General features: G+C 42.5%; 18 protein-coding genes and 1 long non-coding RNA gene across 27 annotated transcripts in view; 11 read left to right on the top strand and 8 right to left on the bottom strand.

Moving 5' to 3' along the window:
* LOC146992081 (protein sidekick-1-like) overlaps positions 1-42,735 on the top strand; it is a 296,559-nt gene extending 253,824 nt beyond the window's left edge. For all 6 annotated transcript variants that reach the window (XM_085783510.1, XM_085783486.1, XM_085783479.1 and 3 more), the window contains 18 exons: positions 776-874; positions 3,657-3,851; positions 11,251-11,452; positions 19,012-19,115; positions 19,458-19,528; positions 20,393-20,540; positions 22,552-22,608; positions 22,749-22,850; positions 26,157-26,272; positions 31,313-31,499; positions 31,611-31,748; positions 32,126-32,287; positions 32,774-32,899; positions 34,184-34,348; positions 35,483-35,620; positions 37,251-37,371; positions 38,377-38,506; positions 40,714-42,735. In XM_085783510.1, the coding sequence (XP_085639636.1) occupies positions 776-874; positions 3,657-3,851; positions 11,251-11,452; positions 19,012-19,115; positions 19,458-19,528; positions 20,393-20,540; positions 22,552-22,608; positions 22,749-22,850; positions 26,157-26,272; positions 31,313-31,499; positions 31,611-31,748; positions 32,126-32,287; positions 32,774-32,899; positions 34,184-34,348; positions 35,483-35,620; positions 37,251-37,371; positions 38,377-38,506; positions 40,714-41,019 (2,567 nt within the window). In that variant the 3' untranslated portion in view covers positions 41,020-42,735. The remainder of the gene's footprint in view (positions 1-775; positions 875-3,656; positions 3,852-11,250; positions 11,453-19,011; positions 19,116-19,457; positions 19,529-20,392; positions 20,541-22,551; positions 22,609-22,748; positions 22,851-26,156; positions 26,273-31,312; positions 31,500-31,610; positions 31,749-32,125; positions 32,288-32,773; positions 32,900-34,183; positions 34,349-35,482; positions 35,621-37,250; positions 37,372-38,376; positions 38,507-40,713) is intronic.
* Positions 42,736-44,722: 1,987 nt separating this feature from the next.
* On the top strand, positions 44,723-51,007 carry LOC146992083 (uncharacterized). The gene is made up of 2 exons (XM_085783531.1): positions 44,723-44,965; positions 47,384-51,007. The coding sequence occupies exon 2, from the start codon at positions 47,538-47,540 to the stop codon at positions 50,655-50,657; it is 3,120 nt and encodes a 1,039-aa protein (XP_085639657.1). The 5' UTR covers positions 44,723-44,965; positions 47,384-47,537; the 3' UTR covers positions 50,658-51,007.
* Positions 51,008-53,182: 2,175 nt separating this feature from the next.
* On the top strand, positions 53,183-56,727 carry gpank1 (G patch domain and ankyrin repeats 1). The gene is made up of 4 exons (XM_085783585.1): positions 53,183-53,840; positions 53,924-54,065; positions 54,165-54,240; positions 55,889-56,727. Exons 1-4 carry the CDS (start codon positions 53,403-53,405, stop codon positions 56,328-56,330), a joined length of 1,098 nt encoding a protein of 365 aa, XP_085639711.1. The 5' UTR covers positions 53,183-53,402; the 3' UTR covers positions 56,331-56,727.
* Positions 56,728-58,390: 1,663 nt separating this feature from the next.
* Positions 58,391-65,559, bottom strand: LOC146992085 (cytochrome P450 3A30-like). The gene is made up of 14 exons (XM_085783598.1): positions 65,456-65,559; positions 65,130-65,223; positions 64,950-65,002; positions 64,727-64,826; positions 64,041-64,154; positions 63,853-63,947; positions 61,834-61,976; positions 61,626-61,753; positions 60,842-60,917; positions 60,586-60,746; positions 60,423-60,490; positions 59,815-59,973; positions 58,777-58,939; positions 58,391-58,687 (listed from the first exon to the last, which is right to left on the bottom strand). Exons 1-14 carry the CDS (start codon positions 65,524-65,526, stop codon positions 58,586-58,588), a joined length of 1,527 nt encoding a protein of 508 aa, XP_085639724.1. The 5' UTR covers positions 65,527-65,559; the 3' UTR covers positions 58,391-58,585.
* Positions 65,560-66,955: 1,396 nt separating this feature from the next.
* On the top strand, positions 66,956-73,094 carry LOC146992086 (cytochrome P450 3A40). The gene is made up of 13 exons (XM_085783558.1): positions 66,956-67,072; positions 67,163-67,256; positions 67,442-67,494; positions 67,679-67,778; positions 67,872-67,985; positions 69,859-69,947; positions 70,035-70,183; positions 70,335-70,462; positions 70,552-70,618; positions 71,663-71,823; positions 71,929-72,155; positions 72,681-72,843; positions 72,940-73,094. The coding sequence occupies exons 1-13, from the start codon at positions 67,002-67,004 to the stop codon at positions 73,027-73,029; spliced, it is 1,506 nt and encodes a 501-aa protein (XP_085639684.1). The 5' UTR covers positions 66,956-67,001; the 3' UTR covers positions 73,030-73,094.
* A 2,866-nt stretch (positions 73,095-75,960) lies between these two features.
* LOC146992087 (cytochrome P450 3A40-like) lies at positions 75,961-85,473 on the top strand. The gene is made up of 14 exons (XM_085783610.1): positions 75,961-76,118; positions 76,206-76,299; positions 76,502-76,554; positions 76,745-76,844; positions 76,938-77,051; positions 81,175-81,263; positions 81,351-81,366; positions 82,443-82,575; positions 82,720-82,847; positions 82,941-83,007; positions 84,032-84,192; positions 84,298-84,524; positions 85,051-85,213; positions 85,310-85,473. The coding sequence occupies exons 1-14, from the start codon at positions 76,048-76,050 to the stop codon at positions 85,397-85,399; spliced, it is 1,506 nt and encodes a 501-aa protein (XP_085639736.1). The 5' UTR covers positions 75,961-76,047; the 3' UTR covers positions 85,400-85,473.
* A 372-nt stretch (positions 85,474-85,845) lies between these two features.
* On the top strand, positions 85,846-104,221 carry LOC146992088 (uncharacterized). Its single transcript, XR_015036267.1, has 2 exons — positions 85,846-85,971; positions 104,112-104,221. It is a non-coding gene; the product is annotated as an uncharacterized LOC146992088 (long non-coding RNA).
* On the bottom strand, positions 88,364-94,895 carry LOC146992089 (cytochrome P450 3A30-like). Its single transcript, XM_085783545.1, has 14 exons — positions 94,774-94,895; positions 94,587-94,680; positions 94,404-94,456; positions 94,183-94,282; positions 93,491-93,604; positions 93,302-93,396; positions 91,421-91,563; positions 91,213-91,340; positions 90,436-90,511; positions 90,179-90,339; positions 90,016-90,083; positions 89,414-89,572; positions 88,712-88,874; positions 88,364-88,620 (listed from the first exon to the last, which is right to left on the bottom strand). The coding sequence occupies exons 1-14, from the start codon at positions 94,842-94,844 to the stop codon at positions 88,519-88,521; spliced, it is 1,527 nt and encodes a 508-aa protein (XP_085639671.1). The 5' UTR covers positions 94,845-94,895; the 3' UTR covers positions 88,364-88,518.
* A 1,881-nt stretch (positions 104,222-106,102) lies between the features above and the next one.
* Positions 106,103-111,511, top strand: LOC146992090 (cytochrome P450 3A30-like). Its single transcript, XM_085783572.1, has 13 exons — positions 106,103-106,570; positions 106,656-106,749; positions 108,527-108,579; positions 108,755-108,854; positions 108,949-109,062; positions 109,206-109,294; positions 109,382-109,530; positions 109,669-109,796; positions 109,891-109,957; positions 110,047-110,207; positions 110,298-110,524; positions 110,631-110,793; positions 111,131-111,511. Exons 1-13 carry the CDS (start codon positions 106,500-106,502, stop codon positions 111,218-111,220), a joined length of 1,506 nt encoding a protein of 501 aa, XP_085639698.1. The 5' UTR covers positions 106,103-106,499; the 3' UTR covers positions 111,221-111,511.
* A 3,137-nt stretch (positions 111,512-114,648) lies between these two features.
* On the top strand, positions 114,649-131,103 carry foxk1 (forkhead box K1). Its single transcript, XM_085783640.1, has 9 exons — positions 114,649-115,260; positions 118,709-118,924; positions 122,257-122,455; positions 122,568-122,714; positions 123,499-123,692; positions 123,924-124,096; positions 125,283-125,534; positions 125,933-126,106; positions 128,810-131,103. Exons 1-9 carry the CDS (start codon positions 114,800-114,802, stop codon positions 129,040-129,042), a joined length of 2,049 nt encoding a protein of 682 aa, XP_085639766.1. The 5' UTR covers positions 114,649-114,799; the 3' UTR covers positions 129,043-131,103.
* A 441-nt stretch (positions 131,104-131,544) lies between these two features.
* radil (Ras association and DIL domains) lies at positions 131,545-163,852 on the bottom strand. Its single transcript, XM_085783629.1, has 21 exons — positions 163,400-163,852; positions 160,759-160,876; positions 160,419-160,533; positions 157,311-157,863; positions 152,923-153,030; positions 151,631-151,746; positions 151,332-151,508; positions 149,468-150,230; positions 148,440-148,570; positions 146,001-146,038; positions 145,667-145,818; positions 145,371-145,483; positions 145,002-145,118; positions 143,266-143,389; positions 140,321-140,493; positions 139,396-139,546; positions 137,539-137,768; positions 136,619-136,967; positions 134,734-134,873; positions 133,560-133,699; positions 131,545-133,347 (listed from the first exon to the last, which is right to left on the bottom strand). Exons 3-21 carry the CDS (start codon positions 160,500-160,502, stop codon positions 133,248-133,250), a joined length of 3,759 nt encoding a protein of 1,252 aa, XP_085639755.1. The 5' UTR covers positions 160,503-160,533; positions 160,759-160,876; positions 163,400-163,852; the 3' UTR covers positions 131,545-133,247.
* A 5,035-nt stretch (positions 163,853-168,887) lies between these two features.
* LOC146992093 (monocyte to macrophage differentiation factor 2) lies at positions 168,888-176,152 on the bottom strand. Of its 3 annotated transcripts, XM_085783654.1 has the most exons (7): positions 175,756-176,152; positions 172,062-172,143; positions 171,637-171,797; positions 171,295-171,369; positions 171,098-171,199; positions 170,199-170,268; positions 168,888-170,120 (listed from the first exon to the last, which is right to left on the bottom strand). In XM_085783654.1, the coding sequence occupies exons 1-7, from the start codon at positions 175,767-175,769 to the stop codon at positions 169,917-169,919; spliced, it is 708 nt and encodes a 235-aa protein (XP_085639780.1). In that variant the 5' UTR covers positions 175,770-176,152; the 3' UTR covers positions 168,888-169,916. The 3 variants fall into 3 exon arrangements, with proteins under 3 accessions (XP_085639780.1, XP_085639796.1, XP_085639788.1); XM_085783670.1 differs by lacking the exon at positions 171,295-171,369 and having other exon boundaries at positions 169,682-170,120; positions 175,756-175,895; XM_085783662.1 differs by lacking the exon at positions 175,756-176,152 and having other exon boundaries at positions 169,682-170,120; positions 172,062-172,157.
* Positions 176,153-177,586: 1,434 nt separating this feature from the next.
* Positions 177,587-184,865, bottom strand: LOC146992094 (actin-related protein 2/3 complex subunit 1B-B-like). The gene is made up of 10 exons (XM_085783683.1): positions 184,698-184,865; positions 184,008-184,132; positions 183,060-183,164; positions 181,832-182,054; positions 181,623-181,730; positions 180,121-180,360; positions 179,938-180,013; positions 178,751-178,950; positions 177,844-177,934; positions 177,587-177,732 (listed from the first exon to the last, which is right to left on the bottom strand). Exons 2-10 carry the CDS (start codon positions 184,069-184,071, stop codon positions 177,694-177,696), a joined length of 1,146 nt encoding a protein of 381 aa, XP_085639809.1. The 5' UTR covers positions 184,072-184,132; positions 184,698-184,865; the 3' UTR covers positions 177,587-177,693.
* A 2,160-nt stretch (positions 184,866-187,025) lies between these two features.
* On the bottom strand, positions 187,026-196,229 carry LOC146992095 (actin-related protein 2/3 complex subunit 1A). 2 transcript variants are annotated; one of them, XM_085783695.1, is made up of 11 exons: positions 195,867-196,229; positions 194,724-194,817; positions 194,319-194,423; positions 193,629-193,851; positions 192,622-192,729; positions 192,355-192,458; positions 192,122-192,230; positions 191,143-191,218; positions 190,375-190,568; positions 188,949-189,039; positions 187,026-188,000 (listed from the first exon to the last, which is right to left on the bottom strand). In XM_085783695.1, the coding sequence occupies exons 2-11, from the start codon at positions 194,785-194,787 to the stop codon at positions 187,962-187,964; spliced, it is 1,113 nt and encodes a 370-aa protein (XP_085639821.1). In that variant the 5' UTR covers positions 194,788-194,817; positions 195,867-196,229; the 3' UTR covers positions 187,026-187,961. The 2 variants fall into 2 exon arrangements, with proteins under 2 accessions (XP_085639821.1, XP_085639830.1); XM_085783704.1 differs by having other exon boundaries at positions 195,863-196,104.
* A 3,234-nt stretch (positions 196,230-199,463) lies between these two features.
* Positions 199,464-201,200, top strand: LOC146992096 (cell death-inducing p53-target protein 1-like). The gene is made up of 4 exons (XM_085792349.1): positions 199,464-199,598; positions 199,721-199,850; positions 200,556-200,735; positions 200,848-201,200. Exons 1-4 carry the CDS (start codon positions 199,538-199,540, stop codon positions 200,963-200,965), a joined length of 489 nt encoding a protein of 162 aa, XP_085648475.1. The 5' UTR covers positions 199,464-199,537; the 3' UTR covers positions 200,966-201,200.
* A 572-nt stretch (positions 201,201-201,772) lies between these two features.
* LOC146992097 (uncharacterized) lies at positions 201,773-202,868 on the top strand. Its single transcript, XM_085792350.1, has one exon. It carries the CDS (start codon positions 201,859-201,861, stop codon positions 202,849-202,851), a length of 993 nt encoding a protein of 330 aa, XP_085648476.1. The 5' UTR covers positions 201,773-201,858; the 3' UTR covers positions 202,852-202,868.
* A 458-nt stretch (positions 202,869-203,326) lies between these two features.
* Positions 203,327-216,074, bottom strand: abcg2b (ATP-binding cassette, sub-family G (WHITE), member 2b). Its single transcript, XM_085783716.1, has 15 exons — positions 215,787-216,074; positions 213,240-213,299; positions 213,026-213,143; positions 212,753-212,908; positions 212,009-212,166; positions 211,547-211,698; positions 211,239-211,331; positions 210,703-210,854; positions 209,682-209,833; positions 209,030-209,119; positions 207,547-207,671; positions 206,215-206,369; positions 206,010-206,099; positions 205,821-205,873; positions 203,327-204,277 (listed from the first exon to the last, which is right to left on the bottom strand). Exons 1-15 carry the CDS (start codon positions 215,936-215,938, stop codon positions 204,130-204,132), a joined length of 1,854 nt encoding a protein of 617 aa, XP_085639842.1. The 5' UTR covers positions 215,939-216,074; the 3' UTR covers positions 203,327-204,129.
* Positions 216,075-217,367: 1,293 nt separating this feature from the next.
* hapstr1b (HUWE1 associated protein modifying stress responses b) lies at positions 217,368-221,923 on the top strand. Its single transcript, XM_085783727.1, has 4 exons — positions 217,368-217,784; positions 219,544-219,628; positions 219,777-220,048; positions 220,159-221,923. Exons 1-4 carry the CDS (start codon positions 217,589-217,591, stop codon positions 220,395-220,397), a joined length of 792 nt encoding a protein of 263 aa, XP_085639853.1. The 5' UTR covers positions 217,368-217,588; the 3' UTR covers positions 220,398-221,923.
* Positions 221,924-262,727: 40,804 nt separating this feature from the next.
* grin2ab (glutamate receptor, ionotropic, N-methyl D-aspartate 2A, b) overlaps positions 262,728-278,018 on the bottom strand; it is a 113,329-nt gene continuing 98,038 nt past the window's right edge. Inside the window, exons 14-20 of the mRNA XM_085783741.1 lie at positions 274,395-274,624; positions 273,547-273,707; positions 269,905-270,092; positions 268,857-269,095; positions 266,853-267,036; positions 264,805-265,630; positions 262,728-263,848 (exon numbers count right to left, since the gene is read on the bottom strand). Of these exons, the coding sequence (XP_085639867.1) occupies positions 262,843-263,848; positions 264,805-265,630; positions 266,853-267,036; positions 268,857-269,095; positions 269,905-270,092; positions 273,547-273,707; positions 274,395-274,624 (2,834 nt within the window). The 3' untranslated portion in view covers positions 262,728-262,842. The remainder of the gene's footprint in view (positions 263,849-264,804; positions 265,631-266,852; positions 267,037-268,856; positions 269,096-269,904; positions 270,093-273,546; positions 273,708-274,394; positions 274,625-278,018) is intronic.

A 278,018-nucleotide genomic window follows, 5' to 3' on the forward strand; every position in this document is an offset into this window, starting at 1 on the left:
TGTGTTAGTGTTAGTCCTGTGTGTGCAGACGTCTACAGACGGAGAAGATGTGTTAACCATGGAAGACTTTTGCAGGGATGCAGACAGGCAAACCGGTCTGGTCCCTCAGAATAATAAAATACAAGCTCACAGGGACACACACACATGGATACACACATACACACGTGCATGCACAAATTGAGGGGGACTCATATACACACACTCATCTTTTATCAAACAGTGTCACGTTTGAAAAGTTTTTCTCATTTCAGGATGAAACAAGAGCAGGGAAGTCAATTCCTGGCATCGTATAATGAACCTCCTTCCTGTCAGTGACACACACACACATTCCTTACATACGCACACACACACATATATATAGATACACGCATACACTCAAATTGACATGTACTTGGTGGCGTGGAACATGTGCTTTTTATCAGGAACAAAGGCACAGTCGGGCTGAGATTGAGAGAAAATTACATTTTCTATTTTATGTCTTTTAGAAGTGCCTCTTAAAAATGTATAAGACAGTGTGTATGTGTGTGTGGACTGGGTGTGGTTGGGTATATGTGTGTGTGTGTGTGTGTGTGTGTGTGTGGCTATGTAGAGCAGATGCACATACATCTGCGAGCCGTGGTCTTGTCATACTAATGTATTAGACTGTAAGTGGCTGACAGTGAGACAGTCTCTTTCTCATCACAGTATTGAAGGAGTTTGTTTGTGCTTCTTTCTCTTTGTATATGTCATTATAGTTTCATTCTCTGCCAACTCCCTTCTCTAATTTTCTCTCCAGTCCCCGGGCCCCCTGTCAGGATGGTGTTTCCAGAAGTTCGATTGTCATCAGTTAGGGTGGTTTGGCAGCCACCCACAAACCCCAACGGCATCATATTAGGTAGGAAAACAAACACACACAAACATACAAGAAAAGCTCATATTTGATAACCACATTTTAATCATAATCTAAAGTTTTGGCGCCCGCAGTGGTCGTAGATTTTTGTTTTTCAGCAGCTGAAGGACAGAGAGGGAATGAGTTAGCAGTTTCAAGCACGTGATCACACACACACACACACAGAGAGAGAGAGAGTCAGTGCTGTGATCTTTCAAGGGAAGGAAGGAAGTAAAAGCCGTAAAATGGAAAAGAGCTGATTCTGTTTTTAGCTTTCAAACAGGGGTCAGCTCTTTCTACTCTCCACTTCACTGCCGAGGTTTGTTGGTATTTATGTACATGTGCGTGTCTTTCTGTGTGTGTGTGTCTGTGTGCGCGTGTGTCAAACATCAAGTTTGCTCCTTTGGAGAAAAAAAAAAGGGCTATTATAGCTGCTGGAGCAAGACACCTTTCCTAATGCATACATAAACACACATATATATATATACAAACACACTGAGATTCACACATACAACTTGTTTTTTATCCGAAACTGCAAATCACAGCGTGGAGAGTGAATCAGAAAGAAACAGATTAATGAAGAGGAAGAGGAAGGGGAGAAGGGTGGAGGAGGAGGAGAGGAGTAAAGGGGGGGATGTGAGGAGAGCTGCTGAGCTGGAAACAGAGAGAACAGAAGGGGAGAGACGGTGGAGAGGAGATGTATGGAGGTGAGTGTAGGGACAGGTGTGTGTGTGTGTGTGTGTTGCGTATTTGTCCTCTCCATGGGGGAGGGAGCCGAGCAAGACAACGTGAGTGATGTGTGACTGCATTGTAAGAGGGGAGGACATTTAGTGCGACACCACTCTGTGACAGGGGGGATGAGTAGGAGGGCAAATCTCTCTCTCTCCATCACACAGACAACAAACACAGTCCTGCTGTGTCCTTGCTGAGTGGAAATGTGTGTATGCGATGTATGTGTATGTGTGCGTGTGTATGTGTGTGTGCGTTTATCCCTGATACAAATAACTGTAGTGCAGTGCACCGGGCTCTTTAGCGCTCACGACTTGCCTCATTTCTCCTTGGGTTCTCCACCCATGGGGGGGCTCCGGCTCCAGCTCCAGCTCCAGCTCCGGCTCCGACACAGAAGGTGGACAGAGGAGAAACACGACCACAGAGGGCGCCGCAATCCTAATTTGGCACGAGGCGTTTTGGGCTTTTCACGTGACCTCTCTGTACCGTGAATATATGAATACAGACACATGCAGAAGAAGAGCATCAGAGGCAAACAGACACTGTATCCTGTTTCCACACCACACACTAATTTGTAATTCATTTTGGCTGTAAGAAGTGTGGTTCACAGAAAGGAAAAGGAAAAAAAATAAAACTCAGAAAAGTCAGTATGCATGTTGAAAAAAAAAGTGCACTATTGATGTGTCCTGTTGTCCCACAATGCACTTGTCAAAAGTAAATGGTTGGAGCTGAACGTAGCTGTGCAGCATTTCGTCTCCTTCCAGAGTTTTTAACGGCGGTGGCATTTCAGAGGCTGCACTTTAATGCGCGTTGCTGCACGTATTGCATCACCGCTGTTAGTACAAAACTGTAAACAACCCTGATTTATTGGCTAAAACAGCCCAGACTGTATAGGTTGGAAGGCAGAAGTACAAAGAGCGTACTATCATTCAAGTAGCTTACTGCATTCACTGTAAGATTTTCATCAACACGGACAAGGCCAGTGAGCAACGAGGAATAAAAAAGCAAAAAGAATAAATATGTATAGACACACGATTTGAACGCATTAAGTGGAAGTATAAGGTAAAACAAGGTATGTGTTTAATCTTTCAGTGGGAGGAGGAGCTGGGCTCTACCTGACAGGACACATTCACCTTGTAACGGAGGTTTGGCCTCATGTTTCTGATCCCGGCTCCATCCTATAATGATATTCAGCAGCACAGATTTATACTGTGACTCTGACCCAATTGTTTAGATGCAAGAGGATTTGTAGCGTCGGTCTTATCCAATAATCTTCCACATGCCGCGCTCACATTAACATACAATCAGACTATCTGATGAGATTATCAGACACACAACCAGATTATGCGCCTCTGAGCAGATTAGCGTGACAGTTTTAGTGTGAACCAATCGCCCAATCCCCCCCTCGCACCGGTGTGAGTTTGTGTGATTTCACGGCCGTGTGGTCGTGTGTATTGGGAGTACAATACAATCTTTATATTAACGGCCTTTGTGAGCGGTCAGCGGCCTGTGGAGGAGCTTGGCCGGGGATCAGCGGGTTTTGAGGTTGTGTTGTGTGTCGAAGGATGTTGGTGTTATTACATGGCCTACTGCACATGAGACAAGAGACGCGGACACAAGCCGCTCCGCGCGTGCACCACCGTGTGTGTCACAGCCGAGGGGACAAGAGCAGAGGTTGTATGATTATAAAATGTGTGCATATACAGGGAAATGTCAGGATGGGGAAGCGTGTGCGCTACTGGTGTTCGGTGACAAAATAATGGCCTCCTCTGTAATTGTCTTCCCCAGACATGTTACACAGCATGTAGCAGGACAGAAGGGAAATGGGCACAGCTGCAGAGAAGCATGTTGGTTTGTATGTTTTATTGTGGAAATGAGGCTGTGTGGTATGGCATTGTGTAGCTATGTGCAGACTTCTTTTTTCCCGGCCGTCACATATTCTGCTGTCTTTGATTCCTGTGTGCTCTGTGATGTAAAGTAGGCCACACACAAAAAAAAAACACATCCACACTCAAGAATTTTTCCTTTTGTCCATCTCTTTTTGTCCTTTTCTCTCCAGGCTACCAGATCTCCTACTGCCTCCACAGCAGGGACCCTCTGCGCTGGACCACGGTGGAGGTGGGCTCCAACGCTCGCCAGTTCACTGTCACAGGCCTTTCCCCTGAGCAGACCTACGCGTTCCGACTCACCGCTCGCACCGCCGTGGGCTGGGGCGAAGAACAGGAAGCCCTGGTTGTTACCACTGAACGTAGAGGTGAAGGACAAACAGACACACACATATATAAACTTTTAGCAGTACTTGGGATCTCATTTGCCATCCTAGTTGTCTGATTCTGAAACACTTCTCTTCTGGTGAGAGCAATATTTTCAGCTTAGTCAGCAGTCTCCCTGTCACTGCTGATACGTAACGTACCGTACCATAACGTAACGCTCCCGTTGAGTTAAAAGCAGCTTATTATGGAGAAAGAAAACTCGAGCTGAATCTGTGAATCTTGACATTTTGGCAAATTATTGTGGCTGAGAAAGCAGACACCGGCCTCCCCCTCCTTTGTCCAGCCGCCCCGGTCAACAGTGAATCAGCAGTAAGAGGGAGGACGACAAAGGACAGGAGGAAGTTTTCTCACAGTTTTTAGTTTGCTCAAGCAGTGAGTCTCCACACCTGTTTGTAGAGATATTTAACTTGTGACTTAACCTTTGTTACTGTTTTCAAAATCATTCCTAAAACATATTAAAGGGATAGTTGAACATTTTGGTCCCGCATCAGCGGTTTTGCATGAATTCGCTTCTAAAACAACTCAGTCTGGTAACGTTCTGTTATTATCTCTTAGCGTGGTGAATGTGCAGGTCACAACTTGTCCACCAGAGCATTTTGGAGTTGTTGGATTGTGTATTAGATGAGTTTGATGAGGGAAATCAAGAAATCCCATGAGCCTCCGTAGCGTAGCTCTGAGCAGCTCGTGGCTCTGCTCCGCCGTTCTAAAAATAACTTGCACCGACGAACCTACTGCTAAAACTATAGGGATTATGGCAATGGGCCAATTTGCCAAAATGTTGAACTATCCCTTTAACTTATTGTAATTCTGTTCTGAATTTAATATTTTTTCCTTGTGCAATAATGGAAAAACAACCAATAATAGTATCAATATAACCCCAGCGCAATAGAGAGTAATGACACCACATCTCCAGCAGTAACAGGTGTCAATAATATTCATAATGACAACTGAGCTGTAACCATGACAACGGAGCATCAGATGTGCACCGAGCTCTAACATCAGTGTTTAGTTTAGTTATAGGAGCAGCAGAGCGCACACCTGCTCCTGCACGCAGCAGTGAGGCTGAGCGCCGCTGCTCAGTTTGGTCTGAAGTTTTTCCAAAGCGTCATCATGTGTTTTATTAGTTGCACCTATGTTTTTCTCGCAACACTCAGTTAAAGTATCTGCAATAATAATAATAATCAAAAAAAGGCCTACGGGGACAAATCATCTGTTATGTTTGCAGCAGTCAGTATGATTTAATTCTGAAACAGTATTAAATCACACACTAATGGAACTAGTGTAACAAGTGTTTTGTTTCAATTAAAAAAAAGAAAAAGTGAGAGACTTTTTCTACATTGCTGGATAATTGAACTTGAATAATGGGTTGTAAGCTTGGAAGCTTTGAGTAATGACGAGTAAAATTTGCTTTTTCATGCAGCCCTCTATACACTTATCATGCATCTTGTGTGCCATTTATGCCACAGCAATGTAATAAACTGTGATGAAATTCAGATTCAGTCATAATGATGCATAAGGAAATAAAAGGTGTTCAATCAGATTAGACATGAAATTTTGGTAAATGAGCCAATATAAGCAGCGGTGACTTGATTAATGTTATTAATTTTACCTTTGCTTTTACCCGTTTCAAAACTCTATTATGGGAAAAAACCAATTATTTTAATTTTTTTTTGTCCTCACTTCTCATATTAACTTTGGCAATAAATATTAACTTTGCTAATAAAATAGATTGGCACATTGGTCAAAGATAATATTTTGTCGCCTGTTATATAATTTCGTACAGCAGTGACAGACAGTGCAGGGGAAGAAGTACCGAAAGGTCACGTGGAGTCTTAGCATTTAAATAATGTTATGATCTCAACTTAGAGGTGAAGTCAACCGTAGAGATAAAGTTAGGGAAGGAAAAACAAAACAGGTGTTTCAGGAGCTCATAAAGGTTATCGGTGCTTCAGCAACAAGTAGTTAGTGGTCGGACATGCAGAACCCGCTGTTAGTGGGCACAGAACATTGGCACCAGATAAAGAGTATGACCTTTTCACTGTGTGGGCATTTTACACACAGGACAAAACGAAATGACATTTTCAAATTCCAGTGGATGAAGAGCTGCTTGGCACCAAACGTAGATATTGAAATCACCAGGTATTAGTCCTCCTGCTGGGACATAATGAGAGTCAGCAGTTTCAAAAACTACCACTTCACTCATCTAGTAAAGAATTTTAGATATTTTTAGAGCAAAAAAATGAAAGTGAAATGTAAAAATCCCTGATTGAGTTCACTCACTCTCCAACTGTGGCTGCTGTGTCACGGCGTCATGTGCTGCAGTGGGCGAGCAAAAAGAGTTAGTTGGAAATCAAAGCAGAGAGAACAGATCTGAAAGTTGAGATTTGAGAGGCATAAATCATAGATATACCAAACCAAAGCAGCTTCAGATACTGTAGCTCTCTGCACTCGTGGTGATTTTGTATTTCAGGGCAGAAGAAGAAGAAGAAACGTTGCCAATTTACTTTCAAACATCATTTCAGCTAATTTTAGAAGGCGCTTGCCCAGTCGTGGAGTATATAAACTGCGACAATAACAGAATTTTAAAGCAGAAACAGTGACAGTTTATGCCTATGGCGAGATGTTGGAGGCTGAGCAGCGACTGTAACTCTCCCCAGATAATTTTCTCTCTCTCTAAAAACCTGAAACAGATGTAATTCCTGCAAGACAGTTGGTGGCCAGAGAAGTAGGAAGAGCTTTTTTTTATATAGTGACTTGGTTTTCAAAGAGATGAAGTGAGTGAGAAGTGCAGTTCTTCTTCATTTCACTGTGAAACAAATAAAAAGTCAAGTTTTTATCCTCCTCACATTCAGAGGTCGTGATGCTTTTATCTGGTCTTGTTTCGACTCCTGCACCTCTCATCCTGACTCAATCAACCGCTTTCATGTCTGCGCTTATTTCAAATGCAGCAGCCACTTCAAGTGAAACCAAATGAGGATTCACCTATACGCCGAAGGTTAAAATAAAGCCGAGCTCACGCTACAGGAGCCCCCATTCGACCCCAATTCACTATTTTCCAATGGAGCAGAAATCCGGCTCTGGACCCTGGGCGATACTGATGTTCGGTCCAGATTATCTGGTAATTTGATCGCTTCGCAGATCCAGCCTTAAACCTCCCAAAATCCCTATTGGCCCCGATAAATTGATATTTAGGATTTAAAATTGGCATGATAATGACTGATTACATCAGTCCTGCAGCAGTTGACAGTGTCACCGTGCAACAGTAAACCAGTCTAGTGTTGAAATAGGAAATAGGAACAGGAACGGTTGGTGCAATGTTATGTTAAAGGAGGGAACAGCAGTAATCAAAATATAATATACAGATGTTTTATGAAATGGCCAACAGATGGTGAATCACTAAATAAACAGTGGACAGTATAGAATCAGTCATACACTGTGATTTTTGTTACTGTTTTCAACAACATCTGCATGAGATTCAACTGCCTTCCCCCCATCAGTCAACATAAGATAACAGCAGAGTCCCACCTTGTTGCTTATGTAGGATCTGATAAAGCAGGATGGATGTAATAATAACCATAAAGCTGATCACATTGTGTGACTGTGTTAGCTGAAGACACAAGCCATAAAAGTCAACACCACAGATCCATCACACATTGCCCACACTAAATCAACCGTAAGTGTTACTGCCACAGGCGGAGTGACGGGTCACTATCAGGGTTAGCTGATAACTGGTGCAGGCAGAGGATACAAATGCAGACACACAAAGGCAACGCTGAGGCAGTGAAGATGTCTTTAATAAATGAGCACAAGCTTTCAGGCAGATAAGACAGGCAGCTGCGTACGTTCGTAGGCAACAGGCAGCAGGAGCAGGTACCAGGACCACAGGGAAACCTCACGTGAGAGAGACGTGAGAGAGAGATGAAACAGAGGACTCATCAAGGAACAAAAAGGGGAGTGTTATGGTGTCAGGCTCATTGTAGGAGGAGGTGCAGGTGTGGAGAGCTCATGTGACAGGCTGCAGGGCTGATGGCAACTGGGAGTAGGCGTGTGGATGGGCGGGGCAGTCAGGTGAACATGACGAATTGTTGAACTTCAAACTCAAATTTGGCACAAACATTTACTTGGACTCATGGATGGATTGATTGGATTTTCGTAATCAAAGATCAATGTCACGGTGACCTCGAAAAACACCTTTTTAGCCTTGTCAATGCAATATCTCACAATGAACGTTTTGGAGAAGGAATAAAACCATGATACGACACGATACGATACAAATTACTTTATTTATCCCCAGAGGGAAATTAATTTGTCTGGCAGCTGACAATAAACCTGGCAGTAAATCAAGTAGGATAAATAATTGATCATAATTGGGGCTGTCAAACAATCAAAATATTCCCTTGTAAGTAATCACAAGAGTTTGTATAGTGACTGTGAGCTGAGCTGATTCATTTCCAGCTGTGGGTCGTAACAGAACATGTGTTAATTGCACGTCAAAAATAATAGCATTAAAAGGAATTTGCATTATAATGCGTTTTATTTTGAAAAGGTATCCTCCATTGTAATATAAAAACCCTACATATACAGACATTTGTCACATAAATATTATATTTTGCATGCTGAGTAATGTTGCAGTTTGTTAAATAGAGAAGGAGAGTGAAAGGTTTTGGCCACTCCTGAGCTACGAAGAAGAAATATCAGACTAAAGTGAAATATCACTTTCATAATCACTTCAAAAGTTCTGGTGTCTCAGTAGCTGAACGCATGAATACGTTTTGGTTTGAATGTAACTCACGGCTTTTGATATACGTCACCCCTGATCTCTCTGTCCAATTTTCTCCGTCTGCCTGCTAAAGCATTGAAATGCTACAAAAGTCCTTATATTAAATTGTGACAGTGGAGCGATTTTTTTTTATTTTTTTTTGCATGAAAACCTGGAATCATGATGTCAGATGTTCTGTTCGCAGCTATGGGCTGGTGTAGTGGTGTAGTGCATTTTAATTGGATCAGATATCATAACATCGGCAGCATCATTATCAGGATTTCTTTAGAATAGAATCCAGTGGTTCCCTGTTCCACTTCAGTAACATAATGGGCCATTCTCAATGTGAGATAGACAGAATAGCCTAATAGAGATTTCTTTCTGATGATGCTGAAGAGACCAACTTAATCCCTAGAAAAAGAAAATTGGTTTTTTGAGCGTGCGCTTTGGTGTGTGTGTGTGTGTGCGTGAGTGCGAGGCTGCGTGAATGTGCATGCATGTGTTATAGAGAAAACTGCAATTCCCTCAGAGAGATTTTGTCTTTGCAGATGTTTGTCTCTAAGAGGGTGATAACTGATAAGGTAATGGACAACGTATAGCTGCATATTTAGCAGGATCCATCCACCCCCCCACCCCACCCCTCCCTTCAGCTTCCCCCCCTCTAATATCAGCCCAGTCTTTCTCTTCTCCTCCTCTAACTTGTTGTGTATAAGTGCTGAAAGGGCAGCACTTGTTCTCACAATTATGAGAAGATTATCAGACGAGGATCTTTACTGTGGAACGGAACAAGAGGAGAAGAGACAGGGAGACACAGATGGTATCAGAAAAACAAAAGAGCAAGAGAATAGTCAAATCTTGAAGGGAATGAAGAATAAGGGCATGTGGGGAGAAGGGAGACAAACAGATTTGACTTAAATTACTTGTGATAAGAATGAAGGAAGGAAGGCGAGGCTGTGTGTGCGTGTGTGTGTGTGTCAGTGTGTGACCGTGCTTGCGCTTTTGTTTGAGAACATAAGTGTGGATTAATTAAACTTCAGAGAGAATCGATGATGCTTTTATTTCGAGACTTAATCGATAACCTGGTGCCTCTGAAATTAAACAGTTATGCCCCCCCAACCGAGTGTTTGTGTTTGCGCATGTGCACACACATACATGTGTTCACAGGTCCACTAATCACACACCACTGGCAGCACAGTCGTACTAAGACACTGACTCCTAGAGTCATCTTTCATCCTCTAATTGAATAGTGAACATACACACACACACACACACACACACACACACACACACACACACACACAAACAGACAGGCTGCTGAGAAATTGCTTCTTTGATGCTGCAGCAGTCAGATGTCTTGTTTCATTTAAACATATATATGCATTGCAGCAGTCACACTGATGCATGTGTGATGTAAATGTGTTGCTGTGTCCTGCGTTACGAGCGATTTGCAACATATGTTTCCATGATAGTTTCCATTTGTCCAAGTGACAATTAATTTCAGCATTTATAGCTGCAGATATGAGGGAAGTTAAAGAAAAAAACTTGAATTAATGAGCCAAGAAACATATTGAACGCAGATGTTTCTACGCTGGGTGTTTACATGCATTTAGTAAACCAGGTTTCCGTCGACTCTCTGCCCTGAGCTCATTTCTTAAACGTAGAGGACGCAGACGAACCAGATTTCACCATTTCTCCATTTCTGCCTCAGAGAACTGATTCCTTGGTCGTGTTTTCGTGTATCCACGTCTCTAATCAGCGTCTCTAATCAGCTTTTTACATGCAAGCATGTGTATGACAAAGACTCGAGGCAGAGAAAGCGTCAGTGTGACAGCAGAACAGATGAAAGGAAAGATCATTACATGTGGCATTGCATCCTTTAGTCAAATTAATTCCTTTCAGAGTCTGACTAAATATTGAAACTAACTCATTGTACCTTCTGGATGTGTAAATAAATATTTCCACTGCTGAACATCTGACTGTTAGGAAAAGTAAAACCTCCAACACACACATCCTTCTGTATAGCGTCACTACAGTTAAAATAACAGCACTGTGGTGGCCTGACACTTTACTAAAACACTTTTCCTTTAATTTGTCATCCATGCATTTATCTCCATCACAAACAGCCACATTTACGACAGAGATAAGTGTGCGGATGTTTTGGCCTTTTTTTTTTTTTTTAATTTCTGTTTTGCATCCAGAACCTTTTTGACGTTTGGTAATGTGCAATCGCTCTGTCCTTTAATTTGTCACCCAACTGTACATCTAAAGCACTAAATGCAGTCTTTTTCTCTCACACAAACAAATATCCATGAATATAATAGCAGCCATGTGATGTTAAAGGACTGAAAACATAATGTTGCGTGTGAATGAGTGTCTCAAATGTGCTGGAATATCAACAAGTGTTTATGTTGTGTGTTTTTTTTAGCTGTAGGGGATTTCATCTGTTGCTCACTATTTCTCTCTCATCCTTCCCCTTCTATTCCCCCGTCCCCGTCCCTGTCACATCACTTTTTCTACCTTCTCTTCCTTCCCCTCTCATCTCCCCTTTGCCTCTTTCGTCTCCTCCCACTCTCGTCTTTTTATCTTCCCTCTTTTTCCCCCTTCCGTGCCGCCATCCACAGAGCGTCCCCAGCCGCCCAGGAGGTTGTCTGTTCCTCAGGACGAGGTTGAGTCTCGCAGCCTCCGCCTCCACTGGGCGACGGGCGGCTCGGGCTCCTCTCCCCTGCGGTACTTCACTCTGCAGGTCAAACAGCTCCCCAACGGAGACTGGAGCACGCACGTCGCTGACATCCCTCACAACAAGACCTCCTGGACTGTTGACAGGTACACACACCTGCTCATAACACACACACAAACAGTATATGCACATGAAGCTGCTTGTGTGGCGACAGTATTTTTAAAAATAATACATGTAATAATAATCTTTATTAATGGAGCACTTTTCTGTTCCCAGGCTTCAGGTTGACTGTTTGCTTAAAGCTATAGTTCAACATTTTTGGCAAATTCACCTACTGCTACAATCCCTATAGTCATAGCAGTAGGTTCATTACCTTTAATTATTGGTGCATGTTGTTTTGAGATCTGCGGGGCAGAGACGTGAGCTGCTCAGCGAACACAATTGAGGTGAACGGTACAGGTCCCCTGTCCCTCATCAAACTCATCAAATACACAATCCAACAACTCCAAATCATTCTCATGGACAAGTTGTGACCTGCACATTCACCACGCTATGAAATAACCATGTATAATTATGTAATATTACGACACATGAAGCAAATACTCTGAACTACTTGCGCTTTTGAAATCACTCCGCCCAGCAGCCGTGTCTGGAATGTAGTTCCAGCTGCATCTGCCTCCAAAACAACTCTGTTAAATCTCTGTTGAGGTGATATTGCACCTAGAAATAAGCTGCTTCATTGTACAGGCCATAGTGAGCTGGTTTATTGCACCGAAGAATTGTAGAGGGGGCTTCGTAGAGTGAGAAAAGCGACAAAAACAGCGAAAAAGTGACTGGACTTGCGCAGTTCCCCTTTGTTGACATGAGGTTGTGTAAGGTGGTCGTGCATCGTCGGTACTTTTACCTGCAGTAGAGAGAGTTGTAGATCACCACACTCCCAGTGAGAAGAGCTGACTGGACTGATGCTCTGATTCACTCAGCTGGCCTGCAGCTGTGGCGCAGCTTCGTAGGTGCACTTTAAAAAACATGTAGTGGCAAAGTTAAGTGCCGTTTCCATGGGAAGATAGACCACTGGAAAATATTCTACATGAAGTGCACATTTAAACAGATAATGGATTGTTGTAAAGAGCATTTCTAAAAGAGTGTCTAATGCATGTTATTTCTGGTGAGCCCCCGTGCACAGCATCACTCTGCCGGTGCTCCCAGTCACATCTCCTTACTAGGAGCAGGTCATTTACTGCCTCACACACACAACCCAACATCAGAATCAGGTTGGTGCCATCATGTACGATGACGTAGTTATTGTTTTACTCTTTTGTATCAATCTCCGGTGAATGATAGTAACGTAATTCTTTTTTTTACTGAAAGCGGGACACTTTGCCCTTCACAAATAGTGAAGCTCACCCAGAAGCGGAGTAGTCGAAAGCCGAAAATCAGTCGTAAAAGCAATAGATAATGCGTGGATTACCATTTACACATTTTACACAAAACATGGGCCTCATATGGAAGGAGAAAGTTTGTTCACTGCAGGAAACAAAAGACAAAAGAGCCAGTGCACCCAATGGAAATGTCATGTCATGTGGTGGTTCTCTTCCTCATTGCAGACACACACTGTTTTCATGTCAGGCGAGTGGGGCATTTTTGTAAATAATCTAAATAATAATTTTTCAGGGGTAGACAATAAGGGAAATTTGCCACTGGCCCTCTGGGCCAGTGGCTTTTGAAGATCACTGGCCCCACCATTCTAACCACTGGCCCAGGACAATAGGTATCGATCCCCATATTAACGAAAAACAACATATCCCAGCCAATTCCTGCGGTCTCGCCATCGAGGCTGGAACTTTCTGATACCATTACTAGTCAATTTCCAACATTCCTGATACTTATTCAATACCACGATCTTGTAGTTTCTTGAGATTTTGGGGGATTATTTTGTTATATGTATTTTAGTGATTATGTATGAGTTGGTATATTTGTGTTTAATTTTTGTATGTTGTTATTTATTTGAGTCTGAGGATTTATATCCTGTATCAGATATTTTTCATTCAATTTCATTAAAGAAGGTCAAAAAAAAGTGCTTTTAAATTCATCAGGCTACTTTATTTAATAAATAAATAACTGTTTCACATATTTAGCCTCCACTGTGGTTTAACAATGAAGTAAAAACAGAGTTAAAATGGTAAATATGCCTCAACACAAACATGAAGTTATGTAGTCATTACTTTTATCCTCCAAGTAGTTCAGTGATATAACTGTTGTTCTCATTCATTCACGTTTAGGCTGTTTCCACAGATTGGTGCAAAACTGACTCATTGTTTCATTTTCAGCTCAGTTTTGCGTTTACACACGTTTTTTTGTTGTTGTTATTATGGTCTAAATGTCACGTGACGTGCCACGCTGTGGCGCACACCGAACAGCTGGCGCCCCAGCGCGAGCTCTGGCCCGTGTGTAACGTTCGCGTCGGTCCCGACAGGACTCGACCCGACGCGCTGAGGAGGAGGGAAGTTTCATGGTTAAGAAAAAGGTTTTTATCGGTTCTTGTGACGACCTTCTATCAGCAGCAGTGAGTGAGCTGGAGCTGAACGTTCCAGGGCACAGCGCTGGCTGCGCACAGAAAGTAGATGTCTCTGTCGTTGATCGGGTCGGGATCTCTTAGCACTAATTACCGAGACGATTTGACAGTTATCATTTCAAACCACAGGGATTTAATGTGAAATTAGATTTATTTATTTACTTGTTATATTTTTTTCAAGGCATTATTTTCACTGGCCCCACCGGGCCAGTGTTTGGAGCGTTCTGGTGGCCCTGACGGTTTGAAAAGTACGTCCGGGCCACCGGGCCATTTATATTGTCGACCCCTGTTTTTGTATCATAGTTAGAGCTCTTATTCCTTTTCTCCTAATCCCCAAGACCCCAAAGAACGTGAATATAGTGTCTAAAAAGAAGTTTAGAATAATTGCCTGTGTGTTTCCAACAACTATATGTGAAATTAATTTTCCGTTTTTTATTTTCCTTTCTTTTTCTGGTCATACAGCTTTTTCTACATTCATATGATACCACTACAGAAAGCCAAGGCTGCCTGAAAAAAAGGATGTCTTACTTGACTATTACTGATGCTATATACAGTATATATGCTATACTATACTATGACTTGACTGTGCTTTTCAGGGCTGAGGTTTTATAAGTATTAATACATAAGGAAACCAGGCGAGAGAAATACAGAAGAAAATGCCATTGACTAATGATAATATAGTAATTTTCCAATTACAGCTCTATCACGTTCTGAATTCTCCATCATATAAAGAGTTTGTCAAGAGCTCCAACATAAATAACAAACATTAGCATGCCAGCCAGCCTGTCCACGCCCTCGTAGCCGCCCCTCGCTGCTGCATCACAAAGCTCCAATCACAGCAGCAGCAGCATCAGTGTAGCAGCTGATTCCTGAAGCCTTTGTATCAGAGTTTAGCCCGTCGTTAACATCTCTGTCCAGCTCTTTATTGGATTTTGGGAAAGTTTACACTCCAGCAACCCCGGCAAGCTTAGCCGAGATAGCATTGCATTTGACAAACAAATCAGTTGGGTTAAATCTTAACGTCTCTCTTGTCGCTTGTCCAAGTGCGTAAGCCAAGCAGCTAAACAGGATTATACCAGAATGAAATTCTTTCTTATTATCTTACGCTGTCCTACGAGCTGTTTCTGTATTTCCACATCTTCTACCTCGGTCATTAGCTGGTGACGATTCCAATTCTTAAAGCTTAAAGTTTCATGTATGTGGCATTGGGAAGCTGCATACTTTAATTTCACAAGATTTTTTCGTTTTAAGTGCACAAGGCGGCCTGAAATATGGTGCTGTGTGAGAGCTGAATGCTTGACAGGCATAGCAACCGTATCTAAGGAGAGGACAGGGCTCACCTAACAGTCAATTAGACCATGTCAAGCATCCTCTGAGAAAACAGCCATAATTACTTTTTTTTTTCCTTTTGCTTTCATTACTGAGCCCTACCAGGGAAATTTTGTTTAACATGACATGTCGGACTTGATTCAGATGAAGTCAAACCAGAGCAGAGACCAGACAATTAGAACAAACACAGAATTGTTTTATTCATTTATTTACCGCAGGAGGGAACTTTTTCTTTTTTTTCTTTTTTTGGAGCCAAAAATACATACGGCACAAAGAATAGAAAAATACTGATAATAAAAAATAACCACCACCAGTGGAAGTAGAGTAATCATAATCAGAGCAGAAATGAGAAAGATCTCAGTCACCTAATCACACAGGAACAGCAGGGACAGCTCTGTGTTTTACTCTTAATAATCCTCACTCTGGTTTCATGCTTGTCTGCAGTTTATCTGTTCCCACTCTTTCTTTCTTTCTTTCTTTCTTTCTTTCTCTTTCTTTTTCTTTTTTTACCTCTTTCATCAGTCATCCCCTCTTGTTGTCACCACCTCCTTCGCTCTCTCCATCCATCCATCCATCCATCCATCTTTCAAAAACCATCAGGCTCTTTTTTTCCTCTCATGCGTCCTCAAGCATCCCGACCACTCATCCCATAGAAGAGGACTCCATTGCTACTAAACGTCTTCCTCTTCCACTCCTCTCTCTTCTTCCCTCCATCCTATCCTCCCTGGGGAGACTGTCATTATGGCAGCAGGTGACGCCAGTGGTCAGACTGGATGACTACTCCAAACTTCGCTCGCTGATGGCCGCCCTGAATAGCAGGACTAGTCTGTGATGATGAGGCTTATTTTTTTGTGTTTTGTTGCGTGTCCTCGTGACAGTTTGCGTGTCTGTGTGTGTCTGTGTGTGTGTCTGTGTGTGTGTGTGTGTGTGTGTGTGTACACCTTTGCGAGCTCTCACAAGGCTATTTGAGATGCTGAAGACTGTTCTCTCAGTGTGTCTGCAGCAGCAGCCGGTTTCAAACCTGCCTCAGGGAGCGTCTATCTGCCGCGATGGAGGAGCTGCTGTTGTTGCTGTTGCTGCCTTTTGTTTTGATGCGTTATTTTTTTCCCGCCCGTTCTATCGCTGAATGTTCTCATTACAGCACCGGATGGAGGAATTAGCTTACATCTCTGTATGCTCACACTCATACTTACTTGTTATCTGTCCTTAATTGTTGTTTTCCAGTGAGACATCTTTGGAACCAAAACATTGAATTCCCCAGGCTAGTGCACAGACACACATGAAGTCCACACACACACACACACACACACATAGACACACACACACTTTCAAACACTGTCCTTAACATCCTCCCAGTGCTCTTGGTACCCCACCATCTTTGAGCTCGGTGCCTTTGATGTTCTATTCCTACGATACCCACAACCCCATAGGGCCTTTTCTTGTCCCTTATTGGGCCCGGCTCATTATTATACAAGAAGACACTTGAGCAGTTCTCCTGTCGCCTGCTGAATTTCTAACCGGTCCTCTGAAGTCTCCTAGGCACTCTGTAAATAAAGTCTAGTGAGGGAACTTGCAGGTAGACGTGTGAGCAGTGAGTGAAATGACTTCTTTTAACAAATTATTAACTAGCTCCTGTTAACTCCTGTTAATAACAGGTCCAGTCAATTATAAATACGTGAAAAATGACCGTTATGAAGCCAAGTGTCCTTCACAAATGAGACTTTCCCACCATGTGTGGGAGAGAGGGTGCATTTATACTATTAAGGCCCCATGCAGCAGACTTGTTCAGCCAGTCCCTGCACAATAGGTGCATGTTTGTTGGGCTGATTGTAAGTGGCTCTAGAGTAAATTGTTTCCAGCATTACTGATGTAAATTGTTATTCTGCGCTTATTAATGCTTTCACCTTGCGCAGAGGAGAAATGCAGATAAGATGTTGTGGTAGTATAGCAGTAAAAAAAAAAAAAGAAAAAAAAAACTTTGGCAGGGGAGACAATTAAGTAAAGGTGTTAGATAATTATTATTCAGGACCTTTTCTCATCTTCAAAGGCCACTGAAAGAGCAAAACCTGCCTTGTGAGGTGGGGAAAGGGGGGAGTCTTGGGAGGAAGTTATTTCCAAAGTGTTAAAGGAACCCAGCAGAGAGTTTTTGACCACTTGCGGTGCTGCGTAATAATGTCGTGATGAGTTGTATTCTTTGTAGCTGCTTGTATAGAGCATGGGCCTTTTTTTGTGCGTTTCCCCCGGTAGAGTACGAGGACAAGACCACAAGCCTAAGTCAAAACATACAAAAGAAAAGCTTTACAAAGGATTTGCAGGGAAGGAAAGGCATTCACTGTGTTTGTACTGGGTACTCACACTTGTGTTTAGTGTGAAACTTTGAATGGAAGCCAAAAGAAAATAAATAAAAAAAAACAGCCTTAACTTAGCTTTATTTGTCTAAACTAAATCCTTTCATACTGTTGAGCACATTTTTAAGTGTTTTTTCAATTGACTGATAAGCAAACAATGCAACAAATATCAACTGTGAAACAATAGGAGACTAAAGCACAGTCCTGTCGCTCAGAGGAGGCGCAGAGGCACAATCTTCACCCATGGCACATCTTTCAAGTTAAAAAGAAAAACATTTTTGGATTAACAACTGCTGCATCCACTGTGATGTCTGAACATTTCACTGAAAGAACTGAGAGAAGTTATTACTGACTGTTGTTGACTGATGTTCTTAAGGCACAGCTGGTCCAAGGGAGGCTCCCCACCAGGATGAGCCCTCAGCTGTCGTGCTATCATAAAAGTCTTTTGCCCAAAATCACAAGTGTAATTGTACTGCTGTGGTTTTATTGGCTGAGTTATAAATGCGATACCCTCATTAGTTGGTTTAGTAATAAAAAATCATATTAAAATAATATTGAATATTTTGCATGAAGCTCACAATGCAACAAGTCCCGTAGAATTTTAGAAAAAAAAGTCTGTTAACCCTTTAACTTAACAATTACGTGATAATGTAGATATATGTCTAGAAATAACGGTCGATGTCATAGTAATGTCATGTTTTTCATAAAGGCAAAAGATTACACATGCTTTTCATGTTTTGAATTTTTTGGGAAAGGCCAGAACTTTTCTCCACCAAGTCTTCTTGCAATTGACTGATATTTCTGGGCTATTTCTACGCAATCAATCGTTATTTCTTGGCTATATTTCTCAACATTAGGCAAGGCAAGGCATCTTTATTTACATGTATATAGCGCATTTCATACCAAGGCAACTTAATGTGCTTTACATAAAGACAAAACACAAAACAGGACAGCATAAAACAGCATAAAAACAAACAGTTTTTAAAATGTGAAAAAAAAAGTAAAACATTAAACATAGAGTTAAAAGCAAGAGCAAAGAATAATACAAAGTAGAAGGAGAAAGGAAAATATGTATAGTTTCAAGTTCTTAAAAAGAGCTCAGCTATAAGCACATGAAAAGAGAAATGTTTTTAACCTGGATTTAAAAGTGCTTACAGTTGGGGGTGATCTCAGTTCTGCTGGTAGTTTGTTCCAGTTGTGTGCAGCATCACAGCTAAATGCTGCTTCACCATGTCTGGTTTGAACTCTGTGCTCCACTATCTGACCTGAGTCAGTAGATCTCAGAGCTCTACTGGGTTTATGCTCTACTAACATGTCATTCATGTATTCATTACTATGAAATGCTCTCCACTCCTGCAAATGAAGTTAAAGTTCAAAAGTCTTTTTGTGCCTTAAATCCATCCGATTATGTAGCTGAATTTCCATTTTGTGTGTGTGTGTATTTTTGTGTGTACAGGTTGAAGCCCTACACGTCATACAAGTTTCGGATGTTGGCCACCAACGATATAGGAGACAGCGTCCTCAGCAAAGAAACAGAAGCTGTTACGACTCTGCAGGACGGTGAGAGTCTGAGGCATAGAGGGAAAGTGGAAAATTAGGAAATAACAGAAAAACCATGACAGAAGAGAGGAGGTGGACTGACGCACATCTGTCTGTCTGGTTGCCTTTCTCCTCCTCCTCCATTCCAATCCAATCCATTTTATTTATAAAGCATGTTTAAATAAACACAAAGGTTTCCAAAGTGCTGTACAGTAAAATAGAAACCATAAAACATACTAAAAAGGCAAAAATACTAAAGATAAAAAACTCAATAAAGCATAATAAATAAATAAATACATAAATACATAAATAAATAGACTGTCCTCCTCCTCCTCATTGTTTCCCTGTGTGCTTCCTTCCCAGCGCCTGACGAGCCTCCAGTGATCCTCGCTGTAAAACCAACAACCACCACCTCAGTCCTGGTGCAGTGGAAGGTACATTCAGACTTTTAACACCACACACACACACATGAAAACTTTTGACTGTAGGTTAATCACTTACTCAGCGAATGAGACCCCTGCAGACTCAGTGCATGCAGCGTCTGCGTCTGTGTGTGTGTTTGTGTGTGTGTGTGTTTGTGCCTGTGCAATTACCATTATTACTGAAGCAGGAGAGGTCAGAGGGCAGCGCGGACAGATTGGAGATTCGGAGGGAAGAGATGGATGAACAGACGGAGGGACAGACAGTCCTGGGCAGGGGAGAAAAATGTTCATAGTCCTAATGAGGATATACCAGCAGGAGAGATGTTAGAGGGCGAGAGGCAAACATCGGCAACGTCCAACAGCAGAGGAAAGAGAGAGAGAGAGACAGAGAGAGAGAGAGAAAGGGGAGTTATGGGGGAAAACAGTGGTGGTTAAGAGCCGCAGTGATATGTGAAAAGACAGTAAATACAGCCTAACAACTTAACTGCTTGTCCTCCTCTGTTTGGAAATGTCTTCTCTCGCTCCTTCTAGCCTTATGTCAAAGCAGAAGGAGGCAGGGAAAAAACAAAGTCACCAGCAATTTCATCATCCTTTACAAGAGTGCCAAATCCACTGAAGCATCACTTTGTCTGTGTGGGTTACAGCCAGACCAATCCACCAGCCCTTTAAAGTGGACTCTGCTGATAAAATACTGCTCTTCCTGCCTGCCAGCTCCCTGTCAATCACCAAGAAGGAAAATTAGCATACTGCAGAATCCTCTGAAGTTTTCTATTTGAAAAAAAAAAAGATCTGTAATGCAGCTCAACGTGTACCCTTTTGTGTGTGTGTGTGTGTGTGTGTGTGTGTGTGTGTGTGTGTGTGTGTGTATTTCCACAGCGCCCCGGTGACGACAGTGTCAATGGGGTGTTGACTGGATATCGGCTGTACTATAGAGAGCTTCCAGTGAACTCCTCCTCCCCTGAAGCAGATGTCCAGACAAACAAAAACACCACCACCACCACCACAACAACTTCCCTGCTTACAGGTGAGTAGCACTGATGCTAACGCTACACCTGTAAATCACGTGTCATGTCGTATCATTTGAAATACTCAATAATTTCTGAAAGTAAAGAGACAGACACAGACCAAAGCAGGGCTCAAATTGCTAGTTGATGTTATTAAGCAGCTATAGCAACATCATACACAGGTGGACTTTGGCCTGAACAACCATGTTATGTTACATTCACTCTTGTGTTAATATATATCAACAAACTGGTACGCTGTGTGTTGCATTCACTAACGTTACAATGTAAGTTCTGATTGTGCGACAGTCCTGCATTTTCACATATTTTCATGTCTGATACAGAAACAGATGCAATGAAATTTATCTTAAAAGAGACATATTATGCCCCTTGTCCACGAATTAAAATAGTTCCCAGGTGTCTTAAAGACATGTCTCTGACATACTTTGGTCAAAATACCCCAAGGTTCAAACATCACAGCTCTTTTCATCATCTCAAAACAGCCCTGTTCAGAACGGCTGGTTTCAGTGCCTGGCCCTTTAAATGCAAATGAACCACTGCTTGCCCTGCCCCTTCTCCCGGTCCCAGGTAGGGGTGGGGTTATGCAAATTCGAAAACTAATGACATCATTGGAAAACAACTGAGGGAACAGCTCGTTTTTGTCAATTCCCACATTTTGGGGGCCAGAAGGCAAGACAAACACCCAACTATATGTTAAAGAGCCTTCAAAAAGTGATATTTCCATAATATGTCCTGTTTAACTCTAGCAGCAGTGAATTAGTTGTTTTTTTACTGTCCATTGGATTGGACCTTCGATTTACAACAACAAAGTAATTTCAATTTGCTCATGTTGACTGTAGCCTATACAGTACAAGAAATAAAAACTGTCAGAACCATCATTACTTGGTCGTTCATGTATAATCAATGTGATTGTATTACAGTGTAGAGCCAGTTAGTCTTGGATAGCTTAAATAAGGAATATGTAAGATCAGACTGTTACTGTATGTAGTTGAAGTTTTTGTCCACAGCTCTGGATGTAAGCAGCACAGGCAGTAAGATGCTAACTCTTGCAGATTCATTTAGACTCGAGCATATAAAAAACACAGTTTAATCCATTCCTTGCACTTCTATTCATTTATTTTTGGGTTTGAAGAGGATAATGAAAGGCCTTTAAACTCGTTAATGAGTGCGGCTCACTATAGTCCCATGTACACCACTTCAAAAAAACAAAAAACAAATCGAAGAATACAAAATTTGACAGGTCTGCTTTGTGCCTAGTTACAGTTGCTACGCTGTGATTGGACTATTGTGTTTGAAGGGATTTTTTTCCCAGGGGGTTTAGCAAATGGTCAGTTGCTCCGTGATTTTAGAGGGCACTTCACTTCCATAATCACTGAAGGACCTCTCTGTCTGTGGTTTGATCTGCTGCAGTCAAGTCTTTGATAGAAAGAGGAAATATTTCAATGGCACCAACGTGCTTTTTTTTTTATATGTGCAATCAAAAATGAGTAAGAGGAAGGATCAGTGGTGGAAGAGTTTGTAAAGGTTTCACAACCTGTTAGTCATCCTTGAGTGTGAGATTCCGCTCAATTGTTATTGTCATTTTTCATGTAACCAGTTTGTGGTGATTTTTGTATCAAAAAATTTCCCCATTAAGAAGTTGAAGAAAAAGAAAAATGAAAATAAAAAGGTATTTTAGATGTTTTTCACTTCAGAGCATGGACCAGGGGTGAGGTGTGTGGCTGTGATGAACAAAATGACCCTCAGTGGACCAATGTTTTCTTATGAGACCACCTGCTCTATAACATTGGTAATAGTAAACCATTATTATGCACCGTGCAGCCGGCGGTGCTTTATAGATTGGAAGATGGACAATTCCTTGTCCGTCCGACGTTCACTTAGTCGGAGCACTGAAACATAAATGTCTTTAATACAGTCATTTTATTGAATGGCATTATAATTGCACTATTTATTGTTGAACTTGAAATGTTTATTGATTTACTCCCCCTCCATTTTTCTCCCTCTCTTCCCAAGCCAAGAGCACCTTCAAGACAGTCAGCAGCGCCTCGCTAACAGAGTTTGAGTTGACACGTAAGTAATTTACGATGGAAGTAAAGCTGCTGTGTTTAGATTTTTTTGGAGGGGGGCGCTTTATTAGACCCACATTTTAAGATACAGCCTTACTATGCATGCTGTATAAAAGTCCTAAAAGTGCTTTTATCTTTCTATAGAGCTGAAGAAGTACAAACGTTACCAGATCGTCATGACAAGCTACAACATCGTCGGCGAGAGTCCTACCTCCACCCCGGTGGAGGTCTCTGTCGGAGAGGCGGGTGAGTGAAAACAGAAGGAGCAGCGGTGGCAGATGAAGTTTAGCTTTCATGAAGTTGGATCTGTTAGCATGCAAACCCAGTAGCTGTTAAAGGGATAGTCCAACATTTTGGCAAATTGGCCCATTGCCATAATCCCTAGGTTCGTTACCTCTAATTGTCGGTGCAAGCTATTTTTAGAACGGCGGAGCAGAGCCGCGAGCTGTTTAGAGGTACGCTACGGAGGCAAATGGGATTTCTTGGTTTCCCTCATCAAACTCATCAAATACACAATCCAACAACTCCAAAACGCTCTGGTGGACAAGTTGTGACCTGCACATTCACCACGCTATGAGATAATAACAGAACGTTACGAGACAGAGTCGTTTTAGAGGCAAATTCGTAAATGCGCGTTTCCTTCAGGGGCAATTTTTCAGCAAGCAGTCTCTGTATTTACCTCTAAAACAACTCCATCTCGTAACGTTCCGTTATTATCTCATAGCGTGGTGAATGTGCCGGTCACAACTTGTCCACCAGAGCGTTTTGGAGTTGTTGGATTGTGTATTTGATGAGCTTGATGAGGAAAACCAAGAAATCCCATTAGCCTCCGTAGCGTAGCTCTGAGCAGCTTGCGGCTCTGCTCCGCCGTTCTAAAAATAGCTTGCACCGACAATCAAAGGTAACGAACTAGGGGCGGTGCGTGGCGCAGTGGTTAAGGCGGCCGCCCCATGTAGAGGCTACAGTCCTCAACGCAGGCATCCCTGGTTCGAATCCCGCATTGGGCAGACCTTTCCTGCATGTCATTCCCCCTCTCTCTGCCTCCCCCTTTCCTGTCTATCTCACTATGTACTATCAAAAATAAAGGCAAAAACACCAAAAAAATATGCTTTAAAAAAAAAAAGGTAACGAACCTACTGCTATGACTATAGGGATTATGGCAATGGGCCAATTTGCCAAAATGTTGAACTATCCCTCTAAGAGTTCACTCAGGGCTCTGTCTCTATCTGTTTTTAAAGAGCACGTGATACGGTTGAAATCTCTACAAGAATCGAGTAAGTGGACCTTGAGTTGGCATTGTTTTGTACAGACTGAGAGACACTGAGACACCTCCTGTCTTACTCTCTGAGCTCCGTCAGTGACTTTGTCTTTGTCTAGGCTTCGTGGTGTTGAAGGTGAAGACTTGGTTTCAGTGTTCAGGTTAGAAGAGGGTTTAGGTTCAGGGTGTCGGTCTGGGCATGTTTTGTTTTTTTTGGTGTGCGAGACAGAGAGATATTTACTCTCCTCTTTGTCAAATGGATCCATGGTTTGACTCTGGTGAAAGTTAAACAGGGTCTGGGCCTTCGCTACAGAACAGATGACCGGTCGTGTGAATCTCTGGATGACATTCAGGTGTTTGCACATGCACACACACACACACACACACACACACACATAGAAACAAAAAACACACATACTACCACAAGACAGTTTGATTTTATTGTTCCCAGGGGAAAAAAAATCTTTGTCCCTGTGCATGCTTTGCACAAACCATCACAGTGACAACTATGACAGCTAGAAGCAAATAAGTACAACACAGCAGCAAAATAACAGCGACAGGTGAAACAACATGAAAACAGGACGTCTGGTCTGGTTCTCTCTCTCAGCCAATCAGGTAGCAGGGGCTGTTGCCAAAAGTGAGCCCCCTCTCTGCACCTCAGGGACCTGCGGCTGCGCCCAGTGGGCAGGCGCGGTGAAGTGGAGGTTGAGTGGGTGTGTGGTGTTTGCAGTGCAGTGTGATGATGGCCTTACAGCCGAGCTCTGAGAGGCCTGGGAGCCGGGGAGACCATTTATCTTGGCGGCGGTGTTGGTTGTCGGTGTGAGTTGGGCCCAGTTGGTGACAGAGAGCATGTTGAAGGAAGAGGTGGAGGAGCAGAGCAGGAGGAGATGGAGGCAACATGGAGACCTCTGAGTCTCTGAATTACCAACAGTGACAGTTTTTTGAATGTCTTTTGTTTGCTCCGCTCATTGTCCAGAGTGAGTCTCACGTATTTGAAGCTGTCAGCTGTTTTGTTATTATTAATGAGGACGGAGCGCTTGAGTGGCTTATTAATATTTCTTTACGATGGTATGTGAGTCTAGTGAATTGATGTCTGTGAGAGGAACAAGAAGGGCAGTGGCATCAGGACCGTTCGAGGTGAGCGCAGCAGATGGAGCAGGTGGAAAATAGTGCAGAGTTGTTGTTGCAGCCTCCCGATCAGCAGGCGCCTTTGGATGGTGTCGAAAGCAGAGCAGAAGTCCGCGAAGAGTATCTATCCTGGCGAAGGAAACATGAAGTGCTCTGTGCCCCCGTTGGCAATCTGGAGGGGCTCCAGTTGTTGGTTGACAATTGGCAGGATGTTGTGTGGCAGCAGCTTCTTCCCCCTCGGACACAAACACACAAACTTGCACAGATTCACATGTGACGATAACAACACCCACATACAGGTGCATCTCAATAAATTAGAATATCATGGAAAAGTCCATTTCAGTAGTTCAAGTCAAAAAGCCTCAACCCAGTTCCAGTAGTGCATATAGATGGACATACTTTTCAGAAAGCCAATATTTCCATATTAAAAATGCCCTTTTTTAAATTGGTCTTTTGTAATATTCAAATTTTTTTTTAAACTTAATTATAGGTCTTCATTAAATGTAAGCCATAATCATTAGAATTAAAAGAAATTAAATAAATGACATGAAATGTTTCAATCTGTGTTTAATGGATCTATATAATGGAATAGTTTCAATTTTTGAATTGAATTACTGAAATACAGTAGATTAATTTTTCCATTTTTTTGAGATGCACCTGTATATATATACCTTTTTTTTTTTGGATTTTCATAATTTCTCTCACAATCTCACACTCCCTCTGTCAGACTGGTGTTGCATTCATATTCAAGCGGTGTGTGTGTGTGTGTGTGTGCATGTGTGTGTGTGTGAAGAGTTTAGTAGGTCATACATATCACATGCAGAGGAGTGAGAGGTGAGGATAAGCAGCGGGAGTGGGAGAGGGGTGAGGAGGGGTGAGAGGGGGGGTGTGGGTGGCAGAAAAGGCCAGAGGGGGATGATGAAATGGGGTGATATGTCCTTTTCTCTCGCCCCAGGTGAACACTGCTGAGTGTTCATGCATATGTGTGGTACAGTGGAGTAACAAGGTGCTGCCTTAGGCCCGCTCTAATTGGAAGGATAGAACATATCTTCTCTACTTCCCACTCCAACACCCAGCTGCACACACACACACACACACACACACAGACACACACATGCATGCACGCAGTTACCGACTAACAAAACCAAACATCTCTCCTGCTGCAGCTCCGTCCGTGGCCCCCCAGTCCATCCGAGTGTCAGCTGTGTCTCCCTCCATCCTGGAAGTGACCTGGGACACGCCCCCCCTGGAGACCCAGAATGGACTCATCCAAGGATACAAGGTGACACATAGGAAAACAAACACACAAACACACACACACACACACACACACACACGTGTATACACCAAGGGGGGGAGTTGTGGGTTCTACAAGTGAAGACCACTTCCACATTCAAAAAGCTGCAGTTCTCTGGCGGCCTCAGGGGGGCTGGGACCGGAAGTGAGCAACTCTCCATTGAGCCCCATGTTAAAATAGCCGACTTTATAGCTTAAAGGGATAGTTCACCCAAAATTGAAATTGCACTCATTATCTACTCACCCTCATGTCGACTAAGGGCTGGGAGAAGTTTCAGAGTCCTCCGTGGCTTCTCTGAGTTACAGGGGGTCTCGGCGTAGCGGTGCATGTCCATATAACGGTTGCAAATGGATACTAACTGTCTTCGTAACAAAAAGACAACCGTTATATGGACATGCACTGCTACGCCGAGACCCCCTGTAACTCAGAGAAGCCACGGAGGACTCTGAAACTTCTCCCAGCCCTTAGTCGACATGAGGGTGAGTAGATGAATTTTCAATTTTGGGTGAACTATCCCTTTAAAAAAACATATTTACAGCCTGGTTCCTTATATTTTTTTGGTCTCTACCAATAGTTTCCACCTCCGTGAACACTGTGGAGGGGGGTGAATTTTTTTGGTTTTTTGTTTAGGCTTCAGATATGGGAGTGTGGTTACGTTGAGTGACAGGTTCACAGAGAGTTTACCAGCGTTAATTGGTTGCCTCGAGTTCAGTGGGCGGGTTCTCAGCTGGCAAACCGCCACACCTCTCCAAATATGGAAAGTAGACTCCCACTAAAATCCAAGATGGCGCAGTTCAAATGCCCGTAGTAGAGGCACAAAACAGACTCCCCCAAACCAATGGGTGACCTCACGGGTGCTACGTCCATTCTTTTTGCAGTCTATGATCTACACATAAAGAATTCCTTGTGGCAGCTATAAATGAGACAGAAAAACAAACAAACACACACACACTGCGCTTGAGTCTCCATGTGGTAGAAGAGCACACAGCACTGTTTATGTCTGCATTTAAACCCACCCCCCCCATCCCTCCTCCCCCCTCTTGTCTTGGAGGAGATTTGCTCTGCTGCACCTTCAAGTGTCCTAAAGAGACAAGAGAAAGAGGGAGAATTAAGTTAGAGGAAGAATCTGAATATCCTTTAATGGTTTCAATATCACTGCTCTGCCTCTGTCTCTCCTCCCCAACTCCCCTGTCCCACCCCCTCTCTCTTAGTACTTCAAACACAAGGTTATCTGTCCTGCTTTAGACACATTGATTTCTGCAGGAGTGGAGGATGGGGGGGGACGGGGGAGGGTGGGTGGAGGTGGAGAACGGGAGAAGAACGAAGGGAATGTAATATTTGCAGAGTGAAGGAATGAGACGAGCGAGTGATCCCTGTAGAATCCTGATTAGAGGAGAGGATCGAGGGAATACGTTTAAACTGCCAGAGATGGACGGACACGGGGAGGAGGAGGAGGAGGAGGAGGAGGAGGAGGAGGAGGAGGAGGCGAGGCGCGAGGCGGAGGGGGTTAAGGAGATTAAGACGAGAGAAATAGAGCAAAGAAAGAATGTTTAATGAATTTATAGGTTCTGACTTCTGTTAACGCCCCCTGCTCTGTTCGATGAGCCGCCGCGCCGCGCAGTCGGCAGGTGCTGTAGGACTCGTGGTAAACTTCACCGCAGAGTGTTCTTCTTCTTCTACTCAAACGTCCTCCAGGGCTCGTTAAACACTCCGAACACGATGGCGAAGGGTTAACAGGTAACACCGAAGCGTGCAGGTTTCTGTGAAGAGGAATCTCTCCAATGCACTCACGGTAAAAGGTTGCAGCGTATGAAATGTTAATCCGAGCAACAACAGGCAACTTTTAGATATTTTATTTTTTTTAGGCGGGGATGCAACTTCCTGTCCTCACCAAATGGGTCAGTTATTTATAATAGAAGTGGAGTAGAGACAAACAAAATCCCCCACCCCACCCAAAAAAAGAAAGAAAAAAAGTTCAACAGTTTCCTGTCTGTGTGAAACAAACATCCAGCTGTTGTTTTTCATCACGACTTAAGATCCTAAATCAACTCTTCAGCAAAAGAGATGGTTCGGAAAATCCATTTAGGGTCCTTGATCTTATCACATCATATCACAATCATGTTCGCTCATGGCGACTTCAAATTGTTTTTTAAGACTAATCCTGAGTGCCTCACACACACACACCGAATACCAAAATAGGTCTTTTAAACAAAAGAGTGGATTACCGAACAACGGAGTGGACTTTTTATTATTATTATTACTTTTTTACTAAAGCATTAGACACTTCATATCACAAGAGATGTTTCCCATTTTCTAAAATAATGATGTTTTAAATGGAAATACATCACATATGCACAAGGTAATAGTTTTTTTGCATTGAGCAAATGGATGAGTTGCTCCATATCTCATTATTGTAAGAGCCTGCAGACGGACACAGATGGTTTAATGCTGCCCTCAAGTGCTGCTCATGAGCTGCTGCTTGTCCCAGTACAGCTTAGGATGCTCTGTGGTGCTTTCTGTCAGGAGCAATAACAAGATGGACCCATTTACTAAAACACTGCTGGATGTTACCTGTGTGTAGCAGCTACAGTTCATAAAAACATAAAAAGAAAAAGAAAAAGAAAAATACATGAATTGTGAACTCAGAACTTCATCATACATAACCTCTGAATATTAAGGACACTCCTTTATGCTAAACGTGAGAGGCCCTAGTGTATTTACTGCGGGTACACCACCTTGCTCTCTTTCACATTATTGAGTAGATGTAGGTCTGGGTACTTACGCCAAGGTCTCCAACTGCACTGAAGCTTAAGTGCCCTTCACTAGTGAGTCTCTCTGGATGAAAGCATACATGTGCCAAACGAGTAGCTGTAATGTCATTGTGCACTCTGAACCTATATTTAGTGGAATATTTCACACAGGACAGCATATGGTAAAAGCAAGAAACACTAAACAGTGACATTAAACTGCTGCACGTTGTTGATGCTGATGCTTAATACATGAAATCAGTCACGTTGTAGAAATATCGGTAACACTTTATAGTAAGTACACACTGTTAGGCATTAGTTAAGCATTAATAAATACTGAATTCTTCATTTATAACACATGAATACGCATTAGTATGTAGTTTATAAAGACAGTTAGTGCTTATCAATGATGAGTAAAACATTTTTAACTGTGTTTATAAACTACATAAGAGTATTCATGTGTTATAAATGATGAATTCAGTATTTCATATTTAATAGTGTGCACTGCACATATTATAAAGTGTTATCTAAATATCTGCCAGGTTCTCAATGACATGACACTAAAGTACACAATAAGTATTTCTGTGCTTATAAAGACTACAGTTTCATGATCTGATTAGTTTTAATGAGCCGACAAACCATGATGTACTGTCTGATTAGATACCCGGGTGGCTGATTGTCACCTGAGTGCTCGTCAAGGAAAACATCCATGTGCTGCACTGAAACATGTTTGTTTGTTTTTTTTTCTTCTCTGTGACTTTGTATTTAAAGCTTTTACCATTTAAGCTTCATATAAATAAACCATCATGAGAAGAAGTTCAGTAACAGCTGTTGTGGCTGTTTTCTTCCTCTAAAGGCTTATGAGGGTGTTTACAAGATATTTTTTCTTCATTCATTTCTAATGCATGAGGCTCAACCACCTCTGTAACCTTGCTGTTAGTGTGCATCAGATATGGCTGCACGGCGTGCATGGGAAGAGTCGAGGCAGTTCTCATGTCAAACCAGCCATTTCTGCTGTGCTCTCAGCTGGTGTTTGAAAAATTCATAGATGAAAATATTCCCTCTGCATTCGGCTGGGATTAAACAAAAAATGTAGTGATTTGTAAAGGGTCAGATTTAAAGCAAGTAGCATCATTACGAGCAGGAGCAGCAAGCTGTTTTAATACATCAAATAGATTTTGTTACCGGATATGCATTTATATAGGCTGTTTACTGGCAGTAAGATATCAAGTATATTGCTCATCTGTTTTGTCTCATTATATACAGCCTGTTTCATTAAAAGTGTGTGACCTACGCTACAATGTAGAAGTCACGATGAGGATTGTTTTCTTAGCATATGTGCCTCATCACAGGTTTATGACATGTAAACAAGAGCGGCCATGTGAAAAAATAATGGGATCATTAAATTGTGACATCGTAATGTTGATATTGATCTCATCATACGATGTGATGGCCTTAAGTTAACAGGGATCGACCAAAGTAGCCTGTGTGTCTTCATTACTGGACGCTTAATGGTCATGCCTGTGATTATAAGACACAGACAGGACGTGGTTTGTTCTCGTGATCCATATAAGGTTTGTTGATGTTTGCTGCACACAGACATGTAAATACTATATTTAAAAAAAAAAAAAAAAAGATCCCTTGAACTGGTTCAGATGAGTCACTCTCATATGGCAACATTGCCTGATATATATAGACTGTAGCATCCGTGTTTGTTTGGTTTTTCAGGCACTGGTGTGTTATTAGGTGCCATGTTGGATATATCTGACCTTCAAGAACAAAATCAGTCTCCCATTCATAATGATGATGCTTGGATGTTGTTGTTAATGCTTTTTAGTCGTGGCACTGGTAATTACGACAGATCCAGAATGACACGAAAGCAGCATTGTGCTTGTAAGTGCCATGTCAAGTAGTCTGAAGGTTTAAAATAGCAGGAGAAAGATCGTTTTTATTTTGCCTGAAACAAAAGGTTAACATGTGTTACTAGACGATGACAGCGCTGTCCGTAATACACCTACGCTACTTTACCCTTCAGTTAAACTGTCAACACCAAACAAATCTCTCCATAACCAACTTTCCCCCCCTGGTTAAAGAGCATGAGCACTTGTATTTTATATGGATCGATGAGGAGACCTCAGGAGCAAAGAACAGACAGTAAATAACACATATAGTTGGCAGAAATGAAGTGAGGCAGCTCGGAGGAAAACAGGAAGGAGGAGAAGCACCAAGAAGAGACCGGAGGTGGTTGACACTGTTTATGTTTTTTTGTTTGTTGTAGATTCACTACTGGGAGAGAGACAAGCAGAACCAAAGTGAGAAGGTGAAGATGATTTTCGTCCCAGACACGCGCGTGCACCTCACCAACCTGACCAGCTACACTCCTTACCTGGTCACACTGACGGCCTTCAACACGGCCGGAGACGGACCGCCCAGCGACCCCCGCGGGGCTCGGACGCTGCAGTCAGGTGAGGACTCGGAGCGGTCGTGACGGCAACAAAGCCTCATATTTCATATTATTTTGTCTTGTATCCGTCTTTCCTTTTTCCTATTTCATCTGTCATCCTGCGTCTCTGCAGCTCCCAGCCAGCCCAGCTACCTCTCCTTCTCTGAGGTGACGGGAGGAAGTGTCAACGTGTCCTGGGGAGTTCCACTCACTCCTAATGGACAGCTGGAGGGCTACAGAGTCGTCTACCAGCCCACCGCTCCGGTGCAAGGTAGGCACACACACACTCACACACATCCTTGTAAATATATCTTTGTGAGGACATGTCATTGACATAATGTATTCCTTAGCCCCTTACCCTAACCTTAACCATCCAAAACAAATGCCTAAACTTAACCATTACTCTAGACCTAATTTAAACCTAATTATAACCTAACGTCTTAACCCTCAAAAAGCCAAAATGTCCTCACTTCCCAAAATTGTCCTCAGTCTGTTGGTTAAAAACTCATTCCGGTCCTCACAATGTAGCATGTACAAGAACACACACACACACACACACACACTCACGTAAATACAAAAATACACAGAAAAAAAACCCATGTCGAGGAGGAGACTGACATCTCTCTTGAACCGTCTCTGTGAGAGCAGGTGTGAGTAAAGTTGTGACGGTGGACGTGAAGGGCAGCTGGCAGCGCTGGTTGAAGGTTCGGGACCTGGTCAAAGGAGCAACGTACACGTTCAGCGTTCAAGCTCTCACAGTCAGTCATGGGCCGCCCATCCAGGCCAACGTCACCGCTCAGCCCATACAAGGTATGAAGGCCATGACCACAACCTTTCATGTGCAGTCTGCCGATTCTTTCCTGTGTCTACAGATCAAATGTTCAGTCAAGAAATAGTGTTGAAAAATGCCTGATGCAACATCGAAGAGCCCCAGATGACATCTCTGTGTGTTTTGTGATGTCTGACCAAAGGTGCAAAATATTCCCTTCACTCGTGACACTAAAAAGAAATGCAGCAAATACTATTACTATATACTATTTGAGAAGCTGCAACCAAATATTTGGCATTTTTGCTTGAAAAATGATTTTTAGAATATTAAATAGCTTATCTTTTGCGGACTAATCACTTAATCAGTTAATTGTTTCTTATCTAGACTCCATTCAAGGACATAAAGGGGATAAGAAAGTTTTAGGAAAGTTATGAATGGGCACGTTTAGATCTAGAAAAAAGTAAACTTTTTATGAAAAAAGAAGCTGCTTCCTCAGTGTGTGTGTTTGTGTGTGTGTGACATTACAGGCACCCCTGGCTCTCCTATGGAGATGTCCATCACCAAGACGTCCTCCGCTCTCAACATCCACTGGTCAGAGGGAGACATCGGTGGAGCGCCCGTGACCGGATACGTCATCGAGGCTCGTCCGTCGGGTGAGCTCCAACGTAACAACTCTCACTTCCCCTAATTTGCATCTTTTTGTTGGTGTAGAGTCATTCATTCCTTTAATCAAGAGAGAAGTTAGGGGCCTGTCCCAATATGGGGCACTTGGCATGCGCGTTCATGGGCTTGTAAGTGCGCAAGTGTGTCCCATTTTTCCAACGACCAAAAGTGCAGCGCACTTGATTTGAACACTGATGGTGGAGCAGTAGCTATTTGGCCAAGTATAAATCCCACAATGCACCAGCTGGTGAAGTCTGCCGTCACTAGGAGCCACAAGCCACGTTTGGGAAATGCCATTGATTTAATTTCAATAAAATGAATTTGACTTTCTATCTCATAATTATGACTTTTTAATCTCATATACTTTATATTCTTTTATCTCATATTTTTCAATTTCGGTTTTGTCGTCTTTAGGCTTCGTTTACTTTTACATCTGTTCATTTTTACCTTGTTGTCACGTAATTATGAATTTTCTCTAATGATTATAACTTAGGTGAATATTTTTCATCATGCTCTGTTTAATCCTTTGTGTTTATCTTTTTTCTTTTTTTCTTACGGAGTAGGGCTTACACATTTATGATTTGAATCTTGCGCATAGAGACACTTTTGGAGTCTCTTTGGAGACTGTGATCCAGTAGCACTGTTTATTAAAACTGTTGCTGTGTCGGAGTTGTGCTAGTGTGCACAATGGCACTCAGATGACAGGCTGCACTTGTCAAGTTTGTCCCGATTTCTTTTAAATATCCCTGCATGCTTGCACAGTTGCACACTATATGCAAATGTACGTTCCACCAGCGAAACGTCACCAAAGCGCCATGTGTGGAGAAATGGGAAAGGCCCAAAGTGTCACTCACACTGCACTGAACTTCAGTACGCACGCCTCTCTTCAGATCCATTAAGACCTGCTGTGCAAATCAAGTCAGCGGTAATTTTCTAATAAAGCTTACCAGAGGTGTAATACAGTGAGTGGATGTCTGCAGGAAGCCTCTGCAGGGAAGACGGGAGGCTGAGATATAACTCAACTTCTGATAATAATAGTGATACCGCTCTTTTTAGCAGTAATAACAGTCATCGTCATCACATAATCATCATCATTACCATCGTCTGAGAGGGAATTTGATTTGACTTATCATCTTTTGTATTACATCTTGACATCTTTAACAGACTTCTTCACATGGAGCGTCGCCTCCACGTCTTTGTCTGACAGTCCATCAAACTGTGTCTCTCTCTCTCTGTCTCTCTCTCCGTCTCTCTGTCTCTGTCTCTGTCTGTAGACGAGGGGGTGTGGGACTCCTTCATCAGACCCCTCGCTCCCACCAGCAGATCTGTTTCAGTGCCGCTGGAGCGCCTGAGGTCAGGGATCAGCTACGAGTTCAGAGTCATCGCTGTTAATCGCTATGGTTACGGACAGCCGAGTACACCCTCTGCTTCTCTCGCTGGTAAACACACACACACACACACACACACAAGCACACACACATAGACATAGACACTGCTGGAGCTCGGGGTTAATGAACAAACCCAGGGTGATGCGACTTCAGGTGATTGAGGTTTGAGTGAATTTCTGGTCTGCTGGATACTGGGGTTGTTGTCTGTGTGTGTCGGCTTTGGGTGTGTCGCCATCCAGAGGCAACGTGATGTAACTACACCTGAGTTTACTGTAGAAACCACTCGGTGTTAGATGGTGTTTTGCCTTTTTTTCACTTGGTCAAATTTAAATGAATTTATAACCTTTATATGATGGTGATATTATTTCTGGATTGTTTTTGTCGATATTCTGTCTCTTCTCTGTTAAAATAAACTTACCATAAAAACTATAGACCATCCATTTCTTTGTGGGGGAGCAAACTTAGAAAATCAGCAGGGGATCAAATACTTATTTTCCCCACTGTACACCAGGACTCAGATTAAAGAGGAACTATGCAGGATTTGTGGCTTAACTGTGCTACATTTTTACTTTAATTAAACAGCTTTAGAGTGATTGTGATGGTTTAATAAATGGCTTAACTTGTTACGCAGGAGAATGAAGGCTCTCTGCCTTCTACGTTCGTGTCACTTATTGCATCTCTGAGCTGAAAAACAACTTTGCAAGATCAGTGCCGCCGCTCCCCCGGTGTCCCAGCTCTCGTCTCTGCAGCACTGCGACACAAATGCACCCTGTAACCCGTAATCTCTTGTTTATGAGAGATTAAACTACACAAATATACACGTCATAACATCTGATATGATATACAACGTTATCTACCGCTCTTTTGATTGATTTCTCGCCGGCTTTGTTGTAAACAAATGCACATGGCCAGGAGGAGGGTTCGCAAAACAGCTGAAAAGTCACAAAAAGTCCTTTAAACCAGAAGCTCATGTAGCTTCCTCTCTCTTTCCCAGTGACCTCAACAGGAGAAACTAAGAGATGTTTTGTTTTTTCTATGATATTTCAGCATCTCAGTCAAAAAGTCAGACCTCAAAAGCTATCATTTACAGACTTCTAGTCTTCTAGTTACTTCTGCATGACGAATCAAAGCTTTAAATCTCCTGTGTGTGTGTGTGTGTGTGTGTGTGTGTGTGTGTGTCTGCAGCGCTGCAGGAGCGCCCCTTCTACGAGGAGTGGTGGTTCCTGCTGGTCATGGCTCTGGTGGGACTCATCCTCATCCTGGTCTTGGTCTTCACTCTGCTGCTGCACGGACACAGCACCAAGTACAAGGCCTGTGGCACAGGTCTGTAGCATTTTTCTTCAGGCTGGAAAAAATTAATTTATGGGTCACAAAGTCCTGTTGTGTTTTCATGTTCTCTGTTCTTTTTGTTTTGTTTCACAAAAACTATAGAGAAGCCCTTTGCAGCCGTGCATTCACACATTTTATTTCCTCCCCGTTTTCTCAAGATAACAGGATCATTTTCTCTGGAGCTCCAGAAAATGGAGCTTTGTTTTCCCAAGATAGTGACATTATTGGAGATTTGGAGATAGCAAAACAACAATCTATACAGTCTTTTCAGTGTAGTCATGTCAGAGGTGCAGGAAAATATTGATCGGCGCTTCATATGTCACCTCGCTCAAGGCCTGTCACGGCTATTTAAGTCCACAAAACTATTTCAGCCTATCTGAGAACATAAATGTTTTTCAACAAGTGAACGACGCTGTTGTTGTGCGTGAATATGAAAGTGGATGAATTGTACAAAACTGAGGAGCAACATTTCTTTTCCTTCACAACAGTAAAACTTGATGCATGGATATTTGAAAGCCTTCATGAGCCAAACTGAGAAAAAAAACCTGCTCTGTTTTCAAGGGCATCATCGTTCCAGCGTAGAAAGAGAAAGAGAGAGAGGTCTGCTGGAAAAACAAAACAAAAACGTTATCTCCATTGTTTCATCCGAGTGTTTCATACTCAGACCTGATCCTGCTTCTCTTCTGTGTGTGAGCGCACGGCGGCGTGCAGCTCCACAGGGTCAGTCGGAGCGCAGCGCAGCCTGGAGCGAGAGTCTGACTCAGTGGGACTGATGCTCACCAACATGAGTTGAAGGACAAAACTTCCTCCTCCTCCTCATTGTGACAAAACACTGTTGGTTTGTGTGAAGTGTTGCCCGGTAACTCATCTGAAGCTGTGGCCGACGGCCCCCTTCATGTCGAGGCTTTCCTTCCTGTTTGCTTCTTAGGTGTCTTCTCCTTTCAGGCTTCCTCTTTGTTGCAGGCACAGTAGTCACTTTGTGTGCTTGTGTGTGTGTGAGTGAGTGTGTGTGTGCGTGCCAACATCTGACTGCAACACAGAATTAGTCCTAATAAGCAGGTTACATCAGGACAGCTGTTAATCTGAGTTGCCACAGAAACCTTGGCACAACCTCTGGGGCGACAGAGCGATCAAACACAGTGAGGGAGTAGCTGCAGGAAGAGAGAGAGGGAGCACACAAACATTAACACAATGCACCAGTGAATGGGAGCCATTGAAATGTGTGTTCAGTTAGCTGTAAATCATCCAGAGCACCTTGGTGTGATTCAAACAGCAATCATATTTCTTCCCATTTCAAACATGACAATGTTCCCTTTATAGTTCCCTTTGTTATGGTTATTGGTGCCTAAATGATGGAGGTTTTCTGTGTGGTTATTGCTCGAGCGCCAAATTATGCATCTGTGTTTCATTTGCTTCTTATTCTCGAGCCTGAGAGGTTGCTGAGAAAACACGATGAATAAAACAAAAGGATCACAGATAAACTCTGTTCAGCAGGAGGAACAATCTCATAAGAGTTTTTCAGTTGCTTTCCCACATGAGTGACTGAACTGCTTAGATTTTTTTTGTTCAACGTGTGTCAAACTCGACTCCTGGTCTGATTATGATTCCTCCTCATCCTCCTCAGGGAAGCACGTGTCCACAGCGGAGGAGTCTGTCACGCTGGACAACGGAGGATTCACCGCTCTGGAGCTCAACAGCAGAGCGCTCAACACCAAGAACTCCTTCCTGAAAAAAAACGGGACCAGGTGAGCACTCACACACACACACTCACACTCTCTCTCACACACACACTCACACTCTCTCACACACACACACACTTTAATTTATTTGTGAGGATCCTCACACACACACACACACACACACACACTTTAATTTATTCGTGAGGATCCTCATTAGCTGTGCTAGGGGTCCTTGAGAGGGTTCTAAAAACAAAAACAAAAAATACACTTTTTCTAGAATTTTTTTAAAACTTTTTTGGGAGAAATTTTACCACTTTTTTGAAAAATTTTAACACTTTTCAATTTTAGTACTTTTTTCTTGAATTTTTTTAAACTTTTTTTTTCTTTTTTTTTGAAATCTTACCACTTTTTTCTAGATTTTTTTTTTTTTTAGAATTTTTACCACTTTTTTCTAGAAATGTTTAAATGTTTTTGAAGAAATTGTACCACTTTTTCCAGAAATTTCTCTACAATATTTCCACAAATTACGCCATTGGCCCTATACATTGACTAAAAAAAGTAATGTTCTTCAGTCAAAACAAATATTTGTGTATTTCTGGTGTTTGCTTCAAAATTTTGTCCAGTGGGGATCCATGGTCTAATTTGTGTCGATTTAGGGGTCGTCGATGTAAAAAAGTTTGAGAACCCCAGCTCTAGAGCACCGCTAGTCTGCTAGTTTGGTTATTGGCAGTGGTGAGGAGTTCCATGCTTTAATTGATCTGTTTTCTATTGTATGCTTCAAAAAGTTGGTGTTTGGTTTGGGAAGCATGAACCGGCCTTGTGTTGCCTGTCTGGTGGCATATGTACATGAATCATAATTATATTTCAGCTGATTGTATAGGTATGATGGAGTTTTGGACTGTAATACTTTCCATATTGAAAGAAGTAGTGCAGCATCGACTCTGTCTTCAACTTTTAGCCATCATAGACAGGAGTGCATGTTGTTGATACTGTTATTATACTCACAGATTCAAGCAAAAACTAACACATGATGTCACAATTTAATGTCTTTATGTGTGTTTGTGTGTGTAGGTCTCCTCCGAGGCCCAGTCCAGGTGGTCTTCACTACTCTGACGAGGACATCTGTAACAACTATAATGGAGCCGTGCTCACAGAGAGCACCACACTCACTGAGAAGCCCACCGAGGTCTCTGAGTCAGAGGTAGCTCTCTCTCTCTCTGCCTCTCTCTGTCTCTCTCAGTCATGACAGTAGTACATTTAGGTTAGGTTAGGGAAGCTTTGTTGATCCCGCATGGGGAAACTATTTTACCACCAGGTCAAAAAAATCATACAGCCGACAAACAGCACAGAGACATCAGACAACATAAACACCAGATACACAGCAAACAGCAAATAAGGCCAATGAAACACGATCTAAAAGTAGGAATGAATAGAAAAAGGACATGATTAAATACCACAAAAGCATGATAAAAGTGAATAAATACCACTAGAGACTGTGCAGCAGTGCCAAGTCTGACCCTAACAATGTTTGTTAAAAATCCGACCATTGCAGGAACAAAAGACTTCCTCAGTCGTTCAGTGGAGCGCCGAGGCATCACTAGTCGCTCACCGAATGAGCTTCAAAGACCCTTAAAAACATTGTGCAATGGATGGTTTTCGTAGCACAGGATCAGTTTCAACAATGACCTCAAGGAGACCCTCTTGATCATCTTGTTGATCCTATTTTTGTCGTCAGTTGATATGCTGCCCCCCGCCCCCAAGCAAAGTAGAGCATAAAAAAGGGACACTCACCAGGATACTTTGGTAAAATACATCCAAAAGCCTTGTGCTAACATGGACAAATCTAAGCTTTCAGAGCAAGAAGAGACTTCATGTCAACTCTCTACTGTTGCACATCAAATAAAAACAGAAGTGTCAATCACACACACACACACATTATGAACATTAGCACCAGCAATCCCAAAATACTCACGGGAAGTCCCACTGTTGTTTTTGTGGCTTTTACTTGTTGTATAATGATTTGAGAGTCATTCTTCTGTGTCCTCGCTATTTGGCTCAATGATTTTGTAATCCCACCTCTGTATTGCTTTGTTCATTTTTTCCCCAGCCTTTTATGCTTTTATTAGTTGGCACACAGCGGAGAGCTAACAGGAAATGAAGGCAGAGAGAAAGATGACCAGAAAACCCCTGATTTGCTCTGAATAATTTATCACCTATCATTTAAACCCCCCCAAAAATAAGGGAAAGAAAGTGAAACCAGCCAGCCATTTTCACGCCACTGTGAAACCTGATGGAACAATCGCATTCATGGATAATGAATTGGAAGATCTTTGATCGACAGTTTCTTTAAAAGGAGAAACAGAAAAACGCTCTGCACTGAGCTAATGTTGTCAGTCTGGGATGTCGCCTGCGTAACGAGACAAGGTGGAAATGAAAGCTAAAGACAAATCACATTAAATGGCGAAGATCACCATTTAATGTGATTGGACAGGATGCGCCGGCTCTGAGGCGACATGCTGAATTGACCAAGATCCTGCCCTGGTTCGAGTGTTGCTCGATGTCGCCCCGTCTGTCTCCACTGATACAGTTACTCTGATTTGTTAGGATCCTTTGATTTTTATCCAAACCTATGAAATCCACCCCTCCTTTTGGAGTGACTACAGACACTCAGTCGTTTTATAATAAGCAGTAAATTGAGACACTTGTAAATCATTTCTCTTCATTCCACAGTCGGAGCAGTACAGGGGTCTGTCTATGCCAGTGGTTTTCAGACTTTTCGGTCATTCTCCATGCTTTAACATCTAGTTTTTCCTCACAAAACAAAGTTTTTTAAGTGTCTTCTTGGAGCAGATCTGCTGAGAGTAGCTGAAAGTGACGGTTTCCTTATTACTAAACCTGTGCCACCATCCAATCCTCCCTCACTCAATAATTCGTTTTTTTCAAGTGTCATGTAAACGTACTGAAAAAAACAAATTATTGCCTTATTACTCATTACTCATTACTATAACTGGACAACTGAAGTGCATGTAAACGCGTTAGTCCGACTCCAACTCCAACACCCAGATAATGCTATTGGAAATCGATTTTCTTCAGCATGTATCGGCCTTAATGGGACTGAAACTGGACAATGCATGTACAAAACAAAAAAAACAGTTAGGAAGAGAAACAGACGCGTGTGCTGTACACCGTGAAATGGAAACATTTTAATAATATCTGTGACCAGTGACCACAGCTGGCCACAGCGGTCTAGTTCAGCCTGTCGCGCCCCACCTGTCATGTCGTTATTCCCCACCCCTTTGAGAATCACGGGTCTGTATTGTGTTCGTAACATTGAAATAAAGCAGAGATCTCCACGTCTAATTGATCAACAGTCTGAATCTGAATCTGTGTGTGTGTTTGTGTCTCCAGCTGACAGACAGCGACTACGAGGACGAGCAGCCGAAGCACTCCTTCGTCAACCACTACATGAGCGACCCCACCTACTACAACTCCTGGAAGCGGCAGCCCAAAGGCCTGAAAGCCATCGGGACTCCGTTCGGCTACGAGGAGTGCGCCACGGCGGACACGGAGCCGTACTACCAGACGGTGGTCACCCAGCACAGCACAGGCGGCGCCTACACACCCACGGGGCAGCCGGCGCACACGCACGTCAACCCCAACACCAACCCGCCGGGATCGCGCACCCCCGTGACGGGCTTCTCCTCGTTCGTTTGACTCTAGAGACAAAAAAATGTGCAGAACACGATACACACACACACACACACTTACACAAAATGAAGGAGAGGGGGGGGGGGGGGCGGTGTGTGTTTGGGTCTAACGGGGAGAAGAGAGCAGACGGCTTCGCAGGACGAGACGAGGAGACGTGGGACGGACTGGCGACAGGAAAACAACCCCTCATGCCCCCAAAGAACTACAACCTACACTTCTCACTCGCCCTCTGCCCTCTTTCACCAAGACCCTCACCGTGTCGACGAGTGTGTGTGCGTGTTCCTCTCCTTCTCTTTTACGCCTGTGTGTCACTGTGCTCACACACACAGTTCCTGTCCTCGTTTCCACACATTCACAGCGGCGGTGCAACCAGATATCCAAGCCTGTTCCAGAGACTCTCCGACGAGAGCCGAGAGCCAGATGAGTCCAGTTTTTTTTTTGTTTTGTTTTGTAAATGAGAAAAATTTACTCAAAACTGGTTGAACGTGGAGTTTCTGCACAACTTTTCTTCTTCTCTGTTTTCTGTATTTACACACGAGTGCACAAGTACATACACACACACACACACACACACACACACATGCATTCTCCGATTGCGCCATCTCAGTGTCTCCCACTGGGAGAGAGAAAGAGAGAGAGAGGAACTTCAGAGGTGAGGAAGATGATGAAAAAGACGGCACAGGAGGGAGCAGCTTCTTCTGACAGACTGGTCCGTGTACACAAACAGCAGCTGTCAGGTGTAAAAGACCACCACACAGAGGAAAAGAGAAAAAAATAACAATCAATAATCATCGTATTTGATAAAGGACAGAGAGCAAGTGTGGGCGAGAGGTTCTTCAGCACTTAAGGCATTCTCAGTGAGAGTGTTGCGTGGTTTCTAAGAGCGATGTGTGATGTTCGGGGGGTTTGGGTTGGATTATATGAAAAAAAAAAATGTTTTTGATTTTTTTTCTTTTCTTTTTTTACTTTACTGTCTACTGCCTGTTGTCAGTGCTCCTTCTCCCACAGCTCCCCAAGCCATAATGTTTTGCACTGAGCCCGCACATTTCATCTTTATTCTGCTGAAGTTTAATTTTTTTTTACAAGGTTGAGTGTGTGCGATGTGTGTATGTGTGTAAGTATGACACATGTGTTCACCTGTCTCTGTTGTTCACCGCTAAGGAAAGCGTGCCATTGTGTGTGTGTGTGTGTGTGTGTGTGTGTGTGTGTGTTGGTATATTTAAGATGGATTTTTGAACAGAGAGACCCTTTTTACTTGTGCGCTGTTGTATGTAGTTCTGCCACATTTGTGTATTTTAAAAGCAAAATAGCGAAACAGCACAGGAGAGAGTTCACCGACGGCTCCCCCCCCCTCCCGACGGACGAAGAGGAAAAACAAGGAGACAGAGTCAATTAAAACTCAGCGGACGTGGACGGAACAAAACTACAGGATATTTTAGGGAATCATTCTTGTTCAAACTGAGCGTGAGTGAAATGTGAACCACGGCGAGGCCCCGCTCTCTGAACTCTGGCCTCCACTGCAGCAGACAGACAGACAGACAGACACACATGTACTTTGTACGTCTCTTCAAGTGCAAACAAAAATCATGGGTAAGTTTTGTTTTGGGCTCATGTTTGATTTAAATATCTTCAACCAACCCAACCCGGCCCGCAGCCTCCCTCACTCTGTCACGCTTGTTTTAAGTCCCATACAATGTGTGAATAAATGGTCATTGTTTAACACTTTGTGTGTCTGTGTGGTCTGTTTTAGTGCCGGGACAGTGAACATGTCTGGGAGCATCGCCCGCTGCAGCACATTAACTGAATTAAAGAGTTGCTTTAAAAAAATAGTGTGAACAAACTCTTAAAGCAATCCTCAAATGAACTCACTCACCGACCACTTCGCTTTTATTAAAACACTAAAATAAGGGAAAGACCAGAGCTTTATCAGCTGTTGTCTGCTCTGTGTTCTGCTGAGCGTGTGCAAGGACCAACCTGTGTGATGTTTTTTTTTTTTCCCCCTGAATTCAAAGAGACTGATTCCAGCAGGTAGTTCAATCATTAAACGGTTATGTAAGAGGTCGTTCAGCAGAGACAAAGTGCATTAATTACAGCTTTTGTATACACTTTGCAAACTGTGTTACAGTGGTGAAAAAAGAAGTCAGTCTATATTCAATTAAGAGTAGCAAACAAACACACAACACAGTGGAGCACAATTTAATATTTCCTGCATTCAGTAAAAGTAATAGGAGTTCAACAATGAAATGAACATCAAGTATAAAATGTAGAAGAACTTGTTCTGCAGAAATATGTTCATCTGTGAATGATCTTATCTTGTTAGACGTACATAAAACTACTGCACCAGTGTGTGAGGAGTGTTTTACTATAGAGCTAATATCAAATACTCTGTTCTCAGTTTTGTATTGCAGTCAACAGATAAAATCTGTGGGGTCACAAAGTGATTAATCATTAATCGGACATGAAAGAAGAAGAATAAAACCTCTGTTGTACAGTACAAATCTGTATTTATTTCTACGTCTCCAACTCATATTTAAATGACGCCATCTGAGAAATCACAAACTTGTCCTAAGTGAATATTCATTAAATCTTCAACAAGCCACAAAATAAAAATCTAATTTCATATGTTATAATGTAATTCGTTCATTCATACATTCAGTAAAGTGAAAGGCGTGTGTCCCTCTGAAGTAAATACAGAGCAAGTTCCTCAAAATTACATTAAACATCACTTGGTTAAATGAACTTAATTGCACTCCACCATTGCTGCCATATGTGGTCAGGTAAGTGCTCTTATCAATAACCAAATAGATCATTTTGATACTTGTGTGCTTGAATATCTGTGTGTGAAATGTGTACTGCACCTAAATTCACCCAGATCTCTGTATTTTTAGTTGTTTGTATGTTTGTTTTTGGTTTTTGTCCCTGGCCATAAGACTGCATGGGAAACAATAATAACAAACAAGTCTTTGCAGGACTACTTTTGCACAGTTTTTTCTTCCATATTTAATTTGGTATGTTTTTTTTCCCCTTGTTTATTCTATTTTATTCATAATATATGTCCTACATAGTTCCATATGGATTGATATAGTATAGTATTTTAACCTTTATTAGACCTTTGTTTCACGAATACAAGCTTGCAAATTGCTCAACAAACTTGTGCATTTCACATATACATTCTATGCCACAGTTTATAGTGGTAGCCTATATTAAATGTTCACAGATATTTACAGTTTAGTGGGGTTTTGAGGGTTTTCTTCATGTAAACTTACATTTATATTATGAAATGTTGTCATCAGTTTGGTGAAGTTGATAATATAGCCTACTGTATGTTTCACTATGAAGGTAGATTTGTGTCTTTATTATTTAATCAAAAAAAGGTTGCTTCAATCAAAAAAAAACTTTTTAATCTAAGAAAAAAAGTATTTGAATGCAAAAATATAGTGCATATATTGCATTTGAACACTGTTTTTCTTTGATTGAAAGTGTTTTCTTTGATAGAAGCGAAGGTTTTTTTGTTTGAAGCAAATTTTTTAATATTTTTTATGTTTGGGCCATATTATGGGTAGGACATTTTTCACTGTGCCTTTTCCTTTATCAAAGTTAAAGAGTGGATGATTGAATTTCCTTTGGGATCAATGAAGCCTCTCCCTGCCGCTCGGCTCCCGGCCGGCAGGCGGCGCTGTGTGCTCGGCGCATGGACAGACCTTGGGGAGGGAAACGTTGTGGTGTTTTTCCGGAAGACGGACCGTCAGCATGGCGGCTGTGTTTTTCACTCCGTGCTTTACTCGTTAGCCTTTTTGTTTGTGACCCGTTGTCCCGGCGGAGGCCGCAGCGACCTTTCTCCTACATGCTGCCCGGCGCAGCGGCTCGCAGCCCCGGCCTCAGAGCGCACACACCCCGCCCTACCCCTCCGCCGCTCCGCACGCGTCTGGACTTGTTACACCAGTTTGTCTCGGTGAGTTGTCTCCTCCTCCTCCTCCTCCTCCTCCTCCTGGTCATTTGTCGCTGTAGTAGTGCTGTTGAAATTAAAACTATTGTCTTTCCTGCGCCTACACCTGGAGAAACCCGCGGTCTCCCTCTGTCTGTCTGTCCGTCTGTGTCTGTAGTTTGTAGTCTGGTGTTTACAGTGGCCACACTTTGGTGCATGTATGTATAGTTGTCAACAGTGCTGTAGTCTAATATACCCACTGAAAATGCATTAATATACCCACTACAATAAAACGATCTATCTATAGTCTATGTGATATACAGGGATGAACAGTGTAGCCACATAAAAAGCAGTCATACCCAGGCCACTACAGCAAATTAGACAACACGACACGACTGGTTGTCAATGATGGAGGAAAGACAATAACTGCCCCCTAAAAAAACAGCAGCCTGAACACCCACAGTGGAGCACAAACATGCCCCTGAACCCCCTGAACCCCCTGAAGCCCCCCTCCCCATACATAACATTACATACACTCACCCCCATCACAGGGCCCCATTCACTTCAGCCTCAACTCAGTGTCCCAGAAACAGTCCATAACATTATAAGTCTCTATTCTTCATAGAAATGAGAGTACGCAGTAATAATCAGTGCATTAGTTAGTTACTGTTTCACTGTCCCTGTGATTACACGTTTGATTTCAACCTTAGATTTATTATGTTTATAATTAAAACAATCTCTACACACACCCTGTTAGAGCACATTCAGTTTACTCAGGCTTATGTGTATTAGGCCACATTGAGAAAACCTTTTTTTTCCATATTACATTACGTCTTAATATTACAAGAAAAAAGTGGCAATTTTATGAGAAAAAAGCAGCGACATCCTCCAAGTCCGCCTGGTTCTCTCTGCAGAATAGATGCATTTTCTTGCATATTCTTTTCAAAGTCCTGATACTGATGACAATGTGGTGCTGCTGATGTGCCAAAAGATTGAGTATCTCCTTGTTTGTGAAACTTAAGTACAACTTCACAAAATGCCCCACGGCCCTTGTTTAAACAACTTTCCTCCTCTAAAACAACAGGTTCAAATATTATGACTTTATTCTTGTAAAATTGTGACTTTATTCTTGTAAAATTGTGACTTTTTTTCTTGGAGGACTTTATACTCGAATCAAATCTTTATACTCGAATCAAATCAAATCAAAAGTACTTTATTATTCTGTTAGGAACTGCGTTGCGGAAGGACATCAAAAGTGCAGGAGCAGCAATACAACGATCCACACATCCCTACATACCACAGACATACCCAACACAATAATAATACACATTCCTACAACCACACATAAGTACGTGTATTCGCAGCAAAGGTTAAAAAAGACACATACAAAGATTAAAAAAAAAAATTAAAACAGGTTACTAATTGAAAAGGAAAAAGTTATGGTGGGAGTTAGGTGTTTAGAAGTCGGATTGAGGTGGGAATGAAACTGGATGTGAAAACAAATATTTTCTCAATGTGGCCCTAATACTCTGTCTTAGTTTTGTAACATGTTAATTTATTTCTTCTTCTCTTCTTTTTTTTCTTTTTTTGAGGTTGGGTCTGTTGTTAAAGAGGTAATTCAAACACACCCACATATTTTGCACGTTAAAGTTAAAGTTTACTCATCATGGGGTGTGTGACATTCACCATTCATGAAAACTTGTCCATCTAATCTGCAGGTGTGGAGTTTGAAAGAGAAAGGAGATTAACAGGCAGGGAGGGACTGAACAAAAAGATGCTTTGAATTGCATTAAAGGAAATGTCCAGTGTTTATGGACCTTGACTCATCCGGTATCTAAAGTCAAAAGGATATCTCTGTGTAGAGTTTGATTGTTTTGACTTTTCTCTTGTAACTTTCCCCTTGCAGTAGTAAATAAACCCCTTAAAGCCCCAGTATGTAACTTATTTGGCTTTTTATTAGCAAAAATCAAATATTGCTTTCATAAAAACGTATTTCACTATAGTCGAATCACACCCGCATACAAATGAAAGCTTTCTCGGACCTTAGAATGAGTTGTTACAAGTCGTTACAAATACATATGTGGGCGACGCACCGAACCTTGGCTGCCATGTTGCATCGCCATTTTTTACGTTCAGTGGCAGCGTGACCGTGGGTAACCGCAAAAACTCACCGTAGCGCCTGTTAAAACTATCACCACTGTGTAGTGTGAGGAAGTCTGTTGTCTGTCTGACTTCTGCCCGATTTCACGTGAATGCAACATCAAGAATACGTTCCGATATGCAACCACACTGCTAGATGGGGGTGATTCCTACATATTATACCTTTAAACTCTTTTTTTTTTTTTGCTGATCCAGACCTTGAAAGCTGCGTGTGTTTTAGTGCCATAGAGAGAGATTTACATTCAAGCCTGAGACTAATTAGTTTGTTGTTTATTTCTCTTCCAGCTTACGGAGCCTTACCTGAGTGGGATGAAACACCAGGAGCTTGAACACAGACCAGAGAGGCTGGTATTTTAATTCAGTCTTACTTGAAGTCAAAGAAGAAATAAAATTTGCCTTAAAATAAATAAGCGAAACGCACGCACACTGAGAACTGACAATGGGTGAAGTGAAGATAGAAGCAGATGAGGAGGGGGCGAAACAGGACGTCTCCTCGGAGCCGCTCCCGGAGCCTCTTCTCATCATCCTGTCCCCACCGCCGCCTTTCTTGGCCGCGCCCGGTGAACCCACCATGTTTTGGCGCAAGTGGCTTAAAGCTTTCGAACACTACCTCGAGGCGCTCGGCGAGAACGAGCTGGTCGACTCCACTAAGTGCGTGCTCCTGCAGAACTGCCTCGGCCCGGAGGGGCAGCGCCTCTACACCACGCTGATCCACAGCGACGCCTCGTACGCGGCCGCCATCGCGACCCTCACGGGTTACTTTGACTCCGACAGCGCCTCTCAGATGAGCCGCCTTCAGTTTCACCAGAGGGCTCAGTTGCCCGGAGAGACCGCGGAGCAGTTTGCGTCTGCGTTAGAAGAGCTGCTGAGGTTTTGCAACGACGGAGACTTGAAAGAAAGACTTATCTTGGATCAGCTGATTGAGAAAACAAACTGCCCACAACTCAAAGAGAGGCTGCTGATGGAGAGGGAAACGCTGACCTTGGCTGCGGCGTTGGTTATCAGTAAAGAAGTGGAGTCTGCTTTAAATGAACCTGAACAGTTTGGTTTTCACGAGGTGAGTGTGGACATCGGGGATGATTTAGATCCTCCTGTTCAAATAAAACCCAAAAGAGGACGACCTCGGCGCGGCGAGAAAAGAGCAAAAGTAAAACCACGCTTGACAAAAACCCAGAGAAAACCGTCTAGATACAAAGACAACTACTACTACACTAGCGATAAGCTTTATTACAGTGATAACGACGAGGAGAAGCCTAAGAGTGCTGAGGAGACTAATCTGGATTGGGATAAAACAGGTGATAATGAAGCCTCATCCTCGTCACAGAGGACAGAAGAGGAGGAGGAGGAGGGCTGCAAAGAAGCGAGTGATGATGACGACAGCGATGGTGATAACGATGATGATGATGAAGACTTTGCGGTTCCCTCTGCTAGAGCAAAAGGCCCCCGCTGTCCCATCTGTTACGACAGACGCTTCCGAGATACAAACAAGCTCGCCCGACACATGAGGACGCACACAAAGGAGAAACCGTTCACCTGCCCCGTCTGCGGCGCCACCTTCAGCCAGTCGTACCACATGACCCGACACCTGAGGAACCAGCACGGAGCGGGGCAACACGTCTGCTCCACGTGCGGGGAGAGTTTGCGAAGCTTCTCAGAACTGCAGAGTCACAGGAGGACTCACACGCCGCAAACCCTGACGTGTCCCGACTGTCGTGAGAAATTCACTAATAATGAGGTGTTTATGAGTCACGTCATGTCACATTTGAAAAAACAGACTGAACAGACGGAGGGGGAGAGTTCGCAGATAAGTGAGGAAGTAATTGAATCGAGTGAAAAGAAGGAGATTGAGGATGAGGATCAGGATGGCGATGATGAAAATATGGCTGAGAATTATGCCGATTCTGGCGATGAAGACGCTCAGGAGAAAGGATCCGAAGGTGACGTTCAGACAGAGGCCAAGGACAGGAATGAAGCAAAATCTAAAGATGGCGGAAATAAGAAAGAGAAAGTCGCCTCGAAGGCCAAAACAAAAGGTCACTATTGTCCCATCTGTGTCGACAGGCGCTTCAGAGGCCCGAACAAACTTGCCAGACACATGAGGACGCACACCAAGGAGAAACCGTTCACCTGCCCCGTCTGCACTTTGACCTTCAGCCAGTCGTACCACATGACCCGACACCTGAGGAACCAACACGGACTGGGCCACTACATCTGCTCCAAGTGTGGGGCGAATTTAAGAAGCTGGCTGGAGCTGAAAGCTCACAAGAAGACCCACGCCGTGGAAGGCCTGACCTGCCTTGCATGTGATAAACAGTTCAAGGAAAAGGCCGCGCTGGTGAGCCATCTCCGGTTACACAAGAAAGTCCAGGCCAGATCTCAGAGCCTCGTGTGCGGCGACTGCGGCAAAGTATTCGGACGGATGTACCATTTGAAAAGACACATAGTGACCCATCGCAAAGCAACAAACGGGGAGTGCTACACATGCCCCGATTGTCAGAAGGACTTCGCCTTCCCGGAAGACCTCAACAAACACCTGGAGATCCACGTGAAGGAGAACAACGGGACTTGTCCGAAATGCGACGAAACCTTCAACAGTTCGGAGGAACTGGAGGCGCACATGGGGATTCACGAAAAGTCTTACGCCTGCAAAACCTGCGGGAAGAAGTTCAAGGTGGAGTACGCGCTGAAGAAGCACGAGAAAGGCCACCTGGACGAACAGTATTATTGTTCGATGTGCCGCAAGCGCTTCGTCAAGCTGTCGCACTACAAGAGGCACCTGCTGGTCCACAACAGGCGGGAGTCCAGATGTCCGCACTGCGACAGCGTCTTTCTACAGTTGACGGCTTTGAAGTATCACCTGCGCACTCATACTCAGGAGAGGCCGTTCCAGTGCAGCTGCTGTATCGAGACCTTCGAGGCAAAGGAAGATCTGGAGCAGCACTGCCTCAAACACAGGAAGTTTAAAAAGGAGAAGCCGTACTCGTGCACCCGGTGCGACATGGCCTACTCCACGCTGATAGAGCTGACGGAGCACATGAGCTCGCACGAGGGGGAGCAGCCGTTGAACTGCCCCGTCTGCGGCCGGACGTTCCTGAACAAGAACAAGCTGGAGAAGCACCTGAGCATCCACACGGGGGAGAGACCTCACCTCTGCTCCATCTGCGGCAACGGCTTCCCGTCCGCCGCCAGCCTCAAGTTACACGTCCACATCCACACGGGGGAGAAACCCTTCCAGTGCTCGCAGTGCAACAAGAGCTTCAGGTCGGCCAGCGGGCTGCGGCTGCACAGCAGGCAGCACATGGAGGTGCGGCCCAGCTACGAGTGTCCCGAGTGCGGCAGGACTTACGGTCGCATGACGGAGCTGAAGATGCACCAGCGGTATCACACGGGGGACAAACCGTACACGTGCACCTGCTGCAACAAGCGCTTCATTAGCAAAGACAAACTGAACGTCCACATGAGGATACACACGGGAGAGAGGCCGTACTCCTGCCCGCACTGTGGACAGACATTCACACAGACGGGGGACAGAAACAGACACATCAGTAAATACCACTAGTCAAGACGCTGCAGGAGCAACACACCTCTGTGGGAGCTTTGCTTTTTTTTTTTTTACTGTGTCTGTGGTTTTGCATGTTTGTCTGGGTGGTGGGGCGTCAGCAAGAATCAGTTCACATTCATAGCTTTGTCATAAATATGAAACCAAAATATGTTGAAATCTCTAATTTAGCTGGATTTAAGATGCTTTGAACATTGGATAGTCCTACGTGACGGGATTTTATGATTAAATAATATAGATTTTCTATGGCCTTAAACTGATAAATCGCTCTGACACAGTCTAAACAAAAAATAATAATCATTGTAAGTTTTACAAAGACGGTGAAGCAACTTCATTAACCAAAACTTAGAGAAAACCTTTCAGAAATGTCTGAAAAGCTTTGAAATGATTACTACAAAACAAGAACAAAAAAAAAGCCTGTCTGATCAAAAACATCAGTAACGAGCCGTCTGCACAGGCTGTCTGTTCTTTTCTTCCATCCCAGATACTTGAGACGCATTTTCATCGACCTCACAAACAGAAAAGAAAGAAAGAAAACAATATTGCAAGTTTTATTGGCTTGTACGTGGGTGTCTGTTTTTTGTTTGTTTTTTTACTTAATGGATTGAGGTGCAAAAACATGCAAAACCACTGAACTAGTGTCAAAACTGATTTTTCTGTGCAGTGTAAGCATTCACTGTTCGTATCCTCTACAAGCATCAAGCCTGGACTCTCTTTGATATCACGTCACCACTGAACACAAAGTGCATGAGGGTTTAGTCCCTGTAAATCATCCCTGCCCCCCCCCCCACTCCACCCCACACACACCCCCCACCCCCATGCCTGACACATCCTTCACATACAGCACTTTCCTCCGCCAACTTCCTGACGGCATGTGAATTTTCTGCTCTGGTCTTTCTGAGCTCCACAGTTGCACTCCGATGGGTCACACACTAACACTCACACTAACACAAATAACACTAAAAAGGTTTTTTGTTTCTTTCTCACTATCAGTATGTGTTGTAATGGTATGTTTCTTTGTTTTTCCACTTTTTTTTGTTAGGCTTCTCTGTAACCAGATATTTTTTCAACTGTCTTTAGTAAAGTGTCATGATAATAAAAACTATTATTCACTCTACTGGTATTTGGAAATTGTTTTTTAAAAAGCAAAATGTTTGTAGACAGTTAACACAGATGCAGACTCGGACGTGAATGAATTATAAAAGTTACTCATTATGGAGTATTGTACTTAAGTACAAGAGCTGCTTACTTCTTTCACCACAGCTTAGCAGATAATGCTTTTCATCCTTTATATATTTAGAATAAATAACTTTTCCTTCTTTTCTAACCTAATACACTGTGGTATTGATAATTTTACTTAACTAATTCTAATTCCATCCTTACCTACCTAATTTATTGTCCAGACTGTTTTGAAGGCAATATAATGTAAATGTGTAGTTTTAGTATTTGCACTTAAAGTATTTAAACTTAATTAAATTTTTACTTGCTTGTTTTTGTTTTGTTTGTTTTTAAGTATTTTTATTGGCTTTTTCAAGAAAAATTAATAGATCAACAGAAAGGGGCAGTACAAGAAAAACAAGTACAGTAGTAGACGTTGCATACCATGAAAAAAAGAAAATAAAAAAGATTAGCAGATTATGATGAGTTATGAGGCAAATGGATACAGGATATATGAAGTTGTAAAGGTCCATTACTTCTGGAGTGCCTTTAAGAAAAAATGGGAATTAAAGCCTAGTTCTATTGTAGTCCATAAATGGCTTCCAGATTTTCTCAAAGTTATCCGAGGAGTACTGTGAATCTCAATTTTCCAAGTTTAAGGAGCTGTATTAAAAAAAAAACTGTATTTTTTTTTTTATTATTTTTTTTTTTACACTGAGGTATTTAAAATGTTCTTTCTTCCTACAAAAAAAAATCCAACACAGAGAAGACGACACTCCGTCCAGCAGGGGGCAGTACGTACTCACCTGGTAGCCACGTCACGTCATAGAATGTTAGAACGTTACGTACCGTACGTCGGCGTGACGGCGGCGTTCCGTTTGTAAACAGGAAGACGACAACAACGTTAGCTTGAGGTAACGGGCTTATTTGTAAAGAAATTCAACCATGTCGTGCTCGGTGTTGATGGTTTTATCAGGATTACGATGGGAAGCGTCGTGGACAACGTGAACCGATGGAGTTCCTTCGGTCATCCGAAATTAACAACCCTTTATGTGCCTAAAAGCTAATGCTAATGCTAACCAAGGCTAACTGTTTTGGTCAGGCTATCGTCTTATTCAGTCAGATAAATGAATCGAAATAAAGTGTTTTCTCACACGGATGAAGCCGGGAGAATTACACAGTTAATTAGCAGCTTTGTCTTGCTAACTTACAGCCCCTGTTTGTTATCTAACTAACAAACAGGGACATTATTGACTGATTGAAACCTTTATTTATCCCCGTAGGGAGATTCAGGTGCCAGAAACAGAAACAGTTAAAGTAAACGAGAGGCAGAAGACAGTCATTTAAAAGAAAGATAATTGGTTAAAGAAAGGTAATTAGCTAATAAGGTCAATAAATAAATGAAGGGACAACAGGAAAGAGGCATAACCAACTTCAGAAGAAAGTATTAAAAAGTAAAGTACCAGGTCATAGTTAAAAAAGAAAAAAAGAGAGCCAATATGCCCCAGACATTGTGTCTGTGACTCAGATGGGCCTTCAATGAAATGACAGTGGAGTAGTTAGTTAACTTAACTCCCGTTAGTCCCGATGGCTTCTTTCGGCTTTACTCCTGCCAGTGGCCAGGATGTTTTCAGCATAGAGACATCAGGACAGCCCAACACTATCACAGGCAGTGTGCTCAGTGGACAAGAGGCCAGGCACTTCTATGAAAATTTAATGAAAGATGATCAATTACAAGTATCAAGGAGTAATAATAATGGCAGACAGCATCAAAGTAAACGGAGGAAAAGGGAGTCCAATAGGAGAGAGAGGAGGAGAGCAATGGCTGCAGAGGTGCAGCAGGGCCAGACCAGTTCAGCTGTGGAAAGACGGGCAGGTGAAAGTGAAGGCACCCAACGGAGACAGACCAACGACTCGGAGAGATGTGAGGAGCTCCAGGGGCTCAGACTGCTGCACTGTGCCAACGAGGGGGACCTGTCTGGCTTGAAAGAGCTGCTGTCAAAGGGGGTCGACATAAACTTCCAGGTATAATAATTACAGTTCGTCTATTAAATTGCTGCCCAGGATTTGTTTAACTTTTATTTACTTGATTGCATTTTCCCCTCCAGGACACTTTCCTCTGGACGGCAATGATGTGTGCAAGCTGGTCTGGACAAAGAGCAGTGGTGAAGCTGCTGCTGCAGCTTGGAGCGGCCTGGGTTGGAGTGGTTGATATGCAGGGCAGGGATGCCAGGGATCTAGCGCTGGAAGGTACAAACATGCAACTCTCATTATCATAGCTTTGTTTTTGTCTGTTCAGTGTAATGATATTTAACTAAACTTAACATCCACGTCTAACGTTTTCCCCAGCGGGCCACAGCGATGTGTTGGAGGAGTTGGACAGCTATGGGAGAAGTCCACAGAGAGAAACACAACCTGACAGCAGGTGAGCACAATCAAATCCATATAGTATAGTTTTAAGTTATATTGAGCCAAGTATTGATTCACTTCCATTAGATTGTACAATAGGTTAAAACTGCTGTTTCCGAAACATATACTGTATATTATTATGCAGATTAGTTAGAGTGAGGTTATGCTCTGTCTGTTCAGCACCACAAACTACATCCTCTTACACAAAAATTGTGCATTTAACCTTCATTAATGTCAGATTTATTCAGCATTGTTCCTTAACATTGTGTGTACTCTATCCAGAAGTACATTATGAACACAGTTGATATTTTTCTCCAAACATCTAGTCCTCCTTTATGCACTTATATTTTTGTGTGTATTTTTGTTCTGCGTATTGTATTTTTCATAATCACATCATCATCACATGATTTAAGTTTTATAGTTTGAAAAAGAAGCTCCCACTGGTGACAAAGTGTACACACACGCAACAGTGATTGTAAATGACCTCATCATAGCCAGCTTCTTGCTGCTGATAAGTTGACGCTTGATTTTAATCTCTCGTTATGTGTGTTATGTGCAGCTAGGCAGGGTCATGTGAGTGGGTGAGCATACATACAACCCCTGGCAAAAAAAATATGGAATCACCACTCTTGGAGGGTGTTCATTTAGTTGTTTAATTTTGTAGAAAAAGACACAAAACAAATTTTATTCAAAATGCCAAACTTCTGGTGGAAACTGGAGTCAACGTCTGTGACCGAACTGTAAGAAACTGTCTAAAGGAAATGGGATTTACATACAGAAAAGACAAACGAAGGCCATCATTAACACCTAAACAGAAAAAACAAGGTTACAGTGGGCTAATGAAAAGCGGTCATGGACTGTGGATGACTGGATGAAAGTGAAAAAATCGGGGTTGTACTCATAAGAGTCATGTAACTGGTTTATCTAAATGACATGCAGCCATTGTTAATGCGATAAACTCCACCTGTACTTTAACTTTAATTTACGATAAAAGGTGAGACCCATGACCCACCAAGATGTTGTAAAACTGTCAGTTAAAAACTATAAATCACCAGTGAAAAATCACCTGCTCCTCCTGGCCTTACACACACACTTCAGTGTTTTCACCTCTTCTGGTTCCTTTGACTGTTGCTCAGGTTGAGAAAATTCTGGGAATAACATGACGTCACTGGGCTCTGGGTATAATTAATCACACACTAACAGGTGAAAAAGGGTGAGGTCTTCTAATGCTCAGTATGAACAGAAGGAATGAGCAGTTGTTTTCGAGGCAAATGCAGAGGCTGCTTGCCGAAAAACTGCCCCGACGGGAACGTGCATCAGCGGTTTTGCATGAATTTACCTCTAAAACAACTCTGTGTCGTAACGTTCTGTTATTATCTCATAGCGTGGTGACTGTGCATGTCATAACTTGTCCACCAGAGCGTTTTGGAGTTGTTGGATTGTGTATTTGATGAGTTTGATGAGGGAAACCAAGAAATCCCATTAGCCTCTGTAGCGTAGCTCTCTGAGCTCTCTAAAAATACCTTGCACCGACAATTAAAGGTAATGAACCAACTCCTAAAACTATAAGGATTATGGCAATGGGCCAATTTGCCAAAATGTTGAGCTATCCCTTTAAACCCAGAAAAAAATAACGTGTTCTGTTCGTATCTTTTTGTCTCCAGCGGCTCCCAGCCTCAGTGGTGTGAGGTGTGTTGTAGCGAGTTCAGCAGCAGCCTGTCATCGCACGTCTCCTCCACTCTGCACCAGTTTAATCTACGGCGTCCGCCGCCCACGCCACTCTACTGTCTACCGTCCTCCAGCAACAGCTATAGGATGATGGTTCGCTGCGGTTGGAAACCGGGAACGGGACTGGGACCAGAGGGTGAGGGGCCGCAGCAGCCGGTGCCAACTGTGCTGAAGAGAGACCAGAAAGGCCTGGGGTACGGGGAGATGAAAAGAGCCAAAGTTACACATTTCCAAGCCAGGGATCGTGACGCTGTGAAACCACCAACAAAGGACAAAGAGGAGAGGGAAGGAAAGGGGAAGAGGAAAGAAGCAAGTAGGAGAAAAGAGAAAAGGGATAAAGACTGGGAAAGAGATTTCCGTGCCTCTTTTTATCTTTGATACCAGTTCAGTGACTTTCTCACTAAGACCTCTGCCTCAGACTCAACGGAAAGTATCTCAAAAACATTGGACAGATCTATAAAAAAGAGACGTTTTCAATTTAAAACTGTTAAGGTGGTTGTACAGCTGGTAGAAGGTGTTTTTTCAAAGAGCATAACACAAATACCTCGACTACCTGGAAAGCTGATAACATATCAGTGAATGGGATCAGTTAGACCCAGTATGGAGATTGTGCAATCGCTCATGTGGCATTGTGCTTACTTTGAACCACCAAATATGGCATCTTTACTGTTAACCCACTAAGACAGTTTCAAAAGGTTACATCAGGAGGTGTTTATTTAGGATTTTTATTGTCAAAAAGTGATTTACATGGTAATAAAATCTAAAATATCAACATAAACCAGGTTTGCTCAGATATTTAAGTTGCATTTGTTTGTGATTTTTTTTTTTTTTAACACTGTCGAGTACATTACACAACTACACAGACCAGTAGTGAACTCTCCCCTTGTTGCAGCTCCAGATTCCTTCTCACCTAATTTTACACACCTGCACCCATGTGACTGATGAGTCACATGTTTATGCATATCTGTTACATCAGCGTTTCACCTATGCTCTTGCTTCTTCACATTTAGCACAGTAAGACTGGTTATTTGTCATCAGCCTAGGACATCGATAATAACCCAGCCTCTTTTCTCAGGTAACATGTTGGGACTTTCCACACCTTATTGAGGTAAAGGACATCTCATGTGAACTTAAACCCCCCTGTGACACAATGTGTGGCCTCAAAGCCCCATTTCCCCTTTAACGCTCAGCTTGGAACAAACAATTGACCTGGCTGTGATCCTCAAAGCTCCATGACTACTGAGCAGTTTTAACAACCAAAGTCTTTACAAATGCCAGGAAAGTGAGAGAGAGTCTTCTGTGTAGATGTTCATTAGCTCCTTCACAAGTTAGAGGGGCCGTTAAATATTTGAAAAACATTGTAATGTAATGCAATACAACACAAAGGCGTGCTACTGCCTCATAACACACCATTAAATGCTGAGTCATTGCACAGATGTCGTGTTTGGCTGTAACTGTCTGTTGTGATGCAATATTTATGAATGGGGAATTTCATTGCATTAGATCATGCAAGAGTTTTTTTTTTTTGTATTGTAGATCATTAAAACAGGCTTACATTTATACAATTTCTCATCCTGTTTCTTTTCAGTAAGTACTTTTTTTGCCCCTTTTTTCTTTTTTTTAACCCTCTCTTTTATTCTTTGGCTGAAGCAGTGTTGTTGGCACAGCTGTGGTGAGGAGGCTTTCATACTGTGTGGAGTTGTTTGGGTTTGCAGGCTCAGAAATTAACTACTAACAACTCAAAAAGTAGTATAAGGATCTTTATCATCAATTACAAAGACCTGAGTAACTCTACAGAGCAAGTGAAACAGTTCATATGCAGTTTCAGTGCGTGTCCACACTCCCTGTGCGTGAACATATTAGTAGAGTCCAACTTTTGGCTGTGTTTGTTGTGACTTTTCCCTCAACCACAGAGGTTAACAAACACTGGAAAAACTCATCAATCGCTGTTTGACAGTTCAACAGTCGCCTCAAGGGCCGAACGCTGGAGCAACAGGAAGCAGCTGTGTGGACAAGAGGTGAAGCGATAAGTCTTTGCTCACGTTGCACAATCATCCACACTCCATATTAATGCTTACTCTGTGTTATACATTATAATAATAATAATTCATTTATTTTATATAGCAATTTTCAGTTAAAGACGCTTTACATACAGAATGCAGAACAATGTTTTATGGATTATGGTTTTGTATAACATGAGGTCTCAAGTTTTCTCCCTGCTATCAGAGGAAAATACGAAAAACAACAATTTTTTAAAGTGTTTTTGGGGGCTTTTATCCCTTTATTTACAGGACAGCTGGAGAGAGTGAAGAGAGAGAGAATACCCCCTGACAGATGATGAACAAACAAACAAAATGCAGTGTGATTCTCCAGAGCGTTGTTGTGAACTCATCAGATTGATCATGTGTGTTGTGTCAACAATTATCATTAGGTGTTTTTTGCTTGACAAAAAATATTTCAACAGATATATCAGAAGAATCATTTCATTGGACTTTTTTTTTAACATCATACACATGTAAATTAAGATATTATCTCATCCAATGATCATCTGTCACTGTGTGTTTTATTTTTACTTTATGCAGTATTGTCAGGTGCTAATAACATGTTCATGTAGCAGAGTCTTCTGAGCTGCTCTAGTCGTCTGCAGGTTCACAGGTGTTGGAGCGTTTCTCCAGCTTTAGTTTGATTGGCCGTAAAGGTCCTAAAAAGGCTTGACCTTCCATCTGCAGAGGAATCTGGTAAATGGACAAATTCAATGAATCAGAAACATTTTTTCTCACTTGCAAATGTCGTTTGAGTGTGTAAACAACAAAAATATAATCACCTCTGTCTCCTTGCAGACTGAGAAGCTGAAGTTCTGCAGAACTTCCACCAAGGCCAGCTTAACCATCACAAGAGCAAATCGCATCCCAATACAGTTCCTTGGGCCGATGCCAAATGGCAGGTAAGTGTACGGGTTGATGTTCTGCTTGTTCTCCTTACTAAATCTAGAAAACAAGGGCACAGAAAATAAGCAGATAAAACACAAGTTCAATACCTTAAGTATCTTCAAAAACCAATCTTCTACTAGTTCTCAATTGTATCTCTTGTTTGTTTCTTTATTCTACCTGCTGTAACACAGTCTTATGCTTTGAGTAGAGATTAAAGAAAAGCCAATATATTTCAATATGTAGGAATCATAATAAATAACTCATAGGCTACATAGTTTCAGTTCATGCTATTTTATGTTTAGTCTGCATTTACAGTGGTCATAGTGTCCCAAATGTCAGTACTTTTAAGTATTCATATTTCTACAGATGTCTAAAAAGACTTAAAGCAGAAGTAAGTGGAATGTTTGTGTTAATATAAGTCTTAAATAGTTATATCTTCCGACAGCAATCACTTATACAGAGTGTTTGGTCTGAAACACGGGTCTGTCAGTCACTCTGCTCTGCTGTAAGCCGAGGAGAAAACTTTCCTTGTATCCTACAACCTTTATCCAATGAGGAGAGAGAACGGCATAAAGGGGCGGTCCTCTCTGTGTGTGCAGCCAAGGGATGCGCGTGAATGTGGTGACGTAGGGACGAGGGCGGGGACTGCTAACTCCATCGGCTGACAAGAAGTTAGCCAAAACGACCAGATCGCTTACTTCTGCTTTAATTACAGAAATGCAATGAACACTCTTTGTTCACTAGAACGTGAGATTGGTGCCTCTAATGGTTAATGAACCTCAGTCCATAACCCATGTTACATTATGCACCATCTCTCCTCTATAAATAAAGCCAAAAAAAAAAAGGCTGCTCAAAGTAAAGCCAGAATCCCATGTATGTGAAATGTTGTTGTTGGTGTTTTCACTCAGATGCATTAACACCCTTGTTGCTACCTGTCAGGTTTGAACTCTTCAGGCTCCGGCCACAGCTCAGGGTCTTGGTGCAGAGCGTAGACTGGGACCATGACAAGCATGCCCTTCGGGATTGTGAGTCCATTGATCTTAACAGTTTCTTTGGCCACTCGTTCGGCACGAGCAGCCGGAGGGTAGAGCCTGGGCACAAAACAAGGATGTTTTTAATGTCTTCATCAGGTTAAACACTGCCTCAAACTTACAAGTGTGTACCCTGGAAGTAGCTACAGTGTGGAGTGTTTTTTGCTATTGCTAATGCTGCTGTCCTGACTTTTCTTGTAGAGTCTTCATCAGGACACATTTCAGATTCCTTCAATATCTGCAGAACTAATAGGATTCCCATAAGCCTTTGCAATACTTACTAATTAGCAAATATTTGCATACTAACAAACTGAAGATAGCAGCCATGATGAGCATTACCTGCTAAATATTAGCATGTTAATATGCATGCTTACCTTAGCATTTAGTGATTGTCTACAACAGCCTCACAGTTCAAGTTCAGTGGGTTTGGTACTGTGAGAAACCATACCGTAATTTGTACTGAATGATATTTATGTTATACATAAATCATTCAAAATCAAGCTCATTACCTCAGACACTCACTGACCACACTGTCTAGGTACTCCATCTGTATCAGAGCTTCGTATTGGACTGGACCCTATGGAGTTGTTAAAACAGTTTGGATTAAATGCCATTCTCATTTTGAAAATCAATAACATTATGAAATAAAATGGTGAGAACCTTTGCCCCTACCTTATTCGGGAAAGTAGAGTCAATCTCCTTTTGCAGGTGTTTCATGACTTCAGGATTTCTTGCCAAAGTGTAGGCCAAGAAGACGAGCGTAAGGGCACTGGTCTCATAACCAGCAAACACAAACATTGTCACTTGAGAAATGATCTCGTGATCAGTCAGACCTGTAAAACGGTAAGATACATGAACAGTAACAGAGACATGGTGCCAGACATTTGTGTTTCTGTATGTGTGATGTGTAATGTAACTGTCTAATTACCATTTTTCTGTGTGTCTTTCCCAGGGCCAGCGACTGTCTGAGAGCTGATCATGTGTTGAAGGATATCTGCTGAGTTCTGAAAACAGGTGAGACAGTTGCTACAAAGCTCTGCTGCCGTCTGTGTTTGTGTGTATGGTTGTGTTATATGACAACATACAGCGTTGTTGTTTGCCAGGATGTGATAGAGATTTACAGTTTTGGACTTATTACATTGTCTTGTGTTGTTATAGAAAATGTGCTGAAATACTTTTGTCATATTTTAAATGCACTGGATTGAGTTGATTTGTCGGGTTTTATTACATTTTATTATTTAAAGCATAAAATAATGTCACCAAAAGGTTCAAACTTTCAAACATATCACATGAAGCTCAGTCAGGAAGACGACTTCAGGTGTTCAGCAATCAGTCAGATCTCACAATGAACTCTTCCAGCCAATCACATTGTTCCTGTCACTCTTGTCCTCTACTGTTTTGCATAAAAATGAAGTCATTACTAATTTACATTACAAGGACTTCAAGGAGTCCAATCTCGACCTCTGGCTACATCTCAATCATCATCAAGACACTCAAAGTTCTCCAATGAAATCTAAATTCTTCCACATGACACCTGGGCATCTGTGATTGATGGTCATCATGTGATATGATTGAAAGCTCTAGACCAGCTACTAAAGGGGACCCTGAGGAGAGATTGTCTTCTCAACAATGTTTTACCACCATGATATATTTCTGTCATGATACAAGATCAGGTGCATTGAGGGAATATTTTGTGTGTGTTTTGTCCAGACCTGCTGTGAGCTCTCTTTGCGTTCTGCTCTGATCTTCTCCACCAACATTTTGAAATAATCAGTAGAAGTCTTGGGGAATAGGGAGACACCAAGCAGCTCCAACAGAGGAAGAACGATGGGGAAACATCCTGAGGAGGGAAAAACAGGGTGAACAATTATATTCATAGTCACAAAACTTGAAAGGTGAAATGGAAAAACAGTGGAGGACCTTGGAACATAAAAAGAGGAAGAGAGAATCTGAACATCTTTGAGCCATGAGTGAGGAGGGGGCCTGAGGGGTCGTTGATGGAGTCCATATCCACATTGAAGGCACAGCTCCCCATCACATCCATACTGAATGGTCCAAAAAACCTGAAAGCCACAGATTATAATCATTGATCAGTGGTTGATCCATTGTCGTTTTCTTGGTAACACTGTAAAGTAATGCAGGCTGGGTTTGAATGAAAAATGTCACCACTGAGGTCGTGTGTTCATGAAATAGTCTCCTTCAATCAAAGAGAGCAAATGTGGATATTGCACCCACTGTACAAATCCAAACCCAAATGTATAGGAAGTGGAACACATGAAAGAAAAATGTGTGTGTGTGTACAACATCCCCATTAAAAGGGATAGCTCAACATTTTTGGCAAATTGGCCCATTGCCATAATCCCTATAGTGAGTAGTTCCTTACCTTTAATTGTCGGTGCAAGCTATTTTTAGAACGGCGGAGCAGAGCTGCTCAGAGCTACGCTACGGAGGCTAATGGGATTTCTTGGTTCCCTCATCAAACTCATCAAATACACAATCCAACAACTCCAAAACGCTCTGGTGGACAAGTTGTGACCTGCACATTCACCACTCTATGAGATAATAATGGGACGAGACAGAGTTGTTTCCGAGGCAAATGCAGAGACTGCTTGCTGAACTCTGCGGTTTTGCATGAATTCACCTCTAAAACAACTCTGTCTCGTATCGTTCCGTTATTATCTCATAGCGTGGTGAATGTGCAGGTCACAACTTGTCCACGAGAGCGTTTTGGAGTTGTTGGATTGTGTATTTGATGAGTTTGATGAGGGAAACCAAGAAATCCCATTAGCCTCCGTAGCATACAGTAGCTCTGAGCAGCTTGTGTCTCTCCTCCGCTGTTTAAAATAGTTTGCACCGACAATTAAAGGTAACGAACCTGCTATGACTATAGGGATTATGGCAATGGGCCAATTTGCCAAAATGTTGAACTATCCCTTGTTACTAAAAAGCATATAGTTAAGACTGTAATGGTTCAGTGGATTCTGAAATTGATGCAATTGCATAAATAATAAGAAAAAAGAAATCATGGACTTTAATCTAAACTTTTTTTTTGCCTCATTCAGCATTTGAATACACCCATTACGCTCCTCCTATAATGAAACTCAAATACTGTACAAATGTGTTGCACTTCTTGTTGTTTACTTTGCTTTCCTTCTCTGTCCACTTCCTCCCAAACCAGAAACTGTGATCCTCTTATGTCACATGGTTCCTCTGATAATGTTTTTATCTCGTTTTCTTGCAGTTGTATCAACAAGTTTGTCTTCGTTTGGTATTTGCCTTTTAGTATTGGAGTTCAGTGTTAATGGAGTAGAAGGTGTACAGTAGAAACACAGTCTGTTGCCTTTGTACAGACAGGAGGGTTAAGTTAAAGCAGAAGTAAGCGGAATGTTTTTGTTAATATAAGTCTTAAATAGTTATATCTTCCGACAGCAATCACTTATATAGAGTGTTTGGTCTGAAACACGGGTCTGTCAGTCACTCTGCTCTGCTGTAAGCCGAGGAGAAAACTTTCCTTGTATCCTACAACCTTTATCCAATGAGGAGAGAGAACGGCATAAAGGGGCGGTCCCCTCTGTCGGCTGACAGAAAGTTAGCCAAAACGACCTCTTTGCTTCTGCTTTAAGTTAAGCAAGGTTTTGTTTGCACATCTTTAGATAGATTCAAAGATTTAATTTCCAGGCAACCTTTTTAAAAATAGAAATGAAAAATCTAAAAAAATTGTGTTTTGATTTGTTAAAGTTATATTTCTACCTTTTAGGAAATACACTTTTTAATTTCCTTGCAAATTGTCTGTATGGTAAATTTGACACTACAGCCTGCAGCTTATCTTAGTACAAAGACTGGTGACAGGTGTCCGGCTCTGTCCAAAGGTAACACGATTGTTTTCATGCAGCCATATCTGTGAAGATAAATGATTTATTTTGGGTAATTAAAACTTACTCTTTCACAGTGATAACACCATCGCTGTCACTTCCCAGTGTGGACTGCAGCTTGTCTGTCAGTTTGCGGGAGTGATGTTTCATGATGTGAAACATCTTAAAAAGAGGAGGGAAGAGAGTGCACAAAGTGGTGATGAATATTTACATGGTTTCATTCTGCTCAAATATGAATCAAACTAAAACTCCTACCTCTTTAATACGACCAGTGGTGAAGGAGGGGGTGAGGATGTTACGAATCCTCCTCCAGTTGTCATCCTCAGTGATACTTACTGCATCATACAGCTCTCCATTCAGACGTAAGTTCTGAAGAGATAGGGAGCCATGTTTACGATTTAGTCTTTTTGCTTTTAACGTGGCTGTTAAAATGATCAATTTGAGATAAAAATGGGAAATTTTGAAGTCTTTCTAAGACAAATTCTCCTATTACCATAATCCCTAGGGGTGGGTTCATCACCTTTAATTATCGGTGCATGTTGCAGACGCGAGCTGCTCAGTGAACACAATGGAGGTGAACGGTACAGGTTCCCTGTCCCTCATCAAACTCATCAAATACACAATCCAACAACTCCAAAACGCTCTCGTGGACAAGTTGTGACCTGCACATTAACCACGCTATGAAATAATGTGACATTTTGAGACAGAGTTGTTTTCAAGGCAAATACGTAGCCGGAACCACTCTGCCCCGCTGATCTCAAAAGAACATGGATCGATAGCCTAATTAAAGGTGATGAACCTACCCCTCCCTATGATTATAGGCATTATGGCAATAGGCGAATTTGCCAAAATGGTGAACAATCCCTTTAAGTCATGGGAAGATGGCATTATAGTTTATTTTTCAAGTCGTTGCCTTTGAGGTTAATCTTGTGTGTTCTTACCCTCCGGTTGGTGAAGTAGGTGAAGCACTCCTTTACCATGATGGTTTTCACCATGTCAGGATCCATCACCACCAGCATTGGCTTCTTGAGCTCATACGTGCTGGACATTTACATAAACACAATTTTACATGTTGGGACTTCAGTGTAAAACTCAAACCCATCTACTTCCATTCAGAAAGAGACTTAGTTTATATATTCACACATCTAAAAGGTATAGACTCACCCCCATACTCTCCCAAACTTTTGAGCGCACTCCTTATCGTCCAAGTAGTAAACCTGGTCACCAGAATGGTCATTAATGGTAAACAAACACGATATGTACCATTTTAGATTTAAATTTACATGATGAAAATGATTAAAATCTTTGATTCAGGATTACAAATATAATAAGTAATTTACACACAGGGTTAAACCTGCAAATTGAGCCTAAGTACATAATTGGCTTGGGACCCGGGATCCCCAACTTCTCAAATACTCCGTAGCTCGAGTAGCCATACCTGTGAACAACAGAGAAGGATTAGGCAAGGCAAGCCAAGGCAAGGCAATTTTATTTGTATAGCCCGTTTTTACAAACAGTTTGTCTCAAAGGGCTTTACATGGCATCGTAACAACATCCTCTGTCCTTAGACCCTCACATCGACTGAGGAAAAACTCCTTTAAACATCATAAAGTTGATCAGACACTGTTTGCTGTTTAAATGAATCTATCTGGAGTAGAATCAGTTCTTACATTACAAAGACACAGACAAATGTGATCAGTAGAATCCATGTTTCCAAAGAGAAAAAAGGAAGAAACCCCATTGCTCTCTCTCTCTTTCTCTGCGTTGTCCCAGTGATCAGAGTCTGCACTGGACTCTGACTGCAGTTGCAGGAGGTGTGGTCTCCTCGTCTGTGTCAGTGTCACATGACAAGTTTAGACCTGCACACTGATCTTTGTTGGTCAGGAGGCGCCCATTTCCTCAAAGCATGTAACTTGACACAACTTGGATGGGTATTACGGGTGTTTAGAAGAATTTAGCCTAATAATATAGAATAATAATTATTATTATTGCTTTCCACCACTGCTGATACAATATTTATTAAAACCTAAAATTATTATTTACATGGATTTTTAATATTATTCAATTTCCCAGAGGAAATTGGTGCGCAACTAATTTCAATGGAAATGTACTATATTTTGCTAAAAAATGTAGGTTTAGGCTAGTTAGCATACTGGCCTTCTTCAGCTGAGTTTCATTCACATGACAAAACTTAACAATCAAAGGTGCTCCCATGTTGATAAAAATCACCAATACAATCACATACAGATTTAATTGTGAGATGATGACCCAGAGAAACAGGAAGCACAGAGTTGCTACCTTTTATTGTACCGTGCCAGACCTCTGGAAAGTAATATGTTGGCGTGTTCAGAATACGTTGCTAAATGGTTTTGAAAAAGTAATTAAGGCTTCTGAAATGTAGTTAAATATAGTGACTAAGCGTTAAAAGAACAACGCTGTCAACACTGTTAAGCTTCAGAAACGATTTGGTCCACTTTAAAGTTATCAAAAATATTCTTTCATGCTTGGCTAATATTGAAAAATATGTTTCAATATTTACAGGTAAAACAAATTTATAGACAATTATTACATAGATTTTTTTAAATGAATATATGATTGAAATGACAAACAAAAGACACCTCTGTTAATCCCTGGAGCCGGTGGCCAAGAAGGCCAATTAAATGATCGAATGGTTAGTTGGCCTGGTCTATGAGTTTCTGCCACCCACGCCTGTGAGCACACGCCTGGACATGCCCTTGTGTGTGTAGTCACGGGAAATAAATTAGTCTACAAACATGAATTTATGATAACACTCATTGGCAGTGTCATTCCACTTTTTAAAATGATTTCTTTCTATTTTTTTCCACTTATTCCACAAAATATGGCGTGGGCCAAGAGGAAATTAACCTACACTTTGACATTTGTAGCCTACTGTCAAATACGGACAGACTATAAACACATTATCATGAACTTTGTGCACCACTTTTTTAAAAATTTAATCTCTCTTAACACAAGCAGTATAATAATTGAGCCCATATAAAGACGAAGCAGATAAAAAATAATTTTCATAGATGCTGGCCTCTCTCTCTCTGTTAATCATTCACCTAGTCTCCCTGGCTGCCATTGGCTCAGCTCTCTGCAACAGGTCAGTCCAGTTAGACTTAAAAGCTCTAGTCATGATTTAGCGCTTCAGACAAACTTGTGCTACTATTGGGAGAAGAGAGGAGACACAAAAAGATGAGCTACTTTTTCTACTTCTCCGCGGAGACCTGGACTCTCCTGGTCGCTCTCATCACATTGATTATTGTGTAAGTGTCCAAGTATATATATATATATATATTTTAGCATGTAACCTACATAATGACAATCTCCTCTGCTGTATGTTTGTCTCTTCACAGATATGCCTACTGGCCTTATGGCACATTTAAAAGAATGGGGATCCCTGGTCCTAAACCAGTCCCTTTTTTCGGCACCATGCTGGCTTATAGAAAGGTTAGTTGATAAAATTTACCAACGGAAGTGTGGTTGTAGAGTTTCGTTCTCGAAGCAAACAATAAGTGTTGTAGACAATTTACTGTGTAATGGATTCAGAGCTGGAGTTTAGACCAGTACTGATAGTGAGTCACACATTTGAATATATTGTATTTTATCTCTTAAAATGATCTTTCTCTTCCTAGGGATTCCAGAACTTTGACTTAGAGTGCTTCAATAAATATGGGACAACATGGGGGTAAGTCTGCATTTATGTATTGTGAGTGAGTATTATCTCTACAAAGTGTTTATGTATAGATGATAGTCTTTGTTATATTGTTGGAGGTGCTAGTCTGTCAGTGTTAAGTTTGTAGACATTGTCAAACTTTTACCTGGTGTTATGTCTTCATGTTCACATTCTTCTCTGTTCTTATCACATCTAGCATTTTTGATGGCCGTCAGCCTGTGCTGTGTATTACAGACCCTGCCATGATAAAAACGGTTCTGATAAAGGAGTGTTACTCTCTGTTCACCAACCGCAGAGTATGCACCACTACAAACATGTTCAGTCACTCATCATGATCTCTGTCCTTTAATTGAACTCTTGTCAGTAATTGTTTTCTAACTCTGTTGCAGAACTTCCGTCTGAACGGACAACTGTACGATGCCGTGTCCATCGCTGAAGACGACCAATGGAAGAGGATTCGCAGTGTCCTCTCTCCCTCCTTCACATCAGGAAGACTGAAAGAAGTGAGTAAGAGTCACTCCTGCTCTTGGCCTCCTCTGGTTCTTGTTTTGTATTCAACATAGTTTGTCACAGGCTGCCATTATGCTCCAGTGGCAAGAAAGACTGGAGCTGTCAGTGAAAAGAGGCGGCAACATTTTGCACTTTCACCTGTTGTACATTGGCCTCAGGTTGGCCGAATGTAGCACTACAGAAACTTTAGTAAGAGGAGCAGCACGTCGGCTGCATGGAACCTGCAACACTAACAACCTGCAACAGCACTCAGGGCCGTTGCTAGGAATTCTGTGCCCCCTGACTGAATACTGAATCGGGCCCCTGCCCCTTGACTTTTTATCACCACTTTTTGCTTAGACTATGTATTATACTTTTGTATTTATTTTTCTTTTACTCTATGTTCTTGAGAGTGCCTGACACATGCAGTATAGTCTGGGTTGTAAAGCAGAATAATTTAGTCATACGGCTATGGGGGGTTTATAGGACCTACAGGGCTGTGGGCCCCTAGAATTGCCACCACCTTTCTCCCCTATGCAACAGCTCTGCCAGCACTTAATAACACCACAAAGCCGTATATGATTGCTGCATCGCTAAAAACCGACAACTAGTGTGTCAAATAGCCACCAACACGGGTCACTGACTTAAAGGTGTTGGCTACAAGTTTAATTCCTCCCAGCCAGTAGGTGCCGCACTCACACTTGCCCACTCTCGCTCCAACCTTCAATTGTACCTACTGGTTGCCAGATACGCCTATAGGGAGCAGCTAGTAGCTAAAGCTAACGCTAACCGTATTTAACGAGCAGCAGCTCCGGTGTTGACAGCGTACTGAAAACACATCTGAATCATTTCACACTAACTCACCTGCAGACGAACCCGACAAACCCGCAGCATCACGCCTGCACCGGAAACGTTACAGTACCGGCTGAGTTAGTTAGCATTAGCACGATGCCATTTCACCACAGAGCTATCACGATTTGGCCCCTGAGCTCCGCCTCACGTGACATCAATGCACTAATGCTGTTGGCACAGAGATCATTTCATGCCGATGTTGCCAACGTAACCAGATGTAAATATTTATATATTTTGGACCCATCAAAATTTATGAAACAATTAGGCTATACTATAAAAAAAAAAAAAAACAGTAAAATTAATACTTATTCTCTAGACGTTCTATGGATGTATTATTTTTTGAAGAATTAATCGTTTTGATGGAAAAAGTTGTAGCTATTACCTTTAAAGAGCTTTGGAAGTATACCTTCATATGAAAACAGATCAAAAAGACGTGTCCTCCTGCATTTTAGTCTGGTCAGTATACTGGACTGAAAAAAGCTGAGATTTACTACAGTGGACATGTGGTCAAAAAGTACAGTATTTCATTAATATGAACTCTTTCTTAAGACCGTACTTCCCAGACGATCACACAGAGAAGAACATGTAGCTGGCTTGCCTGATTTGTTACTGAGTTTTATATTAATGTTTAGAAAGGCATATTTGTCAGAGTTTTGTCAAGTTGTTTAAGTAATGAAATACTCTTAACCGTTGTTACAATTAAAAAGATGTCATTAGTATCGAACATTATCTGATATCATAATAGTGGCCTACTGGAAAGACCAGTTTTTTGTTTAGTTTATCAAATATTGTGTTGGTCGTAACATAAAACGAGTTATTGCCTAATTTGTTGAATAACACAAAGGATTAGGAACTTAATCTGAAATAATCGCATATTAAAACTGCAATTGCAATATTGGTAAAAGAAAAAAAATTAATTAAACATCGCAATTAACTTAATTAAATCGACTTAAATAAATCGACTAGGATCAATGTTGTAACTTCAGTGTATATGTGACTGTTTTCTCTCTCCATCTGTGTCGGTCTGCACCTCAGATGTTTGACATAATGAAGCGGCACTCTGCTAACCTCATCAGCAGCATGGACAAGAAGACAGAGAAGGACGAGCCCTTAGAGATGAAGGAGTAAGAAGACTCAACAACCCTTGAACTTCATTCATTTTAAATGATCCCAGAAATGCATTACAACAACTGGATGTGTGTTTTTTTAAGGTTCTTTGGACCCTATAGTATGGATGTGGTAACCAGCACAGCATTCAGTGTCGACATAGACTCACTCAACAACCCTTCAGATCCCTTCGTCAGTAACATCAAGAAGATGCTGAAGTTCGACCTTCTCAACCCTCTCCTCCTCATTGTTGGTACAGTAACTTCTCATTTTAAATGTGACTGGACAACCAAAAACATTTGTGTTAGATAAACCTGCATGTCTACAGTCACTGTCTTTCCTGGTGTTCTTGTTTCCTCCATTAACACATTTTTCTTTTTATCTCTTTTTTTTTTCTTCTTCAGCCTTCTTTCCTTTCATGGGTCCTATACTTGAAAAGTTTGAGTTTTCGTTTTTCCCAGCCTCTGTCACGGACTTCTTTTACGCTTCACTGCAGAAGATCAAGACTAATCGAGAGACCAGCAAGTCAACGGTATGGTTGTTTGTTTGTTCAGTATGTACAGTGCTACAGTGTGTATTCAGAAAAATAATCATCATTTTCTTCTACATGTCTGCTTTCAGAGTCGTGTGGATTTCCTTCAGCTGATGATTGACTCCCAGAAAAACGAGGCAGCAGAAAAGGATAAAGGTGATAAACACATCCACAGCCACGACACATCTGCATGTGTGTTAAAGCACAACGCTGCTGTAAATACTGGCCCAATTCCAATTCTAATTTTTATCCCTACCCCTACCCCTAGTCCTTAACCCTTTCCCTTTGAAATGGAGCTACAAGGGGTAGGGGTTGAAAGTCAACCCCTATGAATTGGGACACCCCTTCAGCAATCACATACGTCATCAGTAGTCTCTGCTGGCTTTCACATAAGCAGACATGACAAGCTTTTGCTACAAATCCTGTATTCAAAACCATGTTAACTTAATAAAATAAAATAAAATGTAATGCAGACTGATCTGTAAAACATGTATTTATTTATGTAAATGTGGTTATGTATGTAGGCTACAGAGCCCCCAGCCCAGACAGCGCTGCTCCTCTGTCCAATACACACATGAACCTTCACTTTTAATTCAAACAAACTACTGCGACTGCCACAACTGTTACATTTCATCAATGAGAACAGCATTTATCTCCTAAAAAGAATGTAACTACCCAGCGGTAAACCTTTAAAAACCTACAGGTAAGTTAATTAGCGGTTGTCTTTTCTCCCGGGATGACGACAGAGGTTGGCCGGCTGACAAGCTCTCCGGACGGGTGGTGTCTCCGAGACGAGCCGTTGATCTGCTCCACAGGTGGAGGCTCCACCGTGGAGCTTCACTTCTCCAAAAAATATTGGAGCAAACTTCTAAACAGCCGTCATTTGGATAAACCGACCTCACATTGGGGATCTAAACAGTCTTGCATGAAAAAATATTAAAACTTAACAAAGTGACGTAATAACAGCGCTACAGCAAGAAATAAAACAGCTGCCGGTTGCCTGTGGAGCAGATCAACGGCTCGTCACGGATGTACCACTCCGTCCGGAGAGCTTGTCAGCCGGCCAATTAATTTACCCGCAGGTTTTTAAAGGTTTACTACCACTTCACGTGAACGCACAAAACGAAGGGTTAGGGCCAAGGGCTAGGGCTATGGGATGAATTGGAATTCACCCAACTCAACTCCTTATTCTCTCCTCAGGTTTGAGTGATCATGAAATCCTTTCTCAAGCCATGATTTTCATCTTTGCTGGATATGAAACAAGCAGCAGCTCTATGTCTTTCACGGCTTACAATCTGGCGAGAAACCCTCATGTCATGAAACGGCTGCAGGAGGAGATTGACTCCACCTTCCCAAACAAGGTTTGTGGGAGTGAGAAGTGACATATTCAGTATTTTCTTCAGACAGGAGTGGTTTATGTTTTTTATGGTATTCATCATAAATCATGTGTCTGTGTTTTCGTCTAGGCTCCTGTTGAGTACCAGGCACTGATGCAGATGGAGTATTTAGACAGCGTCATCAACGAGTCCCTCCGACTTTACCCCATTGCCCCACGTCTGGAGCGTGTGGCCAAGGCGTCTGTGGAGATTAATGGCCTCGTGATTCCAAAAGATATGGTTGTCATGGTTCCCATGTGGCCTCTGCACCGGGACCCCGAACTGTGGCCCGAACCAGAGGAGTTCAAACCTGAGAGGTATTTTTGTTATACTGGGTGAAATGGTCCTTCTATCCTGAGAGTAATCAATACATTATCAGAAAAAGGAACAAAAACGATCAGACTCCAGCTGCAGGACAGACAAAACTATGACCAATCCATGCTTTTCGCTCCGAAAAGGGAAAACCAAGCAGATTCCTTAATGTCTAGTTCTGTCTACCTACGCCCAGTCAAGCTGCCGTCCCTCTCCCCCTCTCCCTTCTCCTTTTCACCTACGTCCACAGAAAAGCCACGCTCCAGTCTGATGGGTGGCAGTGTAGTTCTGACAATGCATGTTGGGTGTATTCACCCACGTCCGCGGAAAGGTGAAGGCGAGGCTTCAGAGAGAAGTCTGAAGAAAGGGGCTGGGACTTTTGTCTTGTGTATTTTCAAAATGCAGCCCACTAGAACCGTTTTTCCAGAATCTCCAACCCTACCTTTAAGTTTTGTTGGTAAAAACACCCAGAAAAAGGACCTGAGCTCTACAGATCATATATTCATATGTGTGTGTGTGTTTATCCTCAGATTCAGCAAAGAAAACAAGGACAACATTGACCCCTACACATACATGCCGTTCGGAGCAGGACCCAGGAACTGCATCGGGATGCGATTTGCTCTGGTGATGATGAAACTTGCAATAGTGGAGATCCTCCAGAGGTACAGCTTCGCTGTGTGCAAGGAGACCGAGGTGAGACCACACATGTTCATATTTACTCACTGCATGTTATTGTTTTCCATTGATGATTTTGTTCACAACTTTTTTTCTCTTGTAATTTCCTGCCAGATCCCCTTAGAGCTGGACATCCAGGGTCTCATTTCACCAAAACGACCAATCCAACTGAAGCTGGCGCCACGATCTTCAACCTCCAGCTAAAAAAACAACAAGATGAAAGGCATATCATGCCTGATTTGCACTAAGACATCTTGTACAGTTGTGTACGTTCCTGGGCTCATATATGAGCTGGACATTTACATAAACACTATACATTTAGGGAATTTAGTGTAAAACTCATTTCAGTGTAGTCAAAGACTGTTGATCCATGTTATAGTGAGTCAGGTTAACATATATTTATACTGAGTAAACAACAATAGATGATATGAATTGATTCCACAACATCTTGAGTGATTTCTTTTTCACTGAGTAGGTGTCAGGTCCCATCTCCTTACATGTTCTCTGATGTCTTGTCAGGGGAACGGAGCTGGGAGAGTGTTTTTTTGTCAAGCCTTTTGGTTTATTTACCCCATAAAATCTAAATATATCCAAAACTCTGTATAGAAATAACCAAATGACGCAACCTTTACTCTGACCTATGCTCTGTCAAAATGTACTTTAAATCAATCATGTGTAAAGTTGATCTAATACTGTCTTGAGTTTGTCTTGGGCACATCATATTATTATCTGCTCATTTATTGTTGTACACTTCTAAAAGTTTTTTTAGAGTCATCCCTGTACTTTTTCGAATTTGTGTGTAACTACGATTTGATGATACTTATTACTTAAATTTTTTCTGTTTTAGACATGTTTGAAATAAATTCATTCATGAGTGCACGCAAGTAGTATGAAATTTCTGTCATTTTAAGGATCTAGACCAGAGGTCTTCATCAGGGGGTCCGTGACCCCGAGGGGGTCCTCTGAGGTACTAGAGGGGTTGCCAAATTTTGGGTTATTTAGATAATTTTCTCCAAATTTTTTACTTTTCACAATTATGTTCAAAATAAAAACGTCAAGAAAAGCCTGTATGCATGATTATCATGCAATCCACAGACACTGATGATATTGGCATTGGTAAAAAAAAAAAAAAAAAAAAAAAAAGGCAAAAAATGTACTTAAAGGTGTACAGAAAAGAAAATTGAATTTGAGCCCACTTTGGGTCATAAAATTAATGTGATAACTCATCTTTCAGACGTTGTAGGCCAAACTTTGTGCAAAATTCTATTTTTGAGTAAATCCGGGACGAAAGTGTGTTTTTTTTTTTTTCGCATTGGATAATGCAGGCGCACGGATTATACGTCAGCCTGTACACGATTCACCAGCCACTGATATTGGATCCGCCATCCGTCATTCAAACGTCTGAGACACGCACACACACACTGAGCTCGGTCTCGCCCCAAGCTTTGAATATCCCGCCCGCTCGATAACGACCAATCAAATCCGTTTTCCTTACTCGGGTAAACTCGTGTTGCAGCTCGTGACAACTCGGCGCGACAAACAGGACAAACGGCCATTTCTGTACACCTTTAAAAAAAAAGTGCTTTCCAGATAAAAACAAACGAATAAGCAGCATACAATTACAAAGAAACAGAATCCAATGTAAGCTCTCCCTCCCCTATATGACATATAATAAAACAAACATTACATAATGTAGTTACATATAAAACACAGTTTAGAGCAAACCATACATGATAGATACTAAAACCATAAAACCAATAGCCTACTTACTGTAACTGTAGGCCATAGGCCATATTGTAAAAGTGTGTTTTAAGAAGGCTCTTAAAAGTTGTGATGGTGTCTGCTGAGTGACCTTATGCAGAGGGGACGCTGTTCCATAATCGGGGTGCTATCACTAAAAAAGCAAGTTTTTTTTTCGTCTTTAATCTGGTGTGAGGAACTGTTGAAAGAACAACACTGTCAACACTGTTGTTAAGGCCCCTACATACTCAGGCGTAGTACTGTGAGCAGCGCAGACTCCGTGCGCACTGTCCGCGGATGTTTGAGGTTTCATAGTCAGGCGTACGGAGTCACATTAAAAACAGGTCGATGTGCAGATTTTCCGCAGAGTAGTCTATTGTGTGACACCGAGTACGCGTACGCGGAGTCCGCGCAGTCCGCGCAGTCGTAAACATTGAGCTTTGCGCGGATGGGTCTGGCGGACGTCCGCTTTGGGTCCGCACTGAGTCCGCCTCGAGTACGTGCGGACGTCCGCGGAGTCATGTACGTGTGGGGGGGGGGGGGGGGGGGGGGGGGCCTTTAAGCTTCAGAAACGATTTGGTCCACTTTAAAGTTATCAAAAATATTCTTTCATGCTTGGCTAATATTGAAAAATATGTTTCAATATTTACAGGTAAAACAAATTTATAGACAATTATTTACATAGATTTTTTAAAATGAATATATGATTGATGATTTTAAACCTAATAATAGTAAAAAAAAAATAATTCACCCCCCTCAGAGTGTGTGCGGGGGTAGAAACTATCGATTGAGACCAAAAAACGTGCTGACACCAGGCTTTGATCATGTTTATTGAGGACGTAAAGTCGGCGATTTTAACATTGGGGTCTATGGAGAATGCTGCTTTCTGACACCAGCCCCCAGAGGAAGCTGAGGGGATTGCAGTTTTTTGAACGCGGAAGTAAGCTTCACTTCTCAGACCGACAACTGCCCCCTTGCTGTGAGCACACGCCTGGACATGCCCTGTGTGTGTACTCAACGGGAAATAAATTAGTCTACAAACATGAATTTTTGATAACACTCATTGGCAGTGTCATTCCATTTAAAAAAAAAAAAAGATTTCTTTCTATTTTTTCCACTTATTCCACAAAATATTGCGTGGGCCAAGAGGAAATTAGCCTACACTTTGACAAGTAGTAACGTCAAATACGGACAGACTATAAACACATTTTCATGAACTTGTACCTCTTTTTTTAATTTTTTTTTATCTCTCTTAACACAAGCAGTATAATAATTGAGCCCATATAAAGACAAAGCTAATAAAAAATGATTTTCATAGATGCTGGCTACTCTCTCTGTTAATCATTCACCCATCTCCCTGGTTGCCATTGGCTCAGCTCTCTGCAATAGGTCAGTCCAGTTAGACTTAAAAGCTCTTAGTCATGATTTAGCGCTTCAGACAAACTTGTGCTACAATTGAGAGAAGAGAGGAGACACAAAAAGATGAGCTACTTTTTCTACTTCTCCGCGGAGACCTGGACTCTCCTAGTCGCTCTCATCACATTGATTATTGTGTAAGTGTCCAAGTATATACTGTATATATTTTAGCATGTAGCCTACATAATGAAAATCTCCTCTGTTGTTTGTTTGTCTCTTCACAGATATGCCTACTGGCCTTATGGCACATTTAAAAGAATGGGGATCCCTGGTCCTAAACCAGTACCTTTTTTCGGCACCATGCTGGCTTATAGAAAGGTTAGTTGATCAAATTTACCAACATATGCCAAAGGAAGTGTGGTTGTAGAGTTTAGTTCTCGAAGCAAACAGAGCAAACAATAAGTGTTAGACAATTTACTGTGTAATGGATTCAGAGCTGGAGTTTAGACCAGTACTGATAGTGAGTCACACATTTGAATATATTGTATTTTATCTCTTAAAATGATCGTTCTCTTCCTAGGGATTCCAGAACTTTGACTCAGAGTGCTTCAATAAATATGGGAAAACATGGGGGTAAGTCTGCATTTATGTACAGAGTATTATCTCTACAGAGTGTTTATGTATTTAGATGATAGCCTATAGGCTATGTTATATTGTTGGAGGTGCTAGTCTGTCAATGTTAAGTTTGTAGATATTGTCAAACTTTTACCTGGTGTTATAATGTCTTCATGTTCACATTCTTCTCTGTTCTTATCACATCTAGCATTTTTGATGGCCGTCAGCCTGTGCTGTGTATTGCAGACCCTGCCATGATAAAAACGGTTTTGATAAAGGAGTGTTACTCTCTGTTCACCAACCGCAGAGTACGCACCACTACAAACATGTTCAGTCACTCATCATGATCTATGTCCTTTAATTGAACTCTTGTCAGTAATTGTTTTCTAACTCTGTTGCAGAACATCCGTCTGAACGGACAATTGTATGACGCTGTGTCCATCGCTGAAGACGACCAATGGAAGAGGATTCGCAGTGTCCTCTCTCCCTCCTTCACATCAGGAAGACTGAAAGAAGTGCGTAAGAGTCACTCCTGCTCTTGGCCTCCTCTGGTTCTTGTTTTGTATTCAACATAGTTTGTCACAGGCTGCCATTATGCTCCAGTGGCAAGAAAGACTGGAGCTGTCAGTGAAAAGAGGCGGGAACAACTTCGCACTTTCACCTGTTGTAAATTGGCCTCAGGCTCGGCCGAATGTAGCACTACAGAAACTTTAGTAAGAGGAGCAGCACGTTGGCTGCATGGAACCTGCAACACTAACAACCTGCACCAGCACTCAGGGCCGTCGCTAGGAATTCTGGGCCCCCTGACTGAATACTGAATTGGGCCCCTGCCCCTTGACTTTTTATTACCACTTTTTTCTTAGACTATGTATTATAATGTAGGCTAATTGTATTTATTTTTCTTTTACTCTATGTCCTTGAGAGTGCCTTAAAAGGGCCGCCTTTCCGAATGTTTACTTTAATTTGTCGGAATGCCGGCCCTTAATTATTTATGGAAAAGGGCTGCCATTCCGTCCATCCATCCATCCATTTTCATCCGCTTATCCGAGTCCGGGTCGCAGGGGCAGCAGTCGGAGCAGGGATCCCCAGACTTCCCTCTCCCCGGACACTTCCTCCAGCTCTTCCGGGGGGACCCCAAGGCGTTCCCAGGCCAGCCTCTCACCATCCTTCCCTCACTCGTGAACAAGACCCCAAGATACTTAAACTCCTCCACCTGAGGCAGGAACTCTCCCTCCCACCTGGAGGGTGCAAACCACCTTTTTCCAGTCGAGAACCATGGCCTCGGACTTACAGGTGCTGATTCTCATCCCAGCTGCTTCACACTCGGCTGCAAACCGCCCCAGTGCATGCTGAAGGTCCTGGCTCAAGGGAGCCAACAAGACCACATCATCTGCAAAAAGCAGAGATGAAATCAAGTGGCTCCCGAACCGTACCCCCTCCGGCCCTTGGCTGCACCTAGAAATTCTGTCCATAAAAATAATGAACAGAACCGGTGACAAAGGGCAGCCCTGCCGGAGTCCAACACGCACCGCGAAAAGGTCTGACTTACTGCCGTCCATGCGAACCAAACTCCTGCTCCGATCATACAGGGACCGTACAGCCCTCAGCAGAGGGCCTCCGACCCCATACTCTCGGAGCACCTCCCACAGGATGCCACGTGGGACATGGTCGAAAGCCTTCTCCAAGTCCACAAAACACATGTGGACTGGTTGGGCAAACTCCCATGCACCCTCGAGCACCCTGCGGAGGGTGTAGAGCTGGTCCAGCGTTCCACGGCCAGGACGAAAACCGCATTGTTCCTCCTGAATCCGAGGTTCGACTATCGGCCGAATTCTCCTCTCCAGCACCCTGGAATAGACTTTCCCCGGGAGGCTGAGGAGTGTGATCCCCCGATAGTTGGAACACACCCTCCGGTCCCCCTTTTTGAAGAGAGGGACCACCACCCCGGTCTGCCAGTCCAGAGGCACTGTCCCCGACTGCCACGCGATGCTGCAGAGGCGTGTCAGCCACAACAGCCCTCCCAGTCCTCCAGCAGAACGATGGAGTCCCCGGTTGGAGCACTTTCCAGCACCCCTCCCAGGGCCTCCAGGAAGGCCGGGTACTCTGCACTGCCGTTCGGCCTGTAGGCCGAGACAACAGTGAGAGACCTATCCCCGACCCGAAGGCGCAGGGAAACTCCAACACATGGCGGCTGAGCTGGGGAGCTATGAGCAAGCCCACACCAGCTTGCCGCCTCTCACCGTGGGCAACTCCAGAGTGGAAGAGAGTCCAACCTCTCTCAAGGAGATGGGTTCCAGAGCCCAGGCTGTGCGTGGAGGTGAGCCCGACTATCTCTAGTCGATACCTCTCAACCTCCCGCACAAGCTCAGGCTCTTTCCCCCCCAGCGAGGTGACATTCCATGTCCCTAAAGCCAGAGTCGCTGTCCGGGGATTGGATCGCCGGGGCCCCCGCCCACAGCTGCCACCCAAAACACACGGCACCGGCCCCTCATAGTCCTTCCTGCGGGTGGTGGGCCTACTGGAAGGCGGGCCCACGTCGCTTAATTCAATTTAATTCAATTTATTTGAAGTGGGACAGTGCAAGTTCATGAACGAAACATAAAATCGTAAACAAGCCGGATTGTAGCCACAGGCTAATTTCCATCCGTTGTCCCATACATAGATGTTCCCTGTCCTTGATATTGTTCCACTCATGAGGGGTTTTGGAACCGCTCTTAGTCTGACCCGTCACCTAGGACCTGTTTGCCTTGGGAGACCCTACCAGGGGCATTAAGCCCCGGACAACATAGCTCCCAGGATCATTCAGATGCTCAAACCCCTCCACCACGGTAAGGTGGCGGTTCAAAGAGGTTCATTCCGAACCTGAAAAAAGTCCGCCATTAAAAGGTTTTAGGTACTGGGTAGACATATCATAGTGAATGCTTTGGTAGCAGAGTGGTTAGAGCATCCACCTCCAGCGCGGGAGATCAGGGTTCGACTCCCGGAAGAGCTGCATTTTAGCAGACGCTTTCTTGGCCTCTACCTGATCTTTTTACTAAACTTAACCAACTCCTTTCTACATTGCCTAAACCCAACCAAAGCACAGAGCAAGGACATTATTTTTCAGCAGTAGCGCCGCGGAGGGGGGGGGGGGGGGGCTGTCCCCGCGGCGCGATCGTGTCAAGCCGGGCAGGAAGTCAAACCACGAGAGAATCCGGTCAATTTTCTAAATAAAACACATTCGGAACAGCGGCCCCTCAGAAGGAATTTTCGGACTGGCAGACCGTCGGAATGGCGGTCCTTCGGAATGGGGGTCGCCCCCCGGCGCATGCAGTATAGTCTGGGTTGTAAGCAGAATAATTTAGCCATAAGGCTATGGGGGGGTTTAGACCTACAGGACTGTGGGCCCCTAGAATTGCCACCACCAACACGGGTCACTGACTTAAAGGTGTTGGCTACAAGTTTAATTCCTCCCAGCCAGTAGGTGTTGCACTCACACTTGCCCGCTCTCGCTCCAACCTTCTGGTTGCCAGATATGCCTATAGGGAGCAGCTAGTAGCTAAAGCTAAGCTCACGCTAACCTTATTTAACGAGCAGCAGCTCCCGTGTTGACAGTGGACTGCATGAATCATTTCACACTAACTCACCTGCAGACAAACCCGACAAACCCGCAGCATCACACCTGCACCGGAAACGTTACAGTACCGGCTGAGTTAGTTAGCATTAGCATTAGCACGATGCCATTTCACCACAGAGCTATCACGATCTTGCCCCTGAGCTCCGCCTCACGTGACATCAATGCACTATGCTGTTAGCGCAGAGATCATTTCATGCCGACGTTTCCAATGTAACTAGATATATTTTATATATATTTTGGACCCGTCAAAATTTATGAAACAATTAGGTTATACTATAAAAAAACAGAACAGTAAAATTAATACTTTTATTCTCTAGACGTTCTATGGATGTATTATTTTTTGAAAAATTAATCGTTTTGACAAAAAAGTTGTAGCTATTACCTTTAAGAGCTTTGGAAGTATAACTTCATATGACGACAGATCAAAAAGATGTGTCCTCCTGCATTTTAGTCTGGTCAGTATACTGGACTGAAAAAAACTGAGATTTTCATTACTACAGTGGACATGTGGTCAAAATGAACAGTATTTCATTAATATGAACTCTTTCTTAAGACTGTACTTCCCAGACGATCACACAGAGAACATGTAGCTGGCTTGCCTGATTTGTTACTGAGTTTTATATTAATGTTTAGAAAGGCATATTTGTCAGAGCTTTGTCAAGTTGTCGTAAATTTAAGATTTAAGTAATGAAATACTCTTAACGGTTGTTACAATTAATATCAAACATTATCTGATATCATCATTATAAGGAGTGGCCTACAGGAAAGACCAATTTTTGTTTAGTTTATCAAATATTGTGTTGGTCGTAACATAAAACGAGTTATTGCCTATTTTGTTGAATAACACAAAGGATTAGGAACTTAATCTGAAATAATCGCATATTAAAACTGCAATTGCAATATTGGTAAAAGAAAAAAAAATGTATTAAATTCGCAATTAACTTAATTTAAAAAAATTAATTGACTACTTCAGTGTATATGTGACTGTTTTCTCTCTCCATCTGTGTCGGTCTGCACCTCAGATGTTTGACATAATGAAGCGGCACTCTGCTAACCTCATCAGCAGCATGGACAAGAAGGCAGAGAAGGACGAGCCCTTAGAGATGAAGGAGTAAGAAGACTCAACAACCCTTGAACTTCATTCATTTTAAATGATCCCACGATGCATTACAACAAATGGATGTGTTTTCTTTTTAAGGTTCTTTGGATCCTACAGTATGGACATAGGCGGCCTTACCTATGTTTCAACCGTTTCAATTGAAACGGGCCCCAGCCACCAGGGGGGCCCCCAGCTGCCAGTCACCAAGTAAAAGACAGTACAATAATTAATAGGTTTCACCTTATCATACACACACACACACACACAGGCCTACATCCACCACACACACAAACAGCTCTGTCCACCGTGCGGTCACACACTCGACCCCTGATCCGCTCTACAACCACTGATGTGCGTATCATGCCACACCGCGACTGTAGCCTACTAATCGCTCCTAATTAATAATACGGCAGGAACTATCAATAACAACGTAGGCTTACCTTTGAAAACGGCCCGCAAACTATCAATAGACCCTCGTTTTCCTTCTCCCAGTATTATTCCTTCTCTCTTAGTGTTTTTCCTGCTTTCCTCCTGACTTGCGCCCAGTTGCGTAACCTGATGATTGACGTCTGTCAATCACTTTCCTCCTCTTTTCTTTTTTTCCTCGGGTTAAAATGCCTCCAAACAGGCGATCTATGAGTACGTCCTAACTTAACAGAGAAATAAAACACAGCGAGAGCACAACTAAAATGTGATATTATTGGCAGCTTATTTACAGATTTTACTAATGGAGGAGACAGCTGTCTGTCTGCTGCTCCAGCACCGCAGCACCGACAGGATCAGCACCTGTAGACGTCTGTCTGTCCGCATGTCTCGTCCTTTCCTTGTCCGTGGTGCTGAAATAACGCGGAGCACTTTGCTCTCATTACTTTTGTTGCCAATTTAAATTCAGAATATTGTTAAAGCCTGTAGTTTGTCTGAAAATGTACATAATGATTTTGCTTTTTGATGAAAACCAACTTCAGTCCTCGTTTTTTCTGCTAAGTCCTGGTTTCTTGCCCTGATAGTGATTTTAACACTTAGTGTGTTGTGCGTACAGGGATGCATGGATAGTGCGTTTACTGCGTCCTTTCAGGGTTTAAAGCATCAGTGACACATGGGCACATAGGTGGCAAATAATTTTATGTTTAACAGGGTAGGGCCTCATATGAAATAATGAAACGGGCCCCCAGATGTCTAAGGCCGCCACTGAGTATGGATGTGGTAACCAGCACAGCATTCAGTGTCGACATAGACTCACTCAACAACCCTTCAGATCCCTTCGTCAGTAACATCAAGAAGATGCTAAATTTCGACCTTCTCAACCCTCTCTTCCTCATTGTTGGTACAGTAACTTCTCATTTTAAATGTGACTGGACAACCAAAAACATTTGTGTTAGATAAACCTGCATGTCTACAGTCACTGTCTTTCCTGGTGTTCTTGTTTCCTCCATTAACACATTTTTCTGCCTCTCTTTTTCTTCTTCAGCCTTCTTTCCTTTCATGGGTCCTATACTTGAAAAGTTTGAGTTTTCGTTTTTCCCAAGCTCTGTCACAGACTTCTTTTATGCTTCACTGCAGAAGATCAAGACTAATCGAGAGACCAGCAGGTCAACGGTATGGTTGTTTATTTGTTCATACAGTATGTACAGTGCTACAGTGTGTATTCAGAAAAATAATCATCATTTTCTTCTACATGTCTGCTTTCAGAGTCGTGTGGATTTCCTTCAGCTGATGATTGACTCCCAGAAAAACGAAGCAGCAGAAAAGGATAAAGGTGATAAACACATCCACAGCCACGACACATCTGCATGTGTGTTACTGTAATGCACAACGCTGCTGTAAATACTGGCCCAATTCCAATTCTAATTTTTATCCCTACCCCTACCCCTAGCCCTTAACCCTTGCCCCTTGAAATGGAGCTACAAGGGGTAGGGGTTGAAAGTCAACCCCTACGAATTGGGACACCCCTTCAGCAATCACAGACGTCATCAGTAGTCTCTGCTGGCTTTCACATAAGCAGACATGACAAGCTTTTGCTACAAATCCTGTATTCAAAACCATGTTAACTTAATAAAATAAAATAAAATAAAATGTAATGCAGACTGATCTGTAAAACATGTATTTATTTATGTAAATGTGGTGATGTACGTAGGCCACAGAGTCCCCAGACAGCGCTGCTCCTCTGTCCAATACACACATGAACCTTCACTTTTAATTCAAACAAACTACTGCGACTGCCACAACTATTACATTTCATCAATGAGACCAGCATTTATCTCCTAAAAACAATGTAACTACCCAGCGGTAAACCTTTAAAATCCTGCGGGTAAGTTAATTAGCGATTGTCTTTTCTCCCGGGATGACGACAGAGGTTGGCCAGCTGACAAGCTCTCCGGACGGGGTGGTGTCTCCGTGACGAGCCGTTGATCTGCTCCACAGGTGGAGGCTCCACCGTGGAGCAAACTTCTAAACAGCCGTCATTTGGATAAACCGACCTCACATTGGGGATCTCAACAGTCTTGCATGAAAAAATATTAAAACTTAACAAAGTAACGTAATAACAGCACTACAGCGAGAAATAAAACAGCTGCCGGTTGCCTGTGGAGCAGATCAACGGCTCGTCACGGATATACCACTCCGTCCGGAGAGCTTGTCAGCCGGCCAATTAATTTACCCACAGGTTTTTAAAGGTTTACTACCACTTCATGTGAACGCACAAAACGAAGGGTTAGGGCCAAGGGCTAGGGCTATGGGATGAATTGGAATTCACCCAACTCAACTCCTTATTCTCTCCTCAGGTTTGAGTGATCATGAAATCCTTTCTCAAGCCATGATTTTCATCTTTGCTGGATATGAAACAAGCAGCAGCTCTATGTCTTTCACGGCTTACAATCTGGCAAGAAACCCTCATGTCATGAAACGGCTGCAGGAGGAGATTGACTCCACCTTCCCAAACAAGGTTTGTGGGAGTGAGAAGTGACATATTCAGTATTTTCTTCAGACAGGAGTGGTTTATGTTTTTTATGGTATTCATCATAAATCATGTGTCTGTGTTTTCGTCTAGGCTCCTGTTGAGTACCAGGCACTGATGCAGATGGAGTATTTAAACAGCGTCATCAACGAGTCCCTCCGACTTTACCCCATTGCCCCACGTCTGGAGCGTGTGGCCAAGGCGTCTGTGGAGATAAATGGCCTTGTGATTCCAAAAGATATGGTTGTCTTGGTTCCCACGTGGCCTCTGCACCGGGACCCCGAACTGTGGCCCGAACCAGAGGAGTTCAAACCTGAGAGGTGTTTTTGTTATACTGGGTGAAATGGTCCTTCTATCCTGAGAGTAATCAATACATTATCAGAAAAAGGAACAAAAACGATCAGACTCCAGCTGCAGGACAGACAAAACTATGACCAATCCATGCTTTTCGCTCCGAAAAGGGAAAACCAAGCAGATTCCTTCATGTCTAGTTCTGTCTGCCTACGCCCAGTCAAGCTGCCGTCTCTCTCCCCCTCTCCCTTCTCCTTTTCACCTACGTCCACAGAAAAGCCACGCTCCAGTCTGATGGGTGGCAGTGTAGTTCTGACAATGCATGTTGGGTGTATTCACCCACGTCCGCGGAAAGGTGAAGGCGAGGCTTCAGAGAGAAGTCTGAGGAAAAGGGCTGGGACTTTTGTCTTGTGTATTTTCAAAATGCAGCCTGCTAGAACCGTTTTTCCAGAATCTCCAACCCTACTTTTACATTTGGTTGGTTAAAAACACCCAGAAAAAGGACCTGAGCTCTACAGGTGATATATTCATATGTGTGTGTGTGTTTATCCTCAGATTCAGCAAAGAAAACAAGGACAACATTGACCCCTACACATACATGCCGTTCGGAGCAGGACCCAGGAACTGCATCGGGATGCGATTTGCTCTGGTGATGATGAAACTTGCAATAGTGGAGATCCTCCAGAGGTACAGCTTCGCTGTGTGCAAGGAGACCGAGGTGAGACCACACATGTTCATATTTACTAACTGCATGTTATTGTTTTCCATTGATGATTTTGTTCACACCTTTTTTTCTCTTGTAATTTCCTGCCAGATCCTCTTAGAGCTGGACATCCAGGGTCTCATTTCACCAAAACGACCAATCCAACTGAAGCTGGCGCCACGATCTTCAACCTCCAGCTAAAAAAACAACAAGATGAAAGGCATATCATGCCTGATTTGCACTACAGTAATAAGACATCTTGTACAGTTGTGTACGTTCCTGGGCTCATATATGAGCTGGACATTTACATAAACACACATAGGGAATTTAGTGTAAAACTCATTTCAGTGTAATCAAAGACTGTTGATCCATGTTATAGTGAGTCAGGTTAACATACATGTTTATACTGAGTAAACAACAATAGATGATACAAATTGATTCCACAACATCTTGAGTGATTTCTTTTTACTGAATAAGGTGTCAGGTCCCATCTCCTTACATGTTCTCTGATGTCTTGTCAGGGGAACGGAGCTGGTCGGGTGCGTTTTTGTCAAGTCTTTTGGTTTATTTACCCCATAAAATCTAAATATATCCAAAACTCTGTATAGAAATAACCAAATGACGCAACCTTTACTCTGACCTATGCTCTGTCAAAATGTACTTTAAATCAATCATGTGTAAAGTTGATCTAATACTGTCTTGAGTTTGTCTTGGGCACATCATATTATTATTTGCTCATTTATTGTTGTACACTTCTAAAAGTTTTTTTTAGAGTCATCCCTGTACTTTTTTTTGTATTTTTTCTATTTTAGACATGTTTGAAATAAATTAATTCATTAATTCATTCATGAGTGCACGCAAGTAGTATGAAATTTCTGTCATTTTAAGGATCTAGACCAGAGGTCTTCATCAGGTGGTCCGTGACCCCGAGGGGGTCCTCTGAGGTACTAGAGGGGTTGCCAAATTTTGGGTTATTTAGATCATTTTCTCCAAATTTTTTAGTTTTCACAATTATGTTCAAAATAAAAACGTCAAGAAAAGCCTGTATGCATGCAATCGACAGACACTGATGATATTGGCATTGGTAAAAAAAAAAGTGCTTTCCAGGGGGCGGTGCGTGGCGCAGTGGGTAGAGCGGCCGCCCCATGTTGAGGCTACTGTCCTCACTGCAGGCGGCCCCAGTTCGAATCCAATGTAAGCTCTCCCTCCCCTATAAGACATAATAAAACAAATATTACATAATGTAGTTACATATAAAACACAGTTTAGAGCAAAACATACATGATACTAAAACCAATACTTACTGTAACTGTAGGCCATATTGTAAAAGTGTGTTTTAAGAAGGCTCTTAAAAGTTGTGATGGAGTCTGCTGACCTTATGCAGAGGGGAAGCTGTTCCATAATCGGGGTGCTATCACTAAAAAAGCTAGTTTTTTTTGTCTTTAATCTGGTGTGAGGAACTGTTAAAAGGTTTTGCTCCTCTGATCTCAAGGGTCTGGCTAGAGAGTAGCTACCAAGTTAAAAGTTGCTCGATATCTTCTGGGGTGAGATCATGGACTGCATTGTAAGTAATTAATCACATTTTAAAATAAATGGGTAACCAGTGCAGTGATGCTAAAATGGGTGTGGTGACTGGACCTTCTTGATTTTGTTAGTAATCTAGCTGCTGAATTTTGGATAAACTGTAGTTGTGAAACTGAGTGAAAGTTTAGGCAGGTGAAGAGGGGATTACAATAGTCCAGTGATGATATGAAAGCGTGAATAACTTTTTCTGTCATTGTAACATGATCTTTGAAATAATTGACTGATAATAAATAAATAAATAAATAAATAATAAGGCCTATATCTTTACAAAACAGAAATGCAACACAGAGGTAATCAGATCAGCCTATACAGTTGGTTATAATCTCTGCTCCTTATATAACAAACATGCAGATGAAAGCGATCTGTAAACCACAAAGATAAGACAAACTTCACGTCTCTCCTCCGGTGACCTGACTTTGCACTGTAGCCTCGGTTACAGGAGGTGTGGTCTCCTCCTCCACCTCTTGTACTTCTCCGCAGAGACCTGGACGCTCCTGGCCGCTTTCATCACACTGTTTTTCGTGTAAGTGTCAGTCTAGCCTACTTTTATCTACATTGTAGCGCGCGTGTAGGTCTTTATATGATGTTGTCCGTTTGTCTCTGCACAGATATGCCTACTGGCCGTATGGCACCTTTAAAAGAATGGGCATCCCTGGCCCCACACCAATCCCCTTTCTCGGCACCATGCTGGGTTATAGAAAGGTTAGTCAATACAACTTTTGTTTTTACAGTGTAAACTACAAAAGTTGTCTGTTTACTTCGAGACACTTCGCTAAAGCCTTAAACACGTAAAGCCCACCAACAAAGTGCTTTTGTCGGTTATAGAGAAGACTTCAATCAGCTTTCACGCAGTGGTCAAGTGGGTCCACACCGGTTCCGATCGGTATTACTATGTAAAACAACACAGGTGGCGGTGTGAATATGTTCGCTCCTCTTCCTGGTGAGGAGGCGTTTCTCTCCGGCCAGAGACACCTGTGAACACACCTCACCTGTCCGGTTAAGTTACACCGGCTACACCTGAAATAAAGCGCTTGGCTCCCCAAGAGACATTAGATTCAGTCTAATACGACTAGATCTGCAGCCCTGTAATAAACCCCTCCTCCACGTCATGGTGCTGTTTAACTGTGTGGCACCGTGCGGGGTGGTGTTTCTATTATTTAGCTGATCCTCAATAAAATTCCACACCATAACAAACCACAACCTGTTGAACAAACTGAATAGACGATTATAACTTTGTCAAATGAAGATTTATGACGCATGTTAGACTATGGGTCAATGATGTGATGCAGCCCAGTGTCAAGTGGTGTCCATTACACACTGAATGAAACATCCCATGTCTTTATTTATTCAGTTTATTTTAATAGTAATAATTATGACTAACATTCAGTGAAGACCTAAAATTCAGTATCTCCAAAATTGAAATATTGCAAAGGATTTTTTTTTTTAAATATAGAAATGTTGGCCTTCTGAAAACTATGTCCATCTATATGCACTCAATACTTGGTTGGGGTTGAACTACTGGAAATGGACTTTTCCGTGATATTGTAATGCAATTATTTGTTAATTTTGTTCATGGTGAGCATTTCATTGGACTTTTTTTTTTAAACATCATACACATGTAAATTAAGATATTATCTCATCCAATGATCATCTGTCACTGTGTGTTTTATTTTTACTTTATGCAGTATTGTCAGGTGCTAATAACATGTTCATGTAGCGGAGTCTTCTGAGCTGCTCTAGTCGTCTGCAGGTTCACAGGTGTTGGAGCGTTTCTCCAGCTTTAGTTTGATTGGCCGTAAAGGTCCTAACAAGCCTTGACCATCCATCTGCAGAGGAATCTGGTAAATGGACAAATTCAATGAATCAGAAATTTTTTTTCTCACTTGCAAATGTCGTTTATGAGTGTGTAAACAACAAAAATATAATCACCTCTGTCTCCTTGCAGACTGAGAAGCTGAAGTTCTGCAGAACTTCCACCAAGGCCAGTTTAACCATCACAAGAGCAAATCGCATCCCAATACAGTTCCTTGGGCCGATGCCAAATGGCAGGTAAGTGTACGGGTTGATGTTCTGCTTGTTCTCCTTACTAAATCTAGAAAACAAGGGCACAGAAAATAAGCAGATAAAACACAAGTTCAATACCTTAAGTATCTTCAAAAACCAATCTTCTACTAGTTCTCAATTGTATCTCTTGTTTGTTTCTTTATTCTACCTGCTGTACACAGTCTTATGCTTTGAGTAGAGAATAAAGAAAAGCCAATATATTTCAATATGTAGGAATCATAATAAATAACTCATAGGCTACATAGTTTCAGTTCATGCTATTTTATGTTTAGTCTGCATTTACAGTGGTCATAGTGTCCCAAATGTCAGTACTTTTAAGTATTCATATTTCTACAGATGTCTAAAAAGACTTAATTGCAGAAATGCAATGAACACTCTTTGTTCACTAGAACGTGAGATTGGTGCCTAATGAACCTCAGTCCATAACCCATGTTACATTATGCACCATCTCTCCTCTATAAATAAAGCCAAAAAAAAAAGGCTGCTCAAAGTAAAGCCAGAATCCCGTGTATGTGAAATGTTGTTGTTGGTGTTTTCACTCAGATGCATTAACACCCTTGTTGCTACCTGTCAGGTTTGAACTCTTCAGGCTCCGGCCACAGCTCAGGGTCTCGGTGCAGAGCGTAGACTGGGATCATGACAAGCATGCCCTTCGGGATTGTGAGTCCATTGATCTTAACAGTTTCTTTGGCCACTCGTTCGGCACGAGCAGCCGGAGGGTAGAGCCTGGGCACAAAACAAGGATGTTTTTAATGTCTTCATCAGGTTAAACACTGCCTCAAACTTACAAGTGTGTACCCTGGAAGTAGCTACAGTGTGGAGTGTTTTTTGCTATTGCTAATGCTGCTGTCCTGACTTTTCTTGTAGAGTCTTCATCAGGACACATTTCAGATTCCTTCAATATCTGCAGAACTAATAGGATTCCCATAAGCCTTTGCAATACTTACTAATTAGCAAATATTTGCATACTAACAAACTAGCAGCCATGATGAGCATTACCTGCTAAATATTAGCATGTTAACGTGCATGCTTACCTTAGCATTTAGTGATTGTCTACAACAGCCTCACAGTTCAAGTTCAGTGGGTTTGGTACTGTGAGAAACCGTACCGTAATTTGTACTGAATGATATTTGTGTTATACATAAATCATTCAAAATCAAGCTCATTACCTCAGACACTCACTGACCACACTGTCTAGGTACTCCATCTGTATCAGAGCTTCGTATTGGACTGGACCCTATGGAGTTGTTAAAACAGTTTGGATTAAATGCCATTCTCATTTTGAAAATCAATAACATTATGAAATAAAATGGAGAGAACTTTTGCCTCCACCTTATTCGGGAAAGTAGAGTCAATCTCCTTTTGCAGGTGTTTCATGACTTCAGGATTTCTTGCCAAAGTGTAGGCCAAGAAGACGAGCGTAAGGGCACTGGTCTCATAACCAGCAAACACAAACATTGTCACTTGAGAAATGATCTCGTGATCAGTCAGACCTGTAAAACGGTAAGATACATGAACAGTAACAGAGACATGGTGCCAGACATTTGTGTTTCTGTATGTGTGATGTGTGATGTGTAATGTCTAATTACCATTTTTCTGTGTGTCTTTCCCAGGGCCAGCGACTGTCTGAGAGCTGATCATGTGTTGAAGGATATCTGCTGAGTTCTGAAAACAGGTGAGACAGTTGCTACAAAGTTGCTGTCTGTGTTTGTGTGTATGGTTGTGATATATGACAACATACAGCGTTGTTGTTTGCCAGGATGTGATAGAGATTTACAGTTTTGGACTTATTACATTGTCTTGTGTTGTTACAGAAAATGTGCTGAAATACTTTTGTCATATTTTAAATGCACTGGATTGAGTTGATTTGTCGGGTTTTATTACATTTTATTATTTAAAGCATAAAATAATGTCACCAAAAGGTTCAAACTTTCAAACATATCACATGAAGCTCAGTCAGGAAGACGACTTCAGGTGTTCAGCAATCAGTCAGATCTCACAATGAACTCTTCCAGCCAATCACATTGTTCCTGTCACTCTTGTCCTCTACTGTTTTGCATAAAAATGAAGTAATTACTAATTTACATTACAAGGACTTCAAGGAGTCCAATCTCGACCTCTGGCTACATCTCAATCATCATCAAGACACTCAAAGTTCTCCAGTGAAATCTAAATTCTTCCACATGACACCTGGGCATCTGTGATTGATGGTCATCATGTGATATGATTGAAAGCTCTAGACCAGCTACTAAATGGACCCTGAGGAGAGATTGTCTTCTCAACAATTTTTACCATCATGATATATTTCTGTCATGATACAAGATCAGGTGCATTGAGGGAATATTTTGTGTTTGTTTTGTCCAGACCTGCTGTGAGCTCTCTTTGCGTTCTGCTCTGATCTTCTCCACCAACATTTTGAAATAATCAGTAGAAGTCTTGGGGAATAGGGAGACACCAAGCAGCTCCAACAGAGGAAGAACGATTGGGAAACATCCTGAGGAGGGAAAAACAGGGTGAACAATTATATTCATAGTCACAAAACTTGAAAGGTGAAATGGAAAAACAGTGGAGGACCTTGGAACATAAAAACAGGAAGAGAGAATCTGAACAGCTTTGAGCCATGAGTGAGGAGGGGGCCTGAGGGGTTGTTGATGGAGTCCATATCCACATTGAAGGCACAGCTCCCCATCACATCCATACTGAATGGTCCAAAAAACCTGAAAGCCACAGATTATAATCATTGATCAGTGGTTGATCCATTGTCTTTTTCTTGGTAACACTGTAAAGTAATGCAGGCTGGGTTTGAATGAAAAATGTCACCACTGAGGGTTCCTTACCTTTAATTGTCGGTGCAAGCTATTTTTAGAACGGTGGAGCAGAGCTGCGAGCTGCTCAGAGCTACGCTACGGAGGCTAATGGGATTTCTTGGTTCCCTCATCAAACTCATCAAATACACAATCCAACAACTCCAAAACGCTCTGGTGGACAAGTTGTGACCTGCACATTCACCACTCTATGAGATAATAATGGGACGAGACAGAGTTGTTTCCGAGGCAAATGCAGAGACTGCTTGCTGAACTCTGCGGTTTTGCATGAATTCACCTCTAAAACAACTCTGTCTCGTATCGTTCCGTTATTATCTCATAGCGTGGTGAATGTGCAGGTCACAACTTGTCCACAAGAGCGTTTTGGAGTTGTTGGATTGTGTATTTGATGAGTTTGATGAGGGAAACCAAGAAATCCCATTAGCCTCCGTAGCATACAGTAGCTCTGAGCAGCTTGTGTCTCTCCTCCGCTGTTTAAAATAGTTTGCACCGACAATTAAAGGTAACAAACCTGCTATGACTATAGGGATTATGGCAATGGGCCAATTTGCCAAAATGTTGAACTATCCCTTGTTACTAAAGCATATAGTTTAGACTGTAATGGTTCAGTGGATTCTGAAATTGATGCAATTGCATAAATAATAAGAAAAAAGAAATCATGGACTTTAATTTAAACTTTTTTTTTGCCTCATTCAGCATTTGAATACACCCATTACGCTCCTCCTATAATGAAACTCAAATACTGTACAAATGTGTTGCACTTCTTGTTGTTTACTTTGCTTTCCTTCTCTGTCCACTTCCTCCCAAACCAGAAACTGTGATCCTCTTATGTCACATGGTTCCTCTGATAATGTTTTTATCTCGTTTTCTTGTAGTTGTATCAACAAGTTTGTCTTCGTTTGGTATTTGCCTTTTAGTATTGGAGTTCAGTGTTAATGGAGTAGAAGGTGTACAGTAGAAACACAGTCTGTTGCCTTTGTACAGACAGGAGGGTTAAGTTAAAGCAGAAGTAAGCGGAATGTTTTTGTTAATATAAGTCTTAAATAGTTATATCTTCCGACGGCAATCACTTATAGAGTGTTTGGTCTGAAACACGGGTCTGTCAGTCACTCTGCTGTAAGCCGAGGAGAAAACTTTCCTTGTATCCTACAACCTTTATCCAATGAGGAGAGAGAACGGGATAAAGGGGCGGTCCTCTCTGTGTGTGCAGCCAAGGGATGCGCGTGAATGCGGTGACGTAGGGACGAGGGCGGGGACTGCTAACTCCATTGGCTGACAAGAAGTTAGCCAAAACGACCTCTTTGCTTCTGCTTTAAGTTAAGCAAGGTTTTGTTTGCACATCTTTAGATAGATTCAAAGATTTAATTTCCAGGCAACTTTTTTAAAAATAGAAATAAAAAAAAGTACTTATTTGTGTTTTGATTTGTTAAAGTTATATTTCGACCTTTTAGGAAATACACTTTTTAATTTCCTTGCAAATTGTCTGTATGGTAAATTTGACACTACAGCCTGCAGCTTATAGTACAAAGACTGGTGACAGGTGTCCGGCTCTGTCCAAAGGTAACACGATTGTTTTCATGCAGCCATATCTGTGAAGATAAATGATTTATTTTGGGTAATTAAAACTTACTCTTTCACAGTGATAACACCATCGCTGTCACTTCCCAGTGTGGACTGCAGCTTGTCTGTCAGTTTGCGGGAGTGATGTTTCATGATGTGAAACATCTTAAAAAGAGGAGGGAAGAGAGTGCACAAAATAAAGTGGTGATGAATATTTACATGGTTTCATTCTGCTCAAATATGAATCTAAAACTCCTACCTCTTTAATACGCCCAGTGGTGAAGGAGGGGGTGAGGATGTTACGAATCCTCCTCCAGTTATCATCCTCAGCAATATTTATTGCATCATACAGCTCTCCAGTCAGACGAAAGTTCTGAAGAGATAGGGAGCCATGTTTACGATTTAGTCTTTTTTGCTTTTAACGTGGCTGTTAAAATGATCAATTTGAGATAAAAATGGGAAATTTTGAAGTCTTTCTAAGGCAAATTCTCCTATTACCATAATCCCTAGGGGTGGGTTCATCACCTTTAATTATCGGTGCATGTTGCAGACGCGAGCTGCTCAGTGAACACAATGGAGGTGAACGGTACAGGTTCCCTGTCCCTCATCAAACTCATCAAATACACAATCCAGCAACTCCAAAACGCTCTCGTGGACAAGTTGTGACCTGCACATTAACCACGCTATGAAATAATGTGACATTTTGAGACAGAGTTGTTTTCAAGGCAAATGCGTAGCCGGAACCACTCTGCCCCGCTGATCTCAAAAGAACATGGATCGATAGCCTAATTAAAGGTGATGAACCTACCCCTCCCTATGACTATAGGCATTATGGCAATAGGCGAATTTGCCAAAATGGTGAACAATCCCTTTAAGTCATGGGAAGATGGCATTAGCCTATAGTTTATTTTTCAAGTCGTTGCCTTTGAGGTTAATCTTGTGTGTTCTTACCCTCCGGTTGGTGAAGTAGGTGAAGCACTCCTTTACCATGATGGTTTTCACCATGTCAGGATCCATCACCACCAGCATTGGCTTCTTGAGCTCATATGTGCTGGACATTTACATAAACACAATTTTACACGTTGGGACTTCAGTGTAAAACTCTTCCATCTGCTCCCATTCAGAAAGAGACTTAGTTTATATATTCACACATCTAAAAGGTATAGACTCACCCCCATACTCTCCCAAACTTTTGAGCGCACTCCTTATCGTCCAAGTAGTAAACCTGGTCACCAGAATGGTCATTAACAAACACTACTGCCACGATATGTACCATTTTAGATTTAAATTTACATGATGAAAATTATTTAAATCTTTGATTGTTTGATTACAAATATAACAAGTCATTTACGCACCGGGTTTAACCTGCAAATTGAGCCTAAGTACATAATTGGCTTGGGACCCGGGATCCCCAACTTCTCAAATACTCCGTAGCTCGAGTAGCCATACCTGTGCACAACAGAGAAGGATTAAACGTCATAAAGTTGATCAGACACTGTTTGCTGTTTAAATGAATCTATCTGGAGTAGAATCAGTTCTTACATAACAAAAACACAGACAAATGTGACCAGTAAAATCCATGTTTCCAAAGAGAAAAAAGGAAGAAACCCCATTGTTCTTTCTCTCTCTTTCTCTGCGTTGTCCCAGTGATCAGAGTCTGCACTGGACTCTGACTGCAGTTGCAGGAGGTGTGGTCTCCTCGTCTGTGTCAGTGTCACATGACAAGTTTAGACCTGCGCACTGATCTTTGTTGGTCAGGGGGCGCCCATTTCCTCAAAGCATGTAACTTGACACAACTTGCCACTGCATTTTCAAAACCTTTATTTTGGCAACACTTCAAAAGCGGCTTGATCTTTAATTAGGAACAAAAACAAACAGATGCATGTGCTTTCAGTAATCGGGCCAAGTGGTTAATTAGATTTTCTGTGCCACACAAACAAGACAAATTTCTTGCATTAATTTACTGAAGCACATATTAATTCTAACAAAGCTACATGACTTGTTTTAAGTGACAAAAGAGGCAAAGAACAGAAGTAAGCATGGAGAATTCAGAAGTTCAAGACTGACTGAACTTGCCTCTACATTTGGTGCCACACAGTTATGGATGGGTATTACGGGTATTAAGAATTTATAGCGTAATAATATAGAATAATAATAGTTATTATTGCTTTCCACCACTGCTGATACAATATTTATTAAAACCTAAAATTATTATTTACATGGATTTTTAATATTGTTCAATTTCCCAGAGGAAATTGGTGCGCAACTAATTTCAATGGAAATTTACTATATTTTGCTAAATAATGTAGGTTTAGGCCAGTTAGCAATAGCATACAGGCTGGTTGCCTTCTTCAGCTGAGTTTCATTCACATGTACAAAACTTAACAATCAAAGGTGCTCCCATGTTGATAAAAATCACCAATACAATCACATACAGATTTAATTGTGAGATGATGACCCAGAGAAACAGGAAGCACAGAGTTGCTACCTTTTATTGTACCGTGCCAGACCTCTGGAAAGTAATATGTTGGCGTGTTCAGAATACGTTGCTAAATGGTTTTGAAAAAGTAATTAAGGCTTCTGAAATGTAGTTAAATATAGTGACTAAGCGTTAAAAGAACAACACTGTCAACACTGTTAAGCTTCAGAAACGATTTGGTCCACTTTAGAGTTATCAAAACTATTCTTTCATGCTTGGCTAATATTGAAAAATATATTTCAATATTTACAGGTAAAACAAATTTATAGACAATTTTTTTAAATGAATATATGATTGAAACGTTTTCGACAAACAAAAGACACCTCTGTTAATCCCTGGAGACATGCCCTTGTGTGTGTACTTAACGGGAAATAAATGAGTCTACAAACATGAATTTATGATAACACTCATTGGCAGTGTCATTCCATTTAAAAAAAAAAAAAAAAGATTTCTTTCTATTTTTTCCACTTATTCCACAAAATATTGCGTGGGCCAAGAGGAAATTAGCCTACACTTTGACAAGTAGTACTGTCAAATACGGACAGACTATAAACACATTTTCATGAACTTTGTGCACCTCTTTTTCTTTTTCATCTCTTAACACAAGCAGTATAATAATTGAGCCCATTGTGGCAAGCCAGGAGAAGCCACAGGCCCAACCCGACCGGGGAGAAACCCCAGGCTCCGGTTAGGGGAGGTAGCAGGGGGTGTGTTCTACCCAGTGGAGGTGGTGCAGCCACTGGGAATCTGGCACTGGACGCACCTGCAGGCCATCAGGTAATCAGGGGAGAAGATTTACTCCCTGGTCTCCCACTCAATCAGGCTGCTCTTCGACCAGGAGGAACAACAGGCAACAGACGTCAGACAGCCAGGAGCCAGAGACGTGGGACTGTTTGAGTAGCCCTTGGACCCCGTGGCAAGTAACTCATGGCTCACCTCTCTCCCTCTCTCTGCCCTATCCAGGAGCCTGTTTTGTTGGAGACCCAGGACTGAAACCTGAGGACAAACGCCCCAGCCGGGAAGAAACCTTAGTTTACCTTTAACCCTGTGCCCTTCTCTCTCCCTTTAACTTGTCTATTAAAGACTTTTTGATTTTGCCTTATCTGTCTTGGAGCCTATTTTATGTGAATCTTGTTGCATTCTCCCCTGGGTTGCCACATTTGGTGGAGAATGTGGGCAGTGTGATCCAACGCTACAGATTCACTATAAAATAGACTTCAGATGGAGGAGGCCCTGGCCCAGCTCATCCAAACCCAAGCCCAACAGGCCCATAGCCTTAAAGCCTTACAGGATGCATTCACTGTGTTGGGAAAACACTTGGTGAAACCAGAGAGGCCAGTGGGACCCAGTAAAGTGCTAACGAAACAAAGTGCAGAAGATGATATTGAAGCTTACCAGGTATTTGAGAGGACAGCAGAGAGAGAGAGGTGGCCCAGGGCAGAGTGGGCTGGCATACTGGCCCCTTTCCTAACGGGGGAAGCTCAACAGGCCTGTCAGGTCCTTTCTCCCCGGGATGTCAACAACTACGACCTGCTGAAAACGACCATTTTGGCCCATTATTTCCACAACATCCCAACAAGGGCTCAGCGGTTCCATGCCTGGGCCTATGATCAGACGGCCCCCGTACGCCCCCAGGTAGCCACGTTGATACGTCTAACCCGCACCTGGTTGACCACAGGGGACGGACCCTCGGCCCTTGATAGAGTCGTTATGGACCGCTGCATTCGAGCACTACCTGCAGACGCCAAACGGTACGCCTCCCAAAGTAATCCTGAGACTGTTGATGCCCTGGTAGAGCTGTTGGAAAACCACCAGGTAACCGTTGAACTGCTGCGAAGCAACCGGGGGGAGAATCCACGTCCCGGCCGCTCTGATCCCCAGGGAGAGAAGCCAAGGGTGAGAAGGGGGGGCCAGGAGGTCCGACCTCAACCAGGGGCCAGCCAGCCGGGCCAGCCCCGGGCAACCCCCCAGACCCGACCGGCAATTATCCGGGAGTGTCGCAGATGCTTCACCTGTGGTCAGGAAGGCCATCTATCGTGGAACTGCCCCGGTGATGAGGAATCGATGCCGACAGCGGAATCGGCTGTGGCCCCCCAGGAAGCTGGCGGCTATCTCACCACCTGCTGGGCTCATGAGAACACGACGGCCCCAAAACTCCCCGTTCGAATCAATGGGCAGGATACAGAGGCCCTCCTGGACTCTGGAAGTGCTGTGACCCTGTTAAGGCCCGAACTGACGACGGGACCCCAGGGGCCCTCTATCCCGGTCTCCTGTGTCCATGGGGACTCTCGGGACCGCCCCACCGCTCACATCAAGGTCCAGACCACACGGGGCACCTTTGAGTTGATCGCAGGGGTGGTGGAAAACCTGCCAGTCCCTGTACTCATCGGGTGAGACTGCCCCATATTTTGGCGTTTGTGGGGGCCAAACAACCCGAGGAAGAAACCCCGGGGCAGCGGGAAAGCGAGGCCCCGGCCTGTCTGTGCAGCTGGGGTCCCCGGCTCCTCTGGGGAGGAGACCAGTGAAGACGTTCAGGGACCAGCTGAACCTGTAGGGGCCAGGAATACTGAACCCGAAGAAGCCTCATCAGACGACATGTTTTCAGAGGCTTTTTCTGAATTCCCCATTGTAGAGGAGGAAAGGAGGCCCCACCCAGGGCAGTTTGGAACCGCCCAGTTAGAGGACCCCAACTTGGAACAAGCCCGAAGGAACCTGGTTGAAGTTGAGGGCAACCGAGTTGAAGGGGTGAGTGCAATCATCTTTCCACATTTTATGGTAAAAAATGGGCTCTTGTACAGCGTGGTTAAAAAGGGAGAACTCATTGTTGAACAGTTGTTGGTCCCAAAATGCTATGTACCCAAAGTGTTGTACCTAGCTCATTCACATCTATTAGGGGCACATCTAGGAGTAGAAAAAACGTATGAGAGAATCCTGGGTCGCTTCTACTGGCCAGGGGTGAAGAGGGCTGTCCAGGATTATTGCAGAAGCTGTGCAGAATGCCAGAAGACAGCCCCAAAGGTAAACTATCAGAACCCTTTGATCCCTTTACCCATTATTGACACGCCCTTCCAGAGTGGCCATGGATATTGTGGGTCCCCTCCCTAAATCCAGCAGGGGACATCGGTATATCCTGGTCCTCCTTGACTATGCCACTCGCTATCCCGAGGCTATTCCCCTACGGGCAGCTACGGCTAAGACTGTGGCCCGTGAGCTGTTCCTACTGTTTAGTCAAGTGGGCATTGTCAAATAGGTCCTCACCGACCAGGGAAGCTGCTTCATGTCAAGAGTAATGAAGGAGATGTGCAAGCTGTTGAAGGTGAGCCAGTTAAGGACGTCTGTTTACCATCCACAGATGGATGGTCTTGTCGAACGGTTCAATAAAACTCTCAAACAAATGCTGAGAAAGATCATTGATATGGATGGGAAAAACTGGGACCAACTAATCCCCTTTGTCTTGTTTGCCATCCGAGAAGTCCCACAGGCGTCCACAGGGTTTTCACCGTTCGAGTTGCTGTATGGACGGAGGCCACGGGGCATGCTGGACCTGGCCAAGGAAGCCTGGTGTGGCAGTACGAGGGGTGGACCAAAAATAATTAAATTAATAAAGGGAATTTACTCAAATCTATAATTTCTATAACTTAAACCGACAACGCCACCTGGGGGGTTTCACCCCAGGACCTTTAAAGTGAAATTTAAATATAATCAGCAAAACAAAAAGGACACACAGGTATGTAACTCAAAATGGCAGGAGACGTGGTTCAATAAGTTATAACAATTGATTTTATTTTCACAACAGATATTCAAATATTGCAAGTTTAAAAGTATAAGGGGAGAATAGGGGAATAACTACTTCCTGTAACGATGAGAAGACACAGCAGGGAGGGGTAGGAGGGGAAGGGAATCCTTCAAGTTAAAGAGCACCCCATTCACACGTGAAACAACTCAAGACTATAATGTGTAGAGAAAACGAACCAAAAGGTGTCACACAGCACGCAGAGGGAAACCATCACCCAGGGACACCACCTCCACCGCTGGCTCTCAGATGCTAGGGACAGGAAACAAAAAGGGGACAATTAATAAGGGAACCACCATAAACAATAAACACAATCAAATAAACAATTAATATAACAGTTTCCAAGAAAACCCAAGAAAAACAAAAATAGAAAACTTCTTATCTTAACACAAGGTTAACCGGTTAAGGAGAAAACACAAATTAACCCAGTAAATTATTGGTGCTTAACCAAAGCCAAATGAAACAAAGTAACCAAAGAAAATAACCTCTGGCCAGAGATGGAGATGGAATCTGATGGTTCACCTGGGCCCCATCATAACCCCTTAATTCACACACTCGCATACACACTCACACTCATCAACCCGTTTCTCTCACCCACACACACACACGCACGCACACCCACATGCACACACACACACACACACACACACACACACCAAACAGCCACGAATCCTCGTGGTGCGGCCGCTCTGCCCGTAGCGGAGGACGGGGCAGAGGGAGCGTCTGCAGGCTGCAGGTGTCACAGTCTGTGGCGAGCAGAGAACGCGCCGAGGCGCAACGTGGAGCAGCGGTGAACTCCGCCGACAACAATTAAAAAGTCAGACAGTCAGTCTACAGTCTTCACTGAGTCGCGGCTCGACTCAAGGCCCGGCGAAGCAGCAGTGATCCCAGGCTACTTATCTTTAATGTGTCATGGCAGTAGTAAATTATTTTCCAGGCGTCCTTGTGACCAACCAAGGAGGGAGAATGTACTGCTCCGTGGAGGATGGAGCGTCCGGAAGCTACAGGGAAAATCAACAGGTTGCCGATCAGCTGACGCCACTAATGACTCAAAACACAAGAGATGCTGCGAGTACGCACCTCCAGTCACAGTTGCGTACTGGAACGGGGACAGTAACCGCGGCCACAACTACCCGCTAACAACACAAATAAAATAAATTAATACCATCCTACGAGAGCAGCCATGCACCTTACCTGTGTGGAAGTGGAAGGCTACAACCAGGAAGTGGGTGGGGCTCGGTGCCAGGGAGCAAGAGGAAGAGAGGGGGGGCTAGAGCCTCCCTATATGCCCTCACTCCCCTACCTCATAGGCCAACCAACTCACATCAATTAAGGAGGCAGGAATGTGACTGCACATACCATTACACTGGGAACAACAACCATCTCCCCACCGCTCTATCATTGAGTATGTTGACCAGATGAACGACCGGATGAGCATGGTTTGGCCCCTTGTTAGGGGGCATATGCAGCAAGCCCAGCAAGCCCAGCAAGCCCAAGCCAAAGTCTACAACAGGAAAGCCCACATCCGAGAGTTCAGGCCGGGCGCGTTGGTCCTGGTCCTCATCCCGACCACTGAATGCAAGTTCCTGGCCAAGTGGCACGGGCCTATGAGGTCATGGAGAAGGTGGGTAAGGTCAACAAGGTGAGGCAACCGGGGCGGAGAAGATCTTCTCAGATTTATCATGTTGCAGATAGGTTCTGCAATGATTTTAGAAGACTGAATGAAATCTCTAAGTTTGATGCTTATCCTATGCCTCGGGTCGATGAGTTGATTGAACGATTAGGCCCCAGTCGTTTGTGTCGACTCTTGATCTCACCAAAGGTTACTGGCAAGTCCCCCTCACCAACCGGGCCAAGGAGAAGACCGCCTTCGTCACCCCCGATGGCCTGTACCATTACACCGTGTTGCCCTTTGGAGTACACGGAGCCCCCGCCACCTTCCAACGGATGATGGACCAGGTACTCCGACCCCATCGTGAGTATGCAGCCGCTTATAGACGACATCATAATCCACAGCACAGACTGGACTGCCCACCTAGGCCACCTGCGGGCAGTCCTGAGAGCTCTGCGACAAGCCAGCCTGACAGCCAACCCAAAGAAATGCCGATTGGGGCTAGAGGAGGCCGAGTACCTGGGATACACCGTGTATATATCTATGATTGCGGACTGCTGATTGGTCAGAGAGTCGTCACCGGTGGCCGCGGGTCATCAGATATCACCACATTTCAATAAATAAATGTTTTAAAATGAACAAACTATGCAAGTCTGGTCGCTTTTCCGCTGTCGCTCCCCCCCGCCCCTCCCCTCCTCTCCCCGTCTGGCCATGTGGGTTTGTTGACAACGAAGCCGGCGAAAAATCAATACGGAGCGGTGGATAACTTTATCTAACACATAGGATGTTATGATGTGTAGTCTTAACTGTCAAAAACAAAGGCTTACAGTTACGGAGCTGGTTTGTGTGGCGGTGCAGCAGAGAGGAGAGGAGAGCTGGGACACCGGGGGGCTGCGGCCAGGTAACGGATGTTGCAAGGTTGGTTTTCAGTCGTGAGAGGCCAGGTGAAGGCAGAGAGCCTCCGCTCTCACTCGTAACAAGTCACAAGTCATGTAGTAAGCTATCAAATTACTCCGGAGCTTTTTAATTAAAGCAGAAGTAAGTGGTCCGGTCGTTTTCGCTAATGCTGCGTTCCAGGCAGGCTTTTGAAATCGAAAATTACAGCTTCAAGTCACAACTTACGACTTTGTAGCGTTCCAGGCAACCCACTCGTGTTTTTCCGACCTGTTTTACCGGTGAAAGTCACTATAACGGCCACTCGTAACTTCCGACCGGTGAACTCGTACCAGATCGAACTGGTACCACTTCACGGTCGGAAAAATACGAGTTTCCTTGAACGCACCATAACAGTCCTCGTCCCTACGTCACCACATTTACGGCGTTCCTTGGCTGCACACACAGCCCTGCATGCCGTTCTCTCTCCTCATTGGATAAAAACTGTAGGATACGATAAATGTTTTCTCTTCGGCTCAGAGCAGAGCAGAGTGACTGACAGACCCATGTTTCAGTCCAAACACTCTATGTAAGTGATTGCTGTCGGAAGATATAACTATTTAAGACTTATATTAACACAAATATATCACTTACTTCTGCTTTAAGGTAAAAATGTGGCATAACCACGGGGAAAATCCATGGGATCTCGGCCCTTATTCCTAGCCCCCATGATGCTTTGCGGGAATTATGGGCGCAGCTTCCAGTGCGAACCGGAAGTAGCGTTTGTTTACATGCTAACAGTACGCGCTAATCCACTTTCTGCGAGCGTTAGAGACATAAAACACCACCTTTTACAACTCAAACGAGACAATATCATAATACCGCTGCCTACTAATATTGTGAGGTGTGAGGACGACTTAAAAAAGTGTCCAAAGATAAAAAGATAACGTACAGTAGCATATTTAGCTACTTGTTAACTTGGTTGCTTCAGTTGTTGAGGCAACGAGCTATCTGCTAGCTCTGGAAAGTTGCCTCATATAAGTTGGAATAATTTTATTTTAAAACACATTCCTCTTTTATAAAGAAATGCATATGTGTGTGTGTGTGTGTGTGTGGGGGGGGGGGTCTCTCTGTCACTCACCTTTACTGTCAGCTCTCAGGGATTGTGTGTGTGTGTGGTGGTGGGGGCGGAGTATTTTACTGTAGGTTCTCACCATGGATCTATTATAAGACCACACACAGACACATCCGAGTGTCCAACCAACAAAGTTGTAGTAAAAAAAATCCATTTAGTTTATTTTAATCATAAAGACCACTTTTGATACAGAGGGGTGTGTCAGTGTACACAACTACACGGAATGAAACAGTAAACATAAAATTGCGTGTATCATAAAACCCCCTAAATGATACACGCAATTTTTATACATATTTTTATACATATAGTCTTATAGATTCGGGGTCTAGATATTTATGTACCTACCGGTATGCAAATCAGCGGGTGACACCAAACAACGTTTGCCCAAGCAAGTCACAGCTTTTTCTCTCACACTCACACACACCAGTGTCCTGGAGAGATGCAGCCGCATCTGAGGGGACGATGGCGCGTGTGTGCGCATAGCGTGTGTTGCCCCTTCTCCACTACACAGTTACAGCTCAGTTCTACTCGACTTGGTTTAGGTTCTTTTAATCACAATCAGGGAATTTAGTGTAAAACTAATTTCAGTGTAATCAAAGACTGTTGATCCATGGTATAGTGAGTCAGGTTAACATATATTTATACTGAGTAAACAACAATAGATGATACGAAATGATTCCACAACATCTTGAGTGATTTATTTTTACTGAATAAGGTGTCAGGTCCCATCTCCTTACATGTTCTCTGATGTCTTGTCAGGGGAACGGAGCTGGTCGAGTGCGTTTTTGTCAAGTCTTTTGGTTTATTTACCCCATAAAATCTAAATATATCCAAAACTCTGTATAGAAATAACCAAATGACGCAACCTTTATGACCTATACTCTGACAAAATGTACTTTAAATCAATCATGTGTAAAGTTGATTTGTCTTGGGCACATCATATTATTATTTGCTCATTTATTGTTGTACACTTCTAAAAGTTTTTTAGAGTCATCCCTGTACTTTTTCGAATTTGTGTGTAACTATGATTTAATGATACTTTTTATTTTAATTTTTTCTATTTTAGACACGTTCTAAATAAATTCATTAATTCATTCATTCATGTGTGCACGCAAGTAGTGGGAGCATAGTGACAGAAATTTCATATTGAAATTGCTGTCACTTTAAGGATCTAGACCAGAGGTCTTCATCAGGGGGTCGGTGACCCCTAGCGGGTCCTCTGGGGTACTGCAGGGGCGTTAGACAATTTTCTACTCACTGTACATGTACGTTAAAATAAAAACATTAATATGAACCTGCGTTTTATTTGAATATCTTAGTATTGAATGCACAATAACAAGGTGTGTTTATACCCACTGGGCCCAGTTTATTATAAAACACAGCTTTATACATTATACAGTAGGGGTCCCTGCTCCATCTCTCCATCAGTTTGGGGGTCCTTGGCCTGAAAAATTTTGAAGGCCCCTGATCTAGACACTGAGTGTCTAGAACCTTAAAATGAAATGTATTTCTTTTTTCAAAATGATTAGAAATAATAATAAATTAAATCCACCATTTAAAATCAAATATTGTACACCAGGATTTACAGACTGGGTTGAACCTGTAAATTGGCACATCAATGGACTAATACCAGCAGGATCCCCAACTTATACAAGTAATAATAAGAATAAGAATTTTATATATAAAGCACTTTTTGAGCCAAAGTGCAAAGTGCTTTCCAGATAAAAACAAATGAATAAGCAGCATAAAATTACAAAGAAAAAGAATCCCATGTAAGCTCTCCCTCCCCTATAAGACATATGACAATAAAACAAACATTACAGAATGTAGTTACATATAAAACATGTTAATTAAGAGCAAACCATACATGATAGATACTAAAACCATAAAACCAAAACTTAAAGCAGAAGTAAGTGATATATTTGTGTTAATATAAGTCTTAAATAGTTATATCTTCCGACAGCAATCACTTATATAGAGTGTTTGGTCTGAAACACGGGTCTGTCAGTCACTCTGCTCTGCTCTGAGCCCAGGAGAAAACATTTATCGTATCCTACAGTTTTTATCCAATGAGGAGAGAGAACGGCATGCAGGGCTGTGTGTGCAGCCAAGGGACGCCGTGAATGTGGCGACGTAGGGACGAGGACTGTTATGGTGCGTTCAAGGAAACTCGTATTTTTCCGACCGTGAAGTCGTACCAGTTCGTTCTGGTACGAGTTCACCGGTCAGAAGTTACGAGTGGCCGTTATAGTGACTTTCACCGGTAAAACAGGTCGGAAAAACACGAGTGGGTTGCCTGGAACGCTACAAAGTCGTAAGTTGTGACTTGAAGCTGTAATTTACGATTTCAAAAGCCTGCCTGGAACGCAGCATTAGCGAAAACGACCGGACCACTTACTTCTGCTTTAACTGTAGGCCATATTGTAAAAGGGTGTTTTAAGAAGGCTCTTAATAGTTGTGATGGAGTCTGCTGACCTTATACAGAGGGGAAGCTGTTCCATAATCGGGGTGCTATCACTGAAAAAACATGGTCGCCCTTTGTTTTCAATCTGGTGTGAGGAACTGTTAAAAGGTTTTGCTCCTCTGATTTCAAGGGTCTAGTAGCTACCAAGTTAAAAGTTGCTCGATATCTTCTGGGGCCAGATCATGGACTGCATTGTAAGTACTAATTAATCAAATTTTTAAATAAATGGGTAACCAGTGCAGTGATGCTGAAATGGGTGTGATGTGACAGGACCTTGTTGATTTTGTTAGTAGGGCCTAATCTAGCTGCTGAATTTTGGATAAACTGTAGTTGTGAAACTGAGTGAAAGTTTAGGCAGGTGAAGAGGAGATTACAACAGTCCAGTGATGATATGGAAGCATGAATAACTTTTTCTGAGTCATTGTAACTGAGCATGATCTTTGAAATATTTCTTAATTGATAAAATAAATAATAATAACTATAGGCCTATATCTTTACAAAACAGAAATGCAACACAGAGGTAATCAGATAGCCTATACTACAGTTAGTTATAATCTCTGCTCCTTATGTAACAAACATGCAGATGAAAGCGATCTGTAAACCACAAAGATAAGAGAAACTTCACGTCTCTCCTCCGGTGACCTGACTTTGCACTGTAGCCTCGGTTACAGGAGGTGTGGTCTCCTCCTCCTCCTCCTCCTCCTCCTCCTGCGTCTCGGGGGGGACAAAGCCGTTTCCTGCCTCCTGGGCTGTGTCAAACTATTCAGCTGGAAAACAACTAAATCCATTGGTTCAACTCTGAGACACTTGGCTTCTTATGCAACAAGTCCGGGGCACGGAGGTCTGAAAGGGCATTTGCTCTGATTTGAGGCCTCAGAGAGACAACACCGCCGTCGGACCCAACACGTAGACATGAGCCACCTCTTGTACTTCTCCGCAGAGACCTGGACGCTCCTGGCCGCTTTCATCACACTGTTTTTCGTGTAAGTGTCAGTCCAGCCTACTTTTATCTACATTGTAGCGCGCGTGTAGGTCTTTATATGATGTTGTCCGTTTGTCTCTGCACAGATATGCCTACTGGCCGTATGGCACCTTTAAAAGAATGGGCATCCCTGGCCCCACACCAATCCCCTTTCTCGGCACCATGCTGGGTTATAGAAAGGTTAGTCAATATAACTTTTGTTTTTGTTTTGTTTTTACAGTGTAGGCTTAACTACAAAAGTTTTCAGTTTACTTCGAGACACTTCGCTAAAGCCTTAAACACCAATAAAACACCTACCAATAAAGGGCTTTTGTCGGTTATAGAGAAGACTTCAATCAGCTTTCACACGGTGGTCAAGTGGGTCCACACCGGTTCCGATCGGTATTACTATGTAAAACAACACAGGTGGCGGTGTGAATATGTTCGCTCCTCTTCCTGGTGAGGAGGCGTTTCTCTCCGGCCAGAGACACCTGTGAACACACCTCACCTGTCCGGTTAAGTTACACCTGCTACACCTGAAATAAAGCGCTGTACGGTTCCCCCCCACAGAATATAGATTCAGTCTAATACGACTATATATCTGCAGCCCTGTAATAACCCCCTCTTCCACGTCATGGTGCTGTTTAACTGTGTGGCACCGTGCGGGGTGGTGTTTCTATTATTTAGCTGATCCTCAATAAAATTCAACACCACAAAAAAACAGCCTGCTGAACAGAGTGAATAGGCGATTATAACGTTGTCAAATGAAGATTTATGACGCCTGTTAGAGTATGGGTCAATGATGTGATGCAGCCCAGTGTCAAGTGGTGTAGGTAATCAATTAATTTTCATTAAAAACGATCTGACTGTAGCCTATAGGCTACAGGAAAATAAATCTGGACTCAATAATACATGTGGAATAAATGCAACTCACTTTTGCAATGCAACACTATGTTTCTTGACAAATTTTACATCATTTGTCACATTATCTAGAAAAAAAGCAGTGTTTTTAGGACATGTTCTGCCCAGTGTTGCCAATATGCATTATAATTTAAATATAAAAATACAGAAAAAGAAATAAATCTATTTCAATGTAATGTTTCAGAAGAAAGTAGTATTTGTTTTAATAAATACACTTAAAGCAGAAGTAAGCGGAATATTTGTGTTAATATAAGTCTTAAATAGTTATATCTTCCGACAGCAATCACTTACATAGAGTGTTTGGTCTGAAACACGGGTCTGTCAGTCACTCTGCTCTGCTGTAAGCCGAGGAGAAAACTTCTTGTATACTTCCTTGTATCCTACAAGCTTTATCCAATGAGGAGAGAGAACGGCATGAATGGCGTGTGTGCAGCCAATGGATGCGCGTGAATGTGGTGACGTACTGTAGGGATGAGGACCAATAGATCCATGACGAGGGCGGGGGCTGCTAACTCCATCGGCTGACAAGAAGTTATAGCCAAAACAACCGGATCGCTTACTTCTGCTTTAAGTCCACTGTAGGTGGATAATTTATATATTTAATATTTATCATTCTTTTGTGGTTACACCATTTGACGTTTTCAGGGGCATTCAGTCTTAAAGAAAAAAAATCTCTCTTTTGCAGAAAGGGTATACAGCTGCCACAGTTTTACAGCCTTTGTTGAGTTGTTTCAACAGTCTTGCTCTTACCTGGACTCATTAAATGGAGAATTGAGGTGTCATCACTTTCCAACATCCTGCTCATAGTCCACCTAACCTAAAAGACTTAAGGACGGTTTTCAGTTGGTCAACAGCTGAAATATCTGTTATGAATTTGACCCTGGTGAACATCTACATTCAGTGTCTCGGTTGTATTTTTGCATTTTTTGACGAGGTGAAAAAATTAAATTGCAGTTTAAATGTTGTGTTTAAATTGTAAAAATTGCAGAATCTAACACTGTTCCTGATAAAATAAACATACTGTACAAATATCTTGATATTATTGTTCTCTTCCTAGGGATTCTTTAACTTTGACGCAGAGTGCTTCAGTAAATATGGGAAAACATGGGGGTAAGTCTACATTTGTACATGTAGCCTACGGAGAATTATTTAGAGTGTTTATGTATATGTTGTTGTTGGAGGTGCTAGTCTGTCAACATAAAGTTTGCAGATATCACGAAACTCTCACCTGGTGTTGTGACGTCTTCATGTTCACATTCTTCTCTGTTCTTCTTATCACATCTAGCATTTTTGATGGCCGTCAGCCTGTGCTGTGTATTGCAGACCCTGCCATGATAAAAACAATTCTGATAAAGGAGTGTTACTCTCTGTTCACCAACCGCAGAGTACGCACCAACTACAAACATCTTCAGTCACTCATCATGATCTATGTCCTTTAATTGAACTCTTGTCAGTAATTGTTTTCTAACTCTGTTGCAGAACTTTTATCTGAATGGACCACTGTACGACGCCGTGTCCATCGCTGAAGACGACCAATGGAAGAGGATTCGCAGTGTCCTCTCTCCCTCCTTCACTTCAGGAAGACTGAAAGAAGTGAGTAAGAGTCACTCCTGCTCTTGGCCTCCTCTGGCTTGTGTTGCATATTCAACAACATATTCTACCAAGATCAGTGTTGTAACTTCTTCAGTGTATATGTGACTGTTTTCTCTCTCCATCTGTGTCGGTCTGCACCTCAGATGTTTGACATAATGAAGCGGCACTCTGCTAACCTCATCAGCAGCATGGACAAGAAGGTAGAGAAGGACGAGCCCTTAGAGATGAAGGAGTAAGAAGACTCAACAACCCTTGAACTTCATTCATTTTAAATGATCCCACGATGCATTACAACAAATGGATGTGTTTTCTTTTTAAGGTTCTTTGGATCCTACAGTATGGATGTGGTAACCAGCACAGCATTCAGTGTCGACATAGACTCACTCAACAACCCTTCAGATCCCTTTGTCACTAACATCAAGAAGATGCTGAAGTTCAACCTTTTCAACCCTCTCTTCCTCATTGTTGGTACAGTAACTTCTCATTTTAAATGTGACTGGACAACCAAAAACATGTGTGTTAGATAAACCTGCATGTCTACAGTCACTGTCTTTCCTGGTGTTCTTGTTTCCTCCATTAACACATTTCTTTCTTTTTCTTCTTCAGCCTTCTTTCCTTTCATGGGTCCTATACTTGAAAAGTTTGAGTTTTCGTTTTTCCCAACCTCTGTCACGGACTTCTTTTACGCTTCACTGCAGAAGATCAAGACTAATCGAGAGACCAGCAAGTCAACGGTATGGTTGTTTATTTGTTTATATGTATGCATGTATGTATGATGTATGTATTCAGAAAAATAATCATCATTTTCTTCTACATGTCTGCTTTCAGAGTCGTGTGGATTTCCTTCAGCTGATGATTGACTCCCAGAAAAACGAAGCAGCAGAAAAGGATAAAGGTGATAAACACATACACAGCCATGACACATCTGCATGTGTATTAAAGCACAATGCTGCTGTAAATACTAACTCCTCACTCTCTCCTCAGGTTTGAGTGATCATGAAATCCTTTCTCAAGCCATGATTTTCATCTTTGCTGGATATGAAACAAGCAGCAGCTCTATGACTTTCATGGCTTACAATCTGGCGAGAAACCCTCATGTCATGAAACGGCTGCAGGAGGAGATTGACTCCACCTTCCCAAACAAGGTTTGTGGGAGTGAGAGGAGTGGTCAATGGTTCAGTGTGAATGACAATTAATCTATTCATCATAAATCATGTGTCTGTGTTTTTGTCTAGGCTCCTGTTGAGTACCAGGCACTGATGCAGATGGAGTATTTAGACAGCGTCATCAACGAGTCTCTCCGACTTTACCCCATTGGGGGACGTCTGGAGCGTGTGGCCAAGGCGTCTGTGGAGATAAACGGCCTTGTGATTCCAAAAGATATGATTGTCATGATCCCATCGTGGCCCATGCACAGAGACCCGGAAGTGTGGCCCGAACCAGAGGAGTTCAAACCTGAGAGGTATAAGGAGGATTTACACATTAAGTTTTGTTGATAAAAACACCCAGAAAAAGGACCTGAGCTCTGCAGATCATATATTTGTGTGTGGGTTTGTGTTTATCCTCAGATTCAGCAAAGAAAACAAGGACAATATAAACCCCTACATATACATGCCGTTCGGAGCAGGACCCAGGAACTGCATCGGGATGCGATTTGCGTTGGTGATGATGAAACTTGCAATAGTGGAGATCCTCCAGAGGTACAGCTTCGCTGTGTGCAAGGAGACCGAGGTGAGACCACACATGTTCATATTTACTCACTGCATGTTATTGTTTTTTGTGGTATATGAGTGTAAAGTTTACATTTACATTATCCATGGCTGGAGTGACAGGGATATTAAGGGTTTCATGTAATTGAACTGTCTGTCTTTCTATAAAATGACGTAACACTAGAATATAGATTAATATTTTAATACATTACCTGTATCGTCCAGCTCTGCAGGGGTTTAAAACGTTTCAACCACCTTGGGCACTGCCAGCCGTTTGATTCAAAACAACAAGGCTGAGTTTTTTTTCCATTGCTGACTTGACTTGTTTTATTCTCTCCTCACATGTATTTTCCTCCCAGATCCCCTTAGAGCTGGACGACGAGGGTCTGATGACACCGAAACGACCACTCAAACTGAAGCTGGTGCCACGATCCGAAACCTCCAGCTAACTCAACAAAATGAAAGATTGTCATTTCAAATTTTTATCTGCGTTGTTCTACAGCTCGATCATGCCTGATTTGAACAAGCAGCTTGTGTGTACCCTTGTATTAGTTAGTTCTCTTTTTTATATGTGTGTTAAGCATCTTTCTTATGATTATTAATCCCACACTGTGTGACAAATACATCTATCGACACATTTATGCCTGTGTTATCAATAAAGCATCATATTCAATTTTCTTGCAAATATCCTTACATATTATGTGACGTGCACCAAGTTTCTGAAATGTGTTTAGACGGCAGTGGCTCGGGTGGTAGAGCGGGTCGTCCAATGATCAGAGGGTTGGCGGTTCGAATCCCGCTCTGTCCTGGTTGCTGCCGTAGTGTCCTTGGGCAAGACACCTTACCCACCTTGCTCCTGATGGGTCGTGGTTAGCACCTTGCATGGCAGCTTCCGCCATCAGTGTGTGAATGTGTGTGTGAATGGGTGAATGTGATGTATGATATACTGAAAGCGCTTTGGGTATTGTTTCCGATGGAAAAGCGCTATATAAAATATAGACCATTTACCATTTAGACATAGTTGTATGACAAAAATCTTTGTTATGCATTCACAGAAGTTTCAAAAATATGTTGACTGTTGCTTCACTAGTAGAATATTTCTGCGGTATGGGCTCAGGTCAGGTGGACAAAATAACATGCTAACTTGCTATATAATTAGTCAACCGTTGACCCAGAGGAGAAAGGGGCCCAGATGAAGTGAGAAGTTTGAGAACTATTTTTCTTTGCAAATCAATGAAACAACTACAAAGAGACACACAAAATTAATTTAAAAAATGCAATTAAGTAACAAAGATGCAAAAAGAAGTAAATATATGCATATGCATAGCAATCAAACAGATGCAAAACAACTGAATATACAGTAGTTTTAAGTCTGTGAGTGGAGTTGCTTTTTACACACCTGTGCCTGTTGTCTCTGTCCATGAAAACCAAACATCAGCAGCACTTGTCACTATACTCTAAAGGTTTCACCATAAAATTATGAGTTATATTATATTTAACCAACAGAAAACCTCACATAGCAATATTTGTAGTAGGCTGATTAATTAAATTACATTATACAGGTGTTTGCATTTCTCTCCATCTTTGTAACATGACGTGTGACTGAAATACATTTTAAATTTCCAGGTCTAACTAACCATCTAAAAAGGTAGGTCCGGTTTACTCGGATAACTCTGATATCAGCAACACAATAAGTTAATTTTTGACCAGATATTTCGGTGATAAAGTGCAGGAAGTGGTGTTATGTGTACTATGCACACACAGTTTCTGTGACTTTATATAATCTATCTCCCTCTACACACTGTTTTATATCCCAGCAGCACACTCTAGTGGGTGCTCTGTTTACTTTTTTTTTGTGTGTGGTTGTTGTCGGTTCCTGCTCCTGCTCCTGCTCAGATCCATTATCCGAGTTTTTTAACCATCTTGTTCTTTCCATGTTTATAAACAGAGGGTAGAGATAAAAAAAAAAAGAAAGACAAAAAAAAAAAAAATCGGAGGTGGGCAAACCAGCTTCACTGCAGACACCACATGTTCTCAGAGTTGGGATCTGGTTAATGCGACGGTTTAGCTGAAGGTTGCTGAAAATAGGTGGAATCTGTGATATTACACAAAACGGACCATTATTACCGTTATTATTTATCATTAATAACTGTTACAATATGAAATATAATCCCTATAAAAGCCGTGTTGTGTGTGTTTTCAGTAGCTGTCATTAGTTTGATTTAAGAACTTATTTGGAACAATGTTTTGGCCATGTTTGTGTAGTTTTAGCCTACTCAGTGCACACAGGGGTTTGTGCTCTTCATTGACTAACTTTGTTTGAAAAAACAACAACAAAAAACTGCAATCCTAGAAAGACGTGAAAGTGAAAGACTGTAATAAATGATCAGCCCAGATTGAAAAACACCACAGGCCAGCACAAATCTCGAGATACTACTGAACTCAGCCTCCTGTTTCCTGGTGTGACGACATTAAACTGCAGCCTATCGACCGAGGCGACCAGATGTTGCGTTCAGGGAACATAACCTATAGCTGCATCCCGCTGATGGCAGGTTGGGGATTACAGAGGGGGTAATAACTTAAAGGAAAACCCTGAATAAGATGAGTGGAGACGCACTGCATGGTACATTTAGGATAATTATGCAGTATGAAAATGCTGAGCAGGCCCTGATTCAGTATTAAAATGACAAGACTCGCTATAAGCTCTTACTGTAACTTATTACTGTACTAGCCTACTACTCTTCACTGTAACTACTTTATGACTATTATAGCTACTTTGTCTGTATGATACTTTGATCATATTTCCTGTCTTCACCTATCAATGTCCCATCAGCTGATCTAGAAAATCTCAACCACAACAGAGTAACCGAGAATCAATTAATTTCCTAAAATGTGTGAATGTTGTAGCTAGTTTCAGAGTCATTATTGTTGTTATTCTTATTATTTATTTTATTTTCTACAAAACGAAGGACTCCAGGGACTTCTTCCTGTGAAAAGAAGATGCAGATGTTCAAGAGAAAAAAGGGACTGAGGCACTCTGTCGTCAGGTAAAAAAATTATAATAAATTTATTGAGAGCAAAGACAAATAAAAAAAACCCTACACGTATCGCCCTGGGCAGAGTGCCTCAGTCCTTTTTTTTTCTTGGACATCTGCATCCTTTTTTCACAGTAAGAAGTCCCTTGAGTCTTTGTTTTTGCAAAGATGCACCTGCCTCACTGAAGAGCACCTGTCTAAGACAGTGATCCAAGCAGCACTTCCTCCTTTCTTTCTCTTTTTGAATTATTGTTATTATTATTGTTGTTGTTACTATCATTTTTATTATTAGGGTACAGTGTGTATTCAGAAAAATAATAATCATCAATCAATAATATAATAATCATCATTTTCTTCTACATGTTTGCTTTCAGAGTCTTGTGGATTTACTTCAGCTGATGATTGACTCCCAGAAAAACGAGGCAGCAGAAAAGGATAAAGGTGATAAACACAGCCACGACACATCTGCATGTGTATTAAACTTTAAAGCACAACGCTGCTGTAAATACTAACTCCTCCTTATTCTCTCTTCAGTTTTGAGTGACCATGAAATTCTTGAGCCATGATTTTCATCTTACATGAAACAAGCAGCAGCTATATGACTTTCCTGGCTTACAATCTGGCGAGAAACCCGCATGTCATATTATTATTGTGGTCATTATTCTTATTCTTATTATTAGGGTTGTGTGTTCAGATTTCAGTTTATTGTGTGTTCAGATTTCAGTGACTGTGCTTGTGTGTTCGCAGCAGCAGCAGCAGCAGTACGGGGGGGCCTTGAACGCAGCATCAGTCCGGTTCCTGCGAGAACTCCGCTCCCGTTTTTTCCCACCGACCTGTGGACTCCATGTTGTTCCGAGAGCCACGGAGTGAACAAGTGCCCTGGCCGAAAACTCTCACGTTGCAACTCTGTACAGTGTGCGAGAAGTAAAGTGTGTGTGCGTGTGAGTGAGTGTGAGAGTGTTGACCCCTTTCAAAAAAAAAAAAAAAAAGAAGATGGCAGACTACCGGGACGACACCGGGGCTAGAGCCTTGCTTGCTCTGCAGTCAGCACCGTGCAGCCCCGTACGAGTCGCGGTGACCTCGCACTCCTATCACCACCAGCCCTCGCTCGCCCTCCTGGGTCCTCCGCTGATGGAAGCCGCCCGCAACAACTCCGACGCCGGCGGGCTTCTCCCGGTGCGCTTCGCCGCTCCTTCCTCGCAGGCCCTCGCCAGGCTGGAGGGCCGGGACTTTGAGTTTGTCATGCGCCAGAGGACGGTCACCATAGGCCGGAACTCGTCTCACGGCTCCGTGGACATCAACATGGGTCACTCGAGTTTTATTTCACGGCGACACCTGCAGATCACCTACGACGAGGCTAACGGCTTCTCCCTCCGGTGCCTGGGCAAGAACGGCGTGTTCGTTGACGGGGTGTTCCAGCGGAGAGGCGCGCCCCCGCTGCCGCTGCCCAGAGAGTGAGTGCAGCCAGACAGTTTAGTCAGTCAGTTAGTTAGTTAGCATAGCCAGTTAGCTACCAACAGGCTAATTATGGCAACAACGGTAGTGTCCGCCGGCGGCCACAGGACGTTAACGTTAACTTACCGCACTGACAGCTTTGCTGCAGCACATGTTACGGTACATTTGCATCCGCTTTTAAAATCTGACCCCCTCCACCAACAAACCCCCCACTCATCCTCCTCCTCTTCTGCGGAACACATAACGATAGAATCACTGAAAAAACATCTAAGTGGATGTTAAGTTTGTTATTCTTTTGAAGAGTTTTGGTAGTCATTTATTTTAAATATTTTGACCGTTTATGACGTAGACCACCCATGAGGGAAACAGATTCCGACGGGGATACAAAGTTTCTCATGACACCCCCCAATCACATTAAAACAGAACGGTTTGATTTGATCTGGTGTTAGATTGCGGATGAAAAATGGGTAAAATCGGTAAAATATGGGTTTGGACCGCTATGTTGCAACATTATAAATCATGACTTTGATTTCAATTAAACTTAAAGTTGACATTGAGTTGTCTGGAGGCCGTGTTTGAATAAATCATGCTAGTTTTAGCTCTTAGCAAAGTTAGCTCCACTTCACTTAGCCTGCATGGCAACAAGCTCGTTGGCAACTGCCTTTTTTTGCTTGTCATATTGTGGCTGGGCCTATATTATAGTTAAACAGTAAATTTACTTTACACACTTTTCTTTACATTGTCTTTTTGTTGCTAGTGAAAGTTGTCTCTGAACACTTTTTTTTTTATAGCTGTAATAATATTAGCTAACACCTTGTGCGGCTGTTAGCCAACGTGTCGCCGTCACGTCAACAGTAATGTAAACAAACGCACCCCTGACAGTTGAGCTCACGAGTCCTATAGGGAGAGGTGTGTTTGTTTTTGATGTGTGGCTACAAATGCCCTTTCCTTTTTCTTTTCTTTTTTTAGGTAGAGTTAGGGTGAGATATCTGCTTTTAAATGTGTGTGTTGTTGTTGTTTTTAAAGCTTTATTAATGTTGCACAATTGTCGAGGTGAACTATTTTTGCCCCCTCTGGTTCGTTGGAGAGTCGTAGAAACTGAAAGCTTTGACTTTGTGTGTTAGTCAATCACAGGGTGGAGCGGAGGAGGGAGGAGGTTGGAGGAGGGGTGTGTGGGGGATGTGCTCGTATCCTCTCTGATAGGCTGTCCACACTGTTTGGGGGTGTGTCGGACATGGAATAGGAAGTGCTGGCTGAAATGACATCCTCGTTGCAGGCGCACATGGAGTAAACACAAGACTTACAAACCAAAGGCCGTATCTAGCAGCACAGCCATCTTTGCATGTGTCGTCTTTCTGGGCCTTGGAGCCTGTCTCAGGATTACAAACTCTCGCTGAGTTATATCTGGAACTCCTTTAATTAAATGTGGAGCAGAGGAGTAAATTAATTTAGTTATTCCGGTTTACATTTATAGTACTCATCTATTTCTGCATTTTACAGCGTTGAATTACATTGGATTCATTTGGATAACAAATGTCTACAAATAGGTTTCAGCATGTAAGAGTATTTAAAATGTGTACAAACATGCACATTTTGACTAATATAACAGCTTCGAATCTTTGCAGTTGTTGTTTTTGTTGTAGTGATTCTTCTGGAAATCTTAGCTTTCTTTTGCAAAAACTATTCAAGCTCTGTCAAGTTTCTCTCGGGCCCTGAGTCAGCAGCAATTTTCAGGTCCTGCCTCGAAGTCTGGATTGGACTGAGGCCTAGACTCTGACTTGGCTGCTCCAGCACATTAACATTGTTGTTTTAGGCTATTCTTGTGTTAGATCTGTCTTTGTGTCAGGGGTCATTGCCTTGTTGTTAACATAAATCTTTCAAGTCATAATTCTCTGGCAGGTCACACAGCAGACATTTGTCTTTTGCTGCTACTTTTGCAAACCTTAATTTGGCCTGTCACAGCCACCAAGTCTATTGGTAGCACCACCACCATGTTGATCGCTATGTGGAGAAAGAAGCTGAATCTGGTGCGATCAAACCGCTGAACCTTCTTCCACTTTGTCTCAGCGTCTCCTACGTGTGCCCTCTAGCAAACACTAATCGAAATGCCATGTGATTTCTTTCAACAGTGGCTCTCTTCTTTGCTGCACTGTCATACAGCAGGGGGGCTGGTGAAGTTGTTGTAAGGACAGTCTCTTTCATCTCCGTCAGCCAAGGAAGGAAGCCTGTTAGCTCCCTCAGAGTTTGCCACAGGACTCTTCTTCCCCGCAATCGCAGCGGACATTCGGTTGTCGTCGAGGATGGCCTGCTTTAGGCACGGATACAGCTCTGAGGAGTCTGCTCATGGATCCAGTGTTGGATTGGCAGCCACAGTTTTCCAGGAGACAAATTAAAGAGAGGAGATGGAACATTTCTTCCATATTTTATGTAACCATCTTGTATCTACAACTGCTTAACACAATTTGCAGCTCTCTCTCTCTCTCTCTCTATATATATATATATATATATATGTATATTCATATGGAGGCCTGAGCCTGAACTTCAATATAGCTCAAAACCTCCTTGAAAGGATCTGGTTTGGTCCTCAAAGACATAATAGGTGGGCAGATAAGACGGGTGCAGTCACAAAGGTTTGACTTGGCTTCACTGAATACACTAACCACTGGGAAGAAAAAAACAACAACCTGAAAACTATGTATAATAGTAAATAATGGTTCTATTGTAAAAAATCTTCACCAAATCCCGCACACATATAATTATATCTAAGGGTTTTGTTTGGGTGTGAGCTGACGTGGGCCCTTGACTTATCCTCGCTTTTATTGAGGCAGTTGTCCAGACCTGCGGAACGTAGACAAGAGGAAATCCAGGCTAACGGGTTTTGTGTTAACTCTCGTTGTCGTTGTCGTTGTCAGTGGAAGGTGTTGACTACAGATATTGTGTGTATTATAAACAAACCCCTGTGGTTAAGGGGAAAGTATCATTGCTTTAAAAAAGAAAAAGAAAGAAAAAAAAGAGCCACTCTGGACTCAAACACAACATGCGTACTTAATAATTTTGTGTTTTCAATGTTTGTTTTCGTCCTTTGAGACAGTTGTTGACTAAATAATCTCGCCAGAAGGTCCAAGTTAGCAGCTGTTGTCTGGGTTTCACATGATCTTCCTCAGCAGATGGAGTTTGCCCAGTTGTCGCCGTTAAAACTCACATTCTGCTCAGCAGCACTTTGTAGTTTTAGATTTTTAAGACACGTCTGTTTAGAAAAATGGAAACATTTGCACCTGTGTGGTTTCGGGAGAGCTCTGCGAACTTTAGGAGGATCATGTGACATGATAAGACGCTCCAGGATGTTTCTATGATATTTAAATGCTAAACTGTCAGTTAATGTATAAGTAAGGATGATGGTAATCAACCTTTGTCTTCTTCTTCTTTTTCTTTCGTCCTGCTCTCCAGGTGTGTGTTTCGTTTTCCCAGCACGGTCATCAAGATCCAGTTCATGTCACTCCTGGAGCCCGAGGGGCGCCGAGAGAAAGAGCAGACCTCTCCTCCCCCTCGCCAGCTCCTGCCCCACATTTCCCCTCTTAAAATCAGCATTCCCACAGTGCAGCAGCATGAAGAGCACATCAGGGCGTTTGGCTCTCCGCTGCCCTCGCCCACGGGCACCATCAGGTAAGGAGAGACCCCACAGACACACCAACAACTGCATGTCTACTTAATGCAATCACAGCATGCAACACACACAACTTCGAATGTGAAAGCAGACTTGGTGGCAGGAGTCTGTGTTGTATTGTTGAAGTTTGGTGCTAAAAATGTAATGTATGTTTAGATTGAGATGCAGGTTGTGAGTTTAAATTAAAAATATTAATAAATCTGACAACTTAGTTATATTTATATAATTGATTAAATTGTAATTTTGTAAGAAAAAACACTTGCTTTGATGGTATTTTTTGTTTTAGGTGACAGAAAATGTAATATCTTAAAGATTTCAACTTGAATAAAACAAACAATTTTGATGTAAAAAAAAAAATTGGAAAGAAAAAACATTACATTAATATACAAATATATCATTTGTTAAAAGTTTTGATATTAATTATGCAATTAATTGGGTAACACATAAAGTATGTGACAGGAAAGGTCAAGAAATCAGAGGCTTGCACATGGTCTCCTCCTAATCAAAATAATGTAAGTAAATTACATGTAAATATACATGTAAAATCAGTATAGTATATTTCAACACTTTTATTTCAATGCTTGTTTTTTATTTTGTAATATATGAGGTTTAGGACATGACTTGTTTGTCGGGGATTGAATTGCTTTCAAGGATCTTTCCTTATCAGACCAGTCATTTGTTTTAAGAAAATATACACATTTTACTGCCCAGACTGAACTTCGTTACGAAGCAGAACTACAGTAATGACGGAGTGAGTGTGTCTTATGGCCACTGTTTCAGATCTGTTCAATTATATGAATCATTTACCTCGTCTCCTTATCTTGGATCCGTGCTTGTACGCTAGTGTTTATGTAGTCGCCTGTGTGGGCTGACTTGAATACGTGAGGATCTGTTTTCTTGTGGGTTTTTCAAAGAGCTGCAGCTTTTTTTTCCCCCGACCACAGGCTGCTGTCGGCTCATTTTCACTGTCCTGGGTGAAGGTGCAGCTCCTGCGCTGTTGCTGTTGAGATGGAAATCTGCTCTATAATCAGCTGTGATGATAGCACATGTTTGAGAATCACTGCTCTATAAATGTAAGCAGCATGTGAGAGTGCAGGGTGGTGGCGGTGAGAGCTCCCTCTGCTGGTCTGGCTTCGTCTCTACATCACACATCCCCACCAATGTCGGCTTGTGTGTGCACGCCTTATATGGAGTGGCTGCAGCTTTGAGGCGTGCGATTGGCTATCGGGCAGATTGTTTTGCCTGCAGGCCGTTTTTCCGTCCATTCGTGGTTTCCTTTTCAGAGCCCCCCCCCACCCCTCCCACTCAGCCCTCAGCTCCTGTTCTCTCACACGTGGACACACACACACACACACACAACACACAGAGTAAAGACGTTTGCTCGTACATCTCACAACCACTTTCAGTGTGGCCTTTTTCGGGCAGATTGTTGTGTCACCACCTTGTGTCCACACATACAACACACACAACGGAAAAGCATTGTGCACAAGCACATGCTCCCACTTTTGAAACACCAACAGTGTCTTTTCACGGGACTGGTAACTGTCACCTTTCCAGTTTGACAACTGAAAAGTACTATATATATAATAACAACATCACCACCGCCCTCTGGCTCCTATAGACAAGCACAGGAGTGAAACGGTTGTTGTCGGTTGCAGACGAGATGAGCTCTGCTCCGTAACTTTTAATGATGCATGAGTGTAGCTTTACAGATACAAGTGTGTGTTTTAAATATAAGACGTCCCTAAGCACGGTTAGACATTTCTGTTGGTCTTCATTCATTTTTCAGGACGGAGCATGCTGAGCCGTTCTCTAAACAGAGCCTGTAGCCCAGTTTCCCCCAGCCAAGAAACACAAACATATTCTCCGTCTCCCTCTGTGCGTTACTCTATCTCTATCTGTGGCTCTCTGTTGCCAAAGGCAAATCAAAGCACACTGACTCTCCCAGAAACCAGTGTTTACTTTACTAACAGAAGCAGGTGTATGTTGTATAATAAGTTACCGGGTTTCCCCTCTGTCCTGTCTCTCAACAGCAACAGATAAAACCGGGTTGATAATTAACATACTATTTCTGCACATTGTTGTGAACGCTATGTATGTTTAAAACGCAGTGCAGCTGAGCTGTAATCAGTTTCCAAACATAGACCATGTGTGTGTCTGTGTGTGTGGAAGATCAGATGTGAGTGAGAAGAGATTACATTGAAACATATATTTTGTTTATGTATAATTAGAAATAAAATGATCAGTATTTCAAATTTCATACTTTATTTAATAAATGTGGAAACTTAACTGTGGACTTAAATAGCAAAGCTTTACTTGCTCCTTGTGCTGTTTATTTTCAGGTCTTGTTTCATGTCATTTGTTTGTCACTTAAAGGACAATTCCAGGCAAATTCAACCTGGAGCTATAGTTTTCTAATATTTTAGGTCTAAAAGAATGAATCTGAAGATTTTCTTTTTAAATGCAACACAACACACGGCAGCGATAAATGGGGGCGGACGGATCTTATGCTGTTTAGGCTGTTTACATCCCACAAAACCACAATGTTTTTTTCACAGACAACGTCAGATGGCTGTTCAAACATACACCGAGTGGTTTGTTTACTTCAAGAAAGCCGACATGTTTGTAAACGGAGCTGTAATACAAAGTCTCACGTGAGAGTTGAGTTGACGCGCTCAGTTTGTTTACAGGTAAAATAAACCTACTCTTAGTGCTACAAAACTGATAAACTGCTGATAAAACAAATGGGATCCTCAGATGACCTGTGAACATACTGTAGTGAGCCGTCAACGAGGACTCTCGCGCGAGACTTTTTATTACAGCTCCGTTCACAAACATGTCGGCTTTCTTGAAGTAAACAAACCCCTCGGTGTATGTTTGAACAGCCATCTCATGTTGTCTGTGAAAAGAAATTGCGGTTTTGTGGGATGTAAACAGCATAAGATCAGTCCGCTCCCATTACACACTGCTGTGGCGATGCGGGGACAGACAGAACTACTGCATAACAGGAGACATTAAAAAGAAAATCTTCAGATTCATTCTTTTAGACCTAAAATATTAGGAATTGTCCTTTAACACAACCAATCAACAATAAAATAAAATCATAGTTTTACTTCATATGTCCAGATTGAGAAGACAAAAAACTGCCACAGTCTTGATTTTGAAGTTTAGATTTAAAAACTGAGCTGCTAAATGATTTAACGAAGCGGTGAAGTGACCGGTGTCGTTATTGGTAAATAATCTACATAATCAATAATGTGGTTTTTACAGAAATGGCCCCCATCATCACCTATTATGACATTAACACAAACTTCGTTCCTCTCTTCTCCAGTGTTCCTAACTCCTGTCCGGCCAGTCCACGTGGGGCCGGGTCGTCGGGGTATCGCTATGGACGCAACGTGACCTCTGACCTCCAGTTAGCAGCTGAATACGCCGCCAAGGCCGTTTCCGAGCAGAGACGAAGCATTGTTGAGCACAGAGGAGGGGGATGTGAGCAGCGGGGGGAGTCAGCTGGTGGAGACAGCCCCAAGGTGAGCCCAGTCTAAAAGATGCTGCAGAGTTAATTGTACAATAAGTGCATCATCATCATCATCATCATTATGGGATGTTGTCATTAATACCTTGACGTCTGTGTTTGTGCAGGACGAGTCCAAGCCGCCGTATTCCTATGCACAGCTGATCGTCCAGGCCATCTCCTCCGCCCCGGACAAACAGCTGACTCTCAGTGGCATTTACGCCCACATCACCAAACACTACCCCTACTACCGCACTGCAGACAAGGGCTGGCAGGTGGGTGCTTCCTTCTTCATCTGGACATTAAAGGGATAGTTCAACATTTTGGCAAATTCGCCTATTGCCATAATCCCTATAGTCATAGGAGTAGGTTTGTTACCTTGTATTTTCGGTGCATGTAGTTTTGAGATCTGCGGGGCAGAGACATGAGCTGCTCAGTGAACACAATGGAGGTGAACGGTACAGGTCCCCTGTCCCTCATCAAACTCATCAAATACACAACAACTCCAAAACGCTCTGGTGGACAAGTTGTGACCTGCACATTCACCACGCTATGAAATAATCATGTATAATTATGTAACATTACGACACACGAAACAAATACTCAGAACTACTTGTGCTTTTGAAATCACTCCGCCCAGCAGCCGTGTCAGGAAAGTAGTTCCGGCTGCATCTGCCTCGAAAACAACTCCGTCTCGTAATGTTACATGATTATTTCATAGTGTGGTGAATGTGCAGGTCACAACTTGTCCACCAGAGCGTTTTGGAGTCGTTGGATTGTGTATTTGATGAGTTTGATGAGGGACAGGGGACCTGTACCGTTCACCTCCATTGTGCTCACTGAGCAGCCCACGTCTCTGCCCCACCGATCTCAAAACAACATGCACCGATAATTAAAGGTAATGAACCTACTGCTATGACTATTGGGGTTATGGCAATGGACAAATTTGCCAAAATGTTGAACTATCCCTTTAAAGGCTTTCTGTATGTTTCATTTCTTTTGGCTCTTCGTAACTCTCTCTGTGTGTCCACAAACTAAATACTTGTGTTTTGCCTCCAGAATTCAATCAGACACAACCTGTCTCTCAACCGCTACTTCCTGAAAGTGGCGCGCTCTCAGGACGAGCCCGGGAAAGGGAGTTTCTGGCGCGTGGATTCTGCCTCTGAGAGCAAACTGGTGGAGCAGGCCTTCAGGAAAAGACGGCAAAGAGGGGTGGCTTGCTTTAGGACGCCATTCGGACCTCTCTCCTCTAGGTAAGCAGGACGCTGCGTGTGTGTGTGTGCTCCGTTTTCTTTTTGACTCGGTTAACTCTCACCCTCCCTCTCTCTTCTTCTGCTCCTTGCTATCATTTGATTGGATAGAACAAAGTAAGTCTAATTTCTAGCAGAAGGTACTGACAGGTGAAGGAGCTCAGTGTTCCTGTTAGTTTTAAGTGTCTTTGTTGTTTCTTATCCTCTTCTCTTTCCTTTCCTTTTGTTTTTCAGAAGCGCCCCTGCGTCCCCGACCCACCAGGGCCTCCTCTCTCCTCCCTCCAGCGGGCTCCAGACTCCCGAGTGTCTGAGCAGGGAGGGCTCTCCTATCCCCCACGACCACCATGAACAGCTGGCTAACAAGCTGGCGTCTGTACCTGAGTATCGGTACTCTCAGAGCGCCCCAGGTGAGCAATGCACACACAGGTGTACTTACGGCTCTTTTCCACTACACAGTTACAGCTCTACTCTACTCGGTTCAGGTGCTTTTCCATCACAGCGTACAGAGTATTTCATAGTGCCTCCTCAACGTGGTTGCTGCCGGTGTGTTTTTAAAGGGGAACTATGCAAGTCTGGTCGCTTTTCTGTTGTTTTGCTAACCCTCCTCCTGGCCATGTGCATTTGTTTTCAACGACGCCAGCGAGAAATCAATCAATAGAGTGATAGATAATGTTATACAGGTAATACTCAGAAAATTAGAATATCGTGAAAAAGTTAATTCACTTCCCCATGATTGCGAACTGTACTGAACCAGACAGAGAGCTTTTAAAGGCTCAGGAACCCTTTGCAGGTGTTTTGGATTAATTGGCTGACGAGGCTGTGACAATTTGAGCTACAACATTGAACTTTTTCACGATATTCTAATTTTTTGATTGGGGTTTTCATAAGCTGTAAGCCATAATAATCAAAATTCTAACAAATAAAAGCTTGAAATATCTTGCAATGCCTGTTATGAGTCTAAATAATATATTCATTTCACCTTTTAAGTTGAATTACTTAAATGAATGAACTTTTTCACGATATTCTAATTTTCTGAGTATTACCTGTATATAATATACGATGAAACGACATGTATATTTGTGTAGTTTAATCTGTCATAAACAAGAAACGGAGCGCATTTGTGTCGCGGTGCGCAGAGACGAGTGCACCGGGGCAGCGGCTCTGATCTTGCAAAGTTGTTTTTCAGTCAAGAGACGCAATGTGGAAGTTAAGCCATTTATTAAACCATCACAATTACTCCAAAGCTGTTTAATTAAGGTAAAAATGTAGCATAGTTCCTCTTTAAAATTAACGGGTTTGATGCTACTCTTCCAGTAACAACGCTCTGGCTAATCAATGGAAAGCAGTCGGTTGATGTCATGTTTTAGTATCTATCTCCTTGGCTCGCTTGGAACCCGGGCTGAGGCGTTACCAAAAATGTTCCAGGTACCAGGTGCTGGTGGAAAAGCAAAAAAAACCGAGTCGAGCCGAGTCGCGCTAGTGAACAGATGCAAACTAAATGCATTCAAACACACACAAATGGAGGCTCTCTCACACACACACGTATAAATGCTATAACAGAGGTGAAATTGTTGTTTGTCCATCTCCGTGCAGGATCTCCAGTCAGTGCTCAGCATGTCATCATGGCTGCACCCTCCCACCCGACAATCCTGTCCACAGGGAAAGCCCTCGCCTTGGTTCCAGGTGGTGGAGGCCAAATCCAGCCCATCCACTTGCTCCAGAGCTCCCCTCAGTCCGCTCTGACCATGATGCGGGTGGTCACCAGCGCCACTGCACTTTCCAACCCCCCGAATGGTTACAGCGCCCCCTCCATCGGAGGAGTGGACGGCAACAATGAGCTCAGAGGTGTGTGAATCTCTTTAGGACTTATTATTTATTTAACCCTCAGATCCTGTTAAAAATGACTATTTTTTTGTACCCTGTTTTCAAACACACACCATGATAAAGTAAAAATAGGTATTACAATATATTTTTTTGTTGCTTAGGGTTAGGTATCTTCTAATGAATGATGTGTAATTTCAGTGGGTGATTTTATTTGTTGAGCTGAGGACAAAGTTCACGTCTGATAAATGTTTCACCACTGCAGCAGTATTTTGTGTCTGTGTTTCTTTAAGTATGCACAGGCTGGGACTTTGGATGTGCATAACAATAAATAACCAACTAATACAACTCAGTTTTTGATCCATATTTCTTTGACCGTGTTAGTAAATGTGTGTTTTTTTGTTTTTTTGTGTTTACAACAGAAGCGCAGCTGAACAGAGAGCGAGTGATCCAGACTGTGGACAGTGCGGTGCAGGGCGGGGATGGACGGAGCCTGGCTCCAGGTTTACATCAACTTCCTGTTCGTGCTGTTACCCAGAATGGCAAACACACCACTGCGGCTGTTGCCACGGCAACCAGCCTTGCTAATGCATCAGGTGAGGTTTTTTTTGCACCCGTCACTGTCAAAACACAGACTGCTGATGTCTGAACAGACGAGGATAAAAATATACCACAGTGGCATGCGCTGTGTGCTTACAAGTCATTATTTACATACAGTAGATTAAATATATGGTTCCTTGTTGCTGTTTGAAAAGTTAAAGGGGGCCTGTTATGCTTTTCCAGCTTTTCAGACTTATAAATATGTTTAAATTGTGCAAAAGTGGCCAAAGTCACAGTTTTAAGAATGGAAAAACAATTGTAAACCTGAAATAACCCCGACTGGCTACTGGGATGTTGTTCCTGTTCTGTCCCTTTGTATCAGCGGTTTATACTTTGCTCTCACAGAAACTCTCCTTTAAAACACATTTTTATTTTTCTACTGTATGGTGGACTTATCCATCAAACTCAAACCTGACACCCTGCTGCTCTTCTATGTTTACTGCATCATAGTTCACTAAATGGTGATTGTTGTACTGTGTGTAGGCAATTTTTATCAGAAAAAAAAACAGAACTGTGATTTGTACAACACTGATAACATTCAACTGTATCACACAAGAACATTTAAGAAATAAACACACCCAAAGGTTAAAAAATAAATAAATTAAAATGTTGGATACTTGCTTTAGAGGACATGGAAGTGCCATATCATGAGGGAGGCGTGTGTTGCAGTGATCACCCGGGGCTTGAGTTTGGAGAGTTTTTTTTTAAAGTCTCTTTTTGTAACGTCACAACCTCGGTGGAAGTCGCTGTATGGCAACTCGCCTGGCTCTGGCTCAGCCCCTCGATACGTTGACCAATCACAGCAGAATCGGCGCGGTAGGGGAGGGAGGGGGAGAGAGAGCGCTGAATCCGAGTGTCTCAGAGCGAAGCCGTTTTTTATCGATCAAAACTTTCAATAGTGCCCAACTGAGGTCAGATATCACATTAGAAGCCCCTGAAATCAGCATAACAGGTTCCTCGGCACTCGAGCCCCTGAACCAGCTGTAGGCTACAAGCACTGAAGCATACTGTATATCATGCCCACACAAAGATGGGACTTCAATAACACAAAGTTCAAAGTCATTTATTGTCATTCCACTTCATGTTAGACATGACAGAATGAAATTTGTACTCAGGTCCCAGATAAAAGTAAACAAATATAAAAGCTAAGAACAGGCACAATCTAAAAACAGACATTTCTATGGACAGACACTTAAAAATAATACATTCACAAAAATGGCAAAAGGTCAGTGCAAGAGAGGCAGCACATAGCAGCAGGGCAATAAAGTGCGTGCAGGTATTTGTTGAAAACCCCCCAACAAACTCTCCATAGAGACTTATTCCTATATTCTTACTTTACTATTATGGCTAAGAGCGTTTCTGTGTCCTTTTGGTTTTTCCTTTTTTCCTGCTTTCCTCTTTATTGCTGGCAAAAATTCACTGGTTGCGTCATTCCGTAACCTGATGATTGACATCTGTCAATCAGTTTTTGGCACTGAACCAGCTATAACCACACAACGATGGGACTTAGAAGTTTTCATTCTCCATATACACTCATTGATTCTCAACACAAAGTCACACAGGCATCCCTCCTAATCAATAACACACGACGCAAGACTAGCAATAAAAAAAACGTGTGCTTACCTTTCAGTTTATTTGTTGAAAACCCCCTCACAAACCCTCCATAGAGACTTATTCGTATATTATTACTTAAAGGGACAATGAGGAGTTTTGGAAAAGCAAAGCGTTTTCACACTACATTTATGAACCTCCGCGCGCACTGTGAAATTCTTTGACCGGCGCAAGACAGACTCATTTTTTCATTCATCAAGAATTAAAGTCAGAGGTTCGAAGACGATTACATACCGTCGTAGTTCCGACCATAAACGGCGATTCGGCAGCGTTATTCTCATGACTCGCCGCAAAACTGAAAATAAGGAAACGCTGGTCGGCTCGCCCAGCATTTCCGCCACCACTAATAATAACAAAATAATGATAGAGACAAAACGATATATTTATTGAAAATGGGCCCATTAACAAGTGTGGGTAACGTAGATTCATCCACATTAATATGAGACTTTTTTATTGTCGCGGAATTTTTCGTTCTGCCGATGGAGAAACTCCTCGTTGTCCCTTTAACTTTATGGCGTAGAGCGTTTGTGGGGGAGCATACATCAGTCCGACTGCCCAAAAGTCTGACGGCTCATTTCTCCGACTACCCATTCTACAGTGTTAAGGTTAGGTTTAGGGTAAGGTTAAGGGTTAGGGCTACTTAAGTCGGAGAAATGGGAGGTGGGACTAATGGACGCAAAAATAAAGAAATGTATGGTCAGAGAAATGGGTAGTCGGACAGACGTCATGCGCCCGCGTTTGTGTCCTTTTGGTTTTTCCTTTTTTCCTGCTTTCCTCTTTATTCTCAGCAAAAATTCACTGGTTAAGTCGTTGTGTAACCTGATGATTGACATCTGTCAATCAATTATTTCCCTTTTCCTTTTCTCAGATTAAAATGCATCCATAGTAGGCAAACAGGCGATCTGAGTGACTTAATAGAGAAATAAAACACAGACAGAGCTCAGATACAATGAGATAGACCCATTACACGCAGTTTATTTACAGATTTTGATTGACAGATGATCGAGGTCCAGGATCTAATCAAATAGGCACCGGTCCTGGTCATGGCATCGACAGTTGACCTCCCTTTCTCCTCCTCCTCCTCCCAGGCCTGAGTAGTCCTCTCCAGATCCTGGCGGCCCAGGCCTCCAGCTCCCCTCCGGTGCTCGTGAGCCGACAGCCCAGTGCAGAGACCCTAGCCGAGCAGCCGGGCGCGCCGCAGGCCAAGCGGCCGAAGATGGAGGACGAGGCCGGGACCGAATCTGCTCCGCATCAAGTCACACCGGCCCAGCAGCCCGTCATCGTTGCCATGACGTCACAAACCCACGACCCGAGGAAGTAACAGCGAGGCCTTGTTACCAGGTACCCAGTGGACAGCCCCCCCTCCCTCTCCCTCCCTCACTGCTTCACCTTTTATACTCATTTGATATGACTGCAGCCGACATGGCCAAAAAATGTACAGGCAGCCTCTCTCGACAGAAGGGAAATAAATTGCAAGGAAAATATATTTTGGTGAAAAATAGACGAGAACTTTCAAATACACTCGAATTTAAAAGCAAGTAAATCTTTCAGGACTTTTTCAGCTCGAAAGCCTTTTTTTTTTTTTTTTTTTTAAGAAAAAAATGTAATCCACTGTTCACTGACAACACAAGGAAGTAAGATCATTAAGCTGACGAGAGCATTATGCATATTGAAAATCGTCTCCGCACTACTTTTTACTTACGTGAATGTTAGAGAATATCTCAGATGCATCGGTTATCATCACTCTCAGGCCAAAGAACTCACCTCTCCTGCACTTGTGATTAGGATCACTGCCTCTGCCTGGTTGTTTTTAAAACCGGGGAATGTGTGTTCAGAGATTTCAATGGCCTGTATTTACAGAAAAAAAAAGAAAGAAAAAGAATCAGACCAGAGTTGGTGTTGTGTAGTTCACAACACGAAAGCTAGAGAGGACTTACCTGTATACCGGGTTGTTTTGCGGACTTGGGAGCGTGTTATGAATATGATTGTAACGTAAGGCAATCCTTAGAGAATAACGTTGAGACGGAAACGTGTTCATATTTGAGGCCGAGACCAGAACGTGAGGCAGGCGTCTCTTCTTCTTCTTCTCGTCTTCTCCTCTGTAAAGACGTAATGATGTTTTTGAAGAAGAGATGGGAGGAAATCCCAGACCACCACCACCACCTACCAACACCACCACCACCACCACCAGGACGTTTGTGGTTCTCACTTCACTTCAGCTGAGTTTGGGTTTATCAGAGTGGAGCCTCTCAGATTCAAGGTGATCTGGGTGAAGTCGGAGCAGGGGAAGGGCTAAAACAAAACAAACAAAACAAAACAAAAAAAAAAGAGGCAACTATTTGGAGTTGATTGAAGTGGAGCTAACCTAATGTAGACAAACTGATTGTTGTTTTAATTTCTTTTTTTTTTTTCTTGTTTCAGTAGTGGTTAAAAGGAGAAATGGATCAGCCTGTGCGTACAGTTTTGTTTTAGCACAGCAAAGCATTATTGTAATAATAATAATCCTTAAAGCCTTAAATATTTCTACTTTTTTTTTTTTTTGTCATTTAATTTTAACCTTTAGACAGCTTTACCTTTTTAGATTGTTAACACAGCGCTTCTTTCACAGTACATGATCAGCAACACTACAGTGGTGACAATTATGTTGCATTAGTAGACTTGTATCAGTTTTTATCAGAGGAAGGGCGGGACCAACACTTGACCACAGTTTCATTTCACCTGCTCTCTTGTCTGTTTTTTTTTTTCTTCTTCTTTCTCTCTGTTTGGTACATTTGACAACATCTTTTCTACTCTTTGGCTCTTTAGCTTTCATTTCTGCTCTGTTAAAAAAATATATTTCACTCCTCCTTTCTTTCTTTCTTTCTTTCTCCCCCCAGTCTACCTCTCTCCCCCTCTCCTCAGCAAGCAGTCTCTATCTGCGCAGGCATCGAGCTGTTGGCAATTCCTGTCACAGACACTGCCTTAATTAGATATTCTTCAGCACTTTCTCCCCCCCACCTCCTCTCGACTCTCTCATTCTCACTCTGCCTTTAGCTTTTTTTCCGAATGTCCTCACACAGGCCTCACTTTTAAATGGCAATCAGGCACAATTTGCGCAAAGGTTTCAGTGATTGTTGTTGCACATTATGAAAAAGAAAAAGCAAAAAAAAAAAAGATGCGTAATGATTGTATGCTGCTCTTTCTGCTAATGATAAAAAAAAGCTATTTAGAAGGTATTTTTTCTCATTTTGGAAAAACAGAAAAAATATTTTGCTATGTGTAAAAACGGCTGTCATCAATACGTAAACATTCTGGAAATAGAGAAGTATATGTATTTTTAAATGTTCCTGTTTTTGTGATTTGTTAATGTGTAGCACAAATTAAAATTCCTCATTGATGTAAATTTTCTATTGTCTTCTCTCGTCAACAGTCTTTTATTCTTAGGTACCATTTTTCTTTTTTTTTTAACAGTATAAATAATGAGCAGAGAAGAATAGACATGCATGAGGTCAATGTCATACAAACCTTGAAACAGAAAAACAAAAAAATTCAACTGCAAAGAAATGAACAGAATCAGATCCAGAGTAAAACAAACCTGATGGGAAAAAAAGAAACAACACTGATAGAATCTATTACCTGTGTGTGTGGGGGGAGTAATTCAGCATTATGGCTGAAAATAATCAGTCAATTGACCAAGTAAAAATGTCAAATTCTCGCTGGTTCTTCTTTTCCACACTTTTTCCTTTGTTTATACTGTGAATTGTGAATCTCAGGGCCGTTGATGAGTGTTTAATCTGATTTAATTTGACTTTTCCCTGAAAAAAATATGTTCAAATATGAGTTTTGTTGACCAACAACAAACGTACCAAACATGTTTTTTTTTTTCATATATTTAAAGAGTATGATTTGTAGGTCACCACTGTTGTAACTGGAGCTGGTCTGAAGGGTCTAGGCTCTGAGATTGGTGCCTCCAACCTTTTACAATAAAGACAAAAAGGAATTTGGATGTTTTGTTCCATTCGTCAGTAAACTCTTCTTACTCTGGAAAATGAAACCCACGGTTAAATCAGTAGATAATCCAGTGTAATGGATTGAAACTGTTCCTGAAAAGATCATTACTGTTGAATGTTTTATATGTAAAATGTGTGTGCGTGTGTGTTGAAGGCAGAAATCTCTTTGACAGATACAAGTACATCTGCATGGTTTGATATCACCACAACTAAGACTACATTGTTTTTGTAATTTAGGTGTAATGATCCTTTAACCACCTGTGCAAACAGTAATCTACAGCCCAACAGAGCACAGCCTCTACTTTTTTTATCCACTGAAGTTCAAATAAATGAGTCATGTTTTAGAATAATTACACAACCCGTAGCGGTGTATCTCTGCTTTCAGAAAATACCGTTGCTTTTTTTCCCATCAGTACGTTTCAGTATTTGTATTTCAGAAAGAAAGTTTGGACTAGTTTCTCTCCAAACAGTGAGTGTTAAATATTTACAACCAGTTATTTACATGTCTTAACCAGATACATACAGCGTATATTCACAAGAAAAAAGTGTTGGTTTACAAACACCAGGATTGTGCATCAGGGACTCTGGAGCGAAGCCCAACGTCTTGACGATTCGGCAATTAATAAACAAAGTCCTCCACATCAGCTGCACATCTGCAGCAGCACGTGACGAGTCTGGAGAGTTCCTCTTCTGTCCGGTGGAGGTAAAGTTCAGCGATGAGGTTAAACGTGAATCCGGTACGTGAATCTCCGGTACAAAAAGTCAACATTCATCCACACAATGGTCGTTGTCGTCGTTGTTGAAGTGTGATGAGCAAAACGGAGCCGCTAACAAACAGGTTTATAAAACATTACATAAAGATCCCACTCTAAAAGCACTGTGTAAGACATCATCCGGCTTTCACTGAGGTCGATTCCACTCATAAAATACATTTTCAGTTTGTGTCCAACAACAGCAACAGGCTCAGAGTCTCCTCCTCTTGTCTGTTCCACCATGCTACTTAATGCCTGAATCACTAATACAAATTGTTCTAAAATACAAGTGGAAAAAAGTCCAGAGTGTGTACACGACGTGCTCCGAGGGCTGTTGAAAAGTGGAAACCCTACAATCTACTGTGCTTTTTAAACCAACATGAGACTGCATCATCATCGTCATCGTCATCGTCATCGTCATCTTACTGGGGCTGGTTCAAACGCTGATTAATTAGGCAACTTTTTCCCGTGCAGCATATTATTCCTTTTGATGTGGCGGTGGGTTACAGATCCTGTCTGTCACACGGAGCCTGTAGGAGTCAGCGGAGCGAGGGAGGGAGGCAGGTCTGGCAGCTGTGGAGCGGAGTCGTGGAGCGTCGTCTTCTCCAGTTTGATTGTTTGGCTTTGTGCTGTCGTTAAGATTCACATTCATATTTCATGCGGCATATGTACGCATGGGCGTGTGTGTGTGTGTGTGTGTTTTTTTCTTCACATCTGCATCCTCCACTGTCTGGTGTAGTGTGTGTGTGTGTGTGTGTGTGCGTGTGTTTGTCTTAGCTCGGTGGTCAGCAGGAGGAGGCGCTGATCTTCTCCGAGACGTCGGGGTCGGACTTGGCGACCAGGAAGCGTAGCCGACCTCCGCCCAGACGGATCAGATCCACCGCGCTGCGTCGAGAGACAAAAACAACAGAGTCCTGTTACGTGAAGCTCAGCAGAGACAGAGACAGAGACGAGTGAAGGTAGCATCGCTGTCTGGCCTCCATTAATCAATCAATCAATCAATCAATCAACTGGTGTGGTTAACATTGTGGGATGATTGCTCACTCTGTCACATTCATGTCAGTATCAAACAGCAGCATCGTTAATCTCCTCTTTACCTCTGGTAGTCGGCTCCGATCAGACTGGTCCCGTTCACCGCCAGGATCCGGTCTCCGATCCTCAGTCTGCCGTCGGAGGCCGCCGGCCCGTCAGGGATCAGAGTCCGGATGTAGATGCCTGGAGCGTTGAGAGGGGTGTGCTGCAGGGGGGGAGGAGGGGGATTAGTTGTTTCTTATTAGCAGGCAGTTCGCTGTTAACATTTATTTTAAATTAACTTCAATATACTAAGTCGTCACTTTAAGAACACTTTTCTATTTTAAGTATTTTTCTATTGCTGCTATATATAGCTCTGGAAAAAAAGAAGTTTTTCTTAATTCAGCATCTCTACATGTATGGCAGCCATTCGATTCCAGTGTCAACAGAAGCACACCTCACTCACTCTACTTAATGAGGCACTGATTCCTGAACCAAATCATATTTGATAAGGAAGAGTGTAAAATCCAATGCTGTGCTTCAAAATTTGCAGTTATTCCACCAATGTTGATTTCTGAACTCTTCCTAAATTGAAAAAATAGGTGTTATGTCATTTGAAAATGAATATAAACTTGTTTTCTTTGCATTATTCGAGGTCTGAAAACACTGGAACTTTTTTGTTATTTTGACCAGTTGTCATTTTCTGCTAATAAATGCTCTAAATAACAACAATAACAAACACAATTTTCTATTTGAATTTTGGAGAAATGTTGTCAGTAGTTTATAGAATCTATCTATCTATCTATCTATCTATCTATCTATCTATCTATCTATCTATCTATCTATCTATCTATCTATCTATCTATCTATCTATCTATCTATCTATCTATCTATCTATCACAGAAGCTACAACAAGAAACTGGAAGTCTCTCCTGAATAATTTCATATTTGATAACTGATTATATCTGATTGTTTCAGAGCTGAAAATTATTGTAGATATATCAATAACTAGTATCATGAATCATCTGGAACTAGATGTTTTGAGTATTTAGCACATAATGAGAGGTGACATTTTAACAGCTGTAAAAAAATAAATTAAAAAAAACTCTTTTATAGTAGAAGTTGTAATAATGTATGACTGCAAATGAAGTTTAATTGTTCGCCAGTTCTCCAGTGAGTTCAGTAATGACCTTTATTCCCTATGCTTGTACACAATATAGAAAAAAAACACACTGAGTGAACTATAAGAGGAAGACTCACCAGGCCGTCTATGAGTCCCATGCCCAGTCCGTAGGGTCCTTTGTCCAGTTCCACTACAAACACCACACACAAGTCATCAGGAAGGGGAGGGGCGCCAGGGGAGGATACAGGGAAGGGAAACTCACACCCACTAATACACCCTGCAGAGGACACGGACACCCAAAATCCACAAAAACCACACACAAACAAACACACACACACGCACACACACACAGGGTCTCGCTATGGGGTCGGGCAAACATAAGAGGTTCTGCTGTGCACAAGAGAGACACACACAGATACTGAGACGCATGCAAAACAAGGTGCAGCTGACGACCGGACACAGAGACATCTTGGCCTGCAGATGTCACACTCTCACTACACTGTGGAAACAGGACGGCGCTGTCATGTGAGGTACAAGCTGACCCACTAGCTCAAGAGTTTGAGCCGCTCAGAAACTGTTTGAAGGGCTGTAAATGTTAAGCTGCATGACTTGGTTTTTCTTTTTTCTTTCTTTTTTTGGCCAGTAGGGGGCAGAGAAACTCACTTTCTGATACTGGATATTCACCTTAAAATGGTTCACATGTTAAAGGAATAGTTCTTCATAAAGTTCACCCTCATGCTGATGGATACTCCGGAGCAGTTTTTTATTCCTCAAAGTGCATCTGGAGACCCGGGAGGGGGGTTCGTAGTCCAACGAAAACTTTGTATGAGAGTAATAATAGGGACCATAAAACTACACAAAAACCCTCTAATATTCCTCCACACTCCTCGTCTGCTGTAATCCAAGTGTCCTGAAGGGATATAGTCCAGAGTTTACTCAAAACAACGTCATTTAGGACATTTTCAGAGCCTAAACAGTCCTGTATTGCGCTGTGATGTTCATACGCAATGCAGGCAAATTCAATACAGGACTGTTTAGGATGTAAAAATGTCCTAAATGATGTTGTTTCGAGTAAACTCTGGACTATATCCCTTCAGGACACTTGGATTGCAGCGGACAAGCAGTGTGGAGGAATATTAAATGGTTTTTCTGTCGTTTTATGGACCTTTTTGTGTCGGGCGCTATTGACTCTCATAAGGATTTTGTTGGACTACAACCGGCCTCTTGGGTCTCCAGATGCACTTTGAGGAATAAAAAACTAATTTGGAGTATTCATCAGCATGAGCGTGAGTCAATAATGACGGAATTTCATCTTTTGGTGAACTATTCCTTTAACAGACTATAGGTTACGCACACACATCCTGCAGCCAGTAGTTTCTGGACCTGTGATAAAAGTCTCAAGTAGGTTGAATCCAACTCTTGAGAAAGCACAATTTTAATGCATGTTCAACGCTCTTTAATAGTTGCTAAAATTGTAGGTGAATAGGTGAATTTACAATATACACACACTGTATATTGTGTATTTGTAAAATGTCGTGTCATGTCATGCATCAGTCTGAATCAGTGTTGATGAAATCACTTCTTTGGATGCTGGGCATGACTTGTTTACATTAAATACAGTTTTAGTTCAGTTCATTTGTTCATTCACGGCCTCATCATGAGATCTTATATTAACATTTTTCCCGTGGGCTCCTTGCAGAGATTTTAAATTTGGGAGGAGAAAACAGCTGTAGGACCACATTGGTGCTCTGTATCAGAAGATACTGAGGTATCTGATTGGCAGAGAAGTATTTGGATCGTAATAATAATAAGTAAGGTTTAGATTTTCAGCTGCACAGTTGGGGTGGACAAAATAACAAAAACACTGTGAGTCATGTGATGAAGTAAAAAAATCCTACAAAAACATTACTTTTATGACCCCTACTATATTTTGTGGCCTTATATAGTGGTGTGTGTGTGTGTGTCATCGTGTGTCACGTGTTGCTGTTATTTTGTCCACTTCCTGTTTAAAACTCCACCTACCCTCCAGTCCGTTGGTGATCAGTCCATTGGTCTTCTTGCTCTCTGCTACAGTTCGACTGGTGCAGCCGTTAGTCTGGGTGTTGGGGCCTATGATTGGCCCTCCCCCTCCCCCTCCTCCCCCTCCGTCCGGGTACAGCGGGGTGTTGGGAGGGGTCAGGAGGCAGGACGGGTCGGGGTTTGCCGGCCGTGGATGGTGAATGGTGCCGTTCCTTCTCAGGCTGTGTGTGTGTGTATGTGTTTGTCCTGAGGGTCTGTCCCGTCCCCTCTCCTCTCCCGTCTCCGTCGTCATCGCCTCGTCCCCGGGACCCCCGGCGCGGGGACTGTTGTGGGCCGGGGGCAACAGCTCCCTCTGTGTCGGGAAGGGAGAGAAAGACTTAAGAAGCCAGTACGAGGTCTGAAGTTACATGGATGAAAAGGCAGCGAATCAAAAAGAGAATTAATAATCCTGTCGTCTTTGAGGATTTTTTGCTGCACTCTACTGTTTTGCACTTCATTTAGATATGATACGAGTTTAAATGTGTAATAATTTACCTTTTGGAGTATTTGTGAATGTATATGTGACCCTGTGTGTGAGTGTATGTGTACATATGAGGGTGCAGTAACACTAGGGATTATGGTCTAGTCAGCCGTTCCCACTAATTAGACAGCCTAAAGACTAATCAGATTAACCATGATTTAACCATGTCTAGGTTTCTGTGTGTGCGTGCGTGCGTGCGTGTGTGTGTGTTGGCTGGAGTAGAGGGTTTTTGTCTTTCATTTATGGGATTATGAGGAACTCCTCAACAACCACAGCTGCCGAGGCACATGGCCTGGATTACCGCTAGGTGTGTGTATTTGACAGTATGCAGCAGTGTGTGTATATATGTGTATGTGTGTGTGTGTGTGTGTGTGTGTGTGTGTGTGTGTGTGAGTCTTGTGACCTGGACGTCCGGCCAGTCGGCAGTGTTGGTCCCGTTGGAGTGTGTGTGCACGCTGGGAGCGGTGCTGGTGTGTGTCTGCGTCTTGGTGCGGAGCCCCCACAGGTAGTGGCGGATGTAGAGCAGCTGTCTGTAGATGCTGTCCTCCACACACTCGCTGTCCAAGTCCACTCTGAAGCCGGCGCTGGGCAACACGATGGGAGGGTGGTTCTCAAAGCTCTCCAGGAGGTCCACTGAACACACACACATATATACACACACAAACTGATGTTAACAGATGTACACACACACACACACACACACACACACACACACACACACGCATATACATCTACAACATTAAAGGCCTGATCCTGGGTTGCTGCACAGCTGCTCTGTCTGCCTCTCACTCTCTCTGTCTTGCAGCTACTTGTTATACAGCAGCTACTGCCTACTCTGTGTGTGAGGATTATGTCAACATCAGTTTCAGTTTCAGTTTAGTTTATTTGAAAAGGGACAATGCACATTAATAAAGATTGTATAAAAAACATGTGAATGCACCCGAATTAGCTTAAAAAGCGAGTTTTCATCAACTGTCCCTCTGCCACATTGTACACGGCAACCTTTAAAAAAGAACGACAATGGAATAAAATATTGTACCACATAGGGTAGACACAAACACATACTAACTGTCCGTAAATACATACATAATAAATACACATTTGGATGACAACAAGGTGATGCGTGTCCACGTTAATAAATACACATTTGGACAACAATAACAACATCAGTGCTCACAACAACATCTCACCTGTTGGTACTGAACCAACAGACATGATAAAACTAGAAGTCCTGCCTCCACCACTCAAGACTAGTTTCAGGTTTTAACCCTGTTTATCCAGATTGATATTCATTTTCAACCATTTGTGTGAAGTTTTGTCGTAATTGCTGTGTGAAGTCTAAAACACTGACGTTGATTTTGCTGAAATCTAATCAGTTTGTTCTTGGGTGGACATTTGAGCCAATTTTTGAAGAAATGTCATGTCCACACCGACCATTAATGACCTTTGAGGACCAAAATCCGATCAGTTCATCCTTTAGCGCTCGTGAATGTTGGTGCCAAATTTAAAGAAGTTCAGCCAAGGTGTTTTTCTGGTGTAGACAAGCGTCCTGTGAGTTACAGACATATGTAGATTAATTACGTCATAATTAATTTTGACTTAATTAATCATGCGTTATAATTACAGGTGTCTAACTGTATATCATTTCGCACGGTGCAGTTTATGGCGCTGTGTTGAACTGTATTTATTTCACAGATTTATGTTTCCGCTGTCAGGCCTGCCCTCACTGATACATGTGCACATGACAGACCTGCCTCCAAAATGACCATAAAGTTCAAAACCCCTGAAACAAATACAACGTAAAATGAACATTGAACCTTTTACAAAGGTTGGATTATTGTCTGAGAGTGCATTAGTCTTAAATGAACCTGAGTGTATACTGTACAGTATATCAGTTATCCTCAGTGATCAAAACAAAGGCATGAATCAAACTGGGATACTTGTGCATAATCACAAACCAGACGCCCTTCAGGATGTGAACTAACGCAAACAGACATTGATCTTAGTACTAAACGTCCTTGTTCTGATTTATTTGTAATTGTTTGTGCTCTGTCTTCACTAACGCCCTCCACAGAGACGCTGCCCTACAGCGCTGCAGCCGCCACGCTGATGACCTTTATTTTCAATGGCGCTGTAATAATTGCCCGACATTAAAATAGATACAGACTCCTACAGATATAATCGCACCTACAGGCCAAACATAACATGGGCTTTATGTTCCCATAACAATAAACTTCAAATTCATGCACTGACTACGCACCTGTTCTGTAGATGTAAGCCTCGTCCTCGCTGCTGGGTTGCCATGTTGGGACGGGGCCTATCTCTGCTGTGAGCTGGTACTGAGTGAGAATCCTGTGCAGCTGGACGGGTTTGAGAGTTGGATGCTCACTGGACAGCGCTCGCCAACTCAGCTGCAGACGGAGAGAGAGAGAGAGAGAAGAAGGAAAGATTAGTCAGAAACCCTGGGAGATCCTTTTGTAGCATAGGTAGGTGTTATATAGAGAGCCTACTGGTAAGTGGAAGCAGGAAGTAACGCTCGCCATGGGACCTCAGTTCGGAAAAAAATCTCCATGTAAGTGAACGGGACTCAAAATTTTATTTTGTGATCCAATAGAATTGTGTCATGAGAAAAATATATGTCCTCTACCTATTTAAAACATTGCATTTCATGGCGAGAAATCAGCAGTTTGTTGTAATACTATTATAAAATAAAATTCTGAAAATCCATAACCAGAAAGACGACAGGTCACGTAGGTGACGTCACACACCACATGTCAGCTACTCCCCTGTCCGTTACTGTAGTCTGTAGAGCGGGCTGCACACAAAATAAATTCTTCCGTTGCCGTTTTACGACAAACTGCTGATTTTTTGGCATGAAACACAATGTTTTAAATAGGTAGAGGTCATATATTTTACCCATGACACAATTCAATCGGATCACGAAATAAAATTTTGACTCCCATTCACTTACATGGAGATTTTTTCCGAATTGAGGCTTCCGCTCAGGCTCTCTATTGGCTGTATGGTACAGAACTTTATTGATCAATAGCTGATCAGACATAAATGTTTCTGTTTGTATTCAAGTATTTATTTGTAAGTATTATCAACCAGTAGTTTAACACATGACAGACCGACAGACATGCAAATAATGAAAATGTGTGTGTTTGTTTGTGTGTGTGTGTTACCTGTGTGAGCTGTTGTGGGGCTGTGGCCAGCATGGACACGGTGCTGTTGAGTTTGGTGAAGAACTTGTCTGCCAGATGTCCCAGACCAGACCTGCTCGCCCACTCCATCACCATTCGCAAACACGCCTGAATCTGCAGCACCTTGGACCGCTGGAACCAACCCCGAGATGGACCTACACACACACACACACACACACAAAAGCACACAAGCAAAGGCACGACTCTTTGGTTATTTCATCACACTGCAGAAAAATTCCACTTGCATATTCGCACATCTGAGAGGGAGGCAGAGTAAAAGAGGCCGTGTGAGCGCCTCTGTGCATGTTTATGCGCATGTGTTGCACGGGAATAGAGACATTAATTTTTAATTAAGTTGATATTGAAGTCAATGAAACAATAGCAACAGCCACCAGCCGTCGGCTCCGTGCAGAATACAAATCGACTGCTGCAGAGGGGGCTCAGCTGAGTGGTGGGTTTGTGTTTTTACTGCACAACAAGCCTGCATTCCTCACTCTGCCTAATCTCCCCCCCGTCTATGGATCACATCAAAGAACTGACGGAAGTTGTGTGGCGAGTTAAGCAGGCGATGAATCCAAATCTAGCATTTGTCGAGCGAGCAGGCATCCCAGAGTTTGTCAATCTGTCGGTACATTACCTCACTGCAGCTATAATGCCTTTTTAAGCTTTTCTGAAATACCCCCCAAAGTGAGCTCAGGCCTCTGCAGGGCTTTGGGACTAACGATGTCAAACAACTGGACTAGAGAAAGAGAGCTTTCCTTTTTTTTTTAAATGGACCCTGTACAAAATATTATCTCTTGTCCAGTTTTTGTGACCAACAAACTCTGAGGAAAGCAAACAACATTTTGTCTTCTCCAGTGAGTTTTCTCCATTGCCCTCAGGTCATCGTTACATCTCACCTGTCTGTGAGACAAACCGTTTTTTGAAATCTTTTATTCCCTCTGCTATTCTTCTCTTACATTCTTTATAATGATTTTATTCCTTTATAAGTAACCCATCTATTTATTCACTGTATTCCTCTGTATTTTATTTAATTATTCTACTTTATCTATCTTACTGTGTGTACTTGTGTCTTTATATGTCAGTATGCAAGCTGTTCAAACCAATTGCCCCTGTTGGGATTAATAAAGTTGTCTGTATCTGTATCATACAAAGAGATGTCCCTACATTAGAGCAGATAATAAGTATAAGATGAAATAAAAGTAACGCAAATACAAGCTTAAGTACAGTGCAATTTAGACAATGTGTGACAATAACAGGTTTTTATTATTATTTTCCATGAATGATCTTTGGGAAAGATATATCTAAAACTTTTAGACACGTCTAAAATATTTCTATCAAGACTAATATCAGTTGTGTTGTGTGGCTCAAAGACGACAGGTTTTGCCTTTGTTTCTGTTATAGTCACATAAAAAACACTGGAAAATGTAGGTAGAAAAAGAAAATCAAGAGTCATTTGATGTGAGAAAGAAACAAGACTAGTAATTGCTGGTGCTTACAGATGGTTATTGGTCATAACCAAAAAAAGAAAAGAAAAGCCCAGTTTAATACAAGTTAAGACATGACAGGAAGCTTCCTACAGCATTGTGTTAAGACAGCTCCCACATAACTGTTCAAATATTCTGCCATATGTTTTGGATGCACACACACACTCCCCTCTGTAATAGGCTTATGTCTAGGCATACAGTAATCTATGTGTGTGTGAGGCATCGCGAACAGACGAGACATCACTTAACCTCTTAGCAAAAGGTGTCATAAAGCTTCGTGGCACCTTTAAAACACAGAGACACAGAACCGTCCGACCAACAAAGAAAGAGCTCTCTCCGGTGTAATCTGTCTGCAGGGAGCCAGGTGTCACTCGCAACACACACACACACACACACTTGTACGTCGTACGCTGCACAATCAGCGGAGAATGTGCAGAAGAACATTACATCTCTTCATCTTCAGTTCCTCTACTCGTCTTTTTTCCTCCGAGCGAGCGAGCGAGTGAGTGAGGGGAACGTTTGCGTGAGTTGCAGAGGGCGGGCGCGGTGCAAACGTCAGCGTTACCTGCTACAAACTCACCCTCCACTGTTACCATGGACACCATCAGCAGAGAAATATCAATGAGCACCCCCCCCTCCCAAAAAAAAAGAAGGGGAGCAGGAAAAAGCCAGATAGACAGGGTGGAGGTGGGGAGGGGGACAGGGGAGCGTCTGCATGAATATAAAGGTGTTTCTCCTTCTCCCTTTTGCCAGACATGTGATCTCTCCTGCCTCCACTGGCTAATGAAGACATATGGCATGTGTGTGTGTGTGTGTGTGTGTGTGTGTGTGTGTGTGTGTGTGTGTGTGTGTGTGTGTGTGTGTTGCAGATATAAAGTGAGGATGGAGGTGATGGGAGTCAGACACCGACATATAACTGGTGGTAAATGACTGTTTTCTGCACTTAGACGAGGTAATAGACCATTAGCAAGGAGGGCATCGCATCACAACAACTGAATGGCCTTCCAGCCCTTTACCCTTCACTCTGCCCTTTTTTTTTTCTTTTTGCCCCTCCCTCCCTCCATCCCCTTCTCTATCTCCGCTCTCTCTCTCTCTCTCCGTCTCAATCCAATCCAACCTCTACTCCTCTTTGTCTCCCCCCCCTGATGGCCAGATGGAAGGAAGAAGGGAAGAAGGAGGAGGAGACAGAGAATGCAGATAGGAGAAGGTCATTGAGGACAAATCTGGGTTAGTCTCTGTCAAAATGCTGACAAGGACACAAGGACGTGTGCTCTCTCTCTCTCTCTCTCTCTCTCTCTCTGTGTCACAAACACTAACAACTGTATAAATCCTGAGGGAGCTCTTAATGGAGGAGAGCGCGAGTGTGTATGTGTGTGTGTGTGTGTGTGTGTGTGTGTGTGTGTGTGTGTGTGTGTGTGTGTGTGCGTTCTTTCACGCTACCTTTGTCCATTAGCTGGTTAAACAGCGACACATTGGAGAAGAAGAAGAGGTAAGCAAACATCTGAGCCTGGATCTCCGGGTGAACCTGGTAGCCCTGCAACAGCTCCTGGGCATTTTGAAACACCTGCACACACACACAAACACAAACACACACACACACACACACATATAAAACTTAAACATAACAACACAAACTTTACACATTATCAGCTTGCTTCATTTCTTCTTCTGAGACTATACCCGAGTAAAATATTCAAACCAGCTTTGACACATTTGGAGCATGTATCTCTTTTTTTTTAGACTGACTTTATATCTCATTGTTTTATTTATTTATATATTTATTTTTTACCTATATCTGTAGGAAATTTGCTCATGGCTTTTTTAATTATTTTAATTATTTGTTTTTATTTCATCCTTTTATATTTATTTCATGAATTGCAGCACTTTCTGTCGAGTCCAATTTGTTAATTGTTTTATGTTTTTTTATGCCCTGTTCTGATTTTGATTGAACCTGAACCTTGTCGTCTTCTCTGTGAGATCTCTGCATTCAGTCAGTTACTTTGAGGAGTGTGCTTGTCCTCAGTCGACCTCTGCAGATGTTTGTCACCTCATGTGAGTCAAGATTTCTTGCTGCACGAAGCAAAATGAAGAAGAAGAAGAGGTGTCAACCGCCCACTCTGTCCTACGGGCCAGTGTGTCTCTATTTATAGCAGAGAACAGCCTCTCCAGGTGCAGCAGCGTGGTTGACAGGTAAGACAGTTCGGAGACAAGCTGCAGATCGTTTCAGGATGTTTTAACCCAGTTTGAGAAAGTCCTAAGAATTAAAGTTGGAAAAAAGAATCCAGTTTCCAGTTTCCAGTTTTATCTAAACCTCAAAAAAGAGGTTTTAACTCCATAAAGTGTCGGAAAGTTGAAGATTACTTTATTCTCCATATTGTTTCTTTATTAAATTTACACATCCCTGATTTCTTTCAATAGTTGTTTTATTAAATAGGACATGTCTTTTTATAATGTAATGCAATGTGAAGCACTGGAAAGACATAAACATCTTTTTTTTGTGATGCTTAAAGCAGAAGTAAGCAATATTTTTGTGTTAATATAAGTCTTAAGTAGTTATATCTTCCGACGGCAATCACTTATAGAGTGTTTGGTCTGAAACACGGGTCTGTCAGTCACTCTGCTCTGCTGTAAGCCGAGGAGAAAACTTTCCTTGTATCCTACAACCTTTATCCAATGAGGAGAGAGAATGGCATAAAGGGCCGGTCCTCTCTGTGTGTGCAGCCAAGGGATGCGCGTGAATGTGGTGACGTAGTGACGAGGGCGGGGACTGCTAACTCCACAGGCTGACAAGAAGTTAGCCAAAATGACCGGATCGCTTACTGTACCTCTGCTTTAATCTTCAGGTCAAATTTGTGATCAAATTAATTCAAATTTTCTTTATCAATCAATCTATAGTTATTTTTTTAGAACTAATTATTGCATATTCACTGTAAATGTACTAGAGAGATAATAAAATATGGTTTAAAAACTCATATATTTAATTTACAATGATATAAATCAGAGAACAACATACAGTAGTTGAGAGGTTTCAACCATTCAACCATTAATTGATTCCTGAAATGGCTGTTAATAGTTAATTAACTTTCCAGAAACGATCTCATTGACAAATCAAGTTATTGTTTAATCACTGTCCCTGACATCGCTTCATTACAGTCGACCAAACAAGACGTACTCACCTGGAGGACCCTGCGCACAGGTTCAGGAAACCCGACACCTCCTTTCCAGCAGGGCTCAGAGCTGTCAACCGGGAATGGATTACAGTCCAACAAACCTGGTAACACTACATAAAGAGCCTGGACACACACACACAGACGATATATACCGGTAAGTGGTGATGGAAGTGATGTGAAATTGCAGAATAACTTCAATTTAATCATAATCTGACGTCATAAATTGTGTATGTGAGCGTAAAATCCAATCAAATCCTCCGTGTGTGTGTGTGTGTGTGTCTGTTATTATTCATGTAACCCACTTTTTAAAAACAAAGGTAAAAAAATAAATAAAAAGTCTTCATCATTAAGAGGACGGCACCGGTGACAGATTACCTTGGTGATATAGTAGACACATTGTTGGAAAGTGTACATGATCACTTCTTCTAAGATGGTCATTGCCTCCTCGTTGGCAGATATGGTCGCCGATAGCAACGACTCCTTTGACCCTACGCGGAGACAGAGGCATATTTAGGAGATACACACTGAGAGAGAGGGAGTGTTGTCGCTCCATCAGTATCTATGGGATGTCGGTGTGAGTAATGACTCTTCAGCCGACTTGTTTCCACGCTCATCACTCAGACCGTATGGCAGCTGTGTGTGTGTGTGTGTGTGTGTTTATGAGTGTGTACCTTGCAGTGTCTCTATGCTGTGTGTGTACGCTGGTGCTCGTTGCTGTATAAAGTAGAGGATCTCGATGGAGTTGGACATCCAGAAGAAAATCGTCTGCAGGTCCGGGATCAAGTCTGAGATACTGAGCAGAGACAGGGAGGCCGGGTCTTGGCTGTATGGATGGACACACACAGACACACACAAACACACACACACACACACACAGAGACAAAGAGCAGGTCGGTAAGAAGACAAACACAGACATACTGACACACTGAACACCCTGACATACATTAAACGAGACGAACACAAGCTCTCTTTTCCTTCTAACGCAAGTTGGAAAGCAATACTCACTGCTGAGCTTGCTTCTGAGCCAGCTCCTTTGTCCTCTCCTGAAAGGCGCACACACACACACAGACACACACACACACAGCAATTAAGTGCTCATTAATTTTTTAGGATGTGCGTAGGTGAAGCACACTTCATGACGCTATCACTGACCTGAAGACAGAAATACCACTATCATATTTACGAAACCTTGCATGCTCACAGTGACGCATGTTTATAATTACCTTATGAGCCTGAATGACAAAAACCTTTTTATACAGCAAATACCAGTTATATAAAGAATACAGCAGGGAAAATAAGTATTGAAAGAGTCAACATTTTTCTCAGAAAATATATTTCTAATAGAGCTATTGACATGAAATGTTCACCAGATGTTGGCAACAACCCAAGTAATGCACACAAGCAAAGAAATCCAAACATTTATAGCCATAAATGTGTAATAAAGTGAAATGAAACAGGGAATAAGTATTGAACACATGAAGAAAAGGAGGTGCAAAAAGGTTTGGAAAGCCAAGAAAGCAGCTGGAGTCTGTCAGTATTCAGGAAGTAATCCTGTCCCCTGTCAGTGCAAAGTAATATCAGCTGGTTTAGTCCAAACTGACGCCGATAAAAAGGTTTCTCATCACCAAGGTGTCACACAATGATGGGGAAAAGCAAAGAGCTTCTTAAGACCTTCAGAGACTTATGATGCAGAACATACTGATGGCCTCGGTTACAGACGTGTCTGAATGCACCGTTTTATCCGTTAGTGCCGTTAATCTGGAACTGAAAAGAACATAATCTTAATCAATTTTTAATTCATTCATTCATTTTACTAACTACTAATTAAACTGGCCATGCCCAGGTGCTCCTCGCAAGATTTCTGAAACTAAGAAGAGTTATCCAAAAGCAAAGGAGCACTGACAGAGAGATTTAGAGAGACCTGGAATTAGCAGGTACAGTTGTTTAAAAGAAAAACATGATTAATGCACTCAACCACCATGGCCTCTATGCATGCTCACCATGCAAGTCTATTGACGTGTTCAATACTTATTTTCCCCACTGTATCTAATGTATTGTTTTCTATAGGTCACTATCTACTGACAAAATTGACTGCAATTAAAAGAGAATCTGCCAAATAATTTCCTGACGATTAACTGTGAATACACAACAAATCAAAACAGACAACAGTCAACAGTAAAATGTGGACATCAACTATCTGTGCATGTGTGTGTTTTGAGGATGAAGTTGGAGGTGGATGTACGGTACTAAACGTCTTGGCACATCGGACGTCCTCTGGCATGGCGTCCTCCCTGAGTCGTAAGCTTCGATAGTGAAGGCTCTGTCATCTCTAGTTACCAGCATTGATCTGGGGACGGCCAGGAGATCCATGCCAGAGGACGTCGGACTGTGGCTTGGCTCATAAACGAGGAAGTGAGAAGTTCAGAAATATAATTTGGGAGTATTGAATTTTATCAGTGTCATTTAAAAAATAATTTTCAAAATGAGGAGCCTATTGAAGACAGTGGAGGCTTAATGTGATAGTATTTCCTTGAATTAAATCAGATATTTGCTGCTGCAGTCTGAACCGGCTGCAGGAGAGAAAAAAAAAACTGTGGATATGGATGAGTGGATGAATGGATGAATGGATGAGTGGATTACTTTCTTCTGGTCAGTAGAGGATAAGACTTCTTGATATATTTCTTTAGTGAGGAAGCAGAGCTGCACAGTTTCCTTACCTTGTGCATCTAACAGTGTTTCTAGGTTGATGGAAAACTTTGATTTCACTGAGACAGCTAATACAGGTACTTATAAACTGCTGACCAAATGCAAACTGCTGCTGTGTACCGCCATTAAAGGCACAGACAGCTGAACATCGATTATACATTTACAAATAATTATATCAAATAAAAAAGTGGAAACATCTATATTGAGAACAATAATGGACCTAAAACGCAGCCCTGTGGCACACCACACATGATAAAGAGGAAAGGAGAATGAAGAATTGACAACAGATACAGGAAAAATTATAATTTGAACCAACAAAAAGGGACGTCAACTGATAGTTATTGAGCGACTGAGCACCAACATCCAGCAGTATCAGAATTGAAGAGTTATCAGCATCAGATGCAACCAAAAGATCATTATCGGCCCTCAAAATGGTTCTTTCTGCGCGATAATCATTGTAATCTGAATTCAAATACTCTGGATACTCATTGTTATTCATGGTTAAATAATACTGCAGTTAAAATGTAAAACTGTGCTCTTGCTACAGTAATCCTTAAGTATAGTCAGGGGAGAATATTGTGTGTCTGTCTGTAATACAGTACAGTACGTATGAAATGCAACCCTGTTTAACTATTCACCTGACCTGACACGGCTGAGCGGTTTCCCTCCACGGGGGGTAAATCTTAATGAGGGACCAAAGTACCACAGAGACAGCTAAGACAGGCAGATACTACTGACCCATGCGATGGTCTGAATCCGCCGCACGATCTTCAACAGCAGTTTCCCAAAACTCCCGGGTGGGAAGGTTGAGGCAGAGTGTTGTATGCACAGACACAGCAGGTAGGCCGGTGTCAGCTTATGGTCGTCTCCTGAGAGGGAAGACACGGGATTAAAGGGGTCGCATCATTTAATTTATGAAAAAACGTATTCTGTTCTGTAATGGATTAACTCTATATTACATTGCACTATAAAGTCTGCATGGCACGATATTACTAGAGGTAAAAACGATTCTATATTTGCAACACAAGTGCGATAGATAGATAGATAGATAGATAGATAGATAGATAGATAGATAGATAGATAGATAGATAGATAGATAGATAGATAGATAGATAGATAGATAGATAGATAGATAGATAGATAGATGATAGACAGACAGACAGACAGACAGACAGACAGACAGAAAGAAAGAAAGAAAGAAAGAAAGAAAGAAAGAAAGGGGGTTGGATAGATAGAAAGAGGTAGATAGATAGCAATAGAGAGGGGTAGAAAGAAAGAAAGAAGTAAAATGACGCAGAGAGGGTAGAAAGAAAGAAAGAAAGAAAGAAAGAAAGAAAGAAAGGGGGTTGGATAGATAGAAAGAGGTAGATAGATAGCAATAGAGAGGGGTAGAAAGAAAGAAAGAAGTAAAATGACGCAGAGAGGGTAGAAAGAAAGAAAGAAAGAAAGAAAGAAAGAAAGAAAGAAAGAAAGAAAGAAAGAAAGAAAGAAAGGGGGTTGGATAGATAGAAAGAGGTAGATAGATAGCAATAGAGAGGGGTAGAAAGAAAGAAAGAAGTAAAATGACGCAGAGAGGGTAGAAAGAAAGAAAGAAAGAAAGAAAGAAAGAAAGAAAGAAAGAAAGAAAGAAAGTGTTTAGTGTTATTTAAATAGTAAATGAGGGTGACAATAAATAGATATGATACTAAAGTAAAAGTAAAATGCAGTGCTACACTGTCCAGGTGATATGGATACATGTAGATTACATTGTAAATCTGAGCACACACCTCCAGGTTCAATGAGGGACACGATTCTGTTCAACAGCTGGTCTTCATGAGTCTGGTCAAACTCCAGCTGTAGCCTCCTTTTCTGACCTCCGCCTCCTCCTCCTCCTCTAACTCCTCCTCCTCCTCCTCCACCACCTCCACCTCCTTCTCCTCCAGTCAAACTGAGGGCTCCTCCTGCCGTCGTGCCCCCGCAGCGAGGTTTCACCAGGTGAGGTTTGAAGGTGCGCCGGACCGCCGGAGCGCTCAACACCTGGGCCGCTCTGCTGTCCTTCAGCACGGAGCCGCACATCTTACAGGTCTGAGCGCCGCCGCCGCCGCCGGCCTCTCCGTCCTCCGCCCCGGCGTCGTACAGCTGCCCCAGGGTGCGGAGGCGTGCCAAGGTCTGAGCGGGCAGAGGCTTGGCGCCCGTCGGGTCCTTGTACAGGAAGATGTAATGCGCCCCGAAGGAGAGGAGGTCACCGTGCCGCAGCGTGGTGGAGCGCTCGCAGCGGGAGAAGTTGACCAGCACCGTGGCCTGGAGGACGGGCTCCACGGCGACGCAGAACCGCTGGTTTTCTGCCGCCAACTCCTCTCCCTTGTTGTTGTTGTTGGTGGTGGCGGCGGCGGTGGCGGTGGCGGCGTGGCGACGGGGCGCGGGGACTCTGCGCAGGCGGCAGTGGAGGGGCAGGATGTCGGGGGAGAACAGGCAGATGTTGGGACGAGCTGACGGGGTCTCCTGGCCGACCGTGTGCTGCTCTCGGTTCAGCAGGTAGACCAGGCAGTCCTGCAGCGCACAACACAACACAACACAACACAACAACATGACTTCACGATGAGGTCAGAAACATCACAACGTCTGCAAGTTTTAGAAGTGCTCTTTCTTTGTGTAGGTTTGTTTTATGGGTTTTTTTCTTTGTGAGTGTAGCTATACGTATATGTCAAATCTTTTTTTCATTAATCTCATTCATCTGTCTATGTTTATTTTTCATTTTGAGATACATAAGTTACTATAACTTTAATGACCTTTAAAGAGGAACTATGCAAGTCTGGTTGCTTTTCCTCTGTCTTGCTAACCCTCCGCCTGGCCATGTGCATTTTTTTTAACGAAGATCAATCAACAAAAAAACATTCATTCCATCTGCAGTCACAGCCCTCAACAGTAGAAGAACTCCAACCTAAACAACCCAAAATGACTTGCTGCTATTGCGCTTTTTATTTTTTGTAAATGTTTTTATTGCCTTACTGTGTTTTTATTGAGTGTATGTAAAGTGATGAGCCCTGTCAAAGACAAATTTCTGCTACCCTTTGGGGCAGACAATAAATGTATCTATCTATCTATCTATCTATCTATCTATCTATCTATCTATCTATCTATCTATCTATCTATCTAAGCTGTCGAAAAATCGATCCATTGAGCGGTGGATAACTTTATATAACATTTACGATGTTACGACGTGTAGCTATATCTGTGTAGTCTTAACTGTCATAAACAAAAGATTACAGGTTACGGAGCGCGTTTGTGTCACAGTGCCACAGAGACGAGAGCTGGGACACCGGGGTGGCGACCAGGTAGCTACTACACTGATGTTGCAAGGTTGGTTTTCAGCCATGAGACGCCAGGTGGAAGGCAGAGAGCCTCTGTTCTCACTAATAACAAGTCAAAAGTCATGTAGTTAACTATCACAAGGACTCTGGAGCTTCTTAATCAAGGTAAAAATGTAGCATAGCCATGAGAAAAATCCTGCATAGTTCCTCTTTAAACGTGTACTTGTAACTGTCTTTTATGTTTTATCTTCAAAATGAGAAAAATCAATAAAGAGAGTAGAACAAAAGAAAAGAAACATCAGACGTCTGCAACAAGACACCAGAAGTTCAATATCTTCACCTGTCGGTTGAACCCCTGCAGCAGCAGCAGATGTGGCGACTGGTACAGAGAGTGCCTCACCCCTCCCTGACTCCCCTCCTCTTTCCTCCGGCCGCTGGAGGCCGCTTCACGCTCTCGGCCCCTCAAGGGCCCCGGCAGAGTGGAGTAATAACGCTTGGGCTCCTCTCCTACTCCCAGCTGACGAGACACGCACACACAGAGAAACACATAAAGCATCCAGGATTTAAGCCCGTCTGATAACAGACCCATGAATAATAACAATCAATCATCCGGACTAAGCCTCAGTGCGAGGCCCCCACCTGGTTGAGGCTGGTTTCACTGAGGCTGCGGCAAAACGATGAGTTGCTGGACCGGGGCAGGGTCAGTGTCCCCTTCGCCCTGTTCCTCTGGAGCTTACGAGCTTGGGCATTAATATCTACAGGACGGCAGAGAGGAATAGCAAGCGAGAGAACAAGGAAGGGAGAGAGAGAGAAGGGCAAGAGGTAGAACGGGTGGAGAATAATAATAAGGAAGAAGCAGAGCAGGGAAAGAGAAGTTGAGGACACAAGAACAGAGAGGTGAAGAAGAACGTGTACTTAAATGTAACATGCAATCGTTAAAGGGATAGTTCAACATTTTGGCAAATTGGCCCATTCCCATAATCCCTATAGTCATAGCAGTAGGTTCGTTACCTTTAATTGTCGGTGCAAGCTATTTTTAGAACGGCGGAGCAGAGCGGCGAGCTGCTCAGAGCTACGCTACGGAGGCTAATGGGATGTCTTGGTTTCCCTCATCGAACGCATCAAATACACAACAACAAGTTGCACAAACAAGTTGTGACCTGCACATTCACCACGCTATGAGATAATAACGTAACATTACGAGACAGAGTTGTTTCAGAGGTAAATTCATGCAAAACCGCTGATGCGTGTTCCCGTCGGGGGCAGTTTTTCATCAAGCAGTCTCTGCATTTGCCTCAGAAATAACTTGGTCTCGTAACGTTCTGTTATTATCTCATAGCGTGGTGAATGTGCAGGTCACAACTTCTCCACCAGAGCGTTTTGGAGTTGTTGGATTGTGTATTTGATGAGTTTGATGAGAGAAACCAAGAAATCCCATTAGCCTCCGTAGCGTAGCTCTGAGCAGCTCGCCGCTCTGCTCCGCCGTTCTAAAAATAGATGCACCGACAATTAAAGGTAACAAACCTACTACTAAGACTATTATTAGGATTATGGCAATGGGCCAATTTGCCAAAATGTTGAACTATCCCTTCAAAATGTGAGTTTGACTCATGAGTGAAGTCTGGATAAAGTAACTTCTGAGGCACAGTCGAGTGCGAACTGAGTGGAAACCAGTTAAAACCAGTAAGATGAGGCAAATGGTGCTGGATGAGGCAGCACATGTGGCTGACGACAGTGAGGTGAACTCAGCCAGCTGCTCCTCATGGTTTAACCCAGACGACGACGTTGAGGCCATGCGATGGCTCACACACACACACACACACACACACACACAGATTGATTGAATCATTGGCAATGGGTGTGGTGCAGGTAAAGGGTGGTCTCCATGGCAACAATGACTGACAGCCACCCTACCTGAGGCCAGGCCCCACCTTTAGAGCTGGACTGTACCACTCGACCAGACCGTAGGGGGGAGCTCCTGTGTTTGCCAAGCCCGGAACGACCCATTAGAGCCGCCAGGAATTGGGGGGTTTTGGGCCCTACAGCAGGGTGGGAGGGGTTAGGAGGAGGAGGAGGAGGAGGAGGAGGGGGGAGGGCTGAGAAAACACCCCCACCTCGACAAAACACCAAGCACAGACCAACAAACTCCCATAAACACACACACACCATCCGAACACCACAAGACATGCATGCACTGTGGTGCACAAAAAGGCTCCGTGATGCTTCTACCACCAGCTGGTGAGAAGAGACACTCAGGAGTTAAAGGGGCATTTCCACTCGTAATCAATGTTTACCTCAGATGATCAGTTCATTTCATACCATCCATACTCCCAACTGCAGCGTGTGGACGTTTATATTCGTTTTTGTTCAAGAATCTATCGGGTTTTTTTTAATGTTCATTAATGGGCTCCGGACTCATTTTAAAATTGTTCTGTGGTCGCAAGTAAGTAACGTCCTTTTGACCATCATTTAAATTTTAAAATTCGCTTTACAATTAAATTCAATCAGAGAGAACACAACAGTAGAGGGACTCTGAGGCGTTTGTTCTCTGACCTGGAAAGGAACAATGCAGTAAGTCCGCGGTAAGTCCGAATTTTGATTTAATTTAATTGTAAAGCGAATTTTCAAATTTAAATTATGGTCAAAAGGACGTTACTTGCAACCACAGACCAATTTCAAAATGAGTCCAGAGCCCATTAATGAACATTGAAAAAACAATATAGATTCTTGAACAAAAACGAATATAAACGTCCACACGCTGCAGTTGGGAGTATGGATGGTATGAAATGAACTTGATTACGACTGGAAATGCCCTTTAAGTGTACGTATCACTGTCAAATTCATCATTTGAACATTTGGGCTCATTTGTGTCAATTTAAGTCGTTTTTGTCTTTAGATTTTTGCAGTGACACGTTTTCCTCCCAGTGAGCTGGCAGCAGAGTTGCGGATATATAGAATATATCACTTTGCAGATGATAATTCATTTGGCTGTGATGTGTTCATGTACTTACTCCTACTACAGTGTGTTTATCTCATCATAAATTAAATTAATATGTGAGTATACACACACATAAATCCACAAATGCACGTGCACGCTCACACAAACAACAAGGGGGAAGGAAAAAAAGACACGTTAGAGACAGAGGAGAGAGAGAGAGAAAGAAAGAAAGAAAGGAAGGAGACTCCAAGGTTGTGTGAGTTTTGTAAACACTATAACACAACAGAGAGAGGGTTAGTGAGAAAATGAAAATATGTATCAATACATATTAGTCCCAGAAGACATTCTTTGCTGTGATTATATTTTGCTTATATATTTTCACATGGTGAATAGAAAGTTATAAAGCTGTGTAGCTGTGTTTGCAAAGTTTTAAAGCACAGTAAAGAATGCTTTGAGTCGAATGGATAAAGCTGGTGGTGACAACCTGTATTTTAATTATATCTCACTAATTATAAACAAATCCAATTAAAACACCAAAACCCGACAATGACTGGATCTAACCAATATATTCAGAGCATTTAAAAGATACTAAAATACATCACTGACTGAGCCATACTGTTGCACTGCCAGACTCGTTTCTTCACTACAATGAGCACAGCAGTTTATTCTGCGTCAGTCTCACAGATACATCATCCTGCTGTGCGTACTCAGAGCTGCACGTCGACACCAACAGATGCATAGTCCACCTATTTTGGAGTGGTTTCTGACAATAACTGAAGTGACCAGCTGTTTTTAGAAATAGTGGGAAGGAAAACAAACTGGATTTTCATTTAATATTTTTTATTTAATAATCTAAATATATGCACAAATACATGTACAATACAGCTGTGGCCAAAAGTTTTGAGAATGCCATAAGTATCGGTTTTCACAAAGTCTGCTGCTTCAGTGTTTTTACATATTTTCGTCAGATGGTAGCCTACTATGGTTACTGAAGTATAATTACAAGCATTTCATAAGTGTTTTAGGCTTTTATTGGCAAATTTATCAAGTTTATCAAGTTTCTTAGATGGTTGGGAGAAGATGTTTTGGTGCCACTTCTTTATTCACGGCTGTGTTCTTAGTGAACGAGCCCACTCCCTTGGCTGAGAAGCAACCCCAAACTGGTCTCAGGATGTTTTACTGTTAACACGACACAGGACTGATGATGGTAGCACGCATCTTTTCTCCTCCGGACGACCCAAAAAATGGGAAGAGAGGGACTGATCAGAGACTGCTGGACTTTCTCGATCACCCTGAAGCCTTCTTCTTCTTCACAACAGTTTAACCTCTCTCCTTAAAGGTTCAGTGTGTAATAATTGTCAAGGTTTATTGGAAAAATCTGAATATAGCCTACTACCCATGAATATATGTATAAGTGTATAATCGCTATAAAATAAAATCTGTTTGGTTTTCGTAGGCTTATAATTCTTCTTTTATACATATAGCAAGGATCTTGCTTTAGAGAGTGTCACCATCTTGCGCCGCCATGTTTGTACGGCAGCCCGAACGGAAAATCCAGCCAGCCAGAGAGTGCGTTTCACGAGTTTCACATTCATAAATAAACCAACGAAGAAGGAAAAAAGCAGGAGGAAACAGCAGACATATCGTAAAATGGTTTAGATCTTCACCTCATGGCTCCAAGCTCCTGAAATACTCCCAGTCGTGGTAAACAAGTTTTTTTGTCCTCGGAGGCCATCGTCACTTTGCTGACGGGAGGGGTTTTTATTTTACACACTGGACCTTTAAGTTCATTTCCATGGCAAATATGGACTTTGCAATTATTGCACTTCATCTGATCAGTTTATGCAGGTGTTTCCACCTGCTGCAGTTTTCCATCAGGTCGTATCCTTTATGTCCTTTACATCATTATTATTATATTATGTTATATTCTGTTTTTATTGACACGATAATCTATTTGACTTTTTTTTTATTGACTTTTCCACCTCAGCCAAGTGTAAACTTCTCATCAATACTTTTTTTTCTTCTTTTTGCCACACTTGTAACTTTTCCACTCTGTTTTCTGTTTACGGCACAGATAAAAACAGGTGGATGTATTTTGGTCTGTTCATGGGATTTGTTGTTGACTGTTACATAAATACACAGCACCACCAGCAGCCTTATCCATTCAGGCTTTCATGCTTTTACCGACTACTTGGTAAATTGTTTTCTCTGCCATCTGAAAATTATACCCCCCACAATAAAAAAATAAAACGGTCAGAGAGAGAGATTGCTCACTGACCCTCTGGTTACCACAGAAGTTGACATAGCAACCAGTAACCCCGGCATCTCTCATGTGAGAAATGTTAGTGTTGCTGCAAAGTGCAAAGTCTTAGAGTGAGGAGGCTGAAAATACTCGCCCCATCTCTCTGAACACACTCTCTGACTGGGTGTTTGTGAATTCCTTCAACAGAATGCAGCACTGGGGGGAGGAGTGTGTACATGTGGCAAACTTTTTCATCAATCAATGAACCAATTTCACATAAAAGGTCACAGCATGGTTCCTGAGGAAACACACATTCACACAGTTTCACATTACTGCAATGCAGATGTGTTTTCCTGAGTTTTTCCATTTTGTTTTACATATTATAGACTGAAATCTATGAAACAGAGTCAGTCACAGAGGGGGAAAAAAAAAAAAACTATCACTGGAGAGTTCAGGCGTGAGGCAGCAGTTGTGCAGGTAGTTAAGCATGAAAGTGAAATCACCTTCACTGTTGTAGAAATGTGTCGTTCGTATAAACACCAGCGTCTACGCCTCACATCCACACCTCTGGTTGCAAAGGATTCAGCTTTCACTCAATCAATTGACCAGCTGTCTGTGCATTTCTGCTGCACTGTCTGTCTGTGTGTGTGTGTGTGTGTGTGAATGTGTGTGTGTGTGTGTGTGTAATGTGTGTGTATGCGACTGGCTGCACATGTGAGAGTGCGTCTCTCTCTAAAAGATACCCAGATTATACACAGTGTTTACCGAACAGCAGCTCCATGTAAAAACAAACACGGATAATCACACAGAAATAATATTTTCTCCGCAGGATAACATCTCTACACACACACGCTTTCTCTCTCTCTCTATCTCTCTCTCTCACACACACACACACACACACACACACACACACACACACATAAACACAAAGTCACTGCAGAGGAGCTAACGAGCTGTGCTTTTCTGCTGAGTTTGACATGTGAAGAAAGGAAGGGAATTAGACCAGCTGCTGCGTGTGTGTGTGTATGTGTGTACCTGTCTGTCTGTAAGAGACAAAGTGTGTCTGTGTGTGTGTGTGTGTGTGTGTGTGTGTGTGTGTGTGTGTGTGTGTGTGTCTGTGTGTCTGTGTGTATGCTCACCAGCAGTGATGGTATCCTTCTCCTTGGCGTTGAACTCCTCCACCTCTGCTCTCCGGCGCAGCTCAAATCTGCGAGCGTGTCCTTCTCGGGGCTTCCACAGCTCCTGGAGCAACAGCGGCTTCTCATTGTCCCCCAGCGCACGCAGGCACTCAGTCCGCCACCCCCCTCCCCCTCCCCCTCCTCCCCCTCCTCCTCCTCCTCCTCCGATCCCCACCACCCCTCCACCTCCTCCTCCCTCCAGACGTCCGATGACATCGCACAGGACATAAGAGTGGGCGGCGTCCTTGTTGAGCGAGTAGCGGTCCAGTGCCTCCTTGACCAGCTCCTGTGCGCTGGAGCGCGGCGTGGCCAAGACGCTCTTGTAGTTGGCACCGGCACAGATCTCGTCCCCGAATATCTTCAGCACCCCGGGGGCCGAGCTCTGCGTGGAGAGTTCAGCCGGGTCGTCCGCCGGCCGCTCGGGGGGTTCAGTCGTCGAGCGCCGGTCCCCGCGGGTGTTTGTTCCAGTTTCTGCCGGAACGCGGTCTCTGTAGCTCAGAGTACGGTACAAGACCTGGAGAACACACACAGAGACGACGGTCAGAGATATGAATTGGGGAAGACTGCCTTTCAGTTTTATGCCCCCCAAAAGTGGAATAACCTACAAAGCTGTCTGAAACTGGATCATCTCATTTCTTTAGATAGCTTCAAAAACTTACTATCAACTGTTCTACAGCCTGTATGTAATTGTTGATTATGATTTTGAGTGTATTTGTATAATGTATAATTGTGTGTTTTTTTAATCAGGGCGTCATTGAAAAAGAGAGCTCGCTCTCAATTGACCTTCCCTGAATAAATAAAGGTGAAATGAAATGAAAATGATATGTACTGTGAATGTTTCTTATACTTTGTACTAGAGTTAACTCTTATAATAAATATCTTCCTCTAGTCGTGTCCAGATTGTTTTGGTTTTAGTTGCCAAGGTTTGGAGACATCTATCCATCTCTGTCAGTTCTCTGCCAACACCCCAATAAAGATGAATAAACCTTCCCCAGTTGTCCTGAAACAAGAATCTATAGGTTTGTGAGCAGCTCTGTGAGGCACGTGACATCAACATACTGATGTTTATTAGGTATAAGCTTTATCATGTTTGCCATTTATCATTTAACACAAAATACATGTGAGGCTGATTGGAAAAATCACTGGTAACACAGACTGAGATAACACCTGTCATAAACATCAATGAATACTTATGACAGCTGTCGTTAAGTGTCATTCGGTAAGTTATCTCACTTTTGATGCAAAGTTGACATTGTTTGAGATGTCCTTGTTATGACAACTTGACATAAAGACGACATAACCTGTCATAGCAGACCTAATTGCCAAACTTTAAAGATTATGTCAAGTGTGTGTGTCATAACAAAGAACATCTCGAACAATGTCAACTTTGCATTAAAAGTGAGATAACTTACTGAATGACACTTAACGACAGCTGTCATAAGTATTCATTGATGTTTATGACAGTTGTTATACGTATTCAAGTAAAGTGTTACCAAATCATTATATTCAGTCACCGTATTTGATCATAATCCACATAAGTGATTGACCTGATGATGACGTGAGATGGGAAGTCAGAAGAGTATTACAAAGTTTTATGTGCGTACCAAATGTCACATGATGAATCCATTCACATGTTGTGTGTTAAAGCCCCTGTACGGAGCTTTTAACTGGATACGCAAAAGTCTCTGGTTTCTGCTGATGTGCCTCTGTTACCTACAACAGCAAATGAGCCCATCAGTGTGAAGGTAGGCTATTTCTAATTAGTCTAATTCCATACCTCTGGAAGGCATGGTCGGGTCGGACCACTGACGAAACGATACGAATAGATACATTACGCTGCTAAAAAAAAAAAAAAAGCAAGTCCCGTCTTCTTTCTGACGTTTCCAAAACAAATCTACACGCACCGGCCAGAAAAAAGTCTTTATAACAGTGGGAAATGCAGTCTTCATTCTGCCGCTTTCGTCCAAAATCCGCCAAAATCAACACTAAATGAAAAGTCTTTACAGGGGCTTTAAAGCAGAAGTAAGCAATATCTTTGTGTTAATATAAGTCTTACATAGTTATATCTTCCGACAGCAATCACTTACATAGAGTGTTTGGTCTGAAACACGGGTCTTTCAGTCACTCTGCTCTGCTCTGAGCCGAGGAGAAAACTTTTCTCGTATCCTACAAGTTTTATCCAATGAGGAGAGAGAACGGCATGCAGGGCTGTGTGTGCAGCCAAGGGATGCGCCTGAATGTGGTGACGTAGGGACGAGGACCAATAGATCCATGACGAGGGCGGGGACTGCCAACTCCATCGGCTGACAAGACGTTATGGTGCGTTCAGGGCAACCCGTAACTCGTGTTTTTCCGACCTGTGAACTCGTACCAGTTCGATCTGGTACGAGTTCACGGGTCAGAGGTTACGAGTGGCCGTTATAGTGACTTTCACAGGTAAAACAGGTCGGAAAAACACGAGTGGGTTGCCTGGAACGCTACAAAGTCGTAAGTTGTGACTTGAAGCTGTAATTTACGGTTTCAAAAGCCTGCCTGGAACGCAGCATTAGCCAAAACGACCGGATCGCTTACTTCTGCTTTAACTTCATATTGGTACTTGAAAAAAAAAAATCTGGATCATTGGGACTCAATCAATCAGCAGATGAATCTGGACCAAAGTGATCGATTATCAACACTGTGATCCATGAAGCCACAGCACTGGCCAGACTTCAATCGTCACGTATCATGCTTTACGTGAATAATGCGTTTTATTTACCATAGACAATAAAAATCAAACCATCAACATGGATGAATATCACTAGAGACAAATTAAAATATGTGTTTGTTTTATTTTTTTCTGGAATTTGGATGAACTGACCATTGATAATAATGTCCAACAGCACATTTAGATATAGTGCACAACCGAGGCACTATTTGCTAACGTGTTTGTTTTCACTGTTTATTTTGACCTTTATTCAACTGGAACGGCCTCTAGAGATTTACAGAGCTCTGATCGAAGCGGCAGTATGTGTGTGTGTGTGTGTGTGTGTGTGTGTGTGCAGTCACTTTCGGACCACACTGGCTGTATACCTGAGTGAAGGTCCTGCTCTGGCGCTTCAGGCGGTTCTTGGACGGCAGGGACATGCTGGCCCCAGAGGAGGAGCCGTAGAACATGATGCCGCTGTTGGTTTCACAAACTCCACAACTGGCGAAAACAAGGACGCACACTGTAAATACTTTATCATTTGTGTCCACTGTGCAGGATTCAAACTTACACACACACACATAAATACACACAACTTACACTTACTTTTGAAACATTGGTAGATCTGTGAAGTAAAGAAAATCTACTCTAAATCTATTATGTAAAATGCTCCCACCACAAACAGACCATGATAAATGACAACAGCTCTGTGTATTTGGCACATACCTATGTAGATGCAGTTGCGTCTCGTCTCCTCTATGTGCAGCAGCAGCAGCAGCAGCAGGTAAAGCTTTAGACTTGAGCGTCAGATGCTTTGTGTTTCATTTCACTGTCACCTTTCACCCTGGAGAAGCAGAAGAGACGACGTCACTGAGCGTTCACAGAGCAGCCGACGGCTCCTGTGAACTTCAGCATCACTGACCTACACTAACTTTTCTTCTACCACAGCAGCATCCTCTGGGATTCAGATTAAACTGCTGAGACTTTTTAATCTTTTTTTCTTGACCGAGCTGAGCTGTTTTCACACCAGAGTCCAAACTGCAAATCAACATCTCATCGCCTGCCAAACACATTTTCCTAACGTTGGTCTGTTGGAACGAACTACAGACTTCTGGGTCCAGACGGAGAGAGAGAGAGAGAGAGAGAGAGAGAGAGAGAGAGCTCAGATCTGGAGATATTATTGTTCGATAAATCAAACTGTTTTAATCATCCAGTTTTCTCTGTATTCCATTAAGAAATATTATATATCAAATAATTAGACATTTATTTCCTTGATAAATCGACTCTTTGGTGTTTGAAATGCTGAGTAGACCATTGTGCTGATTTAAATGTCTTGTTTTGTCAGTTCACAATTATGTAACACAGAGAAAAGCTGTGAATCTTCACGTACGCAAAGTAGACAATATTTGTGCCAGAAAATGACTTAATGATTAATTGATTGACAAAATAGATGCAGATTAGTTTTCTAGCAGGCCACTGATTGTTGCATATTCATATTCCAATCCTGAGTTTCCACATCACACTTTGAGTTTGAAACTAATCACAGTGTTTCTGCTTGTTTTGTACTCAACACTAGTTTTTTGAATCACAAAGTTTGTTATTATAACAACAGGAACATAGGACAATAATCGTTCCTATGCTCACTTTCAAATCTAGTGATAAAGTAATTACACTTGGGAACATGACAAAAAACTCTGCACTTTATAAATGCACAATTCAAACTTTTTTTTTTGTTTTAAAATGGTTCCTCGGCTTGTCTTGTACATATTCCAGCTAACTATTCATTATTGATAAGAAAATCAAGTCGTTTTTTTAATAAATCAATTTAACGTTTTGCCTATAAATGTCAGAAAACTGTGGAGTTGGCAGAGCCTGCAGTGACTTCTGCATATATCTGCACAGTTTAAAGCCTCCAGATCATTACATTTATACTGAAAAGCAGTAAATTCACCTTTCAGATGCTGAACTCTGCAAATGTTTGACATTTTTGTTTGATATAGCTCATGCACGATGAAATAATTATCAAAGTCCCTGCCAATTTTTCCTGCTTACTTACTGTTTAATCTTTGCTCAGCTCTAATAATCTATATTTTCACATTGCTATGAACAAATATTGCCAATTTTTTTTTTTACATTCAACATGCATTTTTCTGCCAACTCTCTTTTTAAAGTTATAATCCATAACTTGGTCAAAGATGCATAAATGAAAAGGGATAAAACTCTGTGTCTGTCTGCATCCAGGCCAGGCATCTTTATACCTCCATACTTCTTCTGTTTCCCTACAGATGGTGAGTCACACTTCACTCTTGGCTTTGGATGAACTCTTGTGACCGATGGAGACCTTTAACTCAGGTTTACATCAACAAAACACTGTCTTAACCATTAGACTTAAGGACACTTGCCATTAGACGTAAACAACAACATAGTGTGTGTTGTTTTTCACTTCACACAGGATGCAATTGTCTTTTTTTTTTGCAGCAAATATTTGGCAATCAGCCTAAAAGGTGTTGTTCGAGCTGACTGTGCAAGCACTGGTGGGATAACGTGACTATTTTAAATGCCTGCTAATCCACAGTAATCTGGCTACTTGGCCGCAGTTAACTCAATCCAGGGACCAACAAAGCCTTCCCGCACCTACACACACACAGAGACACACATACTACACACAGAGAGAGAAAGAAGCTGGGAGAGAGGGGCCTAAATTTTGCATTGCTCGGTTTGTATTTGACCCAATGAGGTTGTGTTACATCTGGTAACCATTGTCACACACACACTCCCAACTTCTCCTGCACCTTTTGTCCTTGTCTGGGCTGCGAGAAGGTCAGAATTAAACACTGCGTAAGGAAAAAAAAAAAAAGTGGATACCTAGCCTAGATATAAACAAGGCTGGGTGATAAATAGCTATCAGATAAAAGCTCACGGTTACTACGGGTCTGCCCTTTATTCTAGTGTCCGTCCGTCTGTTTACGACTTTGGGCTCAGCGGTCGTCAGTGGCAACCGCCGTAGCAACAAAAGGTAGGAAGAAATCCTCAGAAATTAATCCGCTGATGAGTCGCCAGGCGCGGCGCTCAAAGCCACCAGCAGCCCGGCGGCCTCTGTCGGTCCCGCAGGTGTGTCTAATTATTACTGATGAATTATCAATTATCTCAACAACACTCAGCTGTGATTATAGCTATTAAATAAAAACACAAATGGGCGTTTTTCTTCTTTTTTTAAAATTATGACAGCTGCGTAAAAGATGTTGTTGTGCGTCTCTGCCCGTAAATAAAATAGATCCAGGAGGGAAAAGTTGAGGTGTGATTCCAGCAGTGACAAGCCCAGTCCCCTGAGGCTCTAACCCTGGGTGTCTGTTGCGTTAATACTCACGCTGCCTGCAATGCGTGGCTCCATAGTGCTGCTGCTGGGGAATCCTTCCTCCTGGCTTGTCTCTTATTCCGTCTTCCCCCCGTACAAGGCAGAAAACCCCCGGTGCAACGAGAGAGGAAAACGGGGGTAATGAAAAATAAGAAATAAGAAATAATATATATATTAAAAAAAATAAACCACGCAGCCGCCCTGCTCCGAGCGACACACGGCTGTCCGGGTCCGCTCCCACCCACCCACATCCCCCAGTACGGAAACAGTCCCGTTAAGTTGGACGACAGCCACCCGCGGAGTCACTCCAGCAGCTCCTGCCTCTGTACGCACATCTCCGCCGAGTGTCCAGCAATGCCCACTGCCTCCGGCGGCAACCGCATTCCCACATTCACAGCGGTTCACTGCCGAGCCGCGACGGAAACAGCCGAGCCGAGCCGAGCCGAGCCGAGCCGAACAGAGGCTCCGCGAGGCTGCTGCTGCTGCTTCACCTCGGCGGGAGGCACCTGCTCTCCGGCTGCTGGCACCCGAGTGAGAGGAGAGGACCCCGCCTGGTGGACAGCGGCGGTACGAGCAGAGCACCACACTGGAACTGGTTTAGTTTGGTTTAGTTTAGTTTAGTTTAGTTTAGTTTAGTTTAGTTTGACACAGCATCTCATTGTGCAATAACAACTCAATAAAAGTGCAGTAGTATCTAGACAATATCCAAGAAAAGATGACAAAACAGAAATCAACAACAAAGTAAACACACAAATAATTAAATAGAGGTGTAGGCTGAAGCATATATTGCTTATTTCATCTGATCTGTACCCTATTACAAAACAGGCTGTGCAATCTACTGGTTCATTTTTTATCAAAACCTCTCTCGAAATAAACATCAGTTAAAAGTTTTACACCCCCAACTCTTCAGCTTGTGTCTTCTGAAATGTCTCAGTGCACTCTGAAATCAAACAATAGAAGAACAAGAAAAAATGGAAATCAAAACAAATCATAGCTAAATACACAGATTGCCAACACACTGACACCTGAACTTTCTTTGCAGTGTCCCTAAAGGGACATACAATGATCTGTCGTCCCTCTTCCTTTATTATTAATTATGTCAGGTATAAAGTAACAATACGTGACTTAGTGCAGGGCAGTATCGTCCATATCAAGCCTCAGATGGTGCAGTAACAGCCTGATCCAACACTTCAGCGTTTTATTATCATTTACCTCATCCATCAAGCTTTAATTTACTTCCACTGCTGCAGAAAAGATGTAAGATTGAAACCCATTACTTACACTTTTTTCTTTTTCTTTTTTCAACCTTTAACATTTGCTTCTTGCTGTGCCATGTAGGCTATTCATGACTCAGTCTGCTTAAACATCAGTAAAGGAACAGACATGTCAAAATGTATTTTTTCATGGTTAAAATAACACGCTTACCCCTCCTAACCCTGCACTCACACATTTAATGGTCAACATACAATATCTGGGGTCCCGGTGAGTTTGATGTATAAAACTAAAGATTAGATTTTGTTTTTGTCTTTGTACATTATTGTCTCTTCGTATTATTTGAAATGTTTTTTTTGTTTGTTTTTGTTGTTGTGCATTTGTTTCAAAGATATGTTGCTAAAGTTCGCAAAGTGCAAAAGAATAAACCAGTAATTGTCCCTTTCTCTATTTTACTGCATGCATGGAGTCATTTGCAACTTTTTAAGAGGCTCTGGCTTTTTAAATTAACATAATTTTTTTTAATCTTGTCAAATATAGCTCCTCTGAGATTTATTTTAATTTCCCCCTTGAGACTTTGAGGTTGAATCCAAACATCAAAATCCTGTGATGCATGCACATCAGGTATGAGGTATTTCAAACAGTGGAAAGAAATATTGAGTCCTAGAATATACTGCATGAAAAAGCTTTTTTATTACAAGAGAAATATAAAAGATAAAAGCATTGTTGGCGTCATATAGGCTTGTCACAGCACAAAAGCACCACTGACACAATAACCAATATGAAAACTGGAGAAAAAGAGACAGAAAGAGTATGGGATAATATAATCAATCATGTCGGACCAGAAAAAAAAAGAAAAACACCAGCAGCACTGAGAACAGAGCCACAATCACAGAGCGTCTATAAACAATGTACAGAGGGTCCATGAAGGCGTCATGGAGATTTTCATATAAAACCACAGAGCTCTATACAAAGTCAGGTGGGCACTGCATGTCTGAACAAGACACAGGTTATAACCAAGACGACGAGACAGACACACGTCAAATCCTCAAATATACTTCCTTTCAAAAGTGGCCAAACCTCGTCTGTGGAGCTATGGACGATAAAAAATAAAATAAAAAAAACCTCCAGGAGACAGTAAACTCAACCGTTGTGTTTGTCCCGGAGGCTCCAAGTAAACGCTGAGAGAACAAAATACTGAAAGATACCGCAGAATACATCTGAAGGGTTTTCTTTCCAAACTCGGAGATCCACAGTGTGACAAATGTAATTCCCAGCCAGCTGTGACAGTGGATTTGTTCTGATGGTAAATTACCACTCCCTGCTGAGGAGAGAAAAACTAAACTGCAACCAAGGCTTTGTGTTGCCTTCAGGGTATTTGTCATCTGCAGTGTGTATGTGTGTGTTTGTTTTGTTTTTTTGGTCAGATGCCTTAAAAATAATAAATGGATTTTGGTTGAATTTTGGCGTTTTGAGATTAGATTATTTGTTTTTTTGTTTTTTGGTGCATTCATGTGTTGGCGTGTAAAAGCTGTATATGCTTATTTTTGACGAATGAATGCTAAATTTGAAATAAAAGTAGTTTGACCAGCTTTGGCGGCAGCTGCTGTAGATTTGATCTACATCAGTGTTTTTCTTACCTTTGCCTAATAGGTTAAAATAGGTTCTGTTTGTCTGTCTACATGATCTGTAAAGAGCGCAACATTGGAAATTATTAGTTTTTTGTTTTGATCTGAATCTAGGACATTTTTAAAATGACTTCTCAACATTGTGAGATAAGGCAGTTTTTTTCACTTACTCATTTTATCATGAAGATCTGCACGTAGGCCAGTTGAAAAAAGGGGGGGGGGGGATCTTATACATTACTTTAGTCATTGTTTTGATGCTAGTCTAATTGAAACATTCTGTCATGTTCTTTGCAGCCTTGATTATGATATGCTTTCTAGTTATTGTTATAACCTTTAAACACATTTTCTGCCACAATATGTGCAGTGGGTTTCTGTCACTTCTTTGAGACTGCCTTTAAGGGATAGTTCAACATTTTTGGCAAATTGGCCCATTGCCATAATTCCTATAGTTTAAGGAGTAGGTTTGTTACCTTTAATTGTCGGTGCAAGCAGTTTTGCATGAATTTACCTCTAAAACAACTGCGTCTCGTAACATTACGTTACTATCTCATAGCGTGGTGAATGTGCAGGTCACAACTTGTCCACCAGAGCGTTTTGGAGTTGTTGGATTGTGTATTTGATGAGTTTGATGAGGGAAACCAAGAAATCCCATTAGCCTTCGTAGCGTAGCTCTGAGCAGCTTGTGGCTCTGCTCCGCCGTTCTAAAAATAGCTTGCACCGACAATTAAAGGTAACAAACCTACTGCTAAGACTATAGGGATTATGGAAATGGGCCAATTTGCCAAAATGTGGAACTATCCCTTTAAAGGTCCTGTTTGGTTATTCTATAAATATCATTACCCATATGTAAAGCTTGCAGAAAACTTTTTTTGGGGTTGGCTGCTGCCCTACTTGGGGTTGTTGTTGAGTGAGCGAGTGAAGCCTCCATGTGGAGCGATGCCGCTTCCATTAGCATTAAAGAAATCAGCTTCACAGCTATTTGATGGTTTTCGTTGCAGCAGACAGCAGCTGAACGGCAGCTTTAGTACAGTAGGTGGCTGAATGTGGCTTCACGGGGAGTTTAAAGCCCAAATGATCCAAATCCTGAGAGACAGACAGCAGTGAGAAGATGTTGAACAGGAGCAGAGGTTGTTTTTAACAAATTGGTTTGTACACCTTTTAAATACGAAGACGGTTTGACCTTTTTGGTCCTGTAGCCACATTTATCACACAACACAAGCTCGTCCCATAATATACCGTGTGCCTGCCACCACATACAGTTTAACACTTAAAGAATACATACATATTCAAATGTTTTTTTGTTGTCGTTTCTTTTTTTAACGTGTTCAAGGTACATGCGTTCACGTGTAAACATAGACTCAGCCGATTGGAGGCTTTGGATTCATGGGAGTCATATAGTATTAGAGGATACATACGAACTCACGCACACACACACACACGCGCACGCACACACACACCTGAGATGCCTTAATATTGGGCCAGATTGTTCAACAATACTATAGCTTCAGTTTCCTTTCAAGTGTGAGACGTATATATATATATATGGTAGTAGTGTGCTATCAGTTGCGGCAGTAGGTCAGTCTTCTGGCAGTGCTGAGTCAGACAGTGTTTTTTTTTTTGTTTTGTTTTGTTTTTTCTTCCCTCCTCTGAGGTTCAACCATGTAGCTTTGACAAACTATCAAATGGGTCCCACTCGTTAAGGATGGAGATGATGGAGATAATCAGCTAACACTATGAGCACATCACAGGAAAATATATTGATGATGAAGTCAAACATATATCGTTATGTCATTGATAAATATACTATATACTGTATAAACCGTACTGATGACATCTTCACTTACTAAACCTATAATCAACAACAGTAAACTATTAGAATTCAGTAAATATTCTCCATAATCTACTGAGCAGAGCTTGGTAAAGGTGGAAGCACACGGGTAAAGTCTTCGAGACTGAAACCATGAATGTCTGTACGTTCAACATAATTAATAAATAAATAAATAATGAATAAAAGATCACTCTATAGTCATGCTTGATTTGGAAATCACAGTAAATCACCGACTGAAGCAACCAACCGCTGTTGAAACTATATTATCGTGTACTACAGTGTAAATAGCACAACTAATAACAATAACAGTGATAACACTATCTAGAGCTCTGAATTGCAATAGTAAATTACTGATGTCGCAACCTCTTAAATATGATCAAACCACATGACATTGTCTGTTAATGATGACGATGATGATGATGATGATGATGATGATGATGCTTTAAATAATACCCTAACAACTAATTATGATAGTCAAGTGAGCTAATTGTAAACATTGTCTTCCTCTTGACAATAAGACAATGCCCCTCAATTCAGCTTCTAAACACTGAATCTGGACGTGCACCACAAAGAGAGAGAAAGAGATCTCCAAAAATAGCTATTTAACCCCTGATTGTTGGTGTGACACCAAGTTTCTGCAAATAAATATATGAATTAATAAATACAGTAACATAAAACTGAAATGAACTGACTAAAAAAAGCTGTGTCCCATTTCACAGGCTGCTTCCCTTGGAAGTCCAGATTCATCACAACGGGGCGACAGGGCAGTTTCAGTGCGAGGTCTCCTCCTCCAAATGCAGCCTTCGGTGTTTTTTTCTCTTTTTTTTTCTTTACAGCTTGAAATACACAACCGGTGTTTGCTTTGTCACTCTCAAGTGTCCTACAATCTATTGCATGCCGGTCAATTGCTTAATGGTGCGTTCAGATGCCCTCGTCAACCCGTTAAGACGAGGAAATGTCACATAACCACATCGTATGTATGAGGTATTTCACTTCAGGTGGTCATGAGTCACCAAGCCGGTGCAGTGTGTAAATAATAAATGGGGTGTAATTTCAACTGGGTGGTGATTTACTCACTAAAAATCTCTCCAGCTGCCTGGTATTGATAAAAGCTGATACGCTCTGCTCAGTTACTATTATAATATTTCCAAGCAATAGCAGTGAGCAGTCGCTGCAACGTTTCCCCCCTGGGCTTTGACTCACAGGCTGCCCCTTAACCCTCTGATGGGTGGAGCCTGTTGCGGCTGTATGTAATCTTAAAAATTAAATCCTAACAAAAAAAAAGATGCTTGAATTGTTCAAAGATAAGGCAGCTGAGGGCTTTTTTTTAATTTTTTTTTTAGTACAAATGCAAATCCGGCTTTACCCATAAATAAACTATTAGTGATGTTACTGTAAGTAAGTGTATGTTAATAAAACAGAATTTCACATTGCTGTTTTGTTAATTTACCATCATTACAGAAAGCTTCTTAGCCGTCTGTAATCAAATAATGGCTGCCAGGCGTACACTTCCAACAAGGCTGGAAATGATGGCAAACAGACGTTGTTGCAGATAAACGGAAGCGATGTGCACATGTTAAAGTTAGATTAAGATATCAAGCTCCAGTATTACCGCTGGTTTGATTTCTGGGTGATAAAACATCAACATGTTTGACTTGCTGAGTTGACGAGGAGCACTTGAATGCAGCATTGAGTTTTGGTATCTGTGAGGTCGGACTGTATCATTTGGGGAAGAGGTACATGGTCACCCAACTAGCCTCCAAATGAGGCAGCCCCTGAATTTGAACACAGCTCACATCATCTCATTGAAGTCGCTCGAAAAAAACCACAGGAGCTACTCCCTGTGAGGTCAGCGCTGATGTCATCTGGAGGTCTGGACCTGATTGGGCGGCTGGGCATAGAGGTACTTCCAGATGGCGTAGTAGTGTATGGCTGCTCCCATGGCTACAAAGAGGTGCCAAATGGCGTGAGCGAATGGGACGATGCCGTCGCTTTTGAAGAAGACCATCCCCAGACAGTAGCAGGCCCCGCCCACCAGGAGCTCACACAGCCCCGCCTGCTCCGGCTGCGAAGAGGCAGAGAGTTTATTAGACTTAATAAACTCACAGACATTAAAATAAAGACAAGTCAAAACAACACTCACCATTGAGAGGATGACCAGGGCCGGAAAAACTCCCATCACCGTGTAGCAGATCAGCTCCATGACCTTATACCTGACACGGAAGAATATTTAAACACCACTGTAGCAGTGTGTGACCAAACAATCTCAGCTCAAAGGTCACTTACTGGCTTTCTCTGAGCTTTCCACCATGTTTCATGTGGTCTACATCTAGTTAGCAGCCCAGTTAGTCCTGATCTCTTGCATGATTACATGAAGTGTTGGGAAAGTTCACTTTCTACATAAACTAGTTCAAAGTTAAGTTCACAAATTTTAAAATGAGAATAGTTCATAGTTCTTATTTTGTTAACACTTTATTTGACGCCTATCTCTATAACGCATTATAACCATACATTATAATGAGTTATAGGCCTACTGTAGTTACAGCACTGTATAACTATGATTATAAACACTCATAAATTATCATAAGACTTTATAACAATAAGCATAACACATCATAGAGCATTTTATAAGGTCAAGTATAATAGAGTTATAATGTTCTATTATTGTGTTATACTTATTGTTATAAAGCCTTGTGATAATTTATGAATGTTTATAATCATAGTTATACACGGTTATAAGCCACTTATAACACATTATAACTTATAATGCATTATCGATGCGGAAATTGTCAGCAAAATACTAAGTATGTAGTACTGTAGTATTATGTTGAACTATTCCTTTAAAACAAATAAAAATTTGAATGACAAAAAAAGAAAATGTGGTCAAGTCTTGTGACCAAGTCCGGTCATGAGTACCACAACACTACAGAGTGGTGATGAAGACCATGGTTTGCAACTTTAAGGCCATAAAAAGCTAGTAAGTGAACCATTGAGTTGAGATTAGTATGTAACAATATTGATTAGATGAATATGTGAGCTGACCTCTCGTGGAAGAAGAAGACGTAGGTGGTACCGAAAGAGGCCATGACCCACACCAGCCAGCGCATGTGACACGCCCAGGGACCCAGTTCACGCAGGTTCAGCCTGGTAACAGGGAAACCATGAATACAAACATATACACACACATACTCAGCTGCATTTGTGTAAACACACTCATACTGAACAGGCTGGTTGTTTACCAAGGGGCGTAGGAGGCAGCAATGAAGAAATAGATCACCATCCTGTCACACATGTGGAAACAGTGCTCCACAGACCTGAAGAGAGAGACCAAACCGCCTCAGGACCACTGAGTGACACTGTTTATACATGGAGCATCAGTGTCTTTTACATGTCTGAGACTATTATGGGATGCAGAGGGATGCACATTCGCTCCAGAGACAAAGACAAACAGCATCCACAACCTGAGAGGTTTAGTTTCTGTGCTCTGCTACTGTATGTTTTAACTATAACATATATAACCTGCAGTACAAATAACATGTGTGTCTCTGTGTGTGTGTGTCTCTATTTGTGTGTGTGTGTACCGTAGGTGGCTCTTCTTCCAGGCCACAGTGTGAAACAGCGTGGAGATGATGAAGAGCGAGCTGAGCCCCGCCCCGTACACCCAGGCCGACACCCGCTCCCATTGGTCCTCGGACTGGAAGTGCAACAACGAGCTGCCCAGCAGGCTGGGGATTATCCATAACTACATCCAATCATAACAGAAACCAAACATGAGACAAACACATCAACTAAAAAAAAACAAAAAAACATGTGTATGATGTGCTGTGTGTGTGTGTGGTCTGAGAAAAAATATACAGCATAGTTTCATTTTACTGTTATGTAATGATGTTGTTTTCACAGAGTGTGCCATTTCATCTTTGTCAGGATAATGATCACTTTCTGTGGTCTCTGTATGTGTGTGTGTGTGTGTGTGCGTGTGCGTGTGTGTGTGTGTATGTGAATTCACCGCATGCGTGGCACAGTTGGCAGCATGCTCATACTCTGTGGGCTGGTATCTCTTGTTAGGAGGAACGCGGTTGTTCATAAACCTGGGAAATGTCATAAAAAACACAAATGCAACTTTATATATTCAACAGCATCTTAATGATTTTAAAAAAAAAGAGAGAAACAGAAAAACTGATGATGACTGTGGGTTTTGGACAGTTGGTGAGATAAAAACACGACATCTGAAGACGTTAGGAAAGTGTGACAGGCATTTTCTAACATTTTCTCATCATTTTTTTTGACAAAATGACAGATTAATAAACAAAACAACTGATAATAAAAACAATCTACTGATCTGAAATAAAAGGCAACAATAAAAATAGGTATTACATCCACCCACAGCTCTGAAAACAGTGGAAGATAAAACATATTTCACATTATTATTGATTTCTCTTCATCTATTCAATCAGTTTTCTTCCTCTTAGCGTCTTAACGTCCCAACGAGTTGAACATCTTTTACATTTGTATCCGTTCGTATCTCTGTGTGCTGCTCATGAAATTTCACCCCACCCTGTCCCTTTGCTTAGCAACGCTAGATCATGCTTCAACTTGTTGCCATGGTTCCTGTTGCCTGGCAACAGCGGGTAACCACGGACCGACTGAACCAGAGGTTTTGTCCTGATGATCTTTTTTCCATAAACGATTCACGTGTCTACAGATGCGTCTGCACACACACACACACACACAGACACACGGATCATGTGTTAACTTAGATCTCTTCTTCTTTCCAACAGAAACACTTTGCACAAAAAAACCCCAAACAAACACAGATCAGCTCAGGAGGTAGCTCTCCATCCAGTGATGTCACTGTTGTCATGGAAACGAGCGAGGGGGATACCACACCAGAAAACTCCTGGTTTTCTTTCATCTTTCTTCCCTCATCTCTTCCATCTCTCTCCTCTCTCCTCGCTGCCTCCTGATGATCGAATTAACATGCAGGACGTCGGCAAACGGACGAAGACGTCCACGCAGACAGACAAAACACAGACACACACACATGCATACACACACACACACATAAAACCACAACCCCTCCCTATTTTTATGCTGCATCTTGCAGAACCAGATTTCATAAGAGACCTAGATTTTGTGATGTCTCTATCTCTTTCACATACACACACACACACACACACACACACACACACACACACACACACACTGCTCTAAGAGTGGAGGGGCTCACAATGAAAAAGGGACTCCCTTCAGAGGAAACACAACTCAAATTAAATATTAATTTACATAAATCTAGACCGCCGTGACTCAGATAGATTTGACAGATTTCTAAACTTGAACATGTCCGTGCCAACGTTCATCCACGGGGCTGTGTGTGCATGTATGTGGCATCCCATTAGGGAAGGGAAATAAAACACAAAAAAACATTCAGAGGCTGTCACATTCAAAACGAAATGTTCACATTTACACACACACACACACACACACACACGCTGCCTGCAGCTATTTGTAAAATCAGCAGTTTCAGTATCAGCAGCAGCGTGATATCGGCCGTCAGACGACTCCACTGGCTCCACGCTGGAGATAAAACTAGAGACAAAAACACAAAATCCAGCTCACATGCTGACAATAATGCGACAGAGATCTTGACGACCCGTGCCTCATCCTTCCTCTCTCTCTCCCTCTCTCTCCTCCTTTCCTTTCCTTTCCTTAAGCAGCTGTTTTCAAAGTGACGTTCATCCAGAGCTATTAATACTGGCTGACCCAGCCCAGAAACACACCGTCCTGTCCCCAATAACAGGCTCCCTCCTCGCCCTGTATCCAACGCTGGCCTCGGCTCACACACCGTCTGTCTCGCTGACTTCTCTCTCTCTCTCTCTCTCTGTCTCTCTGTCTCTCTCTCTCTCGCTCCTCGGTGTGTGTGTCAGCGCCAGGGCCCAGCAGGCTTGGCCGGGTCATTAATGACTTTATCAAGCTGGCTGATAATTAGCGGGCCAGAGGCCAGGCAGAGAGAGAGGAGTGGACAGAGAGGAGCAGAGCTGCCGAGACGTCACCATAACTCCTACTACTACAACCACCACAACAACAACAGCAGGACGGACAGAAGGAAGTCTCTCCCTCCGCCCCGCCTCTCTCTGTGGTCTCACTGAACCATGAAGACCACCACAACCTCAGTCCAGTTAATGGTCAGCATGAATTAATATTAAAGCCTATACGACTGGACTGCACTGCATGGTCACACACACACACACACACACACACGACAGTCCTGCTCTGTGTGTGCAAAGAGTACAGGAAGTACATCCAGTAATGCACTGTAACGCATCATTAAACACACAAAAATGGTTCTGTGGCTTTGTTATATCACAACAAAACCAAATAAACGTGGGTTGAAAAATAAGTGGCGGGCAATTTATTTATTTTTTAACTGTGAAAACACCTGTTAGTTGTAGATTCATATGGAAGTTTATAAAGAAAGATCACTAATTGATTTAAAGACATAAAACAACAATAACAAGTTTGCCTTTTATAGATTGGTTTGTCTGACCAACAGTTCAAAACACTATATTTTAAATTAAAATGTAACATCTGTAGAATATTTTTAATTAAGTGATTGATTGATTATTACTCAATTCATTGTTAATTTTCTCTCCGTTCTCATGTAAAGCTGTGGATGAATAAAGAAACAAACTATAAGGAAATGTTCCAGCAAACCAACCAGTAAATAAAATCACATCCCGTCTTCTTGATTTGCTACTGTAGTTTCTTTCTTTTCTTTTTTTTTTTTACTGGACGGGTCAGAAAGTAGTAGCCGTCCTGCAGGACAACTCATATCATGTCAAATGAAAAGGGCACTGTGATAATTTGTCCACAACAGCCTCAGTCTCTACTGTAGCATAACAACACAGTGAGCTCACACATGCAGTCCTTCCTTTTTTTGTGACTAACAGAAAATATAAAGCAACTTTGCATTTTTAACAGCAAAAATCATAATAAATATGACAGGTGCCACCTCTAAAAATGTAAGAATGCTGTTTTTTCTCTGTTTTTACATTGCTGTAAATTGAATATCTACAGGTTTCTGAACTGTGGGTGAGAAAAAACATAACAAAATGTGATGGACACATGTCCTGTTGTCAGTTTATCAGTAAGCTATGGTCTTTTAGTCTGCTGTTTGACCTCCTCTTCCCACCCAGAGCCACCACCACCACCACGGCACGACAACCTGAAATGGCTTTAACATGCAAGTCCACATGTAGTATAGGCTACAGAGAGACTGAGGAGGAGGACGGTGACTGAGGATGTGTGTTTGCGAGGCCTACTGTGTCTCAAAAGGACAGTACACAGAGGAAAAGAGGAGGCAAGAAGAGACAGCAAGATGATGAGGAGGAGGAGGAAGAGGAAGAGGAGGAGGAGGAGAGAAGTGGCAGGTTTGTGTTATTCTCAAAAATTGCTTGTCAAGCGAATAAACCCTGTGCAAAAAGATTATAATTATTAAACATTGACATTTTTATATCTGAATTATTTGAACAGATAATTCCCAAAGCCTGTCAGCATCCTCCTCCTCCTCATTAACATCATCACTATCAGGCAGCAGGATGAGACATATTTTCTATTTATCTGCTATCATTTCTGCTTCTATTTTCGTCTCATGCTCCTATATATATATTAAAAAAAAACCGGATAGAAACATGGTGACCTACCTTACAAGATTCATTTACAGTGGGAATAAGCAACAGTTGACGGCAGACAGGCGGACAGGAGGACGGTGGACGGACGGACGGACGGACGGCTGAAGCCTGAATCCTCCTCTCGGACTGTGGAGCGAAGAACCGTCGCGATCTGATCAGTTCAGTTCAGCTCAGATCGGAACGGAACGGCCAGACCGAACGGAACGTAACGTAATGGAACGGAACGGAACGGAACGTAGCGTAACGTAGCGTGAGGATTCGACCACCACCGCCGCCGCTGCTGCTGCTGCTGATGCTGCTGCTGTTTCATTGGGAAAAACGTCGTCGTCGTGTCGTCATCGCCGCCGTCTCCCCTGTTGGGTTATCCTCATCTCAAGCGCAGCAGACACCGGGAGACGGACGCATCCCGGTGGCCGACTCCAGAGGGTCCAGGTCCGGGAGGAGGAGGAGGGGGGTCCGGGGGGGGTGGGTCGGTCGGTCTCTGTGGAAACGGCCGGTTCTCCTGCACGGTCAGTTAGGTGATGTGGTGGTCACTCTCTCTCTCTCTCTCTCCCTCCCTCTTTCTCTCTTCACCTCCTCATCACGACTCGGTAAAGGAGGGTTGTTGTTGTTGTTGTTGTTGTTGTTTTTATCATCATTTGATCACTGATGTGATGACCGGTGAGGCTCGTGCAGGCAGAGATGCTCTGACTGGCCCCCACAGCGCGTGCAGCTCCCGGTTCAGCCTCTAGGTGGAGGAGATGATGCTGATGATGGTGATGCTGTTACTGCTGTTGCTGCTGGTGATGATGCTGATGGTGGTGATGATGGTGGTATCAGACGATGACGATGGTTGTGTTTTATTATTGTGTCAGAGGCTAGATCGATATCAGAAGTCAGAAGCCTGTTTCTACCTGAAGACCTTCTTCAAACATGAATGAATTTCTCTTATTCAGAAGCTGTTACCGGGATTTTGTTGCAAACACACACAACCTTTAATAATAAAAGTGAGAAAAAAAAACTTCCCAGTGTTTTCACTTAACTTGGTTCTTTGTTCAACAAATAGATTTTAAGTTTTGATTACAACAAAACTGAAAAAGGATTGCTAAATTAATTGTAGCCTATCAGTTGAAATAAGCTAAGATGTCAGCTGCTGAATCTTTCCTCTCTGTTGTATGTTCATTTAACTGTTTAATACATTTTTCCTACAAATATTATTGTTTTACATAACAGTTTAGATGTTTTTTCATAATGCTACATAACCTATAAAAAACAATAACGTTAAAAAAAGAGAGATAAGATTTACTGTACTTTTGGCTTTTTATTGACTTTTTTGTAATTAGGTTTTTAAGGTATTTTTATGACTGTAGATGTTTAAACCTGTCATGTTTTTAAAAATTGCTCAGACGTGAGCCTGCGTGGAAGAACAACCACAGGTGCAACAACATGTACAGCTGCTAAACGAAGAAACTCAGTCTGCTGATGAAGTTCCACAACGACCCCAAGTACAATTTCAGTTTCCAAGCTCGAGGATTAAGGTTGTTAAAACACACACACAATGAACAGAGTTTTGTCGAGTACTTTTACAGCAATCATTAATCATTTATTAAAGGCATATTATGACCAGCATAAGCTTTAAAAGAGTACTGCAGCATTTCATCCTGATTAATATAAATCTTTTGCTTTAAGCTTTCAGCTCAGACTGAACAGACTGATATAACTCATTAAGTACCGGTGTTTGCAGACCTGCGGTCAGTCCCTCTGTCTGACAGTGTTGACAACAGGCTCCGCAAAGAGCTTCAGAGGGAATTTACAAACACTGTTTGACCCGAGTCTGATCGTTTAACCTGTATAGAAAATATAAAAAAACCTGATTAAAATATTGCAGAGAAGCTTTGTGTGATAAGGCAGCGCTTTCCTTCATATCTCCAGAAGCTACTATACTTTGGGTGATTTAACGTAAACTTCAGTTCAGACTATCTTCAGGCCTTTCATGGAAGACTCCAGACTCTGAAAAGAGAGAAAGCGAAACACTCAAAAACAGGAATATATCATGTCAACAGGATATAAGACATCAATACATCAATTTATCATCTGCATTATTTGCAGTGTGTCTATTACCTTGACATCCCAGATGCCCATTCCTCCATCCATGCCTGTGGTGCAGAACTTGGTGCACTGGTTCCTTCCTCCGTCCAGCACCGAGATTTGGCTGAAAAACATTTTCAGAAGAGTCAGACTCTGTGTGTAAAGCTGCTTATATTTGAACCATAGACTGTAAAAAAAAGAATTTGAACATAGATGGTGATGATGCATATCCTTAAAGGGATAGTTCACCCAAAATAGTCCTCCATGCCTTCTCGGAGTTACGGGGGGGGGGGGGGGGGGGGGTCCGCGCAGCAGTATTTGTCCATATAATGGTTGTGAACGGAGCACACTTTTCTTCGTCCAAAAAGACACACCAAAAAACATCCAAATACCTCCATAACGCTCGTCTGTAATGTCCCTCTTGTATTGAAGCCCCGACATGAGAAATTGTTCCGCCGGTCAGTGCAAATCACGCGAGATTTGCACGGACGCAGGAAGAGCAGTGAAATGAGACACTGGGAGCTTCCGCTACAAACAAGCTCAAAATATAGACTTGTTTAATTTTTTTCGGAACAATTTCTCATGTCGGGGCTTCAATACAAGAGGGACATTACAGACGAGCAGTATGGAGGTATTTGGATGTTTTTTGGTGTGTCTTTTTGGACGAAGAAAAGTGAGCCCCGTTTGCTACCGTCATATGGACAAATACTGCTGCGCGGACCCCCCCGTAACTCCGAGAAGGCACGGAGGACTCTGAAACTTCTCCCAGCCCTTAGTCGACATGAGACATGACATGAAATTTGAATTTTTGGTGAACTATTCCTTTAAATAGGAAACGATGACACATGCAGGATAAAGAGGCTCTGGGCTGATTTGCCTGTAGAGCAGCGGTAACAGAGTGATGATGATGATGATGATGATAGTTGCTTCCTCTGCCTACCTGATGCTGTTCTTGTGCAGCGTGTTCAGGTCCTTCTCGGTGCTCTGGGTCTCGGAGGCCCGGCGGTCCAGGTTCTGGAAACGTTCCCTGGCGCTGATGCCCTTCTGGGCCGCCTGCTTGGGAACGTCCAGCTTGCCACCGAAGGTCAAGCTACCCTTGGCGCTGTCGTACACAAACAGCATCGGGTAACAGTCGTGGCCCTGGAAGAACACAGAAACTTATAATTAAGATGATAATTATTTTTATTTGATGATTCACTTTGATGGAAGCACGCCACAACAAGACTCTATCCAGGGACACTGCAGTCACATGGCTGAACCTCCGTTAGGAAGACACATTGAAGACTTACTGTATATACCCTCATATTAAATGGTAATATCTGAATCTGAATGTTGTTGTCGTTAAACATGAACACTGAGCTTTTTAAATATCTGTGATGAACACTGCTGATTGTAATATAACGAGTGTCACAAGTGTCTTTTTGACTGGAACATAACATTGCAGGTGTTTTCTTTGCACTGACGTTGTTTCTTTGTGTCATTGTTATGACTTTTTTCTTAATGTGTGTAACTTGTCCTGATTGTGTGTTTTTCATTTCTACTCTAAAACTGAATTGAACTTGAACTGAACTTTACTGATGCTTTTTCCTTCAGAAACCATATACCCCCTACTGATCCAATTAAATATTGGTATTAGATATGGATAAAAACAAATAAGACACTTGGCAAAAAAAACTGATATCTGAGTCTGATTTGTGTCTTTTATTGACTTGATTTGTCAACACCCAAACCAGATGACAGACACACAAAGTTAATAAATGTGAATAGAGAAGAAGATTTGGTAACCCTTTAATTTACAGGCTGCTAATTACGGGATAATGTCAAGAAATAGCCTAGAAATAACGGCCAATTTCATAGTAAAGTTGAGAAATACAGCCAACATGGCCTTTCCCAAAAAATGTAAAGTATGAAAAGCATGTGTAATCTTTTGCCTTTATGAAAAACATGACAGTACTATGAAATCGATCATTATTTCTAGGCTATTTCTTGACATTACTAGGCAATTACTTGTTATTTCTTGACATCATCATGTAATTATCATGTAATTAGTGGCCTGTAAATTAAATTGTTACCGAAGATTTATGAAGAGCTGAATGTGTGAAACACTGGATGTGTGCTGATACTCACAGCTGCCACTAAGCTGTTCTCAGTAATGAAGGTGACACACAGAAGAGGAAGTGTTTCAGAGCTCAGACTGTTCACCCTGTGGAAACATAACAAAGGTCAGTGCTCACACACACACACACTCGTACACACACACACACACACACACACAGGTATGCAGCCACACCCCTCCCTCCTCTCTCTTACGTGCCGGTCTTGCCTCCCTCTGCGACGGACAGAGTGGAGTCGTGGGAGGTCCAGGCCAGGCGGCTGCCGGAGTGTGAGAAGCACACGCTGTGCACCCAGCCGCCCCCACCTCCTCCCGAACTCTGGTCTGCAGCTCCGGACCCTCCAGATTCAAACAACATCTCCCCAAACGGCATCTTGCTGCCCCAGGGGGTGGGGCCAGGCTTCTCCTCCACCTCCTTAATGTAGGCTGAGAACACCCTGCAAGGGAGGAGGGGGTGGAGATGTTTAGTAAGATAAAAGTTGCTGCTTCAGTTATTGGTAATTGCTTTTAAATTAGTTTATGTATATATAACCATAATCATTATTCTAGTGTTGTATTGTACAATATTACTTTCAGTATATGGTATGTTTCCCTTCGTGTGTGTTCAGTGTCTTTATGACTTTGCAGGAGATGCACTTTAAAGCAGAAGTAAGCGGAATGTTTGTGTTAATATAAGTCTTAAATAGTTATATCTTCCGACAGCAATCACTTATATAGAGTGTTTTGTCTGAAACACGGGTCTGTCAGTCACTCTGCTCTGCTGTAAGCTGAGGAGAAAACTTTCCTTGTCTCCTATAACCTTTATCCAATGAGGAGAGAGAACGGCATAAAGGGACGGTCCTCTCTGTGTGCAGCCAAGGGATGCGCGTGAATGTGGTGACGTAGGGACGAGGGCGGGGACTGCTAACTCCATCGGCTGACAAGAAGTTAGCCAAAACAACCGGATCGCTTACTTCTGCTTTAATTTCATTGTTGTGGAAATGACAATGACAATAAAATATCTATCTATCTATCTATCTATCTATCTATCTATCTATCTATCTATCTATCTATCTATCTATCTATCTATCTATCTATCTATCTATCTATCCTATTCTATATTTCAATGCCCTTTGTATGACGAAATGAGACAGTCCTTGTTTGAGAGAGCCCAGATGAAGAATCCAGACTTATTCTTGATGTTTGAGCATTATATGTTGTGTTGTTTTTTTTAAGGAGGAGATCTATGCACTGGCTAGATTCATTGATAAAGCCTGCACATTGAGACAGAAAACATTATTTCCCACATAAAATCATAAATTACTGTTTGTTGTTCTGTATATCTTGGAAGCTTGTTTGTTTTTTTTGCTTTGTTTTTCTCCTGTCTTTTCTTTTATCTTTATTTTATTTTATGACGCACTAGCCATTATTGAATGTACTGTATGTATTTAAAGGGTTAGTGTCCTATAAGCCTGTGTGTTGGTTGGGCACAAAAAATGTGCATGACACTCAAATCAAACAAACCAATCAATCATTCATGGTCATCAAGATGCTAGTTTGGGGTTAAGGTTTTGATGTAAGTTTGTATTTATGATGATAATATTTAGTCTCTAGAGTTAAAACTGACTATTGGGTGTAGATATAAATCCATAGGACACAATTTAACTCCTTTAATATAAGTAAAATCTCAACAAAGAGAAAAGAGGAGGGAGATTGATACCTGCATTTGAAGTCACAGGATCCAGCGGCCAGGAGGACGTTGTTGGGATGCCAGTCCAGACTGAGGATGGTGGAGCGGATTGGCTTCTTGATGTGCTTACACACCCACCTGTAGAAAACCACACAGCATGTTAGCACCCCCTCCCCAACACACACAAACACACATTATGGTTCATCATGAAGAAGACGACCCTCCTCCGAGACCCTCACCAGTCGTTTTCCTGCTCAAAGTAGCAGATGGAGATGAGGCGAGAGCCGCTGCCCACCGCAAACTTGTTCTCCTTTGGTGACCACTTGACGCAGCGAGCAGCGCGGTTGATCCTGAGGATGACCAGGGTGGGCTTCCAGGCGCCCTCTTTGAGGGTCCAAACGTAGGCGTTACGGTCGGCTCCACAGGTAACGATACGGTTACTGTCTGGAGCCCAGTCAATACCTGCAGGAGGAAAAACACTCTTCATGTTTATATTCATAAGGATCATTAGAGTTAATACATTTAATATTTTTACATTTACATATTTTTCTACTTTTTTTTACCTAGTATGCTTCAATGCAATTGTAAAACCAAAGTTCCCATGTGTAGGATAAATAAACAGTCTTATATCTTATTTAAGAGACATTTTTGCATTCATTTTTATTTGTGTTTTATTTTGGTGAGCTTCCTAAAAGAGAGGAAGTGAGGCAATACGCAATTGCCTCACTTCGACATCTGTTTGACTTGTTAGGTGATCAGGATCAGAAGCACAAACTATTTTGACTGTGTCGTGCCGTGTTTAAGTGTATGTATTGGTTGATTGGGTTTTTGGGTTTGGAAAGAGAAAGGTTACTACATACACTGCATGAATACAGTCTGTGTAAATGTGCTTTATTGGGTTTTTTTTAAAGACACAAAATCAGTTAAATCACTAAAACAGTTTCACAGCTAATTATCTAAGAGAGTAAAGTAAACTGCATTATTACAAAGTGAGACTAACTTAGCTTAACCAGTAGTAGTGACTCCAGGTAGAAACTGAACCAGACACCTATTTCACTACAGTCATTTCAGCACTAAATAAGCCTGAACCTGTGGTGGTTTCTGATTTGAATTTTGTTCTGTTAAAACAAAAGTGGTAGCAGAGTTTATAGGTGGCTTTAAATCTGCTGGATGGAGGATTTTATTACATTTGGAAGTTCCCCTTTTTCTCTTTGTGCTAAGCTGAGCTGCTTTTAATGGCGTCATCAATCCTCTTATCTCACTCTCAACGAGAAGATAAATGAGTGTGTTCCCAAAAACGTCAAATAATTCTTTTTAAATCCCCATATTTGTTCATTAGACAGATTTACTTGGTCAGGACAGTTGGGAATGAAAAGCACAGTGGATTTTGTTCTGAAACTATTTAGTATTTGTCTGTGGAACATTGATATTAAAGTTATTATGACAGTAAATCACTCTGAGTCTCACCTGTCACCTGCCCATTATGCTCCTTCAGCTCATGAATCTTGGTCCACTTGGTCCCATCCTTCTTGTAGATGTGGACGTCATGGTTGTTGGGGCAGAGGGCGATCTCTGCAGCACAAGAAACACAAGGAAACCCACTCGCTCAAAACAGGAACAATCGGTGCGAATCAGTTCAACATGATAAAGGGGAAACTGGTCAGTGAGAGGACAAAGTGCGGCGTGGTGTGAGACTGATGGGAGACGTTCATGACGGGACGATAGAGGTGGAGTGTAACGCAGAACAGCTGACTTGGTGCATGAGAAGAGAGAAAACTGGAGAGAAATACAGAATGTATCTGCCTGCAGGCGGCTCGCAGACACATGGTATCTTTAAATAGATAATGTGCAAGAACTGCGACCTTCCTTCCCGTAATGTTGTAGCTGCACTGGTTGTAGTCAGCGGATGAGTCAGAAGCAGCAGCGTTTCTCTGAGAGCAGCAGTGTGGGTGTTTCTTTCTTTTTTTCTCTTTTTTTTTTGTTATCTCAGTGCAACATGAACAAACTGAAGAGTTCCTCTGTGAGTTGAGCGAAACTACAACTGTATGAGTATGTATGACTCCACCACAGCCGCTTTTGCCCAGAAACCAAAGCAAAACAGCCAAATATGGCATTAGTTTCCTGCAGCTAACGGAGCACAAGAGCCTCTCTGAAAGGCCCCCGAGCGCCACCCTCACTGTTACAGGAAACAGGAAATACCTTCTCCCCACCTGGGAGCCAATCACAACCCTCCGTCTATTACAGCAGTTGTTCTTTGGCACAGACGCTTGAGTTGAAGCAAGATGTTCCATGATGCCTGTGTGTGTTTTTTAAAACACGGTGCAGTTTTTGGACATGAGGAGACCCAGTGAAGCCGCTGCAGTACAAGGTATAGACCGGGGAGGCGACCAATCGGAGACGAGCGAGCAGACTTACGGGTCCGATCTTTGTTCCAGGCATGGCAGCTAATTGGTTCCAGCAGGAAACTGTGGTACGCCATGGCCCAATCAGATGGTAGAAACAGACCAGGAAGTCGGGGCGCGGAGAATGTTCAGTCAGGTCTAGAAAAACAGAAGTCACAATAAAGTTTAAACAAGGAAGAAGTGAAAAGTGAAAAGAAAAAGAAAAAAAAGTCACAAGTTTTAACAAAAATGTACACAATTGTTGATCAGAGTTGATCCCATGGCGACTTGAGGCAAATACAGCCCCGGCATCAGCTGACTGAACGCTGAGCAGCATACTCAGCTTATCTCATTCAGGTTGTGTTAATGAAATCCAGACTTTCAGAAACATGAGAGGAATGATGCAGGTCAAGGGTAACACACATACACACACACAGACACACACACACATCCCCCTCAAACAAACTGCAACCTTCACAGTTAAGAGCACACAACCAGGAAATCACACACACACATCCATCAGTTACTTCACTCCACAAAAACTACATTTCATTTCTCATGATAAACATCCACATCTCTGGGCTCTGCCTGCCTGTTGCACACTAACTACTTCTTCCTGAAAATGCACTACACTACTAAAGTGTGTGAGTGTGTGTGCGTGCGTGTGAGAGTGACATGCCTAAACATACTCAGTCAACTGTTAAATATTTTCTAGGCTACTTACCCTGAGGGCACGGCAGAGATGAATGGGTGAGGAGCAGCAGCAGAGATGGACAGAGTGAGAAAGAGAGAGATAGAGGGAGGTAGAGGAAGCTGGCAGATCAAATAAAAGACGAGGGTGCTGCTCAGCTCGCGGACTCTGGCCAGTCAACGCGAACGCCAACGACAGAGTGAGCTCAGGAAGAGAGGAGCTGAGGCGAAGAGAGGGAGGAGAGGTCAGAGGGGGAAGTGGAGGAGGGTACAGTGAAGCTCTGGGGAACAGGAAGTTAATACAGAGTAGGAAAAGATCACGGGTGTCACCCTACCTAAAAAATGTGAGGGATTAAACTTTATAACTTTTTTTTGTTTGTTTGGGGGGTTTTTTTTAAAAGAGAGGAAAAAGAAAAGTTTTGCTCTCTTCAGTGAAACTAGGGAGGGAGGAGCAAGAGCACAATACAATGTTCTGCAAAAAGGAGGAGGTATAAACTGAGGGGGGAGGCAAAAAAAAAACTTATGAAGCATGAAAGACAGAAAAGAAGGGGGAGGGACACACGGCCACTTCTGCATAAAGAAAGAGGAAGAAGAAAAAGGGGGAGGGAAGAAATGTAAACTGCAAAAGGAGGTGGAGGGAGAGGAGAGGAGAGGTGGGAGGGGTGGGGTCGGTTGGTGGGTGGGTTTAGTCTGTCAGGGGGAGGAAGAAATACTTGATTATACAGTGTGTGTGCGTGTGTTTTTGGTCATTTTTTCACAGTTTAAGGAGTCCAAATCTACAAACTCACAACTTTTTGGGCTTTTCCAGAAACATTACGTCACATTTTTCTTCTTCAACTTCACCTCAGCAGTGGATGCACTGCAAAAACTCAAAATCTTTCCAAGAATATTTGTCTTATTTCTTGTCAAAATGTCTAATTTCTAGTCAAAACTAATCTCTTTCCACTTAAAATAAGACTCATCACCTAAAAATTAACTTGTTTTTAGATAATTTTCACTTGTTTCAAACACATTTTTATTTGAAATAAGTAGAAAAATCTGCCAGTGAAAGCAAATTGAGCTTGTAAGAAAGAAAAACTTGCTCCACTATCAGATTTTTCTACTTATTTCAAGTGAGAATATGCTTGAAAGAAGTAAAACGTGTCTAAAAACAAGCTACTTTTTATGTGATGAGTCTCTTATTTTAAGTATAATGAGATTTGTTTTGACTAGAAATTACATTTTTGACTAGAAATTAGACAAATATTCTTGGTAAGATTTTGAGTTTTTGCAGTGTGGACGTTGTTTTGATGTGTGGAAACTGTTCTGACATTATTTCAGGCAACCTTAATGTTTAAAAATCAAACTTCATATAACCTCATAGTGGATACAGTGTGTAACTGTTTTTACTCTCTGTTTCAGTGGCAGATTATAAGGAGCTACAATTGAGGTTTTAATTGTATTGAATCAAGGCCATCAGAGAGGCTTTAATTCAATACATCCCACTCACTTTATTATTTTACACTTCTCTGTTAAGGAGACGGAGCGGCGCTGGCAGCAATGTGACTTAAATATCGATTAACATGAAAGTCTGAGAAGAAGAAAATGTACTATTAACATAAAATGGCCTTAATGATGCTCACATCATTTTGTTCCTGTTAAAATTGAGAAAATTAGCATTGCAGTGTATTAAACTACTGATGATGGTCACTTTTTTCTTTTTTTAGTTTAGTTTTGATCCTGCTTATAAAGATAAAATCCAGACATGAAAATTCTCCTTGTATATAAAAAACCTACCACAGATTTTTTCGTTCGGCCACATCATCACTGTACAAGCACAAAAAGACCAACTAAGTCATTTAAAACTGTTTCTTAAAGCTGTTCTGTGGGGTTTTTTACACCATGGGACAAAGTGTTTTGGGTGGGTCCCTGTTTTGTTTGCAGCATCCTGTTTATCAGTGATTAACAGTGATTTGAGGAAGCAGATGTCGTCATCTGGATAAACACGGATGTAAACAATGCAAAACATTTCATAAGTTTTTAAATGTGCTCTATAAATAAAATTTTGAGTGAGAAACCAGCTTCGCAAATGTTTCGTGCAAGAGAGATGAGAAAGAGTAAGAAGATGGGTTTACCTGGCTGGTCCGGCTTCAGGAACCCACATCGTGTTTTGCTGAGAAAAACCTGCTTCTTTTTTTTTGTTAGTTCATAGTGTTTGCATCTTTTCAGGAACCAAACCCAAAGTTACTTCATCTGGACGGGAACACCGGAGCAGAGATAAGACTCACAGATTATTAACTACACACCCACTATCCGGTTACTATTCGCCCACTGTGTCAGACAGGCAAAGGAAACACACAAAGGAAGAGAGCAGTCGAGTGAGTTGTGTACTGTAAATGTATTTCATCTTTATTTCATGTCTACCTCATGATCAGTTACATAGAAATCCTCCGTCTCGTGTGGTTTTTAGTGTAGTAGCTACAGAGCCTGGTGCTGCCCAGCCGTGACTCCGCACACACAGAGTTTAGACAGCTGCTTTCTCTCTCTCTCTCTCTCTCCACCATCAGAGCCCGCGCAGCTCTCCACAGCACAACCAAGCCAACGTGACCTCTGAATATCAATAACCGGGTTCTTGTCCAAACAATGACTTCACCTGCTGGAGAAGATTTACGACCCTCCAGGCGGTAAACATTACAATCCCGTCCGTCCCGTCCTCGCTCATCTGCTGAGCGCTGCTGACATTGAGAGATCACGTTGAGGTTGATCTGAGGTGAACTTACAAACAAGTCTGATTTTTTGGGATAAAACGCACCTTTTAGTGTTCAACTTTTGGTACAGGAGGTTAGAGAACATAAAAACACACATTTCACGTCACGTTTTTTAATACGTGTCAGAGGACCTTCCCACTTTGACACCTGGTTAACCTTCATTTTTAAAAACAAACAAACAAACAAAAAATTAACAGTGATGTCACACGTCAGCTCAGTGTGTGTGTGTGTGTAGTGTGTGTAGTGTAGTGTGTATGCGTGTTTGTGTACTTTAGTGTGTGAGAGTGTAAGCGCACACACCCCCACGAAGAGTGTGTTATGGTCTGATCAGTGCTTCAGCAGACACTCGATAAGGTGGTCAGTTATGTATGTTACTGGCTGCGTTGCAAGAGAGGGGGAGAGGGGAGGGAGGGAGGGAGGAGAAGGGAGGGAGCGGGGAGGGTGGGGAGGAAAAAGGGGGAAGCAGAGGGTGAGGACAGTGAGGGTGGGTGAGGGGAGGCGGGGGGGAGAAGTGAGGCCGCAGCGTCTCTTCATTCATTCACAAGATTTCTTCACATGATGCGGAGACCCTGGATAGAAGCTTCTAGACTCTGTGGAGGTAAAAGCAGACGACACACACACACACACACACGAGTTAGAGCTGACTGAGGTGCCAGCATGACGACACAGTTGAATCATGTGCAAGGCGTAAAATTAACACCCGCTATTGGCACTTGGCGGGTAAAAAAATTAGTTTGCCGTGTAAAACAAACAACATTTTGAACTGCCCTTCCTTTGCCACAGAGTTTATTTCTATCCACAAGTTTCCGAACGTCATCTATGGTCAAAACCGGAAGCTGGTTTTGCTCTTCCAGTGGAATTGTTGCTCATCATCCCGCCAATTATAAATTCCCTCTGAAAAAAAAAAACTGCCGGCAGCGTCTGAAGCGACCTGCTCCCTCAGGCTGCGTCTCTCCTACTGTTTCCCACTGAGCTCTGCCCCGTTTGAAAGGTGAAGGAAGCCCGTATGTGGAAAGACGCCGCCTTAGAGATGTAGAATGTGTGTTATAGAGGAGAAACACACATTTCAGGACAGAACAGACACGTCCTGTGTTTTTTAGCCTCCTTTCATATTTAACAGAGGAGGGACAATACCTAACAGTAATATTCTCAGCTTCCAGGATGTGCAGCCTATTAAATGTTGCTTGTTGCTTAGTTAACAATAATAATAATTTTATTTATAGGGCACCTTTTAAAACAAAGTTACAATGTGCTTAACAATAAAACGGTTAATGCAATTTAAAATTCATGACAGTATAACATTAAAATACAGGAATACAGAATAAAAAACTAAAAAGAATCAGTTTGCCTGCCTGAGATCTCCTAGTTGGATTTTTACACTAAAAACACAAGGCAATTACTTTTAGTCAAACGAGGCATGGTTTTTTCATTTGGCCGGTGAAACATATGTTTGGCCGGTAAATTAAGGAGGTCACTAGCCAATGGCAGACGAGGTAAAAAGTTAATTTTACGCCCTGATTGTGTGTGTGTGTTTTTACCTTGAAGTCCCAAATGGTCATTGCTCCATCAATGCCTGTGGTGCAGAACTTGCGACAATCCCTTTTGTCTCCCTCGTAGATAGACACTTGGCTGAGGAACAGACATATAGACGTACATGAGTTCTCGTCTTATTAGCGTCCTGCTGAGAGGGAGGGGAGGGGAGGGGAGGGGAGGAAGGAGGGAAGGGAGGGATGAGGGCACCAGCTCCTTCTGGGACTTCACTGGGCATGACCGAGGAATAAAAACAGCACACGAGCTGCATCCAGATATGACATGTAAATTAATGAGCTTCACACTGTGTCGGACACGGGGGGCGAAGCACGAGCAGTGTGTTAGCAGAGCACCTGCAGCTTCAGGGCTCCAGGCTCAGTTTCTAGTTGTAGGTCACTCACACTTTGGCAGCAACAACAACAAGAGCCCGAGAAGGAAATTCAAGAAACACTTCCTGTGTAAAAAGCATTTGAAGTGCTGGTTTGTGTCACCTCAGGGCTTCAGGGCTTCAGACAGCCCCTAACTGGGGGCGTTTGGCCCCTAAAATCTGAAAGAGTGCAAGTAAATATTAATCTACGTGTGCATGTGCAACCAGTAAATTTGCTGTTGTTTTTTTTTAATACTGATGAAACGTGGATGGGGTGACTTACAGAATCTGGTATCTGTCTACATGTGATTTCCAGTGTGCCCTAAATTTCCTACTTGCGCTCCTAAAATTTTAAGTTAGGGGACACTGTGCTCCTGATAAAAAATGTGATTCTGGAGCCTTGCACCTTCAGGGAAAGCCACACTATTTTTTCTTAATGCTAACAGTGGCTCCAGACATTAAAGTGACACTGGTCTCCTTAAAGTCCCATTAAAAAAGTGAATGAGCTCATTCCCTAAAATGTTCAACTTACTTAAAAAACTACAGCCATTAAAATGAAATTAAACATGACTTATTCTATGCCGTTCCATCCAGTAGGAGCCTAAAAAAACAATGGTGTGTTTTGGCTTTGTTGGATTGTGTATTATATGTAGTTTGATGAGGGACAGGGGACCTGTATCGTTCACCTCCATTGTGTTCACTGAGCAGCTCACATCTCTGCCCCGCTGATCTCAAAATAACATGCACCGATAATGAAAGGGAATGAACCTACTGCTATGACTAGAGGAGATAATGGCAACAGGAGAATTTGCCAAAATGTTGAACTATCCCTTTAAAAACAAAGCATTAAACACAAAGACAAACACTATGGCAGCTCAAGCCTACATTGCAAGAAATGAACCAACTGTGAAATTCAACCATCTATTATCTAGCATCTAAATGTTAGAAAAGAAAACTCTTATATAACTGGTTCTTCAAGTTGAATCCCTGCGGTGCAGTGGCTCGTGTGTGTGTGTGTGTGTGTGTGTGTGTGTGTGTGTGTGTGTGTGTGTGTGTGTGTGACCTACGTGATGCTGTTCTGGTGCAGTGTGTCCAGGGCAGTGTTGCGGTCCTCGGTGGTGGCTCTCTTGTCCATGTTCCTGAAGCGCTCCATGGCGGAGATGTTCCTCTGGATGCTCTGCTTGGGGAGGTCGAGCTTCGACACGAACGTCAGCGCCCCGCCGTCGTCGCAACGGAACAGCATGGGGCAACAGTCGTGGCCCTGACGACGACAGAGACACACAACACACGTTTAAAGGGATAGTTCAACATTTTGGCAAATAAGCCCATTGCCATAATCCCTAAAGCCTTAGGAGTAGGTTTGTTACCTTTAATTGTCAGTGCAAGCTATTTTTAGAACGGCGGAGCAGAGCCATGAGCTGCTGAGAGCTACGCTACGGAGGCTCATGGGACTTCTTGGTTTCCCTCATCAAACTCATCAAATATACAATCCAACAACTCCAAAGCGCTCTCGTGGACAAGTTGTGACCTGCACATTCACCACGCTATGAGATAATAACAGAACATTACGAGACAGAGTTGTTTTTGAGGTAAATTCAGGCAAAACAGCTGATGCGTGTTCCCGTCGGGGGCAGTTTTTCGGCAAGCAAGTCTCTGCATTTGCCTCTAAAACAACTCTGTCTGGTAACGTTCTGTTATTATGTTATGTTATTATGTAACTACAGGGGTTATGGCAATGGGCCAATTTGCCAAAATGTTGAACTATTCCTTTAAAGAGAAGAGCTCCTCCTGAAAATAAATAAACAGTGTGTGCACACAGTGTGTGTTGTTCTTACCGCTGCTACTAGACTGTTCTCTGAAACAAAGATGACACTGATGAGAGGAAGGAACTCCGTCTTCAGCTGTGCAGGACTGAACACAACAAACAAAATGATTATTGATTTAACAGCTTTAACATACTAACAACAGTTAAAGGAAACCGTGACAGTTTTAGGGCTAAAAAACAAAATAGTGGCGCTCTGCTTTAACTGCTGCAGCGTCTGTTGAGGTCTTCGCTCAGGCTCGATCACCACCGCCACCCCCTCAATTCATGTCACCTGCAATTTGTCGACAGCAGCCTGTCATTACAACGGAGTCTCGCCTTGGACGTGGTTCACCTGGTGTCTACCTTTCTCACTGTTTAGTCACAGTCAGTGGACGATCAGATTACAGATCGTGACCTAAATACAGTGGCCAGTGATACACAAAACATAATGACTAAGATGAATGTATCATGCAGGGAAATAAATGTCAGAAGAAGGTTTATTTTTATTTTTATGTGTTGCCAAGTTGATTTTGATTTTTGTTTCATAAATGAGGTCATTTGTTTTTATGGAGATACAATCATGTGCTACCAGGAAAGAGGATTCCTTCTCTTGGACATTTTCACCTCCTTTCCTGTTTTTTGTGACTTCAAAAACAAAAAGTACCTGGTCCAATTATGACTCAGGGTTTACTCCTGTTATTATTTGCTATAAATGAAACGCCGTCACTTGCGATGACTTCATCCAGCATCATCTCCTTAACTGCAACACCACACAGTTTGGTACGGACAAATATAGACACAGTGAGATTACTGGTACCTAGCAACCTGACAGATAAAAAAAAAAAAAACCTTATCTGTAGTATTCACAAATGTATCACATCAAACTTGTGTCTTTATTTTGCGCTGTGTAACACGAAAAAATACAATATGTCTGGAATTAACTGTGATAATAATCTGAGACCCACTGCTCTATCAGACTTATATTTATCTATGTGTAGAAGGAAACATACCTGGCAGTCTTAGAGCTGTCCACCACAGTGACAGTGCTGTCATGGCTGACCCAGGCCAGGCGGTTCCCAGAGGCTGAGAAAGAGACCGAGTGGACCCAACCCCCTCCCCCTGACAAACACAATGTGCACACAAAAAAAAGAGAGAGAGGCAGATCCGGTTGAGTTTTAAGTGTTTTGCTGCGAGTCATATGCAAGAGGACTTTTACTATCCGAACAAAGACAGAGATACAGACCTGCTCCTCCAAATTCTGCTAGCACTGCCCCAAATGGCATCTTGCTGCCCCAGGGTGTGGGGCCTGGTTTCTCTTCCACCTCCTTAATGTAGGCTGAGAACACCCTGGAGGCCCGAGAGGGAGGAGTGGTAAAAGTAAAAGCATAAAAGTATGAAAGAGAGGATGATGGCATGTTTCAATCTTTTCATATTCATCTCTTGCCCTCCCCCTTTTTAAAAAAAAAAAAAATTACTTTTCCGTTTCTTTCTAATTACTTTCTTTTTTTACCTGCATTTGAAGTCACAGGATCCAGCGGCCAGCAGGACGTTGTTGGGATGCCAGTCCAGACTGAGGATGGTGGAGCGGATTGGCTTCTTGATGTGCTTGCTCACCCACCTGGAGCACATAAAAAAAACTTCAGCATGTTGTTTTTACAAATATGCAAGCTGTGTGGATGAACAGGACACAGTACACAAGCTGTGTACCCAGTAAAATAAGAGTTATTAATATAGCTTGATTTTTGTAATAGAACGAATCGCCTTGTTGTACTTCCGGGTAGAAAACCAGCACGTAATTTGAATGAGAACAATAGTAACGAACGAGAGTTTAGCTATATATATATATATATATATATATATATATAGTGTTTTTCATGCCACTATCACTGTTTCAACAAATCTGAAATGATTCAACAAGAAACATTACTATTTCTGAGTGCATGAGCAAAGCAGTTTTGTGTTGCTATGGTATTTATTCAGTTTGGGGGAATCATGGTGTCTAGAAAGCATCAGTGGCTGCAGCTGACAGGGACAGCTAACGGCAGCAGCAAAGCTAACATCAGGATGCCAGCTGTTAAAACCCTCCCGTTGTCAGACACGGCATGAAACTACTCCAGTTCAGTCATGTTGTAACTAAGATATCTGCTAGAAAAAATATTTTTTCATGGACCGTTTATTGAGTCACTGAGTTATTAATGTTAAACAGCTACGGTTTCGCTCCGCCAATTTATGACAACCATAACTAATTACAAAAATGTGCCCACAGAAAGAGTTGTCCAATCAGTGGTTTTATAAACTTAACAAACAGATTTGTATAAACTGTGATATAGTGACGTGAAAAATGAGATATAGCAAAACTCTCGTCCGTCACTATTGTTCTCATGCTGGTTTTCTACCCGGAAGTATGTGTAAACAACAAACAAATAACTAATAATATCCAAACTATTGAGCATTATAATAAGAAATATCAATTTGACCACAGTCATTGAGGATCACTTGTCTCCGCCGTCGACTTACCAGTCATTCTCAGACTCAAAGTAGCAGACAGAGATGAGACGAGCTCCACTGCCGACTGCGAACTTGTTCTCCAGCGGTGACCACTTGACGAAGGTGGCAGCTCGGTTGATCCTGAGGATGACGAGTGTGGGCTTCCATACGCCCTCCTTCTGGGACCACACGTAGGCGTTACGATCTGCTCCACATGTCACGATGCGGTCACTTTTGGGAGCCCAGTCAATACCTACAACACAACCAGGAGGAAAAGGCACATTACTCCAAAGACAAAAATATAGCTTTAAGTGCTGAAGCAACAAGTTGAACATCAGAAAATTAACCAGAGCTTACTTTGATAATCAATAAAATCAATTTTAAAGCAAAGATACCAACTGTTTACTTGATAGTTTCCAAAATATATTCATTCATCTAATGTCTTTGTCATATATGACAGCTATATGACATTACACAGACAAACCAATCACTAGATTAATTGCCTCCCTCATGTTTCTGCTGACAGACTAATGCAACAATGATGAGTAAGTGGATTACGTCAACACAGCCTACAGCTGAGTCATCTGTTGCGCAGTCGGATCATTCAGTATTCATATATATTTGTCACAAAGTTGGCATAGATTAACACATTATCCCGGCTAACTAAAAATACTTTGTTTTGATTTATCGATTGATAAATTAACTAACTAAATACAGTACCTGTTATGTGTCCATTGTGCTCCTTCAGCTCATGGGTCTTGACCCACTGGTTGCCACTCTTCTTGTAGATGTGAACTTCATGGTTATTAGGACTGATGGCGATTTCTGCAAAACAATATGAAAACAGTAAGTTACAAACAGATCAGCGCATACAAACAGATACACAAACAAGACAGACCAGTTCCTTGTATTTTTTTGACAAACACCAGCAGGCTACAGGACAGTATGGAAATGTCCACACACGTTTCCTGTATTATTTCCTTCAGTTAAAACTACTCTCCTAATCTCATCAACATATGTAATATCAACATGTCATCAATAATATGTTTCCTAGTCAGGTGCAAATACATAAACTGGTGCTCAAAGTTTATACGTGTTAAAAAGAGTAAACAAATTGATCCATACGTGTCCTGTCGCGGTTCCATGCGTGGCAGGTGATGGGCTCCAACAGAAACTGATGAAGGGACATCTTGTCTGGGTGTGGTCTTTAAGTGAAACTCTGTCACACACACACACAACAAAACTTCACTTCAGCGACATACTGATAATAATAAACAATGAACAGCAGAGAGAGATAGATAGAGAGAACCGGGCTGAACTTCGCCTCTTGTCGGAGTTAAATCTAATTTAACAGCGAATAATAAAAGAAATGTGTTTATTGCCTCTCAAATGGGACAACTAGTTAACTGTTAACCTCAATGCATTGCTGCCCAGGGCTGTGTTAGCCGGGTTACATCAGAGTCTCCCTGTCAAAACACTTAAAATGCTAACTCTGCTAGCCGATATTGACGCTAACTATAAGCTAACGTTAGCCGGATAACTTTCACCATTGTCCCAGTTGTTTTTTTGTTTTTCTAATTCACTTTTTATTCGTTTTCTTTTAGTAACACACACATAATGTGCCAGCTGGGCACAAACCATACAACATAGCACAACATGACGAGGGCAAGTCAACATAAGCACATCATACATACATAAAACATAAATATCCTGCTTGAAAATAGGGGAAAAAACATTTCCTATTAAAGTATTTGACCTTATCTTTGCTATATATCTATATGAAATCAGATCTTACGACTGACACATAGCTGATATGAGCCATTTTGACCAGTTCTCTTCAACAACATCACTTTGGTTCCCTAGTTAGTCTCAGTACTTTATCTTTTATTTTTCATTTTAATGCACTTCTGTGGACTCACTTCGCAAAGCATTTTTTTTTTATAATAAATATTATCATGATAATGTTTGTAGCTTCACCCCGTTAAGGCGTCAACACCGGTATCACATTACTAACGTTACTACTAGCAGCTTGGTAGCTTTGGTAGCTAACAGTTAAGCCGGTGTTGGGCCTGGCAGCAAGATTATGTCTTTTTTTTATGAAATGTATAATCTTTCTGGTATTAACGGCGTATTAAAAGAAAAAAAAGGCCTCCATAATCCGTGTTTTCCCCACGGGAGGAGGAGATGCCTCTACTCCCGATGCTAGCAGCGTTAGCCGTACATTCCGCTAGCCTAGCCTACATGCTAACCCGATGCTAACTCACTCACCCCGTCAGTCCGGTTCTTCGAGTTGTAGTTGTGCAGTCTTCGCTAGCCGCCCGGGCGAGCTAAAGTTACGCTAAAGCTTTGGGTAAAAAGGGGGGTTAAGATCGGGAATGAGTGGACCTGAATTCGCGGACTCTGGTCAGTCAACACGAATTCGTCCAGGAATAATGTTGAGGGAATGTCAAGACGGCGGCGGCCAGCTGCAGCAGGACACGACCGGAAGCATCCGGTAGCTACGTCGTCGGCACGGCAGCAAACAACCAAACCGAACCAAACCAAACCAAACCCGTGGATGATGATGGTGGTGCCTGCCTTGGCTGACAGCTAGCTTAGCATCATCACGCTAGCTTGTTACATTCAACCGAACGACCAAAGACGGTGAAGACGCAAAGAGGCTCCACGGCACGAGTCAGCTTCCTGTATCTGTGTCACGTGGGTGTCACCACCGCCACCGCCACCACCACCGCCCCTTTACAGGAGACCAGCTGCAGTCGGTCATTCTTTTTACAGTCTATGGTCATGCCCCATACCCTTACCATGCATACGCTTTTTGGCAAAAGATCACTTATTTTCTCAGTCAACATATTGAGAAAAAAAACAACAACTTTGTTCTGGATTATCCAAATGTATGTGGTTTATGCTGCCTTCATGTGCTATGGTACAAATGGTATTTTCCACTTGTGAACTGGTATTTACCTACCAGTGTGTTGTGTTCATGTGCTTTTGTTGTTGTACAGAGAAAATAAAGATGGTGGACACACAGATTCAGACTTGTTACTTGGGTAAAACCATAGATATATACACGTGCGGCATCTATATCTATGGGGTAAAACAATCTTGGATTGCCAAGTTCATCTCTTACAGCAAGAAGATGAATTATCAAAACTCAAACGGTAAATATTAATATTCATGGAGATTTAGCACTGGCTATTTGCCTACCAAGCATTTTTTTTTACTGTACATGCACGCATACATAAAGTGAATAGCTGCTAAGTGTTTTCTAAAGGCTTGCCTTGCTTACCATTAACGAATCTGGCGATGCTCGCCACCATGTTGAAAAGGTCAAAGGTTATTCTCATCTCGGCAACTCGGGCATCAAAAAATTCTACGAGTTGCCCAGTGGAAAATACCACATGAGAGGGTGTTCATGTGCACTTTTCAAGTCGTCTTTTGGTATTTACCATAATTACCATAGCACATGAAGGCAGCATTATTTTCAGTCCCATCTCCCAGATTACATCATTATAGCCTAAAATTAACCTATTGTTTTAGCCAAAGCTTAAATTCATAACTGTAAATCCACTAATCAAATACCATGTTTTTGCCGTTTCGAAAAGGAAATCAATCTGAAAACAAGAAAGCCGTGAAGACCCTGCAATTATGTTCTTTGTTTCCCTGTTTTTGAAATTACATTTGTTTGTGTTGGCCTATACTTTATTGCTCTATTTGTTTTCTTCTCCTGTAGCTATATTATGATATTATGTAACTTGCTCAATCTCCTGGCATCACTCTACTTTGAACTGTAACCCCCTCACAGAGCCGGACCAAGCACCTGCTTAGGGCCCTGGGACCACTGGGGCCCCAAAGAGCAATTCACTTTTATCTACTGCCTGACTTCTCTCAATCCCTAGAGAGACCCGGCCTGCATAATTACAAAAACCCTTATTTGTTGTTGTTGCACTTTAAATTGTTGTTGCACATTGCTGTTGCAGTTTATTTAAAACCAAAAAGCAGATGTTTACAGCAAATGCATTGTCTACTGGTTTATTTTGTTATTTTCAGAACATTGTTCTGAACATTTTGGCACTAAAATGACAAATTTCAGATGGACATATCAGGAGAAAATGAACTTTTGTTCAATGGACCTGTCTCAACAACACACTCTCGCTAGATTAGGCACAGATCTCTAAGGCAATGTCAACCTCGCGAATGACCGTTTCGTCTTTTTTCTTTTTCTTTCTCCATGGCTTTCCTACTCAAACACTGACATGTTTTACTCAGTTTTAAAGGGCAATTTGTATTGGAAATTATTCTGCTTGTGAGATTTATATTACTAATAAAGAATAAAGAAACGTCATAATGCTAAATATGACTGTTAACTGTGTAAATAACTGATATTAGCAGAAGAAAATATAAACAGCTCACTTTCATCTAAAGAGCCACACATACACCTTCACAACATGAAGTGGGGGGACGGATGACCACACCCACTTAGGAGACAGGAAGTGTATACAGTGGCGCAGATCGCCATGGGCCATCTTCATAGTAGTAGAGTATCTGTGGAATAACCTCTCGACACAAACCATGACGGGTATGAAGGAGCTCCTCTAGTGGCTCAGATAGAAACATTCAAACTGGTCCAACCGGTTACAAAACAAAGTAAAACACCCCCATCTAGTGCATAAATTAGACAAATCAGACACAAACCCAGCAGTTTAAATACATGTGTGTGGCACACACAGGCTCTGGATCTGTAGACCCATGAGCGTGTTTGCATATGGAAAATCAATGCTGCTCATATTTTCATAGATGATGGAGGGTGACACCAGTGTGTCCTTAAACATTATTAACACAGAAATATAAATTTAGGTTGTTCTTTGCAAACATTTAAAGGAAACCTTTAAGATTCTACTGGAAAAGTGAAAATCCTCAAGCACAATCCTCAAGGGAACTTGAAGCAAATATTGTCACCACTTGGTTAACTTTTAACAGGTCGAGAGGAAACATAAAATTATTGTTTTTGATATAAAGTATAGGCCTATAAGTTAGATGTCACTGTGGGATTGTGAGCTGCTGCAGCTGCAAGCCGGATAAAAGAGGATAACAGAATTACACTGCCATCAAGTGGACTGTACCCAAATCACCTGGCTGTGTTGGGCACCTTCAGTGGAAAAGAGAGTCATGAATTATATTTTCAAAGCGGACAGACTGGAGAGGAGGATCTGGGAGAAAATGAATAAATAGAAAGCTTTTGAAATCAACTCACTTCTTATTAAAGTCTTTCTATACACATATTTGTCCTAACAGGCCTTGAAAGGATTTTAAGAGCCTAAAATAATATACTGGTTGGACCATTTTCTGAAAAGATGTAGGCTAAACCATGGGGCCGAGGCCAAGCTGCAAAAAACTGTGATGGACAGCAATGAACCATAAATAGAACGACTGCTCTGCGCATGAGGCCAGCTATTTTATGACATGCTGATATAAGCCTGAGAGATAAAACAACAACATGGCACAAAAAGAAAAAAAACTCATGTGCAGATGTGCAGTGAGAGCATGAAGGGGTTGACATACTGAGAAACTGTCGATGGCTGAATGAGCTGCATGTTTATGTTACATTCAAAAACTGACCAGTAGTTTGTTCATATTGATCCTACATTCAACAAAGTGAAAGCTTTTAACGTTTAACTTATCATTGTGTTGTAGTGTTGTGGACAAACAAGATGCAAATCAACCTTTTAAAGTTTTATAAAGTTCAAGTGAATGCAACACAACTGAATTGAATTGTGGGTAATGGGGTTCTTAAACCAATCAGAGTAGATTTCAATTAGCTGCAGCTGGCGGGCCTGTTACAGATTAGGAGCTGCTGCTGCTGGCTGCAAACAACACAACACAGAAAGACAAAGACTTTTATTCTCTTGTTTTTTTTTTTTCTATGGTCATCTAACCTGTTAATGGATTTCCAGTCAAAAGTGGACGAGCCCTTCCCTACACCTCCACCTTACTTCTTACCAGGTAAAATATATAGCTCATCATGTTTGGTTTGCAGAGCCTGAAACATTCAGCTATCACAGTTTTATTTTTAAACAAACTAACAAACATTAAGTCATTGTCTGTTTTTATTTTGTCTATTTTAGATGAATGTCACACAGGACAAGACATACGTGTCTATCACATCCACTCACCTTTCAGCCCTGCACCACCTCCTCTTCCCTCCTTCCTCTCTCCAGGAGATGGCTTCTCCTCTCAAACTCACTTGTCTCCATCACCAGGTACATGTTCATTTGAAAAACTCTGCCTCCATCTTGGCCTGGATGCCACATTTTCACACTGCAAAATCTTTCCAAGAATATTTGTCTTATTTCTTATCAAAATGTCTAATTTCTAGTCAAAACTAATGTCTTTCCACTTAAAATAAGACCCATCACCTAAATTAACTTGTTTTGAGATAATTTTCCACTTGTTTCAAACAAATTTTCATTTGAAATAAGTAGAAAAATCTGCCAGTGAAAGCAAGTTTTTTTTATGCTTGTAATAAGAAAGAAAAACTTGCTCCACCATCAGATTTTTCCACTTATTTCAAGTGAGAATATGCTTGAAAGAAGTAAAAAGTGTCTAAAAACAAGCTACTTTTAACGTGATGTCTTATTTTAAGTATAATGAGACTTATTTTGATTAGAAATTACATTTTTGACTAGAAATAAGACAAATATTCTTTTGCAGTGTAATTTGGTGATTTAATTTCCAGTGACAATAATATAGATGTGATTTTCCTCTTTGAATCTGAGATGCAGTGTGGGCTTTTACACTTTGATTTTAAATTCAAGAGGTAGTTTTGCTTCTCACATCAGATAGGACATGATGCTTTTGAAAAGTTATTCTTGTTTTTTTTTAAATTATTATTCAGAAGTTATGCAAGTTCAAACTGCACAGTGAATTCCTCTATTTGAAAGTAAAATAAATGCTCTCTCTAGCGTCTGCTCCTCCTTCTTCATCCAACCCCATGCTGAAGTTTGTGAGCTACGAGCCGGAGCTCCATCGCTCTCCAGCCCTGACGACGTGCCCTTACTGTCAGATCCAGGTCACCACGCAGGTCGACTACCAAGCCGGGTCGTACGCGTGGCTCATGTGTCTTGTGTTTGTGTTATGCGGGTGAGGAGAGATGCATCTGAAATCTGGTTATCTAATAACCCGGCCGGCATGAATCACACAGACAGGCACTGAAAAGATGAAGACTGATGTATCGTCTCTCTCTCTCTCTCAGGTTGGTGGTTGGATGCTGCCTGATTCCTTTCTTCGTGAAGCACTTCCAGGACGCCTATCACACCTGTCCCCGCTGCCGACAGGTTCTCCATGTACACAGGAAGACGTGCTGTGATTGAACACAGACCATGGATCTATTATAAGACACATCCATGACACAGACGGGTTTAACTACCCATCGCTGTCGTTACGGCCGTAGTTCAGGCCGACTACTGTTGTAAAGTGGATGCACAACTGTTTCACAGATGGATGTCTAGATTTACATGTGAGATATAGGGAGAATGTCATTACTGGTTATGTTGAACATAAAAATTTTTAACTATTTTAACCATGTTTTGTAACAAATAAATACTTTTTGTGCTGATCTTTGTTTCATGTTCTCTGTCTTGTAAAAACGAGCACACTGGAGGAAGAAATGCAGATGTTGGACATGTGCAGGTTGTGACTATTTATCTCCAACAAACCTGAAACCTCCAAAAACAAAACAAAACTGACAACTAAACTTGACAGAGAGGAAAACTGAAAATCGCTGATGAAGTCATCGAGACGTGGAAAAGGTTAATAAGTGGACCTTAAGTTTGTCAAAGTATAGTAATATCTATCCAAAGTCAAACTTTCAAGCTTTCATGCTCATGTTACCTTTGGTTTCACTCTTTGCACAACAACACACACTGATACTCATCTCACTCTCTCTGGTCATTAATGCAGCCCGTGTGGATTAAGCCTGCATGTGGACATGCACGGTGGTGAGTAGTGTGTAAACCTGCCCTCACTGATGACACTGGAGGATTAGAGGTGAAGTTTTTTTTAGATCTCTGAGCCTGAGAGTAATGAGCATGTGAGATGCAGGAGAATCCCACATTATTCCTCTCTTCTGAGGTCACAGTAGCTGCTCGGGTATAAGACGTTGTCAGGGCATCAGCCTCTCCAGGGCGGATGAGCAGCACCGTTGGATCCCAGCAGCAGCAGCAGCAGCAGCAGCAGCAGCAACTCACTGTGTGCTGACCCCTGCATGGCCGAGGATGCATCAGAGTACCTCACCTCCCTCACAAAATCGATTTCCTCCCTCGTGCCCTCTTCTTTCTTCTTCCAGCACTTCAGCCGCAAAACTGAGTTTCTCTCCTACCTGATCCTGTGCGTTGCCAAGATGCCGTTCATCCCGCCTGTGTCGATCGCGCGCTCTGTGTCGGGCCTGACGGGGAAGGAGAGCAGTTCGTCTACTGCGGCTACTACCGCTGCTGCTGCCAAGGCGAGGGCCCCGAGAGAAGACAAGGGCAACTCAGTGAAGGAGCGACTGACTATGAATCTCAAACAGCTGGGGAAAAAGGGCCAACCCAGGAGTCATCTGCCAACAGCCAAGGGAGTGTCGGGAGCAGAGCTGGCCGCAAAGAGAAGGGACAGATTGGTGTCCTCGTCACAGGCGGAGAGCTTCCCTGCCTCCAGCTCGGACGGCTCTCTGTCCAAGCCCCAGCAGCAGAGACACGCCAGCCAGAGCTCAGTGAGGAGTGAACCAGAGCCGAAGACGAGGACCAGGCACCAGGAGGAGGCCCGCTTCACCCTGACGCTCACGCCCGAGGCCGTGCTGCTGCTCCACCGCAGGAACAGCGAGAGGCGGCAACGCTCGGCGGCCAGAAATGCTGAAAGCGGAGCCGGGGTCTCTGGGAGCGCCGCAGATTCAAGACGCAGGAGGGAAAACGTCTCTAAAAGGCATCAACCGGCGGCGGCGGCGGCGACGCAGAGACACAGCACTCCAAACAGCAGAGCCGCGGCGGCCAGGAACAACAGCGATACCACCGAACTGGGAGACATAAGCTCGTTTGTTAAAATCTCACTCCTGAACGAGCAGCACAAGTACGATGACGTGGAGTACGAGGAAGAGGAGTGCTACGGAGTGGATGAGCGCGTGGTGCTCAAATGTACTGAGTGGCTCCGTGGGCTGGAGAACACGCCGGTGTCAGTGGGGAACAGCCTGAATAAGAGCGGCAGCAGCGTGAAAAGTTTCTGAAGGTGAAACGAAGAGCGCTGCTTCCCTGAGATCCCATTTTCTGTTGTGTGGCTTGTGTCTGGTGAGGTTGTTTTTACGTCAGCGGGGGAAATATTAGCCACGTTCTGCCTATAGGTCATTTAAAAAACAAATTTAATCAATCAATGGAGTTTATTTTTGCAAAAAACATTTTCACTTATTCCACCTCAGAGTCACGGTTCCCTTCTGCTGAGTTTTAATACATGTCAGTAAAACCGTATCATTTCACACACTGTTAACCTCCTCAACCGAACTGACTGACTGGATTCTCATTACAAACTAATTCTGTGCAGCCGATGTTCAAACTCATTAATTTCGAATTACAGTGGAGAAATGTGTCAGGCTGAATTTTGGGGAAATGAGGCAGAAGGCATTTAGAATATTTTTTCATTTAATTGAATGATGCAGCTATAAAAAAAATAAATAAAAAAAAATAGAAAGCAAATAGACACCAAGTGCAAACGTCATGCATCAGGCTTCAATGAAGAGTGTGGGTACAGATTATAAATACAGGATACATGTGTGATGAGGACAGACAGCGTGGAATGAGATCATTTTGCTACCTCAAAGCTATCGAAATGGAAAATAAATGGAGGAAATAAGTGTTAAGGAGTGGGCTTCAGTACTTTTCTGTACCATCTTTCATTGGTTTGAAATGAGCAACTGTGCGTTCAGACGTTATGATGATATGTTGATTTTATTCTGGTAAAACTTGAAAAATGTATATTACTCTGAAATAAAACTAAATTTCCTGTAATGTTTCTATGTGGCACAAATAAATGTATTATTCATCACTTGGAGGACTGAGAAATGTGAGTTGTTTTTAACAGATTTATTAAATGTAGAGATATGCTATAAAGCTTTTCTTTACCACAGCTCATGTCTCACACGCTGTAAGGAGCTTTGTAAGGTCTTAGACGTGGGCTTGGCTGTTGCTGTACATTCCCTCGTGCGCAGACCAAGTGTGCTTAGTGGCAGCTTATCCACCTGGGAGTCAAATGCTACAACACGTGTGTGTGTGTTTGTTTATGTTTGAGAGCGTGAGACACTCAAGAGAGTGGGAGAATCCATGTGCATTGTTCGACTAACAAAAGCGAAGAAAAAAACAACGACCACTAGGAAATAATTTAAATAATCACACTAAAAAGCTTATTTTATCTAGTGTACAAAATAAATAGCTTTCTTTTCTCCTTTTTTCCCCAAATAAATAAGAATAAAGAGACAGAGCATCAGTGACGTACATGGGCAGATGGAGAGGCTTCATTTCCAGCGGTTGATTCGCCGCAGCTGCACGTAGGACAGGAACATGCAGACGACTATGATTCCCAGCAGAGCGACATGGTTCTGCCAGAAGCCCCACACAGAGTAGTCGATGCCCTGGCTTTTCAGAAACAACTCCCCCGGGATGCTGCAGCACAGAGAGGACAAGTTCAGTGTGTGTGTGTGTGTGTGTGTGTGTGTGTGTGTGTGTGTGTGTGTGTGTGATTGTATAGACACTCTGGTCAAATTATCCCAATGCAAGTGAAAGACACATTTTTGCTGAATTTAGGCGCTGGAGTACTTGACTTTAAAAATAACTACAGAATGCATTTCCTGAAGGAAATACAGGTGAATGCTGAAAGCTGAACGCTATCACTGAAGCAATGCTGAATGAGCTGAAGAAATTGTTGAAACCATGCTGAATTAAGTGAAGAATGTTGACGCTATAGCTGAAACATAAAACTTGTAAGCTGAGAGATGAATTATACCTCCTAAAGGTAGTAAAAGCATTAGGAATGTTTAAAAAATGTAGAATAAAATGTAAAAATCCTGCATGTTTAAGTGTAACAGTTGAGGATTTGGAAGAGTTGAAATCTGCAGCTAACCTGAAAGTAAAGAAAACTGATGAAACAATGCTAACATAGCTGAAGCAACAAGTGAAAATAGATTAAAAAGTAGAACATGTAAGAAGGAGGCTAATTTTGTATGAAATGGTTGGAAATTAGTTGAATTGTTGAAGATTAGTATGAAGAAATTGAAAAGCTAAAGTCTACTCAAATATACGTATTTAAAACTGACAGTTTGGAAACATTGTTGAACCATTACTCTTACAGATGAAACAATATCTGAAGAGTAAAAGTAGAATAATATAGAAGTAGTTACAATCCGTTAAAGGGAAGAAGAAGTAAGAATAACTACATAGTGTCTGAAGGGTAAAAGTAGAACATGTAACAGTAGAAATGTTTAAAAAGTTTGAGGAAAATGTAGAAATTCTACATATTTAAAGTTTAACAGTTGAAGGGATCAGTCACATTTTTGCTGAATTTAGGCGCTGGAGTACTTGACTTTAAAAATAATGAAGTATTCAAATGTATTTTTAATGTCAACTCGTCGCTGTATTGCTGCATTTACAGAACTTATTGACTCTGAACCAACTCACTGACTGACTGACTGGCTGTAGAACTAATTAAAAGCTTGTGGGATAAGATACAGAGACTATGGAAATGGACTTAAGCCTTTTAACCGACCAGAACATAAAAACAGCAACTACTTAAAGAAAAAGTTTATCTGGAATTATATATATTATTCATATCTCAATACTTTCTGAAGTTGGACTTTTGTTTGTGCACAGTAATGAAGTCTGGACAGCAAACTTTTAATTACCTTCTGCCTCATCAGTATCTAACATCTGCATCTTCTTTCAATCTTATTTTTAAAAGAATTAATTCTGCCCACTAAAACCTGTACTTCAAAATAAGAGCACTTCATAGAAATACAAAGCGATCAGTACATTATCCGTATCTATATAAGCCTGTATTTGTAAGTGTAGTTGATTAAAAGTCAAAAGTCTCCAAAAAGTATAGACTACTGAAGTAAAGTACAATGGTCAAGTAAATGTACTTTGTTGCTGTCCATCCCAGGTGTGTGTGGGGTCACTGTGTGTGAGGGAGCGGCTGTGTTATCACACTCACATGGTCTTGTTGTTGTAGAAAACCTGTCCCTTCAATTCGTTGATAAATGACGCCTGAGGGAGACAGAGAGACGGAGATGAACAACTTACTCATTTCAGATAAAGACACAAAACTGAAACTCACTGCTCTCATTCCCACAACGGCAACCCCCCTCCTCCTGCTCTGTTTATTTTATTTTTTATATCTTACATCCAATCCGTATTTGAAGATACTGATCCACTTCAGCCAAGACAGCCAGCTCAGCATGGCGTTGAGATTGACCAGAAAACCACCGAAAACCTAAAACAGGGCCAACGTGGGAGAGAATAATACATCATCACACTCATAGCAGCAGGTTGACATTTCTCAGCCCAGCACTGTGGTGTTTATGTGTGTTTGTGTCTTTGTCTCTCACCATCATGAAAACGAAGGGTAGAGCAATCAGGATGTTAGCCATGGCAAACGAAGAAACACTCGCTGAGACGAGGAACGCCAAACCAACTCCCGCCAGACTGACCAGAGACATGGTCAGAGCAAAACACATGAAGGCCTCGAAGGCTGGCTTCAACCCTTAAAGAGAGTGGACGATACATGTAAATAAGGAGACAGAGAAAGTTTGGATTAAAGGGATAGTTCACCCAAAATTCAAATTTCAGTCATTATCTACTCATGTCGACTAAGGGCTGGGAGAAGTTTCAGAGTCCTCCGTGCCTTCTCTGAGTTACAGCGGGGCTCGGCGTAGCAGTGCATGTCCATATGACAGTTGCGAACGGAGCTCACTTTTCTTCGTCCAAAAAGACACACCAAAAAAACATCCAAATACCTCCATAGTGCTCGTCTGTAATGTCCCTCTTGCATTTAAGCCCCAACATGAGAAATTGTTCCGAAAAAAATTAAATAAGTATATGTTTTAAGCTTGTTTGTAGCGGAAGCTCCCAGTGTCTCAGTTCACTGCTTTGCCTGTGTCAGTGCAAATCTCGTGCGATTTGCATTGACACCCAGTTCACGGCTCCGCAAATTGCGCGAGATTCCGGCAGAGCAACACTAGGAGCTTCCACTACAAACAAGCTTAAAACATATACTTATTTAATTTTTTTCGGAACAATTTCTCATGTTGGGGCTTCAATACAAGAGGGACATTACAGACGAGCACTATGGAGGTATTTGGATGTTTTTTGGTGTGTCTTTTTGGACGAAGAAAAGTGAGCCCCGTTCGCAACCGTCATATGGACATGCAGTGCTGCTCGGAGCCCCGCTGTAACTCCGAGAAGGCACGGAGGACTCTGAAACTTCTCCCAGTCCTTAGTCGACATGAGGGTGAGTAGATAATGAGTGAAATTTGAATTTTGGGTGAACTATCCCTTTAAGCTCTGAGCCTCTCGCTCCTTCTTGGGACAAACATGGAAAAAAAGCTCAGAAGAAAAGGTTTCAGACAAAAAGCAATCAGCAGTGGGATCACGTATCATCATTTAGATTATGCATGTCTTAAAACTGAAACTCCCTTGGGAATAAAGCCAAACCTGTTCCCTTATTCATTACATGATTTGCTGCTTTCACTTTTATAAGTCAAATGAATAATATATCAAAGGTATCTTAAATAACAGCAGGTGCCAAAGTCTCGTAATGGCTGTGAATAAAACAGCATCTGTTCCCTCTCTAAACTTGGTGAGTGGCTGCCATCAGTGCTTTTCCTCATTAGCGAGATATGCAGTAACATGGTGTATGTGCAGCGTGTGCTAAAAATTACCCATCATGTAGTAGGCGATGGCTGAAAACACAAAGATGGGGATGATGCGGTTGGGGATGAGATCAGCGAAGATCTTGGACAGGAAGTAGACAGAAGTACGATAGTAGCCGCTTGAGTTCTCGTGACTGTGAGGACGGAGACACAAGAAACACATAAACAACAACCACTGTGACAGAGTTAAAGATATGATATGGTAAATGATCTATAGTATTCACTGATACTGATCACTGATGATAAAATTATTGTTAAGCTTTTGACAGTTTATGTCAAAGCAGAAGGAAGTGATATATTTGTGTTAATATAAGTCTTAAATAGTTATATCTTCCGACAGCAATCACTTACATAGAGTGTTTGGACTGAAACACGGGTCTGTCAGTAACTCTGCTCTGCTCTGAGCCGAGGAGAAAACATTTATCGTATCCTACAGTTTTTATCCAATGAGGAGAGGGAACGGCATGCAGGGCTGTGTGTGCAGCCAAGGGACGCCGTGAATGTGGCGACGTAGGGACGAGGACTGTTATGGTGCGTTCAAGGAAACTCGTATTTTTCCGACCGTGAAGTCGTACCAGTTCGATCTGGTACGAGTTCACCGGTCGGAAGTTACGAGTGGCCGTTATAGTGACTTTCACCGGTAAAACAGGTCGGAAAAACACGAGTTGGTTGCCTGGAACGCTACAAAGTCGTAAGTTGTGACTTGAAGCTGTAATTTACGATTTCAAAAGCCTGCCTGGAACGCAGCATTAGAGAAAACGACCGGACCACTTACTTCTGCTTTAAAGTATCAAGCTTGTGCTGCTTTATTTGAAATTTTGATCCATAAAAAGATGTATTTGTGGTTTTATCAAGAAGCAAAACAATTTCAGTGGAGTTTTACACCTCCTCTCTCAGACGTCTCCTCGTAATAAGAAGAAGCCAGAGAGCCAATCAGCAGAGAGGAGGCTCTGATCCTCTCTGCTGATTAGCTGACTGTCTGTTTTCTGAGTGATTGGATTAAAATATGTAAAATTTCAGGTAAAACACTTGGAGAAATCAAATCCTGCATGGCTGGATGGTGGTTAAGATTTGGGGGTGTGGCTAAGAATGGTGACATCACAAAGTTACAAAAGTCCTGACGACTTGTTTTACGGCTCAGTTTCTGAATACAGATTCACTGTGGACTGAAGTTTTAATACTTTCACTGTATTAATATTGAACCTAGACCTGATCAATGATTGAAAAAGAACTTGGATTTTGCTACCTTTATACAATAAGGGACCTTTAATGTGCAGAGCTACAGTAATGGAATTATATGCCACAGACAGGCAAGGTTCAGTAGAAAGTAGTGAGCATTGGCCCATTACATTACTAGTCTTGGTCCTTTTCTTTGTTGATAATAAGAAATGGGTAGATTAATATCACCCTTCTTCTTCTTCTTCCTCTATATTTCTGCAGAGCTCTGAACTTCAGCCCACACACACACATGCAGCTTTTATCTTTCACTCACATGAAGATTGCCCTCTCATTGATAAAGAGTTCAACAGCAGAGAGATTCCCAAATACCATGTTGATGATAAGGAAGAAGAACGCTCCACTCCTGTTGTAGACAGAGAGAGAGAGAAGGAGAGAGAGAGAGAGACTCATCTGATTATCATTTCATCTGATAGTTAAACAGAAAAGGTCAGCAAATGACAGTGTGGCCTGGGTTTTCGCCCAATAAACCTTCAGACTATTACAGCATCATAAAAAGCGTTTCCTCATCTTATCATCATGGTTTCTTTAATCTCACTCATCTACAGTATTTTTAACTGAATGTAGCCATCACATCCCAGCTTGTATCCTTGACCTTTGTGTAAAAAGTTAATCACTTTCTCTGATCTTTTTGCCATTCTTGTCTCGACGGCTTCCAATCTTGCTGTCCTCTCTCAAAAATGAAGATATTCACCACATTTTCCTGTCCATGACACATAGAGAAAAATAAACCCTGTATACAGCAGAGACATATCTTTGATTTGATCTATTTTCCATCAGTAGTTCTGCTGCAATTTGGCCCTGAGACGAGCTGGAGACACATTTAGAGAGTTTAGAGTGTACGGAGGCGAAAAATAGAAGCAGATGCACAGAGTGAAATGTAGGTTGGCGGGTTAGCCACACGGTACCTGTTCTGCAAACCCTCGGGCAGTGTCAAAGGCATTTGGTAATAAATGAGTCCCACCAGAACTGCAAAGAAGATGTTGAGAGCCAACTGGGCGTAAGAGGTCTGAGGGTTCCTCAGCGAGTTCAGCACTGTCCTGCCACACACCACACGCATCTGCCTCACACACACACACACAGAAAGAGAACATTTATATATTTTGATGGGCATACTGACAATTACAGTCCGAGTTCATTCAGAGGGCAGCCAAGCACACTGACTTAACAGCTGGCACCAACCACTGCGTTATAACATCATAAACTCATTGCAATTTCTGTTAATGATAAAATGAAAAACGCCTGGGATTTTTATTCCCTAAACTGGACATTAAAGATAAAACGTACAAGGTCTTTAAAGGGATAGTTCAACATTTTGGCAAATTGGCCCATTGCCATAATCCCTATAGTTTTAGGAGTAGGTTTGTTACCTTTAATTGACGATGCAAGCTATATAGAATGGCGGAGCAGAGCTGCGAGCTGCTCAGAGCTACGCTACGGAGGCACATAGGATTTCTTGGTTTCCCTCATCAAACTCATCAAATACACAATCCAACAACTCCAAAACGCTCTGGTGGAGAAGTTGTGACCTGCACATTCACCACGCTATGAGATAATAACAGAACGTTACGAGACAAAGTTGTTTTAGAGGTAAATGCAGAGACTGCTTGCTGAAAAATTTACTTCTAAAACAACTCTGTCTCGTAACGTTCTCTTATTATCTCATAGCGCGGTGAATGTGCAGTGTTTTGGAGTTGGAGTTGTTGGATTGCGTATTTGATGAGTTTGATGAGAGAAACCAAGAAATTCTATGAGTAGCGTAGCTCTGAGCAGCTCACAGCTCTGCTCCGCCGTTCTAAAAATAGCTTGCACCGACAATTAAAGGTAACGAACCTACTGCTATGACTATAGGGATTATGGCAATGGGCCAATTTGCCAAAATATTGAACTATCCCTTTAATCTATTTCTGAGCTGCAGAACTGGCCGACCTGATAGAGGAAAGAGGTAACGTAGTCTGGCACTTCATCTTGACCTTTGACCCCATTGGCGATGCTCTGGTTCATATGGTCCAGTTCCTCAACAACTTTCTGGCACAGCTGGGACTGGCGATATTTTGTTGCCAGTGGGTTTTTACACTCCGCTGTTGAGAGACAGAGTTACCTCAACAAAGTGTAACATGGTAGACAGACAACAGACAACAACATTATAAACTAATTGTCTCTTTCCTTATCAGCCATTAACTCAGTAAACAGGCTTTGGTTGTTGGCAGGAAACATGTCATGGTGTTTTGATTAACACTGGGATATAGGTGAGTTAATATCTGATCTCTACATTTCTCACTTTTAAAAGCTTTTTCATGTCTTAAATATGGGGGTTACATTATAAATCAGCTACAAATTGAAACAATCAAACAAACATCTAAAAAATATCATCCTTCTGACCAAATTTTAGCTCAGTTTTACCTTGACTTCTACATGTCCTCTCACTTTTAATACATAAAACATGCCAACTTGGTTTTACCTACCTTCAATGACTGACTCAAATGTTGATTTTGCTTCTCCGTTTGTAACATCCATGAAGAAGTCAGCTGGGTTGTTGAAGGCCTCAATTTGGTAGCCTGTCCAAAAACACACACACACACAGATCGTAATATATCTCTCTATAAAAGCAAGCAGTAGAATATAATTTATAAAACAATGTTAAGCACCAGGACTTTATAGGGAAGTATAATATACTTCCCCTTTCTGTATAAGCATAATTTAACAATATTATAACACATTCCCAGTCATAAGTGTCTGTTTCAGAGTGAAGACAAACACAGTAACTTTGTACCGAGGTTTGTGAAGTAGTCCAGTGCCTGGTCTGAAGCTCCGGCATACACCACCTCTCCTTTATGCATCAGAGTCAGGTGGTCAAACTGTCTGAAGATGGAGTAGCGAGGTTGGTGGATGGAGAAGATCACTGTCTTCCCTCTCCTGGACAGCCTAAAAAACATATGTTTACACCTTATAGTTAACAACACAACAACCACAGTAGAAACTGAAGGTGCTGCTGGATCAGTGTTAACAGCTGCTCACAACAGAAGTAACAGCAAACAGTTTATTGCTCTCTGTTTGACCTCACTGTCTTCAACAGAAATGCTTTGGTTGTAATTATCCCAAGTGTGACTATGTGTCTCTCTGCCTAGCATGTGAGTGATTGATGATAATAATAATAATAATAATAATAATAATAATAATAATAATAATAATAATAATAATAATAATAATAATAATAATAATAATAATAATGTACTTTTGCAGCAGATTGATGATGCAGTTTGCAGTGTTGGAGTCCAGTCCTGTGGTTGGTTCATCCAGAAACAGCAGGGATGGAGAAGTGATGAGCTCCATCCCGATGCTGCACCTCTTCCTCTCACCTCCTGACACGCCACGAAGAAACTCTGTCCCTATCTGCACACACACAAAACAATCAGAGCTACAACTACCACCTCACTTGTGTCTGCCTCTGTCACTCTGGCAAGTTTCAGGTTGCATCCCCAACGTGTTTATGTCTTATTGCTAAAAGGTGTGCAACATTCGAATGGAGCTCTAGACACATTGCACTCACAAGACCAAAGACCTTGATCTTTTACCACCAAGATCTAATTGGTTTGTCCTTGAGTCCAAGTGAATGTTTGTGCCAAATTGGAAGACATTTTCTCAAGGAGTTAATGAGACATCTTGTCCTACGACGATGAGACAGAAAACCCTGACACCACACCAGCCAAAAACATGACACTAGGCAGCCACAGAGCCATTCACAGTTTGATGAAGGCGATGGAGTTAATATGTTTCCATCTGTGCTGTGTTCATTTGTAGCGTCAACACATCACAATTTATTTTTATTGATATACTGTACAAGTGAACTTTTAACATGTAGCGAAGTAGAATTTTAAACAAATGTTTCTGCCTTGCCAAGGCAATATTTAAAATGAATAGGACATCAGTGAATGATATCTGCTCTTAAATAACAACTTGAATCAGCTTGTGATTGTACCTTAGTGTTTTTACAGTCTGTCAGGCCCAGGTCTTGTATGATGGCATCTACTCTGCTGTGTTTATCCGCAGGGGAGTGACGCTTTGGGTCGAGACGGAGGTTGGCGCTGAACAACAGATTCTCCCTCACAGTCAGGGTGCCCATCAGGATATCGTCCTGGAGACACAAGACACAACGGCGATGCACACACGAACAAGTCACAAGAATCTGTGGTATATTCTGTTAGAAAAAATAAAATTAAAAAAAAGTCTGGATATGTTTATTTTTGTGTACCTGAACCACATAGGCAGAGATGAGCCTCAGGTCAGATGTGACAGGTTTTCCATCTACCATGACGCTTCCTTGGCGCAGCCCGGCAGGGTCTTTTCTTCCTGCTATCACATCTAGCAGACTGAAATAATAAAAAGCAACACACTGATATTCATTTGGTTCAAGTGTGAGGCAGGGCCTGTGTCTGTGTTTAGATGTACAAGAACCTGTTCCTTACGATGTTTTACCGCTTCCTGTTGCTCCCATGATGGCATTCATCCCAGGTCTCATGATGCCACTGTATAAAAAACATGATGAGTTAAGTCATTTGGTTCTAAACAAATTTTTATTTTAATTTAATTAAAACAATAAGGTATTGTAGCCTGATCATATGTCCTCAGTCCCATTTTCATTCTTTAAAAAACTGGAAATCTCATGTTTAATTATAGCTGCTGCGCAGCGATGGGTCGGGTCCGGGCTACTTTTGGGCAAATTTAGGCAATTCTGAGCAACAAACAGGAGAATAGGAAGACAGGACAGTTGACCTTATAATGTTCAATTTGCATCAGTTGAGGATTGAACCCACAACCTCTGGAACCAGAGACCATTGTCTATCGCACTGAGCTAATTGACAAATGGCAGTTCAACAGTGGCTTCACAAATTGAGTAAGCCATTCACTGTCGTGTAGGCAGAAAAAGAAAAATCAGTTTTTGAGGTAAAATAATGTATTTGTCAAACATCTACTATGAGTCTAAGATGTTAGGAGCCTTCGCACATGGTCCAGTCCAAGCTATTTGGATTTTTAAATTTAGAAGCTTGCTGTGATGCCACCATTAGGACAATTGTCTTGTGTTTCGTGTTGAGGACATTTGACATTTTGATCTGTTATCATCATCATCATCACCCTGGCTGGGTCTCGAACTCACAACCTCTGACACCAAGAACCAGCGCTTAACTCAGTGAGCTAATTATCTGGAAGTGAGACATGGTGTGTGTCTTCTCAAATAGACTCAGGGAGTCAGTGTCCGGGCAGCAGTTGTGAACGCAGATTTCTGTTATCTAAACAAAAATCTGTTAATACATAAATTGCATTTAGACAGTAAAATAGCTTGAGGACATCTGCCATTTTGAACTGTCATCATCATCATCATCATCACCCTCGCTGGGTCTCAAACTCACAACCTCTGACACCAAGAACCAGCTCCTAACTCGCTGAGCTAATTGGCTGGTACTGAGACCTGCTGTGTAGCTTCATTTATCCACTCAGGTGAGCCAGTGCCCGGGCAGCTGTTGTGATGAAATGGTCAAAATGTCAATAATTCAGTCATCTAAACAAAAATCTGATAATACATAAATTGCATCTTGACAGCATGGAAATGTTGGTGATTTGTTTTTAATGATAAGTGTTTTGCTTCATAAGAGAAAATCTGATGTTTATAAATTCCAGTCTCACATTGACTGCAGTTGTTCCCATGAGAGCAGAATTCAAAATGTTCTCAAAAATTCAGTTTTTGAATTAAAATTCTGATATTTGCCAAACTTCATTAACCATGACTCCAGAATATTCTCATTTTTTTTCAGGAAGTTTGAAAATGTATTTAGCAAGAATTTGATGGTATATGTTTACAGTACCGTTTACAGTCAAACGTTTTCATGCACTGTAGGCTCAATTTTTGCTTAATCAAAAATCCGAGAAACAAGTTTTGTGGAGGACGGTCTGGAGATGCTCTGTAGCAAGTTTGGTGACAATTGAGCAAAAATTGTGGGAGGAGATACATTTTAAAAGTTTTACAGTTATTGAAAAAAACAGAGTGATGGACTTCATAATTTGTAATAAGTTTAAGTGGACAAAAGTTTCAGCAGTATTGAGGCGACATTGTGGTGAAGTTTCAACACTGTAGCATCTACTGTTGGTTTGGTAGGAATTTTTAAAGTTTTTAAATTTAAACGCTTATTGTGCCCCCCCGAGTTGAGTGCATCTGGCATGGGACTGAACCTTTGTGCAAAGTTTGGTGAGTTTTCACCCATTGGAAGTATGACTTCCTTGGAAGAAGAAGAAAGAAAGAAAGAAGAAGAAGAAGAAGAAGAAGAATTCCTAGGAATACAATAGTGTCCCGGCAGCTTAGCTGCCCGGACCCTAAAAATGTATTTGCTGATTTTTTTTTCCACATTTAACTGTGTACTACATATACAAAGTGGTATTGTGGTTTAACACTGTCTGTATTATTTCTAGATAAGAATTACTGAGAGTTTAGTTCAGTGAAAAACAGAAATTAAATGGGCACCTTAAAAGTATGACCCATACCGTATGAAATCTGTAACACTGTAAAATAAATTACACTTTGAGTACCATTCATGTATTGATTATTTAACCTCATATTGCACTAATGGCCCCTTACCTAAAGTTATGATGTACAATAATATGGAGAAAGATGATATGGAGGATTTAAACATACCTCCTCCCACAAATTTGACATCTTTGACCGTTTTTCAAATTCTTTCCCAGCTTGTCTTACCTCTCCCACAAACACAAGCACTTATAAAATCATTTAAAATACAAATTAGTCAGAGACTGAACAACCATGACCTCAAACCCTGTTGTCGGATGTTAAATAATATCAACCATGATGCATTCAGTATAGGAAAAACAAAAGAGATGCACTGAGTTAGTCAGTAGCTACAGTGTGTTACAGTCACTACCATTAAATTTTGCTGTTAACAAGATATCATACCTGTATGTGCATGAATATTCTCACAGGTAAGTAATTTAACATCATGTCCTACCTTACATCGTTCAGGATATATTTTTCAGGGCCTATCTTGCGGCAGAATCGCGTCTCCTGGACACAGTAGTGCAAGTTGCTGAATGTGAGAGTCGGCCCTCGTTCCTGGAAATACTCCTCCACGCCACAAACCACCTGCTCCCCCTTAGACATCTTCAAGAACAGAAGTGTTAACCAACACAGAGGAAGAAAAGGAGAGTCAGGGAGAGAGGTTTAAAGAGGAACAGGTGCAGTCTGACACTGAGGGAGAGACGTGAGAGAACAAGTAATCAGTGAGTTTGTGTCATAATAACTCACCTGATCTTTGCACACCTACGATCCTCAGCTCAGACGTTTATGGGTGTTGCCAAAAAGATAGTGTGACTGTGACATTGAACTTTCCCCCTAAAATCTCAGTGGCAGTAATATCATTCAAGAAGCACGACCAGCAACATTCAATGATAACAGATGAAATGGTCTGTATTCTGTGCACTGCATAAGTTATGAGTTATGGTTAGGCTAGACTGGATTGATGTCAAGTTCATCCACACCAAACTGGGAAACCGATTCTTTCATATTAGGTTTAGTTTGTTTTTGTTTACCAACTCCATGGCTCACTCTTTGCCCCTTCAGTGGTTAAAATGTAATATTTAAGTTACATGTAAAATCACATTTTCTCGTGTACTTTATTTAACAATAGTTTTGAACTACTTTTGCTTGAGTAATTAGACTGCAATGATGATTAGCTTCTTTTGAGGTTTTAATTTCACATAATGAGTTTGTTTTTGGCATGATCCCCTCTCAAGAAAAACATGGCCAAGTTATGTGTCCTTGATAAATGTCTGGTATGACGTTAGTTTTACCACACTTCATTTAAACAGCTGTTTTGAGGCAAAACTGGTCTGTATCTGACAGAAAATCTAAGATATGGAAAAAACAACAAAACAACAACAACTAAACATTCAAATGTTTTTGTTGTTGTTGTTTTTTTCATTTCCTCTCCAGTTTAACCGCCAGATCAGATTTTTTTCAGGTAAATCTTTGAATTGGCCCACATTAAAAGCAACTAATTCCACCTTCAACTACAAAAGTAAAATGCTGACAAGATCCATCAGTTTTCATAATCTAATGTATTATAATGCATCAGTCACACAGGCCCAGCTATCTGCAAAATAAACACATCTGCTTTTGATAATGTGAGTGCATTTGGCTGGTTACACCCCTTCAATTTCCATTTATATTTACATTATGTAGGCATTTACTTGTAATGGAGCATCCTGACAGGGCTGTTACTTTTATTTTCTACCACAGAATCAATGTCCTTATATTTTTGGCCACATAATACCCTGGTCTACATTTCCATAGCCAGGTTGCCCCCTGCCGGGCAGAATGCTGCATGTCAGGACACAAACACTTGCTCCATGAGATCAACGTTATTTTTCTCTGACCTTTTACTCTTTTTTTCCCCTCACATCCAATCACGCTTCGTGGTTGACATCGAGACCCGCCTACAAAAGTCAAAGCAGCCAATCGCTGGTCAGTAAAGGAACGGAATGGGCGTGGCCAAGCCCAGAAATTCTAAGGTGTTGTCATCGCGTTCTTTACTTTGGTGTGTTCCACACTGGGGCGTACGGCGTAGTGTTAAATGTCCACAATGTGGCTCTAGCAACGACTACTGTTTTCTTTTCAACGTCTAGGTAGGGGGGTTGCGCGACGTGTTTTTGTCGTTCACCACGCAGGGCGAAAAGACAGTTAAGTGCCTCCGGAAAAAATCAACCAAACAAAACAATCGCGTAGCTATTTCACACGATAAAGCTAGCTAATATGGAGGAGAGGAAAGAGGAGGGAGAAGCGGAGATCCAGGAGCACGGCCCCGAGCACTGGTTCTCCAAGTGGGAACGACAGTGCCTAGCGGAGGCCGAACAGACTGATCCCAACGAGGAGGAGACGGAACAAAGTCAGCAAAAGCTGTGGCACCTGTTTCAAAACTCAGCCACCGCGGTAGCACAGCTCTACAAAGGTTTGTGTAACTTAAAAAAAGAAAAAGAAAAAGAAAAAATTATACACCGAAGTTCAGGTCAGGCTAACTGTCGGAGCTAATGCTGGTGCTAACGGAGGCTAACCCCGCTAGAGACACAAAGGGCACCGGCTAGGCTAACGGTGCTAGCTGCTCCTCCACTACTGTTGAACCAGTTTTGATTTCGTGGTTGTGTTGCTTGACACCGAGGTGTGTTTTCTTTCAAAACTGTGTAGCAACTCCACATGATTCGGTAGTTTTTTTCCCTCCCACCTAACTCTTTTGGCTAAAACTACCATGACCCGGTGGTTACGGCTGCTAGCTCACAGAAGCTAACATTGCTATCGGCAGCAGCAGCAGCCGGTGACTGTGTCCGAGTGGAGTGTGGGACAACGGGGGCAGGGTTTGACTCACAGTGGCCTGAGCTGTCAGGGGCCTGCGTGGGGCTGAACAAGATGGATAAGTAGTTCAAGCTAAGCGGCTCACAAACAAACACCGGCTAACTCAGCTGTGTGTGTGTTCACCCTATCCAAAACATATGCTCTCCTCATGGCACATACACACTTAATAAGAAATGTTTCGTCCACCCGTTAACAAAAATACCTAACGTTAGCCCGTCAAAATGGCGATACACAGGGAGGAGTTTTCCCGACTGAAAACAAGTCGTTTGTTGACGGTCAAATGCAGCGATAATTGTCGCAGTGGTGCGGTGGATGTTGATGAGTTAACGTGCACAAAGACATTTCATTCCCCCCCAGCAGTTAATCCAATGAATAGACTGTAGCTGATGACTGTTTGTGTCAATAACCCAGAACAAAATGGCGAAATGATTAACGTAAATGTTTTCTTGTTGAAGTCTCGTTCTGCCCCACTGAGTTTATTTATATATTTATTTTAAAACATTACAGAGATATTGTGTTTCCTGGGAATGGTATGGTTTTCTCTATCATCAGCTTGTTGTACCCTTTCAAAAAATGTTTGTGAATAGCTGGGTAATTTCCAATGATTGCCTCGTTCGCCAGTTTCCAGGCAGACCTCATTTTGTAATATTCACAACAACTCTTCAAGTACTCTCATTATCCAGCACTTAGTTTGGAGATCCTGCTCAGTAGCATGCAGATCCCTCCGCTGTATGTCCACACTGCAGCACAGCTGTGTCTTCATAAAACTTCCACCTCTGAGTCATTTCTGAAGTATTAAGTACTATGTGGAAGGCGTCTGCTGCACGTTTAAGATGTAAAGATTTTCTGTCCAACTTGAAAAATGATGACTGGTAATGGCCCCTTCAAAGTTTTATGCTTTGTATTTTTTGTGGTAAACCCAAACCTTGAGAGTTACCGTCCTTTGTGAACACTGTTGTGCATCTGTAGGCTCCATACAGACATTGCACTTATTTTTCATCAGATTGGGAGTAATAATGTGCAGCAACTGTTTTTTATTTTTTTTACTTGCCATATAATGACTCTTTGATGTTATCAGGCTTACACATAAACTGATGTAACAAAATCTGAAGTGCCTTAAGGGAGCCATAGGATTTAAGCTTGAAATTGCTCATTTCTGAGAGTAATAGCCATTACCCAGTTAGTCGTCTACTTGGTTATAGACAAGTGCAGTTGGATGATAGCAGTCCATTTTATATCTGACTGGTTTTTACGTGACTTTTTATAGAAGAAGAAATGTGAGCTTTGTAACATGGAGCTGGTATTTCTGCTGCAGCAATGTTATTTTAAAGTCTGACCAACCATTTGCATTTAATTTACAGATAGAGTATGTCAGCAGCAGGGCCTCTCTCTCTGGGTGCCCTTCCAAAATGCAGCCACGGCTGTCACCAACCTGTATAAAGGCAAGTCGTTTTGACTATCTTTTGTTTCATTGTCTGTTTTTCTACCAATTTGTATTGCACCAAGTTTTAAATGAACATGTTAATAGTAAATCTTTTGACTGTGATGTCCAGATTTTCTAAAAAAACATTTGTCCTTGCATATCACCAGAGAGTATGGAGGTCCGTCAGCGCAGCTACGACCTGGGCATCCATTTAGGCTACCAGCGCAGGAACAAGGAGGTGATTGCGTGGGTGAAGAAGCGCAGAAGAACCATCAGGCGAGAGGACTTAATCAGCTTCCTGTGCGGCAAAGTCCCGCCGCCACGGACGACCCGCGCCCCGCCTAGGGTCGCCGTGGTGTCCGCGAGCCGACCATCTCCCCCAGAGACGGGCAGTTCTGTGGAGACCGACCTGCAGCCGTTCAGAGAGGCGATCGCACTGCACGGTCAGTCAGAATAACTGGTTCAGTTGGAAGCTGTTGCTTTGTAAGAGCGGTAGCTTTACAGTTTCTTTATTTTTTTAAAAATGTATTTATTTATTGCTCTCTCTTCTCAGGCCTTAGCGGTGCCATGGCGAGCATTTCTGTGCGCTCCGGTCCTCCTGGCTCCCCAACTCACCCCGCCCAGCCCCTCAGTCGCCGTAGGAATGGTCTCCATGACATGGACCTCAACACCTTCATCGCTGAGGAGATGGCGCTCCATTTGGATTCCACAGCCACTCGTAAACGAGGCCCCGCCCCCTGTAGTGACGTCATCACAGACTCGCCAACTCATAAACGTAACAGGATGATCTGAACTTTTCCTACACCACTAAAAAAAAACCCTCCTCTGTCCTCTTCTCGGTGGCCGACTGGACAGCTGATGAGGACTGATGCCTTGGCCAACCATTGAAATCTTCCTCCTATTCATCTTAGTTGCAATGCTATGAATAAAGAAAAAAACTAGTTATTACCAGTCCACATAGTTCTTCCCTTTATTTTTCTTTCACCCTTCCTCACATCCGTTGCCTCACACGACTCCTTTCCATGTTAAAGTTTTGTTCTTTATCTGAGAAATTTACTTTCCCCCCCTTTTTTTTTTACGTTTGGTTGCCCTCAGTAGAAACTGATACGGAAGCAAGCACGTCACACTTGAATTTCTTAAACTGCAGAATGTTGCGTTTTAGACTTTGTGTATCGGCCGGGCTCCTTTGTGCTTCACATCTAATAAGCAGATGAACCAGGCTTTGGCCTACTGTTTGCTGTTCCCTCATTCCTCAAACGTACTTCCTCCTCCTCCTCCTCCTCCTCGTCTTCTGTGGAGTGCTGGCCAAACCAGACAGGACTGAAGCTTGGGCTCCTCGGGAGGCTGAACTTGCCCCCCTGTTGTGTGGCTCCACTCAAAACGCTTGTCAGCGTGTGTATCTCATTCTGCTGCTGCTCTGTGTGTTTGCGTAACTGACAGCAGAACTGCCACTTACTGTGTTGTACTTGTCTTTGCCTTTGAGAAAGCTGCTACAGTATCTCTGGTTGTTGTGCAACAGTGAGTGTGTGCGTGTGTGTGTATGAGTGTGTGTGAGTGCTTGTGGATGCAGGGTTCTGGCATCTCCAGCATCCTCTTGACCCAGTTATTTCCCATTTTACCTAAATTCATTATATTTTTGTCTTTTAGTTGCTTTTTGCAGCCCACACCAGGGTTTTATCACAAAGCAGGTCAATCCAATGCACACAGATCATGGTGGCTGCCGTTGCTGTCTCTGAGCAGTTGGATGGCAGGAGATGGAAAAGCAAGTACTTTCAACAAAGTTTTCTTTGCACATGCACCACTGTCCTGAATTGTTCAGTTTTTGTATTTAGTTTACAAAAAAAGCCTAATATGCACAGTCGGCGTCAACATCTTTGTGTTAAGAGCAGTATCAGTGTTTCAAAGCTTGCATTTAACAACTTCTGTTTACATTTGTCTCATTGATAATTTGAACTGGTGCATCAGCGTTATTTTGTTCAGAAAGAGTTGAAACACACCTTCACACTTGCGATGTTAGCTTTAAACTTGGACAATTTCAGGGGGCAGTAGCCTGTTAACTAGTGGGGGCCAATGGCTGTGATATTTAATTTTGTTAAGCCAATTCATGGACTATTGGGGGTGTGGTGGTTCAACAAGGCCTGGGAAACTTGTTTTTTGCTAGTTTCACACACTGCTTTGTGATACAATCTTGTGTAATGTGTGTAAATAACATGTAGGTGCTGTTATATGTGGTACATATTGTAAAAAGAAGTGCAAAATCCATTGGGATGTCCATGTACAATAATAATTCTGACATTAAAAGGAAAAAAAATGTTTAAGTTGTCTTTGATTTGGATATGACTTTTTCTTTTTTTACTGTTTTGCCATTTGTGTTTGACGAGGTCTTATTTCAGTGCAGCATAATTACTCTCAAAAGTGATATTTCTATGAATTACCGCAGGCCTGTCTCAAGAAAGTGAGGATAAAGAGTTCAATCAAGTGGAAAACCGAGAGTTGTCGCTATTATCTGTTGCGGCGCCCGCTCCGTTAAGTGTATTGTTCCTTCTTGGTTCCTTAATCATCCCTTTCTGTCCTCGAAAGGCCTTTAGCGCTCCATTATTCTGTCATCAGTCACTGAGGGCCGGGAACAAAGGATCTCCTTAAAACGATACCAGTGGTCGTGCGTTTTTTCAGTTTGCGATGCTGCACAGTGGGGTTTTTATAGAAGCAGTTAGGATGACAACAAACTTCAATTTAGAGCACGTTGCGTAGTTCAACTTTTCTAACACACGGGGGTGACACAGACTGCGCTCTGCTTTCTTCTTTTTTCCCTTATGAAAAGAGGCTTGAGCTGCTATTCGCACTGACAGGGAGCTGAAATGCCACAATAATAGAAGGATAATAAAATATCAGTCATTCAAAAAAAAGACTCGGATCAGCACCGTTCCATTAAAACTTTTGTCGCACAAAACACTGGATGTACTTTGTGACTCCATCCAGTCGGTGAGGAGACGTTTGTTTGGCGGAGCAGCTCATTTTGTCCCCAGCAGAATCAGTTCTGTTTGCTCACAGTTTAGTTATTTGCGTATTTCTTCCTTTTGATTTTTTAATTTGTCGAAGAGATTAGATTTTGTTATCTGAGAGTGTTCATGTTTCCAAAAAACGTTTTACTGATGGATTATTTATACAAAAGGGAGGATTTTTTTTTTCAAGGACAAATGAAAACCTATGAAGCCAATTGAAATATCAGAAGGTGAAACAGAACCAGTGAGAGCAAATGAGAAATACTGAGAGGCTATAATAACAGTCAGGTATTCATCAGGGGTTTTTCCAGAAGTGAGTCAGGACATTGAGCGTGCACACAGCTGATAAGTAATTAGATGGAGCGAGCTCACCTATGCAGTCGCGTCTCTAGACAACTTCAAAGCGATTTGAGGCATTTGGTTTAGAAAACTTTCGACCTCTGCCAAGGACGTCTTACTTTCACTCTCAACAAGTAACATCTCGGTAACACGAGAAATCAAGATCATAAGCCAAGGAAGTAGAGCTCTCTTTTTCATGAAGCAGGTGCCAAAATCATCCGATCACAAGCAGAATTATTTTTTCCTTTCCCCACTACTTGCCTTACTGTCCAAATAAGCCAGAACCAATTCAAAATTGAAGATTTAGGGAATAAGACAGGGAGGAGAGAGATGGCATGCAGCAAACAATCAGTGAGTATCTCAAAATACTATAACTTGTAGCCATTTAAGTATTAATTACCACAAGGCAAAGTATTAGAAATTCAAAATCATAATGCTTGACTTTTAACTTCAGTATTTTAATGCAAAAATATACTGTGCACCCAGTGTTGGAGAAAGTACAAGGCCATATCCTGCCCTCCAGAATATTTGAGCCTCTTTTCAGCCGTAAGAAAAAATTACAACGTCTAGTCCTTTTTTTGACCCTCTCTGCCCCCAATTAATTCTTGCGCTGTCCCTAAAATAAACCAAGAAAAAAAGAAAAAGAAAAAGAAAAGCTTATGTAGCAGAAGAAGTCTTTGCAGATATTTGGTTTCCACGTTCCTCTCTGATCTGACAGCAGGTTTGACCTCAATGCCAGCAGACATACACACACAGAGCTTTTGGAAACCATGCTGCTGTCTATATTCACTACATCACCATCACCAAAGAACCACCAGAACTAGAGACAAGATGTTTAGTCTCAGATTACAAAGGAACAAAGGTGATGCCCTCTGGGAAAAATGGAGCAACTATATTACAAGAAGAGGTGATAACCAGCCTTTATGCTTTGTATATTTTGGTTTTAAGAAAAACTATGACCATATTGCTGTAATGTATGTGACATACGACCTACTCGCAACCTCACGGTTCCCCCATGTTTTGTTCATGAGTGTTCATACGTATGTGTATGAATATGTGTATGATTATTTAGTCATATGGGTGTAAGCGAACATGTGCACTCGTGATATCACGTGCACAGACAGTATATTTTTGTTTTTCTTCTCTCCTTTTTTGTTGTTTCTTTTGTGTCTATAAGGGCACAACATGGCAAGCATTTGTATTATTTAGCCACATCATATTGTACTCAAACCTACTTTTGTCCGTTACACTGATGCTGCCCATGTTTTGTGCAAAAAACGTGGATGAGAGGTGAAACATCTTCCTAGACAAAAAAGTCCAGTTGCTTTCGATTTAAAATTCCTTTGAGTGAAAAATAAAGTTAAAAAAAAAGAAAAAAGGAACTGGAGACAAGATGGAAATACAGAAGAGGCGCATAATGTTTCTAATGTGCTGGAGGAAAGCTACCAGGTCAACAGTGCACACTTAACCTCACACCTTTTGGGTTTGGTAAACTCTCGCTGATTGATCCCCCTCCTCCCCATGACTCTGCCGGTCCAACATGGCTGCAGAGGAGGAAGAGGACAAACAACAACGCGCCCCGCTCTGGTCTTTAACGCCACATCCAAGGAGAATATCTGCTCCTCTGTCTTCCCTCTGCTAACACTGCATGCTTGTTTTTGTTTCATCATGTATCTGAAGGCTCTAAAGGCTGCTATTTGATGGAACCATGGAAGAGGAGCAGAGCTGACCGCAAGCTGTTTCACACTTCAAAAGAAGCACAGTGCGCTGTGTGAGTGTGTGCGCGCGCTCCTGTGTGTGTGTGTGTGTGTGTGTGTGTGTGTGTGTGTGTCAGGCACAGAGAGAGAGAAAGGGAGAGAGAGAGAGACATGGCAAGAAGAAGCAACAAGTGTGTGAATGTTCCAGAAAACCCCTCGAAGACGGCCATCTGGGCTGCTCTCGTATCAACACACACACACATATACGTGTCTCCTATGTCGTGAAAGTTGGTGGTGTCTTTTGAACCTTTACAGACACACACACACACACACAAAAACAAATGTCCATTCCTCCACAGCCAATGTGGATCTATGTGTGTGTGTGGGCTTGACCATTAGGGAATTTTCAATGGCAGACAGCTGGCGATCAATGATGCACCAGTTATCCCCTTGTGTGTGTGTGTGCATGTGTGTGGTTGCACGCCGACGTACACTACACACACACGCGGCGTCAACACAATGGTTAATGGTAATTGCTGCGCCAGCTTGCGCTAATTGATAGAGGACAGCATGCTTATACACTCACATACACACAAACACATTAACACATTAGCACATGCACATAAACAGAAGCCAATCAGGCAGACTGAGAATGTGTCCCCGGAGAGACGGGAGCAGCCGGAGAGCAGGGGTGGAGGAGGAGGAGGAGGAGGAGGAGGAGGAGGAGGTGGGAGATGGAGAGGAGACAGTGAAGGAGGAGAAGAGGAGGAAGAGAGGTTAAACACTCCCCAGAGACAGCTGCTAGTCAGGGCTCTTAGTTTTGTGCACATAGGCTACGGTAGGTGAGCAGTGCGTGGCGCGCATGAAAACACGGGGTCTGAGAGATTGTCTCCTATTTTTGGGTCTGCTGTGTTTTTGTGAATGTTCCTCCTCTTCAAAAGGAGCCCTCTCCCCTCTCCCCTCTCCCCTCTCCCTCTCTCCCTCCTCCATTCTTTCCTCTCAAACATAAACATGCTTGTGCACATATACACACATGCACACACACACACACACACACACACACACCAGATCTTCAGAGCTCCCTGCGCACCAGCATGTCCCTGTCTTCCACAAACGCCATGAAAAAAAAAAAAAAAACTAACCCACGAGCTGATCACCATAGCAACACGTTATATATCTTCCAGCAGTATTTATCCAATCCAGAGAGGAGGGGTTGTGGTGGTGGTGGTGGTGGTGGTGGTGGTGGTGGGGGGGGGGGGTAGATGGAGAGGGGAGGTAGAGGTGGTGGTGGTGGTGGCAGTGGTCATATGTGTGTGTGTGTGTGAGAGAGAGAGTGTGTATGTGTGTTGTTGTGGGGTGTGTGTGTGTGTGTGTGTGTGTGTAGAGGAGAGGGGGGGTGCTGTGATGCAACTCCTCCAAAAAAAATCAAACGGTCATTACAGGAGAGAGAGGGGGGGTTGCAGTTCGCGTGCGTGGCCACAAGGCGGCAGCAGCGTCGAGCACAGCGGGGCGATGGCATCATCATCATCACCACCACCACCAGGCATCATCATCCTCATCCTCATCATCCTCATCATCAACGCTGCTTCAAGACCAGTGGCTTCTCAGTCATGTGCTTCATCACAGGGCTGCAGGTTTCACCCCCCCGAGCCAAATACTACACCACCGGCTTATTTCAGCTGTTATTAGAAGGTGTGCCAATGTGTGAAACTGACTCGTGTGGTTTGAAAGCCGGCCAGCGACGTCGCATCTTCATGGCACATGAGGAGTGCTAACCGCTGGACTGGACAAGAAAGCTTCAAAAAAAAAAGAAGGAAGGAAGGAAGCGGTTCCAGAGTAACCTCAAAAAAAAAAAACATCACCTACCAGTGGGATGCTGGGCACGTATTAAAGGATGGGGGAAAAAATGATTGAAGAAAAGAAGAAAAAAGAGAAAAAGAAAATGAATGGTGGGGCAGAAAGAGAGCAGGAATGATTGCAAGGTCCCCCTCCTCCCCAAGCATAAGGATTAGATGTTGTGCTGCTGGCTGCAGATGGGTTTGGGCTTGATTCTGTATGTGTGTGTAATGTGTCAGTGTGTGTGTGTGTGTTTGTTAGTGTGTGTGGGTTTATTTTTTGGGCTCAGGAAGCAGGTTAAGCAAAGAGAGGAGGGGAGGGGGGTACAGAGAGAGAGAGAGAAGAGTGGAGAAAAGGAGGGAGAGGGGAGTGAGTGAGGAGGAGGAGGTGGAGAGGATGAGAGGAGGGAACAGGATGAAAGGATGTAGGTGAGTCTAGGAGGAGAGGAGGCCTAAATCCTCCGTGAGCTCCTGGGAGAGACACAGGGAGACTAATGATGTGAGAAAAGGGGGGAAATGTAGGGAGACAAAAGAAAAACAGGAAGAGACTGACACCAAGTGTGAGACATATGGACTGGATGGATGTGGCTGAGGCAAAAAAGTGTAAGGGTAAGGGCAGAGCGCGTCTTACTTACTCACAGGTTTATGTAGAAAAACCCAACAGGACCTGACAAGAGTCTGATAGGATCAGCTCCTCTACATGTTCACTCACTCATACACCTACACACTTGCCCTCACACACACACTCACAGTCCCACTTGCCCTCTTTTCAGCGCTGCTCCATTTTTCCAATATCCCGAGCTTAAAGTGATATTTTTCATTTTGGTAGGCTACATTTTAAATTTTTCAACAGGCTTTACCTGGTGTGACTTCTGTGTGAGCCATTAGCCTTTTTCGACAGCGTCCGACCTGTACAGTACCGCTGTGGGTCGATCGCTCAGGTTTCAAACCCCCTCGCCGGACTCCCCTCTCCATTAAGTTGAAAAAGTGAACCTGCAAAACAGAAAATGTTGTTTTCAGCTCAGTGGGGTGTTTTTTATTATTTATTTATTTATTTTTACCTCACCTTGTTAAGCTTTTTCTCTTTGAGGTCAAGGACATGAAATGTGTCGATGAGGCTGGTTGTTTGGTGAGAGCCTGCCCATTAAATCAGCTCATCAAACAAAATTAATGAGAAGAAATTTCATAATGGATTAATTGTTGAAGTGATCTAATGATAAAAAGCAGTGTTTCGTAGCAGGTCAAACTGGACTCGACCGGACAAAACCACTGCTTTTATTAGTTGAGTCCGTGGTTTTGTGAGATTGTTACCGCTTGTTTTATCTTGTTAAACAAGAATAAAACTCAGACATCTGCCATTTCTAACTTGTCATATGTCAGGATTTGCTGCTTCTCTCCCGTTTTGTATAATTGTCTTCTCTTCACTGTTTTTGGCAGAGGGGCATTTTACGCTTATATTGCACAGCCAACAGTCCACAGAAGACGAGAGAGGAGTGAGGAGAGAGACGAGGAGCTGTAGATGTTGTAGCGAATGTTTGGCACCACAACCGTCAGACCACCAGTACATGTAGTGATGATATCCAGGCGTTGTTTTGTTGGTGAAACAAGACATGACATTTGACGACATCATCTCAGGCTCTGGAACCTGGTGATGGCCATTTACCCTTTTTACTGTATTGATACTATAAATGATTTTAAAGAAGACATATTATGCCTCTTTTCCACAAATTAAAATAGTTCCCATGTGTCTTTTGGTCAAAATATCCCAAGAATCAAACATCACAGCACTTTTCATCTGCTCAAAACAGCCCTGTGCAGAATGGCTGGTTTCAGTGCCTGTCGCTTTAAATGCAAATGAGCCACTGCTCACTCTCCCTCCCACTCCCTCTAATGGTGGGTACTCACAGGTGAGGGGTGGTATTATGCAAATTCGAAAACTAATCATCATTGGATAACAACTAAGGGAACAGCTCGTAAAACCAAATGGATTTCAACCAAGGGAGCTTGCACATCACAGATTTTGTCAATTCTCACATTTTGGGGGCTGTATAAGGCAAGACAAACACCCAAATATTATGTTTGCCTTCAAAAGTGATATTTCCAATCACAATCGAGGAGTTCTTAATGTAAATAAATGTAAATCTGCTATTCAATATATCACGGATTGAAATAGTCTGACTTTCTAAGACGATGTCGGGACAGGATTGTGTTTTTGGCTGGTTCTCTGGCCCTGAAAAATGTGTTCAAGTAACCAAAGAGCTTGGTGGTGGACTTTTTTTTTTTTTTAAAGGCTGACCAGCTGATGAAGGAGGTCATTTGAGATAAAGGCATCTCAGCAGTAAAAAGTGTGAGCTGAAAAGGTTCAGGTCAGAGGGAGCTTGGGAAACGAGCACTGGGAACTGTCGAAAAAACTCTAAGAAATCCTTCTGGTGACTGAGGATGAGGAGGCAGATCATTGACCTGGCTGCATCCATCACGTACGGGGGACACATTGATCTTTAGCGAGACGAGTCGACTGAGAGCGAAAGTAGGAGGATCATTTCCATGAACTCCTGAAGCTGCAAAACGTATAATTTGGAAACTAGTACTTGAAAATTCAAAAGGGTCTCTAGGTCCAATTCCGCAGTGGAGGTCAGTTAGAAAGCTTATTAGTGGAAAGGGCATAATTTTCATTTCAGCTTTGAGGGAGACACCCACTGGGAACGGCTCCAGCCACTACAATTATATTCTCCTTAATGGGATACAATTCCTACTGCATTTACTCTATGTCTGCCACTTAAGATGACACACTGACCTGAACAAAAGAACTGAAAAAGGGAGGATTATGTCAGATGTAAGTCTGATTTAAATCATAGCTGTGGACATCTGAGGATAAAATGTCATTCTTAAGTTTGAAAGTCACTCAGGCCCCGAGAATATAAAGCAACGATCAAGACAGAAAAGCATCACATAGTTGAAAACTTAGTTGCAAATACGTGAAAAAAATAAATGTGATGTCACCAGAGCCATTAACCCTAATGTGCAGGGAATGAGTCTTGTCATCACGTAGGCTGGTGGTAATTACATTAGAGGACTCACATTCAAAAATTACCATTAAACAGTCTGATAGGAGGCAGTGGTCCAATAAGGGCATACCTGGGGAGACCTGAAAATACATGCAGCCTTTTATGGTTTCACTGAAAATATTCTTGTTTAATTAACACAAATCTTCCCAAATAAAACAAGTTGCTGAAGTTCTTGTGCTGAGGGGGAGATGATAGTACATATGTCGCCTGCAGAAAACAGGTGGTTAATGGAGATCTACCCAGTGAAACAACAGACTCCTCCTCACTCACTTTGTGGCTCAGACTGTCTGCATATAATTTAAACAGTAAAGGCGACAGACTACCTCTCCACACACCATTGGCTATGGTGATGAAGTCAAGGAAACATACTACCCCCCTGAACAGAAGACTTTTTTCTGCAATCTGCACCAGTGGAGCAACATACGGACAACAAAAAAAGGGACGCACGCCTGTCAATCAACTTATGAAGCAATTTCCAATGATTAATCCCGTCGAACGCTTTGGAGGCATCGAGAAAACAAGCAAAGATCACAGAGCCTTGTCTGTCTTCTATTATACTGGATTACTTTCCTCAGAACAAAAACACAGACATTAACTCCATCACCACATCTGAGACAAACTGATTATCAGTGGAGCTCAGTGAAGAATAATCGCCTCCAAAGCCTTTGACCCCAGGAGCAACATTTCACTTCTCCACAAATGGGACTAGTTCTGTAGCTACTCGTTGAAGGGATAAAATCATGCACAAACAATTAGGTAAGCAGCATTACTGAGTGCCAAGCTGTAGAACTGCAATCTTCAGGTTTCTTCCATTTGGGCAGAAGAACTGTATTTACAACAGTTACCTGAGGGGCAGATATTCACAAATCAGAAGAAAACTCACTTTACTTCAGAGACAGCAAATTTTACAAAATCCTTGTGTAAACAGAACTAGACAAAAGCAAACCAATGTTCCCTTCATACAGTTTATTTCCCATTTCCCTTGGCCTTCTTTTACAAGAGTGAACGTGGCTCAAAAAGGACAGCGATGTGCCGTGGTAGAGGGTCTTTTCTAACTTGCTCTACAATGGCAACAGCATCCTTGAACTTGCACTTTCAGGGTTTTTTATCACACACACACACACACACACACACACACACACACACACACACACACACACACACACACACACAGGTAGGGTGGATCTGTCTTGATGATACAAGTCAGCAGTGTAAAACTCAAGCATGTGGGGGGCCTCCTTTCATATTTAATAGAGGGGGGACAGTATCTGATTGTATTATTCTCAGCCGCCACCAAATTCTCTATGCAGGAAAAACCCAGACTTCCTCTCATAAGATGAGCCAGACAAGTTCCTTGGCCTTGGAGGGAGCAGGTCCCTTGTAACAGCAATGCTCCAATTTATCTGGAGAGCAATGATGTACAATCACTTTCTGTGGCCTTGCAATCTTGCGACCACCGGTCTACTGTGTTAGCTGCAGAAAATCAGGAGAATTACTTTGGGAGGACTGTCAGAGACAGTGTAGGTTTCCTTCACACACCTGCCAAGGGAAGACAAGGCTATTAGCCACCCAACATCACTTTGAAGGAGAGCGACGTCAGACCTGAGGTTCAGATGGTCGTCTGAGGTTCAGACGGGACGCTGCATCGTTGCTGTCTCTTCTCTTGGCACCTCTAGCTCTCAGAGAGGGACACAAAGGAATCTGCACCTACTTTTGGTGCACACAACAAAACTATCAGGAAAAACTGGTAAATTCACTGATTATACAATTTTCAACAACCATATTTGAACTGATCCAGCTAATACCTTGCTTTTCTCTTTTATCGCTCAAAGAGTTTACAGACGTCCTCTCGCCTGCTTCTTTTTCATCCCCCCAAGTGGTTACAGCAGAGCTTCCTAATGATGTCCTTTGGCAACATGTCCATTTTGTTAACAGCACAGAAAATCATTTATTATCACCTCAGGCCACCTCGAGCTTCATGCAGTGGGAGAGAGGATTGTCCAGATGCAGCTCAACGATCATTACAGTTAGAACAAAGGAGAAAATCTCCATGGCTGAGCCACTCGGCTCCCCACAGTACTCGCAGCCTTCATGGCTTCCTCTGTTGTCCTCAGGTAGAGACTCTCCTACTCCTACCAAAGGACACACCAATCCTCCAGATACTCCACTGTGAATAATATAATAGCTATTCACTATTACTTATTAATCACTGTCTACACCATTCTGGCCATAACAAAACTTTGTTTGAAACTGGTTGAAACAGTTAGCCAGTGTTTATGCTTAGCTAGGCAGCCCATGTCTCCACTAGCTACAGTATATTTTTAAGTAAATCTTTTTACCTTACTCTAAGAAAGCAAATTCACATCTTGAACTGCTTAGAGGTGAAGTATGCAAGATTCTTTTTTTCCTTAATTAAACAGCTTCGGAGTAATTGTGATGGTTAAAGCAGAAGTAAGCGATATTTTTGTGTTAATATAAGTCTTAAATAGTTATATCTTCTGACAGCAATCACTTACATAAAGTGTTTGGACCGAAACACGGGTCTGTCAGTCCCTCTGCTCTGCTCTGAGCCGAGGAGAAAACTTTTCTCGTATCCTACAAGTTTTATCCAATGAGGAGAGAGAACGGCATGAGGGACGTAGGGACGAGGACGAGGACCAATAGATCCATGACGAGGGCGGGGGCTGACAAGACGTTATGGTGTGTTCAAGGCAACCCGTAACTCGTGTTTTTCCGACCTGTGAAGTCGTACCAGTTCGATCTGGTACGAGTTCACGGGTCGGAAGTTACGAGTGGCCGTGCACTTTCACCATGACTTTCACAGGTAAAACAGGTCAGAAAAACACGAGTGGGTTGCCTGGAACGCTACAAAGTCATAAGTCGTGACTTGAAGCATGTAATTTACGATTTCAAAAGCCTGCCTGGAACGCAGCATTAGCCAAAACGACCGGGTCGCTTACTTCTGCTTTAAATGACTTGTTACAGGGAGAATGGAGGCTCTCTACCTTCCACCTAGCATCTCTAGGCTGAAAACCAACCTTGCAAGATCTGTGCCTCCGACCCGGATCTCGTCTTTTGAGAAACATGGACTGCTTTACGGCACTATGACCAGTGGTTAATATGTGCCGGATTCTGCCGGAGCAAGATCCAGCACCTCGCGGGTCGGGACCGGAACCTATTTAATTGGATCCTCGACCTTGATCATTTCTCAATTAAAATATGTAAATAAACTGCATGTACTGTAATGGGTCTATTTCATTGTATCTGTGCTTTGTCTGTGTTTTATTTCTCCATGAAGTTACTCATAGATTGCCCGTTTGCCTACTATAGATGCATTTTAATCTGAGAAAAAGAAAAGAGGGGGGAAAAGGGAAATAATCAAGTCAATCATCAGGTTACACAATGACGCAACCAGTGAATTTTGGCCTAGAATAAAGAGGAAAATAAAATGACACAACTAAAGGACGTAGAAACACTCTAAGCCATATATTGAAGTAAGAATATAGGAATAAATCTCTGTGGAGAGTTTGTAAGGGGGTTTTCAACAAATAAAAAACTACTACTACTGAAAGGTAAGCACACGTTTTTATTGATAGTCCCATGTCGCATGTTATTGATTAGGAGCAATGTGTGTGTAACTTTGTGTTGTGAATCAATGAGTGTGTATGGAGAATGAAAACTACTAAGTCCCATTGTTGTGTGCATCAGTGCTTATAGCTGGTTCAGGGGCTCGAGTGTCACCATTGACAGAGGTGATGTGTGTTGTGTGTAGTGTGTGTATATATATAAACTTTATTTCAGACACAGGTCCATATCACAATCAATATAAATAGTACAAAAATAAAAAATAAAGTACAAAAAATGTGTATGTGCGTGTGTATGCAGGTGCTAGTCGATCGATCAGTTAGTCCCCCCCCGGGACCTCCTCACTGACTACAACACAAACACGCCCCGTAATCTGTAATCTCTTGTTAACGTTACCCACTTTGGTAGACATCACTCAAATGCACATGGCTGGGGGGGACGAGGGTCAGCTGTGAGTGAAAATATGCACTCTGAAAACGTAGGGGGAGCTCTGTGATGACATGCATAGTTCCCCTTTAAAGGGATAACGAGGAGTTTTGGAAAGTGAAGTGTTTTCACACTACATTTACCATGAGCCTCGGCGCACACGGTGAAATTCTTGGACTGGCGCAAGCATGAAGGCAAAAACATTTGCCAAGAATGTTTTCATTGATCAAGAATGAAAGTCGGAGGTTTGAAGAAGATCAGATACCGCCATAGTTCCAACCATAAACGGCGATTCGTCGGCATTATTTCCATGACCCGCCGGACAGCGTCCGCAAGACCGAAAGTAGGAAATGCTGGGCGAGGCGACCACTAATAATAATAATAACAAAATAACGACAAAACTATATATTTATCGAAAATGGACCCATTAACAAGTGTGGGTAACGTAGATTCATCCACAGACTCTTTTGAAACCAAAAGGAAACTCCTCGTTGTCCCTTTAACTATCCCTATTGATGTGTTCAGGGAAAATTAAGACATAATTTAGCTTGCAACGCAAAGATGTTATTTGCTGATTTTGGCTTAACTCATATTTACTTGCACTGCATCATGGTTAACAACTGACACCAGCTTGGAAAAAATGGAGTCAGAAAGCTGTTGGCTAGCCATGAACTGTAACAAGCTTAAAATGTGAGACAGCAATGTCAAAGTATAATTTTCTTCTTACAGTATTGAACCTACAGGTTTCTGTGCAGCAGCACTGCTGTTTGTTAGCAGTGTTAACAAACTGTATCCTCCTTGTTGAACGGCCTGAATGACAAAGTTCACATCGACTATGACTTTGACACATGGTGTCTCTCTCTGTCTGTTTCTCTTCCTCTCAAATGGCTTGAGGAGAGGTGAGATTGTCATGGACACTCTATGGAGCTAATTGAGGGGGATAAATGATTTATATGAAATATCAGGGGTGACAAGTCTCCTTGTCTCTGCAGAAAATTACACCTGTGGTAAGTGGCAAGGCGCGGGGGAGGATAAGATTTATCCTGACATGCTGTTGTGCTTAAAGGATAGGTTATGAATTTTTCAAGTCTATCTCATACCCTTATGCACATATGTACATTGAAAGACACTGTAATGATTCCCCCCTCTCCATACTGCCTATGAAGCGATCCCTTCATAACACAGCCCATCGCCCCATGTAGAAGTGCATTGTGAAGTTAAGCTGAATCCAATATAAGGCTTCATCAGTCTGATGCCAAATCTGGTGGGTATTTTCAAAAGTTTGTTTTTTAGTATGAAATTCTCCCTTTGTATTTCCCCAGACATGTGACCTTGCTGAGAGGCAGTGAGGAAATACTAACATGAAGAAACTCTATACTAAAGAAATTGTGGAAGTTGTCCAGTTAATTTTAGGTCTGATGATTGAAGCCTCGGGTTTGCTTTGGCTCAACTACAACGTGAAGTGTGAGGACGGTGTATATCTTCTCCCTATTTCTTACCTTGAAGTCAGATTAAAGACAGAATGAGAGGATGAATGATTACTGTAGATATGAGACTTTACTTTCCAGTGCCTGCCATATTTAAAAAGCACAAAGGTGTTCAACAATTTACCCATCGAATCTGAAAAGCGAGTGTTTATGACTTACTACTAGGTCTGTTACAATTATTACAAAAAATCATTTCCATTCATCTGTATTTAAAAAAGCTGGATGAAACTAACAGAAATGTCACATTTCCATCACTATTTCCTTGTTGTTCTCCAACATTTGAGGTTGGACTGGTCCTCTTTTAATGACATCATCACGTTGCGCCCTCTTCTTCTGCTATGGTTAAAGCTGGGGACACACTACACGATTTTTGCACGAGAGTTTGGTGCGTTCAGTTGGCTTCAGTTGCTTTGACAAATCGTCTGTGAACCCTCATATGGAGCAGTCGTTAAATGTGTGATCATCAGTCGTCATAAAAATCAGCTGGAACCAGTCGGTTAGTAGTGTACTCCAAGTCATTTCTAAATCAGCAACAACTGTGAAAATCGTGTAGTGAGTCCTCAGCTTTAATGACACATGAGTGGAGCACCACCAACAGTTTATCTCAAGGAGCTTAAGTTCTAATACTTAACAACAGCATTTTGACGAGCATCTATTGGCATTAGCATCATGGATTTAGTTGCAAAAGCTTGAAGACAAACAGAAATTCTGTTGTTGTTTTTTTTGTTACAATGTTAAATGCCAATAAATGGCTCTTCTTCTTTATAAGGTGTAAACAATGTTAAGGCTTACACTATAATAGTGGCATAAAATGATCAGAAAAAGACAATTAAATCACTAATCGTAATTATTTCTATGGCAATTCATCGGCAACTGAAATTTCAAGATTGTGACAGCCCTAGTTACTTCTCAGCACTAGTTACTTCTTTCAATAAACAACACAAAGCCGTATTTTGCAAAGCGTCCGCCGACCCCGTCGTGACAACGAGAAGATCTGTCCTGCCATTGTTCAGAAGTTGGTCCAAATTTCCTTCTCACTCCTTCCTTATCTGAAAGCACACCACCACCTCTCCATCTCTGCCAACACGGAGCCAGCTGGAGCTCTGTCCATTTTCACACCTGTGCTCACCCTGGGGCCTTGTGGAGCATTTCGGCAAAATGTGCAACCTGCAAGCTGCAATTTAACACAGGAGATAATTTCCCCTCTCGTGTTAATTTGGAATTTTCTTGCTAATCAAAAGAAACCATATGTTTCTGGCCAATATTTAAGCATTCAACCCCCCCTGGAGTTCTTCAAAATGTGATTGCATTTGTTGTGTTCTGTGACGCTGCCGTGATCCCTGTGATTCAAACGTACGCAGTGGTTGAAAATCTCTCCAAGTGAAAAGGGCCTCTGGACAGCTTTGCAGAAAGTGGTTGGATTTTTGACTAAACATCTGAGCTGAAGTGTCTGAGCACTCTTCCTTTTGGAGTACAGTCTGACCTTTTTGGCCTCCAGGGTAAAGGCTTACAGCGCTCTAAAGACGACTACGCTCGAATGTGGATCCTCAGAGTTCAGTCAGAAGTGGACCAACACTCCTTCCCCGCACAGATAACAGAGGAGTCCAGGGAATGTGTTAATCCTGCGTAAATGTGTTTTGTGGATTTAGAAATAGCTTATCCCTGTTTTCCCTGAGGTATCCCGTCAAGAGGTGCAGCAGGGGGTGTTAGGTGCCGGGGTCACTGCTATGAGATTTCAGTCCTGTCACCATCAGAGGGAGAAAAGTTGTGTTCGCTCTCCTGGCAACAAGTCAACCCTGAACCCAAGAATCCCACGGGATCGACTGGAGGAAGAAGTTGGAAGAAGTTTTCAAGGGAAGTCGCTGGAAGGAAGGAATTTGCCTAAACTGCTGTGACCTGGATGAATGCCACGACGGTGGATGGTTGGATGCACCGAAAATTAATTTTACAGCCACATAATGACTTGCCAATTGTCAGAATAATTCTTCGCTTCATAATAATTCAAAACGTCATTCCCATTTTTCCCAACCTTTCCAGCGCATAGTCATTGACCTTGTATAGATGTAAAATACTAGCATGGATACAATGATTTCTTGGCTGAAAAGCTTTCAGATTATCTCTAAAACAATGTCTGAACCCGCGATCTGTGTGTTGTTGGCGGGGGTCCACTTCTAATTACTCAGTGGGGTATGTCTCTAATGGTTAAACAAAGGCTTTTGAGCTGAGCTGCTGCTTGAATTATGAATTATGAATACATAAGTGGGGGGGGGGGCACAATGCAGTATTACAGCAATGATCTCCTCATTTAAAGCTCATGGCTCTGACCTCGAAGCCCGTCCACCTTTTACAGACAGATCTCTTTCTCTTAAAAAAAAAAGCTCCTTGACTTTAATGCTCTGATGAAAATGATTCGTTAAGTAATGTAATACTTTAATATCAGTGTACGTGACTTATCTGTAATTCATGCATTAATAAGTGGAAGACTCAGCATAAATTAATGTATGAATAAATGCATGACATATGAACTCATGAGGGTCGGTGGTGCTAATGAGGGAGTGCAATGTGTTGACTACGTACTTACTCACACATGAAAAAAAAAAATCTGAGTTAAGCTAATTAACAAACATATGTAACTGATACATTAATTAGCCTGCTGGGTTAAATGAGCCCTCAGTGTTACATTATATTGCCTAGATATAAGGACACACGCCACCGGCTGTATTGAGTTCTTAGTACTCGAGTGTGATTTAAGCGCGAGGCGACTTTGTACTTATTGATACGGATATGTGCATCAATTACAGCAGCACTCCGGAGACTACGGCTCCTCTTCTCCTGCATACGCCACAACACACACTCTCTCTCGTCTCCAGCCCCTCGTCACTCTTCTTCTGTCAAACACTTACTGCTCTCTGGAGCTGTGGTTATGAAATATTCCTTTATTTATGGACGGTAATGAAACGATCATTTAAAACAAATAAAAAGAAAGAAGAGGAAATCAACAATTAATCACTGCAAAAATGAAGCATTGCTTCCCAGTTCAATGTAATGATGACCTATTAAACCCACAGTTAAACATGTACACTTAATTAAGCAGTTTTATGCTGGTAGTAACCAAGAAGGATGTCTTTAGGTTGCGGTGTAAGAAAGTGGCCCTCGACCTCCGAGGCAGCAATTAGACATCAAATGTTTTGAGTTTAATGAAAATTAGAGGAAGAAAAAAAAGAACCCGACTATACAAACAAGACGGCCTGCACATTTAAGCTAATTATCAACAGGCTAAATGTCTATGAGGAGGTCCTCAAGGTCAAATCCACAGATCTTAACAACATTTTAATCAAATGTCAGCTCAGATGCATCGACTTGACCGCTACTATGTGTGTGAGTGTTGGCAACAGCTACACTTGGCATTTTGTGAGCGTAAATATTTAATAACAGCTAATCGCTAAGTAATAACTACTCGGAGCGAGCGGTGCAACCTGTTTTAATGTTGTGAGCGATGCATTTAAGTCTCCGCTTACTAAACGCTGATCTGGCTTGTTGTCAGTGTAACCAGCTGCAGGTCTATAAGGAGACACACCGGTCTACAGGCCTCTGACTGTGAAGTGTGTCTACTTGATTGACAGACCGTTAATAGAGTTTGAATTTTATGTTTGTGTTTTATACGCACTGTACAGATATGGTGTGGGTTGCCAAATGAACCAATTTCATCTGAATTATGCTGTTGTTCTACTTGTGAAAGGCAAAAAATGTATGGCTTTTTAAAAAAAAGACTGTATGGAAATGTCCAAAACAGGCTTCAGCTGCACTTGGTGCGAGTTCATGAATTTTAAAAGATCTGGTCACCGAACAAGTTAAAAAACGTGTCAAAGCAAAGCTGAGTCACAGTTTGGTCCGACATAGATGGCTGTTGTGCTGATTGTGTGACGAGCGTGAAAATCATTCAGCAGTAAAGCAGAAACTGAAAATTCATGCTGAGTCATGCAAGTATTAACGCATTAATTATCAATGATGAGTTATACACAAGTGTTACCAAAAAAAAAAAGTGCTGTGGTGAAATTACACCTGTGGAAGTTTTTTTCTCTCCAGTGGCGTCGTGTCGCTTCTTGACAAAAATGTGCTTTCATGACAAAATGCTATCAAGTGTCTGTGTGTGCATGCGCATGAGTGTGCATGCATGTGAATGTGTGTGCGCCTTCACAGTGATATCACCTAATGTTACTTTCAGAGTGTGACAAGTGTGTGTTCTGACTGTCAGCTTAAGTTAAAGCCTCAACTTCAGGCCAGTCTGTGTATGAACTCTGTGTGTGTGTGTGCAGGGTGCCGGTCCACTGGGGTACAGACTCTATTAGGCTTTTTAAAAAACTGTCATATATGCAAGCAAACAACACTCTCACACACACACACACACACACACACACACACACACATGCAGACAGATGTGAAGAAGAGTGTGAGTAGGCTTTCAGCAGGTACAGACGACTCTCCCTCCGACAGTGACTCCCTGTCTCCGTCTGGCTGCTGTAGATCCCTAAGATGGCGGTTGTCACTGTCACTGACGTCAGCAGCAGCAGAGCGCCGGCGGGCCGATGATGTCAGTGTTTCTGCCGCCGTTACAGGTGTGTGACTGACTTCTCTTCTGTGATGTAATTAAACCTGACACAAGAAAAAAAAGGAGAGGTGGACAGCTGGGCGAGCAGAGAGGGCACTAATATCTTGTCCAAGTCAAATCTTAGTCCGAGCCATCACACCTCTTACAAGTCTAATTTGACGGCTGCCACCTCCACCTCCACCGCCGCCGCTGCTCACTATTCCTCCTATTCCCTTCTTTTCATTCTCTGTGTTCAGCAGCTTCCCTATCCCTTTCTTCTGCTCTCTATATCTCTTTCTTTCTCTCTCCTCCTCCTACGCGCGCCCCCTCACCTCTTTTCTCTCGCCGTTTGATCAGCGGAGCAGCATCTCGGCAGGAGTATTTAAGGAAAGAGAAGGCTCCCCTTCTTTATTCTCTTCCTCTTCTTCTTCTTCTTCCCCCCCTGTCTTACATCTCTCCGTGCTCTTGTTTGCTCCTCTGTCCTGTTTTCTTCTCGCTTTAATATTCTCTCTTCACTCCTCTTTCTCACAATTTCTTGATCCTTTTCTTCCCAAAAATTCTTCACAATGTATTATTTCACACTGTAACCATCATGCATTTGTATGGGTGCCTGTGAATGTGTGTGTGTGTGCGTGCGTGTGTGTGTATGTGTGTGTCTTTGAGTGTGTAACAGAGAGGGTACAGTAGTAGTGTTCAATTACACAGCAGGAGAGTTGCTTCTGAGTCACTCAAACTAATCTGGCCTGAAGGTGCAGCTCCAGAGACCTACAATCTGTCTCTGTGTGTGTGTGTGTGTGTGTGTCTATTTCTGTAGACCTTAAATACGAGTGTATGTTATGTTCAAAGTTATCTTAAAGCTAATACATAATAATAATTATTAGCTATTAATGTCATTGTTTCATCTAATATTCAATAAACCAAGTAACAGAGGAATTTTCTCACGCCATTGGACCCAGAGCTTCATGTTTAAAGGGTGAAGGCCGATACTTGATCTTTCTTCTTATCACCAACAAGTCTCATTAAAATACAAAAAAACCACCAAAGACTTGACTCACTAACAAGCAGCGCTGGTGCTTCCAGAGCCTGATCAATCATTTTCATCGGTCACATCACGCAGGTTTCCAATATTGCCCCAAAAACTACTTTCTGTGTGAACATGGCCACTATAAAGGAAGGGTTGGAGATCCCGTTTTTGGAGCATTTTTTCTTACTGAATTGTTTGAAATCTTCTTCACACCACTACTGCAACCAAGTAATTAAAGTACTTATTCACAAAAAATGAAAAACGTCAGTCACATGTGGAACGGACAATCCTGTAAAAAAACACCATCCAATCATGTCGAACGCCACGGTCAAGTCAATTGGATCGTGATATGTCAGTCAAACTGACATCTCTCTCCCTCCCTCCTCTGCACGTTCTGCTCTTCGTGCACTAATCACGTGCGCAATCAGAGTCTTCAACCATTTACGACCCGGAAAAGACATCGCAGTAACCCGATGTACTACACTCAGTGCTGGTAGGTGGTGATGTAGCTCTGAGCTGGATGCTGGGTGGTTTATTATGATGTCTGGTGTTTTCTTTCACGTGAATGAGCTATGAGAAAAAGCTGGCGGAAAGTTAGGAAAGAGTTTGCCCCGTGTAATCGTGAGTGAGGCCGCTTTTTGCAATACTATAATGTGTAGTGGGGCTTCAATGCGCAGCATCGTGTTCCTGCGCTCTGGAGGCGTGGCTTCGGAGAAAAAAATCTGAGGATCGGGACTTAGACTTTTGGATTGTGTATTTTCAAAATGTGGCCTGCTAGAACCATTTTCCCAGGATTTCCAACCCTACCTTTAATTCTGCATCAGCCCTTTACTCACTATCCTGCTGGTAGTCACTCACTACTAGCGTAAATGTGTATCCATCCACCAGTAAAACCAGTGTCTCCAGAGAGGAGACGTGCATTACATCCCTCTTTATCTCTCTTTTGTTTTTGTTTTTTTGGTCACAAAATTATTTATGGCAGGTGAACAGCCAAGTGCAACACTACATATCTTCCAGGAGAGACTGTCTGAAAGCGTGCCGTGCATTATCGTCCCCATATTTAAATGTTAATGTATCTTGCCCCTTTGCATGACGGACATCTCTTCTCCTCCCTCCTCCAAGTGGGGCCACTCAAAGCTAGGCAGAAACACTTTTGCTTTCCGACACAGTCATACAACACGATGTGTAGTTTAAATTACTTTTTGAGCAAAACCTGGGCCTCATAAAATATTGATTCAGAGCTTAACTAATGGTATACTAGCTAAAAACCCTCCTTAAGGCATGTCCTCTGAAGTGTTTTCCATTTTTCGAATGACCTAAACTCCTGCTGTGTGGCAAAACATTTTTCTAAAGCACACAATTTAATTTTAAATTCTAATGTAGTTCCCAGGGTTTCCGAAGATGAAAAATATATATCTGAATGTTGCGATAATGTGCACACAAGACTTCTGAAATATGTCCATTTGATGGAGTCTAGGGGGCTACACTTTTTCACACAGTGTGAACATTAAGTGCTGAGGAAGAATGAGGTGAAGATAAAACACGATACTGTCACACAGACTGGAACAAGATGATTTGTCTTTACTCTTAAGCTGCTTCAGGAGAAACAGAAGAGGATGTGATACGGGGTCAGGCGTTCATATTTTAGACAGTATTTTGTAACCATCTGAATGACGTTTGTTGTACAGACTGTTGTGAGTGTGTGTGTACAGTATTGTGTACTGTATAAGCAGGTTGCTGAGAATTTGTTTCTCAGGGCTGAAGCCCCACATTGAGGCTCAGGAGACATTACACAAGACAAAATTGTTCATTGGATGCGACAACTATTCTCACTGAGCTGCAGAACGACGCCTGACAGCCTCACACACCTCATCAAGTATTTAATGCAAACTATGTTTCATGCATGACTGTCTGCGTGAGTCGTACGTGTGCGTACATGCATGTGTGTGTGCGTGTGTGTGTGCAGTTGAACAACTCTTGATAAGAGCAAAACACCGACAGAAGATAGCAGAGCATCCTCTTGCTCTCTCTCTTTCTCTCTCACTGACACACACAAACACACACAGATGATGCCTCGAGAGTTCAGCTGGCTCTGCCCATTGCCATGGGCAGTGAGCCTTTATGTGGCAGTGCGTTGTGGGTATTGTTAGGCAGGCTGTAAAGAGCGCGAGAAATAGAATAAAAGCATAAGAGGCAGAAATTGCATGAGAGTGAGTGACGACACAGATGTAAAGAGACAGCAGCGATGTACTGAATGTAAACCAACAGAAAATGAATCTATTTTAAGCCACATGTGGTGTTAAGATTTTCTCTTACTGTTTGTTTTGTTTATGATAAGGGATAATCTTTAGGTGTCTGCTCGGTTCTTCAATGACTGGCTGCTGTTTCGTCAGGGAAAATCTCACATTACGCAGCAAATTTCTGCCCTAATTTTGCTCTGCCTGACTGACAGTTGTGCTTGTTTGAGTGCTCAGATGTAAGGACTTGCAGCGGGTGCAAGAGCAGGGAGGTGACAAGCAAAGCTGCGTATTGACCTGCTAAACAGTAAATCAGTGAATGCTGAGACACAGGTTCCTAAAATCACATACCATATAGAGGGCTAAAACTCAACAGGCAAAAGAATGGCGAGAAAGAAATCAATAGAGAGGAAAATAACGTTATAAATCATATAAGATATTACGCCGTGTATATTTGTGTAGTTTAATCTGTCATAAACGAGAAATAACGGATTACGGGGCGCGTTTGTGTCACGGTGCACAGAGACGAGAGCCGGGACACCGGGGTGGCGGCGCTGATCTTGCAAGAGATGCTACGTTGAAGGCAGAGAGCCTCCATACTCCCTCGTAAAAAGTTACATGTAATTTATTAAACCATTACAATTACTCCAAAGCTGTTTAATCAAAGGAATAGTTCAACATATTGGCAAATTGGCCCATTGCCATAATCTCTATAGTTTTAGCAGTAGGTTCGTTACCTTTAATTGTCGGTGCAAGCTATTTTTAGAACGGCGGAGCAGAGCCGCGAGCTGCTCAGAGCTACGCTACGGAGGCTAATGGGATTTGTTGGTTTCCCTCATCAAACTCATCAAATACACAATCCAACAACAACTCCAAAACGCTCTTGTGGACAAGTTGTGACCTGCACATTCACCACGCTATGAGATAATAACGGAACGTTACGAGACAGAGTTGTTTTAGAGGTAAATTCATGCAAAACCGCTGATGCGCGTTGCCTTCAGTTGCAGTTTTTCAGCAAGCAGTCTCTGCATTTACCTCTAAAACAACTCTGTCTCGTAACTATCCGTTATTATCTCATAGCGTGGTGAATGTGCAGGTCACAACTTGTCCACCAGAGCGTTCTGTATGTGAAGCAGAATGTAGAGGAAAAAATCCTGTATAGTTCCTCTTTAAAGTGAAGACCTTAGCTTCTTCATGCAAGCATTTGTAACATTGATAATAATACTACAATAAAGAATCATGATAATAATAATAGTACACTTCCTCTAATGTCTGTGTAGTCCAGGCAGAAGGAGGAACTAAAACCGTCAAAGGACAGAGAGGTCACAGAAGACCTTCTATTACCGAGCGTGGTGGGGAACCAGAGCTACTGCTGATGGGATTATATAATAGTCCTGATGTGTCACCAGCTGAGATGAATGTCTATATTCTAGCAGCTGGAGTTTCTTTCACAGTCAATGCACAAACCGTAGCTGGTCCTCCTGTGCGTTTGTTGCAGGAGGACCATGTGTTGTTCCCACCTCTGAGGTAATTCGGCAAGAGACTTGATTGACGGCACAAGTTTGAAGTAGGAAACGTTCCTGCTAATTAGACTGTCCAACATGTCAAGCTAATGGAGGCCTGTGTCCACCGCCACCTTCCTGAACTCAGGGTGATATGAAACTATGCTGTAAAAATGTCCACCAATTTTGATAGGCCGCCAACCACTCAGATTTCACAGTCACCCTGTCATTATGAGTTATCAAAAATAAAAATAAATTTAAAGGGATGGTTCACCCAAAATTCAAATTTCACTCATTATCTACTCACCCTCATGTCGACTAAGGGCTGGGAGAATTTTCAGAGTCCTCCGTGCCTTCTCTGAGTTACGTCCAAAAAGACACACCAAAAAACATCCAAATACCTCCATAATGCTTGTCTGTAATGTCCCTCTTGTATGGAAGCCCCGACATGAGAAATTGTTCCGCCGGTCAGTGCACTGACACAGGAAGAGCAGTGAACTAAGACACTGGGAGCTTCCGCTACAAACAAGCTTAGTAGATAGACTTATTTAATTTTTTTCGGAACAATTTCTCATGTCGGGGCTTCAGTACAAGAGGGACAAGGAGGTATTTGGATGTTTTTTGGCGTGTCTTTTTGGACGAAGATAAGTGAGCCCCATTCACAACCATTATATGGACAAATACTGCTGCGCGGACCCCCCCGTTACTCCGAGAAGGCACGGAGGACTCTGAAAATTCTCCCAGCCCTTAGTCGACATGAGGGTGAGTAGATAATGAGTGAAATTTGAATTTTGGGTGAACTAGGCTATCCCTTTAAAAAACGCACAAGGATCGGAGATATGGCCATACGAACAGAAAAACAAACAAGCCTTATCATGGTCATGTCTGACTGAATGATACAGGACAATGGATGGAGATGTGTTTCTTCAAATACCTGCTCAAATAACTGCCCACCAGAAGCTGCCCTCATCACCTTTTGTTAACTGACAGATTACATTTCCATGTTTTCCCATATTCCATGTTATAAGCTGTTTTCTTGTCTGTATACAACATCTATTGCACGTCTGCCCGTCCTGGGTGAGGGATCCTAGACTCCTCTGTTGCTCACCCTGAGGTTTCTCCAATTATTTCCCTGAGTTTTTCCTCAGTCGATGTGAGGGTATAAGGGCAGAATATGTTGTAATGATGCTATGTAAAGCCCTTTGAGACAAACTGTTTGTAAAAATGGCCTATACAAATAAAATTGCCTTGCCTTGCCTTACCTGAGGGTTTGTTCTGTCTTTCTCTGTTCGAGTGGAGGACTTGTGTGAATCTGTGTATTTAATAAAGAGAGGCCCTTAAAAATACAACAGAGTCTTTCACACACAAAAACAACCCAATTTTCCAGTAGTCTCTCGTGAACATGATAACAATAGAGACCCTACATGCATGGCAGCAGTCATTTCATTTGGATGATCTCCGTCCACATTGCCACTAGATGTCGCACTAGACCACCAGCACCTCAGACCAAAACAAGCGCTAACCCAAGGCCACATGTCCGAGCTCCGTTTGGCAACAACCTGCTCTCCTTTTAACTTCTCTGTCAGCACAGCGAGGTGATATGGAGCCCAGTAAGAGCAGCCACGCAAGAAGCACAACTGAATAAAGTTACACTGTGTATACGAGAGTAAAAAAACCCCGCCATAACCGTTAGCGCACACTAGCATTGCTGTAGCATTAAATGCCCTTTCACACAGGGGACGTGACGGATAAAAGACACGAAATTGGGAAATATTCGCCAAATATTTCGCATCAAAACCATTCACACCGCCAGTGATATGAATATGTGACAGATGCAACAATTATTTACCAAAGTTGTGCTTTGCGTTGGGTGGTTCTTCGCCTCAATGTCGTGCCTTAAATCTTTTTGACGCAACTACTCCTTGATTATCTCTCACATATTCAACACCTGCTGTGCCATGCTGTCGTCTTGTTAGCAACTTTACTTTTTCCAACACAGCAGCTCACTATCTGATCACTGTCCTGGCAGCCGAGCTGTTCGGCGATGCTTCACCATCATTTCTTTGACTTTGTAAAGTTTCTGTCTCTTCATGTCAAACAAGACAAGGTGGTGAGACTGTAAAGTAAAAAGAGATGGTGAGAGACACATGTTTACATTGTTTTCATAGTGTTGTGTAGGGTTTTGAGGTACATCCTTTTCATGCTACATGATTGGTTGATGCATTTATCGACCTCACTCCAGAGAAAAAATACTTAGCATTTTCACCGCGTAGCATCACGGTCGGTGTAAAAGGACTCGTGATGAAAACCGCGATATTTTCGCACGAAAAATACGTCCGCGGTCAGTGTGAAAGGGTCTAAAACTAGCTCGCTATAGCATAATTTCCTGAGCACCCATTCATAACAGTTAGCTAACATCTATCATGGCTACTATGATGGCTACCTGCAGCTGTTACTAATGAAAACAGATGTGTCACCAAAGATAAAACCGTCTTTGGTGTCACTCATTATTAGCCATGATGAAGTTACTTACGCAGTTGTGGGTGAAGCTGGAGCCTCACTGATTCTCCATGAGTAAACCAGTATCTCAGTCCACCTGTGCTGTGTTTTTATCTCTCTTCTTCAGGGGGGAACCTTTGTAGTTTCCTCAATGGAGAAAGTTACACTTGTGTGGGGCCTGGGGGCGCTCTCCATCGGTTTAAAGACGCGAGGAGCGGTAGTAGGCCTACCCTCTGGTAGTAGCCTACGCAGACTGTCAACAAAGATGGACGTCGACGTCACCCATGTTTACGTAACGCCGTTCTGAAGAGTTTCTGAAGAGCACCTGTGACCTGACTCCGCTAAAACTAATGTCGAGTCTGGGCAGGCATTTGCTCATCCGCCTGTCAATCAAATAATGTAACCATGGAGACCAAAACCCGTTTTATTTTTTATTTTATTTTATTTTTTTACTTTATTTCTGCTAACATTTTTTTTGTACTTCCCTGTAGGGTCATCCCTATGTCCCCCAGGTCCTGCTTTGTATGTGACTGGAGAACATCACTGTATGTGACCTTTTTTCCACAAAAGGACCCAGGGAGCAATTTTTGGTCCCATAACTGGAAGTGGAGTTGTGACTTTGCAGATTTTTGCCTATTTTTGAGTGAGAAGTGGAATTGGGTTTAGGCAATGAAGAAAGGAGTTGGTTCAGTTTAGTAAAAAAGACCAGGTAGATGCTAGACAGGCCAGATAGAGAGAGTCCATTGACCGACAACAACACTGGGGAACATAGGACCCGGGAAACATAGAGCCTAGCCTGTCGCGCACTAACATGCATTTTCTGAGGAAGCCATTAATTTGTGAATTAATTATAACTAATTATTAATCATAAGTCATCAGTGGAAGAATTAGGCCTACATGTGTTGAAGTGGAGGAGTTTTCCTCAAACATTTTACTGCCTCTCCTGTCGACTAGAGATCCATGTTTTGCACCGGCCTCTCTGCTTGGCCTGTCTTCTTCATTTTTCTCACAGCTACAGGTGTCCCACTGAGCCAGGTGTCAACTCAAAATGGCAAACATAATCAGGCCCTCTATGCGGTCGTATTACTCACATGTCACTATTGCCCCCTTCTGCTTTAAGCCAACCCCAGATTAAAGGCCCACAGCAGGAGCTCTGAGTTATACCCTATGCACTGCTGGGGTATTCAAACGTCCTCAACACCAGATAACACGAGAACCCGATCCCTCCTTTTCGTTGGAAAAAGGAGAATGACCAGGTGGCTGCGGCTGAACAGAGATGGGACAATTAAGGTTAAGAAGTTGACCTGAGTGAGCTGGCAGACAATATACCAAGACCTTGGGACTCAATTCAACCATCAATGTCCTTGCTTACACCTGTGCTTTTCCTGCTTCAATAATGACGTTCGTGAAAAAGGTATATTGAATGTGTCAAGCAACAAAGAGCTGCTGAACCATCCGTTCACCTTTGTACCTTTTCCTCTAGGTCCAGGAGGTAAAAAGCCTCTAATGGGTTGGAGGTTCATTCCCCAGCTGTCCACATGTCTAAGAGTCGGCAGGTTGATCCCTGAAGTTGTTCCTGATGGGTAGGGCAGCACCTTACCTCTGTGTGTGTGTGAATAGGTGGATATAAGGTAGAAAACATTAACACCTGCAGTCCATTTACCTTTTACTCTATGACCTCGAGTCTGCCCAGATGTCAACGAGGGCCAGTTAAATCCAACTAGGGGCACAACCTTTCCCCTATGAACTGCAATTATCGGTATAAAAGGACTGTAAAGTTTTGAATTTTTCCAAATGCTAGGGTCATGTACTTGGGGCTGTAGAACGACAGGTGATGCATCATTATTTCAAGCCTTTCCAAAACCAAAAATGGAACAGTTATATAGGTATATATATATATTTTAAAAGGCATGTTTGAGTACCCATCTTACTACCAACTATATAGTTGAGTATTACCACTAAGGCCAGGGGCATATCATTAACTAGCCCCATTTTGTGCATCACATGTATTAGCATACATTTGGGTCACAGAGGAACCCATTAGTTTCTGAAGAAGATAAAATGAAAAACCCAGAAGGTCATTTAAATGCATTTATCGCTGTTCTACAGAATCCTCAAAGACTCTTCTCACCATCAGGACGAATAAATATTCTGACTTCTGCATGATGAAAAAGATTTTTAACCTTTTTCTCCAAATTGTGCCTCTGTTTCATATTCAGTGTAGCTGGCAGGCTGCCATTTTTGTTTTTAATTTAGGAAATAGTCTCGAGGTTCTGGAGACTCCCTCGGAAAACAACAGTAAAGTGTTTCCGAATGACCCTCTGGGTTTCTCAAACATCACTGGTCAATTATATTTTAGAGAAACTCACAGTTTCCTCTAGACTGTGACCCAAATGTTTTTTTTAATATGCAAGAGGCGAAAACTGGGCCTCATCATTAACTAACCACACTGATGTTACAGCAAATAAAGACCACATACAACCATCATTTACAGTCTAGTATTTCAATACAGGGTAACATGAGCAGCCTTTTTTTTTTCTACCACTGTCAAAAAAGAACTTGCAGTAGTAAATCTGCCTCTGTCAGTAGTTTTACAAACCTTTTCACTCCTGCCAAAAAATAATATTAGCAGTACTTAGCAAAAGAGAAAAATAAAATATACTTACACACACAAAATGAACCTTCATAGGAAAAAGAAAATACACACATACACATACCTCAATCAGGTAGAATCACAAACAAACACTATTGTCTGAGTCTCAGCATGGACCGAAGCTCCCACAGTTTGTGTATCCCAGCAGACAGCCACAAATAATGTCTCGGTGATTAAGTATAAGAGCGATCTGACGCAGGCTGAGTGCTCCCCACCAGCAGCAGACATTACAGTCAGCATGAAACTCTTCAAACACCTTGGACAGCTCCCGCTCCACTGAAGGCTCCCCACAATCAGCACCACGGACAGAGACACAGCTTTACCTCTGAGCTTAAAGTCTCTCCGTCCACTGCTGAGCAAATATCAGAAAATCAGAAACCTGATGATTGTAGAGACAACAACACTTATGCGAATATGTTTTTACTGCTAAAACCCCCCCAAAGCAGGTAATACATGAAAACTTATAGAGGGTAATAGGAAAATATATAGTTTCCAGCACTGGGGGGGATTCAAATGTAAACCAGAGGAGAAAGTTTATCATAGACATGTATTTCATTCAGTGTGTTTGTGTGTCAGTAAAGCAGCAGGTTTCACCTCAACTGATCAAACGATTTCATTTTAAAACATGTTGTGGTTACAGTTAGATAATTTATAGACGTGATGTTTGAACGCCTGATGCACTCAATTTCAAGTCCATCAAAACAAAACGAGCCACACTACTTTTCACGGATATCTCAGACTTTTCCTCTCTAAGTGGTTTGCTTTTGCCTAAATCAGTGGTATCTGAGATAATTTAGTTTATCAAATCAAATTAAATCAAATGTGACTTATGGATTGAATTAAACACAAGTTAGCCAAAATACAGAAGAGCAAATCTCAACACAGGAGGTTGTGTCTTCATGAGCAGATAGAGTTTGTTCACTTGTCTTGTAAATGTATGTGTTAAATTTTAAAACCATTTTCAGAGACTCATTTGTCTTGTCTTGAAAGTTGACTCCATCCATCCTGCCAAGTAAAAAATCACACGATACAAATGAACCCTGCAGAGTTTCAAGAACCAAAACTCTAACCACAAACTTAAAATCCCATCCCTGTTCTCGTCTGTACTTGTATAATATTATCATTACACTGCAGCTCACTGCTCCCCACAGTCATGAGACTGGCATCAGTCTTTTTAGTTAACTAACAGAAAACATCTGATCTGCGCCTCCATCCACCAGCACAGGGTTAATTAAAGTGTGAACTCTTTACTTATGGCCAACGATGTGTTTTGTGTGGCCACAGTAACCTTTGACCTTCAACCTTCAAACTCTAAACAGTTCATCCTCCAAGATTTGAAGGAATTCCCTTGAGGCGTTCCTGAGAAACCGCATTCACAAGACCAAAAACGTGTTTTATGAGGTCACAGTGACATTAACCTTAGACCTTTAACCTCCAGAATCTAATTAGTTAGATATACTTACAGGTAAATGTGGACATATTAGCTTTTCATCCAAGATCTCATGTGTTTTTTTCCCTATTCTTAGTATTGATATTATTTATTTCAACAGTCGTGTAATTATTAATGATGGAGGTATTTATTGTGTTGGGATTACCGACCGATCTTTACATCAAAGACCTGAGAGAAAATAAGTGTTGTACCTTATTGTGTCACCCTTGATATTTCTGTACTCATCTGTTATTTAAAGTCAGCTAAAATGAAGCTTTTGCCCTCATCCTTGCTCTCTGCGCACATAAATGAGAAGTGACAGAATGATTTACCTACAAATTATCCCCCCGCAACTTTGTTTTCACTCTGCAAACAGATGAGAAGAGCGGCACATATTTTCGTCGATGGTCACACTGATCACTCACAAGGTCGGTAATGTTGTAAACACAAGTCTTTGGAGAGATTATTTATGGACGGAGCTCTGACAAATTGCTGTTTCCAGGAAGTAATGAGTAAAAACAACAACAATTCAAATTAATGCCATCTCTTACGATGAGTGATGACTAATATATTCACTTTTTATGGATGTCAAACTCAATGTTATCAATAAAAAATAAGAAATAAAAACATGGGGGGAAAAAATACAATCAAGCCTCTGAACATTGGGACATAATTTCAGTTGAAATCATTCATTTCAGTCACAAACATGCACAAGCTGTCCTCGTTTGTATGTCATGGGGCATTATGGTTGGGGGGGGAGGTGGGTGATGCTGAGGGCGTGGAGGGGTTGGGGGGTGGAGGGGCGATGCCCAGGGGCGAGCGCTTTCCCCCTGGGGAGCGCTGAGTGCCTCTGTCTCTCCTGCCTGGAGCTTCATCATTTATAGAGGAGACAAAATAAAACAAACACAACAAAACGGCATGGAGTCTGAGAGCCGCAGCAACTCTCGTATCCTACACTCTGAATCCAGTGTGGAGCTGCTGGAAGATGCAGGAGTTTGTCCAACTCCTTGTTCCTGCCTCCCATCATCCCCTCAGCAAGCAGCACTCAGGTGGAAACCCCTCTATTAGAATAACAATACTACGCACTCTGTGTATGTGTGTCGAGCTGGATGTTACATCAATGGTGTGATTAGCCGGGTTATTAAAGCTAAATTTACTCTAAATGTTCTTGCGTCTATTTCTTGCACCTGGAAGTGCCCTGATTAGCATACACCCATTAGCATATAAGCATAGCCAGGCAGAATTATTTAGGTGAGTGTGTGAGTGTGAGAAAGAGAGAGAAAGAGAAGAGGTGAAGCAGGGACTAGTTGTCATTAGTCACGCATGACATCACTCCACGGCGTGCTTTATTTCAGATTTATGGCTCTCCACCAGGGAAGCCATGTTGCTTTTTGTCGCTCACACTGAGCTGCCTGACAGAGACTGAGGTGTCAATCAAACATCATCTGTCAGCGTCTTGCTAAAGCCAGGAGAGCGTCCACCATCACAGCTGGCAGAGGAGCCATTTTACCCAGATATTGAAACGATGCTCCACTGATTTAATGCATGTGCTGCCATGAAGGCCCGGCCGGCGCCTGCTCTGTGTGGGAACAGGGAACTATATATGTGGTTTCTCTAATATATAATAACAGGAGTTGTTTTTTTGTTTGTTTTTGATTTAGTTCAATATATAAATAAGATGAACTGAACTGACACCAAAGGACACGACTCAAAGACACCATCAAAAAGCAGCAGGGACCAAATATATTACTGTAAAATAAAACTGGTATTTGGCCCAGAAAATTATGTTTTGCATAATTTGTCTAAAGAGAAAAGATCCCTGTGTGCTCAATTGAGAGCTGATATACTTGGTCTTCATATTGAGACAGGGAGATATGTTGGCACAGCAGAAGATGATAGAATTTGTACTTGTGTGACATCTAAGAGGTGCAGAACAAAATGCATTTTGTCTTGTACTGTCCTTTCTATGACTTTATAAGACAAAGACTGTTTAGTAAGGTAGATCCAAATAATGAATTTGTGTGGTTGGACGATGCTGAGAAGCTAAAACGTCTTTTTCAGTTGAATATATTTGCATTCCCTTTATTTCTTGAAAAGGCCTGGGCAATGAGATGAAGAGCGATATGTAGATGAGTACTGAAAGTAATCTTAAACAGTTTATTTATGTGTCACACTTGTGTGGCGGGTAATACCAACAGGAAGGACTGTTTAATTTTTGTACTTGTCAGTAAATGTGTCTTGTAATCCCATATGGGATGGGCCACAGTGGTGGCATGACACAAAAATAAAAATATATTCATTCATTCATATATTTTTATCACCTTACAAGAGTCATGGTACAAATATGCTCAGTCCTACAATTCCCATGATGCATCTTGCAAACTGCCTCACTTATCAGCTTCAACAAGTCTTTCTATCCAGACTGAGATATAATAAACGGTACAAAGTGATTAATGAGATCACTCCAGGTGATGAAGCCACAGCTCTCAGTGCTGCAGTGCATCATGGGTATTCGTTCAGGACAGAGTGAGAAGAGTGATGAAGAGCTGTGATCACACTCTATAAAATCACCACAGTGCTAAAAGGAGAAATTAATACCAGAGGTACATTTGTCACAAGAGTCAAAGTGGATGATGTAAAAACAGGCAACTGTTATTGTTAATATATCTGTATTAACTATATGATCATATAATATGTCAGGGTGAGATTTTTTTCTTCTTCCATTGCCTCAAAATTGAAATGGAGAAAATCAATTTCTGCTACTTTAAAGATAAATAAATATAGAACTTCTCAGTGCCTAATTAAAGCAGTTGAGTTGAGTTGATCATTTTTTAGGAGAGACTGATAGTGTGAAGCTGTAGTGGCTCATTTAACTTAATATCAAGACTGTAAGTGATGGGAAACAGTTTTCATCTGTTTTCTGCTACTTGTAGACTTGTTTTTAATCCGGTACATGCACATGATTTGACACTTTACTCACCTATTACTTTGTAGATCTAGATGAATAATGTAGAATATAATCAACACAATATTATATATTAAAACACAAGCTAATATGTCAAAGATCCTTGGAGGGCTCCACCTTTACCCACGTCTGCAACATACAGCTCTCAGAAACATTACGGCCATTGTGCATGATAAATACAGTCACATATACATTTATAACCATAAATGGCATGCAAATATTAACAATGTTTATTGTTAAAGGGATAGTTCAACATTTTGGCAATTTGGCCCATTGCCATAATAATCCCTATAGTTTTAGGAGTAGGTTTGTTACCTTTAATTGTCGGTGCAAGCTATTTTTAGAACGGCAGAGCAGAGCTGCTCAGAGCTACGCTACGGAGGCTGATGGGATTTCTTGGTTTCCCTCATCAAACTCATCAAATACACAATCCAACAACTCCAAAACACTCTGGTGGACAAGTTGTGACCTGCACATTCACCACGCTATGAGATAATAACAGAACGTTACCAGACAGACCTGTTTCAGAGGTAAATACAGAGACTGCTTGCTGAAAAACTGCCCCCGACGGTAATGCGCATCAGTGGTTTTGCATGAATTTACCTCTAAAACAACTCTGTCTGGTAACGTTCTGTTATTATCTCATAGCGTGGTGAATGTGCAGGTCACAACCTGTCCACCAGAGCATTTTGGAGTTGTTGGATTGTGTATTTGATGAGTTTGATGAGGGAAACCAAGAAATCCCATTAGCTTGCGGCTCTGCTCCGCCATTCTAAAAATAGCTTGCATCGACAAATAAAGGTAACAAACCTACTCCTAAAACTATAGGGATTATGGCAATGGGCCAATTTGCCAAAATGTTGAACTATCCCTTTAAAGGGGTATATTTTTTTATATTTCTGAATGAGGGTGGGGGTATATTGGTATTTCTATTTCAATTTTGATGCTAATAACTGCACTTTTGTTTCTGTCCAAAGGTCCAGCACCTTTTCAGCTCACCTGTTAAACTGACACCTGTTTGATAAAATAAATACATAAAGTATAATAATAAACATTAGTAAAGAAAGTATAAGACTTATAATAAGTTTATTAGTGAGCTCCATATGTAGACCTACTGGTATCTAGGTTTATTTGCTTTTGCTAAGCAGGAAGCTAAGCTCATATTAGCAGCTGCTGTGTGTAGCTTATCAGACAGGTATGAGTGTTATTGATCCTCTCTTAGACGAGCTGTTTCATGGTGCAGTGCTCGACAAGACGGCTGGACACACAAAACCCTGATCACACACACACACACACACACACACACACACACACACACACACACACACACACACACACACACACACACACACACACACATACACAGTGTACCAGTGTGCACAGTACAGATGTGCTGTCAATCAAACATTGTGTGTCAGTCCGGCACCGTCAGACTGTGAAAGGAGCTTCGGCCTGAATCAGACGCCCAGAACAGAAAACATCTTCTTTGACTATGTATCAAGCTCTGGAGGCAAAATCTAAATCCAAACAGCCCCGTCCCCTCCATCACCCTCCCTCCCTCCTCCCTCCCCCCTGCTGGATGGATGACTTTGACGGTAAAATGCTGTCAATGCCCATCAAATCACACACACACACACACACACACACACATGGGCTGTAATGTCAACATGGAGAGGAAAGAAAAAATTGAAAATGCATTTTTCTTTCTCCTCAAACTCAAGATATCCAGGGAAAATGGGAAAACATTTTCACACACACTCTTACACACACACTCTCACACAAAGTGAGTGCTGACCGCTGGAGGCTCAGAATAGATGTTCCAAGTTGGACGCAGTTGATGTAACTATTATTTCTCCTCTCTCTTCTGCTCTACTCTCCCCTGGTTCATGTTACACCTATCTCGTCTTCTCTCCCTCCTCCTCCTCTGCTGCTGCTGCTCTCTCTCTCTCTTTTCTTTCTATTCATCTCCTCTCTCACTCTCTCTCTCTCTCTCCTTCCTCCCCTTTCCTCTCCTCTGACTAGGCTCAACTCACTCCAGTATTTTTAGTATTTGTGAGTAGGCGTCGCCAGGTCCTTATGAATTTTCATGGGTTTGTTTAGTGTGTAGGCTGACACGCTGCTCTCTCTCTCTCCCTCTCTTCTTCTTCTTCTATCCCTCTCTTTCTCATACAAACACACTGTTTAAGAACACAAGAGTACATGCAAACACACAAACACACACACGTGTTTAGTGTGTAGGCTGCGGCTGCTGGTTAATGAGGATGTTTGGAGTCTTGGGAAGAGCCAGCAGCAGCCTACAGCACGCCTGTCAAACTTAGCACCATCATCCTCATCGTCCTCCATCATCATCATCCTCCTCATCCTCCTCCTTTTCTCCGTCTCTCTGACTTCTGCCTCTTGTTTTCCCTCTGACTCCTCTCCAGCCGCGGGGTTGCTCAGCTCAGATGGAGACGTTCTTAATCCAGGAAATTAATTATCTTCATTTATCTGCTTCATCTCACACCCCTACAGTGTGGCTATATGCGGTAGCACTGCCCCAATCTCATGTGTGTGTGTGTGTGTGTGTGTGTGTGTCGCCCTGGGATTATAATCAGTGTATCTGCAGAAACACACTCATCATGCTCTGTATGTTAGAGTGTGTGTTGTATGTTGTATGTTACTGCAGGGCTACAAGGAACATGTATTCTACCACTGTGTGTTACAGTAATTGCGTTACAGGCCGACATCATGTGGGGCGGCTCGATTCTATTAATTAAGTAAGAGTCAGAGGCCTGTGAGTGTGAGTGTGCGCTGATACTCCGTCCATTAGATACGAGCATATGGATCACGTCAGGAGGAATTAGGCCGCTGAGGTCCTCACACACCCTGTCTCAGAGGGAGCGACACACAGAGGAGCACATACACACACAGAGAGAGGCACAAGCGGGTGTGTGAAGCGGTGTGGATGATCTGTGGTGTGGTTTGTGATGTCTTTTTTTTTTTTCTCTCCACGCAGGCCGTTTCAAAGAACGTCTGGACGGCTGCTGCAGTGGGACTCCTCACATCTTTGTTCTCCTCTCCTCTCCTGCTCCTCTGGCTACAGCTGGTCTATGGCTTGTGACAGATCCTCCAGCCTCAGCATGTGCTGATTTGCAGCATGCATAAGAGTGTGTGTGTGTGTGTGTGTGTGTTTGTCTATGTGCTCCTCTCTTCTCTCCTCTCCTGTCCCACTTCAGCCCAGATTAGAGTGTCCGTCTCCTAAGGGAGACAAAAATATAAAAATAAAGCTTTTTACCGGAACACTGATCTAAACACACACATATTCACACTTACTGCACACACACACACACACACACACACTCATAAGGGTGCATTATGAAAGCCTTCAGAGAGTAGGGCAGAGAGCCCTTTGCAGCAGGATCCTAAAAAAAGTGTTTTTCTTCGAGTAGTCAGCAAAGATTAGATAGATAGATAGATAGATAGATAGATAGATAGATAGATAGATAGATAGATAGATAGATCAATAGATCGATAGATAGACAGACAGACAGATGATAGAGACAGACAGACAGACAGACAGAGATAGATAGACAGACACATAGATAGACAGATATAGATAGATAGATAGACAGACAGACAGATGATAGAGACAGATGATAGATAGAGACAGACAGATGATAGAGACAGACAGATAGACAGACAGACAGACAGACAGACAGACAGACAGACAGACAGACAGACAGACAGACAGACAGACAGACAGACAGACAGACAGACAGACAGATAGATAGATAGATAGATAGATAGATAGATAGATGAACACCAGGTTATCTATCTGTCTCGGCTCGTTTCCAGTGGACAGCTTCACCACTTGCATATTTTACATATTTATTTTAATAATTTACCACAGTTACACGTTTGACTACAAAACAAAAATGTCAAGCTGCCAGTGGTGCTGGAAGAGAAATCAGCAGATCTGCAAACTCAGTACAACTCCTCCTCTCGTCTCCCCTCGTGTCCGTCCCTACTGTACCAGCTCCAGCTCCAGAGCTGCACCAGAATCCACTCATTAACAACTTCTGAACTCAAACAACTGCAGACACGACGGCTAATTAACAAGTAAGAAACCTCTGACTTACACACTTTCTAATTCCCCCACCTTGGAAACAGTTGTCTGATCAGATAATCTGGGAGTCAAGGTCTTCACACTGGATCCCCCCCCCCACTCCCCATAGCTTTCAACCCTGTTTGTTTCCAAGGTCTTCATCAATGGATGGAGCATGAGATGATGCAACCTGAAAGTCATTCTAATCAATAAATCATTACTGATGGTGGACATTATGACTTCCAGGGGTTCACACGGTGTAATAAATGACCGTATTACTGCTTAAATTACATTATAATATTTCATAAAAAGCAGTGAGAGATTAATGGTTTGGTTCTTTACCTGTTAAGAAATGTTATCACCTTTCTGTTTGGTTCTCTTAAAGTTTGCTGTTACAAATGTCACATTATTAAAAAGGAAAAGTTCAACATTGTATAAAATACAGTTATTCCTCCTTATCAGTTATCAGATCTGATCTATAAAGATTTAATGAAGGTTATACTAAACGAATGAATGAATCGATAAGACTAGACTGATAGAAAAAGGACAGATAGATAAGACAGATAGATGACAGAGGGATGGACAGAGACGGACAAACAGACATATATAGATAAATGAACAAGACCCAGACAAGTAGAAAAATGTAACCTTTACTTATTTACAGATTGTACAGAGGTACTGAGTGACAAGGTATTTACAACACAACTAGTAGCTTAGAAACCCCTGAACTTATACAGAAGTGAGATACACAGCAGGGAGACCCAGAGGACTGCACGCCACCGCACACCATCCACCCTGTACTAGTGTGTGTGTATATATATATGTGTGTGTATGTCTGTGTGTGTGTGCACCTGGGCCAAAATAAGAACTGTGCTGCGGCTGCGGCGGCGGCGCGTGGGAACATTTCCCACATGTTTCCCGTCGGCGGCCGTGCAGGAGTGTGTCACCATCATCCAGGGTCAGACACGGTGCCCCATGCAGCCTGGGGGGAGGGGGCCGGGGGGCCGGAGGGGCGGGGGAGGGTGGACGTTGTGGCGTGGAGCCCAGTGGGTCTAACTCAGGGTAGAACTCAGGTGTTGCAGCAAAATAGGTACCACCAGAAACACGAGCACGTCATGCAATTTGAAAAAATCTAAAAAATCAAAAGAAAAGGTTGGTGTAAAAATCTCTGTGATGGTGGACATACAAAACTCCATCGACACTCCATCTCTCCTAACCACCACGACGGTACAGACGCAACATGTGTGTGTGTTTGTATGTGTGTGTGTGCGTGACTGTATCTGTGTTACATGAGTAAGAGCCAGGTCAGATGTTATATGTGGGACGAACGGAAGAGTACACACACACACACACACACACACACACACACACACACACACACACACACACACACACACACACACACACACACACACACACACACACACACACACACACACACACACACACACACACACACACACACACACACACACACACACACACACACACACACACCACAAACAACCTCTAAATACACATATCATCCTCTGTCTTATATAAATGCCTGCACGGTGTAAAAGACACACACACACACACACACACACACACACACTCACGCATACACACTGAGGTGAAACAGCACAGACTCGTAGTGGAAGAGAACTATGTGGGAGGAGGAGGAGGAGGAGGGAGGAGGAGGGAGGGAAGGGGAGGGAAGGGGGGTTGTATTAACCACACAGGCTGGACTATCATTATTCATTCAGCGTGATTCACATGAGAGAACCAGCTACGTGTGGCGAGTTAACGGCTGAGCCGACCGGGACGAGCTGACAGTCAGTCAGTTCACCTCGGCAGCCAGGACTGTACAGTGAGGTCCCAACCAACCAACCAACGACACACCAGAAGAGAAACAAATAAATAATAAGAAATAAAATGAAATAAAATAAATTAATAAATGAAAAGAAATCACACAAGAATCTAAAACATGCCAGTCTCTTTTTTTTTTCTCAAAGAAGCAGAATAAAAAGCCACGTTGTTATTGAAATGAATTCAACACTTAATACCATTCAAATCAAACAAATGAAATCAGTTTCTAACATTTAAAACAAAGATTTTTCTCTGTACAGAAGTTAATAATATTGCAACCTGATATTGTGCATATAACTCACACACCAAACCTGTTAAGATTACCAAAAGAGGGGCAGCGTTCACCGGCATTCAAAAGGTGCGTTATTTTTCTCTCCTTTCAAACCGTCTTGCATCCTTTGCAGCCATATATATATATATATAGATGTGTGTGTGTGAGAGAGAGAGAAAGAGAGAGAGGAAGAGAATAGAAAATAGGAAGAGAGAATAGAGACAGATGCTCAGCTAATGGGATATCAAGTCCTTTTCCCATCAAAATCCTTGTGCTCAAAAATCAATGCCCTTACTCAGTAGATTATGGATTTCTAGAACATTCATACACACATTGCCAGCTTGTCGAGTGTGTGTGTGCATGTGTGTGTATATTATGTATGCATGTGTGTGTTGCCTCTGTAACGAGTCACTTTGCAAACTCTTAGCGTTGCCACGTGACTGACTCTCTCTCTCTCTCTCTCGCGCCAACACTCAGATCCTCACCAGCACCAGCTACTCTGGCGCTCGTCCACAGGTATTCATTATGACGAGTCAAATCTGCAAACAGTGATGATGATGCACTCAGCCTCTAAAAATTCACTACGGAAACATTAAAACGGGCCTCGAGCTCTTTTTTGTTTCGACATAGAAAGTTATTAGAAAAAGGTACGGTATCCTTACGAGAGCCGGTTTTCGTTGAATCTGATGAACTTCTTAACGACTACGGATAATTAAGTTGAGTTTTTTGCAACGATAATGTTGAGTTAAAAAAAAAACAAAAAAAAACCACCACGACTGAACTTTTAATCTTCTGATACTGAATTTACTCTATAGAAAAGAAGCAGGGCAGGAGCAAAATTTAAAAAAAAAGAAGACAAAGGAAGAGTTAAGAGAACCGAAGAATGACGGAAGATAAAAAGGAAGAGAGAAGGATTAAGAGTTGTATTGTGTATGTTGTGTATTAACTGCGTGACGATGCTGTACCCATTACTGTATCTAATACTGTAAAACTTCTGACCTCACAATGAAAAACTGACAGAACTGTGCCCTTAATGGTGCCCTAAAGCCCAATGTCGAAGAGAGAGAAATAAGAAGAAAAGAAAAAAGAAGAAAAGAAAAAGAAACATCTATCCAGCGAATGACTGAGAATATTCATATTTTTCAGTATAAAAGTGTTTTTGGTCAAACGTCTGTGTTAGGTGGCAGGATATAAAATCTACAAAGTGCACAAAGAGAAGCTATCTCATAGCCTCGACACACACACCCACCCTAAACTACTATCTTAGACTACTGCGTATGTGCGTTATGTGTTATGTGTGTGCATGTGTGCGTGTCTGTTTGTGTATGTGTATGTGCATATATATTTGTGTGCGAGTGTGTGCACATATGACCCTGTATAGGAGTTTAACTGTAACACAGGGCAGTAGGAAGCATGCAGTATGACCTGAAGGCTAGCTAAGAGAGGAAGCAAGGATGCTATACTGTTCTGTCTCTAGATCTAGAAACACTCCGACACACACTCTCATCCTGAGAGGCGTTTTTATTATTATTATTATTATATTATTATTATTATTTACTGGCGGCCACGTTTGGTCCACTTTTTTTTAGGAATGTTCAATTAACTGACATCATCGAAGAAACCAAACAGTCGGTTGTTTTGTTTTGTTTTTTGTGTTTTTCAAACTTTCCCTCAAAAAACAAAGACGCAGCGTTTTCATGTGTGTGTGTAAGTCGTGTGTGTGTTTGAGTGTTTGTACATCTGCGGGCAGGATAACACTGATAATAATAATAACACTTCTCAATCAAGTCAGACCTGCCTCCCCCGTCCCATCCCATCCCAGTCCTATACTCTATTACATTAGATAGTAACTTTCCATTCAAGTCGAGGATTACTCTAAGTGTCGCTGTAACTACTGGTGAAGCCATGCTGCTGCTGGCAGTGCAGTTTGGAGGCTCAGACGACGTCAACGTAGCCTACGACGACGGGTTGACTGGAGAAATCATAGTGCAACAGGAGAGAGTCCTGGAGAGGGGGGCGGGGCGGGGGGCGGGTGTGTTGACGGTGAAATATACTTGTCTGGGTGTGTGTGTGTGTGTGTGTTGTTGTGTGTGTGTAATCTCAGAAAGAGAGAGGTGGGAGTTTCTCCTCCTCCTCCTCCTCTTCCTCGGTGAGCAGGTCGGCTCCTCTTCCTCCGTCACATCCCACCGTACAGTGTCCCTCCTTATTCCGCCAAGACTTTTTTTTTTTTTTTCTGTATCTGTCATGTCAGACATATTGTCCGTCTTTTTTTGCCTCGTTGCCTCGCACAGCTTGAGGCAAGAACACACACACGGACACTCACACACGCTCTTCATCTTGTGTTGTGTCGTTGTGCCCCCAGGTGTTTCCCCCGTCGGCCCCGGCAACGGCCCTATAGAGCGCGTGTGTGATAAAGAAACAATGATTTATTTACTCAGCATCGCCGTTAACCTTTTAAGTCCAGAGCAAACCTCTCCGTCTTTCACCTGTGTGTGCGTCTGTGTGTGTCTATGTGTGTGCGTCTGTGTGCGTCTGTGTGTGTGTGTGTGTGTGTGTGTGTGTGTTGCATGTGCTTAGAATCAGAGCTGCCCGGTCCGACCACACACACCTCTGTCTTTGCATGCGTGTGTGTTAAGTGTGTTTCGGTGAAAGAGTATATAAGCGTGTCATCGTCGTCGTCGCCGTCGTGTGTGTGTGACCCTCAGACGTCGGACTCGATGCTGGGCATGCGGCGGTAGAGCCGCGGCCGGTTGCTGCCGGCGCTGGACGCCCGCGGCGCCGTCACGTAGCTCATGGGCTGCGAGGCGGCGGGCGGCACCATGTACGCCACCATGGGCGGCTCCTGCTGAGGGTAGAACACCTGTTGGTCGATGTGGCCGCCCATGTGCTGGTTGAGCTGATTGTTGCCGTGGTTACCGAGGGTGAGCGACATCGGCATCCGCTGCTTGTAGAGCTCGTGGGCGGAGCTTCTCTGCGGCATGCGCGCGGCCTGGGAGGCGGGGTCTCGTTGCGTGGTGCCGGGCGCCGACTGGAGGAACGGGTTGTGGGACGGCCGGTCCGGGAAGAGGCTTTTGGAGCGGCGGGGGAGGGGCATCGGGGCGTCCAGGCTGTGGTGGTGGGACGGCGACGGCGAGGGCGGGCTGCGGCTGCTGAACGGGCGGTCGGAGCGCATGGTGAGGACGTTGGCGTAGGCGCCCTCGTCCAGCGTCAGCTCCCGGTCCCGGTCTCTGTCGGGCAGGCTCAGCCCCCGCAGGTGGGCGTGGGGCTGCGGCGGCCGCTCGGCGACGCTGTCCGGGATCATGTTCTCGTACGAGTGCTGGCGGCTCAGCTGGAGGTGCTGCGCCGACGAGGAGGTGGGGAGGGGGGACGGCGAGGGGGAGGAGGGCTCGAAGTGGCTGACCAGCCCGTCGCCCTCGCCCACCAGGCCCAGCTCGCTCTGGGGGAGATAGTGCGTAAACATGTCGCCGCCGTGCGGGTGCGTGTGCGCGTGGGCGTAGTGCGAGTGGAGGTGGTCTTGCTCGCTGATGTCGTACAGGTTCCCCAGGTGGGCGCAGGCGTCGCAGCGGGCCTGCGGCGAGCGGACGGTGTAGAGGCCGGAGTATCCCGTCAGCTTGGTCAGACAGGAGCGGCAGTGACCGGGCCGGACGCTCTGTGATCCCGTCGCCGCACTGGGAGCGTCGAACGAACCTCCGGCTTTGTCTTTCACACTAGAGGGAGAAGAGAGGGGGAGACGAGAGCTGCGTTTACATGCAGTGTTGAAAACAATCGGATTAAATGAATCCTTCAATCTGCGTATACATAGCCCCAGCTGAAGCCGATCTTAAAGCATGGTTACTAGAAAACCAGATCTGTGAACATGGTCATACTTAAATCTGTATACTTGTCTGTCTATCTGCTGTATGTTCTTGTATTTTAAATTGTTGTTTGTTGTATGCATGACGTACTTTACTATGGGCATTTGGCAATAGATTATCGCACTTCTAGCACTTTATTCCAGGCATTCCTGCAATATGAAATAGGCACTTTATTATGACCGGGCATCTTGCAATAGATTATAGTGGTAGCCTACAGTGTAGCACACTATACAGGCACTTTTCTCACGTACAAATGGATGGGCAGGGCTCACGGCAGCAGCCGCTGCTCTTTGAAGACAGCAGTGATACGTGCTTTCATGTCGGAGTCTCCAAACCAGAAACATCTTTAACAACACCGGGAAAAGTCGTTGGATTTGTCGCTAGTCGCATTTGACAAAAAAAACTTACTAGATTTAGCGAGAAAGTCGCCAAGTTGGCAACACTGCTTTGACTTTCCTATTTCCTGTGAACGTCAATACGTGACTCCTACATACTAGGGTGGCATGCACAGAATGAATAAATAACTCTATCAACCGAATCCACTCTATTCAGCTGTTTACATGCGGCATTAAGCTGATTATCAATCGGCGTAGAGTAGACGACCTCTTTCAATCTGATCGGAAATTAAATCAGATCCGGGTGAATTGGATCTGATTGACCTATTAATCTGATTATAAATAGTATTTTTGGACGCATGTAAAAGCAACTAATGATGACACAAAAGAAAAGATAATGACAGCTCTTCAAACAAGTGTGTGTGAGTGTGTGTGTCTTTGTGTGTGTGTGTGTGTGTGTGTGTGTGTGTGTACCTGCTGTGCGTGTAGGTGCTGTACTTCTTGTCCTTCAGCGAGTGCAGGTCGGCCTCGGCGCTGTGGCTGTGGTGCAGCAGGCTGGCGCTCAGCTGCATGATGGGCGTGTCGCCCTGGTGTGAGTGTGAGTATGTGCTGTCGGGGGGAAACAGGTCGGGGGGGTAACTGTGGTCGGGGGGGTAACTGTGGTCGTCGCCTCCGCCCTGGCTGTCGCGCTGGTACGGCGGCGCCGACTGGAGACTGGCCTGGTCCGAGTCAATGGAGTAGATCTTGGTTCCTCCTCCGCCCCCGCTTCCTCCTCCTCCTCCTCCTCCTCCTCCCCTCTTCCTCAGCTGATTGATGGGCTTAAACCCGCCCCTCGCCGCCATGGAGTCAGAATCCTTGTGCGACTGCGGCCGGCTGGAGCACTCGGAGATGTCCGAGTGCGGCGGCTCTTCGGGCAGGTAGCGCTGGCTCTTCATCGGCGGCGGTCCGGGTCCGGACGCCGGGGTGGGGCTCTGGCCGGGGCCGGGCGACGTGACGCTCGGCTGCGTCTTCAGCGTCTCCACGCTCTTCTTCCACAGGGCTCGGGGCTTGGACGCGGACACGGCGGCCGCGGCGCAGGCCGGCCCCGCCATGCGCGTCTTCCCGTTGTCGTTGGTGATGGACAGCTGAGGCTTGTTGGGGCTGGTCTGGAGCGGGGGAGGGGGCTTCTGCTGCACAGGAAACGGAGCAGCATTGTTGAGGAGGTTTTTGTGTCGCCCGGTCAATGACAGGAAACCCTGCGGACCGGCGGCGTTGCTATAGAGACCAGGACCCTTCGGAGGCAGACTATGGAGTGAGTTACCTAGGAGACGAGGAGAGATGCACCTCAGACAGCAGATACAATAGATGGATGTTTGGACGGATGCTGAGGCAGTTAGGTGATAAATTATCCACCGCTCTGGCGCCCTGCGTGGCGCCTAATGTCTTTCTAATCAAGACGGGAGCTTATGAATGGAAGTCAATGTGATTAAAGGCTGGAGTCCACAACAAGGTGGAGGGAGTCACCTTTACTTATGCAAACACAGCGTCTGTAGGAAGGTCAGGGCGACCTCCGGGCGTGTCAGAAATCCTATCACGGGTGCTTGAGGCAGAATTTATGATTTTTGATTTACATGTGAAATCCCCAGGGCAAAGAAAAAGATCTACAAGGGCTCCTTTACCCCCATTGCCGTTTCTATAATCAACAAGACACAGTAAAGGGGATCTTGAAGTGCAGATGTTACCTGTATGTATGTATTTTTATTACTGTATGTGATCATTGTGGATCTGTTTTGTCTTATGTAAGTCTTGCTGGCAAGCGTCTGTGTTCTTTTCATGTACCGTAAGTGAGACCAAAGATTAATTTCCTGCCTTGGCGGGACAATAAAGTTTTTCTAATATCTAATATCTAATATCTAATCCTTAAGATCCATATCCTCCTATTCACTCTTTAAAAAGCAGCTAAGAAAACATCTTAACCTCTCATGAATCCTCCATACACTACATTCAGTCACTTCCTGCTTTCTCCAGACATTTGAAAATGTTGTACTTTATTTTCGCTCTCTCCACTTGGTATTGATTATTCTGTTTTCTCTCTCCTCATTTTTACCTATATGACATTGTAATTGTGCACTTTAAGTCCTTCTTTTTCAAAAATGTTGTGTTAGCCTTAGAAATCTGTATTGTTTGTAATTATTGAAAGGGGTGGAGCTCTGGTACAAGCCCATTTGGGCTTCATTCCCTCCTTGCACCATTGAACTTAAATGTATGCTAAATAAAAAATCCAATCAAATCAAAATCCATTTTTATTTATTTTATTTATTTATTATTATTATTTTGGCTATAAGTACACACAGTTATCTAAAACGGATCTGGGTACATTAACCTGTTGATATAATGATGTATAGGTCTCCGGGATGGGTGGGGTGGGTATTAAGTTATACAGAAAAATGAAAATGTGACTTTTTTTGGATGTATTGTTATTGAATCAATAAAAAGATTTAATAAAAATAAATAAATAAATAAAATATCCAGTGTGACGGTACCTTTCCCTGTCACCATGTCCAGGATGCTCGGCTGCACCAGGACGGTGTTGCGTTTGGGGGAAGACAGAGCCATGGACTTGGCGGATTTGAGCAGGTGCAGCATGTTGGCTTGAGGACTGAAGTCCAGCTCAGGATTCTTCTTCTTCATATCTATATGAACGCCGTGGATACAGCTCCATATACCCTGAGAGACGGAAGAAGAAGAGCGGAGAGGAGGGGAGAGGAGAAGAAAAGAGTGGGAGGATGAAATAGACGACTTCTTTTTCAGTCTATAAAAAAGAAAAAAGGATCAAGTTGTTCACTAGACTAATTTCCTTGCTAGGTAAATGAGAGGAGACCCCTGCATCCTCTCCTGCAGTGAGTTTACAACAAACTTTAACCTCATTTTGTTTTGTAATATGGCTCCGAGAGATAATCTCTTCTTTCTTAGATGAACTGCTTCGAGAGGCGCCTGGAAAATTAAATTTAGGTGATGATGTCACTGGAGGGAGCCTTTGAGTGCAAGGAGATGTTCTTCCTAGAGCCACTTAACCTCCAGCATCGCTGCTCTAACGGCATGCACACACACACACACACACACACACACACACACACACACACACACACACATTCACAGGAGCACATCGCACTCTTTTTGTAAAACACTTAATGTGTGAAATGCTGCTCGTCTGGAATAAAAGCCCTGCCTAACACAGAGACATGACATATGAATAATGAAAAAAAGGTCTGTCTGGGTGTGCCCATTTCTGTTTTCTGTGTGTGTGTGTGTGTGTGTGTGTGTGTGTGTGTGTGTGTGTGTGTGTGTGTGTGTGTGTGTGTGTGTCGGTTTGTTTGTGCGTCTCTCTGCCTCTGTGTGCGACTGTGTGGTCAAGCCTGTCCCTCACCTCACTGCACCTGAGTGTGTGAAACCATTTTTTACCTTGTGTCAGAGCCGACCTGCATGTGTGCGTGTGTGTGTAGGTGATAGAGAGGGGGGGGAGAAGACTTGTGTGTGTTGTGCGTCCATGTCGTTTATCATCCTCTAAGTCGTTTGATTCCTCTATCCTGCCGTCCATATGCGCAGCAGTAAATACATCTCAGCCGCTCTATAATCACCCTACCCCCCCCTCTCCTTTTCCTCTTTTATCACACACATACATACACTGATTCCTTTCTTTTGTGCATGTCCAATAAACGCACACATGCACAGATGTCCGCAGAGTCGTCCTGCGTTCGCACAACTGAGCGTTCGTTCGTTCGTTCTTTCCCGTTTGCATTTTCATCGCATCTGCAGAACCATGAAGATTAGGCAAATTGGACAGATAAAGGATTAAAAAATCGACTGCTTTTGTTTCAGATGCAGTTTTTGCACACAACAAGACGAGCGACGGAGTAACTGATTTTGTAATTCACTGTGTGAAGTTCGAATTGATGTTGTTAAACACCACAAAGACTCCGCCGCCGCGTGTCTTCAAAGTCACAATAATGTGCCGAGGTTTTTCTTCCCCGTCATTTCTCCTCCGCTGTACGTAACCGTATTAAACCAATCTGCAAAATACAGTAGGTTTGTTTCTCTCGCTGTGCATGTGCGTTTGTGTTTAACCCACTCTTTCTCCTCATCTCACTCCTTTTTTTTTAGACAAATCTGCTTTAATGTTTAAACGTCAATAACTTGACAAGAAATTCCCATCTCAAGTCCTGATATTGATATTGCAACAACCAGTGATTTCTTACAGTCTGAATCAATGCTGCACATTAGTTGTTGCGCTCTTGAGGACGGTGTTTGATCAGCGAGTGGAGCTCTGCACTGCAAACTCAGACAGCAACATCTGAAAAAGTACTGTACTTCAGAAGCAGAGGAGAGAGGGAGGGGGGAAAGAAAAACAGCCTCCGAGGAGCTGAAACTGGACCTACTTCCTGCTGCTGTCAAAACGCAGGCAGGTGCAGTTCCTGGGAAAGGTTCCTGCGGTGGAGGAGGAGAAGAGAGGAGAGGAGTCGTTGGAAAATGTTTTCCCTTTTGCTCACCCTGCTGATAGTGAAGAGCAGCCCCGGCCGTCCAGTGCAGACGCCAGTGAAGCAGTATCTCAGCCTCCAGTAGAACAGGTGCTCGGAGATAAAGGTGAGGATGGAGAGCCCCATGGCCGTGGCGAGCATGTAGAAGACCCCCGCCATGTTGTCCACGTCCAGCTGGCTGGACATCACCTCGTTCTTCTCGTTGTGGCAGATCCCAGTCAGCCACTGGGCCTCCAGCTCCTCCATCTCACCTGTTGGCCATTCAGAGGAAAGAGTGACTGAAGGTTTTTATGGCAGCAGCAGCAGGAAGGTGGAAGTGAGGAACAAGATAGAAGAGTGGAGGGATGTAGGGATGGGGAGTGGAGGGAATAAGGGACGTGTTGTGTGGGGAGAAAAGGGGGGGGGGTCATTACAAGGGAAGATGGAGAGGAGAAGGGAGGAGGGGGAGAGAGGTGAAGTGGTAAATAGATCGTAATGGAAAGGAGACAGGACTTGGAGTGAAAAAGGGTTGTAGGAGGAGGGGGAAGAATTGATAGTGATGGAGTGATAAGGAAAGATGGGAGGAATTATTATCAGATTGAGCATGTTTGTGTGTCTGAGTGTGAGTCTGAGTGTGTGTGTGTGTGTGCTCGAGCACGCAGGTGTTTGCCCTGGATAAAAAAGGAGGCCGGGTGTGAAGCGAAGTGCTTTAGTGGCTTCAGCAGTTTGATTTCTGTCTGGCTCGCTCCCTTTCTTCCATTCGCACCCTCTCACAGCTTATTATACAGAACAATCCAGAGGAGTAAACATAACAGGACACGGTGGGCACACACACACACACACACACACACACACACACACATGCACACACAAACCCACACAGAGTAATGATGATGAAATGGTGTGTTAAGACTAACCCCTGATAGCTTTCTGACAGAGGGAGGGAGAGTGTTGGGGGAGGGAAGCTGAGCAATGGCACAGCTGTAATAACACTGAGGGCCTGCAACAACCTAGAAACTCAAACTTCAGAGCAGCAGAGAGAGAAAGCGAGACAGAGAGAGAGAGCGAGCGAGCGCCTCACCGTCCCCGATGATGCCCAGTATGGCCAGATCCACCAGCCGTTTCCAGTAGGATCCCTTCTGCAGGGCGATGCCGTAGCCGGTGGTGGCGAAGATGTAGCCGCTGCCGATGGTCACCAGCTTGCAGCCGTCGTCTCTGCCGGCCATGTAGTTCAGCACCGCGGCGTCGTAGATGAAAGCGTCCAGCTTTCTGTAAGAGAAGCCACATATTCTGGATTTACCACAGCGGTTCTCACGACTTCATAGGAGAGAAACATAAGTTCACATCTGTAGTACAGCTGTTTAGATTCTGGATAGTTGTACCTGCTGAACTCTGAACAAGGTAAACTACTCAAGAGGGGAGTATGTAAATACTGATTATATGTTTTGATCTATTAATATGGGTTCACCTGTAACAGATTTTTTAACCACTTTTCTACATGTCGTATTTGGTAACACACTATAAGTACACACTATTAAGCATTAGTTATTGCATTAAAGCAGAAGTAAGTGGTCCGGTCGTTTTCGCTAATGCTGCGTTCCAGGCAGGCTTTTGAAATCGTAAATTACAGCTTCAAGTCACAACTTACGACTTTGTAGCGTTCCAGGCAACCCACTCATGTTTTTCCGACCTGTTTTACCGGTGAAAGTCACTATAACGGCCACTCGTAACTTCCGACCGGTGAACTCGTACCAGATCGAACTGGTACCACTTCACGGTCGGAAAAATACGAGTTTCCTTGAACGCACCATAACAGTCCTCGTCGCTACGTCACCACATTCACGGCGTTCCTTGGCTGCACACACAGCCCTGCATGCCGTTCTCTCTCCTCATTGGATAAAAACTGTAGGATACGATAAATGTTTTCTCCTCGGCTCAGAGCAGAGCAGAGGGACTGACAGACCCGTGTTTCAGTCCAAACACTCTATGTAAGTGATTGCTGTCGGAAGATATAACTATTTAAGACTTATATTAACACAAATATATCACTTACTTCTGCTTTAAATACTGAATTCATTTATAACACGTGAATACTCATTAGTATGTAGTTTATAAACACAGTTAAATATGTTTTACTCATCATTGATAAGCACTAACTGTATTTATAAACTACATACTAATGAGTATTCATGTGTTATAAATGAAGAATTCAGTATTTATTAATGCTTAACTAATGCTTAATAGTGTGTACTTATTATAAAGTGTTACCACGACCCTTTAGTACATTTCTCAGATAATAACGTTTTGGAGCTGGATGTAAAAAATCTGACATATTTACAGTGTTGAGCTCAGAGACCCAGGTCCTAATCTGGATCTGACAGACGTGTGTTGGTGTTGTGTTTGGCCTTAGTGGAGGAGTTATTAGTATTACTAGTTTAGGAAATGCATGTATAGACTTCCTTGAGCGAGTTAGATGAGACAATTAAATATGAAGCGACGATGCCGACTGCGGGAGCTAATGGCACCTGGCTGAGAAACAGTCAGCAGCACATAAACACCTATGGAACCACAACTTGTCATTTCCGACACCTCAGTTTTCGTACAGATTAAACAAACAATATACTATGAAGTGTTAATTAGTGAGTTTCGCAGGTGCTCGTAGGCAGATCTTGTTATCTTCGGACAGCATCAGACTCGCAGCCCCCCCCCCTGCTGCCTCTGTTCCCAATCTCCATGCTAAGCTAAGTGGCTCCTGGCTGCAGCTTCATATTTACCAAACACACAAAACAGTGGTATCAGTCTCCTCATCTAAACTTTCAGCAAGGACGGAAAGAAGCGTATTTTTCCCGAAAATGAAAGTTGTGGGGGTCATAACAGAAAAAAAAAAACACTTTTTGGGATTTTTTCTTTCTTGTTATGTCTTGAAACTCTTAGAAATAAAAGAAAGAAAGAAAAAACCTCACCTACTTACTGTTCATATACTGTGACACTGAGTTATTTTAAGGGGTCACAGGCCAAAAAGGCTACGACTTCTAGATAGAAATACAGTAAAAGCACCAGAATTGGATGTTCATACATCAATATATTATAATAATAATAACAATTTAAGTGTATATCTTCAATAATGACATATTCTTCTGTGATTCTAAGCATTAGTTTTTTTCATACATGACTATGATACATTGTCATAAACAGCTAAATATTGTGTTTTTTGAAATGTAATTCTGTTTACACGAGGGGGAAAGAGGGACATGTGTGAATTTTGAACCATCAGATCTCAGCACTGACACTTCAGCGTTGATGATGATGATGATGTACATGCGGTGCAGCGACTGTAACGATGTTCCTCCGATCCACAAACAAACCACTTGGATTACCCAGAAACGCTCGGGTTTCTTGGAACTGGATTTTCTCATGCAAATCAGATTTGGACTCGGGCGATGACTGCGAGTGCTCAGCAGTGAGTGCGCTGCTGGAAGAGTAAATATTCACGCACAGTCAGGAAGACGTCTTTGTTCGAGCAGAGCCGCACTCTTTCTTTCTTTCTTTCTTTCTTTCTTTCTTTCTTTCTTTCTTTCTTTCTTTCTTTCTTTCTTTCTTTCACTCGCAGGTTTTGTCATTAGTCTGATGTGACAGGGTGAATTCAAACCAATCCCCCCGCGTGGGCCTGAAACATCTGAGCTCAGCAAAAACACAAGTTTGATGTATGACTCTTAACCAAACACAATGTAACCGGGACCTGATGGAATCGGCCTATGGAACAGCAGGACCCTGTTTTTAACTTCATAATAAGCAAAAAAAGAAAGAAAGAAAGGGGAAAAAAAGGGGGGTTTTATATAACTCTGTGAATACGCCCTGGTGCTAATCGACCTGCCCCAGGCCCTGTAGATATGCATGCAGAAATATAAAACACTTTGGCTTAAACTATGCACCACAGGGCATATGTTAAATGAATACATTGAATATCTGTAGTTGAAGATACTTTGTATTTTCCTCCTGCACAGAGAATTCAAGGCCAATATTCTTTCATTTAACGTCTATGGATCCGTTAAGAGTAAATACAGCGGTTTATTACGTGTTTATTATACTGTGTGTTGGTGACTGCTGTATTTACATTTTATTGGGTCCAAAAGAACCACTTGTGCGTTAAAAATGAAATTAAACTACTGATGATTCCGCTGAACGTGTTCATTATACCGTTTGGTGTCGTATAAACAAAGCCTCATATAAGAGATATGAAAAACAAAACCTATCTATTTGATATGCAGTATCAATACAGTAATTGCAGAGAGGGAAAAGCAAAAAAATAAAAAATATGAAAAATGTTTGGGGAAAATACTGGAAAGATCAAAGCACACAAAACTAATGAACAAAAAAAAAGCACTGCAGCCATCCCTCCATTAGTGTGTGAGTTTAGGACAGAGAATAAAGGTGGCAAACTCCAGAACAAATTACACCCTCTCTGTTTTGGCAGCTCCCTCTTTCCAGCAGCAACACGACTCTATAATGAGCACTTGCAGACAACCTCTGCATTTTACCACTGGTGACAGAAACACTCAGCAGTTACTGCGTTTCAGCAATGAGACCCACGGGGTCCCCTAGTTTCTGTGATGCAGTGTCTTTTTCACATGTTCTTTAAGCACGCCGTCTGCGAAACAGAATTACCCTCTCAGGTATAATCAGCCTCAACTTGATGTGAGTGGGGTTGACAAGTTTACAGTACCCGGTCTTGAGGCTGACCAGCGCATCCTGGACGCCGGTCTGGTGGTATTTGGTCATGTATTGATGCATATCTGGGTAGTTCTTCCTGATGTTGCGCTCGGTGCTGCCGTTGGGAACCGTCCCGAAGCGGAAGGGAGGAGAGTAGGAGTACGGACTCTGGAACTGCAGGAGAAGGAAAGGAGAGGGAGATAGTTTGAAGAGTAATAGGAGGAGGAGGAGGAGGATACACAAAAGAGTCTCAAAGACGAAGACGAAGAAGAGAGGGAAGAAAGGGAGTCAAAGAGGGAGCGATGGTGTGAAAGTGAAGACATGGGGTGAGGAGTGAGGAGGACGAATGGACAGTGACAAGAAGAGACGGAGGAGAGGAGGAGGAGGAGGGAGAGACAGTAGAGTGGACTCATCAGTCATCATCATTGTGTGTCCACTCTAGCGTAAGACTGGCTGAGGTTCTGCTGACACTGCCAGCCGCTGCAAACTACACACACACACACACACATCCAAACACAGGGCACACACACACTCTTTGATCTATGCAGCCTGTGTTTGTGTGTATATATATATGTGTGTGTGTGTGTGTGTGTGTGTGTGTGTGTGTGTGTGTGTGTGTGTGTGTGTGTGTGTGCGCCTGTGGGTCTGCTGTGCTGGCAGTGTTAGTGTGGTGACAGCTACGGCCAGAGGGTTTGGGCTGTTGAAGCCCAAGGGCGCTCCCTGGAGAGTCCTGTCTGGCCGCAGGGCTGGCATCCATTACAAGAGCAACCCTGACTGTGAATGCATTTAGTTTTCTCGTGTGTGCGTGTGTGTGCGTGTATGTGTGCGTTTCCGTGTGTGCACATGTGTGTGTAATCTCACCTTCTTGTCAGACAGTCCGGTGACTTGGTCCACGAACTCTTCCTGGATCATGAAGGCGGCCAGGTTGGCAGTGTAGGAGGCCAGGAAGATGACGGCGAAGAAGGCCCACACCGACACGATGAATTTACTGGTGGTGCCCTTCGGGTTCTGCACCGGCACAGAGTTGTTGAACACCAGGCCCCACAGCAGCCATATGGCCTTACCGATGGTGAACGATGGGCCGTGTGGGTCTGACAGAGATAAAGAGACAGAGGGAGTGATAAGAAATGAAAAAAGGTGAGAAAAAGAAACAAGAAACAAGGTGGATGAGACCTGGAAGTAGGGATGGGTACCGAATTCGGTACTTTTATTGGTACCGACCGAATTCCCACTAAAGTACCGGGTATCGATTCACGTGAAGTCAAACGGTACCACATTTCGGTACCTGAACGCACCTTTGCGTCGCGTGCATCAGCGAGAGGGGATACGGTCTATGGGACGAATATTCAAGCCCTCACTTCTCATCACAGCGACACCGTTCAATTAAGTCCTCGTCACGTAACGAAAGCACATCTCCTCTCGTCAATACGTGAATATTCTCCGGTACGCTTCTCATCCAAGTCTGCACCTTGCAGAGTTTGTGCTGCTCCTCAGTTTCATTTGTTTTTGTAATGATAGACTCATAAACTATTCAATATTTTATTTCATTGAATGACTATTTCAAACGTTGCCTATTTCTAAAACATAAAATACTCTTAAAGGCTGAGGAGTTGTGATGTTGTTGAGAAATAAATATTCCAATTTCAGAAGTTTACAGACAAAATAACTTTAATTACCACACATACATACAAAAAGTACCGAAAACAGGTACCGTTGTTGTATACCGGTACCGGTTCAGAGGAACCAAGTATCGGTACCGTATCGGTTCAGATGTGAAAGGTACCCATCCCTACCTGGAAGTCACATTTTGTGTTTGTGTTTGTTTGACGATGACGAGTGTCACTGCAGTGATGAGTTGCTAAGTTCTGTAAGTCATCAACACACACACCGTCTTAACTCCATAAAACCATCCCAAAAAAGCTGCTGTAAGTGCATCATGTTTCCTTAATCCGATGTATTTGGTATTAAAGTTGTGCTATATAATGCGGTTGTATATAATGAACAGATGGAGGAGAGAGTTGATTTAATTATCTTGTGTTTATGCCTACAGCTCACACAGTTTGCAGAGGTTATGACAGAGAAGAGGCCTGTGCTTGGGCTTGGAGGAGCATGATCAATAAGTGGAGAACAACAACAAAAAAAAAACTTGTTTTGGTCGAGTAGACTGACCTTTATTTTTAGACAAGTCAAAGATACAAACAGACAAGCGTTGTGAGTAAATCAGAGGCGAGCGCTGTTTTTGTGTCTGCACAGATGTTCTCTTCTTTCACTTAGTCTCTGTGTTACCAAACTGTTTGTATCCTTTCTTCACAGATTTTATTCACAGCGTCTTCCTCCTGTTTGTTTTTTTATTCATTTTTTATGAATTCAAATCTTCTCCACAGATGTACAACTGTGTTCTCTTCTCATGCAGATTTATTTTTGCAGCTTTACAAAGGTTAATTTACTACTACTACAATCTCGGCAATGATTTGTGAACATCACTTTACAAGCTCAAAATGGTTTCTGACCCTAATCTGAGCCTGCAGAGATGCTGATTGATTTGCAGCTATTTGCACAAACGAATGTTTTCGGAAAAACTGCGATAGAGAAGAGGATCAAACTGTTCACAAAAAAATTTGCTCGAATTTAAAAAAAAACAACAAAAACAACAGGCCGGTTTGTTTCAAAGCGGGGCCGTAATTGGTGAGATGTACCGATCCAACAAAATTTGATTTTCCAGCCCGGGGAAGCGATGCAAGTTGAAACGACCCCAAACTCGATTCAATAATCTTTTTTTTTTTTTTTCAGCTGAAAATGTCTATACACTGCAGCAATATCTTGACATGTTGGGAAATATACTAATTCGATTTTTTTTTCTGAGAATCAATTGAAAAGATCGACATCACTCTCATGTCTGTATTCGACATAATGAAGCAACAGATGATCATCTTAGAGACTGAAAATAGGGGGAAACAGATTGAATAATGTGGTACATTAACCAAGAACACCACAATATGTTTAACACTTTAGCTTTTAAATGAAACAAACACAATTATTAGAGAGGATTAAAGGTGAACAAGACTTTCATCAGAGCCAAGACACTTCCAGTCTTTACCCTAAATAACTAACAGGCTTCTGGCTTTGGCTTCACCCTCCTGTTGTCCACCTGGGTCAAGGAAGGAAGGAAGGAAGGCAGGAAGGACAAAGGAAAAGTAGGAAGAAACGAAGGAAGGAGGGAGGGAAGCAGGAAGGACAAAGGGAAAGAAGGAAGGAAGGAAGGACAAAGGGAAAGGTGGGAGGAAAGAAGGAAGGGAAAAGGAAGGAAAGATAGATGGAGGGAGGGAACAGATTGGGTCAAAAAGGAAGGAAAAAGGAAGGAAGGAAGGAAGGAAGGAAGGAAGGAAGGAAGGATCCTTCCTTGGAAGGAAGGATTGTGGAAAGAAGGAAGGGAAAAAGGAAGGACAGAAAGATGGAGGGAGGGAACAGATTTGTTCAAGGAAGGAAGAAGGGAAAGAAGGGAGGAAAGAAGGAAGGGAAAGGGAAGGAAAGAAAGATGGAGGGTCAATTGGATCAAAAGAGGAAGGAAGAAGAAGTAAGGATGACGGGAAGGAAGGAAGAAAGGACAAAGGGAAAGAAGGGAGGAAAGAAAGAAGGGAAAAAGGAAGGAAAGATAGATGGAGGGAGGGAACAGATTGGGTCAAAAAGGAAGGAAGGAAGGGAGGAAGGAAGGAAGGAAGGGAGGGAGGGAAAAAGGAAGGGCAGAAAGATGGAGGGAGGGAACAGATTTGTTCAAGGAAGGAAGAAGGGAAAGAAGGGAGGAAAGAAGGAAGGGAAAAGGGAGGAAAGAAAGATTGAGGGTCAAGTGGATCAAAAGAGGAAGGAAGAAGAAGTAAGGACGAAGGGAAAGAAGGGAGGAAAGAAAGAAGGGAAAAGGGAACGAATGAAAGATGGAGGGTCAATTGGATCAAAAGAGGAAGGAAGAAGAAGTAAGGACAAAGGGAAGGAAGGAAGGAAGGAAGGAAGGAAGGGAGGGAGGAAGGAAGGAAGGAAGGAAGGAAGGAAGGAAGGAAGGAAGGAAGGAAGGAAGGAAGGAAGGAAGGAAGGAAGGAAGGAAGGAAGGGAAAAATGATTGTGTAAAGAAGGAAGGGAGAAAGGAAGGAAGGAAGGAAAGAAGGAAGGATGGAGGAAGGGAACAAATTGGGTCAATTTGACCCAGAAAGACAACAGGTGGGTTAATAAAAACCTAGAGACGTGAACTCGCCACTAGAAGATGAATGACTTTGTCAAAATGTGAAACTATTTCCAAACATCAGCTGCTTTCCTGAAAAGTGAGTCTACTTACTTTCTTGTAAAGGAAATATTACTTAGAAAATGACATGGTTGGCATTTGTTGTTCAATCAGTGTGTAAGATGGAAAAAAAAAATAGTAAAGCAAAATGCATTGTACGGGTTCACTGAAGCGTGCTCGGCAGATGCTGACAAGGAAAAAAAAAACTACAGCAA

This window comes from Trachurus japonicus, chromosome 1 (assembly GCF_045865225.1).
Source record: "Trachurus japonicus isolate A0001 chromosome 1, Traja_1.0".
Lineage (NCBI taxonomy): Eukaryota > Metazoa > Chordata > Actinopteri > Carangiformes > Carangidae > Trachurus > Trachurus japonicus.

Coding starts and splice junctions, on each gene's coding strand:
- LOC146992083 (XM_085783531.1), top strand. CDS start 47,538: ATGGGTGAAGTGAAGATAGAAGCAGATGAGGAGGGGGCGAAACAGGAC.
- gpank1 (XM_085783585.1), top strand. CDS start 53,403: ATGGCTTCTTTCGGCTTTACTCCTGCCAGTGGCCAGGATGTTTTCAGC. Junction 54,066..54,164: donor CAGGGATCTAGCGCTGGAAG/GTACAAACATGC, acceptor CGTTTTCCCCAG/CGGGCCACAGCGATGTGTTG. Junction 54,241..55,888: donor GAAACACAACCTGACAGCAG/GTGAGCACAATC, acceptor TTTTGTCTCCAG/CGGCTCCCAGCCTCAGTGGT.
- LOC146992085 (XM_085783598.1), bottom strand. CDS start 65,526: ATGGGGTTTCTTCCTTTTTTCTCTTTGGAAACATGGATTCTACTGATC. Junction 61,977..63,852: donor GGTGTTATCACTGTGAAAGA/GTAAGTTTTAAT, acceptor TGTGGCTTTCAG/GTTTTTTGGACCATTCAGTA. Junction 58,688..58,776: donor CAGTCTGCAAGGAGACAGAG/GTGATTATATTT, acceptor TCCATTTACCAG/ATTCCTCTGCAGATGGAAGG.
- LOC146992086 (XM_085783558.1), top strand. CDS start 67,002: ATGAGCTACTTTTTCTACTTCTCCGCGGAGACCTGGACTCTCCTGGTC. Junction 70,619..71,662: donor GGCAGCAGAAAAGGATAAAG/GTGATAAACACA, acceptor TTCTCTCCTCAG/GTTTGAGTGATCATGAAATC. Junction 71,824..71,928: donor ACTCCACCTTCCCAAACAAG/GTTTGTGGGAGT, acceptor GTTTTCGTCTAG/GCTCCTGTTGAGTACCAGGC.
- LOC146992087 (XM_085783610.1), top strand. CDS start 76,048: ATGAGCTACTTTTTCTACTTCTCCGCGGAGACCTGGACTCTCCTAGTC. Junction 77,052..81,174: donor CATCAGGAAGACTGAAAGAA/GTGCGTAAGAGT, acceptor TCTGCACCTCAG/ATGTTTGACATAATGAAGCG. Junction 84,193..84,297: donor ACTCCACCTTCCCAAACAAG/GTTTGTGGGAGT, acceptor GTTTTCGTCTAG/GCTCCTGTTGAGTACCAGGC.
- LOC146992089 (XM_085783545.1), bottom strand. CDS start 94,844: ATGGGGTTTCTTCCTTTTTTCTCTTTGGAAACATGGATTTTACTGGTC. Junction 94,457..94,586: donor CAATTTGCAGGTTAAACCCG/GTGCGTAAATGA, acceptor TCTGGTGACCAG/GTTTACTACTTGGACGATAA. Junction 90,084..90,178: donor ACTCTACTTTCCCGAATAAG/GTGGAGGCAAAA, acceptor ACAACTCCATAG/GGTCCAGTCCAATACGAAGC.
- LOC146992090 (XM_085783572.1), top strand. CDS start 106,500: ATGAGCCACCTCTTGTACTTCTCCGCAGAGACCTGGACGCTCCTGGCC. Junction 108,855..108,948: donor CTCTGTTCACCAACCGCAGA/GTACGCACCAAC, acceptor ACTCTGTTGCAG/AACTTTTATCTGAATGGACC. Junction 109,958..110,046: donor AGCAGCAGAAAAGGATAAAG/GTGATAAACACA, acceptor CTCTCTCCTCAG/GTTTGAGTGATCATGAAATC.
- foxk1 (XM_085783640.1), top strand. CDS start 114,800: ATGGCAGACTACCGGGACGACACCGGGGCTAGAGCCTTGCTTGCTCTG. Junction 118,925..122,256: donor TCGCCCACGGGCACCATCAG/GTAAGGAGAGAC, acceptor TCTCTTCTCCAG/TGTTCCTAACTCCTGTCCGG. Junction 123,693..123,923: donor TTCGGACCTCTCTCCTCTAG/GTAAGCAGGACG, acceptor TTTGTTTTTCAG/AAGCGCCCCTGCGTCCCCGA.
- radil (XM_085783629.1), bottom strand. CDS start 160,502: ATGTTCTACGGCTCCTCCTCTGGGGCCAGCATGTCCCTGCCGTCCAAG. Junction 157,864..160,418: donor AGAGCAGGACCTTCACTCAG/GTATACAGCCAG, acceptor TGTGTTCTCCAG/GTCTTGTACCGTACTCTGAG. Junction 145,819..146,000: donor GCTCAGAAGCAAGCTCAGCA/GTGAGTATTGCT, acceptor CCATCCATACAG/CCAAGACCCGGCCTCCCTGT.
- LOC146992093 (XM_085783654.1), bottom strand. Junction 171,370..171,636: donor TGGAAGAAGAGCCACCTACG/GTACACACACAC, acceptor CTCTCTCTTCAG/GTCTGTGGAGCACTGTTTCC. Junction 170,121..170,198: donor CCCTGGTCATCCTCTCAATG/GTGAGTGTTGTT, acceptor GCCTCTTCGCAG/CCGGAGCAGGCGGGGCTGTG.
- LOC146992094 (XM_085783683.1), bottom strand. CDS start 184,071: ATGGCGTACCACAGTTTCCTGCTGGAACCAATTAGCTGCCATGCCTGG. Junction 180,361..181,622: donor TCCTGTGACTTCAAATGCAG/GTATCAATCTCC, acceptor CCTCCCTTGCAG/GGTGTTCTCAGCCTACATTA. Junction 180,014..180,120: donor GAGGGAGGCAAGACCGGCAC/GTAAGAGAGAGG, acceptor ATGTTTCCACAG/GGTGAACAGTCTGAGCTCTG.
- LOC146992095 (XM_085783695.1), bottom strand. CDS start 194,787: ATGTCCCTTCATCAGTTTCTGTTGGAGCCCATCACCTGCCACGCATGG. Junction 193,852..194,318: donor GCACAATGGACACATAACAG/GTACTGTATTTA, acceptor GTTGTGTTGTAG/GTATTGACTGGGCTCCCAAA. Junction 192,231..192,354: donor AGCAGAATTTGGAGGAGCAG/GTCTGTATCTCT, acceptor TGTGTTTGTCAG/GGGGAGGGGGTTGGGTCCAC.
- LOC146992096 (XM_085792349.1), top strand. CDS start 199,538: ATGGATTTCCAGTCAAAAGTGGACGAGCCCTTCCCTACACCTCCACCT. Junction 199,851..200,555: donor CAAACTCACTTGTCTCCATC/ACCAGGTACATG, acceptor AATGCTCTCTCT/AGCGTCTGCTCCTCCTTCTT. Junction 200,736..200,847: donor CTTGTGTTTGTGTTATGCGG/GTGAGGAGAGAT, acceptor TCTCTCTCTCAG/GTTGGTGGTTGGATGCTGCC.
- LOC146992097 (XM_085792350.1), top strand. CDS start 201,859: ATGGCCGAGGATGCATCAGAGTACCTCACCTCCCTCACAAAATCGATT.
- abcg2b (XM_085783716.1), bottom strand. CDS start 215,938: ATGTCTAAGGGGGAGCAGGTGGTTTGTGGCGTGGAGGAGTATTTCCAG. Junction 210,855..211,238: donor ATTTGAGTCAGTCATTGAAG/GTAGGTAAAACC, acceptor GTCTCTCAACAG/CGGAGTGTAAAAACCCACTG. Junction 209,834..210,702: donor TTACCTCTTTCCTCTATCAG/GTCGGCCAGTTC, acceptor TGTGTGAGGCAG/ATGCGTGTGGTGTGTGGCAG.
- hapstr1b (XM_085783727.1), top strand. CDS start 217,589: ATGGAGGAGAGGAAAGAGGAGGGAGAAGCGGAGATCCAGGAGCACGGC. Junction 217,785..219,543: donor GGTAGCACAGCTCTACAAAG/GTTTGTGTAACT, acceptor TTTAATTTACAG/ATAGAGTATGTCAGCAGCAG. Junction 220,049..220,158: donor AGAGGCGATCGCACTGCACG/GTCAGTCAGAAT, acceptor CTCTCTTCTCAG/GCCTTAGCGGTGCCATGGCG.